Consider the following 268,158-nt stretch of genomic DNA (forward strand, 5'->3'; position numbering starts at 1 on the left):
CAGTTCACAACAATTAAAAATTCATTTTAACGTAAAAAATTTTAGTTTTGGTTCTCAAAATATTTTAATTTTATGGTCCAACTTAGAATCAAAGATAAATTCTGTAACTTGGAAGGACCCTTAACTGGCAGGGAGACATGGGCCTTTTTGAGCTCTCAATCTAAAAAGTCCGGAAAGAAGTAATAAACTAGGCAGAGCGCTCTTTGTTGTAAAGCTCATATTTGGAAACATTCAGTCACACTCACCAATCACCATGAATGGAAACAATCAATACAAAAATGATTAAACTCAGTCTTTCTTCTTCACTCAAAGCCATTTCAATCTAAATTTCTCCCAACCTTTGCATTTCAAGTCCGCAAATGCAACAACATCACCATTACAAACTGTTGAACCAAGTTCGAAGTAGTCATTCATGCTTTGGGGGTGCACTCGGCTAAAATCACTGATAAAAAAAATACCCTGAACTCTAAACATGTTTAATTTTTACAATTAGCAGTAGAAACTAAAAGTAATAGCAATAGTAAATGTAAAGTTCTCCTCAGCATTGCATGAACAAAATGGTATATGATGCAGGACAGCAGGAGGATGTCTACCAACTCTCTCTCTCTCTCTCGGTTTTGTACAACATAGAAAAAGTTTTTTTTTTTTTTTTTGACTGGGGATTATACAGTAGTTTGAAAGATCATATCACTATACTCAGAGACACCGGTCCAGCAGAAAATTTCATAGAAAAAGAACCCTTTTTCATTGATGATGATACTTTTGACTTGTGCTTCGAAATATTCCCAGCCTTCGATTGTGGGGGAAAAAACTTTCTCCCCTAAGCTCCAGAAGATTAGCCAGCAGAGAGCCTACTGCCCAGACTATCAGAAAAAAGTACGGTGAGTGAGTGTTGCAATCAAGGTTTCCTTATTTCTAGCTTTGCTTGCCTTGGCTTAGTTTCAAAGCCATCACCTCAAAGTTTATTTTTCAGATATAACATTGAATTAGTATCATCGACCTTTGGCTTTAAGATATTTGCATGCTTACTGGGTAGCCCCTGGTCTGCCTTTTTCACCCATAAGAAGAAGAAAATGGATATGCTTTAGAAAAAGGAAATAAGATGGTATACTGTTTTACTGTATGTCTGGTAAGATTCACTACTCTCTATTAATGTGCACACCTGGAGATCTTTTAAAAAAAGGAATAGAATCAGGGACCAGAAGATTATCTTAATTGCCATCATGGATGATTGTTCAAATGGACGATCATGATTTGATCAAAGGGGTACATTAGCCTGTGTGTTTCCCACCTACCAACCTGTGAACAAGTTGACCCCAAGTGGTCACCGTGTTCTTTTTTTTTTCTTTTAACAAACTTATTTAAGATTGCTGCAGTTCTGAATGTCTCAGTCATTGATGCGCAGAAATGGGACTCTGCCACTCGATTTCACTTTACCCTTAATAGGAAAGGAAACTATCAGAGGTTAAAAGGCACAGCAGCCTAGGCAAAAGCTGTGGAGTTCTTCTGATTCATAGGTCTCTTAGACCCAAAACAGGCAGCTGTTATCCGTAGCTAATACAACCCCACAATCTTCAAAATAGTGTTATATTAGTGGAATGATTTGAAGGGGGAGGGAAGAGAGATGTGTCCTTGCTTGTGAGGAGAAGCAACACTGCAATAGGCTAGAAGGGAATAGGGTTTTCTTGAAGTTGAGTTGTCACTTGAGGAGTGAAATTGGTTAAGCTTTTAAGCTTCTTCTTTTTTTAAACCATATGACAAGAAAAGAGAATCATTTGCTTGTGAAGCAATATTTCCATGCCATGGCAAGATAAGGAGGAGAGTTGAGTGGAGAAAAATCCAAGAAATACTAGAGGTTGTTAAGCCTCTTTTCGTTTTTTTGACTTTGGGAAGTGGGATTTAGTATTTTCCAGGCATTTCCCACACCACTTTATATTCCCCCACCATTCATTCCTCTCTCACATGCCATCATAATTAGTCAATCAACATCATCACCATTTGAGGGTTTTGAAGATATGGAGGGAAGGTTGTTTTGTTTTCTGTTGGCTCTTCAAATAGTAAGATGGACTTGTGCCACTAGCAGGCCTTTAGCACCAATTGATGGTTTTGGTGTTCATCAACCAGGTTAGCTTTCCTTTCAATGATTATGTGTATTAACATTCCTTAATTAGATCATTAATTCTATATTAAATCCTCCTTGATTTTGATCAACCACAGGCCAGAAGAACCCAGAGCCATTACAAGTTCCGTTTAGCTCAAAAGAAATGGCTCTGCAGAGTTCTAAAAGCAAGGAAAGAAGCGGTGTCACATTTGAAGAAGCAAAGGCTGAAGGGGTAAGTAAACTGGGGATAGGGTCAAGCCCTCCAAGTTGTGAACACAAATGCTCTGGCTGCACCCCGTGTGAAGCCATTCAAGTGCCTACCACAAGCAAACGAATCCATGTGGATTTACAGTACGCAAATTATGAGCCTGAGAGTTGGAAATGCAAGTGTGGTCCTACCTTTTACAACCCATGAACTAAAACCACGTACTCACACTGCTTTAGACTTAACCATATTTTCTCCTCTTTCGGTTGAGTCAGGTGATTTTTCTTAACCATTTGTACAAAAGGAAAAAAAAAACTAAATTCAATTTGTCCCTAAAAGGTTAGCCTTTGTTGCAATGCTTTACTTACAGATGAGTCCAAGTCCTTTGCACGTTTCAGTTTAAATATTTTAGACTAAGACTTGTGGGGAATGTATATTGTCAACTTACGATATACCGACAAGAGAATGTTTTCTTCAAACAAAGTGAAAAAAGCCCACCAAGAAACAGATCAACATGAGCTACTGTCACAGTTTAACATTACACGCTTTAAGCAGATAATTCGGCACGGAGTGGGATTTATTTATATCGATGAAAAATTAAAATAATTTTTTTAAATTTTTTTTTGTATGATTTATATTTTAATAATTTAATTGTTAAATTTATTGATATAATTGTATTTGTCGTCTATATAAATTTTCTAATCGATTCAATATCTCTATCATATCGATTTAAAATAGTGTATATATTAATATTTATTGAGTGGTTGAAATTCTTTACATAAAACAAATTGTTAGGAATTTTTATTTATGTTAAATTTGACATGCATAATCTATATAATTGGAGCATTAAATTTAATGACTAGATTGATAAAATATTAATCGTATAACAAATTACAGAATGGTGTACAACCACTTTAATTTTACACCAACGTAAATGAATTGCTCCTCCACACGTATGGTATATTCCTATCCTACTTGTACCAGCTCTATCTCTCTCTACAAATATCAACAATTTAATACACACATTATATCTTATTTCCTTATGTATAATATTAAATTTAGCTTTTAATATTTACAATTTTATTGATTTGGCCCTTATTTTTTTTAGCTAACTTTGACTCTCAATCATTAAAAAATATATATTTAATTATCAACATTTTAAAACAAGTTAAATTGTTATTAATCTGACAAAAATAATAATTAAAGTGTTAATTTTTAAATATGATACTAGGGGTGAAGCTAGAATTTTTTTTGGTATCAGAATTAAGTTGTATATTTTTATAATAGTAAATATGTAATTTCATCATTTTAATAGTCTATATCTTTATAATTTTTAAAGAATTAAATCAAATTTTTTTATCATTTTCGGAAGATAAAGTGTAATTTTACAATTGTTAATTTAAAATTTTATATATTATAAAACGTATAAAATAAATAGTGTCATATCAACATGAAGTACATGTGGACTACTATGAAAGTTGCCACACCAACATTGTTAAAAAAAATTGATGTCTTAATTAGTATTTTTGTTAAATAAAACAATTTGACTCGTTTTTAAAAAAATTAATGATTAAAATTAATAAAAAATTAAATTAACAAAAAAATTATAAACATTGCAAAATTTTGTTATGCGTTATTGAGGATTTAGGGACTTGATGAAGACAAAAGCCGAGCACTTGGCGTGTAAATTCTATCTTATTACTTTCCGGGTTCTCATAGGTGGTACCTGCCTCAATGTGTAATGGGCCCTTTTGGGTTATCCAATCAATCAAACAAATGATAGGGATTGTAATTTCTGTCTGTTACCGGCTCAATTATTTGGGGATTTAGGCTTAGTTTACATCCCCAATTTGTTCATGGACCATAACGTGAACTAAAAGCAGGAGCAAAATCTTTCAAAAGATCTTATCTCTTACGCCTGCTTAGACAACAAGTTGATTGGCTAATTAGACCCTCAAGCTAACTCAAATCAAACCTACCACTTGTCACCGGCCCCCTTTTGCCTTGGACTGACATACGATATTTGGGCATGTCTTCTTTCCATTTTTCCTAATTCAGGATGTCACCTTCTTTGGGCTGTTTAATTGGTCGGTCATTTGTGTTCTAAAATGTGGATTATCGACGGACATATTTAATTTCAGTAATTTTATATTTGAAAAATCGCCCATATTTATATATAAATATTAAAAGTGGAAACACACGAGTGACTTAAGGTCTTGTTGTTGGGTCAATGAAGCCTTCGATTGCAGTAGCATCGTGTCTTTGTCTTTAAGGATCGAAGCTCTAGCGGTTCTGGACCGAAGTCTAAAGTGGTGTCCCTTCTGGCTATTTTTGTCAGTCTTGTCAGTATTTGTAGATTTTAATTGCTATTTGTATTTAATATTTTCAAAAAGAAAAGAGAAGGAAACAAATCTATTTGCACAGGATTGAATCAGTTTGGCTACCAATTAATTATCCAACTTTCGAGTTTATATCAACTTTTTTTATAAAACTAAATTATACTTTCTTCAGTATTAAGTTCTAATATCGCACGGTTTTAATAAAATTTAAACAAAAAAATCCACCAACCGGAAATCATTGTGGTTCAATTCGCGTTGCATAAATTTCCACAAAGTCTACGGCAGATCCAAAAAGCATGAACTTTGGAAAACGTAAAAGAAGGTCTATAAGGAAGTTACATGGAAACTACACTCCATTGGACCAACAATAGTGTTTTTATTTTTTTATGTCATGCTTAAATTAATTATAATTATCATTTTTAATAATAATCTCTAAAGTTAATATTATATACATTTTTATTTTTTAATTGGTGTCGCGAGTTAATTAAAAAATTTAAATTACTTTTATTTTAAAAGATAATAAATATTTTTATCTTTTTATATTTTTATATAATATTGAAAAATTGAAAAATATTATTTAGAAATCAAACACAATACCAATAAATTCATATAGAGATATGTTAACATAATTTTATAAATCTATTTATTTAGTATAAACATTTTTTGTTCACTCATATTATGAGTGTGATAAATCTAATAATAATAAAGAATATATCACCGTTATTTTTTAAATATATATTGTTGATTATTAGTCTAAATTTGATTGGTACATTATTATTATGACAACAACTTAAATATAGTAGGGTTGAAAACGATTAAATGCATAATATTTTTTGTGTGCGCGCGCGATACAAGACAACATCATCAACTACTGCAGCATTTCTTTGTAGAAACTAGCTCCAAGCACGTCCTCAACCAGCATCGAAGCAATTTCTTGAAGCAATAGCTCTAGCACCTTCATCCCCGACTGGCCTTTTAACGCCACCTTTGCCATGGTATCTGAAATTTGATTACCTTCGCTATAAACATGATCAATTTGAAATTTAAGAGTTTGTGAGTCATTTAGAACATATCTATATATAACAACAAATCGTTGTTGGAAAAAGTTCTCTTATTTCTTTTTTTAATGGATGTATGTAAGGATAATTTGTAAATTAATATCAAATTAATGTGACAGTATGAAAAGCTACCCGAGGAACATACTTCACCCGTTTTAGGCCGAGAGGTTACCAGGAGTTTCACTACTGACTCAATCACCCGGTTAGGTAAGAGGTAACTATTCAAACAAGCTCGACAAAATGAAGCCACCACTCATTCCTTTAAATACCCAACTTTCTGTTGAGAACGTGATCCTTTTAGTCACCCAACCCCACGTGAGTTCAACTACTTCATACAATGAATTAAAGGGAATGGCACGATACGTCCCAACTCCCATCACAGCTATCTTCGTCCCATTGTAGACATTTTCCCCTCGTATCCCACAATAATGGTTTGATTGCAAGTCTGTCACGTTAAAACCACCCAAGACGAGACTTCACCTATAAATAACCCTTAAGACGATGAACAAAGAATAGACTCTCCAATACACTTGCCTATACTCTACCAATTTACTCCCACCAACCACCTCCACCATATTCACTCATTTTACTCTCTAATTCTCCACCCCAACAAGGTAAATCGGCCTCCATAAACACCACATATCTTCTTCTGTATCTCTTCCTTGCTGATCCCACACATCAACAATCTCTTCCTTGCTAATCCCACACATCAACAAGGGTATCTGTAACACCCTTAACCCATATCTGTAGCCAGAACAGGGTTATAAAGCATTATCAAAATATACAGACCAATTACAGACATTTTCATATCATTAAGCATTCATATTAGAAATCAATCATATACAATCATAACATTCCTTATATGAGCCCTCGAGGACCAAATTATGCTTTAAAAACAAGTCGGGACTAAACTAAGTACTTAGAGATTTTTTCGCAAAATATCAAAATTTTTCCAAGGTGTAGGGGACACACGCCCGTATGGCCAAGCCATGTGTCTCACATAGTCAAGACACACGCCAGTATCTCGGGCTGTGTGGGCATTCGAAATAGGGACAAACAGCTGTGTCCCAGCCTATGTCCAAATTAGGGTGCTCACTGACTTGGGTTACACGGCCAAGCCACACGCTCGTGTGCTAGGCCGTGTGAACAATTTTGAGCATTCTGTTCTGGAATTTTAAATATATAGGGGACACACAGCCAAACCGCACACCCATGTGCTAAGGCCGTGTGTCACACACGACTAAGACAAAGGCCATTGTCTCTACCTGTGTGGACGAAATAGGCCATTTTCAAGCCTTATTTTTCACCCCATTTTGTCTTCCACCTACATTAACACTTTAACATATCAACATGCCTCATCAAAGTATTCAAATCAAGCCAAAATCTAGTTTTATACATATCATAACTCCACATATAAAAAAAAATTACACTTACATTTTTGCCCAATCACACATATATGCCTATTTGTAGCTATTATGCCAATTCAAAGAAACCATTAATATGCTTATGATTTATTCATCATTCCACCATACCAAACTCATATCAAGCATGATAAAGCCACATATAATTACATATCAAACTATACCAACACTAGCCATTCTAATGGCTAATCTCAACCAAACACATAAATGTCATCATTGACCAAATTTAGTCTATACATGCCATTATAACCCAAAATTTGATTTGCTACATATACCGAAATGAGCTGATGGATAGTGTGAGATATGTAACAATCTGTCTTCAGTGAAATCAGAACAGTGGTTTCAGGACCACAAATCTGAGTCAGAAAAAAAATTATTTTAATATTATTGCATGGTCTGCATTATGATAGAAATAACGTATGAAAATTTTGCTGCGAAAATTTTATCGATTACATGTTTAATTATAGAAAGGACCAAATTGCATGAAATGTAAATGTTGAGTTCTAATAGCTAAAAGGATTAAATAGTTATAGAATTCAAAATTTGAGGTCCTTATATGGCAATTAGACCATTAAATGGAGTTAGTAGATATTTATGATGATTCATCCATGGAAAATTAGAAAAAGAAAAGGACTAAATAAGAAATTGAATTAATTAAAGATGGAAATAAGCTAATTTCATCTTATTTCATCATCTTCCCCAAATTAAAATACATGGAAACCCTAGCTAAGAGAAAGTGAGTTCAAGCAAGTTGTTTTTGCTCAATTAGGTATGAATTTTTGTCCCGTTTTTAGTAATTTTTATATTTTCAAGATCGTAATAATCTAATCTATCTATTTTGGGGATCAATTTGCAAATTTATCAAAGTATAATTTTTTTTTCATGGATCAGTATGCTGAAATTTTTAAATTTATGGTAGAAAATGAAAGGTTATTGATAGATAAACAACATTTGTAAAAGAAATTTTCATGAAATTGTGATTTTAGGACTAAATTGAAAAGATATAAAATTCATGGAAATTTTTTGAATTTTGTGAAATACATGGGCTGTAAATGTTATATGAAAAATTTGGTTAGGCTTGGAATAAGAATTAAATTGCATGAATTTTATTTTCCGAGCCTAGGGATGAAATTGGAATTAATCAAAAGTATAGGGGTAAAATGGTAGTTTTTCCTATTATGGACTGAATTGGATATGAAATGTGTTAAATTGATGTTAAATTCATTTATATAGATCCAGAAATATCAAATAAAAAGTTAGATCGAGGAAAAGAAAAAGTATCAGATTAGTAGATATCGTATGAGAGTAAGTAACGAGGTAAGTTCATGTAAGTAAAGTGTATGTTTATATGTTTAAATTGAATGTTATAATTGTGAAATGTATGATTACCATATATAAACATTAATCACATACCCGATAATGTTTGACAAGTGCTAAGTCCTGTTTGAATAAATGAAATTCGATGGATACAGGATTTCCCGTATAGGTTGTAGTCCTGCATATGTTGCGGACACACTATAGCTCTTATGAGCATCTTGTTATAAGCCCTCTCGAGCATCTTGTTACATGGTTCCTGTGAGCATCCCGATCGATATTGATCCTGCATGTGTTGCGGACATACCGCGGCTCTTTATGAGTGCCCTGATATAAGCTATTTGTGAGCTTTATGATATGGCTGGCTTGAACTTCCTGTTATATGGCAATCCGGAGCTCCCTGATAATAACTCTTCGGAGTTACCTGTTAAGCTCAATGAGCTTCCTGTTTTAAACTCTTATGAGTTTCCTGTTATAGCCCGGATAAGTTTCCTGTTACATGGCTCATATGAGCATCCTATTATATGGCTCGAGGGAGTGCTTTCTGATTATGTATCCTAATATATACCTCTGAATATGAGTTGACGGATTACAGTTTTGTACACTTTGAGTGTACTACATTTGTATCCATCGATATTTCAAATAAATTCAACGGGTAAAGTTCTGACATGGTTAAACTGAACTTAAGATGAATTGTTATGGAAATGCACATGTTGTATGGAAATGTGATATGAAAATCATATGTTTATGAAAGTTATTACATGATGAGCTCATCATTAATTATTGATGCTTATATGTAATATCTGACTAACAAGTTTCTTGAGAAGATATGTGTTTAGGCAAATTGCCAAATTTCTTTGGATAAATTTTGTATGCTTATATTAAATATAAATAATTAGTAAGTTGATTTTTCGTTATACGAACTTACTAAGATAATATGCTTACTCTATTTCATTTCCACTATTTTATAGTACTCGAAAGCTCGTAAAGGTTGGAAGCGGGTCAGAGCAAGATCACACTATCCTTCAGCTTATTTTGGTATAATTAGTAAAATTTCCATTGGTATAATGGCATGTATAGGTTAAATTGACCAAATGGTGGCATATTAATATTTGGTTGTAATTAGTCATTGAAATGACTAGTGATGGCATGTTTTGATGTATATATGTATGAGACCATATTATGTTAATATGTGTTGTGTGTCTGAATTGATATACATATTAGGTATAAATATGCTTAAATGAATATTTGACCAATTTGGTAAATTGGTCATTTGAAAATATGTGATGATATGTCAAGCATAAGAATTGGTTTTGGCTTGATTTAAATGTTTTGAATTGATTTGGGCATGTGTTAAAATGTTAATGTAGGTGCAAGGTAATTTTGGGTGAGAAATAAGGCTTGGAAAGGGCCTTATTTTGAGCCATGCGCACGGGCGTATAGTTTGGCCGTGTGTCCCCTACATATTAAATTTTAAGAAACAGAATGCTTCGAATTGCTCACACAGGCATTTGTTTCAGTCGTGTATGTCACATGGTCTAGCACACGGGCATGTGACTTGGTCGTGTGACCTCTGCACTTAATTTTTTGAAAATTAAATTGTCCACACAGTCTAGCACACCGGGATGTGTGGCTGGCCGTATGACCTAATTCAGAGAGTTATACGGGTATGGACACAGGCTGGGACACGGTCGTGTGCCTTATATCGAATGCCCACACGGCCTGACCACATGGGCGTGTGTCCCCTGTACCTTGAAAAAATTGTAAAATTTTGCGAAAATTTTCCTGAGTTCCCGATTTAGTCCCAACTTGTTTCAAATGCATAAATTAGACCTTGAAGGTTCATTTAAGGAACAATATGATTGAATATGATTGGTTTCGGATATGAATAGTAAATAACATGAATTAATTATATTTGTTATGTAAACTTTGGTAATGCTCCGTAACCCTATTCCGGCGACGGATATTGGTTAAGGGTGTTACAAGATATCTTTGCCAAGCTTTCAACCCAACGAGCTTTCGAATATTATAAAACAGAGGAAATAAACAATATAAGCATTTAATGCTTAGTAAGTTCGTATAACAAAAAATTAACTTACCATTCATTTACATTTAAGGTAAGCATACAAAGCATACTTAAGCAATTTGGCCAAAAGCCTTAACACACATCCTCATCGACAATGCTAAACATGCATTTCATATTAACATCAAGAAACATATGTAAGCTCAACAATAATCAAATTTCTACATACTTACTCTTCACATCATATGTCCATATATCATGAATAAAACATATCCAGGTATTTCAAGTATTTCCTCATAGTAATTCATCTTGAATTCATATTATCTCATATCGAAACTTTTCCCATTGAACCACTTAAGATATCGATGGATACAAGGGTAGTACACACGAAGTGTACAAAACTGAAAATCGTCAATTCATATTCGGGAATTTTCATACGAGTACATAAACGGGAAGCTCACTCTCGAGCCATATAATTGGAAGCTTATTCGAGCTGTATAACGGGAAGCTCATAAGAGTCATAATCGTGAAGTTCAAGCGAGCCAATATCGGGAAGCTCTGGAAAGCCATTAATCATGAAACTTATGAAAAAGCTTTATCAGGAAGATTCGAAAAGCCATATATCGGGACGCTTATAAGAGCTGCGATGTGTCCACATTACATGTAGGATCACAGTCAATCGGGATGCTTCAAAGAGCTATTAACGAGAAGATCGCAAGAACCATATAACGAGATGCTCTTTTTGTAACAGTCAGATTTTCAATGGTGTCAGAAACAGTGGTTTCAGGGCCACCAAATCTGATGAGTAAGTTCGTAAATATTATTATTTAATATTTACGACTCAAATGTGATTTTTAAAAAGGTTTTTGATTTGATAATTTATGTTATATAAGTAATAAATTAAGTTCAAGTGGTTTTAGAAAATAAGGTATCAGGACCTTGTTTTTATAAACTGAGCCGTAAATATTTTTATAAATATTTATGGAGCGTCATTAAGGTGATATTAAAGTTTCATTAAGAAATTTTAAAGTTTTGATGGTTAATTAATTAAAAAGGATCAAATTAAAAAAATGCATTCTCGGGACTCCGTTCCCATAAATCTGACTCGTAAATATTTATTATAAATATTTACGAAGCTAGTTGTGTAGTTAATTAGGTTTCGATTAAGTGAATTTGCTTGAATTAAAAGTAATTAGGTACAATGACTAAATTGCATATAGGGTGAAAGTTGAATTATATATTAAAGAAAAATTAAAGGGACTAAAGAAACAATTATGCCATTATTTTTTAATGAAAGGTAAGATATTTATAAATTTAATATATATTATAATAAAATATGTTTTACTTAATTATTAAGTATATATATTATATTATATTATCATAAAACAAAATAAATACAGAATAATAATAAAAAGATAGATAGATAGATAGAAACAGAAAGAAAGAAAGAAAGAAAAAAAAGAAAAAGGAAAGAAAGGAAGGAGAAAGCCACGACCTTAGGGGCTTCAATTGTTCAAAGTTCAATTGGTTAGTTAATTTAGTCCATTTTTTATTTTTATTTTATGTTTTTGGAATTCTGATATTAAATACTACCCGACCCATGTCAAAATTTTAGAAATTATTAATTTTTTAAATGTTGTTAATGTTAAATAATTTTAGTATTAGGGATTAAATTGATAGATGTTTAAGTTAGAAGTGAAAAAGGATTAAATTGTAGAATAAATTGTAAATTTTGAGTAATAGGGACTAAATTGTGAACAATTTTTAAATTTAGGAATTTACGTGAAATTAGAGAGTTAAATCTAGTTTAAAGTGGAAATTGAATGAAAATATAGAATTGATTGTGAAGAAATAAAATTAGTCTCAATTTAGGGACTAAATTGGAATTTAGACAAATATTGTGTAAAATTTGAAATATGCAATATGAAATTGAATTGAATTGTATTGATGAATTTTAATTGTTTTAATTTTGTAACTAACATCGTACCGGAATCCTCAACTAAAAAGGGGAAAGATAAAGTTGACGAGGAATAGCTCGAAATTTCTGGTTTGTATTTTTATAATCCAAATTTAGTTGTTAATTGTTATAATTAAATTTAATGTATACGGTAAGTCTTGAGGTGAGAATTATTGTGTTTTGCAATTGAAATGGGTTGATTTATTATGTGAAGATTTTATTGAATTTATATTGATTGAATTGGTATATATATTGAATATATTGATTATTTGAATTGAAATGAATATTGGTTGTATTTGAAAAGTGAATTGAAACCCTATTAACTATATCGGGCTGAGTGGGATATAGAAGGTATGTCATAGGATTGGAATAGGTTAGAGATTTTTTCGACTTCGAGCCGATGAGACACTGGGTGTCAATTTACTATTTCGGATTAATTCGATGAGGCACTGGGTGCCAATTTATTTCGGTTTAGCCGATGAGAAATTGGGTGTCAATTTATTACTTCGAATTATCCGATGAGGCACTGGGTGCCAAACTGGTGTGTTTTGGTTGGATCCGTGTATCCATCCGATTCCGAGTCATGTTAATAGGGGTAAATGAATAATAAAATTTTATAATTGATATTGAAATGGTATGGTATGAGAAATGGAAGTGAAATAGTGAATTGAAAATAGAATGTGAAATATATTGCAAATATATGGAATATATGAGTTATATACTCATGAAATGACTATGGAATATAATGCAATTGTATAATGAAATGTGAAATAAATTGTGAAAAGCTATTTATATAGTAAGTATGAGAAATGAGATATTTGTGAAACAAATGAAATATGATATGATTGTTGTAATAATTAAATATTAATATGTGTTTATATTTCAATTGTATATTTATAATTTCTTATCTTTAAATATTTGGATTATAGAAATATCACTGAGTTTATACTCAACGTACGGTTTTATTTCCCGTGCGCAGGTTAGGTGCTTAAACTTTTGATCGTCGATTCAGCATCCAATAACGATCCTGAACTCAAACCGTCAAACGTAGTGATGTTTATCCTTTGTGTCGGCATGTACCTAGGGTGTCTAAATAATAGTTATTTTGTGGTTTGATTGTAAATGAGGTCATAAGTTTAATTTTGGTTGGTTTTTTACATATAAATACGTGTTTGTTTTATAAGCCATATTATAGCATGGTAAATTGAACTAAATCTAGATAGATGCATGTGAATTTAATTCTATGTTTAAGTGCTCATAAACTAGGCAAATTGATTTGGATTTGGTATATTTATAATTTGGAGTAAAATGATGTTTTGATGACTTGTTTTGAGAATATGAAATGTTTAAAATTTTTGTCTGTTTGATTTGTTAACTCCGGCAATGCTCCGTAACCCGGTTTCGATGAGGGATACGGGTTAGGGGTGTTACACTTTCGAGCTGTGGAGTGTTTGCAACATATGTAGGACCATAACCAATTCGGGAACCCTATATCTATCGAATTTCATTTATTCAAACGAGACTTAATATTTGTCGGACATTGTCGAATATGTGATTACTTCCATATACATGGCACTTATACGTTTCAAATACATAACATTTAATTTAAAACATATAAATATACAATTTAGTTACACGAACTTACCTTGACAAGTGTTCGTGTACACAAAAGTTACTAATCCGATACTTTCTCTTTTCCTCGATCCAATTTAGTATTTGGTCTATCCAGATCTATATGAGTAAAGTTAGCTCAATTTAATACAATTCATATTCAATTCAATCCAATTTACATCTTAGGCAAAATTATAACTTTGCCCCTATACTTTTGATTAATTACAATTTCGTCCCTATGCTCAAAAAATGAAATTAATGAAATTTAATCCTTATTCCAAGCCTAACCAATTTTTACATATATCATTAGCAGCCCATGTATTTCACAAAATTTAGAATTTTTTCCATGAATTTTACATCTTCACAATTTAGTCCTTAAATCACAATTTCATCAAAATTCACTTTACAAAAGTTGTTTATCTATCAACAACCTTTCATTTTCTACCATAAAATTTTATAATTCAACTATATTCATCCATGCAAAGCCCTAGTACTTTGATAACTTTACAAATTAATTCTCGAGATAGCTAGATTAAGCTATTACGATCTCAGAAATATAGAAATTACTAAAAACGGGATAAGAAAACATACCTAATTGAGCCAAATAAGTTTGCTCAAAACCCAATTTCCATGGCTAGGGTTTCCATATTTTTGTTTTAGGAAAGATGATAATATGATGATATTTTTCTTTATTTTATTATTTATAATCTTTTTATCTTTTACTTTCTAATTTAGTCATTTTCTTTATTTAATTTTCCATTAATGAATCACCATACTTATCTACTAACTCCTCTTAATGGTCTATTTTTCATATAAGGACCTCCAATTTTGAACTCCATAGTTATTTGACACCTTTAGCTACTAGAACTCAACTTTTGCATTTTATGCAATTTTGTCATTTCCATCTAATTAGACATGTAATAGATAAAATTTCTTTACGATATTTCAATCATAATGCATACTATAAAATAATATTAAAATAATTTCCTTTTCGGACTCGAATTTGTGGTCCTAAAACCACTGTTCCGATTTAATTGAAGACGGATTGTTACAGTATATAGATATATAACATATACTGTTGGTTACCTTAAAAATTTACTTTTGTATCAAGCACTTAACAATGGTGTTTGCATAAAGCACAACGATCTAATAACCAAAATATTTGTGAAACTATTTTGAATAAATCTGCATATGACTTGTACATAAAGGGATTTAAACTGATAATAAATCTATAATATATACTAAAAATTCTATCACACGTATATGCGTGTGCAAATCACAAATTTATAACATAAATATTTGTTTTAAAACCACATACAATAAATAATGAAACGTAATCAATAGTAAAACATGGAATATGTATGTTATTAAAATGAAAAAAATAGATTAAATTATTTATCATAGTGTTGCCATAAATTTTAAACCCACATCGAGTTAACTTGTGACACAAACTTAATCAAATGCATGATTAATATATACAACCAATGAAGATAATTTTTTTATATAAAAATAAAAATATACATTGCTTAAAAGATAATAATCTCTCACTTTCTTTTGGTTGATGTGAGCTGGATGTTGAAATTACATGTGCGGGTCACGTATTATCACAGCTGTTAAAATATTGATTTTTACGTGAAACAGTAAAGTATCAGCTTATTCTTTATGCAGTTAAGCCTTGGTTTCTTTCTCCAAAAATCTTTATTTTTCGTTATCAGTTTTTCCTTTTATCAACTGATAAAAAGAAAATCTCTCACTTTAATATTACTTTTAAGTTTTATATACAAGAAATAGTTGGTCATGTACTAAATTAATTAAATGTAATAATAGTATCTTAATTAAAACCAACAACACTTATTTTGTTTTCTTGGGGTTGGATAAATGGGATAGGTGAGATATAACTATCGTGTATTAATTTTATTATCTTATCCACAAATCACATCCACATTCATATATATTCTCAAAATTTTCTATTTTAAATCTAACAACTCTCGAAATTGTAGACTTGCAACCTAATATTCAAAATTAAGAGAAAAAGAAAACAGAGAGAAATATTTGTTGGATCATGTGAAAAGAGATGATCCACGTATGCTGGATTCAGTTCACTATTAGATTTAAATAAATTGAAACGTACCAAAAAAAATCAGAGAGAAATATCTTGTCATCGCGCTGACGCCGTCGAATTGGACTGGTTGCCCAACATGCAAATGTGGTATCATGTAATGCCCAATTATACATCAACTAATACTATGTTATTAATTAGCAGATATTTATCATATTATTTCAAGGGGGAGACTAGAGTAGTTTCTTAGTTGGACCACAAGGAATATAAACGGGAAAAAGTCAGAAAATTTTGTTATGGGTTAAAATTCAAAAATATTTTTTTAATACTAAAAATATAATTTCGTTATTTTAATAATCTATATTTTTATAATTTTTAAGGGATTAAATTAAATTTTTATTAATTTTAAGGGATCAAAATACAATTTTATTTTTACTAATTTAAAATTTTAAAAATTTTAAAGGGTATAAATAAAAAAATTATATTTTAGAGGGTCAGGCCCTTGCCAATCCCCTAATTACACCCCTGAATATAAATATAAATATATATATGATTAACTATAATTCAAAAATTAATTAATATGAATATTACAAGGGACGAAAATTTAAAAAAGAAATTAGATCAAATTTATAATGACATACACATATAGTGGGATAGAGACTTACATAACGCAACTGAGAATGGTTTGAGAGGGTTGAAGTCAAAAGTCTTTTTAAAAGAACTGAAACTAAATTATAAATTTTTATGTGAAACCAAATGTATTTTTTTCATTGTAAATTTACAATTTCATAAATTTTAAATAAATCAAAATATTATTTTAAAAATAAAAAATAATTTTATAATATATTAATTTATAATTTTTAAAATTTTATAAGAAATAAAAAGCATAAATTTTCAATTTAGGAAACAGAAGCCCCTAGTGGCCCTCTAACTTTTGGCCCGATCCCAAGCGCTGACTCCGCTTAAAGCGTGAAGGCCTAATTGGCGTGTGCTGACTATTTTGAAAATCCTTTGAATCATCGTTTGCCTTCCTTTTACACTGCTACCTAAAAATATCTTAGCATTCAAGACTTTTTTAGACATAGTAGGTTATTTATTAATTATTATTTTCAATTTAAAGGATTTTTTTTTTGTAATGGTGTGAATGGGTTTGGTTAGGCAGGGTCGTGGCGTAGAATTATTATTAGTTTTCCATTTTCCTGCCTAAGAAGGGATTAGACGGCATGGATCAATACAAAAACCTGCTGCACTATTTAGACTAATTTGATATTAATTTTAAATAAAAATATTTTCATTCAACTATAATTTATAAAATCCTTTTTTTAGTTACATCATTCAAAATTTATTTCGCATCAATTTTTTACATGGGATACTTCATTTATAGTTATTATAATTTGTAATTAATTTATCATAATAAAATGACAAGAGTTTATCCTTGGAACTTTACAAAATTGTAATGAAAAAAAAAACTCAGTATTATAATTTAATTTCAGATTTTGTTACCTAACGTATTTAAAAAAATTAAAGAAAAAAAAACCTTGTCTGGACTTGTATTCTCATTATCTTTGTTCACAATATAAAAACAATTACACATATTACGTGCATGCATTATACATTAATGTTTAAATTCACGACCTACTTCACAAAAAAAAAATCATGACCAAACAATAATGTACATTAAAATCTTTAAAAGCATATGTTTTATTTTTAAAAACCAATAATGAAAAAACAATAATAAAATTGATTATGTTTTCCTACTTAATTACTTAAGTTACAAAAAACCAATAATGAAACTTTGCTGACCTAGAAATGTTAACTTATGGAGAGAAGTCAGATATATTATTAAAAAGAATTAATTGCATCAAACATCCTTAAATTATAATTTTTATTTTAAATTACTCCTTAAACTTCAAGATGCTTTGATTACATCTTTAAACTATTAATGTTACATACTACATAGTCATGGTCTATTAATTATTAAAATTGTTAGTTTAGCTGCTAAATGATAAGTTAAATATTATGTGATATAATTTAAAATAAAAAAATTAAAGAAAAATAAAATATTACCATATAAATTTTAAAAGTAAAAGTTAAAAATAAAGTAAAATCGAAAAGAAGAGAGAGTGGGCGATAAAATTTTTGTAAAAATTTCGAAAACCTCAAAACCAATATTATTATAACGTTTATTTTTCTTTAAATTTTTCAGTTTAAATTATGTCAAATAATATTTGACCTATAATTTAATGGTTAAATTGATGATTTTAATAAGAAAACAACTTTATTAATATAACTTTGATAGTTTAAAGATGTAATTAAAATGTTTTAAAATTTAGAGTATAATTTAAAACAAAAAATTATAATTTAGAAATGTGTGATGTAGTTAACTTTATTAATAAATATAATAGCCTTTTGTTTTTTAGTAGAAGAATCAATTCATGGTATTAGAAAATGTTGCTAACAAACACGCTTTTACTGAAAAGAATTTTTATTAAATTTTTTTTTTCTATTTTAGAAATTTTCTTATGGCCTTTTTTTTATTTGAATAATTTTAAAAATACAATTCGTACTTATTTATCTATAATCCGTCCCTCTTCTTCATTCAAAAATTAACCTGAATTGTTCTTAGAAGGGCGGCACTTAATAATGTCTGAAGGAAAAAAAAAACAATGGAAAAGAGTCAAAGACGGGGTAAAATAATAACATACATATTTCTCATGCAGGCTGTAGCCTGCATTTAAGCTGATTAAATTAAAATTAAGAAATTAATCAAAAAAATTAAAATTAAGGAAAAAAACCCAGAAACCTATCATCATGGGGAAAGAGTGGGGGAACTTACTGTGGTGTCCCACATTGTACCTTTTTTTTAAATTATATTTCTCGGGTCATCAGTTGGGTCTTCACCAATCACAGCCGTCCGATACGAAATATTTTGTGGGAGGAGATTTCAAATTCAAATTGATTTAATATTATTTTTCGCATGTTTCACGTTTGACCGGCCATTAGATAAATATTTTTTATTGATTGCCCCCTGGAAACAGATATCAAACACGGTTGTGATTTGTCCTTCAACATATATTTATTCCAAGTTAAAATATGTTTTTATAAAAGAAACAATAAAATGGAAATTATGCTTAAAAATACAAATAATTTCTTTTAAAATATATTTTCATTTATGCCCACGTGGATTAATCCAGGCTGTAAGAATAAGAATTTAATAAGAAAATCATATCTACGTAATATGTAATTTGATATATAAATTTTAGTTTAATGGAAATATACATATTAAACTTTAATTTTAATTTAATTATACACGTTTAAAGAAATGAATATAATTAAATAATTTTATATTGAATAAGTATAATTATTATTGTATGTAATATATAAACATGAAAAAATATTATATCGATAATAATATTAATTATTATTAAGCATGATAAATTAGGTTCGATCTCAAAACATCTCATTCTTCTTCTCAATTATATAAAAAAAATATTCATCTATATTATACAGATTTAACAAAACTTACGTGTGATTTTAGAATTTGTACCCCCACTGTCCAACTTTTCCTTTAGTTTATAGTATTTGTACTTTTTACTTAATTATATTTTAAATTGTTATCTATACCATCTAATGAGATGGTTTAGTATCTCTCGTATAATAATAAATAGCATTTATTTCATTTATAATGTAATTAATAAATATAAAGAGCATGGTTAACAAAATTTAGAGTAATTGAACCACTATAAGCGTGTCCGAGTGACAGTGTTTAGTTTAATTTTAAAAATAAATTAACATTCATGTATACGCGTTCCTTATTAATTATGAAGTAAAGGTAAATCGACTTGTCAAAAATTTTACTTGCAAAAATTAGATTCTATTAGAATTATTATAATTTTCTTGGTCCTTATAAAATATATAAAAGCTGATTTTGATGGGCGATTAAATACAATACAATGTGTTTAACTTACTTTTTATTTCATATTATAATATTTAATTTCACTATTACTACTATTTTTACACTAATTATAAATAAATATTTCGCTCATCAAAAGTTACCTGAATTTGTTGGGTATATAACAATAAAAAGTAATAAAAAAAAGTGAGACTGAGCAAAGTGTCTGCCACGTAAGATGCAAAAGGGCCCACAAACAGCAAAAATTAGAAAAAGAAAAAAATATTGGTTCGTATTTGTCTGTTCTATTTTTTTTCGTTTCTTAAGAAACAAGGTTTCAAAATAATGCCATGTCATTTTTGAAAAAAGAAAAAGAAAAAAAAGAAACAAAAATTGAAGAAGTTTAAAAGAGAAAATAAAAAGTGGAATGTATTATTTATTTATTTATAGAAGGGCAAGCCGCAAAGGCACCCCAGGAATTACTGTCAGTGATTCAAAGAGAGAGAAAATCTGTTTCGCTTAAGCCTAAAACCCTGCCTTTTTATATCTCTCTCTAGATTATCTCCCTTAATCAATTTATTTTTTTTGAAAAAAAAAAATCTTACTCTGTGTTTTTCTCTCTTCTTTCATTGCTTGATCTACAAATTGTATTGGCTACTTTTTCCGAATGGTTATCGCCAATGTTTTTTTTTAGTTGTTATAATTTGGTCTTGAAGATGAACCGGCCTCCACATTCAAGGTACCTCTATTTATTTTTTTATTTTCATTTGGGACTTCCCTTTTCTTCTTCAGTTTTTTTTTCCTTCTTTTCATGAAATTCCTGCTTTGCTAAAACTTTACGAAACTTGGACCATCTGGGTTTCTTCTTTTGGTTCAAATATCAATGATCTGCTCACCTATTTTCAAAGTTTTAGCTGGGCATTGTCTCCTTTGTCCGTTTACTCTTATTTTCATGATTTCAAGTATGGTTAGCTGTTAATTTGGATATTTGAAGTGAAAAGTATAATTGGGTATGGGATGTTTTTCCCAGCTACCAAATTTAATTATTTTATGTTGAATTCAGGATTTTTTCCCCCCGTTTTGAATGGACATTTGGGGTTCTTTTAGTTTTTTTTAAAAAAAAAAATCAAATTCGCAGCTATTACCAATGTAGATTTCTTCTCATCTTTTTCTTAATTCCTCTTTTATTACAAAACTGTTATAGCTCATAAGACTTTCAAATCTGGGTGATACAAGAATAGTGAATGTATTTTAGATATGTAACTTTTGAAGATTGACATTTTTATGTAACTTTAGTTGATATAAGCTTCAATTTGTGAATAGTAGTTACATACTTATGTTTGATTGCCATCTGTTGTTTTCTTTTGGTGAAATCAGTTCATAAAGCAAGGAAAATCGTGACGGAGTGGCTGCTTTAATATCCATCACTGGAGGCTAGATCTGGGTGTTCTCTTTGTGACAGTTGTGTGCTTGTTTCATTTAAAGCTTGATTCTGAGAGATGCCTCGGGGTAGGATAAGAGCGAGGCTCCGATGGAGTCATCTCTATACTTTCTCTTGTTATAAGCCAAGTGCCACTGAAGAAGGACCACATTCTATCGAAGGCCATGGACACTCACGAGTTGTGCACTGCAACCAACCCCTTATGCACAAGAAAAAACCCTTTAAATATCGATCAAATTACATATCAACAACCAAGTATAATTTTATCACTTTCTTACCTAAAGCTTTGTATGAACAGTTCCACAGAGTTGCCAATTTGTACTTCCTTGGAGCTGCAATTCTTTCGCTGACACCGCTTTCCCCGTTCTCTGCTGTGAGCATGATTGCTCCCTTGGCCTTTGTTGTAGGGCTTAGTATGGCAAAGGAAGCTTTGGAGGATTGGAGAAGGTTTATGCAAGATATGAAGGTTAATTCTCGGAAAGTAAAAGTTCATAAGGGAGAAGGTGTGTTCGGAAATAAGTCGTGGCAGAAGCTTCAGGTTGGAGATGTGGTGAAAGTGGAGAAGGATCAGTTTTTTCCAGCAGATCTGCTACTCTTGTCCTCAAGTTATGAGGACGGAATTTGTTATGTGGAGACTATGAATTTGGATGGTGAGACGAACTTGAAGGTAAAGCGAGCTTTGGAGATAACCTTGCCTTTGGATGAGGATGAGGCTTTCAGGAGATTCACAGGAACAATTAAATGTGAAGATCCTAATCCGAGCCTTTACTCATTTATTGGGAATTTTGATTATGATCGTCAACTTTTTGCTCTTGACCCTAGCCAAATTCTCCTTAGAGACTCGAAGCTGCGTAATACAGCTTTTGTCTATGGTGTTGTGATTTTCACCGGTCATGATAGCAAAGTGATGCAGAATGCCACTAAGTCCCCTTCAAAGAGGAGCAGAATAGAAAGGAAAATGGATTATGTAATATATGTTCTTTTCAGCCTTCTTCTAGTTATCTCTTTGATTAGTTCTATTGGCTTTGCTGTGAGAACAAAGTACTACATGCCAGACTGGTGGTATCTGCAACCCAAGAATACCGATGATTATTATGATCCCGAAAAGCCTGGAGTATCGGGGGTTTCCCATCTGGTCACTGCCCTCATTCTTTATGGCTATTTAATACCTATATCACTTTATGTTTCAATTGAGGTGGTGAAGGTTTTGCAAGCAACCTTTATCAATCAAGACATACAAATGTATGATGAAGAAACTGGGACTCCTGCTAATGCTCGGACATCAAATTTAAATGAGGAGTTGGGCCAGGTTGATACTATCCTTTCAGATAAAACAGGCACTTTGACATGTAATCAGATGGATTTTCTCAAATGTTCGATTGCTGGTACCGCATATGGCGTGCGCTCTAGTGAAGTTGAACTTGCTGCTGCACAACAGATGGCGAATGACCTTGAGGATCGGGATGCAGAAAGATCAACTTGTTCCAGGCAAAAAGGTAAACAGCAAGAAATTGAACTTGAGACTATTGTTCCTTCCAAAGATGAAAAGGATCATAAATCTCCCATAAAAGGGTTTAGCTTTGAAGATGGCCGCATCATGAAAGGGAACTGGTTGAAAGAGGCTAATGCAGACGTCATTATGTTATTTTTCCAAATATTAGCAGTTTGTCACACTGCAATCCCTGAACTGAATGAAGAGACTGGCATTTATACATATGAAGCAGAGTCACCTGATGAAGGAGCCTTTCTAGTTGCAGCTAGAGAATTTGGTTTTGAGTTTTTTAAAAGAACTCAATCAAGTGTTTTTGTCCGTGAAAGATATTCAGCTTCGGGACAAGCCATTGATAGGTGAGGATGCCATTGCACAGTTTTAGTCTCTTTGCTAATTTCTACAGAATTTCTTTTGTTTTAGCATCTTAGTGGTCCTTTGGGCATCTTGTAGGGAGTTCAAAATTCTAAACATGTTGGAATTTACTAGCAAAAGAAAGCGGATGACAGTAATTGTAAGGGATGAAGATGGGCAGATTCTTCTTTTTTGTAAAGGTGCTGACAGGTTAGTCTCTCTACCCTCTTAAACTTGTCAATTTATTAACAGATTTAAAAGCTAAGGTATTGTACTTTGCTTTTAACTAATATATTGTTCCTCCCTTTGATCCAGCATTATTTTTGACCGGTTAGCAAAGAATGGAAGAATCTACGAGGAAGATACCAGTAAACATTTGAATGAGTATGGAGAAGCTGGATTACGCACCTTGGCACTTGCTTATAGAAAGCTCGATGAGTCTGAGTATTCTGCTTGGAACAGTGAATTTCAGAAAGCAAAAACTTCTATTGGGACTGATAGAGAGGTAATGCTTGAAAAGGTTGCAGACATGATGGAGAGGGATTTGATTCTCATTGGCGCTACTGCTGTGGAAGACAAATTGCAGAAGGGGGTATGTGTTATTCTTGCTCTCTTTCTCTAAGAAGCTTCTTTTTTGGTTTAGATCAACCTGATTTAACTTCTCCATATTTCAGGTGCCCCAGTGTATAGATAAACTTGCACAAGCTGGTCTGAAGATCTGGGTTTTGACGGGGGACAAGATGGAAACTGCTATAAATATAGGGTATATCTATTGGCATTTAATATTGGGATCCTTTTGTTACCTTGTTTGATGGGAACCTTAAATTGGGTTTCTCAATGGAAAGTTCTCAATGAAAGAAATTTAGTGAAAGTTTCATTTCTTTTTCTTTTTTTTTTTCTTTTTCTGATGCAGATTTGCTTGCAGTCTGCTAAGACAAGGCATGAAGCAGATATGCATTACAACAATTAGTTCAGATACCAAAACTGTATGTATTCTTTGCGAAAGAGGACTGGGTTTTTTATTATCAGGAAATTGATTTCATTTGAAGTATTGTTGCTTTTTGTTACTGATCAGCTAATCAAGGAAAACATATTGATGCAAATTACCAATGCTTCACAAATGATCAAACTAGAAAAAGATCCACATGCTGCATTTGCATTGATCATTGATGGAAAGACTCTTGCCTATGCCTTGGAGGATGATATGAAACAGCAATTCTTAGGCTTAGCAGTTTTATGTGCATCTGTTATTTGCTGTCGTGTATCTCCCAAGCAGAAGGCGCTAGTAAGATTTCTTCCTTTCCTTTTCTCCTAGCCTTCTCTAAGTTATCAAAGGATAAAATCAAGTGATATTCCTGAAAGTGGAGACCTTGTTGTGGATTCTATTTATTTAGTACATTTTTTTTGGTGCCAGGTGACAAGATTAGTAAAAGAAGGGACCGGGAAAACCACCTTAGCAATTGGTGATGGTGCAAACGATGTCGGAATGATTCAAGAAGCTGACATTGGAGTTGGCATCAGTGGTGTGGAAGGCATGCAGGTTAGCATATCTAACTCCTTCTTCCTGCAGTTTCAGTATATTCCTCTAATGGTAGTAGCAAATTAATCTTTTATATGGTTTTTCATTAAGAATATTCCTTATTTATGAATTTAGAAAAGGAGAGATCATCTCATTAGAGTTGGGCTTTTAGATAGGAATTTGTTCACTTGATCCTTCTCAGAATACATGATATGGTTAAGCTTCTTTTGACAGTTAGGAGCTCCGACTTGCTAAAATGTTCATCATTACATCCTCATCAACTGCTGAAAAACATTTCCTTCTCCATCTTGCTTGATGTATTTAACCATTGTGATTAAGTACTATATTTGCTGTTCCATCTTGATACAATGCTTCTTAAACCAATTTATTTCTGCATGTCGGTGAATTACCTAGCTTGTTCCCTTTTGCAGGCTGTAATGGCCAGTGACTTCTCTGTTGCCCAATTTTGTTTCTTGGAAAGGCTTCTCGTTGTCCATGGACACTGGTGTTATAAGAGGATTGCACAGATGGTAATATTGGTGGATTGTCTTCACTGATGTTTCATTTCTTGTGCTTATTTTAGTCTCGATCATCCTCTATTTCTGTACCAATTTGCGTGGCATTTTTTGTTCAGGTTTGCTATTCCTTCTACAAGAACATAGCATTTGGTCTCACCCTCTTCTACTTTGAGGCATTCACAGGCTTTTCTGGACAGTCAGTGTATGATGACTGGTATATGTTATTGTTCAATGTTGTTCTTACCTCATTGCCTGTAATCTCACTAGGAGTGTTTGAGCAAGATGTTTCTTCTGAGGTCTGCTTACAGGTAAGTCTGCAGATAGTTCTTTTATTAGCAATTCATCGATGTTACAGGTGACCTCGTTATAACCTTTAGCCTACTTCTGATGCAGTTTCCTGCATTATATCAGCAAGGACCTAGAAATTTGTTCTTCGACTGGTATAGGATACTCGGGTGGATGGGAAACGGTCTATATTCCTCCCTCATCATTTTCTTCCTCAATATTATCATCTTCTATGACCAAGCTTTCTGTGCTGGTGGCCAGACAGCTGATATGGCTGCTTTGGGAACAACAATGTTCACTTGCATTATTTGGGCTCTCAATTGCCAGATTGCACTTACAATGAGCCACTTCACATGGATTCAGCACCTCCTAATATGGGGCAGCATTTCGGCTTGGTACTTGTTCCTCCTTGTTTACGGCATGATATCTCCCACAATCTCCGGTAATGCCTACCAAATCCTTGTGGAAGCTCTTGCTCCGGCACCCATCTATTGGTCAGCCACCCTCTTAGTAACTGTTGCATGCAATCTCCCCTACATGGCCCATATATCTTTCCAAAGATGTTTCCACCCATTGGACCATCATATCATCCAAGAGATCAAGTTCTACAAGAAAGATGTCGAGGACCAAGGCATGTGGTCTCGGGAGCGATCCAAGGCAAGACAAGAAACCAAGATCGGCTTCACAGCACGTGTAGATGCAAAGATCAGGCAACTGAAAGGGAAGTTGCAAAGAAAGCAACCGTCTATGGAAATACAGAGTCCACATCGTCAATCATAGCATTGCTCATGAATTTAGTTTCTTTTGGAAGTTTTTTAGGGTCTTTCTTGCCGTTTATAGTTTTTTTCTTAATTATTATTCATTTTCTGATCTTTTTTAGGTCATATAAGTCCACATTCATTATACAAAGGCCTTTAGTGCTATTATATGTACATTAAAAGAGTTTGTAGCTTGTGAAGATAGTCGATTCCTTCCTCATTGTTTTCCATTGCTTTATGTCAGCTTGTTTAGGGTTACTCTGTATAATGTACAATGTTGAAACCGTTTATGTAAAGAAAAAAAACAGAGGGTTTTTGAACCAAATCAGTCTTCCTTATTTATATATTTTTGCATTCTGTTGATCCATTACCTTATATCCTAAGTTTGGGTTTTTATTGAAGTTTGGTAAGAACAGGTCTCAGCTTTCAATGTGGTGTTCTCCAAACCTAATCCAATAGGACAATAAGAAAAATAGTTTAAGACTTTGACATGAAATTACGAAGTTCTCAAAATCTAGTTAATGCTGTAAACATGATTATGAAAAAAGTAGAATATTTGGATTGCTGTGTGTTGTTCATCCTAGGTTTGGGCCTGTAACTTCAGCTTCAAACCGGACATTGCTCTATACCTTCTCTTAATGTCTGGTAATTCTACAAATTGTCACCTGGTCTTTAGCTTGGTAAGAGCGGTGAGACACGATTTATTTATATAAAGCTCTTAGGTTTAATTCACATTACTGTCTTTTAGCTTTTGTTAAAGACTTCAGATTAAAGTTTGAATTCAAATATTTAGTTTAAGTAACATAAATATCCAATGATTTAGTTTTTATTTTTTATTAAAAAATAGAAACTAAATTCCATTTTTTATATTAAAAAGGAGAAAAGAAGTTGAAACATCTGCCGAAATTGAAGGGAAAAAAGTGAAAAGAAGAAAAAGATAAAACTGCAACGTTTCGATCCTCCAATAGAGCCTAAGGAAACAAGCTTGGGTTCGATTGGTACAAAGCTCTATAAAAATCATCAATAATTTTATTAGCAAAAATAATACATGTTAAAGTGTGTAAAACCCTTTAATAATATTTATAAAAGAGCTTCCCGCAATCTTTCGCCTTCTATTTCTCTCTCTACTATTTTAATTTATTTGAAGTTTCTGTCGGAGTTGGGAGAGAAAAGTTTTCATCTTTATTCCCCTCAATGTCCCCACTTCCTCCACCCCAATAACTCCTTACAGCCGTTGATTCCTGATACTCATCACATCATATCGTCAGCTCTCCCTCCACTCCATCACTGCCTACCTTCTTTTATTACACGCCCCTCGGTTTTTTTTTTCCATTGTTTTTCTTTTTCTTTCCACTATTTTACTTGCTTTTTTTTGGGTAAATTGTATTGTGAAGTCAAGGGTGTTCTTTTTCCATTTTAATCTTAAATTGAGTGTTACCGAGAGTGATAGAAAAAACGGAGACTAGGTTTTTCCTTCTAATTTGGTTTTTGTTTAAATTCGGCTGCAATGGAGCCGCGAGTTGGGAACAAGTATAAGCTCGGTCGAAAGATCGGCAGCGGATCGTTTGGAGAGATCTATCTTGGTTTGTGCTTATTCGTATTATTATTATTATCTTGTTTGCCTTTTGAAGTACTGTTTTTTTTAATGATAATTTCCTTTTATATTTTAGGTACCAATATTCAAACGAATGAGGAAGTTGCAATTAAGCTTGTAAGTTTTTTCTTCTTTCAAGTTCTTCGACTTTTTATGTTAATTTGTTTGGGTTTTCATTGCAATTTTTTTATTAGTGTCTTGGTGAACAACGAAAGAAAACCTTCTAGGGTTTAACAGTAGATAAGCAGCTATATAGCTTTTCTTTTTGCCTCCTAATGCTGTTAGTGTTAAGAATTGTTTGTCAATGGTAATTTTACTGCCAAGTATGGTAATGGTTCTGTAGGGACAGTAGAAAAGTATGTATCGCTTACTTCGACTTTTAGTTATTCGGATTATTTTATTGGGGTTATAGTTTGCCTTGAATTTTAAGCTTTATTAGGGTTATAGTTTACGTTGTGTACCCTATTCACAGGGATTAGATTTGTGTTTATTTACTGGTTTAGTTAAAGCCACTTGCATGTCGTGAACAAGGACATGTGGGTTTTGCATATATTTTCATAATACCATTGAACTGTAGAGCTTGAATCATGCCATTATCATCCATAGCGTTTAAATAATAAAGATTTGAGCAGTTTTGGTTGTGAGCTTCTCACAATCTCAACTGCATGATTGCATATTGAAGTTGAACTCTCCAAGCGAATGGTGATTCTATTGATATTTTAGTGATCAAATGATAATCATACATCTGAATGAATCTAGGTAGTATGACTTTCGTCTGACTGTTGTGTGTACTAAAAAAGGTTTCCCTTATAAGGTATCGATAATGCAATTTATTCCGCAACTTTCTTTTGTTTATAGTGTTTTCAATTGCACGGATTGTGCTTAGAAATTGATGACATTTTGTTTTGCTCAGGAAAATGTGAAGACCAAGCATCCGCAGTTGATGTATGAATCGAAGTTGTATAAAATACTTCAGGGAGGAAGTAAGGACTACTTTTCCTGCTTGTTGAGTTTTTGAAATAGGAAGAGTTTGATTTGCTCTATTCTGCCTATTTGTTTTTTACGATTAATTTTCTACTTCTATCTTTGGCAGCTGGAATTCCAAACGTGAGATGGTTTGGCATTGAAGGTGACTATAATGTCCTTGTGATGGATTTACTTGGACCTAGTCTTGAAGATTTATTCAACTTCTGCAGTAGGAAACTGTCACTCAAAACTGTTCTCATGCTTGCGGATCAGATGGTAAGTTTTCCTACATTATTTATTCTGGTATGTTTTCTTAGAGCTTCACTAATTGTTTTTGGTAATTGCACATTCTCATCAGATCAATCGAGTTGAATTTTCTCATTCAAAATCATTTCTACATCGAGATATCAAGCCAGATAATTTCCTCATGGGTCTAGGGAGGCGTGCAAACCAGGTCTACATCATTGATTTTGGTCTGGCTAAGAAGTACAGAGATACTTCAACCCATCAACATATTCCTTATAGGTTAGTTCATTTGAGTACTCTCAACTGGTGGTTTTTTTTAATTATTTGAAGTTGAATGGTGCTTCTGAAGTTATGTCAGTTGATACAATTTTTATATGACAAAGTTGTTTATGGTTTTTGTATGATATTTGGCTTCCTATAAAGGTTGCTTATATTACTGTATTAGGACATTGAGCTTCTTTAATCTTTCCACTGAAATAAACTTGTTTAAGGTTGCTTATATATTGGGCTTTCTATCAAGGTTTTAAGTTTGAATGAATTAGAATTATTAGTAGCTACTTTTCTCTCTCCCTCTCTCTCTCTCTATATATATAAATCTTTTTCTGTTTCATCTCAATTCTAGTGTATGTCTTTTGCTTTTTTCTATTTTGATTCTTCTCCCCTCAGGTTTAACACTTCTTATTCTTGTCTTCCCCCCTTCATCTTGCACCTAGATGTTGGGTTAATCTTCAGCGACATCATTTCTGCTTTTTTCAGATGGCTGTCCATTTTCTGTTAGTACTTTATAAAATTTGATATGAGAAGTTATTTCATTGGAATAGGTTATCACTACTGAGCACTTAGTTGTTAAAGTTGAATGCTTCCATATGTAGATCCGTGAGCTTTTATCAATAATTATTACAATACTTGTGCTGTTATTGTTTGTTGTTTAATGTTCAAAATTGAATGTTAAATGAAGCTCACCATTTCTCCAACAAAACCTTTAATATTTAATATTGAATGTTAAAAGAATTTAAGAGTTTTGCAGGCACAACCTTTATGTACTATACTGATTTTGTGAGTCTAAATTATAAATCTATGACATTTGGATTAAAGTTTTTTTGATGTGCTTGTATTTATTACAGAGAAAATAAGAATCTGACAGGAACTGCAAGATATGCAAGCATGAATACTCACCTTGGAATTGGTAGGACATTGTTTTCAATTTCAACCCTTTTTTTATTTGTCAGATAACCTGGAGAGTGATTGTTAAATATTTCATTCTAGCTTGCACTACTAACTCATTTGCTGTATCATTCTATAGAGCAAAGCCGGAGGGATGATTTAGAGTCACTTGGATTTGTTCTAATGTATTTTTTAAGGGGAAGGTAACTATCACCCTCCACTTTTATCTCACATAGAGCAAAGCTGTCGGGATATTTTAGTTATAACCTAGTGTCTGCACAGTCTTCCTTGGCAGGGGCTGAGAGCTGGAACTAAGAAGCAAAAGTATGACAAGATCAGCGAAAAGAAAGTATCAACTTCTATTGAGGTAAATTATTGTCTGATTATAGCTGTTCTTCTCATACCTTTTTCAGCAACTTGAATCTGTGTGTAAAACTTACTGGTTTTTTCTTAGGCCTTGTGTCGAGGTTATCCTAGTGAATTCGCATCCTACTTCCATTACTGCCGATCCCTACGGTTTGATGATAAACCAGATTATTCTTATTTGAAGCGCTTGTTCCGAGACCTCTTCATTCGTGAAGGTCAAAACTTTTATATGCCCTCTGTTCCTTCCTTTCTTTTTCCTTCTCTTTCTGTAAGATGTAATACTTGACTGTAACTTTAGATCTTGAAATAATATTCTATGAAGCTTTTCCTCAAGTTGTTAGCTTTTCTGCTTAATTCAGGTTTCCAGTTTGATTACGTGTTTGATTGGACAATCCTAAAGTATCAGCAATCTCAGATTGCCAATCCTCCTACCCGTGCTCTTGTAAGTTGTTTGCAAAACCATGTAACTCAATGGTATCTAGCTTCTTTGCACCACCTTTGACTAGTTTTTATTGATTGTATGTTGCATTTTAAAATGTTTTCCAGGGCTCTGGTGCTGGAACTAGCTCTGGCTTACCTCCTGCAGGTGCAATTGCTGATAGGCAGTCAGGCATGTTCTATTACCTCCTGATTTTGTCTGGTCATATATTGCAATAGTTTATTTTTTGCTTGATTATTTCTTTTATTTATGTATATTCAGTCACATAGTATTTTTAGATAATGCCCCATGGTCTATCTGGAGCAACATGATGATATGGTAGATTTTCCACAGGTGAAGAGACCAGACCTTCTGGTTGGTCTTCAGCAGATCCTACACGCAGGAGGCATTCTGGCCTGATTGCAAATTCTGGAAGTTTAGCTAAACAAAAAGGTCCAGTAGCTAATGATCTTTCTGCTGCTAAAGATCCTATGGTAATAATTAGTATTATTTCTCCTCTTGGGAAGATCTCCCATAGATTTTGCATGTTTCTCATTGTGTAATACCGTTTTTGACATTATGATTTAGAAAAATTGGTTTCTCTAAAGATAATCCTGCATCTTTGTGCTACCAGAAGAATCCCACCCTCCATCTTCTCTCCTTTTTCTATTTTTCCAGCAAAAATTGTTGTATGATGGTAGCTGATGTTGAATGCCCTTTCTCTTGACTTGTGCAGTTGTCTAGTTCTAATTTCTTGCGTTCAAGTGGATCTTCGAGGCGAGCTGCTGTTTCTAGCAGTCATGATGCCGCAGCAATCGCAGTTAGTGGCCCTGAACGCTCTCACTTTCGTACAACCGATGCAACTGCAGGGCCTTTCCAGAAAATCTCCAGTGGGCAAAGAAACTCGCCTGTTTTATCATCAGAGAACAAGCGGCCATCTTCTGGTAGGAACACCTCAAATATAAATAATTTAGAGTCTGCTGTGAGGGGCATTGAAAGCCTACATTTTAGAAACGAAGAAAGGTTACACTATTAGCGTACTACCTACTCAGCCTGCCTGAATCTCCTGCTGCCAACAAAATCTATGATGGCATACTTGGAGCAGAAGCTGTTCTGTTTATTGTGTTTTTATAAAAATCTGAGACGAGACGACTGAAGTTGAGAATTATAACTGTAAGTAGTAATAAAGAGAGAATGAATGAGGAAGAGTGGGACGTCCAATGATAGAAATTATAAAACCTAGGGCACGGTACTTTTGTCTAAATATATACAGCTTCCCTTTTTTTAATCTTTGCTAGCTTCTGTTAAATGTACTTGTGTAGATCATGTAACATATTTTAAAATTCAACCGCAGGCTATTTGTAGGGTTTTTTTATATCAATATTGTAATTTGCTTTTATTAATTTGCTGTAGGAAGTCGCCATATCATGCTACATCATAATAAACGGCTGTATACAACAATTGCTGAAAATTTTAACCAACATTTAAAAATAGCAGGTTCTTGAACAAGATATTCATTATTGGGAAGAGGGGTTCACTTACTTTTTTTTGTTATTAAATATTAATGCAACATCAATAGCATTAAAAAATATCCATGGAATCGGTTGGTCTACACCATTCGGATTTCAGGTCTGGGTACACTAATCATGTAGTTATGATTTTAAATCTTGTTTATTTATTTAGTGGGGTTAGCTGGCACCTAATGAGCCATATTCAAAATCAAAACTTTGAGTTTCCATTTTATTTTATTCAAACCTTATGAAAAAGTAGATAGAATGAGATTGAAAAAGACAGTTCAAATCTTCTATTAATTCTTATGAGTTGCTTTTATCTCATTCATCTAAATTGATGGTCCACCAATAATTAGAAACAAGATCATTGACGATGGCACATTATCAAGACCCTCTTTAGATAGAATGCAATCTAAGGAAATGAATTAACATGTTCAATTTCGCTGAGGACCTAAATCTCACTAATTTGAGAAATACGTACTCAGATAATCTATAATTAAAATTCTACAAAGTATACTTTATGCTCTATATATTGTAAAAGCTTATGAAAAATTCCAGATTCAAGGAAATTTCGCATATCCCAAAGTTGCCATCCACCGACATAGTCCCAACAAAGAAGAAAAAGAAAAATCGAGACAAGTAGCAGAGAATCAGCGCCACCCATACAATACATAGTCTTTGATCCACCTAAAGCTTTTCCTTAGAGACCCTTTCATCTTGCCTTCAACCGCGTAAACCTTGTAACCAGCAACCCTTTTCTTCCTCTGCAGCTCCGGATCATTGAAGCTCCATGATTTTGAAGAAGACCCAAAAGTGCTTTTGCTTTTCTTCATCTTAATTTCCTTGCCCAGCTGATTTGGTGGTTGAACAGAGTTGGCATAATTGGCACTGTAGCATCTGAGGTCTTGCATGTTCCTTGGCCCTCCTTCTTTAGCTTGATAGTAGTAGCTATCCATCTGCATCTCACCATCCCTGTATGATTTGGATCTGAAACCCTCCATAAAGCAAAAAAAATGAATGCGGAGGTGTGGAAAGGGATGAAGATGAAGTTGCGGCAAGTGGAGAAAATAAATATAAATTGGGTTTGTTTTTTTACTTGGATTGAGACAGAGAGGAAAGGGGGGGGGGTTAAGTGGGAACAGCTCAAGTGGGGGTGCTTATGGGCTTTAGTGTTGGCAATTATTATTTTTTTCATTGGTGGAGCCTTTTGACATTTTCTACTTTTATATTATCTTACAAGGCAGTCGGCCATTGCACGAGGGCAGGCAGCTTATTTTGAATGGTCATTGGTGCGTACTTGCCACGTCTGATGGCGTTCATCCTTGACATTGATAATGAAGAGCGTCTTCTAGATGGAAGGAAATCAAGGTATGCATATTTCTATTGAAGTTGAGAAAGGGGTAATGAGATTGTGTAAAATAATAATATTTGATTGGGTTGTGAATTTTATGCAACTGTTAAAAGATGGGTTGTCCTCACTCACGCTGCTAGATGGTGATGAGTGATGACTTTTGAGTTTTGAGTACAGAGCTGATGTTGTGGGTCACATTATCTGCTTTTCTTTCACGAATTGAACCATATGTACATACATACAACCAAAAAAATGGGAGAGTAAACAGTAAAACACAGACAAGGCTACAACAGCCAACAGCCCAGCCCAACGCTTCTCCATGGAAAGCAAACCTATTATTTGGTGGGAGACGCCATTGCCCAAACGTTCTTCACCGATTGGATATATTGTTAGTTTGAAGTGACTACTCTTCAGGTTGTTAAATTAGAAAATACAATTTAAAATCAAATTTTAGCCTAATTTATTTAAATGCATCAATTAATTCAGTCCATGATAAAAGGATCAGCAAACTGAAAAGAGAAAATAATAAAAATGAGTTTGGCGTACCTAAGCTTCCTTTAAAATGGAATGAGACAAACCAAAACTCAAAATACAAACAATGACCAACACAACTGGAAAGGCAATGAACTCGGTAGGCGCAGCAAACAACTAAGCTCTACTAAAGCTCAAGTGAGTCATCAGCTGAAGAGAAAAAAACCTCAGTGACCAAACATTATATAAATCCACCCAAGCTTGAATAACTTACAAAGAAAAAAGGAGATTCCAAAAACCCCTAGCTGCATTAGAATATCAAATAACGATAAACCCACAGCAAAGGAGTGGGCAAAACTGGACAATCATTATCTAGAAAATGTGCAGGAACCATATCATTAAAATGGTCAAATATGTTTTTAAGAACAACATTAACTTAAGAAACTAGAAAGGAAGAAAAAAAAATAAAGAAAGAAACAAGAAAAGCGCACGTTAAAATAGGACTTGCAAAACAACAAAACCCTTTGCCTCAAATAATCTTCCAAAAAAGGTAATCTCATCAAAGGAGATCAGCGACGTTTGACGGCAGCTCCTCAATGATCACATTGTAGAACTTCTGGATGTCATACAGCATTCTCTCGTCATCATTAGTCACAAAGTTAATGGCAACACCTTTCCTTCCAAACCTTCCACTTCGTCCGATACGGTGGAGGTAGTTTTCTGGTTGAGTCGGCAGATCATAGTTTATGACTAGAGACACTTGCTGCACATCAATACCACGAGCAAGGAGATCAGTTGTGATGAGAACACGAGAAGAACCGGAGCGGAATTCACGCATGATGATGTCACGAGTGTTCTGGTCCATGTCTCCATGGGTGGCAGAAACTGTGTGGTCACGGCTTCGCATCTTGTCAGTTAGCCAGTCAACCTTGCGTCTTGTGTTCACGAAAATGACACTCTGGGTGATGGCAAGGGTCTCATAGAGATCACAAAGAGTTTCAAGCTTCCATTCCTCCTTTTCAACATTCACATAAAACTGCTTGATACCCTCGAGGGTGAGCTCATCACGCTTAACCAAAATTCTCACTGGTTTGTTCATGAACTTCCTAGTGATCTCAAGGGCTTCAGGTGGCATTGTGGCAGAAAATACTCCCACCTGAATCTTGGCTGGCAGCAGCTGGAAGATATCGTAGATCTGACAGACATCAACATTATAAGAGCACAAATTATCAAAACCAGTGCTTTCCAAAATTGGAATCATTTTAAGGTAACATCAAAAACGAAATAGCAAACCTGATCCTTAAAACCACGAGAAAGCATTTCATCAGCCTCATCCAAAACAAACATCTTAATATAATCTGGGCGGAGTGACTGCCTCCTCAACATGTCAAAGACACGACCAGGAGTTCCAACAACAACATGAACACCACTTTGAAGAATGCGCTGGTCCTCACGAACACTTGTCCCACCAACACAAGCGTGGACCTTAACACCAAGGTAATCACCAAGTGCCCGCATCACTTTCTCAATCTGTTGTGCCAACTCCCTGGTGGGTGCCAAAACCAGAGCCTGGCATTGGACCATAGCATAATCAAGTTGTTGTAGAATTCCAGAGCAGAAAGTTGCTGTCTTCCCAGTTCCGGACTGTGCTTGCTGAATAACATCAAGACCCTTGCAAAATGGAACAATACCTCGTTGTTGAATTGCAGAAGGCTTCTCAAAACCTTGGAAAATATTGACAAGAGAATCAAGAATTCAGCATAAATTTGACAAAAACGACCAACATAAAAAAGATATAAACTTCATCATACATACCATACGCATAGATACCCCTCAGAAGATTCTCTTGAAGTCCCATTGCATCAAAACTGTCATAAACTTCATCATAACTCGTGAAAAAATCATCTCCATCAGTTTGGAGCCTGTCCCATTAGAATTTCCACATGTAAGAATCAGCCCATTGTAAACCAATCAGCTCTTTTTCCCTCTTGTTTTAAAGGGAAAAAAACATATGCGAAGGGAGGAAAGAATGCAGTCTATAAACAAGAAACTTACAACTCAGTCATTTTCTGATCATATTGGCGAGCATCAAATTGGGATCCTTCCGGTGCCAAACCTGCCATGACTGTGCAGAGGGAAGAAAGAAGAAAATTATTATATTCATCTCACCTCCAAATCACAGCTTTTAGTTTAAAGATATAAATGGATACTGGCCAATTCAACAAGGCTGGATTCTGATAAAATCAGTATTCTGAACGGTATATAATCATCAAAAGATATAATCTCCAACATGTAACGTTGAAAGTTTTTAATGGAATTAAAAGCCAAAGCTTTTCCATATTGAAAAAGATGTCACAGAAGAGCCAAACTTGCACACCAGATGAAGAGAAGCACAAGCATTAACTTCTGATTTAGTATTTGGAGAAGCCATACAAAGAGGCATACAGTCATCTGATATTTGGATCATAAACCCTTTACCACCAGAAACCATATTGCCTACCTCTCCAAAATTCACTCAGGGACAAGTGCTTAAAAGTAAGGTTTAACACTTTGTTATCACCAAATATCTAAATATTGCTACAGAAGACACATACTGATGGCACTGTCTCGGTCCACAGGAGCACCAAATAATCACTTGTAAGCAGTTAAGTAAACATGTTTCCAACCCTCGGTTTACTATGACATAAGTAACTCGGTCAGTATGAAGGGTTTTGTAAAGAAAGTGGTGTAAGATAATACTAATGTTAGGCCCATATTGTAATCCATTCAAACAGTGACAACATATATACCTTTCAACTCAGATCAGAAATACCACATTTGTTAAAAATCAGCCTCAAAGTCACCGACCAGTAACTTAAAACTGAACTATCATCAAACATTTACAGCCTAATTTTTTTTATTTTCCATTACCAAGTAGCAATAATATGCGTAGCTCGGGGAATAAGTGCCAATCATCTCACTCAACTAAATGAAAGATATCAACCCCAAAGCTGGAAGTTACAATTTTAAGTTAAGATCTGCCCACAATAATAACAAAAAGCAACGATTTTCATAAACGGAAGCTCGGATAACTAAAGCCTTCCAAATTCGTACTCTTTGGAACCTAAAATACAAACAACAACCCTTTTTGTTCGCCTTTTCTCTTCAAAGTCCATCAGTTCTTTTTCCTTAGAGATAAATCCAGCAGGAATGCTTCAAATTTGTTCATTTCTCAAATCTCGAACTAAATATAAAAGAATAAACCTTGCAAGAAAAAAAAGGAACCGGAAAATTCCTGTACACGAACTAGTCAATCTCAAAAACAAAAACCCACGAACATACAAGTGAAACAGATCAAACTCAGATCCCAAACAGTAAAACTAAATCCAATTAACATCAACAAAATAAATTCAACAAAAATAAAGCAAAACAGGAAAAAGAAAAAACAATCAATCAAACCTAATCACCCCGCACACAGAGACAAAAAGAGAAGAACAAAGATGGGAAGAGAGCAACCTTGAAGCAGATGAAAACAGTAGGAGCGATGGGGAAAAAAAGAGTGTAGAAAGGCTGGAAAGAAAGAGAATGAGAGAAAGTGAGAGAGAGAGAGGGGGGGGGAAGAAAGGGTAGTTTTTTGAGAGCTTTTTTCGGTTGATATTTAGAGAGAGATAGGGTTTCCCAAACTCCTCGGATCTGCGCCGCGGAGTTTTGAGAGAGGAGAGAAGTGTTGATAGCAAACGCAAAGCAGCAAAGCAGCAATATAAAAGCGTTTTGAGTTGTCTTTTATTAGGTTTAATGTGATAGATATCTCTTTCTCCTTAGTGGACTAGCCGTATCCTACTACTTCCACAAGGATCTAACTTCTAATCCAACATCCTCTTCTTTTTCTCCCCTAATTTTCCCTCTTTGCCCTTCTTTTTTTAATTTATTACAATTAAGGACTTGAACATCAGTTTAAGATGCAATTAAAACCGTTAATACCGTATCTGTAATTTTAATGCTCTATGTTACTTAACCTGCTTTTTTTCAAACTGTTTTTAATTTAAAATATATGCTAATCGCAATTTCAACATATACGATTCTTTTTATTTAGTAAATATATAAAATGAAGAGTATATCTGATCTTTTCTCAACATATATAATTCAAGTTTTAGAAAAAGCAACTGTTTACTTCTTTGGCCAATTTTCTTTTTACTTTGATGAATAATGCTTTAAATAAAGGCAACTTCCAATTTAATAGAAAATCCTATTTTAGTCTCCCATCTAATTTTTCTTTTTTAATTATTAAATTTATATTCTTTTGTCAAATCACCCTAAATTAGATGAAAAATTTAATATTTGTTCACTTTGCTGATGTGGCATACATGTAGATTGCCACATAGATGACACGTTAGCTTTTAATTAGTTTTTAAATTTAAACAACATTAAAAATTTTATAATTTTAAATAAATTTAATTCTTTTTTCATTTTTAAAAATAGTTTTCATATTTTTTGAATTTTTAAATTTTAAAAAATTAATTGCTTACATGTGTACGTAACATTAGCAAAGTTAATAAATATTAATTTTTCCATCCATTTTGAGGTGATTTGAAAAAAATATATAAATTTAATTGGTAAAAAAGATGAAAAATTAAATAAATGACTAAAATGATTTTTTAAAAAAGTTGGAGTGTCAAATAATATGCCTTAAATAAAGACTGAGTATTTGATAAACTACAAGTGTGTGTTTTTATTCCACACCAACCTTAAAATTTTGAGCAAACTTTCTTAAATATATTTTTTTAATATTTTATTATACTGCTATAAGTTACTTGATAACTCCCTAAGCGTAGAGTCTAAAAACTCCACTGTGCAGACTTAAAAAATTGACATATTTATCTTTTTTTTAATATTTTATTCTACCTCTATAAAATACTTATCAACCATTGATTCTGTTTGTGAAGTTTTTAGTGTACCAAATAAAATGTATTTTATGATCTAGCAAAGTTTTACAATTAACAGGGGTTGGTTGTTAAAAAATAACAACGAATCATTTTTCTCAAATTCGAATGGGACACCCTTAAAACATTGGCTTTTGCATTTGCATATCTATTCCCACTTTTTATATTTAGGGCTAGTTTGGATGGGCGGTGTGTTTACCTCCGGTGAGGTTAAAAACAGCGGTGGCGGTGAGATTGGGTACTGTAGCGGTGAGATTAGAAACAATGGTGGGGTGTGTGTTTGGATTCAAACGCAGCTGTAGCGGTGAGGTGAAAATGAAAAATGACTATTAAGGACATCAAATTAGAATTGATATATAATAGAAGTTATTTAAATTATTTTACTTTTTTAAAATTATTAAAATATGCAAATTCATTTAATAAAATATTAAAATGTATCTTCCAATATTTTAATGAATTATATAATTAATTTAAATTATTTATTAGATAAAATGATAATTATTTTTAATTTTTTATAGTTATAATTAAATATTTTTTATAACAATGATAAATATTATTTTCACAAATAATAACATTATACTTGGATCTAATTTTGAAGTATCTAAACGGATGATTTTTAATAAAAAAAATATAGTAACATAAGACATAACAAGTTTCATTATTACTAGAAATTAGGTTATGATACAAAATGTGTTTACAAATATTGATTCATTAAACTAGTTGCAATGGTTTCCCTTAACATTGTGATTTCAAGGTCACTTTCTCTGCTAGAAGAACTCGATTCACATCTGTCAAACTGGCTTGAAGAGACTGACATGTCCAGTATATTCTCAAATTCTTGAAAATCCTCATCATTTGACCAAGCATGTCTTCGAATGTAATTATGCAAAACCATTGTTGCAATAACTATTAAAACTTGCTTGTCGAATGAATAACTTGGAATATCTCTTAATATTGGCCATTTTTTTTTCCACACTCCGAATGTTCGTTCAATCACAGAGTGTAACGAAGAATGGGCATGATTAAAGATTTCTTTTTTTCCAGATACTTGATGATTACCTCGACGAAAATCAGGTAAATGATATCGTTCCCCCTATATGGACCTAGAAAACCTGCCATTTGTGGATATCCGGAATCCACAAGATAATATTTTCCTGCAAAAAAAGTAAAACATAATATCAAGTTTAAAAATAAATTAAAAATTTTAATATTTTTTATGTAAAAAGTAATTAAAAATTAAAGTTCGACCTGGTGGAGGGTGTGGAAACTTCAACTCTTGCTTTCTAAGTGCTTGCAAAAAAATTCTACTATCATGTGCTGTTCCTTCCCAACCAGGAAATGCAAAAATAAAGCACATGTTGAAGTCACAAGCTGCCATAATATTTTGAGTTGGTTCACCTTTCCGTCCGATATAAGGTATTTAAGAAGAAGGCGAAATGCTTGCTTTTATGTGTGTTCCATCTATGGCCCCAATACAATCCTTTAAAATAAATACAAGTAATGAGATAAAAGTTAGAAATAATTTATGTTTTAAAAATATAAAGATTGTGTAAATTTTACCTTAAAGTGAGGCCAATATCTTGTATCATGTCGAATATGGTTCGGTACTTCTTCGAATTGACCTTCAATGGGTTTAATCGTGTCTATTCCCATTCGAGTAAATATATGCAACATATCAGTAAAAATTCGACTAACAGTTTCCCCAGATCGTTGAAATCGCTCTGTTGCATTTGAATTTGATTCTCTATTTCCAAGAATGTACAATGATAATGCTAACTTCTCCATCGCCGATACTTTCCCATTCTTTAAGCCATAATTTGTTTGCAAATCATGCAACAATCTGTGAAATATATTTTTTGGCATCCTAAAACTAATCATGCAACGATCATCGTGCCCATTTAATACTTCGTCCACCCACATTTGACCAGTATAATTTGAATCCATACGCGGTTGCATAGTGAAATAAGTTTCATGGTGTACCAATACACTGCTTAACACATATTCTTCCTCATTATGATAATTGTTGTGCTCAACTTGGGTAACAATTGTGGCTATTCTTCGTTGAGCCTCTTCACTTAATTCAGAGGTATCATAATTCATATCAAAACTATTATACATATTGTTAAATTCATCCATAACCTGAAAAAGTAATCAAATGAAAATAAATCCTTTAAAATCTCGTGACATTCTATACAACACAAAAACTTGATTAAAAGCATAACATAAAAATAACAAACATAAAAAGTAGCATACATTAGTTTTACATATAAAAAAGTAGTATAGTTATATTACAATAATATTTCTAAGGAGCTGATGGTGGAGGTGGTTGATGGTATGGTTGGAAGGGAAATGAGGATGTTGCTACCAAGGATGAAAATGATGCAATTGGATTTTGTTCAGCATACTCACGTCGAAGCCACCAAACCCTATCATCTGGATCTAAGTTCAAAAACATTTCTCGTTTCACCGATATTTGGAACATTTTGGTGGCAAAATAGTACAATTCATCTCTTTTTGGAATTTCATCTCCCAAAGCACGCAAAGCATCCATTGCATTTGAAATAGTATATTGAGAGTGAGGAAAAATAATTTCATTCACTGACTTCATTGGACTAGCCATACTCTCACACAATTTCTCAATCTGAGTAGTTAATGTATTTCTTGATGATTTTCTACTTGAACTTGATTTTTTTCCCTTACCGTGTACAGCCCCAAGTGTTTGCTTTCTTCGATTAGGGATTTCATGAGAAGGGTTTGATGGTACCTCATCAGGGGGAATACCTTCATTCTCGTTACTATGTTCATCTGAATCACCAAATCCCTCATTAGGTGCATCATCTCCCATAGGAACCCCACTTGGAAGAACACCAGACGAAAGTGCCCATGCGTTCTCTCCGGTGGCTACAATGCCACCAAACATTTGCCACATTAACTCATTCAATCGTGGCTCAATTCCTTTCTTCTTAAATCCTTTAAAATCAGGATTTTCCTACATAAAATGCTAAATATTAAATGTTATACTAAGATTTTTATAATTGTAAATTATTAATTTCAATAAACTTTATGCATTAAAATAATGATAAAGTGAACACTAACCTGTATTTTTGCAGCCCACCATTCTTCGGTAGCATCGACCGTCTTTTTAGTTGGACACCATCCAATACCTGTAGATTCCTTAAGCAACTCCCTCCATAACCTCCATTCCTTTTTTAATGTATCCCACTTATTTTTCAATTGAGGTTTTCTATAATTTTTTTGTGTTTTTGCTTGAAAAAGAGCAATGACATTTTCCCATCCTTTTGAGTTTAGATGAATTGTCGGTCTATTACCAGCATTGACTTCATTCACGCAAAGTTCACAAAATATCAATGTCAGCTCATCATCTCAAACAGCTTTTGTTGCTAAGCTACTATCTCCTTCCACAAAATTTCGTGTCTTTACCATCTATTGTCATTGATATAATTCAGTCAATGTGCTAGCATTCACCAAGAAGCATAGAGCAAATATATAGTCTATAAGTTATATTAGACGTCTCCCAATGCTAATCTTTATCTAGCCACACCCAAAAAAAAACTGGCACCTTAATTGGAAAAAAAAAACTGTTGTAGTTTCTTTCTGGATTTCTCTTTTTTGATTGTCTATAAATAGATACATGTGTTGTTATGGCTTTTATAGCCGAATATATTACATAATATTCATTTTTATTTTCCCTGTATTTTTGGGCTTGTAAGATGGACTTATTTATTTTTTAATTTATCTGTTTTGTTTGTTTTTCTCTGGGCCGAATAAAATTGGCCTGTTACATAAGACAAATAATGTTATATTAGTTCGAATCCTCTAATTTTGATTGAATTAATAAGGTTAGAAATTTGAGAATTTTAAAATCTTAAGTTCGAATCCTTTAATTTTGATTGAATTAATAAGGTTAAAAATTTGAGAATTTTAAAATCTTAAGTTCGAATCCTCTAATTTAAATACTATATATGTGGCTCACTACTAGAATTATTTGGGACAGATAGTGGCCTTAATCTCTCTTGGCTAAACGGGAGAATTTAGACCATTTTATAATACGAGAAAAATGCAGACATACATTACAATAGTTAGGTATAAAATAAAGAATAGCTAATACGGTTTTACACTTGAAAAAGAAAGATAGTAAAAAATTTTGTAAAAAAATAAGATCTTTTCAAAATAAACAAAAAAATTACATAAGCAGAAAATTTTATCTCTTTATCAAAGATAAGTTATAAGAATGGCTAAATATTATCAATCAAATTAATTTATTTTGACTCATTTACTAACACATGAGTAAATAATAATAATACTCTTATTAGACGGAGCATGAATTTAAGTTTTTTATTTTTAGAACTTTTTGTTAGATGAGACAATTATACTTTTACCCTTCTAAAAATTAATAATTTAAATTTAACTTTCATAATGTAGAATTTTCAACATTAATCCTTGACTTCGCCTAAATGGATTTTTTACTCTAGCTTTGTATAAATGAACCTATCCAAGTTTATTTGAATTTAAATTTGTAGTTGTAATTATATTTTGTATTAATTTGGTTGTAGTTATAATTATTTATTGCATTTGTAAGTTTCTTAGAAATAAAATGATTAGAAATAAGATGATTGGGGAAATTTGGGTCAAAATTGAGGAAAAAGCAGTGAAGATAATCCTGGGAAGTGAATGGGAAACTTCCCAATCCAGGTGTTGAATGCAACAGTTTTTTCCTTTGATATGAACGACCGAAAGAGTGAGCTCTTTTTTTTCCTTCTTGTTGTTGATTTAATTTGTGCTTTCTTTGCTTCTTTTCAATTGGTTAACGAATCTCTGAATCTTTTCATTTGGTTTGATTTATCCTCTCCCTCTCTCTTTGTCTCACACATATGCACATCAACAGACGCAATTGTGTGTTCATCTCTTGTTTTCATTATAATTTATTGCATTTGTAAGTTTCTTAGAAATAAGATGATTGGGGAAATTTGGGTCAAAATTGAGGAAAAAGCAGTGAAGATAATCCTGGGAAGTGAATGGGAAACTTCCCAATCCAGGTGTTGAATGCAACAGTTTTTTCCTTTGAAATGAACGACCGAAAGAGTGAGCTCTTTTTTTTCCTTCTTGTTGTTGATTTAATTTGTGCTTTCTTTGCTTCTTTTCATTTGGTTAACGAATCTCTGAATCTTTTCATTTGATTTAATTTGTGCTTTCTTCGCTTTTTTTCATTTGGTTTGATTTATCTTCTCCCTCTCTCTTTGTCTCACACATATGCACATCAACAGACGCAATTGTGTGTTCATCTCTTGTTCTCATTATAATTTATTGCTATTGAATGCAGGGAACAATTTCGTTTGGTGTTGGCTTCTTTTTCGTTGTCATCGGATGGCCTATCATTGGCATGGTATTGGAGGCATATGGGTTTATTGTGCTCTTTAGGTTTGAATTTTTCATTCCTTTGATTTAATAAAAATGCTTGGCTTCTATTAATTTTGCTCTTTAGGCATATGGGTTTATTGTACTCTCGGCTATACACACTCCCAACCCTTCGTCAACCATAATACACATTGCATCGCCATTTTTGTATGGACATGTAAGCTGCACGGTCTAGATTATGCTAATTATAGTTGTTTTAATTATGCTTGTGGAATGATTTTCGATATGGTGGTTGGATTTGTTTTGGCAAGTTCTTTTATTTGGTTTCTAATAGAATTTGGTAGTGAATGGAAGTACATGAGGAATATGAGTCAGCTAATGAAGAAAATACTTATGTCTCTAATCCTGTTACAACAAAAAAAAATGGAATAGAGAAGGATGTAACAGAGTAGCAGACTTTGATTGAAAGATTTGTCCTGAAAATTGAAAATTTCTGTAAGGGGAGCTCCTCTGACATCTTTGCCTAAAAGGGGGAGAAGTAGTAGCAAATGTTCAAAATGAGGATAGTGATTGTTAATGATTGTTGCTTTATGCTTTGCCAGAGTCGATCTGGTGTAGCAAACGGTAGATACGATAGATGTTGATTTGTTGCTTATCTCGTGTTCTCTTTATGCTACTTTTTGTGGTTTTTGTTGATACTAGATGGGACTTGTGTGGATTATTTGTCATGCTCTATATTTCTTGAAATTACTTTGGAAAGTGTGTGTATGCTTGGTGGACAATGTGATGACCAATCATATTGACAAGGGAAGTGTATGGTCGAGCATGGTTCTATTTCTTAGGGGGAGATATATTCTAGTTTTCGTTGATTTGTTCAGATTGTGTGTTAATTATTTGTTGTTGATCTTGTCAAAATGTCAAAGAGGGAGATTATTAGAACTTTGATTGCTTCTCTTGTTCCATTTCATATTCGAACAACATATAGAATAACAATTTTGTATAGTCAAAGTTTTAGTGTTGGCATGTTTGACTTTTAAATTACATGGCTTTTGCTTTAATTTTATTTAGCAGCAAATGAGGAGGTATGGACGTTGAAGATGGAATTAATGAGATTATCTTTTAGTCTATTGACTTGGCAGTGGTTTTTGGCCAACACTGGCAGTGTTTTTGCAGAGGATACCTATTGTTGGTTGGTTGTTCCAGCAACCATATATTAGATCGGTATGTTTTGTTTCTAAGTTAAGTACTTTTGTTTTTAACTTGTAAACTTCTGCTATACATGCATGCTTCTGAAGTATTATTTTGTTATTTCTTGGTTGGTTGTTTACTTGATTGAATCAGTTTGAACTTTTAACAGCTTCCTAGAATAGCCCTAAATTTTGAAATATGAGCAATGGTCTTTGGTGATCTCAGATTATGAAAGAAAGCCAAAAAGTAATCTAAAACTAAGTTCTTATTGAATATTTTTGACTAGCTGAAAGAAGTTTGGTCTGAAGCCATTTTATTTTGCATTCAACATGTCAGCAACTGAATCAGCATCCATTCTTCTTGCTGCAAGTAGTGCTCGAGAGGCAAAGGGCTTACTTGAAATGGCAAGAGGAACAGTTTCAGCAACAACAACAACAGCAAAGCTATTTCAGTGAGTTAAGTTGTGGGGTGTTTTCGAGCCAAACCAACCACAGTTTAGCTGAGAAAGTGAGTATGAATTTGCATGTTTTTTTTTGTTGTTGGCATGTTACTCGGTAATATGGATGGTATTATTACTGATTTGTTTTCTTATTTTATCAGGTCTCTTTCATTAGATAATAATGTTTTAATTATGTTGATTTATATAGGTTGGAAAGGAGAAAATCAGTGAAAGAATGAAGTATCTGCAAGATTTATACCAGGATGTAACAAAATCACAAGCAAAGCTGGTATGCTTGATGAAATCATCAATTATGTTCAATCTCTTTAACGGCAAGTAGAGGTAAAAAAATAATGGAGAAAAAACATATGGATTTGTGTATGAACACAAAAATTCTTTTTCATTTCTACTAATTACTTAACTGCTTTAAGATTTTGTCCTCCATGTGAGGACATATTTATTTGTTGTTATTTTTTTAGCTAAGAAGAAGATGAGAACAAGATGAGAAGGAAAAACAGAAACTACTTTGATACAATTCAAACACATATATAGAGTAGAAAAAGAAGAGTTTTGACTTACCAGAGCAAAGTTGAGAACAAGATATGAGTCGAAAAATAGAGCTTCTTTGAGTCTGCTGTGAGTGTCTTTGAGTCTGCTGTGAGTGTCAATTGAAGAGCAGGAGTTGAAGAGCAGGGTTTTCTGCAGATTCGGGAAGATATTAATCTAATTTTCAAGGATAAAATGGTAAAATAATAAATAAAAGTAAGGGTGTTTTTGTCTGCTACAGTGCCAACAGCTTAAGAAATTCATCCACTGCTGCTGATTCCTCCAGCTGAAAATCAGCTGACCAGTGTGGTAGGAAAGAAATCTCACTGCACTGATAGTCCAAACAAACAACGCTGCAGTGAGTTTGGTAGCAAATTTTTATTATAAACGCACCTCACTGGCGGTAAAATTGAAACCAAATGGGCCCTTAGTCAATGAAAGGTAATCCACAGCTTGAAAAAAAAGCCACCCATACTTTTCAAATTTACTTTACAAGACAGAAAAAAAAAATCTAAAGGAAAAATAGCAATAATCGAACACTTGCAATTTGGGTTTTGAGTAGATTTCTACTATTTCTTTTAAGATTACCTTGTGTTTTGGGGGTCTAAATTCAATAGATAATGTTTAAAGTATCAGCTTTATGACACACACACCATTTACCATTTCGGGTTTTGTTAGTGGAATTTGATTAGTCAGATAGCGATGGACATTTCTTCTAAACCAAGAAACCAAAAGAGGGAACCGAAGATTAATCCAACATCACACTCACCATATTAACCAATGCTATTTCATCAATTTAGATTTCATTTATTTTTTTAAAAATCAATGATTAACTTTGTAGAATTTTTAAACTTCTTTTTTAACTTAAAATAAAACTTAGTTATATTATTATTATAACAGGTTCTGATTAAATCATAAAAATAAAAAGACTATAACCATTTGATTAAATCACGTCATAAACTATTATGGTAACCTGAAATCTGTTAAATACTTCATTTTCACTGAAAACCCATTTCTCTCTCTTTATTTTTAGTGTTGAAACCAGTTGACTTACATAAAAGGTAAACTCCTATTTCTTAATACAAATCCTACTTGATATGATCATCCAATGAGATCTTTAAATAGATGTCACTCTTAGAATGCTCATTAAATTGCAAAAATGGGCTGAATTAAGCCCAAATATCATCAACTTGAAACCCAAAGTCCATGAGTTTACAGAGCAAAGGACTCGAAACATGTTGGATCCACTAAACGAAGAGGATCCCCAAGATTATCCAATCAGACTTAAAAAACTACACAAATGCATAAATGAAAAACGAAAAAGAGACCAAATAATTGTATTATACAGAAAAGATGATTGATGACAAAACAAGAAGACAATCGTGTCACAACTGAGAAAACCAGAAACTGCAATCAATGTTGAGATTCATCTATTTCAAGCTCCTAGAATTTGAGGCGTAAGGATGACCCATTGCCTATTATCTACCAAACAAAATAAGTCACAAAAACAGGTTTGTTTATATGGCAACATAGGGTCTAAAACACTAACCAAGGACTGCCATGGTTCAACCAATCAACACTCAACACTAAACTTTCTCACAAGAATTTTCGAAAAAAAAACATACCTAAAGAAGTACAAGGCCAAGCTCAGATGGTTTCAGTGTATGCCGTATCCTATAGTTGTAAAGATAATAGTGAAGGCTTCCATCACCTGGCCCAAATTTCAGTTCCTTCAAAAAGGTATCATTATTCATGACATCCAATGCATTGAAAACGTCAAATTCCTTCTGTTTTGCCACAATAAGAGCATCGTTCATCAATTGAAGCAGAGGGGTCTTTGTACATACATTATAATACGAATATGCTGCCTTCAGAGTCGAATGATTCTTGTTTCCTAGGATAGATGAGGGAAGCGTGTAGAAACTGCAGAAATCAGTGATCTCATGGGTTTTGGAGCTTTCAGCAACGTAACTATCAATAACACCCTCAGTAGGAAGAAGCCAATGTTCGACATCATGTTCACTGAAATCAGGTGCAACCACAAACCGACTCAAATAATTCCTGAGAATGTGTGTGACTGCAGGAACATCATGTAGCCCCATTTTCCTGAACCCAGGAGTGACTGTTGATTCAGGTAACTTGTAAAGCTTAATTGTCCGACTCATTGTCATCCTTGGACCAAGTCTAGAAAACCCAACTTCAATCAACTTCTTTGGATTCAAGGATCTATGCCAATATTGACAAGAAGTTATCGGTGTTGGAATAATGATTCCAGCAGTGTATGCTGCTTGCCAGATATTCTCCAAGTGAACCCTCCTTGTCACCTCTTTAATCATAACAGGAGCAAGCCTTTTTGACCTGAGCTTCTTATGAACACACAGAAAATTAACCTCTGCCATGGTAACAATTTCATCTCGAACCCGGATTCTTGCCGGAACACCTGTAATGAAAGCAACTAACTTCTTGGAACTTTTAACACGGACGCCAATATGCCAGCTCTTAAAATAACCAGGGGGACGAAGGGCCCAGCGTAGAAACTCCTTCGAGTAATTAAACCTAAACATATTCTCATCATCCTCCACATAGTTATTTGCCAGAAGGTTATAAACCTTGGTGCACATTTCGTCCGAGTCAATATCACATGTAATCCATTCATACATGGTTGGAAGATTGTACGGTTCCTGCTTGACTTCCGATAAAGGAGTGGGAGCTTCAATAGGGTCCTCAGGCAAACTAGTGTCTCCCAAGTCTTTGAATTGCCCAACAGGCTGGGATTCCCAAAACTTGTGTCTCTTTTCGAGGCCAAGGGACTCTTGAACTTTCTCAGTTATCTCATCGAGTGCAAGGTCACTTTCTGAAGGTACATTTCCATTGGGATTATGGCTTGGGGTTTCTTCAGGTGGACCAGAAGATTTGTTGCTATCAACCATTATGAATTAACTTCAAAGGCAGCCTGAAAGTCAAAGTAAATAAGATGTGTATTTTACATTTCTTTTTCTTCTACGAAAAATGATAACGAAGATTGATTAAGCTTCCTTGATGTTGCATAATTGGTAGTAAATTACTAAAGCATAAACGAGATAGGAACGACCTTAACTATTACATAACCAAGAAAAAACATAAAAAAAATTGAATCAAATTCTTGTTTTGATCAAACAGAGAACATAAAATCTTGCTTTGTTCAAAGAAAAGAGAACAAAGCTTTCATATCCAAGATATTAAAACACACTAACTAATAATATTTCCAGTCCTATCTCTCTTTATTTCCCCTCTTTCCAAGCAAACCAACTGAATGGGGAAAAATAGATGGAAAATCCAATTATGGTAAGTGAACAAAGAATATTGAAGATAAATCATGATGCAATTCTGTTTTCTTTTACTTGTGTGTAAGCCTGCGCGTTATCATCAAACAAAAGATGGCCTAGAAAATGAAATGTGAAAACCATGCAAATCCAGAAAACCAAACAGAAAATAAATAAATTACCTGATACTGTAAAAATGAATAAGATGGAAATTTTTAAAAAATTTCCAGGAAACAACTCAAATTGAAGCGGAGATCTAAGAATTTTGAAGCTTCGGCTTGTGAGAGAGCATTGGGAATTTGGAAATAATAGAAGAAGCGTGTAAGCGGAGCGACGATCTTCTAGGTCCTAATATTTTAGTTAAGAATTTAAGGAATAAAATTTCCAAGAATTGTTGGTATATTTGTCATTTCCTATGTTTTATATTTCCAATTAATCAAGTCAGTTAGAATAATCTTAAATATTTTTTATTCTTTATATCCGTTTTATAATGATGTTGAGGGTTCATTCTTGGAAAAGTAATTTGTTGTAATCGATGGTAAAATCTGAGGCTGGCAGGGTCCAGCCCTTATAATTAATTTTTTTATTTAAATTATTTTATGATTTATAAAATTTAAAATTAATAATAATAAAATTATACATTTTCTCTTAAAAATAATGGAATTTTAATTTAATCCCTTAAATATTATAAATATATAGATCATTAAAATAATAAAATTACATTTTTACCATCATAAAAATATAGTGATTCTCAATAAAATTTTCTAATTTTACTCTTAATTATATCATTGCACTCAACAGCCTATTGATATTTTATAAATGAAATTATATTATTAGAAAGAGTTTTTTTTATTTTTCGTATTTTTATAAATGAAAAAACCTTACAATAGTAGGGTTTGAACCATCAAACCTTATAAATTTTAAAAATTTCACTTTACTGTTTTATCAAAAGATTTATTTGATTCATTGTGATCATTAATATTAATTAATATAGCATATCTTTTCATTTTCTATCATTTAAAATATATATAATTTGGTCTCTAAAATTGTCCATTTGTACTTAATTAGTTTTTAATTTTTTTTAACTTAGTTTCTAAATTTGTATTACATCAATCAAATTGGTACCTTCGCACTAACATCATTAGTTTGTGTTGACATGGCATTACTAGTCAATCTGATTGTACCACAACTTAAAATGCCACATGAAAAATATAAATATAGTTTTTTATTTTTAAATTTTATATTTACCACATGGCAACCTCTCAAGATACCATGTGGCACCACCAAATTAGTTAGTAGTGCCACATTAGTACAAACTAATGATGTTAATATGGAGGTACCATCCTAATTGACAGAATAAAATTTAAGGATCAATTAAGTCAAACAAAAAAAAATTAAGAACACCTAAGTACAAATGGACAAATTTAGGGGAAATGATAAATTATCTCCTTAAAAAAAATCAAAATTTTAAAAGTTTTTGCATGATGCCCTTAACCTACATAAATTAAAAGTATAAAAAAATTACAATATTGTTTTTAATCGACTTTTATATTATTTAAACCCTTAATTAAATTCATGTTGTAAGTTAACCAAAACACCAATTTAATTAGAAAATTATTAATTTAATTTTACATATTTAAAGTTAATTATATTTTTACACAAGTACTGATGTATTTTTACCATTTCTATTAAAGCCAATATTCTAAAATCATTCTTATATTTAGTTTTTATCTTTTAACAATAAAAACAATGAAACAACAATTCTATAAAATAATTTATAAAATTTTAATCTTAATCCTCGTTTCATTACCAGAGTTTTTATTTTTTATTTCAAAATATCCATTATTTAATACATATTCAAACATGAATATTAGAAAAAAATTGCATTAAAAATTTTCAAACATGGATGTATTTAACACAATGGTACATAAAAAATTAAACTTTTTAATTGTTACATCACATAATTCACTGATCATCTATGAATTTATATACTGTTACCTCATTAAATAGAATCCACATAAATACATATAGTAAAAATAACTTTGAAATATATATACCCCAATACCATACACATACGCATACCCAACATTCCGCCCAAATATCATAGATCCCATCCCCTAGTATCCATAGAAATGTAGGCTTTTCGTCACTAATGCCATGGGATGGGGCTAAAAGAGTTTCTTCATTATTATGATTCTAAAATGTACATTCCCCTTGTCTACATGTTGCTTCCAAAAGTCAAAACTGGTTTCCACTCTAATTATAACGGGCTAATTGTACAATAATACCTTGTAATATACTAACTACATGATTCATCATGGATCTTTGAATGGTCATAAATGCATTTCAATGCCCATGCATTGATTCATTGAACAAGATCAATGGATCCACAATTCACATACATACACAGATTCCAAAATTTATAAAGAAAAAGACAACTATCACTTACATCCTAGGCAGCTAAAGACTCAAACCAAAATAACAGTTTCCCCTCGTGAACCTGCAAGAACATGAAAAGAATTCATAATTAAGTTCCTGGGTACAAGGAAAAAAAACATATGCCCAAGAAAAGAGTAGAAATGTGCAATTTCACATACATTGTTCATAGATTTCTTTCACTAGCTGAAGCATTGAATCGGTATCTTCAGCCATTTTGGAGACTCTTTCTGCCTCCTTCACGGCCTCAGCGGCTAAAAACGATTTATTTTCAGCTTCAGCAACTTTATAGGCTGTTGTGATGGCTGCTTCTTCTACTGTTTCACCAGAACCTATTGCACCAGAATTCTGCCGTAGGCGTACGTCTTTTTGTTTAGGGGTAGGTGTTTCTGTTCCCATCAAGGTATCTTCTCTGATCTTGTAGCAATTTTGTACCTGCATTGGATGGTTTTAACATTAAGATGCATACAGCATCCACCATAGAATCCCCTTTTCCATTAAATCATTCAATAATGTAATACAACATCAAATTCTTGCATCTAAACTAATTATCAAAACCCGAGGTTGCTAGCAAGTCATCCCCAGAATCAATCTGCTAATAGTCATCTTTTAAATACATCAAAGGTAGGAGAGCTTCAACAGCGGAGTCAAAATTTGTCTTCTTTAACAAGATAAGATGACAATTCTGGAGGTCAGTCTAGAGATTCTTATCCAGTTCAACTGATGTGAATGTGCAGAAAACAATTAAAACCTGAACAACTTATTATATTATTTTCCCTTTCCTGCAAAGTTTAGATTAGTATAGGAAAATGCCAGTTGTTGAAACGAATTTGTCATCATGTTTAGCAAACTCCAAATGACCATATAAATGGAAAAAAGTGGCGAAACTATCAATCATGAAGGTGAAATACTCATTATAGAGTCACAATTACCTTTTCCAGTTTGCCTTGTGAAACAAGTCTTCTCAGCCTTGAACTTAGTAACCTTCTAAAATTTGGTGGAACTTCATGCCTTTGCTGCAGCATGTAAACCAAATCAGTTAGTATCCATATTCCCAAACATGCATTAATAAATAGACAATGATCACTGGTCCAAACACACACATACTTGCAAAAGGAAGACAAAGGCACACCGAGATAAAACATAAATATTCCAGTTTGACAATTTTAAGGAAAGAAGGATCTGTTGTGCCTGTAAAAGCGAATTATAGCACTGTTCTTTTTCAAAAATGATGTTTAAGGATTCAGCTACTATATATGACGGAGAAACGCCAGAATTTTTGGGAAGGATTCAGTTAAAGGTCCTCTAAAAACAATGCTCTCCTTCAGAGATCAACAACCAGATGATAGGTCTAAAAAACGAAGCATTTACGAAAAGCGAAAAGTGTGGCCAATGAGGCCTTAGCTTAATGGCAAGGTTGAGGCCCTAAGAACTTTGTGATCCCAAGTTTGAGTCTCACCCTGTGTAAATCATGTGGGGAATCTTAGTTCAGATTTATTTTGGTCAGTTCCACCAGGCGTGGGCCCATCCAAATTTATTCTGGTTTAGGTTGGATATATTCCAGTTATCAATCCGATCGTGCTTTGTATTCTTGATTCTAGTTATAGTTATTTGGCTGTATTGACTGTAATTGAGTTTGTACTTGATAATTGTTCTTGTAACCTCTTCAAAAAAAAAAGAAGCAAGAAAAGTGTTTCTAACATTTCTAAATACAAGTTGATATCAGCTGAAAGCTACAGAATCCCAGCTCCAGGAAAACACCTAAGATTATTCAATCCTGTCTTCTATATTAAAATAAAACAACATAAATATCAGCATTCAGCATGTTAGCATTATGGTCATGCAGTCGAATCATCTAGTGCAATGTTAGGTACCTGTGTGTACAGAATTCAGGTACCACTGAGTGTTTGGGAGGAAATTTAACATGTTGTAACCCTGCTCTAAACTCTGAAGCACAATTTGCTCGCTAATATTTAGATATTACAACTACCTCAACATACAATATACATGAGTTACATCTAAAAAGAGGGGAAGAAAAAGAAGAAACAAAACCCATCTCACCTCAATGTAGCTTACAATTGCACTTATATCACATCCATTTGTATCTTTAATGGTTGAAAGGGCTTCAAAAATCATTGTGTTATACCTGGTATGATGGAAATAAAAAGAAGAGAAATAGCATCAAGTGCATATTGAAGCAGGGAACATAGCATATTTATCAAGCTACCTTAACACAAAGCAAACTGAACACTCTGCATCTTGAGAAATAAATGGGAGAGACTATACTAATCATATTATATGAAGTTCCATTAAACTTGCACATTAAGGCAATTTAGCATCGATTTTGGAAAACACAAAAAACTATGAAATCATTCAAAAGTAAAATTCAACTTAAACCTGCTAACCACAGTAAAAAAGAAAATCGTGCATAGAGGGGTTTTCAGATTTTGAATTGACCATGAAAAAAACAAATTCAAATAAAATTCATTATAAAATCCAAAAGGCTTTAGGGATGTTTTATTCCACTTCTCACACCACAGTTATGAGAAGATCAGTCATCAACACAGATGTCTTTTAAATAGAGAACAGAAAGAATAGAAATACAAACCTAGGAGCATTCTTCCCGTCTATACCGTTGTTTGAAGAATCACCCACAACAGTACCAGAAGTTACATTGTGAGCACGCGACGCAACTGGAGCAGAAGAATTGGGAGTGTTGGGAAGGGAAGCAACAATGGCTTTTACCTTGGGTGCTCTTGATTTGTCTCTGGCACCTTGAGTAGAAGTACTGACACTCAAATTCCGCCATTTATCCTGCAAATGAGAGCAAACATGAGAAAACCATATAGGTTGACCACAACATAGGAAGGCTATGAAGAACTTAAAATTCACCAAAACCCAGCAATAATCGCATGGAAATCGAAAACTAGAATTAACAAATATTTTGTCCTTGGTTTTGAGTTCCGACAGTCTTATGAATATGTATTAGGTTCTTAATGACCAAGGCCTCTGTAAGCTTATATCACCTATCACTGCAATGAACCCAGTACAAATTCATAAATACTTACATAGCTTTAGCAAGCCTAAATGTTTGATATCATGTAGAACAAAACTGATACGAGCAACTCAGCCCAATTCAAAGGCCATAATAGAGATGAGCTTAGTTTCCCTCGATGCCCAATTACGAGATCTAAATACAAACAGATAAAGTCAAAACTCAGCTTAGTGGTTCAAGACTTTATCACGAAAAAATTCGAGAAGAATAGTTGAAGTTTCAAGAACTCTTATTCCCGTTAAGAATTTAAATTACTATATGCAGCATCAATTAACATGAATTAGGGTAAGATGTTTAGTAGTTTAAGCTTTAACCAAACCACGTGCATTGTACAAACATTCAAGAATTGATTTTAACTTAAACCTGTCACCATTCAACTAAAGTCAAACTCACGGTAAGGGTTTCTTGATGTAAAATATCATCTCAATTAAAACAGCATAAAAAATTTTTTTTGCTACCTATCACAAAATAATCTCTGTAACCAAAACAACAAAACAGAGCAAACATGGCATTAGAGGAAAAAGTAAAACGATTTTAAATCCAAAAATAAACTGAAGACAAACAAACAAAAGAAAAGGAAGAACCTTGAGGTCAATGTTGGAGCGGTGAGTGAGGAAAGGGGCAAATTCGGGATCTTTAAGGATGTTCTTCCACTTTCCAGGACCGTGTTTGGTGATTCCGGCCAGAAGCGCCTCCTCTTCCTCCGCCGTCCACTTTTGTTTCTGGTTTCCCATTCTAACCCTTCTCGCTTTGTGTGTCTCTCCCACCCTCCTCTATAAACCCTAAAACACCAAGAAGAAACTATATTTTGTTGTTACGTAGCTGCTGGGGGGGGTTATTATTATTGATAAAAATAACGGTTAATGGTTAATACTTATTCTACTAAAAAATAGAAGGATTAATCAACAATTTTCCTAAATTCTAACACTAGTTATTAGTATTTATTTTATTCACAGTTAATAGCAAATTAATAGCAATGATTAACCTTCTAAAATATCAAAAAGAAAATGATAAATAATTAATGATCAATACTTAATTCTAATAAAAATAAAACGATTAATCAATAATTTTCCTAAATTCTACCATCACCTAATAGTATTTTTTGTTGTTCAACATCGATAATAATAACTCCGTCGATAACAATAACTAATTTTTTAAAACACAATGAAAATTGAATCTCTAATCTCATAACTAAGAGAAGTATTGCCAAATAAATTAAATCATGAATCATTTTCTTCTCATGCATCGTTATTTGCCCGCTATTTTTGGACATAACACTAACAAATACGGTAAACCTATGAACATGTGCAAGCAACATAGCTTGGAACACGTCGACTGAATGTTACCCCTCTCTGTTAATATAGCTTGTAAGGGCCAAAACAAAGACTAGTCAATTTCAATCGAAATAACTATGTATGTACCTACCACTAGCCAAGGCATAACATGCATGGTCAAAGTATGCAAATGAAGTATGTATAATGAGTTAGCTTATAAGAAACTTAAATGTAAGCTTCACTGCTCGTCATAGGATTGTTTTCAGAACTTAAATATTTATCGGTAAAAGTTTCATAAATAATGTCAATGTAACACCTCATATTACATATAAGCATTTAAATCTTAAATTAATTTTTTCAAAAATAAATTTTTAAACTACTTTTCAAATTTAGTGTTAATCTAAACCATTGTATTCTTTTTATTTTTTTAGATAAACAAATTGATCATCGCATTTTATATTAACAAATAAATAATTATATTTAATTATAAAAAATACAAATAATCATATAAAATTATGTGTGTCCTTTCTTGACCAATGAGACCAAGCCAATTTGAAACTTGGGCTTGGAGTTATTTTAAAATAAGGTTGTAATTTTACCTAATTCATTTTTTTGATATCTTTTATATTCCTTTTCGATATCCGAGTTTTATAATTATTCTTTCTTGATTAATTGATACTTATAATATCATGATAATTATACGGTTTTATTTATTGCAACTTGAGTGCTCGTAAAAAAGAAACTAAACCCTATGACCACATTTTATAGAATGAAAGGTCAAGGGTTTAATTGCTCCAAATAAAAATAATATAGCTAAATTTGTTTAAGGGTTTGTTTGATTCAATGAAAACAATTTCTGAAAAATGTCTTTTTTTTTTGAAATTTTTAATATTTCTTGGTGCTTGAGGTAAAAATTTCGAAATCCATTTTCCAAATACTGTTTTTAGTGACATAAATTTAGTTACATAGTTTTATTTACATTCAAATTAAATAATAACTTTAAATGTTTAAATACAATTTAATACACTAAGTAAAAATATTTTAGTTACAACAATTTTCTCAAATGCATCAATTATATAACCATTAAACACAATTATATATTCAAAACAAACCACAATAGTATAACTTTCCAATATCTTTCATACCAAATAAACATATACAAAATTGCATAACAATATATCTAAAAATTTATATTGCGACCAATATATATAAAAACACACAATAAGTTCACATATCGAATCAATGTATCACGGGGACTGCTTGTGAGATGGAAATGGAGATGCACTGGGTGTTGGATGCATTTGAGCAATGCTGTTACATTGGGAGATTTCAAAATAGGAAGTGGAATAGATTATTTTGATGCAGTTTTGGGGGCTTCTAGTTCTTCATTGCTGCCACAATTTTCGACAATTGAGGCTTTAATTGTTTAGTTCTAGAATGTCTTGATGCTAAAAGAATAAATTAAGTTCCTAAAGTCTAATTATTAAATAGAAAAATAACATTGCATTAAATACAACAAAATTTTAAGTTTAAAAGTTATCTAACATCTACGATTTTCCCGTGGGATTATGCAATATGAAAATGCTGAATTCAATAGATTTTTTTTTCATTTATAGCACATTTAGTATGGGTACACATTATTGTATTTCTATATAAACCATTTATTCAATTCTTTAAAAGAATTTTTTTTTTAAATCTAACTCATGCTAGGTGATAAAATAATGAGATACTTGGATATAAATTCGTTAATCATGATAAAAGTTAATAAATTTATTTCAATAGAGGTTTTGCAACAATCATTTAGTAAAAACTCACAAATTATGCAAAAGTAACAGTACTCCTAACAAGGAACTATTGTTCCTATGTCTATCATTCTTACTTTCAAAACATAAATATGTACACCCTCTCCTCCAATAAGCACCCTGCATATTTATGGATACATGAACACATCAAATTTAAACCCAAGCTTACACAATCTCTCACACTCAAACTCTGAAAAATTGAAAATAATCTCAAGAATCACACTTTTGAGCATGAATCAAACTAAAAACCAACATATATAATCTCATTGTTCAACATGTTGCTTACCATTCAAATACAAAATTGCATAAAATTACAGCTAAAAAATTGCTTCCAATGGCTATTCTTTTGGGAGCTAAATTGAAATTGTACAAATGTTTAAATGCCACTTGATTTCTACTATTAAAGACAATAATATATCTCGATTCCGTGCAAATAAGAAAAAAAATTAAAATTTATTGAACTTCCCAAAAAGGTTTCTCTCCCACCAAAAACCCAAATTCAAAAAACTATTAAGAAGTTACAAATTCAAATTCCAAACCAATCAAAATAAGTTTGAAACCCTAATTTTTATTTTTGTTTACGTCAATCAACAGTAATTATATCAAATTGAAGGCAATGACGATTGAAACAATACTTAGAATAAAAGAAAGGGAATTGGAGAAGATTAAGGGTGAGAGAATAGAGAGATTATGGATTGAGAGAAAACAACACCGATGGTGTTGTTGAGAAAGAATGATAAAGTGAGAAAACGAGACTGATGGTGTTGTTGAGAAAGAATGATAAAGTGAGAAAACGAGAAAATATGTAAAATGATTTATGGAAATTTAAAGGGTAAATCATTTTACTGAAAAAAAAATATTTTTTACGATTGACCAATAAGTTATTTTACATTGGATTCAATATATTTTTCTCAACCATACACTAAAAGATTAGGAAAACATTTTCTAAAAAATAAAAGTGATGTTTTCTAAAAAATAAAAGTGATGAATTAAACTCATCCTAAACGTCTAAAGTAAATAATTAAATTTGTTATTATATACATTCAATAGTCAACTTTTATTATAGAAAAGCACTCAAATTTTAATGGATGAAATATTTTACTCTTAAATGTAATTTATAATAATTTATCTTACAAAAAGATGAGAATGTAATCCAAAATATAATGTAATAATGCTATAAAATTGTTACCATATTGAATAGGGTCACAATATTCTACTGCTATAAATAACTAAAATATTGAGTACGTTGTATTTGTATGTTAGTCGAACTAAAATATTAAGAGAAACAAAAATTGTTGGTCAAATCCACGAAAGTGGGCGCCCGCCTAACGGTCAAGCCCAAACACTAATTGTGCCGCTTATCTTTCAATGTAAACCATCATTCTCTATGGTACATACAACTCATCGAACTCAGCTTAGATCCACTGATCATTACCGTTTAATTTTCCCACTCCACTCTATCAACGGTTTATTCTTACTCTCTCTTTTTTTTTATACCGTTTAATTTTATACGCACAAAAGAAAACACAAAAGGGAAGCGATCTTTTTTCATTTACTGTTATTATATTTTTAATTCCCTAAAAAAAGGGTTCTCTTAATAAAAACAAGTGAGATCTACTGTGTTTGATCTTATGCCCGAACGGTGTAAACCCTAACCTTCTCATATTTATTCCATTTTTTTTTCTGAAGTGTTTGATTGGGAGCTTAGAGAATCATGGCTTATGCATCTCATATCATCAATCATTCTAAAAGGGTAACTCTCGAGTTTTCTCATGTCTGGATCCCTTTATTGGATTTTTCTTTTTAAACACTGCATCAGTTTTTGATTCGAATCCCTTTCTGGATTTGAATATTTTTCGCTATTTATTTTAGTTCATAAATGTCTCTATTAACTTAATTGACGATTCCTTTTTACTATCCTTGAATTGATCGTAGTTGGAATTTTCGGTCTCTGTTTAGCTTATAATTTATCTTCTTTTTTTTTTTAATATAAACTTTTGAATTTCTGATATTTCAGTTGAGGAATGTTCCCAAATTATTGCGGTACGATCACGCTGTTCTAGTTCGTTGGTTTTCCAATGGAGCACAATCATCTGTTTGTAAAAGAGAAGGTACATATAAGAATAAAATGCCGCATTAGAAAGATTGCTTTGTTTTGTCATACTTAGTTTTCTGATATCTAAAAGCATAGGAACCGTTTTAGAATTTTGTTTAGTCTACTTGGTCAACATGCAAAAAAAGTGCCTCCCAAGCCTACCGGGTACTGGCTATCCGGTTTACAGAATAATATAATACAAGTACATGGTTTGCTCGTATTCTTTTTGCTACCCGTCTTTATTAAGAGCTGTCTGGCATGCTACTCTTCGTTATGTTTTTGTGATTACACTTAGTGATAAAAGCATAGCAGTGTGGATATATTTTTGTTTATGTTATGTTAAGAAAAGTTGGTTACTGTTCAGATGTTGCAAAGATCCGTCCTCTTGGCTATGCACCTGCAGAAAGAGAGACTGTATCTAAGTTTGTTGGTAGTCACCCTGTAAGTTTATCTATCTATTTCTCCCTTTAGCGGAGCAATAAATTTGCAGTCATTTTGTTGCTTTTTTATCCTTTTTTTCTTCTGCAGACTCTCATTCTGCATTACCTTCTTAGTTGAAGTTAAGACTCAGTTAGTCAACAGTGTCTGTTTAATATCTTATTCGCAGGTATCATATTGTTTATCTAAGAAGACTCTTTCTAGGACAGTAATGAGATCAGGAATTACAATGGGTGGTGTGGTATACAGCAGAGGACTTTTATGGTAATTTTTTCCGCATTTTCTGTTACCTTGTTGGTGATTTTACTATTTCCTGGTAATGTTTTCCATTTGAGGAACCTAATCCCTGTATCCGTTTTCAGTTCACAGGCACTTTCTAGGAGAGGATTTGCATCTGATGCAGGTATGGATTATTATTTTAATTATTTTACACCGTTCTCTTAGGAATCCATTATTTGTCAAATGGTAAAAGGTTTTACACAGTAACGTGTGTTTAACTGATGCAACTGCGCACCTTATGCTGAATTCAAAAGTATGACCATATTGATGTGCTTTCCCTAGAAACTTTTATGTTGAAACCGTAATTTGCTGTGAGATTTATTATTGTTATCTCTTGTGAAAATTACCCTTTCTGACAGGAGAGCTCAGATAATAGGAATTTACTTTATGGGTAATAATATGTTGTATTAAGAGATATCATCATGATTGCAGTTCATTATCTGTCTCTCTTTTACAAGGCAGTGCTATACCTTTTTTTTTCCTTGCTAGTGCTAGCACTTAGGTAGTGCTGGATTTATTTAGCATGTATTCAAGTTCCCAGAGGTTTTTTTGCCAATGTAGAGGTTAGTATATTTATGGTTGAGCACGTGGTAGTTGGAATGATGATTGACAGGTCTCAAGTTGAACTTTGCTGCATTAATGATAGCCATGGGGTGTTACTTGTTTGTTAACTGTTCAATTTGTTTATTGCGTCACCTACTAAATAATGCTAACATTCTTAAGTTGCTTTCAGGCCTTCCTCCTTGCCAAGAAATTGGAATGCCTTCACTCTCACCCACAATGACTGAGGTCTGAACCATGCTGGATCTTCCAAACATGTTGTAAATATATCTGTGCTATTCATCTAAGTATGTGAATTTCTAAATGCAGGGAAACATTGCTAGGTGGTTGAAGAAAGAGGGTGATAAGGTGTCTCCTGGTGAAGTGTTGTGTGAAGTTGAAACTGTAAGGCATTCTCCTGTTTGTTGGCTCTATCCTTCATCTTCTTTGTTTGTATCAGAAATTACGATTTTATTTATAACTTTATTTACTGTGTGAAGGATAAAGCAACAGTGGAGATGGAATGCATGGAAGAAGGTTATCTTGCTAAGATTATAAAGGGGGATGGGTCAAAAGAGATCAAAGTTGGTGAGGTATTGATTTCGAGAAATATTATGCATTTATTTATCTTTTTTCAGTTCTCACCTTTGTGGATTGGGGAATGAATTTGACTAAATAGAGAAGTTGCAACTTTGCTTTGCACCTCTTTATTTTCTGTCTATTGCCTTTTTTTTCCCGAGTAAAATACAATTCATCAATATTTATGTTGTTGATGTTTTTGTGTTTTCTCTTGTGGTCTTATGTAGATAATTGCCATCACTGTTGAAGAGGAGGGGGATATTGCAAAGTTCAAGGACTACAGTCCTCCAGCATCAGATTCTGGTGCTCCTGCTGCAAAAGACTCAGCAGCTCCTCCCCCGCCAAAGCAGGAGCCTGTTGAACAGCCAGCTAGTTCACCAGAGCCTAAGACTCCCAAGCCTACTTCCTCTCCTTCAGAAGATCGCATTTTTGCAAGTCCTCTTGCACGAAAATTGGCTGAAGAACACAAGGTTAGTTGTATAAGTTCTGTGACTTCAATTTTAATTTTCTGTGTCAAGATGCTACCTTAAGTTCTAATTGTTTCTATGCAATATCTTTTTAACATTTTTCCATTCCTTTTGGATGCAAATGTAGGTACCTCTCTCAAGTATCAAAGGAACAGGTCCTGATGGACACATTGTAAAGGCTGATATTGAAGATTATTTGGGTATCATATTTAAATTTCTACACTGAGTGATTCATTCTGTTGCAATTTGTGACCCTGATAAGTAATGCTATATTATACAGTAAAAAATGTCTTGTCTCCCACCCCCCACCCTACCCTTTTGGCTTTCCGGAGATTCTTTAATAGTATTCTTTTTGATGTACTATTGTCTCATTTTCTGCTTACTGGAGAGTTTTCCTTGTCATGTAGCTTCACGCGGGAAGGAAGTTTCAGCACCAACTCCTAAGACAAAGGATGCAAAACTTGCAGCTTTAGATTATGTGGATATCCCTCATTCTCAGATAAGAAAGGTCTGTTACTGGTTGGCATTATTTATATAAGTTTCACGAGAGTTCAAGGCTGTAAAATGTTTACGGTACATGGATTTTATTATGGATCCACTTCATAGAAGATGGTCCCCTTTGAATGGAACTTCACATTTCATCTAGTTCTGAAAGAATACGCATTCTATTGTAACTAGTGAAATCTCAAATTCTAGCTACCTTCTAGATTTCTTTACTCTTTGCATAAGAATGTATAGAAATTTATATCTCTATCTTCTCTCCAGCTTCTTCTGTTGTCTCCCCATGCCCATTATGTATCAATGTGCTTTGTCAGTAATTTCTACTATAAATTTTGACAGGTCACAGCATCACGCTTATTATTCTCAAAACAGACTATACCACATTATTATTTAACAGTGGATACATGTGTTGACAAACTTATGGAGTAAGTAATAGTGCTTTGATATTCTCAAAAAGAAATTGATGAATTTGATAGTTATAAACTGTTTTGTTACCTTCAGTTTGCGGAGCCAACTCAACTCATTACAGGAAGCTTCAGGTGGGAAGCGTATATCTGTCAATGATCTTGTAATTAAGGTAGACAACTTCTGTGCGTTTACTTAGCTTTGAGATGTTCAAGTTGACCTGCTTTGATACTTTTGTTATGGTCCAAGAGGCTTTTGGATAATGGCTTGTGGTCGATATAATGGGAACTGTGGATCTAACATGGCAGTTCATGATTAAGGGCTAGTTTAGCAATACTTTTGAAAAGTGCAGTGGAAAAATACTTTTGAGAAGTGCTTTTGAAAAGTTTGGTGTCAAAAAGTGCATTTGAAAAATGCTTTTGAGAAGTGCTTTTGAAAAATTTGAGTGTTTAGCATTGCTGTCAAAATGTGCTTTTGAGAAATAAAATGTTTATTTTAGACATGTTATTATCAAGTAACAAATATGTATTTAAATGATATTTAAATTAGTTAATATTATTATATTTTAGTAAGAATATAAAAAATTATTATAACTTGTTAATATTTTAATATATGAAATATAAATTTTAAATATTTTTAAGCAATCAATATAATTATTTATATAATTTAATTAGAATATATAAACTATATTTTTAATATTTAAATATAACCATTAAATATTTGTAATTAGTATTTTAAAAAATATTTTTTATTTTATTTTTAATTAATGATTTTAACACATTTGTAGTTAAGCACCAAGAAAAAAAAAAGGGAAAGTACTATGTTATTGGAGGGGTAAAAAAGTAATTAAGCACCAAAAGTGCTTTTGGGAGAGAAAAAGCTAAAAATTTTAGCTTCTCCTTAAGCACTTTTGAAAAACCAAAAATTTCAGCCAAAAGCTGCTTGTTTAGCACAGCTTTTCTTCCAAAAGTGCTTTTTTTAAGCACTACTAAACAGGCCCTAAGCTTCAGAGTACATAGTTAAAGCAATATTATGTTAACTTCTTGCCTCATCATATTTACTTGCTTTTTCCTTCATGTAGATTTAAATCCTTTCCCTGAAATAATGTAATTCTTTCTTGGAATATTTACTCCACATATGTTCTGAAATGGCTTTTATTATGTAGATGCTAATATACTGATATAGTATTTTCTGCAAATAAGAAATTAGTGCAGATTCTCCCTTATTTATTTATTGAACTGTCTTTAGAATACCGCAAAAATTGAACATTATTTATTTAATATACTTAGAAGGTAGAAGTTTTTTATCAATTACAGGCTGCTGCATTGGCTCTCCGAAAGGTTCCTCAGTGCAATAGTTCATGGACAGATGACTATATTCGCCAGTGAGTATAAATTACTTGCAAACTGATTAAGTCCTGAGTGCATACTGCATATCAATTATCATCATGACATGCTTCCGTTTGCTTCCAACCCCAGGTATAACAATGTGAATATTAATGTAGCTGTGCAGACAGACAATGGACTTTACGTCCCTGTTATCAGGGTGAGCAGTTGTTTGAACTTCATACTGTTCAATTCTTGGTGTAATTCTCTATTTTTAAGTGATAATTTGTTGTACATGTTGCAGGATGCTGATAAGAAAGGTTTGTCCTCAATTGCTGAGGAGGTCAAGAATTTGGCACAAAAAGCCAAAGAGAACAGCTTAAAACCAGAAGATTACGAGGTTAGAAATTGTGTTTATGTTGATAAACAATAATTGATGTTATGATCGATCATCATATGAACCATATTCATGCTGGGTTTCCTTTGCAGGGAGGCACATTTACAGTGTCTAACTTGGGAGGGCCCTTCGGTATTAAGCAATTCTGTGCCATCATTAATCCTCCACAGTCTGGGATTTTAGCTGTTGGGTCTGGTAAGATTTGTCCTGAATTTGCCCTACATCATGCCATATCCATTTCTGCTTCTTCGTAATCGATGGACTCTATGTATGCAGCTGAGAAGAGGGTTATCCCTGGCTCGGGCCCTGACCAATTCAAGTTTGCCTCGTTCATGTCTGTAACTCTAAGCTGCGATCATCGAGTTATTGATGGTATGTAGTTTTTGTTTAGAATTCTAATAGTATATCATTAATCTAACTTGTACAATCCAAGTAATTCCACTTGTTCTTTTAGGTGCGATTGGTGCTGAATGGCTGAAAGCTTTCAAAGGGTACATTGAGAATCCAGAGTCAATGTTGCTCTAAATCAATGGTGTTTGTTTCTTTAAATTAAACTGACTTTTTTGCTGTGATCAATTTTCATGATGGCTTGAATCCAATACATGTATTCCTGGGCAATTTTCTTCGGGAGTAGTGCTTTCACTGTAAACCAATTTAAATTTTTTTGGGGAATAAGGGGGATCAAGAATTGAGGAACTAAACTGCGGGCTGGAATTTTCCTTTTGCAGAGTGTAATAACCCTTTCCATACGGAATATTTGGAATGATTTAAGGGGATGCTACTGCTAACCCATCACATTTCTAGTGTTTTACTGGTCAGAATTGTTCACTGAATATAATGGTTTTGCATCAAATATTCTTTAGTATTCTGAATTAGCAACCCCTGCTCATAGGGTTGACAAAATTTCCCGTTGAAGTTTTGATTTCGAGGGTGTCAATTTAGTACATCTAGTTTAAAGCCATATAGAAATGAGAACTGTGCTGTGTTTTCATGTTTTGAGTTCTAGGTCAAGCTCGATATTTAGGTCCTCGTCTTTGTTGGTAGTGATGGTATTCATATTCGTTGCTTTGATCTGCAGACTCGGCTTTCCCCATCTTTTTTGAAACATGCTGGTATGAGTTTTGTGTAATCTTCTAGCTTCACTTTGTGTGATCAAAGACTCCCAAATGGGTCAGTTTTGCTCAGTTTGGGTTGGGAATTGTTTGTACAAATGCTCGAGAACTGTTATTACTAAGAAGGGGAATAAAAGTTCAAATTTCTATTTCTCCATCCCGTCCATATTTGCGGGATTTATAATGTTTTACAAGCCTCTCAAACCCTCCCTTTAATAGAGAAGATCCAACTTGTAAAAAGAATATCAAAGATGCAATGAGAGAAACTTCTGTGTTATATCTATATGAAGGCAAATAACAAGAAAATAGAAAATAAAACCTAGCACCTTATCCTTGAATTTTTTGGGGGGTGTCACTAAAGACCCCAATCCTTAAAGAAAAGAACAAAACCCCACGGAGTCAGATACAACAACGGAACATAACTCTTATGGTGAATATACAATCACTTCTCCTTTCCATCCTTTAAATAACCCGCTAGCCTCTGCAGAAAAACCAAAGCAATAACAAAATTTCCAGTTAACCAACCAAAAAGAGGTTTAGAGTGTTGAAGCATATAATATATATGCAAGTGATACACATGTATAACTATTCCTATTCAGCTTTTTATAATTACCAGGCTTCAAAACCCTAGTCAAATCTAAGACCTTGATACCTGACCTTAGCAGAAAGGAAAGCCAATAGGCAACCGCATGGGACCATATCACTTTAGACCATTACCTATAGGAAAACATGCTACCAAACAACATCACAATGATCATAAAACAGTGCACCATTACATGCCTTAGATGAAGTTGCAATAAACCAAGTTCAGACCGTAGTTGAATATAAGATCCATTAACATCGAAAAGAAAATTCCAGCACATCAATTTCACATATTAAATAAAACTAGATTTCTCTAAATCCTAATGCTATTAGCAAAATTTTCCCCTCAAATTTAACCTACAACCACCATAAAAATTTCAATCTAATCACATACCAACTTATTGCAAAATCATCTCTTTTTTCAAATGGGCACGTATCTCTTCAAAACTTGCTTCCCAGCGACCACTGCTCCCGCCGCCAACCCACCCAGAGCACCCGCCACCGCCGCGGACCTCACCCCTCTCGCCGCACGACAAACCGCTCCGGTGGCCAGACCCGCAGCCACGCTGCTCCAGACATCATCACGATCAGTCACCGCCACGACTCCACTCTCCAGCCCCGCATAAATCAAGCCCACCACCCCGATCCGGTTTCCCCATGTCCGGCCCGTATGACCCGAACTATTCAAGATCCGGTTGATCTTCAGCTTCAAAGTATCGCCTTGCTCGAAGTTCTTGAGAACCGAGAAGAGCCCGACGGCTGCGCCGGATACAGAGCCACCTAAATAAGCGGAACCGGTGTAAAAGGTCAGATTTTCTCCCCAAGAGCGGCGTTGGTGGAGGGATTCCTCAGGAAAGAGGAACTCCGGAGAGGTTGGGAGCTTGTACAGGTTGGTTATGGGAACTTGAAGGTTCAAGTCTTGGTATGGGTTGTAAAGTTGCGTGTTTGGTTCGGTTTCAGGGTCGGAGCCACGATGATGCGCCATTGTTAATAGTGAGTTGGGTGGCTCGACACTTGGAGTTGGTTAGGGTTTAGTTTATTGGCAGAGAAGGAAGAGAAGGGTTGAAGATTTTATATTTTGTTAGCGGCGTCCGAAGTTGGACCAAGTTGGGCCTTTTTAATTTTTTTTATATATTTATCTGAAAACATTGGTCGGCCGAATGAAAATTCGATTTAGTAACTTTTGCTCTTTTTAAAGTATATTTCATACGAATGAGATGGACCAATCAATTTTTTTTAAAGAAACATAAATTTGATAAATATTTCCAATTTTTTAGTAAAATATTTTTATATATCCTACTAAATTAATTTAATAAAATATTTAAAAATATTAGGATCAAAATAAAAAAAAATTATTATAAGGAATCAGGTTAAAATAATATTTTATGAGAATCTTAAACTTTAAAATTTAATCCCATACGGTTCTTTTATGTTGCTAAATAACCATGATTATATTATTTTGACTGTTAATTTGTGATTTATTTCTCGGTACTGTAAAAAATTCTATAAAAACGGACTTAAAATCTATATTGTAGTTAAAAAAAATTGTGTTCTACACACGTATTGTAGTTACATATTTAAATATAAATATATGATTTTTAAAAATGAAATAAAGTTTTTTTTAAGAGGAAAAATTAAAGATTACCTCGCAATTGAATTTGAGAATGATATGAGAAAAAATAATTTTATCATTCCACCCATAATTTAATTAATAAATAAATTTTAATTTTAAATATATGGTCTCATATCTATATGCATGCAGTTGGAACAACGTAACTTAAAACTATTTTCGGACATACGACTGCAACCATTGCTAAGAAAAAATAAGTTAAAATTGATTATGTAACATAGAAAAAAAAGGGAAAAAAAATCAATCATGCAAAATCATTTTCAAAGCGAATCAATCAAACACGATTTTGTATAAACATGATGAACGAAGTAACGTCATAAAATTCAAAATAGTAGTTTTCTTATTTTTTGAGGCTGAACTCTTAAAGGTCAAAACTGTGCTTGAAGAAAGTCATGAATCGGATAAAAACAAATTTAAAGAATCATTCCCAGAAATTATCCAGAATCGAAGTGCCGAGAGTTAAATTTCTTTTTTTCTCATTTACTAAAAAGTAAATAAAATTAATTATTATATATTAAATAAAAAAATAAATTAATATTTTTAATGAAAATTGAGTTGAATGATTAAATAACTAGACAATTACATATTTTATGTTATATGCATTTCATGCTCACATATAACAATTAAATTTTAATAGTAAAAATAGATGAAATAAAATATAATTCAATTTTTAATATAAAAAAATCATTTAATTTTAAATTTATTCCAAGGTAGTCCTTTGACGTGTTACCATTATAATTTATTTGGTTGAAATGAAAACAGAATGGTTAGATTATAGATTTTGGAGAAAAGAAATAGAAAATAAAATAAAAAAGTAGGAAGAAGAACAAAAACCTTTGAAAAAAAACCATGGTACTTGGAAGCAGATGGATAAAAGGGCAAAAAAACAAAGAAGAAAACAGAGATGGATTAGATCACAACACATGGGTGGAAAAGACATTAATGGTGTGGGTGGGTATGAGTTTTTTTTACAGAGGATTGGGAGGCACGTGTCCCTCCTCAAAGTTTGCCCCATGAAAGATCATGGGTAAAGATGTCTTTATGTAAGCACTGTCCTAAGCATTCTCTGTCTTAAAAGCATTCAATGATGTAAGATAATATTACATTACATGTATACGTGTCCCCTAAAGGAGTTCTTGGTAACAAAAAAGCCATTTCCCCTCCCCCATTTTCTTTCTTTTTCCTTTTCCTTCCCCCTTCTTTCTCTCTCTTTCTCTCTCAATCCTAAGCCTAAGCCTCCCCTACCCCATATCATAGCAAAAAATCTAGGGGAAAAAAATTATACAAGGAGGCTTCACCATTTTTATCTTAATTTTTTAATTTTTATGATTAGGCCCCCAAAGTCTCTTCATTTCCTACCGGTAAGCAAGCCATCCTTTTTAATAATTTTCTTCAAATAAATTTGATATTTTTCCTTTGGTTTAAGGGGTCCAAGATCAAGTCTTTTTAGTAGTTTCTTTGTAGAGATATATAATTCTGGTAGTTTCTTGTTGTTCTTGTTATCTGGGGTTGTTGGTGTGTGTTTGTTGGAAGCAAGGATAAGGAGAGTTAAACTGAAAGAGACCGTTACTTCAGAAAAAGGCTGAGATGGGTTTGCCTTAGATCCAGGAAACTCAACTTGTATGTGCCAAAAAGTTTACCTTTTTAGGGGGTTTTCCAGTGATTATCTGTGCTTTATCCTAGGTTCTTTCTTATGCTACCTTTTGCTTTTTCGGTTTATTACAGATAAAGCTTTGAATTTGTTGTTTCCATTTTTTTGTTAAAAAAATGGGTAGGCTTGGTGTGGATAGGATTTAATCACCTTGATTGGATTGGTTTTAAATTTCAGTAATTATAAGGGTTGATCCTTAGGTGCTTCTTCACCAGATCTGATCAATCCTATCATCATTTTGCTTTTATTTTAACTGTTGACCCTGTCAAAAAGCTTTGTTCTTAGTGGTTTAGTACTGTTTCTTTATTTGTTATGAAAACGATTGTCGTTGGGTCATTGAGATTCATTGCAATGGAGGAAGTGTTGATAGAACCTGATGGCTTTATCCCAAGTTTGTTGCTGGAAGGTGATAGTTAAGATGAATATTGGTAAATTGTTGTGGTTCACTCTTTAGATATTCCGAGTGGTAATTGTTTGTGGAGTTAGAGGAGGGAATTGATGGAAGAGATGTCTCCGGCAGTCGCAGTAACACTTAGTTTGGGTAACTCTATGGGTGACAACTCTGGAATCACAGCCCATGTGGAAATCACGCCGATCAAGCTCGTAACCGATGCAGCGAGTTTGTCTAAGATGTTACCCAAGAATGGAAATGGGTCTATCGCTGCTAGTGAATCGATGGTTCAGGAAAGCGAGGAAGATGTAATTTTGTCAGTGGACACTAACGGAATTATAAATGAGGGGTTGCTGGTTTTGAATGCAGGTTCTGATATTAGCTTGCAAAATGCGGAAATTGAAAGTGGTCGAATTCTTGCTAAGGCTATTATTTTGGGAGAGTCGAGCATCGAGCAGGTGCCTACGGCTGAAGTACTGCTCACAACAGTGAGTCCCGATTTAAAGATTTCTGATGGGTTTGAGTTAAAGGCTTCAGAAGTGGTAATTCAGCTGCCTAATGAAAAGAATCTCAATAGAGGTAGCCGGAGTGTTTTTGAGTTGGATTGTATACCCCTTTGGGGGTCAGTGTCTATTATTGGAAAAAGAGCAGAAATGGAAGATGCTGTTGCTGCAATGCCTCGGTTTATGAAGATTCCTATCAAAATGCTTATTGGTGATCGTGTTTTTGATGGAATCAGTCAAGGTCTGACTGACCTTACTGGGCACTTTTTCGGTGTTTACGACGGTCATGGTGGCTCACAGGTAAAACATTCTTCCACAAAACCGGTTTTACATTTTAGCTTTACTTTAAGTAATGTTGAAAGGTTCCTGCATTAAATGGTAGCTCTGTATCTGTATGCTTTTTATGGCCATTCTCTGCAAAGTGAGGAAATTTGGATGGTTGCATACTGCAACATCTTTGTTCTTTTGATATAAGTGGTTTCTTGATCAGTTGATCTTTTTCATGATTTTTTTCCAAAGTGATTAACCTTATATAGTTGCTTATCGGAATATTATGCAGGTGGCAAACTATTGTCGTGACCGCATCCATGTGGCTTTGGCAGAAGAGATTGGGAGAATTAAAGACAATTTATGTGATGACACTAGTAAAGAGAGTCGACAGATGCAATGGGAGAAGACATTTACTAGTTGCTTTCTAAAGGTCGATGATGAGATCGGAGGAAAAATTAGCCAAGGCAATGAAGATGCTTCTGATGCTAGTTTCGAACCTGTTGCCCCCGAAACAGTTGGGTCAACAGCTGTGGTGGCCTTGGTTTGTTCATCGCATATCGTTGTTGCTAACTGTGGTGATTCAAGAGCAGTCTTGTGCCGTGGCAAAGAAGCCATGGCCTTGTCAAGTGATCACAAAGTATGGCGATTTTAATTCTTGGGGTTTTCTACAAATAAATAACATAAGCTACCTGTGTATCGAAACCAACATGTTTGCTTTATTGATTTGCAGCCAAGCAGAGATGATGAGTATGCAAGGATTGAGGCATCAGGAGGGAAAGTTATACAGTGGAATGGACATCGTGTATTCGGTGTTCTTGCAATGTCAAGGTCCATCGGTATGTTTATTTTTGTTTGACTTTGACATAATCTGCCGCCTCTCTTGGTGTTAATATAATGGATTAAGTTTTCCATTTCGTTTCAAGATGCCAAAGCTTGATAATATCTGTGACATGTTTGATAAATAATTCAGTAATGGAACTCGAGTCTGGTGTTGCATTTATTGTTTTCTTTTATGTTAATTAACAGGTGATAGATATTTGAAACCATGGATTATCCCCGAACCGGAAGTTATGTTTATTCCTCGAGCTAGAGAAGATGAATGTTTGATTTTAGCCAGTGATGGGTTGTGGGATGTGATATCGAATGAGGAAGCTTGCGAGGTGGCTCGACGGCGAATCCTGCTCTGGCATAAAAAGAATGGGGTTCCATCTCTGGTGGAAAGAGGCAAAGGAATCGACCCAGCGGCGCAAGCGGCAGCTGAATACCTTTCGATGCTGGCCATCCAAAAAGGTAGCAGGGACAACATCTCTGTAATTGTTGTAGACTTGAAAGCTCAAAGGAAGTTCAAGAGCAAAACATAATCAGAGTCTCAACCCCCCCAAATCCAATCATCTAAAAATCAAAGTCGATATAGTACCTGACATATTAGAGACAGTACATCTAATGAAATACATATCTCCGGTCCATTACTTTTTCTTATGGGCTTTAATGTGTGTACAAGAACAGAAATTAATATGTACTATAGTAAGTGTTTTTTTACTGCCATATTACCTATGTTTTGGTATAAATGGTGCCAAACTTTCATGCTTTATATACACCTACATACACATATATTATATATGATAGATTGAGATAACAGCTTAAGTTATCATCCCTTACAAGCTAATTGCTTGAGTAGGTACTGCAGAGGTTGCCGCTCTTGCTTTATGCTTTGAACAAACCTTGCTTTGATCCGAGCCTGCTCAATGCTTTGCTTCAAATTCATTGCAAATGAAGGTCTCACGCGGCCTTCAAAAAATTCTTCCACTTCATCACCTTTCTCATTGCTGCAAAACTGCCATGTCAATATATAAACAGGGTCAGTTTACGATTAAATGTAAATAATTGTCGCTCTTGGGGTAAGTTTTATATGTAAATAATGTATCATTCATTATTTTTTCGGCTTTTACTTCCTAACCGGTGTTATGATGTCAGGGTTAAAATGTGTGAGGAGCCCACCACCATACTTGTTTACGATGAAGTTCCACCTCTCCTGCCCTGCATTCATTTTCAAAAAACATGGGTCAATTGAATGTGAACAGCACCGGTGGCTAATTCTTGTAAAAATCAATGCCTATACCTTCATCCATCTCTATGCTACTCATGCCCTTCTAAGCTTTAGCAAGTCCATAAATAATATCTTGATCCCGAACCTTTTAATATGAAAAGAAAAAAGAAATTCTTTGTTTATGCAATCAGCGTGTTGGTCCAATATCTGCCATGGTCGCTACAAGATTTTCTAAACCTGATTCATTATTGGTAGCCTTTAAGAGGTAGCATCATGTTGGTCCAATATAAAAAAGTTCAGAGCTTCCACAAGAATGTCTAGATTGGGAGCGGATGTTATCGTACCTACACCACAGCAAAATATAGAACTGGAAATTCACGTAAGGATTTAATATGAATATGTGAATGGGAGATACTAGTAAAATCTGATTTGGTTTAACTCTTTAAGATAATCAAAATCTCACGTAGAACACGTTCTTTCCCTTGAACTGCATTAGCTTCTCTATAAACTTTCAAGAGGGACTGAAAACCATCCCTGCTTCTGTTAGCGTTCCCCATAACAGCAATGTAGGCAGCCTGTTGAGGCAGCCACCGCATTAATTTACATTATCATATGTATACTTGCAATGGGTTCGTAGGAAAAAGGAATAACATATTAAAAGTTGCCATTTTTATTCATCCTTTCAATGTCTGCTGAAAGGTTAAATCGTGAGTTTTAGCATTAAAAGGAATGCTTGAAAACGGTGCATTGCTTGTTCATGAGTTTTAGCACGGTCAAAAGCAGCCAAGGCCATAAAACCTCACCCCTCAGCAAAGCATTTAAATGACTCTCCCCAGGTGCTGATTCCCATCCTAATTTTCTAATTTTTTTATAAATAAAAAAAATTTTGAGAGAAAAATATGTCACTATAAAATCACTGTCAGTATTTTATGCAGTCTGGTAAGATTTTTTACTCGGCCGAAAACAGGAGAACGTTGATGAAAAATTCTTTCGATGCATTTGTTAATTCTGAGATAGCATCTCTCAAGACCTCCAAAACATTATAGCAAACCTGTCACGTAAATTGACTGAAATGTCAGGTTACAAAATAATACTAGGCATTGAAGTGGGTTATCCCTGAAGTGAAAAGATGTGCTCACATCAATAAGTTCCGATGACACGATGTAATCAGTCTCTTTTTTGTATACATCCATCAACGAAAGCAATGAAGCTAATGATTGTTCACAGGCAACACAAAGAGCATATCTGTCATCTAGGATGCCTGAAAATGAGAATGATAGTAACTGATCAAGGAGGAAAACCAACAATATATGAAAATAGTGGCTTACCTGAGATGGTGATTAATAATATGTTTGAAGAAGGCGGTTTATAGGTCTACATTATTAACTGCACAGTACTTAACAATTTATTTAGCTTAGGGAGGGAGCTAAGCCATTCATGCCTGTATGCAAAGAAAATGTTTCACAGGCTCATATATGATATCAACTTTACACGGTACTTACTGTATTTATCTTATGCTGACAAGAAGCCTTTATCTATAGCTTTCCTCATTCGTGCATCGAGTTCGTCTCCATATTTTACCCTATAGAAACCACTTTGCTCAACATTAACCTTCAACTACTCATTAAGATCCCCAAAAAACTCAATACTTAACACTCCTTCACCAGTGCCAAGCACTTGCTCAAATGTCAAATACCAGCACAAGTATCTCATCATCGCCATCCAAAGCTACATCACACGGTGTAAACCTCTGCCAAAAAAATAACCCAAAGTGAAAAATCATCAACCAAATCAAATAATGATCAGATTTTAAGATCAGCTAGCAAGTGTGATTTACATGGTTGAGAGAGTTGGTGAAAAGGACTTGGTGAACTACAAGTTCACAAGCATTTAGGACAACGAACTTAGTTGGATCCACGATGCTGAGATTAATATGAACTAAACCAGAAAAAGTACAGTCAGATAGATCAAGTTTGAGATAAAGATCATAACGTTTCAGGACAGAAAATTTTCGTAGCCTTGGTTGGTCTTTGAACTGTTCTATGTTCTGTTTTTGATCCATTTCTAAATCCCAACTTTCCTTAGATGAACTGTGAGAATGAGACGTTACCTTGGAGAAATGAGATACGAATAGCAATGTAATAAGCCCTCTTTATGTTCTTAGTGCTTACACGTTTTAAAGCTATTGGATGTTACTTGCACATTTCAAGCTTTATGTGGTGGTCCTTGGGTTATGAAAAAGGAGCGACTAAAATGGTAGAAAGACCAAGTCAGAAAGAGACATAAACCGGAATTATAGATTGCCCGCCAGTGGCTGGTGTGCCACTTTGTTAAATATCAAAACAATTAAACCCTTCTCCCAGGCCCAATATTTTTGTTATAGCGTGCCTGTCTAAGGCGCTTTAATTAATCCAATCTGATAAAAACAAGCAGAACATATACCTACAGTAATTTTCCACTGGTTTAGTTGGTATAGACCCGGTTTGAGAAGAGAATGTTTAAATACTGGGGTATACCCCAATTGGAAATCGTTTTCCCCTGAGCACCACAGCAGATTATTAGAAAGCTTGAAACAAAAGTGTTCTTCTTGGACAATGCTTTCCAGGCATTCCTGCTTTTAATCTTAACCCACAAAACATGATATCAGACAAAATGTCAAGCCTTTATGCTTTAGTACATATAAATATATTATACATTGAGATAACAGCTGAAGTTATCATCCCTTACAAACTAATTGCTTGAGTAGGTCTTGAAGAGGTTGCCGCTCCTGCTTTATGCTTTCAACCAGCCTTGCTTTGATCCGAACCTGCTCAATGCTTTGCTTCAAATTCATTGCAAATGAAGAAGTCACACGGCTTTCGAAAAATTCTTCAACCTCATCAGCTTTCTCATTGCTGCAAAACTGCCATGTGAAGATATGACAGGGTCAGTTTACCCTTATAATCCAAATTTCGGAAAATCATTCATCGATCAATTAGTTTTTTGTCAATAAAACATGAAAAGTTTTCAGATATGGTGACCAAGTTTCACGATGTTCTTTTCATACTAATATGATCAAAGACAATCCCTGAATATGTCTCAGCAGAAGAAACCTTTACGAGGTAATATTCTTAATTAGTTTATCATATCATCCCTAGGCCGTTGCAGCTATAGGAACAAGCTGGTTGATTGTGTGTTCTTGGCTTTCATTTTCCCTAAAGAACTCATGTCGGGCTATAGGATATGATCATTCAAATATATAAAAAAAAATTGGAAAAGATTGAACACTCGCATATAGGACACATACGCCTACCCGGTACTCTTCAAGTCTGGTTAAGATAAACAATTGTAGTTCTTCGGTAAGTTCTATTTGTAAATAATGTGTCATTCATTATTTTCTCAGGTTTTACTTCCTTACCGGTGATATAATGTCACGAATAAAATGTGTGAGGAGCCCTCCATTATGCTTGTTTATGATAAAGTTCCAGTTCTCCTGCATTCATTCAAACGACTTGATCAATTGTAGAAAAGATGATAGCCATTTCTATGAGATTCTTAACAGCCATGAACAGCATACCTTCATCCACCACCATGCTATTTCATGCCCTTCTAAGCTTATTCCAGGAAGTCCATAAACGATATCTTGATCTCGAACCTTTTAGGAAAAGAAAAAAGTTAAAACTATTATCTGTCAAAAAGCTCCAACAAAACTCCAGGTTATGCTCAGTTTGTTCATGCAAACACCCTTAAGAGTGGCACCTACAAGTTCTAGATTCAAATCCCAACATTTTCAATCCTTTTTGCTGCCATCTAATAAAGAAAAAAACTAAACCAAATTCATTAATACCTCTTTAGATATAAAAAAGTTCAGAACTTCCACAAGAATATCTGGACTGGGAGTGGATGCCATCGTACCTACATTGAAGTAAAATATAGAACAGGAAATTCACATAAGAACTAATGTGAATAAGGGAATGAGAAACACTGATAAAGTCTGAATCGGTTAACTCTTTAAGATAATCAAAATCTCACGTAAAACATGTTCTTTCTCTTGAACAGCATCAGCGTCTCTATAAACCTTCAAGAGGGACTCAAAACCATCTCTACTTGTGTTAGCGTTCCTCATAACAGCAATGTAGGCAGCCTGTTGAGGCAGCTATCACATTATTTTACAGTATAGATCATATATATATATCGGAAAGGGTTCATAGGAAAAAGGAAATAACATATAAAAGTTTCCATTTTTATTCACCCTTTTAGTGTCTGGTGAAAGGAATTCAGTGCTTCTATCATCCAAGAATGATTGAAAGCGATGCATTGCTTGTTCATGAGTTTTAGCATGGTCAAAAGCAGCCAACGCCATAAAGACCTCACCCCTCATTAGACCAGTTAAATGACTCTCACCAGGTGTGGATTCCCAACCTAATTTTCTAAATTATATACATTATATATATGAAAAAATCAACTATAATTTAATATCCAACTTTGAGAAATAATTAAATCACTATAAAACCACTGTGTTAGTATCTTGTGCAGTCTAGTAAGATTTCTTACTTGGCCGAACATAGAAGGATGTTTATGAAATTTTCTTTCAATGCATTTGTTAATTCTGGGATAGCATCTCTCAAGACCTCCAGAACATTATAGCAAACCTGTCACATAAATTGACTCAGTTAAAAAATATTGCTTCATATGAAGTGGGTTAGATACCTTGGGTGAAAAGATATGCTCACATCGATAACTTTCGATAAAATGATGTAATCGCTCTCTTTTCTGTATACATCCATTAACAAAAGCAAAGATGATAATGATTGTTCACATGCCACACAAAGAGCATATCTGTCATCGAGGATGCCTGAAAACGTGATTGATATAATTGATCATAGTGGTTTGACTGATCAAAACATTTTGCAGAACAAGGTTTATAGGTCAACATTAGTGCTAATAATATATTTAGCATAGCAAGGGAGCGAAGCCATCCATGCCTGTATTAAAGGAATGCTTCACAAAGAGAAATATCTAATATCAATATTACACAGTACTCACCGTATTTATCAGTTACTGACAAGAAGCCTTTCTTTATAGCTTTCCTGAGTCGTGCATCGAGTTCATCTCCATATTTTACCCTGTAGAAACCACTTTGTCCAATATTAACCTTGATCCATGATGCTTCACCATATTCATCTTCATTCTTTTCATCTGAAGTGGGAAATAGTTCAGAGGCATCCAGATTTTCAGATTTTGATTCCAAAAGAAAACTCTTGATTCTGTCGTATGAACCAAAGCACAAGGTTATTGGGACAATCCACTGTCCATCACCATGAAAGCCAGACAACAAGAACTGTGACTGCAAATACCGAGCAATTATCAGACATTGACACTTATGTTAAAAATGTAGAATGTAAAGAAGAGATTGCTAATGTCAGATAACCTGCTCAAATTCCAAAATATGGTCTTTGGATTTCACTGAGATAACTGGATATCCCTTCTGCTTTGTCCAGCTGTCCATCATTGAGTTTACTTGAATGCCAGTTACCTCTGAAAGGACACTCCATAAATCTTCTGTCCTCGCGTTGCTCCAAGCATACCTTCTTATGTAGAAGCTTAAGGATTTCTGTGGTTGGAAAAGATTTACAAGGCCATAGTTTCAGGGTATGAAATGTGAAATTATGGCTTATTAAAATACTGCTCTCCAGATTTTCCAATTCAAAACTGTTCATGCCTCATGCATGCATGTTACATATATACTGCTTCAAAATCTGATTCCATAGAACTGAAAAACATATTATATTGTTCTTCACGGGAACCAACATCCTTTCCATAAATGTGAACTGACCTGGAATGTTTCATCCCCAATATATTCCTGTAGCATCCTGATGACTGCAGATCCCTTCTTATAGCCGATAGCATCAAATGCTTCATCAACTTCGTGACCATGCTGAATCTCCATCTGCACAAATTCTAATAAATTTAAGAAGGATATATCTTTCTTGTGTAAGAAGAACCTATGAACATGAACATTCCTATTGAATTATGAGCTAGAAACTTCCATCATATTTATGGATTTAATTTTTTGGAATGTACTGAGATTGTTTTGAAAATGAATATGGATAACCATTGACATAGAGCTATAACATAAACTAGAGTTTGAATTTTGATGAGCAATCTGTTATATCAGGAAAACTGATTATTCCTCACCTCAATTGGATGTGATTTCTCCTGTGCATCCAGACGCAAGCCACCATTAATTTCTTGGAGAAATTGTGTCCATATTTTCCACTCCGGGAACATGATATCAGTAGCCATATAACTAATCTGAAAAATATATTGTATGTATTGATATACATGTAACAAATTGATGCTGTATCTAGTAAAATGTCCACCGTAATAAACTTCAGGACTTAAATTTACCCATGTTGCAAAACCTTCATTAAGCCACAAATGAGTCCACCATTCCATTGTTACAAGATTGCCAAACCATTGGTGGGCAACTTCATGTGCTACGACTATTGTAAGCTGACAAGGAAAAGTTACAGTGAAAAATAAGTTGCTAAGGACCAATTGGATTGACCGGGGGGGGGGGTTGATATTCTTTTACTGCAGGAGTTACTGCTAGTGGATGAAGATAATTGATTGAAAGTTACCCTTTTTTGGAAAAGAATATGTAACTTACCCGCTGCTTTCTAGCAGCTGTAGAGCGTGAATCAGTGTAAAGCATCTCATTTTCACGGTATATGATCAAACCATAATTCTCCATACCTCCACCAAAAAATTCAGGGACAGCAACCATATCTAGCTTAGGGAGTGGATAAGGCATTGAGAAGTACCTATTAAAGGTAAAATCTCCGTGATAAGTGTTAAAAACCAGTTCAAAACAATAATGATATTGAAAATTGAGTTTAACATTCCGGTTGCAGACAATGACCAGACACTAACAGCTAACAAGTAAAAAAATCATTGACAAAAGGATAGCCACCAAGTGGAAGCAGGTTCCTCATTATATATCCACTGTTAGGTCAGTGTTTGAGGAGATGGTTGAATTGTTCAAAACCACAAAGAATATGAATCTAAGACATTTATAGTGCCTTTGTGTTTTGGCACTGAGATTGCTGGGTGGAAAAGCTTCACTCTCTTTTAGATATGTGACTTTATCTTACAGACCCTCAGACATTGTCCATGAAAAGTTTAAAGTTCTTCAAAAGATCATATTTTTAAAGCAATTCCTGGACTGAGGTAGGTGTTGAACCAAAAATTCCAATAAAATAATCCTTCTTTTTTCATTGCATGCTTATTTGATTACTGAAGTCTATGTATCTTGAAAGGAAAGGAAATGATGACCAGTGGGTGACTTACCTAGTAAATATATCAAGTGACTTAACAGCAACTTCTAGTGCAAACTTCCCTTCATCGCTCTTACCAACAGGGCAATATACTCCAACCTTAATTCCTTTTTAAGTGTTAAAGTACGTATTAAATCAATTATTAATCAAGAGTAAAGAAAAAAGGAATCCGGCTGAAATGCATACCATCAGCTGTTGTTTCTTCAATATGATCGAATAAACCAACTGCAATAGCAACCAAATAAGTCGACATTTTTGGAGACTCCTCAAAGTAAACGGTCTTAACATTCCCATTGATCTTTTCATCATTGATTGGCATATTTGACAAGGCAATCAACTCCGAGGGCAAATCCAATGTGATCTTAAAAGTTGCCTGTGAAAATAAGATCAGTCATGCTATAGTAGGACACAAATCTCAGTTCTAGGCACTTTACAGACGCAGAAGCATAAAATCAATATGTTTGTTGAATCTTGTATCTTAAAAGTTATTTTCAATTGAACCCAAAAAAAGGTACATACAGTCATCATGCTTTCTAGATCTTTCCAAGTGCATCTATGTCAGTCACTGGTCATAACATGAAATGTAAGTAGTACCAGTTATTATGTAGGTTCAATTTCATCATAGCTATTTATTTCAAGCATAGGTGAAGTCCTTAGCATACCTTAAGAGCAGGTTCATCCCAGCACGGAAAACACAGCCTTGCTTGCAGGGCTTCAAATTGGGTGACTGCCATATTCTTTCTTACTCCTTTATCAACATAAGTACTGTAAGGAGCAAAAGACAAAAGTGAACGAGAAATAAATAACTTTCACAGCTACATGAAAGACAAAAAAAAAATTAGTTTCAGGTCAAAACAGAACATTGGAAGTTAATAAAAGAAACACAGTACCATTTGTAAAGGCCTTTCAACTGCTCATTAAGAGCCCCAGAAAACTCGATACTTAACACTCCTTCACCAGTACCAAGCACTTGCTCAAATCCCAACATAAGTATCTCATCATTGCCATTCAAAACTACATCACACGGTGTAATTCTCTGCCAAAAAATAACCCTAAATGAAAAATCATCAATCAAATCAAATAACGATCAGACCTTAAGATTACCAGGCAAGTATGACTTACATGGTTGAGAGAGGTGGTGAAAAAGACTTGGTGGACAACAAGTTCACAAGCATTTAGGACTATGAACTTAGTTGTTTCCACGATGCTGAGATTAATATGAACTAAACCAGAAAAAGTACAGGCAGAGAGATCAAGTTTGAGATAAAGATCATAACGTTTTGGGATAGCAAATTTTGGTAGCCTTGGTTGACCTTTGAACTGTTCTATGTTCTGTTTTTGATCCATTTCTAAATCCCAACTTTCCTCCTTTCTTCCTAATCGAGTTATATGAAATGTGAGAATGAGACGATATGTTGGAGAAATAAAGAGAGAGATATATAGCAATGTTGTGTGGAAAATTTTTCCCACTTTAGTAGTTAACGTTTTAAAGCTATTGGCTTTTACTTGAAATCTTTATCAGCTCCTTGTTTTTATGCAAAAGGGGTGACTAAAAAGGTAGAAAAACCCAGTCAGAAAGAGATATGAACCAGGACCATGAATGGTCACTAGTAGCTGTTGGCCACGGCGTGCTACTTGATTAATATTAAACCAATTAAACCTTCGGCCTGCCCAATTTTTTATGGAGTCACAATCTACCCACAATCCATTTGCATTTGCCATTAATTGCATTATCATTCATGTCAATGATGTCGTTGTCTTAAATCCCAGGCTTAGATGCTTTAATCCATTCAACCACAACAAATAGAACTTATTACTACCGTTTGTTTCCAATGCCTCAGTTAGACAATGATGTCATCGTCTTAATATGGCTTAGACGCTTTAATTAATCCATTCAACCACAAAACACCCTGGAGTTCACCCCAAATCGCAGGATGAAATGCGCCATCTATAGTGTTACATGGGTGGAGGTCCGCTGCCACAAAATTGTTGAAACAATTTGGTCAAGCAATCTTTCATCATATAAGTCTTTATGGAACATGAAAGTTGAGCGATTGTTTTTGTTGGAGTTTTTAAGAAAATTTGCTGTAAAAAAACAACAAAGACAAGAACAAAGTAGAAATAAATTTGGATGGAAAGTGTATTTTTTTATTGAACTAAAAAACTAATACTTATACATCGAAAAAAATTCAACAACCAATAACTAAAAATAAGCAACTAAAACATTCATAAACAATAAATCTCTAAAAGTCAACACCAAAACGAAAATACCTAAAAATAACTAAATTATTTTGACTGAAATTGCTTGAGGCAAATCTTCAACACTCCTCCTTGCTTGAATTGCTGCAAATTCCAAGTATTTCTCTGAGAAATTCAAATTTCTGTTGTGGGATATATGGAGCAGGGAGTTAGTGTTTAATCTCAACTTCTTCACAAAACAGATTGAATTGATTAGATGTGTACTCCTCACCATTATCAGACTTTAAAGCTTGAATCTTACGGTCACTTTGAGTTTCAAACCATTGCTTGAATTTTTAAAACAAGCCAGCAACCTCTGACTTGAATTTGAGGAAATAAATCCAGCACATCCTAATATAGTCATCAATGAAACTATGCAATACTTACTCCCTTTGAGTGACGGGGGTTTTTAAGGTCCAACTAGGTCTATGTGGATTCATTTCAGTTGCTTTTTTCAAAGGAAGTCTTGCTAGCTTACCAAATTGGCAACTTTTGCAATATGGTATATTAGCTTCAAGATGAGGTAGCCCCTAAACCAGATCCTAATAGCATGATTGAAATGTCCAAGCCTTTTGTGTCACATTTCTGCATTGATCTTAGTTGCAGCATAGGTTTTTTGCTCCCGTTTTAAAGAATACAAAGTAAAGCTTTTTCCCTTCATCATTTTCTGAATTCATCTTTACCTTCTGCATCCTTGATTTGACAATGATTGGTTTCAAAGACAACTTTGAAGCCCTTTTCAAGCAACTAACCAACACTCAACAAAATTTGATTTATATTAGGTACAAATAACACATCATTGATTAGCTTTGTACCTGAGGGCATCTAATTGCCACAATGCCTTTGCCTTTAACAGTAAAATAGTCTCCATTACCAATTTGTATGTTGGAAACTATCGAAATATCTAACTCCCTGAAGAGATCACGATCAAATGTCATATGGTTTGTGCCACCACTATCAATAAGACACTTTTCACTAGAGTTGCTATTTGCAAAACAAGTTGCTACCAAGAGTTGTTCATCCTCTTCTTGATCAATTATAGGTGCAACGTCTTTTTGTTGAAAGTTGCTTTTACAAATATTTTGATGATATCCCATCTTCTAGAATTTCTCACACTGTTGATTTGGCCTTTTCCAGCATTTGAATGATAGATTACCTCTCTTTCCACAATGCATGCAAAGAGTAAAAACAAATTTTTTGTCTCCCTGATTTGACTGAACTCTTGCAAGCAGTGCACCCTCGACAGACCGTCAGACCTCTTCTTCGTTCTTGTGCTTTTAAAGCATTCAGTAATTCTGCCAATTCTAATTTTTGACAGATTTTTAGCATTTTCCAGAGAGGAAATAGTTGCTTCAAATCCTTTAATCGTAATCTATCAGAATACTCTTTTAACTATCATGGAGTCTTTCATATTCTGAAGTTCAAATTCTCTTATTAAGTTGAGAACGTGCATTTCCTTTCCTTTCATCTCCTTCATATTCTTCCTTCTAGAAATTCTAAACTTCAAATGCTGATTTCTTTTTGCCATAATTCTAACAAAGACTTCTGGTGAGACTGCAGTAAATAATATAGCTCTAGCCTTGGACTTTTTTGTTTTCTTCTCCTTATGATTCTTTTGTTGCACCATGGTTGGGTTTGCAGGCAAGGAGGAACTTCGTAGTATTCCTCAACAGCTTCCCTAAGATCATTTGTCTCCAATGAACCTCCATCCTTACTACCCAGACATAATAGCCTTCCCCATTGAAAATAGGTGGAGTAAGTGCAGTGAAAGAGTTTTCTAAATCCATAAAAGAAAAAAAAAATCCTCTCAATGATATGTCCCTTTAAGAAGATGGTTCTGATATCAAATTGTTGAAGCTTTTGCGAAAACTTCCAGGAAAAAAGGAAAAACAAAGGCAAGAATAAAGTAAAACTAATTTTTTATGGAAAGTGTATTTTTTATTGAACTGGAAAACTAATACTCAGAGAAAAAATTCAACAATCAGTGACTAGAAATAAGGAACTAAAAGATTCATAATCAATAAATCCAAAAAATCAGCAACAAATTTAAAAAAACTACAATAGCTAAATTATTTTGAGTGCAGTAGTTGAGACAAATGTTCAACATTTTTCACCCACAATTCTTTTTTAATTCAAATGCTGCTGAATAATTACAAGAAAAATAGGATAAAGGTAGAGAAATCATTCAAGTATAAGATGATAGAGGGTAGATACGAATCTCGCCATGCGTCACGAATTGGATGGTAGGCACAATTCTGACTAGTTTTCCACACTACTTTTCAGTAGTTGAAAATTATCATGCCTAATAGTGAAAAATTGGCAAGCTCTGGCTACCTTGTAGTGCAAACGAAATCTCCCAAATTCACACTGCAGGGTTTTTTTATAAAACTAACCTAAAAAATTTAATTAATTACATAAATAACTCATTTTTTTAATTAAACACGTAAATCACCTAAAATCTATTCTGAAAGTTGTTGGAGCCAAAAAGTTTGGCGCCACCAACATGCCATCAGCAACCATGATTAAAAAAATATTTTTTTAGTGACCTGTCACCTGTATAAATAACAAAAAAATACTGTAATTTCTGAAAAATGAGAAGGACTTTAAAAAGAATTTCCATTTTGGCTTCACCAGTTTCCAAAGCTACGCACCCCTTTTTCCAATGAGTTTTTTTTTAAGTTTTTCAAAATTTTAAATATATTAAAAAAAATCTTTTTTGCCTTTACCTATTATAAAATATTTTAAAATTTTAAAATTGTTTATACTTAAAAAAGAATTAATATGTTCAAAATTTTAATATATTTAAATATATTAAGTATATTAAAATTTTAAATTTTAAAATTGGTTATACTCAACATTTTCTTTAACATATTTAAAATTTTAATATATTTAAAAAATTTAACTTTTTTAAAATTTTAAATATATTAAATATATTTTTTTCTCTTTACCTATTAAAATATATTAAATATATTAAAATTTCAATATATTTAAAAAAATATATTGAATATATTAAAATTTTTAATATATTAAAATTTTAAAATTGGTTATAATTAACATTTTTTAATATATTTATTTTTAAAAAAATATATCAAATATATTAAAATTGGTTATACTTAACCTTTTTTAATATATTTAAATTTTTAATATATTTAAAAAAATTAATTTTTTTTAAATTTTAAATATATTAAGAAAATCTTTTTTGTCTTTACCTATTAAATATATATATTAAATATATTAAAATTTTAATATATTTTTTAATATATTGAATTTTAAAATTAATTATACTTAACATTTTTTTGATATATTTAAAATCTTTAAAAACTAAAAAAAATCACATTTCAGCTTTGGAAAGGTGGCACCAATTTATTTGGCTCCACCAAAAAATGAACTTTTTTTTAAAGTCCCCTCATTTTTTCAAAAATTGCAGTATTTTTTTTATATTTATATAGGTGGTTCAATTTTATATGACTTCATCAAAAAATTAATTTTTTTTATCTTAGTTGCTGATGTGGCATGTTAGTGGCGCCAAATTCTTTGGTCTATCAATTTTCCTTGTAGATTTTAAGTGATTTACATGTTTAATCAAAAAAATAAGTCATTTATATAATTAATTAAAATTTTTAGGTTAATTTTATAAAAAGCCTGTGAATTGAACACAAGTACAACCAGCTTAAGCTGGTTTCCGCCGATTTTTGAGTATCTGTACATTTTTTTTAAAGTCTAAAGGATATTTCATTGCGGATTTAGGGTTCTGATGGAATATATTGCAGAGGTTATACACGTGATTCTGCTCTGGCAGCAGTGCACACAGATAAAATTGACAATAAACCCCTGCCTCTTAGTGGCTTTCTTTTTCAACACTTCTATGCGGAGATGGATGTAATATAATTGATAGTTTAAGTTTATTATTTGTTTGTAAGTTCGCCAGCTATCCAATGGGAAAAGAAAAGAGTAGCATTCCACGCTCAAGCAGAAGAAAGCAACAAACACTATCGTAATCTCGTGCTTGACCAACGCATTCAATGCATTACACCATGAATCGGAGCGACATGAAGCTAGGTACACAGTGCTAAACAAAGAGGTATATATCACACCCATTCACACCGGGCCAGCTTGAGGAGAGGATTTGCCAATGTGAAGAACATAAGTTAGATGACGGGACGAAAACATAAGAGGTAGAAGATCATAACATGAGTGGATCTACATATTTGAATTACTACATATCCACTTGTTTAGTATTTTATTATAAAATAAACTTCAAAGTTTAAATTTATTCATGTTGCAAAACCTTCGTTAAGCCAAAAATGAGTCCACCATTCCATTGTTACAAGATTGCCGAACCATTGATGAGCAACTTCACGTGCTACAACTATTGTAAGCTGACAAGAAGGAAAAGTTACAACGAAAAATATGTTGCTAAGAACCTTTTGGATTGATGGGAAAAATATTCTTTTACTGCGGGAGTTACTACTAGTGGATGAAAATAATTTGTTGAAAGTAAACACTTTTATATGTAACTTACCCGCTGATTTCTAGCAGCTGTAGAGTGTGAATCAGTAGAAAGCATATCATTTTCTCGCTATGATAAATAATACAGTGGAAGGATTGTTTTCATGTTGTTTGAAACCAAAAAAAAAATCGAATCTAATCTAATCTGAAAAGAAGAACTCAGAACATTTAAGAGAACAAATATAATAAAAAATAAAAAATTTTAAGAATAAAAAAATAATAAATAAAAAACGAAAATTAAAATACCTTTCGGCCCATAAGAGGTTAGAGTTCCCTTCAAAAGCAGAAATAATGTAGTCGTCGATTTCTGGTAGGATCACTCTTTTTTTCGACCAGACACCAGAACCAAACGGCCACGTGGTTTTTCCAACGCAAGAGTCGAAGAGGTTTCGCCAGTAGGCACCGTCGAAGTGTTTGATGGCGGTCATATCGTGGTGGACGTCGAGGAGAGAACTTGATTGGGATCGGTAGACAATCTCATTGAGAGAGTAAGATTCATCATACGATGTCGGCTTCGGCTTAGGCGGCGGCTTCGCAGACGATGTCGGTGGAGTAGCAAATGCATTGTCGAGATCGGAAGTGGAAGCTTTGATGCAATGGAAGTAAGGTTTGGGGACAAAATGAGCGGAGGTGAAACGAGAAAAAGCCACCATTTTTGGAAGTAGGCGGAGTCTGAGGCCCCCTTTGGATGGCAACGCACAACAGTGCAGTGGATTTTTTCTCCTTTAATATCAGTCTGACTGCACTGGAGTCAACTGGGACAGCCTTTGGATGTGTTGGCTGCCAGCACAGTGAGAGATTTCTACTGCGCTGGACAGCCTTGGGCTGACTGGTGGATAAAGCAACACTTAGGACAAGCTGGGGCAATAGACATATTTAGGAGACAATAATACCATTACTTTAATTTATTAATTTACCATTTTATCCTTAGATGTTAAACTAATTTCTTTCCCAATCTTATTTGTTTTCAGATTTGGGAACAAAACAGCAGAAATCTCCCCTCGTTGTTGCTGGTTTCTCCCTTGTTTACTGGTTTGTCCCTCGTTTTTGCTAGTTTCTCCCCTCTTTTTTACTTTGTTCTTGGTTGTGGGAGCTTAGGATATTCTGTTTCCTCTATCAAACTAACAAGTTAGAGATATCTTGTGTTTTTTACCCTCTATTTTCTCATGCTCAACATTTACCTTTTTTCTCTATTGACAGGGGAAGTCTACATTTGGACGGTTGGTTAGAAAGTGTTATTCTTCCTTCAAGGTGAGATGGTTTGCTGTCACTCACTGTTATTATTGTTGTTATTGTTATTGCTTTTCTTTTGAGTAGTCTGGTTCTAAATGATATATTGACCTTATCCCATAGGTTAGCATGGTTTACAGTAATATTATTACTAACTATAATTTTAAGTCATACACAATGAAATTACCTAAACATCTAAACTCAAAAACATTATAACTTAAAGCTTGTAGGGCACAAATCGGATTTCCAAGGCTTTTAACACTTGCTTAAGCAAAGAAAAAACACAAACAAATGCATGTAATTATTCCCGATAACGATCAAATTATACAATAGATTCAAAGTTAGAACAGAAAAAAAAGTGAAAGGAAGTCGAAAATAGTACCTCAAAGGAACTAGGATATGAGTCAAATGGAGTCTCCCCTACTTCAATAGCATCAGTCCCCATTCAATATATATATCCCTGACTATATATAAACCAAGAACACTAGTCAAGTAATTAAACAGATCAAAAACTGCAAACAAGCTATAAATGATAAAAATTGCAAACCAATCAATCTAGGAAGAAGGAGATTTAATTCATTGACCTGAAATTCAGCTGTCTTCTCAAAGCTAGTAATCTTATGCACAAATCCAAAAGCTAAAAATACCTGCATTATTAAGTCCTTTAGAAAGATGAATGGAAAATAAATCAAGTAAAAGGACTCCAAAAAGTCATTACAACCTATAATTTCCAGTAACAAATCTGCCAAAAAATAAGGAATGGAGATAACTTCAACATACCAGGCGTTAAGCATCGAGACAGAAATAATAGATAATATTAACAGAATACACCTTAACAATTGTAGTGATGCATTTCAGATTTTCTAATGATGTTAACAAAAATTATAGAACATGTAAAATCTATGAGTTTGCCGAAGTACTAGAATGAAGTAAAGCATAAAAAGAAAAAGGATGGAAAAATTGATCTATATGTGCTAAGAATCAGCAAATCTTAAAAAAAAAAAACAAAAGCTAACAAAGGTAGAAAAGATTTTACCCGAGCATAGAAGTAAACCACCATGGCACAAGTAATTCTAAAAAATTTAGGAAATAAATGATACCATACCAAGCAGCAAAATGAGCCAACATAGCATCTTAATCCATGAAATTTTTAATATGACATAAGAAAAGAAATGTTGAAGAAACAAAGTGGCTGACAAATGATACTAAGGAACACAAGTAAAATAGTATGATAAAAGAATTGAGGAAATTATTTTAAAAGAAAGAGGAAAAAAATAAAATAAGAAAAAAATCGAACCTTGGTATGAGGCCAAAGTTGATCAGGAGACACATGCATTGTGCAACCTTCTTTACCCGATTCCTACTCCACAACAAAGCGAGCTAAGACACCTGATCCAAAGCCTATATTAAACAAAAACAAGAGGATCCTATTTTATGTGTTCAACAAGTTATCTACATTAAAAAGCCTATATTAAACAAAAATTCTGAGTGTTGAGGAGAAGTCCATGTAGCAGGGGAAAATGAATTTTAAGCATAATTGATTTCGTAATCCAGCCTATCTCCCCTAATTAACACCCAACATGAAAAGTCATTACATGTCTAGTTTTATAACAACTATGATTCCTACTGCTGCAAAGCTTGTTCTTTTTCTTGAAAGCATCAGCAGCAAAGTTTTGATGTGAAATAAGAGGTCTTTTTCTTATTATTAAATTTCCATGTTTATGAAACGAGATGTAAACTGCTTTTAACCAAAAGCTAATCATCCAGGCAGTCTACAACACAGCTTAAATTGACTTTTGGCAATTATCCAATTTTATTTTATAATGGCAATCAACTATACGGTCTATTCATCTGTTTAGCTTCAATTAAAAACAATCATTGTCTTTAAGTTAATTAGCTTTAATGTTCTGGGCAAAAAGTTTTAGGCCATAAAGGCAGATTATTTTCTAAAACTGTAATTACATTAAAAACATAAACCACAAATATTAGTAAAAAACCTCAAACCTTAACTTATCTTTAAACCCCGCAAACAAAAAAGGCAGCAAAGTACTAAAACCAACAGATTCCTCAAAACATAAAACAAAAAAAGATCTAGTGTAAGCTTCATGACAATACATGCATCTATCAATTTCATGCTATAACCACACTATTGTATTTGCTTATACCTCGCCGGTATGAGAGAAGCAACCGTGGAGAAAAGTTTCATCCATCCAATGAACAAGGTCACCAACCTAGATCGTTTTAACCTCATCCGATTTACACCCTTGTTGCTGTTTCTGTTGTTGCTGCTACTGCTGTTGGTATTGTTGATAATGGGAATGGGAATGGGAATGGGAATGGGAAATGGGAGGAGGGCACGGTGGAAGAGGGGAATCGATGGAAGAGGGGAGATGGGAATGGGAAATGGGAGGACGGCATGGTGGAATGGGAAATTGGAATGGGTATTGCATGGGAATAGGAAATGGGAGGAGGGAACGGTGGAAGAGGGGAATGATGGAAGAGGGGAGATGGGAATGGAGAAATTGCATTGTATTTAAAATTTTAAAAATTAAAAAAAATATAAAGTAGTCAATTAAAAAATTTGCAACTCTCCACTTTCATATATTAAAGGTTTTAACCAATATTTTTATTAAAGGTTACAACTTAGAGGTTCATAAAAAATTTTTGAAGGATAAGTATTTTCATACATTATATTAGTTTGTTTGTTCAAGTTACTGTATTTTCATACACAAACTTTAAGTGCTTAAGCAATGATAACATAATGGAAAGCATATACGAAAAAAAACAAAAGCTACTGAGCCCTTATTGGCAAATTCGGTACATGTATGTATGCATATGCAAGTGCATGTGGCTGACATGCAAAGCCAATTGCTTTTAAATTTTTGCTACCTTGCATGCAATAAGGACTTTGCAAACTTCATTAGCCAATACTAGCCTCTTGAACATCATCAACAAGCAATTAAAATTGAAAGGAAAAGGTAGATAAAATTAAGTACACAAGTAATAGAGAATAAAAGACTTTTAACTCAAATAGCAGATAAACACAAAAGCTATTTTGCATTACTTGTTATTAGAGTACGAATATCCCTTTAGTGTAATGATGTAGGACTTATTGCTAAAGAGTTATACATTTCCAATGAAATTAATCACCACTGCTTTTATATCTAATTATATATTTATGGTTTTATGTCTATTGACATTTAAAATCAAAATAATAATAGATGGTAAAGACACGAAATTTTGTGGAGGGAAATAGTAGCTTAGCAACAAAAGCTGTTTGGGATGATGAGTTGACGTTGATATTTTGTGAACTTTGCGTGAATGAAGTCAATGCTGGCAATAGACCGACAACTCATCTAAACTCAAAAGGATGGGAAAATGTCATTGCTCTTTTTCAAGCAAAAACACAAAAAAATTATGGAAAACCTCAATTGAAAAATAAGTGGGATACATTAAAAAATGAATGGAGGTTATGGAGGGAGTTGCTTAAGGAATCTACAGGTATTGGATGGTGTCCATCTAAAAAGACGGTCGATGCTACCGAAGAATGGTGGGCTGCAAAAATACAGGTTAGTGTTAACTTTATCATTATTTTAATGCATAAAGTTTATTGAAATTAATAATTTACAATTATAAAAATCTTAGTATAACATTTAACATTTAGCATTTTATGTAGGAAAATCCTGATTTTAAAGGATTTAAGAAGAAAGGAATTGAGCCACGATTGAATGAGTTAATGTGGCAAATGTTTGGTGGCATTGTAGCCACCGGAGAGAACGCATGGGCACCTTCGTCTGGTTTTCTTCCAAGTGGGGTTCCTATGGGAGATGATGCACCTTATGAGGGATTTGGTGATTCAGATGAACATAGTAAAGAGAATGAAAGTATCACCCCTGATGAGGTACCATCAAACCCTTCTCATGAAATCCCTAATCGAAGAAAGCAAACACTTGGGGCTGTACACGGTAAGGGAAAAAAATCAAGTTCAAGTAGAAAATCATCAAGAAATACATTAACTACTCAGATTGAGAAATTGTGTGAGAGTATGGCTAGTCCAAGGAAGTCAGTGAATGAAATTATTTTTCCTCACTCTCAATATACTATTTCAAATGCAATGGATGCTTTGCGTGCTTTGGGAGATGAAATTCCAAAAAGAGATGAATTGTACTATTTTGCCACCAAAATGTTCCAAATACCGGTGAAACGAGAAATGTTTTTGAACTTAGATCCAGATGATAGGGTTTGGTGGCTTCGACATGAGTATGCTGAACAAAATCCAATTGCATCATTTTCATCCTTGGTAGCAACATCCTCATTTCCCTTCCAACCATACCATCAACCACCTCCACCATCAACTCCTTAGAAATATTATTGTAATATAACTATACTACTTTTTTATATGTAAAACTAATGTATGCTACTTTTTATGTTTGGTATTTTTATGTTATGCTTTTAATCAAGTTTCTGTGTTGTATAGAATGTCACGAGATTTTAAAGGATTTATTTTCATTTGATTACTTTTTCAGGTTATGGATGAATTTAACAATATGTATAATAGTTTTGATATGAATTATGATATCTCTGAATTAAGTGAAGAAGCTCAACGAAGAATAGCCACAATTGTTACCCAAGTTGAGCACAACAATTATCATAATGAGGAAGAATATGTGTTAAGCAGTGTATTGGTACACCATGAAACTTATTTCACTATGCAACCGCGTATGGATTCAAATTATACTGGTCAAATGTGGGTGGACGAAGTATTAAATGGGCACGATGATCGTTGCATGATTAGTTTTAAGATGCCAAAAAATATATTTCACAGATTGTTGCATGATTTGCAAACAAATTATGGCTTAAAGAATGGGAAAGTATCAGCGATGGAGAAGTTAGCATTATCATTGTACATTCTTGAAAATAGAGAATCAAATTCAAATGCAACAGAGCGATTTCAAATATCTGGGGAAACTGTTAGTCGAATTTTTACTGATATGTTGCATATATTTGCTCGAATGAGAATAGACACGATTAAACCCATTGAAGGTCAATTCGAGGAAGTACCGAACCATATTCGACATGATACAAGATATTGACCTCACTTTAAGGTAAAATTTACACAATCTTTATATTTTTAAAACATAAATTATTTCTAACTTTTATCTCATTACTTGTATTTATTTTAAAGGATTGTATTGGGGCCATAGATGGAACACACATAAAAGCATGCATTTCGCCTTCTTCTCAAATACCTTATATCGGACGGAAAGGTGAACCAACTCAAAATATTATGGCAGCTTGTGACTTCAACATGTGCTTTATTTTTGCATTTCCTGGTTGGGAAGGAACAACACATGATAGTAGAATTTTTTTGCAAGCACTTAGAAAGCAAGAGTTGAAGTTTCCACACCCTCCACCAGGTCGAACTTTAATTTTTTAATTACTTTTTACATAAAAAATATTAAAATTTTTAATTTATTTTTAAACTTGATATTATGTTTTACTTTTTTTGCAGGAAAATATTATCTTGTGGATTCCGGATATCCACAAATGGCAGGTTTTCTAGGTCCATATAGGGGGAACGATATCATTTACCTGATTTTCGTCGAGGTAATCATCAAGTATCTGGAAAAAAAGAAATCTTTAATCATGCCCATTCTTCGTTACGCTCTGTGATTGAACGAACATTTGGAGTGTGGAAAAAAAATGGCCAATATTAAGAGATATTCCAAGTTATTCATTCGACAAGCAAGTTTTAATAGTTATTGCAACAATGGTTTTGCATAATTACATTCGAAGACATGCTTGGTCAAATGATGAGGATTTTCGAGAATTTGAGAATATACCGGACATGCCAGTCTCTTCAAGCCAGTTTGACAGAGGTGAATCAAGTTCTTCTAACAGAGAAAGTGACCTTGAAATCACAATGTTAAGGGAAACCATTGCAACTAGTTTAATGAATCAATATTTGTAAACACATTTTGTATCATAACCTAATTTCTAGTAATAATGAAACTTGTTATGTCTTATGTTACTATTTTTTTTATTAAAAATCATCCGTTTAGATACTTCAAAATTAGATCCAAGTATAATGTTATTATTTGTGAAAATAATATTTATCATTGTTATAAAAAAAATTTAATTATAACTATAAAAAAATTAAAAATAATTATCATTTTATCTAATAATTAATTTAAATTAATTATATAATTCATTAAAATATTGGAAGATACATTTTAATATTTTATTAAATGAATTTGCATATTTTAATAATTTTAAAAAAGTAAAATAATTTAAATAACTTCTATTATATATCAATTCTAATCTGATGTCATTAATAGTCATTTTTCATTCTCACCTCACCGCTACAGCTGCGTTTGAATCCAAACACACACTCCACCATTATTTCTAATCTCACCGCTACAGTAACTAATCTCACCGCCACCGCTGTTTTTAACCTCACCAGAGGTAAACACACCGCCCATCCAAACTAGCCCTGAGTGAGTGATCTAGGGCCTTTTCACTATTTTGGGCTTTTATATAGAAATGGGAATCATCTATTACTGACCAACAATGCTAACGCTTATTGTCAAATTAGCAATCAAATTAAATTTAAGATTTTCATCAACGAATTATTAAGTTAAAAAAACAATTTCAAAACTTCACAATGAGTTAATCCTATCTTTCAGAAAAAGGAATTACTTTTAACTTTTAAATTTTACTGAGCTTAAAAAAACAATTTATTAATAACAGTTGTACTCTCGACATCTAATCGCATTGGTTAAGATTCCCATTTCTTGTTTACATAACAAATCAGACCTTTATGGTGTCCATAAAAGTATCATGTTTTTAAGGTTTGAGTCTCCATATTATTATGGGATGAATTTTCTTTTTTAAATTTCATCATGTATAAAGTTTTTTAATTTCATTTCATTTAAATCTGAATATATTTTTATTTTCAATCAATTGTATTAAAAAAAAAACTGCTTCATTTATTCATAACATAAAGTAACCAAAACTGAAGAAACAGCTGGTATTTGAAGAAGCTGAAAAGCCTTTGGTTTCCCCGTATAAAATCCAAACAGACAAAGGCAATTTGGAGAAGCTACTAGGAAAACGAAATCCATTGATCCATCCACAGCTTGCCTCATGCTGCATTGCATTCGAGATTTAGCTCTCTTTTGTAAGATATTTAAAAGACCGACATGAATTTGGAGATGTAGAACTATGAACCCTAATAAACACTGTCTGCTTCAGCTCTACGAAGCAGCTTTGAAGGGTTGCGTCGTCAGTCGTCACCATCCGAAATGACCCGCTCATTCTCCATAAAGTCTCTCTCACTTCATTCACCGAAACCCCTATGCACGCATCAGCTTTGGCTGGTCATTTTGACTTCACCGAAGCTCTATTGAGTGCAAAGCCTGAACTTGCGTCTCGGCTCGACTCCTTCAATCACCCGCCCCTTCACTTGGGTTCCGCCGAGGGCCACCTTTAGATTGTCAAAGCATTGTTGGCCTGCAAATTTTGATGTCTGCTTGGTCCATGATGAAGATGGAAGAATCCCTCTCCATTTAGCGGTGATGAGGGGACGAGTCGAAGTCCTACAAGAACTGACCACCGCTGAGTCTAACTCGGTGCTTGAGAAATTGAATGGGAATACAGTTCTACACTAGGCGGTGCAATAATGCTCCAAAACAGTTGGTGAAACAGCTGAAACAGGACGAGGTTTTCGACTTCAGAGACCACCTAGGCAATACCATACTCCATTCAGCTGTTTTGCTGAAGCAAAACCGAGGTAAATTGACAGTAAAAAAACATGGTATGTGCTATTAATTAACTATATAATTTCCAATTAATTAACTAGTTATTGTTCCTTTTTTCAGACCATAAGATACTTGGTTTCGCTATCTAAAGCAAAAGAAAAAAGATGGTCGCGTTAAACCTAATGGGTTTCAGCGCCCTGGATTTGGTAGAGCGTTATCCAGAAGATTTCAAGGCATAAAATTAGGAGACATTCTTTTCAAAGCTGAAGTAGAATTAGAAGTAGGACAACGTCAACTGACGAGGACTCGAATACAACAAATCTAGAACCAGTTGCTGTTGGTGAGGAGCCCGGAGTGAAGGCGACCAAACCAGGATTCAGTAGCTTGGGGATGAAGTCAGTGTACCGTAAATTCAAGAATTACTTGAAACGTCAATCTAATTGGGTGGAGAACATGCAGGGGACATTGATGCTGGTGGCCACGTTAATTGCAACCATTTCTTTCCAAGTTGCAGTCAGCCCGCCAGGCGGAGTTTGGGCGCAAGATTACACGGACTCCGTGGATGCTTACAATTGCAAAGTGGATTATGGCAAATGTGTTGCCAGAACCGCCGTGCTGGCCTACGTTTATCTCGATCTCTACCTCTTGCTCACGATTTACGCGATGATCTCGTTCACTGCATCTCTGGGAGTTGTCCTTTTAGCGATCAGCGGGCTTCCCCTGAAGAACAAGCTTTGCACTCGGCCCATGATAATAGCTATGGTTTTGGCAATTTCGTTCGTGTTTGCTACCTTCGAGACGGCGCTAACGCTTGTGACCCCTGATTATATCTATTACACAAGTTCCAACTCGTTGAAAACAATAAAGTATATCTGGTATGGGTTGGAAGGAATTGTCACTGCGTTCGGCCTGATATGCCTTCTCTTTTGGCTTCTGTACAAGTTACGCTTTGTTTCTGATTGCTTTTCAAAATTACTTCTGTACTTAAAAGTTGAAGTTACAAGCCAAACAGACGGTTTTTGAACTCAAACTTTTGCTTTTTCAAAAACATTTTTTTTTGGAGTTTTATATTCTAATATATTTTATATTGAAATTTATTTTAAATATATAAAATTATATATTTAAATTTATAATGATTATATTTTAATTCTTATAGATTATATATTTAAATTAAATAATTGATATTAATTACTTACAAATATTTAAAATTTATATTTCATACATTAAAATATTAATAACGAGTTACAATATATTATTCTTTTATATTTTTACTAAAATGTTATAATATTAACAAATTTAAACATTATTTAAATGTATATTTTTTAATTCACTACATCATATTTAAAATGGACATGATATTTCTCAATAATATTTTTTGATAGTAATACTAAACACTTAAATTTTAGATGAAGTTTTTCATAAGCAATTTTTCCCATTTTTCGAAAGCACTTTCCAAAAGCAATAAGAATCTAGCCCTTAATCCACTTGGCAAGGAAATTATTATCACCTCTCTAAATGAATCAAGATCTTGTTAGTTGAGAGAAGTATAATTTTCAATAAAAGATTCAAATCCAGATATGAGTATTATGTTTAAAGATTTAAACTTTATAACTATCGAATAATAAAAGGTTTCTTACAAAAGAGTAGGCTATATTTTTTTTTAATTAGGGAGAGAAATGCGGCATTCTTGCTACTTGATTAAGAGGTTGTTAGCAAAGAGTAGAGTTTAGTGTATTTATACTATTATAGATTTGAAATAAAATCTTAATTTTGTAAACTTTTCATAAAACTAATTTGTGAGTCGTATTCAATCTTTTCCAATATTTTGAATTTTTTTTTCATATTTGGTGGTAGAGTTTCCTATAAAATGAAAATTGATATGGAAAAGTTTTCATATCTGATGAGCGTTAATTACAAAAAAGATTTCTTCATGATTGGAGTTTTGGCTCATCATCGCTATCTTCATCGTTCTCATCATCATCATCATTTCCATCTCCATCTCCATCTTGATCTTCATATTCATCTCCAATATTATCTTCATCTTGTTATTCCGTGCTAGACTGTATTTGCATTCTAGGTTGTCATCGTATATCGTTAGTTGTATTAGTAAGTGATTACGAAGATGATCCACCTCTATAGAATAGTGATTCTAATAGTGTTTGCAATACTATTGGTGGAGAAATATATGGTGTTGAACTACCTGATTGTGCATAGAATGCTGAAATTGTAGGCGATCCTAAATACAATAGTGTTGTTGATGGTAGTGGCGTGTAATATGCTCCTATAAAGGGAGGTGGTGCAAAAAATACTCATGAGGAAGGTGTTAATGCATGGTATGATGGTGGAATGGATGAAAGGGCATATATAAATGATGCTGTATAATTAGCGCTTGTGTGAAAAACATGAAGCTGTTAGTAAATGCACCAGAAAATATATGAACCATACTCATCGAAAGGTGCACCTATTGTATAGGATTTGGGATTGAAACTAATGATGATGAACTCAATGCATGTACTCCCGATTGCGGCCTCATATGGGGTCGTGTTGGTCTTCTACGATGAACTTGTCTATTCCTTTTCTCTTCTAGCAATAAATATGGTTTACCATTAAGTACTCTAAATAATTTCATGAAATCCGAAGATGTCTTCAAATTCAGTCTAACAATTTGTTCGCGTATAGGTATAAAATCATATCTATGTTCCAATAAGTTAATATACTATGCATGAAATTTAGGCCAATCTTCATCGGTTCTCACTCGCAAGTTAATTTTTTGATGTTCATCAAGGTTCTGAGGTAAGGGCGAAATATTTTACACAAATTCAAACTGGTGCATCACTCGATCAAATTCATGTATCTCAACTATTGCAAAAACTATCAATGACACTTTGACGTGACAGATATTATGATTCGTAAAAAATTCAAACGGGATACATTCTTCAATTCTCAAAATGGAGCATTCAAACTACAGTATGAAATTATAAATTTCATTACGTACCTAACATTAAAATTCAAATCCTGACATAATTATTATATAATTGAAAATTTCAAAAACTAACATCAGCTTTTGACCATTGATTTAACAATAACTGGATATCCTCAAGCTTATTTGATATAACCACATGACTCACATCCTTGTTCCACCTATTCAAATAATATATTGCTCCAAAAATATAATAATGAAAAAAATACGATAACTATATTATTAAATACATCTTACTTTATTATGAGTGAGAATTGATAAGAGAAGTTTACCCATGAATGTAAAAATGGTAAGTGATACCATGCCTATGGTTGAAGAAAGGGTATACAACCATCAATTTTAATTTTATGTGCTTCTGTTACCTAACACATCTCTTGGTACAATGTAGTTAAGATAGCTAATCTCTAATTAAGTCGTCTGGCTTCTTTTAAGCTAATTAGTTGTAGGAGCCACATTAAATATACTAGAGTTTGACATTTATTTAGCATTAGAATACCCCTGAACAACCTTCGTATGAATGCTCGAGTGAATTATTATTTTTCAACCGCACTAGAAGAGTTGTTGAGATGTGAGAAATTATCTCTTAACCATTCCATATTTATCTAATTACCACTAAACTTGTTCGACATCTTGCCTAATAGCTGGTGGCAAATTGGCTTTCAATCTCCAACGTGCACTACCCTCGTAACGATTACCTCATCAATTGGTATATCAAGTTGTAATGCCACATCTTTGAGTGTAATCATACACTCACCGCACAGAAGATGAAATGTGTATATTTTGAGTCTCCATCTCTCCAGCAACACTAATAACTGTGGGCTCCAATTTAGTCCCGTGAAGCATACAAGACACGTATAAGAATCTCGCCTCTTTCAATTACTGTTCAATAACATGTGGTGCTCTCGTACTTAAATTGTGCATATATGTTTCAATAATTCGATATTCGTCTTGATTATATAAATATAAAAAATATAATAATATTAACAATTTAATAATGATATTAGTTAAAAATAAAAAAAAATATGATGATTATTTTCTTACCATTTGTAATTAGATGTTGGATATGTATTTGTGACCCAAACGAATTAGAGACGTTGATATTTTTAAAATCGGTAACCTTTATCAAATTAAATAAGATTAATTAATTTAGACAATGAAATAAAAATATAATATTATTAAATTACCACTAAATTAATAATTTATTTAATATAAAAATATTGTTAAACCCATTAAAATAAACAAAATAAAATAATAAATTACCTTAATTTACTTAAAATCTTTGAAACGATAAAAATCAAACAAAATCAAGAAATTACTAAATGTTAGGATAGCAAATTAAGAGAAGAAGAAATTGAGAGAAAAGTGGAGGAGTTTATATGAAGTTAGGGTTTAGGAGCTGTTGGAATGTTTTTGATTTCTTTTCACGGTTCAGATTTTCTAATCATTGGGATCTAACTATTCATATTTATTTTTTTAATTTAATTTTAAAAAGAAGAAGCAAGAAACACTTTTGCCTATGTGGCAACCACCCCACGCAAAGTCGACTTATTCCTTAAATTTAAAAAGTAAGAGGTTTAATGATAAATTTGATCACTAATATTTACATTTTTGTCAAAATAGCTCTGATTGTATTTTTGAGCTTTTTCTGGCCATCAACCTTTGTTCTTTTTTCAATCTGTTTTTTTAATAGATTTAATAAAAGTACCATTAAAAAAGTAAATAGGGATGATATAAAATTTATTACTTATGTAGCCTAATAAGATAATTACATATGAAAAATAATAAAATAAATAAATAATACATTAAATTAAAAAATAATTCTTAATTTTAAAAAATAAATATAATTATCTAAAATATTTAACTCAGTGGAAAAAGTATCAATAAACAAACATATGAAATAGTGAAACCTTTTGAAATAAAAGAAAGATTGAAACCTTAAATTTATTTGTTTAATTTGTTAAAAAATAAATTGAACAAAAAATAAAAGTTGATTGCCAAAAAAACTCAAAAAAATAATTAGGATCATTTTAATAAAACATGCAAAGCTTAGTAACCAAAGTTATGACTAAGCCAAAGTAAAATAACCTATTCTCCTAATTTTTATTTGAAATCAGCATATTTGACTAATTTCCCCGATTGGTAAAGGTTATCAAGTTTTGGTGAGAATGCATGCATCAAACCATAACTCATCAGCTCCAATGGATATGGATTACACATCATCTTACATTGTCTCCCTTCGTAAAACAAACCGAACAGGCTTAAATTGTCTGCAACACAGCTTATATAACTAAAACCTCTATTTAATCGAAACCGTCAAAATCCCAACGCTACCACCCATCCAAACGCTCAGAATCTGATTCATACAATCACAATCGCAGACAATCAAAACCTTTTGGATAACTAAAAAAACATAAAAATTAAAAAATACCTAATCCATAACCGACACTTGTCTGTTCCCCCTTCTTTAACTGTTCGTCTTATTCTCTTTCCTCCTCATTTTTCTACCTCTAATCTCCGGTCACCCTCGTCTCTTTATCTTCTTCTCTGAATCTCTCCCGCAATATCGAGAATCTCTCTTTTACAGGTAAAAAGTTCCGTCGCCGGGGATTACAATGTTTGAGTCTCCGGTAAGCGAAATAATTATGCTTTGATCGATCGCTATTTTCTTTTTTCTTTTGTGTACCCAAAGAAATGGTAGATCCGTTTGCTGTGATTCACTTTCGATCCAAAATCTGGTTGCGCAAAAGGAAAAAAAATCCCTCCATTATTGCTTTTACTTTGCTTTTAATCTCACCCGGACGGTGACTATTGACTCTGACGGTGGTGTTGGCTTCTTTTTAGGGGGGGTGAATGTGTACAAGTTTGTTGTCAAATTGTTGGGTTTTTTTTTTTGAACTTTTTGTTGGGTGATATATAAAAGTAGATATTAGCTTTGATTTTTATTTTTATTTTTTGGTTTTTGGGAGTTTTGGTGGTTTGGGGTTCGATCTTCAAAACTGGGAAAGATGAATATAAGGGCGGCCGAGGAAGAATCGGCGCAAGAGATTCATATCCCGGCCGATATAGATTGGGAAATGCTTGATAAATCCAAGTTTTTCTTCTTAGGCGCAGCTCTATTTTCTGGTGTTTCAGCTACCCTTTACCCCGTAGTTTTGGTTAAAACAAGGCAACAAGTTGCTCAAGCTCAAATTTCGGGTATCCGTACAGCCTTTTCCATTGTTAAACACGAAGGTTTCAGGGCTTTGTACCGCGGATTCGGTACTTCTTTAATGGGAACAATCCCGGCTCGAGCTCTTTACATGGCAGCTCTCGAGGTTACCAAAAGCAATGTGGGGAGTGCCACGGTTAACTTTGGGATTCCCGAACCAACGGCGTCCGCAATTGCTAATGCGGTAGCTGGATTAAGTGCTGCAATGGCTGCACAGCTTGTTTGGACGCCGGTCGATGTGGTTAGCCAGAGGTTAATGGTTCAAGGAACCCACCCGAGTTGTAGTTCACCTTGTAGATATGTAAATGGGATCGATGCGTTTAGGAAAATAGTTAAAACGGATGGCCCGAAGGGGCTGTATAGAGGCTTTGGGATATCGATTTTAACCTATGCTCCATCGAATGCAGTGTGGTGGGCATCTTATTCGGTTGCTCAGAGGCTCGTTTGGGGAGGCATTGCATGCTACTTTCGGAAGAAAGACGATGAGAGCAATGACAATGGGAATAGTAGCAGTAGTAGTAACAATAATAATACGATTAGGCCAGATTCGAAGACGGTAATGGCGGTTCAGGGAGTGAGTGCAGCCATGGCTGGAGGGGTTTCAGCTTTGATTACAATGCCACTGGATACGATTAAGACCAGGCTGCAAGTTTTGGATGGGGAAGAGAATGGGAGGCGTGGACCAACGATTGGGCAAACTGTTCGGAATTTGATCAAAGAAGGTGGGTGGTTGGCTTGTTACAGAGGGTTGGGGCCGAGGTGGGCGTCCATATCCATGTCTGCAACAACAATGATCACTACTTATGAGTTCCTCAAACGGCTCTCAGCTAAGAACCAAGAGAGCTTGGTGTAATTACATCAAGATGAAAAGAAAATTAGTGAAAACAGAGGTTTCTTTTTTTTCCGTTTATTTTGGGTTCTTTGATGTTTGTCTAAATCATGCTTCTAATGCTTTTTCTTTTTTAAGTTAGCCTGCTGATGAATGTAAATATGGTGCAGGTTTTTATGTGAATATGAATATAAATCTCTTTGTTTCTTCCCACTATATTTAATCATGGATTAACATCTAATTAATGAATGCGTTTTCATTTATAGAATTCGTGGGTCATCTTTATGTGCTTCACTTTTTTTTCATTTGTAATCAATTTCTGATAAATCTCTCAAGATTCATTTGATAGAAAAATGGGGAGGTAGATGTAGAATATAGGGTTTTTGATGGAATATGGTACTGAAATTTTGCAGAAGCATGAATTTGTTTTATTTATTGTAGTCTTTTTGTTTATAATTATTAAGCAGCATAAAAGAGCAACTTTCTCGTGGTGGGTCTACCTCAATACCTAACTCAGATTTTGGATGGATATGGAAATCAGGAATTTTGGAGTATTTGTTTAAATATTTTTAATGAATACAATTTTGATAAAAGTCATAAAAAAATTTTATGGATCTGAATCATCATGTTCATAATAGCTAATCCAGAAAAAAGAATTAATTAGTAGTAGGCCCGCTATATCCCTTTCTGTTGCAATCCTATTTGAGTTTCAACTTAACTGCCGGTAATCAATAATTATTAATTTAATCCTTTAAAGTAATTCTTATCCACTACCTGATTGACTTTACTGGAAAAGGAGACCTTGCTTTTAAAGCTTGACTTGGTTGTTGAATTAACATTTAACCCCACCATGGCCATGTATTTGTTGAGTACTTGACCAAAATTCTGGCCAAACCCTTTACTGTAGCTAGGATTAGCTCTGTCCTTTGAAATCCCTGAAAACATCATCCGCCGTGGCTCCTCCTCCTTCCATTTGCATTTCCTTCCTTTCGACATTAGTCAAAATGGGAGCACCGTTTTCTTTTACATGCAGGTTTATATTTTATTAGTTTGTTTGGTTTTGCTGTTGCTGGCCGTAGAGGAGGAGGATGATAGACGAGGGATTTTTCGATAGGCTTGCTTTGAGTTAGAAAGCGGATTTGGATCTGGGTTTGTTGATCGGGTTAACTATATTTGAGAGAAGGGTTTGCTGTGTTCTTGGAACCCATACTACTTTAATGGCTGAATTGAAGTTGAAGGTGTTCAAATACCAGCATTAATCCAAACAATCATCGCTTCTAAATCAGCCTTTTTCTCTTAGGCTTTTTGCCGCATCATAATTGGTAAATAAACTGATAATCCCTGTTTACGTATTGTGTTCAAGCTGTTATTAACTAGAAATTTTAGTCCATTAATTTAACTTCTGCAAATTTAAGCTATATATATATATAAGGTATATTGAGAGTTGACATATTGAATTCAAGCTCAAATGTACGGCAAGGCATGCAGTTAATAATTTTGACCAATATTGTTGGTGGTTTTGTAACAATCTGTGATGACAGTCCAAATATAATTAAACAGAGCCAAGGATGACTTCCCAGAGGAACAGAGCAGCCGTATTTTCATTGCAGCATCATCGAATACAGACTGCGTGGACAAGAATCAGTTCGCTCGACTATCGGAAGAGAGCAGGATATGACCAGCATGACCCGGCATGGCTTCACCAGTATGACCGGAAGGATAGCTATAGAACCTGAAATCTGGCTGCTGAAATATTTCATCACTGTTGGAGGCACTTGTGACATCAGAGCAAGAGTTAGCTGAACCAGAATCTTTGAAATTTTCTGGCTGATGAACATCTGTTACAGAGATGTTTGCAGACAAATGCAGCTGAGGAGACCTGGACATGTCCGGTCCGTGGCTTGTCGGAGTGCTTTTGGATTGGAGTTTCTTTGTGTTGAGAAATTGCCCACCACTTCCTCTAGCTCGTTTTATCGCATGAAGATGTCGAGACTCATGCATATACGGCTGCAAAACATATTTATAAAATAACTTCTTAGAGAATAGAATACCATCGTAAGGCCACGTTACAGTTCTCGTGCACATACCTTTCGAACTTTTATGAGTTTGTTCTGTGCCTCGAGCTTTGCACGATATTGTCTTCGCCGGAGAATAGCATGATACTGCTTTGCATTAACATAAATCGGTTCACCTTCTTTAAGATCCAGTGGCAGCGGAACTCGAGCAGGAAGCATAGCCATCATATGAGCATGATGAATCTGCTGGCAATGCAACAGCAAATATCTCACAAATGAATAACAAAGAAAAAACATTTTCGTATGGTCATGCATACCAAAGAGCGAGACTTAAATAGAGTTCTGGGTCATACGATTTAGCAAACACAAAAATCAGAATCTATGCCTAAAGCACTTCAATGCAGAATCAACAAGTCAGAAAACAGAGAATAAAATTTAAACAATAAGATCTAGTAACCTCGACTATTTTTTTTTTCTTTTTCGGTTACTTAAAAGACAGTTGACAAGAAGAAATATCACTTAATGCACTGCTTTTGCCACTTCCATACTTTATATAGTAAAACCACTTCCTACAATAAGATCATGAAAGAAGGCTTTTCTCATAAAGAATCAATTTGATAAGAAAAGGGAAGAATAATGAGAGTAAAGTAAGATGCAAAGTGAAATAGAATGACAGAAATTAATATGCAGCAGAATAGTCCGCTGATGTGCTTGATGAACATTAAAGAATTAGAACTGTAATTCGTAATCCAGGCCGGCTAATGGAATCTTTATGACCCCAGGAAGGTGCTAGTGGATTAAAATAATGGTCTATAGCATCTATATAGTTTATCAAAATCAACATCCTCTGACCTTTGCTTTCATATTAACTTTCCATAGCATCAAGGTTACATTTAGAGTAATTAAGGACTAGATACTTTAAAATGGTTTTAAAAGTCTAGGTTCCTTCAACTCCCTTTTCTTTATGAGATTCCTCGAAGAGGAGATTACATTTAGGTCATAGTAACAAAAGGTAATGAAACAGGGTTTTAAAAGCAACCATCCTCGTTTCTATGAACCGATAATATGCATACTGGAGTGCTTACAGTTGAACAAACTTCAATGTGGTGCAACAGAACCGGATACAACATGACAGAACTCTTACCATAGCTTGTGATCCATAAGCAGTAGCCGCTACACTGCCAAAGTATGGGTTGGCATAATGGTGTGGAATGTGAACCTGCAGTAGAAAAACAGACATATGAATGTGATATATAAAACACGATGCACCTAAATAGCAGGCAAACCACATAAATAATAACTTACGATTGGTTTTCTATAACCTTGTGAAGGAGGAAAGACATGGTCCTGAGTTCCCGTTACATAGGCTAATTTAGCATGATTTCCTACAAGCTTCCCATGAGTTCCGTTACCTCCTGAGGAGGGGCAAGAACAGCTAATTAGATATACCCTTGTCCAGGTGACAAGAGAAGAAAAAAATCACATCAATTTAACCACAAAAGAAAGGTAATATTATGTTAAGGGAAGCACTATCACAGCTATGGCAACGTATTAACATCTACAGCCTGGTAGAAATCTGAAGTCCCCTTATTGTTATTTATGCAACATCAAACTTAGAGATCAGCAAAAGAAGGAGTACTCGACAAATATGAAGACCTGATGATGCCGAAGTTAAAGTTTGCCCATAGAGATTGCGGTCTTTGGCACTAGCCACTTCAGGGTAAGATTGACCAGTTGATTGAGTTGATGATGAGTCCTGGTCCTGAAATTGGAAACTTAGTTGCTCGTTGTTATGAAAGTGTTGAGGCAGAACACCCATCTTCAGGGTTAAGCTTTCAGATATGGAAGATTGCTGGACCTGAGATTCAGTTGAGTTGCCCAAAGATGAGCAGCCGACAACATACGTGCACATCGAATAAGCATTCACCACAGAATCCTTTTTATGCAAGTTTGCATTGCGCTAAACTACCCTCAATTTCTCGACTTAATAAAACAAGTATGGAGGATCTTTAAATGTTAAAAGGAAGCCTTCATGACTATGTTTAGCAAGCTCATGCATCAATGACCTAGCAACGAGCCACACACTCTCAGTTCTAGATATTTAAATCAGAAAAGATAAAAACAAATAACCGCAAATGCTTCTTCGACCAGGCATCAGAAAATTTGTTAAACTGATTTTTAGACTCCTACTTATAAGAAGGAACAAATATAGAAACAACTTGATGGTACACTGGTGAAGTTGAATATGAGTCTCTTCATACAGGTTCACTGAGCAATCTAAAAAATATACAAGAGAAACTTATTTTCAATGATTGAACTATCATATAAATAGATAGCAGAACTGTCATGAAATCCATATACACACCATTGCAGTTCATCATCTGAATTCTGAATTTACATTTTACTCTTGCCATTGAATTCATATATTAATTAGCCTACAAATGGTCAATGAAATTCCATATTGAGGTGGTAACAATGCCTCATTCTGAACAGAAACTATATAGGAAAAATTATAATAAAACCGATTGAAGAAGCCATTCCTTTTCTCTTATCAAAATGCAGCAACTTTCAAACCATAAGCATTTCCTCTATGTTATGACCTAATAAGTAATAACATAAACACCAAATATATCAACCATTTATCCCCAAGACAGATATATAAAAGAAGGATGACCCAATTAGGGGAAAAAGAGAGCACTTGAATGGATTCTTACTCGAAGCAAATTCTATATAAGCTTGAAGTCAGAGGTTTTAAAATGCATGCAAAACCCGAAACCAAAAAAATTCAAAGAAAGAGATGAATGTTGAATCAAAAACAGAAAACAAATCCATTAATCAGCTAAGCATGAAAATTCCAACCCATCGTCACAGCCTCCAAATCCAAGCACATACAGAGCCTAGAACATTATAGACGCAACAAAACCTTTCTTATCAGACTAAAACCAATCAATTTCATAGTAAACAGAAGGACAAAAAAAAAACATAGTTAGATAAAACAGAAGAGTAAAAGAAGCCCAGAAAAATAAAGGAAGGGGGGAGGAAAAAAGAAACACCTCTGGAATTTGATGAAACAAATGGGGATTGTTCTTCTAACATTTGAGGTTGGATTTGTGCATGTATAGCAAAATATAAAAACCTCTCTCTCTCTCTCTCTCTCTCTCTCTCTTTCTGGGTTTCTCAGAAGAACCCCGACCCTTTTCATTGAGACCCTTTTTAAGGAAATTAATTTGTGTTTGGATAATATTGATTACTAATACATATCCTCTTTTTGATAATTTTTTTTTGTCTTTTCAGCTCAGCCTCAGTGGCTCACCACCGTGACCTCTTCAGTCTTCACAACCATCCTCATCATAACTGTGGTGGTTCTACTTCAAAAAGAAAAGAAAAAACTCAGTATTTTTGTTTTTCCATATTATTATTTTGGTTGAAATATACAGTAAATTTATGTAGGAACAAATTTAGAGTTTACAACCTTTTAAAAAATTTAAGTTGTTTCTGACACATTAATTATATTCATAAAAAATTTTAAAAAATTTAAAAATAAAAAAGACTAAATCTTTCAAAAATTAAAATTTAAAGTTATAAAAAAGACAGAGAATTGTAGCATATTTGTTAATATAGTATCGTGTTGAGCTTTTTCTTTTTCCTTTTTTCTTTTGTCGTGTTGTGTTCATGTTTTTTGCAATCAATTCTTGTTTGAGAAACACTCCGCAGCCGACCCAAAAATTCATTTGCACTTAATTTCACGCGCTTGGGTAGCGCGTGTTCTCTTTCTGGGTTTTGATTAATTGGAGTTCTGTTTTTCCTTCTTATAGACAGCAAATTATTCATAATTTTAAAATGTAAATTTTATATATATATGATTTTCAAATTCAACAGAAAGAATTTTATTTTCAGTAGAAGTAAACAATAAAATCAAACAATTTTATTAAATAAATTATTATCCATCGATAAGATCTCTTAAACTAAAATTGAAGATCTTCGAAAAGGCATATAAAACTCACATAATGAGTGGGACAATTTCTTTATAACACCATTAATATATATCTGTACTTGGAAAAAAAATTTCTCTCTAAATTAAACCTCAATCGTGTTTCATTTATTTTCAAAAATAATACTTAATATAATATGCTTTGATAACAACTTTGGATGCCCATCTAAAAAATTGAATATAGAGTTTAAGATTCAATTTGTCAGTAAAACAGAAGAAAGTAATAATAAATAGCATATAGGATAAAAGTGAGGAGGTCATGCTGAGCTTGCCCACGCTCTCAATGTTGACATTCATTCTTAAATTAATCGAACTGCTGGCCCTATATTAATATACATACCAGGAAATGAAATTACCAATATTGATTCTTGGATTGGAAAATGAAGACAACATATAATCCAAACATTGTTAATCTATTTTTAAACAAATTTCACTGCCCATGTTTAATTTTATACACCCAAAAAAGATTATTTCTCTCAACTCCAAACAAACAGACCAAATTCCGACAGAAGAGAGACAGCGTTGAAGAAAATGATGATATATGCGACTCCAATTCTCTGAAGCATAAACTGAACCAAACTTTCCATTCAGATCACTGCAATTTCTACAATATCATGAACAAGGCAAACCTATGAGCAGCAGCTGCTGCTGCCTCCGCATTGGTTCACAGCTACATACAAACAAACTCAAACCCAGGCAGTTGATAGATACACCCATCAGAGCATTGACTACTGAATATTGAGATATCATTTTTCAAAATTAATATTTCTTTCTGAAAGGGTTTTAAATTGGACTAATAATCGGATCTTAAAAAAAAATATCGAAATATTGAATTGAAAAGATTTTATACGGGAAAGGGGATAACTAAGGAATCACATATAAAGGCCCAACATTTTTAGTTTGAAACAAAATTTGAGCCCAAATGCTTTGAAACCCAAAACTCATCAACGTAATCTTTTTTTATTAAAAGGAAAGGACGTTTGGTTTCAAAAAAGTAGGAATGGTTTTCTTAAGAAAATGAAAAATATTAAAATAATTAAAAATATTTTCTAAAAGTGAAAAATGATGAAAATAAATGGATTAGCCCTGGTTCAGATCATATAAATGTCAAAATATCTTTTTAACAAATTTTCAAATATTAAATCGAATCCGTATAAATATATAAAAGAATATTTTTTACGTTTCTATTATAGGAAAAGAGTTACCAAGCATGTTTTCACTATTGAAAACGAATTTTTATTCCTGTTTATTAAATATATTTTTTAATTTTTAAAAAATAAATTATTATTTTTTAAAACGAGAAAAGAAAATGAAAATAATCAAACAAAACTTTAATGTCAATAAAAGTATTAAAAAGCATAAATAATTTATCGTTACAACAGCGACTAAATTGACAAATAATCTATCCCATTTATCTGAAAATGTTTTTGAACCAGAAACAAAAACTTGATCCTGAAATTCAGGATGTACCCAATGAAAATAAATAGTTGAGTGTTTTTTCATTGAATCCAACTCACGTGTTTTGCATTAATAAATAAACTCAACAGATGCTGATGAAATTTTGTACTTGGCATTTATGTGACCTATATTTAAGAGTGTAGTCATGGTTAAGTATGGGTGTTAGGGTTGCTTTGGATTCCCGTTTATCATTACCTCAATGCGTTTTTTATTGATTTCTATGCAATTGCTGCTAAAATTCTTTTTGGAAGACCAAATTCCGATACAATGGAAGGAGACCTCAAAATTTCCACTGCTCCATAATTACAAATAGATAACTATAAACATAAGATATAAAATGTAGTAATAATAAATTGAACAATTATAATTAAATACATAATTAATTTTGAAATATTAAATAAAATAAATAATTGAAAATTTCTCATTCTTTAATTCATTTTAATTATTTGTTAATAAAATTATTATTAAAAATAAATGTAATTGTAATAATTTTTAATCATTTATTAATTTTGTAAATATTAAGTAATCTAAAAAAATTATTATATACAAGATTGAATCAAATGTCCTTAATGGCCAATTTGTCTTTTCATTATAATTCACATTGTCAACACGATTGTGTGATTGAATCCAAATACATCTATCACCACTACAATAACTAATTTCATGCAACCATTGCTTTTGATCTCATTGCCCATCCAAAATAAGCCTTTGATTGAATGGTATAATTATAGATTTAACAGTTTAATTTATAGCTTACCATAAATAGTTTATTTTTAACTTTTTATGGAAAAATTAAATTGAAATCATTTTTAATGCAAAATATTAAACTTTCCACCCTTTAAAATTTTTATTTTTGTTTCAGTCTCCCCTCTGCAGTAGTGTTGTGGTTGAGAGTAAAAGGGATTTGAAACGTTGTTGAAGACTAAACAAAAAGATTTACAGTTTTGGAGCATGTGAAAGCACATGCAAATGGTAAAGGAGAACAATCTTTCAGAATTAAATTATCTTCTGCACCCTCTAGCATGCCTATAGTGAAAATGGTTTAAACTTAAAACCAATCAACTTCAAGGTTCATTTATTTAGATGAATTATTTAAACCATTATGCAACCGATGTTTGCTCTTCCAACTTAATTATAATTAAGTTTTTAGGACAGAATTCAAATTAAAACAAACCCACTTGCTATAGTTTATACCAACATCATTACTTTTCTTTGTTAATTAATAGAATAAATTCTAATTGTTGTTGTGAGAATACTTGGCAACAAATACAAACAAAATCCTCAACTCTAAGGCAAAATTGTTCTTTATGAAGAAAAAGAAGCGGAAAGTACAAATCCTTGTTTAAAGAAGAAAACTAGGAATTGTGCAACTTTTTTCAATCATCTGCATTATTTGCCAAAGTAAAAAAGAATCCATGCAGATCAGCAAGCAGTGATCTTATCGGCTTTACTGCTTTGCTTTACAAGTGTTCCACCATGCATTAATTATAGTAAACATTATATATAAATATCGACTAAGAGTACTTAAAAGAAAAAACAAAAAAAAAACTTTGGACCGCAATAGCAGACAGAAAGGTGAAAAGCCATTGCAGGGCTTAGTTGGAAAGACAGCATGGCTAACCTAAACCTAACCAAACTATGTCATATAAATTAATTTGGTCATTGAAACCTCCATTGTTAAGTAACAATTGATGAGCTTTTCAACTTTGGGGAGGAAAAAGAAATAGAATGATGGTTAAAGGGATTGTCTCCAAAAAGAAAAACATGGCCATGATAGAGCTTTTTTCTTATTCTCATGGTTATCATGGGTTTTTCCACTTTGATCGTTGGCACTGCACATGATTCTAAAGACAACTCGTGTCTTTGCCTGGATAACTTATGTTTTGTTCTTTTAGATGTTGTGGATAAGGTTGAAATCTTTTTACCCAAATCCGAGCTCAATTGAAGAGTTTAATTATATATATTCAAGTTCAGAAAATGGGTCAAGAAATTCTAGTAGGGAAACCAGCATTTTATAAATATGAACAACGGAAAAGGACAAAAAGGAAAATAGCTTTTCATTTTCGACAACTCTAACACTATGTTTGGTTGGGTGTATTGGCTATGCCAATACACCCCTAATCGGTGGGCCCCACCTAATACATCTTTATTCCATCGTTTGGTTGAACGTGTTTCTAATACGCGTGTAATACAATACAGATCTAATCGGTGAAAACCACCGATTTGTAATACAGCCCTTCTGCTCAGATTAGGTGCTGCATCGTTTACCCTCCCTGTTTTACCCTCCCAATTGGCTTCCCCATTCCGTCGCCTCTTCCTTCGTTCTACCTTCGTTCTACCTTCGCCTCCCGATTGGCTTCCCCATTCCTTCGCCTCTTCCTCTGTCTCTCAACCTTTTCTTTTCTTTTTCTTTACAACCAGTCACTCTTTCAATTTGCCAACCAGTCGACCTTTTTCTTTTCTTTTTCTCTGTGTCACTCCTTCCATTGCTCTCAATTGGTGTTACTGCTACTGAAAGGTAAAGGTTTCTAACTCTCTTTTGCTCTCAATTATCTTGTAATTGTTCTAACTCTCTTCTTCTCTCTGTACTGAGTTTTAATGGCTATCTGTATTTAACATTCCTGCGGATGCTTGCTAAACTACGTACGTGTCTTGAAATTTTTCTGTGGATACTTTACTTTCCACTGGATATAAAAATTCTTCAGCAAAAATAAATAATTATATTTTGTTTTGAAAAGTAAAATAAAATCTTATTTGTGTTAGGAATTGCTTGTACAGAATTTGCCCTTGAGTTCCAAAGGAATATCATCAATGGCCATGAATGTCAGCAGTGCCTGTTTCTCAGTTTTGAGTTGCAAGAAACCCAACCGAATAAGAGCGGTTGCTTCCGAGGATTTTGCCACTACCGCTGCTCTCAAAACAGATACAGAAGACAAATTGAAGTTAGGAGGATCGGAGCTCAAAGTGACAAGGCTCGGAATCGGAGCATGGTCTTGGGGTGACACCAGTTACTGGAACAACTTTCAATGGGATGGTAAACTTTTACATTTTTCAGCTCATTTTTCTTTGATTTTTTGCTTATTTTTATGGTGTTTTGTGTAAGTAATTTCATAAAATGAAAATAACAGAATAATGGGTTTTTTCTTCTTCTCTTCCCCCCAATATTTTAATGTAATTCAGCGTTTTCTTGCTTGTGTAACGTGTTTGTATGGTTCAAAAGTTAAAAGGTTGTTTGATATCTAGATTTTGGATTATTTTACTCTTTTTTTCTCTCTAATTAAGTTTATATATTTGTATCCCTTGTATACTGGCAGGTTCTTGGATTAGAACTATTGATTTATTGTTTTCTTCCAATTACTAGGTTTAGTGTTAGATTTGATTTGTACAACTGCCACAAAGTGATGTGTTGAGAATGTTCTATGTGGAGCTCTTGGTCTGCATTTGTTGCTTATGCTTTCTGCATATCTGATTGATTTGTACTTGCTGTGGAAGCAGATCAGAAATTGAAGGCTGCTAAGGCTGCTTTCAATGGAAGTCTTGATTGCGGAATTACGTTTTTCGATACAGCTGAAGTTTATGGCTCTCCGGTAAAACACGAGATCATCTATAAATCAATTTATTTACTTTATTTATGGAAGAATATCGTTGATGATTCCTTTTTCACAGCTCGCCTTAGGTGCTGAAAATTCTGAAACTCTACTGGGAAGGTATGTGTCTTGAATTTCATTGAGGACAACGGTGTTACTTTAAAATCTCACCGAAGGTGGAATGTAGTACACAAAGTCAAATAATCAGAGTTTGGAAACAAGAACTAATGTCAAATGCATAAACTGAGTCTGGCATATATATTCTTTTTAACACAAGTAGGGTGCCATATCTTTGTTTCAGGTGCCCTTATCGGGAAATATAAACCAGAAAATCCGCCATCTGGACCTAGAGGCCGGATTTACACTCCGGAGTTTTTAACTAAGGTATGTCTCTTGAGTATTTCGTATCCCAATTTTAATTTCAGACTTGATTGCTAAGGTCTTTTTAAATATACAGCTCCGACCTCTCCTTATCAGAATTAAGGAAATAGGAGGGAACTATGGGAAAACTCCAACACAGGTTTGTTCTTGTTCTTTTGCTTGTATATATATATATATGCTTAAATCTGTTGATAGATCTGTTGCTTCAATATTATGGTCATATTAATAGCACTTAGCAAAAAGACAAGTGCATTAGAAACTCGATATTTCATGTGCTGCCCATTGGACACCCAACATCTTTAGGCATTAGGCTTGGATGGCGTTTTCTTTTCATTGCACAATATGTGACTCAGCTTAATTACAACCATGGACACTAGTCCGTCTACAACAACCTCATAATCATGGCCTACACCAGCTGGGAAAATCTTGGCTCAAGTTGGTGAAATAATTGGTACAGAAGTTGTCTTCTTTAAAGTATATTTGATTTCCATGACCCATTCCTCGACCAAACAACATATGCAATCATGCACTAAGATCACAATGAGATGAGAAAAAACCACAAAGCTTCGCAAGTGCTTTAAGTCCTCTTTGATGGCATTATCCTAATTTGGTATCTATGTATCATCTCCCCTGTAACTTTTAGATACACATCTGGAAGTTGTCACAAATAGGTGGAAACAGGCTATTTTATTCTCATACTTTTTCATCTCGAGTTGCAACTACTCGATGGGGTATTTTAAAATGTGCTGAGATCTTTTATGAAATGAGCTTTTTTTACTACAGGTGGTGCTCAACTGGTTAATAGCACAGGAGAATGTTGTGCCAATCCCAGGAGCCAAAAATGCTGCACAAGCTAAGGAATTTGTAGGTGCCCTTGGCTGGAGACTAAGCAACGAAGAAGTGAATGAGCTACAGTCACTGGCATCGGAGATAAGTCCTGTTATCGGTTTTCCTGTGGAGAAGCTGTAATTCTTTTTGCTCCGATTCAGGTTGACTTAATTCTTGAATGTTAAACATAGAATGAATAACTCATATTCTAGTATTGGTTCCTTTGAGCCTCATCGTTTGGGTGTTCATTCTGATGCCCAATTTATGGGATCAGATAATGGGAATTGTCTACTAGTGGTGTGTGGGGCAATGATTTCTACAAAAAAAAAAGAAAAAGAGAGTAATGGTTCCTCTTTCTCTCCCCACCCTGTTTGTAATAGTACCATGTAATGTATGTATATCTTTGTGGTAGTCCAGTCAAAGAAATTCAATCCTAGAAGCCTTACCATTTATTATAATGTATAACTTAAAAAATCAATTAAAGTTTAAAAATGACACATTTGTCTCCAATTCTGAAGAGCAAAACCATGAGCTGTTTATGGCATCGTACAAATCTATAAGCTTTAGCATATAGAAGATTCATAAGCAGCCATGGAATAGCTTAAGCTAGCTAAACTCATTTCCCAAGTTTTTTTTTAATTAAATAAAAATTGAATCCAACACTGAATATAATGTTTTAGGCAATGCATTTCTTTAAATCAAACAAATAATTTGATCTCTCAAACCCAAAAAAAGTCATCCTTGAATGCTTTATAAGAAGTCAAAGTTATGTCAACCAGATTTCCAATTTATTATTTCTGAAAGTTACAATAATAACAAATTACGATATGAATTTCAAAATTTTTAAGAAATGATATATTTCTTGGTTTATAAATTTTACTTTTTTTAAAAAACAGTCAAATTAGTAAACAAAAATTTATTTTCCAAATTAAAAAATAAATAAATAAAATTCTTGTCTTCTACTTTTGAGCCATACAATGTATGTTTGCTTGGTCCAATTCATATATTATGATTTGAGTCAATTAATATAAGAATATTAATTATTAAGAATTTTATTAAATTATATATTTTAATTAAAATATATTTAATAATAATTATGTTAATTTATATTTTACAGTATCATATATTATGATTTGAGTAAATTAATATAAGAATATTAATTATTAAGAATTTTATATTTTAATTAAAATATATTTAATAATAATTATGTTTAAATATGATTAAATTATTTATTATTGATAATAATAATCTTATTATAATTTAAATAACAATAACAATAATCATTTACCAAAACAAATTTATGCTAAGGGTATTCTAGTCATTTTAGTTTTTTTCATTATGCTATTACACCTCTATTCCATTCAACCAAACACAAGATTACTATTACGCCTCTATTCCATTACATTCAACCAAACAGTGGATTAGCTATTACACCTCTAATCCAATACACCTCTAATCCCAATCCACCTCTAATCCAATTGAATAGTTGAACAGGTTTTTTTATTTTTTATTTTCTGACTTGTTATACTGAAATATTTTGTTTTTCCTTCCTTGGTTAAAGTCAAAGGTCATTAATGTAACACTCATTTTCGCACATATATGTTTAAAAGGGCCAGATATTTTGGTGGTCAGTCAGCAAAAGTGACAGCATTGCCCATATTATTTGGAACCATTGGTCAGCACCAAAATCATTGAGGAAACAAATACCAGTCTGCCATTGTTGGAAAATCAGAGAAAATAGTTGCTTATATTTCTTTACTAATGGACCCTTTCAATTTTAAATAAATTAATATTACTTGAATCACTTGTTCAAAAACGATACTAACACATCAAAACCATATAATATTATGTATTATAAGATAAGCAATTTCCGTCTGGTGGCTTAAAACTTAGTTTTGGTCATTTTCACCTGAAATTATCAATGGGTTGAGAAATAAATTTTATATTTAAGGTTTGTGGAATGAAAATGATGTGAAGGAGCCAAAAAGAAAACGGTAAATCTTAAAACTCCAATGTTTACATATTGTTGGAAATGAATGCATCGGGTGTTAGGTCTTGTGATGTTTGGCCCCGTGGCTTAAAAATTGGTGTGCTTCACCGCTTGACAATAATATTCAATGGCTGTGCTTCATCTTCATTGATTCGAAACCAGTGGTTTGGGAGAAAGCAGCTGTTACCATCAATGAAAATCTTTTCTTTCTTTTTTTTAAGTACAGAACCAAGTGAAGGAAAAAAGAAAGAAGAGGTGCCCCTCACCCCCAAAATTGATGGCTCTCTTGGACCACAATCCTCTCATTATTGCAAAATTCAAGACTCTCCTTTTAACCCCATGCCTTGAAAATGACATTTTTATCACACCTTTCCTTCTCATTAATCAAATTAAGGATAAAAATATGTTGAATGTAAAATAATATCACAAATCCCAAAACTGAATTTTTACTTTTGACTTCTCTAAACTTTATTTTGACCCCAAAACTGAATTTTTAGCTTATTACATGATAATAGAATGTAAAACAAATAAACATTTAAAAGGGAAATTATAATCATCCAAATAGCTTGAGAGAAAGATGCACCACATTCTTGTATTTGGTAAGGCATTTACCATGCATGTGATGATTTAGGTCAGCCTACTTAATCTCTTAATTAACTCTCTCTCTCTCTATATAGATTATACGTAAAATAATAAAACATTAAATAGTTAAGGTCACATGCAAACTGAAGAGAGCTTCCACTTCACCGATCACAAAAAAAAAAAGTTTAAAAGGTTAGGTGGCTTCTGAATAATTGTTTTAACATTATTTATTGTTTTGTTCTTTTAGGTGGCTTTTAACTCCATTTTTATTTAAACTGTGTGTTGTCAATGTGCTAAAAAATTTCTGGGAGAATTGGTTATTGTGATTGTTCTCATCCTTCCATTTTTGTTCTTCAATTTCCAGGTTTTTATCAAAATAAAAAAAGTATTCAATTTTTTTTTAAAAAAATCCAATCTTTTCGAATTGGGTCACGATTATAATCCTCAAATTCGAATTCAAATTCGAAAAAAAAAAGAATCAAGTTTTGCAAATTCAATGTCCGAGAAAGAAAAAGGAAAATAAAGACCTCAAAATTTCACATCAAGAATGACAGATGTCGGGGCGTAAGAAGGAGCTTTAGAGGCTTTTTTAGTTTTCTCAAAGAGAATAAATAAAAGTTAACGCACACATGCACACAAAATTGACACAAACACTCACACATGCTCAGTAATTCATGCAGGGCAAAACCAAAATGATAGACCTTTAATTTTTTTTTCTGGGGGGTTATCCCCCACACCCTGTCCTTAGTCCCACCTGCAACTGCAGGCAGTAATACTGGCGGGTGGGTGGGCTCTCTTTTTAGTTCTTTCACCTTTTGCTTTCTTCTTTCTTTATTTTAAAAACCCCAGTCTCGGCAGCGACTTGTTGGAGTAGCCATCTGTTCGGTTCATAGAGAGGCGCCACTCCCGCGTAAAGACAAATCCATGGCTACGACCCTACGACCGCCTCCCCTCCGCCTTGCCTAAGCTAACGCTCTTCCCCTGTTTCCATGCATTTTTAACTTTAATCGGCTTTCACTAGTAGAGTAATTGTTGTTCTGTTTATATTCTTTATTTATTATTTGAATATAAACATTATTATTTTTTGGGATACGAGATCCACAAGTATTAAATATTGACAGGTGAACAGTACCGTGGATGATTTTAATAAATTAGAATTTTAAATATTTGACGTTATTCAGGCTTAATTTTTGTGGATTTAGATGCTCCTTATTAAGGAGAATCCAATAAAAACGTTTGGCCTATTTATTTCTTGTTTTTTTTTTTATATAAATTTAGATGCTAACAATAATTAATAAACCCTTGGGCATTGATTATAAATAAATTTGAAAAACCATATAAATTCAGTACATGCTAAAATGAAAATAAAAATTGAGTACCAAAGTTAGAGATACTAGAGAGCTACAAATATTATTTGGTTACAGCTTTGCCGTATTAGGCCAAATCTGAAGCCATCTTCAGAAAAGATCCAGTGGCAGTACAGTGAGAGGAAAAAGAGAGAGAGGAAAACTCAAGAATCCCAAAGGCAGACACACAAATTATTTGTTTCTCTTTGATATTTTCTTAAGACACGGAGCAGAGGCATAGAGCCAAAGAAACAGAGTACCTCTCATTCTCTTGCTCTTTCTTTCATTTCCATCCCAAGGAAAACCATGCCCTTCTTCTTCCTCCATTAACGGTCACTTGTTTTTCTTTTTCTATATTCCTGGCTATCAGCTACATTGGATCTCTCTGATTCTTCTTCTTCTTCTCTTTCTTTTTGCTTTTCTTTTTGGCTCTTTGGCATTACGAAAAGTCACATTCCGTTCCAAGTAAGCCTTGGTATTACCAAAGTAAAATACCCATAAGCATCGTTCGCTTGTTGACATGGCTACCTTGTACATTTGTTTATGAAGTTTGGTTGTTGTTGAATCTGATCTGGGATTTCTATAGTTTGGGGGAAGGGGTTGAAAAGAAGAGAAAGAGGAGGGAATATGTTAACGTGCATAGCTTGTTCAAAGCAGTTACACAATAACAATGGATCTATAGGGCGCCATCAGGATGAAGATACTTTGGAAACTCCTAGGACTAGGCAAACCATCAAGGCCCTCACTTCTCAGGTATTGTGATTACTTGCTATATGAATATAAACATGTAGAAATTTGCACATCCTCTTCTATTCGTTTTCTAAGAAAATGCGGGAAAACATGAGTCGCAATATTTGAAGTCATGCTTTGAATCCTATGGCTTTGAGGGGTTCAAGTTTCTTATTATTTTTTGATGGAAAAATAAGCTGGGAATTGTTTTTTTCTGCTGCGTTGCTTTCCATTTTCTTAGGAAACAAACATGGTACCCCGGAATGCCATGTTCTTAAATATTTTTCCAGTTTGTTTTCGAAACCCTGAGTTTGTTCTGTTTTCTAGTTTGTTCTTTTTTCCTTCTTTTTCCCAATAGAGCAAGGCTTTAAGCAACAGTTAACTTTTCTTTTCATATAATTTCCAGATCAAGGACATTGCATTGAAAGCATCAGGAGCTTATAAAAGCTGCAAGCCTTGTTCAGGTTCATCAAACCATGACCGTAAGAACTACGCAGACTCCGATGCTGCCTCCGACTCAGCACGCTTTCAAATCCCTTACCGTAGAAGAGGAAGCTCGAATTCGACCCCCGGAAGTTGGGGCAAAGAGAAGGAATCAAGACTAAAAGGACTTTCCAGTGGTGAAGGTACCCCGGTTTCCGTTAGTGGCCGTACAGGGTCGGCACTGTTTATGGAGGAAGATGAGCCTAAGGAATGGGTTGCACAAGTGGAGCCTGGTGTCTTAATCACTTTTGTCTCATTGCCTGAAGGAGGGAATGATCTGAAACGGATTCGATTCAGGTGCTTTATTTATGTTTTTGGTATACATGATAGTGAAGGTTCTCGTTTGTTTGAATATGATTACCTGATTTTTATTCTTGGTATTGAAATAGAGGTCATAATTGCATTGTCCTCTGTGGGTTGAACTTTTCTTTGTATACCAAATATCAGGTTTTGAAGTGTTGTTCTCGTTTCGTTTTGGAGTTGCCCCCTTGTAGTTTGGATTCATTCTTGGCTCTTGGTTTTGGTATTGAAGGTTTCAATTTGTTGGATTGTCATTGCATGTGGTTAGTATGGTGGTGGTGGTAATTGGAGCTGGGACCTTTTGACATTATCCTTTGTCATTTTATGTGTGATTATCACACTAAATTTTCATGTGAGGTTTCATGAGCGAAAATCTGTATAGCGTCATTGAAGCGGCCCCATATATGGGTCTCTCTTTATGGATTTGAGCTACTTTGCAAGTTGGCATTATAGCTTCTTTGCATTTCTGGCGAATTATGGAAATAGCATGGGCAATCAGTCCTTTGTTCCTACCAAAATAAGCTCAAGCTGAGCGTATGGTTAAAGCAGTCGATCGGCATATGATTCGTACTCCTTGGGCAGTTGGCCTTAATCTTGCTATGTGCCTAAGTTAATTTGACGTTGAGGTGACACTTAAGGCCAAGTTCTATGTGATCTTTCTGTAGACTGTTCACTGTAGTGTAACCCTAAAGGAGTAAATAAATGTCTCTTCGCATGTGCTGTAGACTGTTCACTGTAGGTGAATCTAGTCTCTTCGATTGTGATGTAGACCCACCTTTTATGTGCTGATTAGGTCGATAAATTGATGGAATATATACTTATGATAAATTATTGTATAGAAACCATCTTTAGACTATATAGCACAAAGAGCATCTTAGGTTTAATATTGTCAGTTGGGAAGTTAAATATCTATGGCTTTGCTCGTCAATCAGCTTCTTTTTCTTCATGGCATTTTGAATGGCAACCGATGTTCTTAATTATCTTATTAACGGATTCAAGAGTAATCATGTGGCCCTAGGCTTCTCTAGTTCTGTTGAATAAACAACTATCTCTTCAATGGGTTCAAGTTTAATTATCAAAGCACTTGATTTCTGTAACTTTGTTAAGTAACCAATTCCTTTCTGTAGTTTCTTGTTCTTTGCTTGAACTGCTCATCTCCTTTTTCGTTTCTTGTTAAATATCAGTCGTGAGATGTTTAATAAATGGCAAGCTCAGAGGTGGTGGGCAGAGAACTATGACAAGGTCATGGAATTATACAATGTACAACGCTTTAATCGTCAAGCGGTTCCACTTCCAACTCCCCCTGGCTCTGAAGATAAAGTAAGTTTCTTCAGCATGTCCTTTTAACTTTTTAGTTGTTCTTGGTTAAATCCTAGTTCTTGTTTAGTCAAGGGTTCAGCTTCATTCTGTTGACTTTTAAGTGATTTATGAAACTCCGTAACCATGATTTTGGATGATTTATTGGATACTTGCACTATTAGCTCGAAATTAAGAAATCTAGTTAGCTGTATTTACTTACCAAACGTCCAAAACGATGTAATCAGTCACCTTTTTGCCTTGGTTTTTATTTTTCAGCTGACTATAGGTAATATTTTCAGGGTTTCAATCAATATTGTTCTTTTATGCTATAATGCCCACTTTGGGGTTTACTCCTTTAAAAGGAGGACTTTTGCCAGCATCTCACATTTTGTAAAATGACAGGTCCGTAAGTATTTTAGTTTTTAAAAATTAGTGTTTGTCTCTCCCTTTCAGGGATCAATAACTGAATCTGCAAAGGACAGTCCTGTGACTCCACCCCTGAACAAAGAACGCCCTCATAACTTTATCCGGCCAACAGGAATGGGCTATTCATCATCAGATTCCCTGGATCACCACCCAATGCAATCCCATCAATACTACGACTCAGCTGCTCTTGTTTCAACACCAAAACTCTCCAGCATTAATGGAGCCAAGACTGAGACATCATCGATAGATGGTTCTGTTAGAACTAGTTCATCACGAGAGGCAGATCAGTCTGGAGAGCTCTCCATCAGTAATGCCAGTGACATGGAAACCGAATGGGTTGAACAGGATGAACCAGGGGTTTACATCACTATTAGAGCACTTCCAGGTGGTACTCGGGAGCTTAGACGTGTCCGCTTCAGGTATGCAGTTTGTTTTTCATCTGTCTTGGACATAAAGCTAGCCAACAATTCCATTAATGTTAATTCAAGCATCATCTCGGAACAATAATAACCATTTTTATTCCTTTGCATGTATGATGCAGCCGAGAAAAGTTCGGAGAAATGCATGCGAGGATGTGGTGGGAAGAAAACCGAGCCAGGATACAAGAACAATACTTGTGAGACATAGCAAAAGCAATTAGGTAGTGCATTTTCAAGTTTTATCTCCTTTTTTTTACCATTGGTATTTAGACAAAATTTGTGTGCCTGAGACACAACTGATCACAAAGCCTACTACATGTATGCACCAACTCTGATGCCCGCCCAATATTCAAGTAATGAAGACGCTAAGAACATAACCTGAGAAAAGGGAAGAAAAATAGAAATAGAGAATATGAGAGAGATTAATCAGAAGGCTTTTCCAAGGTTGGTTGCTTACTGAAGTTTGTGCTAAATTAAGTTGACAATGGCAAGCACCAAAATTCTATAGAGAAAAGATAATTCCCTTCTCTCATATTCTCTTATTCTTTTTCCTTTCTCTGCTTCTATTCTTTTTAGTGTATTTATTACTTGAAAATTAGGCACTCATCACTCTGCTTAGATTAGATATTAGATATATCCTCAAATAGATTTTCTTTTTCTTTGTTTTTTTTCCAATATTTGATTGGATGCTTTGGGGTTTCACAAATTAAAAGAGATGATTTATTTATTTGGTCCTATTTCTGGCAGAGCTCTACTTTTCATCCAAGAGAACTTATCTCAATTCGCATTTTGCAGTTCTTTCCCCCTTTGATATGGAGTGCTTGATGGACCTATGATCCACAGCACAACATATTCTGGGCTTCAAAGCCTTTCTTTTTAGGGAAGTATATATTTTTAAAATACAACACATGCAAAAAAAAAATCCACTAATGTAAACCATGACTTTTTTTCTGTAAATTTTATTATTTATTTAAATGGTAACCTACCTAGGTCACTCAACTTGGTCACCTAAATAATTTTTTTTAATTTATTACTGTTGTTACAATAATTTATCATTTTGATCACGTATTCATTTTCTTAATAACGGAATTTGATGTGACATTATGTACTTTTTAATTCATTTTATTCCACATAAGCACTCGATTGACACCATAAAGAAATGATTGAGATTAAAAATAAAACATCTTGGGATTTTTAACCCAAAATCAAATAAAACAAGGCATTTGAATTTTTAATTAAAAAAGTGAAAAAAAAAAGTAAATTTAAGTTAAAAAACCTAAAAGCTTGTAACACTCTAAACTCGTATTGTCAATCATCACCAAAACATGTAACATAGCATATATATATTCACAATCTTATAAACACATATACAAAATAATCAACTTCAAGGACATAGATGCATTAGTACATGCCAAAATTACAAAAAGAAACGTTGCCAAAATTACAAAAAGAAACGTCACCAACATTGAGTACAAGATTCTTGTAGGATGCTGAGTCTGAGTCTACAATTTATCTAGCTTGCAAATATGGAAACAAATTCACATTTAATAGATTTCATTTACATAGACAACCTCAAGAACAATCAAATAATATGAACTTATAACTCAACCAAATAAAAATTTCAATTCTTCATTAATGATATCTATAACCAACTCTTTTGATAATTCAAGTAATCTTGTCGTATGATTTATTAGCTACATGGCACCCGGTGCCTAGCGGATAAACCGTAGAGGAGTTTGCGCCCAGCGCTAGTCGGGTTAGCTGACGATTTTGAATGTGAGCCCAACTCTAGTTGGATAAACCAACTATATTTGCGCCCAGGGTTAGTCGATTGAATCAACGATGTCAATTACTCATCTACAAATCCATAATATTATTTCACACGACTCAATATCACAACTTATAGTTTAATAACACTTCCATTCCAAATATCCACTAATCAAACATTAAATTATTCCTTAATGCCATATTCCTTAAACTACCATTCACTTGGATTAACAAATAAATTAGGGGTGTAATATAAGACATCAAATAATAACTAAATTAATTAATACATTTTAATAAAGTTTGAGTTCGGGGACTACGAACTCACCTTAACAAAACAATCGTAATAAGGAGGCTGATAACTACTCCGCTACTTTAGTCTTTCCAAGGTTCATGTCTGGTCGATTTGTTCCTTGATCTATGTTACAATTTCACACAATTAATACTATTCCATCACTTTAATAATACATTTATACAATTAAATCCTCCCATTATTTATTATAAAAGTCATCTCAACATTTTATCACTTGCACAATCTAGTCACCAACACCAACATAGAATTTAACCACATTCTCTCATTAACATCAACATTTAACTAAATCACATCTTCATTAAATTTCCACAGCTAACCAATAATTTCCAGCCCAAAAGATAGTCTAAAATCAGTCCCTATACTTATCGTAATTTATCCATTTAATCCCTCAATTAGCAAAATTTTTTTATCAATTAATTCTTCAATGCAAAATTTCATAAATACATCTCAAAATTTTAAACTAATCAAGAACCATTCAACAAAAGAAGTCTATTTAATTTCTGAACTTATTTTCTACAATGGCAATTTCCATAAAAATTCCAACTTGGGCAACTTAGTTCATGACTTTAAGGTTCCAAAACTATAAAATTTAAGTAAAAATAATCAAAGCATGCCAAAGAATTTGAGCTTCAAACCAAGCAACCATGGCCGAATATCTCATCTCCCTTCATCCTCTCGGCATGCAAAGAAATAAAGCTTCCCACTCTCTTTCTTTTTTCTTTTTTTTTTTCTTCCACTAAGTTATTTGTCTCTTTTATTTTATCAAATTCCTATCATTTTATGTTTTATTTATTCTAACCTCATTTTACTAATTGTTTCAATAAACATAAAATATATATATATAAAATCATCATAAACATCCACTATCAAAAGTTTATATAGATAATGGTCTATTTATTAAATAAGTCCTTTAATCTAATCCTACTTTGCAATTTAATATTCATCACAAATTTTTGTATCACTTATTTAATTTAATCCTTATACTTGATTAAACACTTGCTACTTAAAATTATTATTTTTTAAAATCCCAATTTATAGAAATGGTCTCGGAAGTTCATTTCTCGATACCCCTAACTTTTAGGTCGTTACAAAACTAAATCACCACTTAAGGTTTGAATTGAAAAATGATTTTAGGGTAATCAAATGGGTGGTTTAGAGGTTAGTTCGATAGTAATGTTGTTGTTGATCGGTCTATTAGTGTTTGGGGTTTGTTTGTAACAATCATTTGATAGCAATGGATGGGAGGAGTAGTCAATCGAATTTGAAACCAAGTAGGGGGAATGGATTTAAAATTTTTACATAATTACATGGAAATTACTAGCCAGCTGGGAGCGGTTATGTGGACATTATCTATCATGCCACAGCAACCTCTGTTAGTGAGAAAACAAATGGGTGAAAAGATGATAAATTATTGTAACAATGATGATCAAATTGGAAGTTTTTTTATTTAGATGGTCAAAATGAAAGCGCTCAAAAATTTGAGTGACCAACTTGATAGTTTACCCTTATTTAAACCTTAACAATATTGCTAAAGAAGCATTGACACTAATATGTATTGCTTAAATTTTAATTTAATTTACTTGTACCAATTAATTTATTTAAAATTTAAAATTACAAAATTCAGTTGGTAAAGACGAAGGCTTTAAGTTCGTGACTCATCATGTACAATTATATGTACAAGTTTTAGTTTCATCATGTGTAGACTTGATTATGGGCTAGGGCGGATAAATGCTAAAATTTAGGCCCATTTTTTAGATTCAACTCGAAAAATGTGTTTAAAATTTTGTTCAAGCCTGACCTAGATAAAATATGCTAAACTCAAGCCCAACTCAGCCCGCCCATATTAAATTTTTTATATAAAAACAAATTTAAAAAATATTATACATCAAATACACTCAAAACATTAAAATAAATGTTTCCCAACAAATTGAAAATGCATTAAAAAAGTATTTATACTTAAATAACATATAATTGCAAGTTTGCAAGCAAATGCCTCTAAAATAGTAACAAAATTAACAATTAAATAAGAGTTATATAATATTCAAACAATAACAACAAAATAGTAACAATATAATAACAAAATGGCAGCGAAACAACAGCAAGGAAAAAATTAAGCAAATTTAGGTTTGGCCCATTCCAAAAAAAATCTTATCCGATGCATGACCCGTTTAGAAAAAAGACTTTATTTTTTGTCCAAGCCCATTATTAGGCCTATATTTTTATTCAAATCCTGTCACTTTTCGAGCGAACCTTCGAGATTGAGCAGGTGGCCCGACCCATGATCAGGTCTAATCATAAGTGGTTGCGATGTGTGAGTTTTAGTCAAGTTAGTTCAATATTGGTTTACTTTAGTCTAGATTGTAGTAGTTCTTAGCCTATTTTTTGTTATAATAGTTTGATTCTATTTTGTGATTATTCAAACAATTCATCCGTACTATAATAATTTGATACTTGTAATTACTTGGACATGTATTTATATTCGTACCACTTTCAAAAAAAAGTTACATGTGATATCTAAAAAAAACAGTTTTTAACATATATTAGTTAAAAGTTTAATATTTAGTGAAATTTATAAAATATAAGTTTTATTATTTATTAGTTAAATATTCAAATATAATAATAAAATTGTAAATTATTTAATTAAGGGAGATTATAATGTTTATATTAATTTCATAAACCAACAGATGAAAAAAAAAGTAAAACAATTTTTGTCCTAATTAATTGAAAATACATAGGGAGAAATGTAAATAAATTCATATAATTATTTATCAATTAAGAATAACTAGTAAGTCCAAAATGTGGAAAACTTTACAAGAAATAAAAAGCACAAAAATATTTATATTGCAAATAAACCTCCGCTTATCTTTTAAATATAAAATTGTGTTACCTATCACTATTTTTACAGAAGTGAAGTTAGAAAATTTTTTGAGGATAGACCAAAATTAAGTTGTATATTTTTATGATAATAAAAGTGAAATTTCATCATTTTAATAGTCTATATTTTTATAATTTTAAAGGATTAAATCAATTTTTTTCTCATTTTTGAAGAGGTCAAAGTGTAATTTTACTATATACTAAATTAAAAAATTTAAAATTATAAAATAACTAAAAGTGAACATTTCCATTTTAGGGGACGAGGCCTGCCAACCTTTGGTTATGCCCTTGATTTTCACTATGCCAATAAAAGCTTATTTTTCATTTAAAAAAAAGAAACGTTGTTTAGTGTGTATATATATAAAACTAAATACTCATGCATCAAAGTTAAAAAAAATTGATATAATAAATAAATATGGTTTTAATTGAAATGTATCATATGCAAGTATTTTTATAGATTGTACATCTAAAAAAATTACCATCAAGATTGATTGTTTTGTAAAAATAATGGGTTTTTGGTTACATTACGACAATATTATCAATTACTTAGTAAAAATAAGGGGGTTTTGATAGTTTTATAATTAAGGATCAGTTTAGCATTGGTTTTAAGAAGCACTTTTATAATAAAAAAATACTTTTGAGATAAAATTATTGTTAAATAAGATGCTTTTGAGTTTTTTAAAAATACTTTTAGGACAAAAAAATGTTTTACAAAAGCATTTTTTTAGGCAAAAGCAAAAGTAGAAAATTTTAATTTTTGCTCAAAAGTGTTTTTTTGGCCCAAAAGTATTTGTGAGAAGTAATGCTAAACTAAGCCTAAGATAGGAGATCGGTTGATGGGTGAGATCAACTCGGTAAAACTTTTAAATATAATTAGACTATGACACATATACCATGTGGGTAAAAAAAAAATCATATTGATAAATTGAAAATTTAAATGTTGAATTTATATTAGAAAATTGTTTGATAAATTAATAAATATAAGTATTGAATATAATTATATTATTTGATAACAGTAAACATAAATTTTTGAAAGATGATTTTTTTTAATTTTAATCTTATTTATATAATATTTTATGTTGTTTTGAATAGCTGAAAGATAAATATATTAATTTGAATGTTTAATTTTTAAAAAAATAAATATAATTTATATCAATTTTTTAAAAAAATTAACTTAATATTTTGATAAGTAAAAAATTATAATGATTTTTAAACACATTTAAATTATTAAATGTTAAAAATTTTATTTTTTTAAATACAATAAAAAATTTCAATAATTTAACAAACACTCTTAATTAAAATGGTTAAAATTAAAAATTTACAACTCACACGTTTCAAGTTTAAATTCCATCATAATATTATTTTATTAAATATAAAAATATTATAATATTAATATTTATTATTTTTATATGAATTTTTTTATTAATTTGTAATATCAAATCGCTTAAATATAGATATATAATTAGTACAATAAATTCCGCCAAATTACGATTTTCATTCAAAACCCTAGCTCCAGAAAAACGTCTCTTTTTCTCCTGCCTCTGTTTGCCTCGATTAATTTGTATTCAAAGAACCCTCTTTTACCTTAAAAAAATCCCTCGTTTATATTCTCAATAGAAAATTTAAATGGGATTACCAAACAGATTGTTTTCCTTAAAAAAAAGAACCGGAAAACTGAGAAAGTGTTTCTTATTATCATATTTTTTTGTTAATTTAGATGCATTTACCTTGCTGCCTTTCTTCGATTTTGTTGTAGGGATAGATAGGGACCAATTTTAATCAGTCCAACCCAGATTCAAAATCCAGTCCTAAAAGGTTGATTGAATTATTTTCTTGGCTTTGAATTTAGTGGAGAGAGACTGCAGATAAAGCTTTCACGTACTGATCATCACTGTACTACTATTTTACAATAACAGGTCACTGATTTTGATGCATCATAAGTAAGCAACTTATCTTTTACACGCTCACAAAACCCACAGTATGTTCCTCGTTAACCGGGTCTTCTTTTCAGATAGATTTCATGTAGTAGAAAGAGGTACGATTTTGTATAATATACTAATATGGCTTTTGGAGAATCTCCTGTTTGTTTCCCTTAGCTATAATTTTATCTTAGCTTTGTTTATTGATTTGCACACATTCTTCAATACTTGATATAGGTGCCTCGGTTTTCGAATTCTTAGTTATTTATTATTGTTACTCTGATATTAGTGTTTCCAGCCATATTTATGCATTTGATTGATCTTGTATCCATTGTGTTTGAGATAATGCTGTATCCATTATGATAGAACATTGGGTGCCTAGGTTCCGTGGATCCATCAAAGCTCTCTGAGAATGATGGTCAAGGGATTAAGTTTCATGATATCCTGAACGTGGTTCTTGAATTGGAGGCTCTACTAAAAATGCTCTGCCCGGTAATGCAGTATTGATGCTAGAGAAATTGATCGTTTTGTGCCACCGTATAGTAGTCTTTTTTATAGAAAACTACTCATTTAGCTCTTTTTTCCCCCTCACATATAGAAAAAGTTATTTGATTGCATTGGTACTCATCTACTTCTACATGAAGCCTTCAGCTAATCAGTGACTATTACGAGGGCCTTTGAACCTTTTTTTCTGCTACTTAATGGATAGTTCCAGTCAATGCTCTTGATGTAGCTGGAAGTACAACAGGTCTTGAAGATTCATCTCGGATCGAATATAAAGATGACAATATCAATGTTCAAAACCAACAGGTAAATAGATGTTGTTGACATCTAATCTCTTTTAGCATTGACTTTTATTTGTCATCCAAATTGAGCCCTTTGGAGCGAAATTCATTATTGCCAGTTATGTGGTGATTCTTCAATTGTCTCACACACCGTGAGTGTCTGTGATTCTGATGTGCTTTGTTGTTTGATTAAATGTTCTGCTAGTGTTTAGTTGTGGAGTTTGATTGTCAGTCATAGTCTCTTTGCTAATTTCATTGTCATTTGACAGACTGATACATCTAATCCCTGGATTCAGAACCGGAGGGAGCTACCAGGCTTGCAATCTGCTCCATGCTACAATATGCTACGAACACCTCATGGTTATATGCCATCTCACACTGCCCATACTTCCGTTAATGCTGCTGCCTCACAATCTTCTTACATGCAATTCTAAGGCTTGTGCCATAGTGCTCCACAGCCTGCTGCAATGGCAAACCCACATCATCTAGGCCCTGCAATGGGGTGCTAAAGTAGGTCCAGGGGCTCAACTAGGTGCTTACCAACACCCTCAATTGGCTCATTTTTACTGGACTACAACCTTCTGAATGCTGTCTAGCTATAGAAAGTTTAAAGTTTACTTTGTGAAATAACCCGCAATCTTTTTAATTCAATGCATATGTAGTGTTTAATTTCCTCCCATTTAGTCAACTTTTTCTTTTTAATATTTTGAACTAGCCTTCTATGCCGTCCAACCCATCTTAAATTGGATTATGCGATAGAATGGATATATTAACCGTGGATATTGTTTAATCAGTATCTTTGCCTTTTGAAGCTTTTGATTGGGTTTTACAAGTCTAGCTGCTAAAGTGGGTTTGGTTTAGATTTTTGGGATTTGTATGGGGAGCTTTGCTGACTAAACATAGCAAACCAGCTCTAGGAACTTATCACCCACTGTGCTCACACTCACTAAAGCTTTCACTCGTTGATATTCATAATTGATTACCGTACCAGGCAGCGGTGGATCCACACATGTGCCCATTGTTATTTTTGAAAAGTTAGCATTGCATCAGATGATCTTTGATGATTTTCTTTTGATGTTAAAAAAACAAAGGGGAAAGCAGGGACTGGGGCATTGTTCCTCGGGATCTTCAACACATCTTCACTTTCTATGTTGTGATGCCTTTCCTTTCTTTTCCTTTGCCATAAATTTCCATCGGCTTGGGATGGTTTGCTGGCCTTACATTGTATTGTTCAGCCATTTAAAGACCAAGCACGAAACCAAGGGATCAACCCCACTTCTCTTTTTTTACTTTCTTCTTTTTTCTCCTGGAGGAATAATCTTTCCTTTACGCTTTATCTGCTACCAATGTTTCTCTTTTTTTCCTTTCATGTGGATTCAGATTCTTATCTTGGCTTGCTTACCATCTTTCCATCTTGTTTTGAGATATAATTTCATGCTTTCTTTAATTTAATTACACCTGCATTCATGACATCACCTAAAACATGTAAGGTCTTGCTTTCCTACTAATTTAAACACGTTCAGACTTGGTGTTGAACCAGCTCAGATAAATTATCTTTAGGGTTAATATACTATACTTGATTTCAACGTTTAATCTAATATTTAAGTTTTTTTTCTAAATTTATTTATGTGCGTTTGACTTTAATATTTAATTTGGTACCTCCAAATTAAATAGTCTTACGCAGCTCATGGAATGTTTGACACGTGTTTTGATAAGAAAAACATATGTACTTAATTGAGGCAAAATATTAAAGTACAAAATTAAATATAGTAAACAAACTAAATACTTAACCGGATAAAAAAAAACTCATGTACCAAAATAAATATTTAAACAAAACTTAAATATCAAAGTTAAACTTAAATATCGTTTTTGGGTTTACAAAATTTTTTCAAAGAGTTATTGCACCCAAAATTTGAAGATTTGTTAATTATTATTATCGTCAATGGAATGATTCCTGATATTTGCAAACCCCCTATCCCACTATTCATCATGATTGATTTAAACAGTCTATAACCCTAAACCTTTGTACTATCAGTTATGGCAACAATTAGTGTTAGCATGTTAATTATGAGCCAGTTTATATTCATCAAAGCTAAATAATTGTCTAAATTCTGGTTGACATGCTAATTTTTAGTCTCACCTGTTAGTTTAATTGATATAAAGGAGTTTTAGTTCTTCTGTTTATTTTCCCTCGATCAGAAATCAATTTGGGAGTAACATGGGATGAATATGATTACGTGCACCTTTATAATAATTAAAATTATTCATTTTGAAATAATCTGCAAAGTTAATTAGGTTTAATGAGTGTAAATGGTAAATGAAAATTGATCTCATCAGGTGAACTAAGTTGATTGTAGTTTACTCAATATTCATCATATTAGCCTCTCTTTTTTCTTCCAAAAAAAAAACCGCAAAATTAGTAAGATGAATATAAACATTAGGCACACATAATACACGTATGGCCTTGCACCAATATAGTTTTGGTCAAAATCTAGTGATGAGTTTTGTGAATTTAATTTGCATTACGACTATTTTACTACAAGTCGTCTAATTATTCATCATCATATAGTTGATCCTATTTCTACGAATATCCCTATCATAGCTACTTGTACATATGCATTTAGATTTTTTTTTTTGGAAATAAAAACCTGCAAATTTCATGATTTGAATCTCTTCCAATGGCCATATAAACTATGAATTAATTCAAATAAACTTTGCGTTGAATTATTGTTTTTTCCAAAAAAAAATCTATTTGTAAATGTTGAAATTTGTATTATATATTGACAAAATATTAACTCTTATTCGTGATTAATTATATTAATCAACTTGACTAAATTCTTCAATAATGTCTTTCATATATAAAAAAAAAAGTTACGTGCCGATATGTCAAATCGAAGAAGAAAGTGGAGGTTGGAGTCAACATCCACCGGGAATATGGATATAAATGTAGTTGAAATCTTTGGTGGGATGATGGTAGTGGGAAAATGAAGAAAAAAAAAACTTTTTCAATTCTAGGCAATATATGTGAAATGAAAATAGAGTTGAAGTTTGGGGGGTCCCCAAAAACACTGGTATTCATTGATCTAAATCGAATCTCTGGTTTCTAAATTCTAATCATATATCTCAAATAAAATCATCACATCCCCTCTTCATCTCTAAGGAATCTCTCCACCACTTTATCTTTTTTCTTTTTTTCTATTTGCACAAAACCCTAGTACCTCTAAGAAGCTAGTTTGTCCCTTCTCTTATCCCATATAAAGTGTCATTATAACTCTTTAATTCGTTACTTAGTAACATATAAAAGAGAGCATTATTATTGATTGCGTCATATAACCCTATGTCACTGCATATATCAATCCAATATTACTTTGTGGCAAAGGCAAAAAAAAGATTATTCAGTTTTTTCATAGGATCATTGTCACCGATTAAAGTTCAGGGATTTAGTTTGAAAATCTCAAACTTTGAAATGAAAGGATGAAGCCCATATATGATATAGGGATTTACATGCATCCTCCCCAATGGAAGTAGTTGAGGGCTAAGCCAAAGGTACAGGATGTTTTGTTTTAAGTAATGGTGAACTACAAGATTTGTGGTTAACAAATGCATAAATCTTACCTACCCAATTAATGGGCGGAAAACTATGATGACTGCATAGATGCGATCCAATATTATAATAATGAAGATGAAATTTCGTGAGTCTGAAGGGAAGATCCACACAAAGGGAAAAAAGCGACCATGAGAAGCTATGCTCACGCACGTTTGCTTTCTTTGGAACCTTTACCTTCTTTTTCTTTTTTTAATTATATAATTTAATCTTACCTTCACTTATTTTTAAGGATCCGACTTAATATTTAGTCTGAATTAATAAAATTTTATTTTAATATAAATATTTTATCATTAGACGCTGTTCACTTTCTTTATTCATCGTTTTTAGATCTCACCAGTCACAGATTTTTATATAAAAAAAAAGTTGTGATTTCAAAATAAAATAATAGATTGGAGGTGTTAAAATAATGTTAAATTGATAAAAAGATATGAAAATTCTTCATCGATTCACATTAGCTTTGCACCATGTTTAAGCTTGGCATCCTAGGCTTTTCATAAAGGTTAGGAGCCACGAGTGTAATCATTGTACAAATAAGCATCATCCCCACACCCAACATGCTCCTCTCTTAATTTAATTTATTGATTTTGATCACCAAAAACCATATTATCGTCATCATTAATTTTCTTTTTCTAACACAATTTGTTCCAACACATCTAACAAAAATGCCTTTTGTCATTTGCATTGCTAACTATATGCCAAATTTCCCATATCTGATTATGGGATATGCTGTTACATTATTTCGGGATGGGCAGTCCGAAAAAACAAGTCTTGTACGCATGAATCATCTCAATAGATGGTGCGATAAGGTATATTTCCCATCAATTATGAGTTATTATTTAACCATGAATCTGTTTGCATATCTATATCACATACATACACGCATACATACATACATACATGCATACATACAGCATATCTGCATCAAAATGAATAAGATAGTAGATGCATCAAGTATGTTTAAAGAGATTATAATGGATTTTGTGAAATTTCATTTAATGCCATAACATTATGGGTTAATTTGAGAGGCAATAATTGGGAGTAAGTGTAGCAGGAAATTATGGTTTGAAAGAGCAATAATTGAAGAGCATTTTCTACCATGTAATAGGAATTGGTTATATGGTTGGGGCATATGTTAGGAATATATCATGGCAGCAAATTTATGCATAAAGAGGGCCAAGAGTGCCCACAAAGTATAGGACAAATGGTGACGATTTTATAAATTTAAGATAAAAAAAACTACTAAAAACAGAAAAGAAAAAACAAATCAAAACAGTGTTTTATATGAATGGACTGTGTGTTTTTGTCTATTATGATTGTGAAACCCCATAATTGTAATGCATGTTCACTGCTTAAGGGTCATTAAAACAGTGACCATGTTTGTAAATTATGGTATAATAAACTAATTAATTGTGCTTTGATGTTCATTATTTACTGTTCATCATATTAACTGCATGTATAATCATATTGCTGATTTGCTACACAGATGGACAAGTTTTTGCAAAGTATTTTAAACAAATAAGGTGAGGGTAATTAATATTGCCACATCATCATTCCATCCTGGCAGGCATTGGTTACAAGTAGGACCCACTTGCCCAAGAGAGAGTGTGTGTAAGGGGTTAATAAATACTTGTAAATTCTCCTCTCTCTCTCTCTCTCTCTCTCTCAAATCATCTTCTCTGTTGCTCTGTTTACTTGAGGCGTGGCTTTTGGCTTTCATTACTCTCTCTTTCCTCTGTCTCACAGTGGCAGCCATCAACAACCCATCAATGAAAATGTCTGCTTTGAGCCAAAAAAAGAAGAGAAAGGGAGATAGCGAGAGCCAGTCTTTGTCTTCAAAATGTCTTCTCCTTGTTTTTTTCACATGATTAATCATGGACGTTGTTGCCATTAATACTCTCTTTCTCTTTCACTTTGTATCCAGCTTTTGACATCCTTTGAAGCAGACAATATCATTCATATCCCACTGATCGATTCTCTTGTTTCTTCCCTCTCTTCTTTTCTATTCTTTTCTTTTTTCCTTTATTTTATTAAGTTTTTCACTCTATAAAGCCATATGGATATGTGCGTTAAATTCCCAGAAGATTATCGGTACCGAACCAGGAGAGAAAACCCATCTTTCTCTTCCACTCTCCTTGATTCTATCTACCGTTCGATTGATGAACCAGGCGGCAGCAAAGGAGAGGAAAAGCTGATTTTCTGCAAAGAGGCTACCATGGCGAAGAAGCACAGCAGTAACCGTTCGTCCAAGGAAGAAGAAATGGCGAGCCTTCAACGTGCCTGCATGATCGAGAAATGGATGGAGAAGAAAGCCGTTGATGATAAGGTTGTCTTTAATAGGCGAAATCCCGTGGCGGGTTCTCAAAGAAACTCTCGAAACGACTTTGATCCCATGCTGTTGAACTCCAGCTCCACCTCTTCTGATTCTAGTGGTGGGTTCTCATCCTCGGAGTCGGATTCCTTTTACGGTGCAAAATCAAGGTCGTCGTCTTCATCATCAAGCCGTTACACCACTCATAGGCCTAAGCCTATTCGGACAACCGTCTCAGCTCCGCCGCCCGAAGTCGAAGACGGTTTCCATGGTGCTAAACAACAAAAGCCAAAGCATGAAGGTGGCTTCGTGAGAACAAAATCCAAGGCGTTGAAGATTTACAGTGACCTCAAAAAGGTTAAGCAGCCGATATCTCCAGGGGGTCGGCTTGCAAGCTTCCTGAACTCTCTTTTCACCGCAGGCCATACAAAGAAGACAAAGATTCCAGCGTCAAGGTACGAGGGAACCAAGTCAAAGTCCGACCAGGCAACACCAACGACATGTTCATCGGCTTCATCGTTTTCAAGGTCATGTTTGAGCAACAAGACTCCATCTTCAAGAGGGAACGGTACGAAAAGGTCTGTCAGGTTTTGTCCGGTTAATGTTATTCTCGACGATGAGACCATCCGCCATGAAAACGATCGTCCAATTCCAACGTCCAGAAGATCAAAACCAACAAGCAAAGAGCTGGAGTTCCGCATCATGGAAGAAAACCGTCGAGTCGTGGAAGCTGCAAAGGATCTCTTAAAGAGTTACCATAAGAAGAAGGAAGAGTACGATATGAGAGATATGTGCACTGTGAATGCAGCGTCAAGCGACGACGAAGACGACGACACCGCTAGTTATGCAAGCTCCGATCTCTTCGAATTAAATAATCTGTCAGCAATTGGAATCGAAAGGTATCGAGAAGAACTGCCTGTGTATGAAACAACCCATCTGGATACTAATCGAGCCATTGCTAATGGTTTGATTGTGTAATAGTATGATTAGCACTAATTAACCAGTTCAACTGTTTGGGGGGTTTACATAAAAAAGAAATAATATTAATTTGTCTTTTAGGTTCAAATTTTTTATCTTTGGTTAAATGATTTGAACATGAACCAATGATGATCATTGTCTAAAAACAAAGAAAATTAAATAAAGTGATTGAAGAATCTAAAAATCGGTGCTTCACACGCGACACAATGACAAGTAAAAGAGAGAGAGGTGAAAAGTAAAAGGCAGATTTTCTACACTATCATCATCCAAATAAAGCTTTTATTTCCCCTTTTTTGCTGTCAAATTTGTGGGTCCTTTTTTTTCATTGCTTCAAATTGACACTACTCTCCAACCATACCATAGATTTTTGCTTATTCCTGATTAAATCTTGTAAATATGATAAATAACGATAAAGAAAGAGGTGATTAGATTTTAATGGCATTTTAGCATATATGGTTTTTGGTGAGGGAGGGGTAGATATACATGCATTGCATGCATGGTCTCAAAAGCAGTGGACAAAATGGATCTAATCTTTGATCCCTTGGCTTAGATGTCAAAATTTGTTGGCTTCAGTTCAAAGTTTTATTTATATTTTATATGTAAAATCCCCACTATTTCTCCACTCCTTTTTCAAACCATATCTATTTATTCTTCCATCTCTTAACTTTTTCCTAATTCTATCCTGCACATGTGATGCATTCCTTTTTTATAACAAGGAAGTTCCAATGTAGTATCATTTAGCATAAAATAAAAGCTAAATCTTAGCAGTTTTGGTCATTCCCATTTAGATATATATTTTTCAAAGGTCTATATTTATCTGTTTGTATTAATAAAAACCAATTAACCAAAGGAATCTAAAACAGTAACGTCCATTAGTCAGAAGCTGTTTACTCGCCTTTCAAAGCGTTTCATCAAATTAAGAGAAGTTACATCAACAAATAGGGTGAAATTTTTCAGTTACTTTCCAAAATGATAAATAATTCATCACGAAAAAAAAAGTGTAGGTCAAATATTAATATATAATTTTTAAAATTATTAATAAAAATATAAGTATAATTAAAATCTGATTGAAACTAAACCAATGCAGCAAAAGTTTGAAATAATAGTATAGGAATTCGTAATACATAAAATATAAAAATATGGTTTTGGATTTGCGGCTGGTGTCTAATCATGAGATTTTCTGACTTGACGGCTACCATTATTTTTCCAATATCCATGGGTCATGACTCATGAGCACCAATACACAATTGTGGCGTACATATTGAGCCGTGTGACATATGCATCAAATTTTACTCACTCCCCCTTAATATCGACTTTTATCGGTGTATATAAATTTTATTATTTTAATTTATTTTTAAATTTTATAATTGTATATTTATATATGAATATGTTTATAATTGAAATCTATCTAATGTGCATATAATTATTATTATTTCAAAACTCCGAATAATTCCATCAATTCTATCATTTATGTATTTGGAAGCCTTGAAACAGAACAATGCTTAAGTAAGCATAGAGGATAGAATTGATGCAATCAGTTTTAGAATAAAAACGATATGTCGATCGTGTAAATTTTGAAAATATTGACTGAATGGTTTCGATTAAACCTAACTTTTAAGTTTCAATCATAACATATTTATTCCCTAAAAGACTCCTAATTGTTAAGAATTTACAAAATAGGGCTATCCGTTCAAATTAAACTTATTCAAATAGTTTAAGTTATTGGTCCAATGTCGAAGGTACGTTCGACTATTAAGAAGGTTACATTTGAAAGTTGGGTTTGTGCAAAAATTTAAATTCCTATTTAAACATGGTTTGAGCTCGAACTTCAATATTTAAATTCCAAGCTTTACCCAACTTAGTCTAGCTCGCTTTTAAGGGTATAATATATTTTAATCTATTTTATATCTCAAGAAAAATTAAAATATGCTCTATTGTAATTTAATATTAAAAGAAATATTAAGATATGTATGTTTACAATTTTAATAAAAGACTTCTCTTTTGTTGAGATATCAATCTTCGGGTTAGTTATCGCCCATTCTTTTCTCCCTCCCGCCAATTCTCATTTTTTTTTCTCCTCATTCATTCCACGTGTCTTATCTTTTTTTTTTTAGTTTGTAGATCTATTTGTGTAAGTATCTTTGTTGTCTTTACAAGTTGTAATAGACAGTCGTCGCTGAAATTTCACCAGCTACCAATAGTTTCTTTTGGAAATTGGGTGGTTTTTCGTTGGCTTATTAATTTGTTTCTATTTTGAGATCTATTTCAGAATAATAAATAATTTCACGCTTTAATTTGGGCCCGTCTTGACTTAAGTTTTATATATTTTTTGTGTTTGTTTTCCATGTTTAATAAGTCTTCACTTTTAGAAGTTTTTGTCTACTTTTGTAACATGTTTTTTAGTCTTACTTTTGCAAGTGATTTTAGGGATGATTTTGATGTCGTCCTGTTCAATTTGGTGGATACTTGATTCTTTTGTCGATTTTTGCCCGTCGCTTTGGACCACTCAAGGTTGATTTTCTTATCTATTAAGTGTTTGCAATCACTCCAAATATGTCGTGTTTGAGTTGTGACAGAATCAATTGTCAATGTGCCATAATATTCCATTGATGCTGAGGTTGAAGCTTTTGTTATATTGATGGAGCTTATCCTTCACCATCTACACTGAGTGTTTGTTGTTTTTTTCCTCAAATTGTATGGTCTCATTCATGAAATAAAATAATGAATTTTCATTTAAAAAATAAAATAATATAATATTATGATAGTAAAAGATATATAATTAATAAGGGTTAGTATTTGGTACCGGTGTAATTTTTTTATTTGACAAGTAGCCTTAAAGAATTACCATGTGTCAATTTTTAAATTTTTTTAATGTTTTACTATACATCTATAGGACACTTGTCAATCCCTTAATTCTACTTGTAAAATCGTATCAAATAATTTCTCAATTAATAAATATTAAAGAAAAATATTTTAAAAATATGGACGACTGTAAATAAATTTGGATTTATTATTTATAAATATAGATAAATTTAAATAAAATTTAAAACTGATATTTTAAATCTAGCAAAACTTAATTGAAAAACTATAAAATATTAATACGTTGCATAGACCCGATGCGATTAATTAGCACCTCTAACTCAAAAATGGAAATCGACAGATCCATGATTATTCATTACTAAGGACCCCATTTAAGTTCCCAGGACAATGAAGGGACATCAACTATTAATAAATAAATGGAATGGTAAGTGTCATCAGCATAGTGCGCATCTAGACAAGCCCTTGATATATAAATGTATATGTCACTTAACAACCGTGCAAATTACCTTATCTGATTAAACCAAGGCAAAACGCCGAACCAGATTAATTAAGGGGCATATATAGCACAGATCAGACGTGGCCAGTCAGGGATTAGGGGGTGAGCTCACCTCACCACAAATGCCTTTCATTTTGGCTCGACAATCTTTATAATCTGTCCATGCAAAAGGGTGCATTCCGGGTCAATAAAATGCAGTCACTGAGTTGTGGAGATCAAACCATTTGTCTCCAAGAACATACATGATTGGACTTTGAGCCTCAAACTTTGTTATATTTGTGTGGTTAGGTATAAATAATAGTCTTCCTCACTCTTCTCAATTATTTGGCAACTGTAGAAATAATTGCCAAAAAGCTTTGAAAGTTTTGTTAATTTTGTTACATTGTGTCAATTCACCTTTTGAAGGTGCAAGAACTTGTCCCAAAATTGTCTTTACATATATGTATTATAATGATTTCTGAATTTTTTTAACATGAGCAATACAAGTATTATTGGTACTAATTACCCATAATTTTGTTTTTGTTTTTGTTTTTGTGGTGAAAATGGTCGTGAAAGAGGCTTTCTTTGAGAAAGTATACTTTTGTTTTGTTTTGTTTTATTGGCAAACCAATGATTAGATATGTTAATAGAACTTAACTTATAGACACGTTTAGGACATAACTTTTAACATTGTCCTTAAAAAGTTTTAAAAGTCTAATTAAACAGGGTAAACACGTAATTTTCTTTTTTATTTTTTACATAATTGTTGTAGGTATTATACATATTTTTAAACTAGAGAATTTGAATGTACGACTTTGCATATTTAATTAGAAAGCTTTTACTTCAATTCTTTTAAGGCTACACGTCATCTTATGAGCAGCATAGCTACAAATTCATAACTTCTTTTTATTACTGCTCTTTTTTATTGAATAACATATTATTACATCAGAGTAGTACACGAAAAGGTGAATAAAATCCTTTCCCCACAGTGGGTTATCTTCAATTTGTTATCTATTAGAGATGTGTGTAGTTGGATTAGAATTTAATTATGAGATATAGCGTGGTGGCTGTTCTCTCATTCCTTAACAATGCGGTTGAGAGTTCGATTCATGTTCACGGGAATGAAGTACATTTTATGCCCAATTGTTTATCTCTTCGAATATCACTTGTGATGAACAAATATAATAAAAACATATAATGAAATTAATGTTTAATTTTTTTAAAAATCTAATTAATTTTCTTAAAAATAAGTTTAATTATTAAACGAGTTAATTGTTTGAACAACCCTAACATCAATCAACCATCGAAAATAATATAATTTTTTTGCTATTACAGCAGTGGCTTAATTGTCCTTTCCCCTTAAATACTTGTGTGTTGTCAAACAAACTGAGCCTTTCATATTTAGTAGAGTACTTAGAATATTCAAATTAATCATAAAATACGATTTGCTAGATATATTAATCAATATAAGTAATAATTAAAAATTTATTATCGATTAAGTCTTAATTCGATTGGTATGGGTATTGTTATCAATGCAAGAAGACATGAGTTCGAGTGTGCTGAAATGCATTATTCTCTTATTTATGGATTGAATAGGGATTATGAGTAATTTTAGATATTATGTAGCATCAACTTTAAAGTTAATGTCCTAATAATAGAATATCTAAAATATAAAGGTATCATTATTTGATGAATGACTATACAATGCACAAACCCTAAATCTTAATATTAAATAAATTATTAGGTATTCATTTGATTTGCAATTTGCTAAAAAATGGTTTTGATTTTTTTTTCTCTTGCACTGTTCCATTTTGGTTTTTTTTTATGGTATTCTTATTTTCATTCTTATTTTCAAACATAGAATTAAAAATAAAAGTAATAACAGAAAAGAAAAGATGAAAAAAAGAAGAAGAATAAAAGTGGGTCCAACACATGCACTGGCACCAACCAAAGCATGCAATGTCAATGCATGCCACTAAAGTAAATTGGCAAATCCACTGTTTACAAGTGTGCGACTGTGTGTGAAAATTGAAGAAGAGGAGGAAGAAGAAAAGGGTAGCTTTTAGGCGCACGTGGAGTGGTGGGTAACATGTCCAGAACCTGTCGTCTGCATGCACACGTGTGACTGTGACCCCTCCACCACCATCACCACTCATTACTCGCCACGTGTATATACCCCACACTTCTATTCAACGTATTTCACAATCATGATACGTAATCAACGAGTATTAAGATTTCACTAATCGAATTGTTAAACAAGTTTCTAATAAATAACTTTTTTAAAGACATAATTATGTGACATGAAAATTTTCAATATTTTAATCTTTGCACAATGCTAAGATCAGTGAGGAGGAGTTTACTTTTGATATTGGTATTTTCAGAGGTGAAAAAAGAGGAAAAAGTAATAAAATGAAGAAGGAGCTGGGAGACAAAGCTGGCAGCTTTAGTTAAAGAAGGTTTCATCTTTGTTCGAGAGAACTGATGAGAGAGAGCGTGTGTGTAAAAACGAAAGACAATTTTCGGTGATCCCAAGAAGATACATTACATCGAAGCTGTTTTGTTCCTTTGTGTATTTGGTCTCAACTGCTTATGTTTTGCTTTGTCTTTACAACTTAAATATCTTTCTCACTGAAGCTTTTAGGCGCACGTGAAAATTAGCAGTCTAGGGCAACTACTACTAGCCACAGCACAGCACAGAGACCTTTCTCTTGTACATTTGGAAAGTCACTGATCTTCAGAATGTGAGTTCCGACTTCCGAGTCAAAATTCAAAAAGGGCTGATCTCTGGGTGGTTAGTGATCTTCAACGCAACGTTTTTGATGCAAAAAATAATAATGATGGGCTAAGGACCCGGTGCATGCATGCCATTGAAGTCGAGTTTTCAGCAATGGGTCCGCTAATGTGATGTTGGACGTATGGAATTATTGCGACGATGGTGAAGGGTACTTGGGGATGACGGTGACTTGCATTATTGATATATTTGCTTGGGAAAAAGCGAGCAAGCGGCAACTATGGTGACCACCACCTCCGCCTGATTGACAACCCTCGCATATTTCTCCCTTTCACAAATTTAGATACATACACGTTGACGTGTGAAACCTTCTAGTGGAAAACACGACAATAATTTCAAAAAAAGAAAGAAAAGCAAATGTGCGTGCCGTCGCTATTGGGAGGGCTAAAGACTAAAAGCATATTAATGCCCCCACAGCTCACCATTGCCTATTTGCCTGTCCTTGTGTTGATGGTCTTTGAAGATAATGCTGAATGGATTCTACAACTTGTCGGGCGAAATTTGCGTGAGGGATCTGCAACAACAGAAATATGTTGTGGGATAGTAAAATTCCGTAGTTGGATCCATCTTTATAATATACTCCGATGCTTAATTTTAAAAATATACAAACAATAAATTTATAGGATTAACATGTTCACGATAACAACTCTAATGATTGGTCACCCAAATTTGATCTTTTAAAAAAAAGTAAATAATAATTCTTTATTTGAATGGTTCCCTTTGAACTCAGTGTATGCATGTATGGTATGATTATTGATTTGCAAGTAATAACCTTGTATTTGAAAAAAAAAACATATTTATGATGGATGTTTTTATTGTCTCTATTTCCTCGAGTTTTTGTTTACTTGTGTAACATCTTGATCATTTTTCTCAAATACAAAAAGGTTTCCTTATTCGAATCCTTTTAACTTTTGGCAAGTGCCCAAGCCCAAACTTGAATGAGCCCAACCAGCTTTAAAGCCCATATGTTCTTATAATTGAACAATACCCTCCATTTTAAACGGCATACACTACAGTCTACACTACTCGCCAAAACTAATACTTTCCATACGTGCGTGTGCCCAATTTAGGTTGATTTTTTTTTTTAAGTTTTACTATAGTTTCGTTTGAATAACTAATAATTAATTAGAATAAATTTAAAAGCGAGTCACGAAAAATAATTTTAAACTTCTCAAATCATAGCTAAAATCTTTCGACACCTTGACCTTATAAATAACGTATGATTTTGGACCGCCAACTAGTTTTAGACTCATTTTCTTCTTAATTTTTAGTAACCAACAACAGGGTTATAGAGGTTGTCGTAAAAGGGAAAATAATAACGAAACTTACTAAACCCTAATATTTACATAAAAACAATCGGGCAACTAAAGTAGGCCAGGCCGAGAAGGGGTTTAATATATGTAAGTATATATTATAGCACTATGAATCAAATGTAAGAATGATATGATGTTTGGTGTACTTAGACGTTATTGTTGAGTTAGATAAAATCAATTAATCAATCAGTTTTCATTAGTTGTAAATCTCTATTATATTTAATCATTTCACTATCCTACTTTTATTTTTGCCCAAAGTATTGTGTTTTCCTTTCTTTCTTTTTTTTCTTTTTCTTTTAAATAAGTCAGAAAAATGTGATAATTTTTCGTAAATTTTAAAGATTCAAATTATTCAATTCAATAAGAAATAATTATTTTAATTAATTAAATTCCGGATTCAGATATTGAGATCATTGGAGAGTTCATTGATTAAACAAATAAAATATTTATTATCCTATATTAGATCTCGTTATAGGTTTTGATCATATCTACTCTTTTTTATACAATGCCTAGAATTACTCATAACCCTTTCCCAATCCATACATAGGAGAATGATGCACCTCAACGCACTCAAAGCCACATCCTCTTGTATTGACGATAATGTCCATGTCAATTGAGTTGGGACTCAATGAACGATATTTGTGTCTTTTTATTTATTATATAATTTCTTTAAAAAAATTAACTACTTCACAAAATATATATAATTTCTTTAAAAACCGTTTTTATAAAAAAATAAATGATGTCCTACAAATTTTTTTTCATTTGTAATAAATATTATTCATTTAAATGATCCTTTTACGATTTTTTTTTGTGTGAAATACCCTAATATGTATGAAGTAATGAACCGTGAAGGTGGGAGAGTGAAAGCAACAACAACAACAACGAGAGATGATGAACAATAGCGTGTGAACCTGAACTTTAAAACATTTTTTGTCCGTAAAAAAATTTATGTAGAAAATATATTTTTAAAATATTTATATAAAAAATAAATAAAGTTTATATGTTATATTTAAAATATTAGTATATGATATTAACAAGAGAAATTGGAAACGTTTTAATTAATTTATGGGTATTAAGATGGGAATAGAAGAGTTGATGCAAAAGGACAAAAGTTGATGGCAATGATTAGTGGGGGTGATTAATGGAAGAGGGGGTGCCATATTTTTCAACGTGAAAGACTATTTATGTAAATAAATTACAAGATAAGACGTGGAGAGGGAAATGAAGTGGCAAAGCTTTTGCCACAGATTGCTGGAATGGGAATATGGGCTTTATTTGTAGAGTCTTACAACACAACCATATCAGAATATATTCTACGACCCCAACACTATAAATAAACAAGAGATTAGAATCATTGAATTTTGAAAGTTTTGTGTGACAATTTACCTACTTTTTAGGTTTTCTGCATTTCCAATCATTCTTCCTCTTTCCCTAATATTCCATTCTTTTGGAATTTTGGATACTTTTAAATATATCTTTTGAACTAACTAAAACGTTTTTGCACGTTATAAGTTTTTTTTTCTTTTTTTCTTTTTGAAGGAGGGTGAAGAAATAATAAGGGTAATTTACACTATTAGTTAATAAATTATGAGTAAGTTTTTGTTTTGGTCACTTAACTAAAATAAAGTTACAATTTGATCACTGGACTATTCAAAAGTTTTTATTTCACTCACTTTTAAAAGATATATAGATAGATTAAATTATTTATAACCTTATAGCAAAGTGAAGTCCTAAATATTTAAACCTCCGAATGACGAATTAAAATTATTATAACTAGATCTGATTATGGACTAAAATATAAACCCAAAAAATAAGTTTGGACAAAAAATAAGACCCGTTTAAAAAGCCTCAAGTAAACCTTTTTTTATTGGCTCAGCTCGGCCTAACCTGACCCAAATTTGTAAAAAAAAAATTGATGTTGTTTTTTTATTATATTGCCATTGTTTTTCATTGATTAACTGTAATGGCCTAAATTCAAGGTTACTGGAACAGTGGTTTCGTAGCTACAAATCTGATTTAAAGGTAAATTTATTTTAATATTTTTGCATGATTATTGATATGATATGAAAAATCGTACGAAAATATAGATAGAAGAATTTTACCGATTTAGTGGTTAGTTAGAAAAAGAAATTATTGAAGAAATTGGGTAAAAACAAGGTATCGAGACCTCGATCTCGTAAAACCGAGTCAAAAATATTTTTATAAATATTTATGAAATGTTAGTAATATGGTATTAAAATTTCGTTAGAAAATTTTAATGTTTGGGTACTCAATTAAGTGAAAATGACTAAATTGAAAAAGGTGTAAAAGTTACTAGAAGGATTAAATAGCTCAATTGTTAAATGAGGAGGGACATAAATTGTAAATAATCCCAAAAGGACATATTTTAGGCGACATAACTTGAGAAAAATCAAGACAATTGGTGAAATAAGGGTAAAATGGGAAAATAACAAATTTTACTAACATAAAAATGGAACCAAATTGGAATATCTAGAATTCTCTTTATTTTTTTGCATTCTCATCAGCCAAAAACGTCCTAAGGGTTTATTCAAGCTGATTTTTCATTATTTTTGCACCAAGCGAGTTAATCCTTACCTTTTTCTTGCAATTTTTATATTTCTAAGACTTTTACAACTAGGTCCTATTACTAAATTCATTAGTTTTTTATTTTATGAATGAAATTGAAAGGTTCTATGAATATGTGCTGGAAATTTATGATTAAATAGCATGAAATTGAAGCTTTAATTTGTTTATGAGATGATTTTATTAGGTAATTTCAATAGAAATTGATTTGTAGGACCTAATTGTGAAAATGTTTGGAATTAAAGTCTAGTGCTAAAATTATGATTTCCAAATGTTATAAAGTAGTTTAAAGTGATGGGATAAAGTGTTAATTGAGAAAAATTAGCTCAATTGAGAGGTTAATTGAGCAGGGATGAAATTATCATTTATTGAAAGCTTAGGGAAAAATGATAATTAACATCATGCACTAAAATAGTTTTGGACAGCAGTAGTCTAACTTTGAAAAATTGTAGAGATCGAATTAGAGGATGAATAAAATATGAAATTAAAGCTTATTGAGTCTAGTTTGTTATAAAAGAAACGATGTAAGCAATGGAATTGTAAATCATGAGATATAATAGATTTTGTGAGACAATGTCAGAATGAATTCGGGTTCCCCTGTTCTGACTTTGGAAAATCATGAAAAATTAGAGCAAAATAATTAGGGGCTTAAATTTATATGTTTAAAGTCATTAATGAGTCTAATTCAAAAGCAACAAGCGAGGACATCATCTGAATTCTGTACAATAAGATAATTAATTTTTAGTGAAGAGGGGTCGGAACTGTCGAACAGTGAAACAGTGGGAACTTTAAAGAATAGACTGTACTTATTGGCTAAACCAAAAATTCTGAAAATTTTATGGTAAGAACATATGTGAGTCTAGTTTCAGGGAAAATTAGCGGATCTTAATTTGGAGTTTCGTAGCTCAAGATATAAATAATTTAGTGACTATGACTCAATGAGACAGCTTTGAATGCATTATAAATAATAATGGAATTGTAGAGAATGTTACATATGAACAAGAAATGTATTAGATTAATGATTAAATGTATTTATTTAAATCCAGAAAATTCAAATACGAAGCTAGATCGAGGAAAAAAAATTCGGGACTCGTAGATTTTTGTTTACGAACAAGTATCGAGGTAAGTTCGTGTAACTTGAATTATATTCTTAAATGCTTGAAATGTTTGTTATTGATGTGAATATGATTTGAATGTTCATTATATGAAAATTGATGAAACATTGATATATTTGATAAAAAGAGAAAATAAATCTCGATTGAGTGGAAGGAAAATTCGATGGATCTCTGAAAAGGAATTGACGGTAAAAAGGATCTAGCCCGGACGGGTGATCCTATCCTAATATTTCTTTCCCGAAGAATATATGGAAAATGGATTTAGCTCGGACGGGTAATCCAAATTAGGGTCTGAATTTAGCCTGAACTGGTAATTCAGATCCAAGCTCATTAGAGTAATTGTCGTTGCAGGGGATTTAGCCTGGACTGGTAATCCCGACAATACTCTATGAGTTTACATTACAGGAGATTTAGCCTGGACTGGTAATCCCGCTGTAAGGATGAGGTTCGCGGGAGTGTGCTCTCTGAAATGGAAATGTGCGCACATGAATATGAATTGAAGGACCCGGATTTGTACACTAAAGTGTACCCCTGAAAATCCATCAAAATTCCGAGAAATTCAACAGGATAAGTATGGAAAAATAACAATGAAATAGAAATCATGATATTAATGAGCTCATCAATCATGGTATATATATTATTGATATATGGAAATTATTGAACTAACTTGAATGTTGAGTTTGTTCATGTTGAAGGAATAATGCATTGAATGGGTGTATGAATGTTTATTGCATTGTATTGAAAATATTAGCTAAGTATAATTCTTGTTACATGAGCTTACTAAGCATAAAGTGCTTACCCTGTTTCATTTTCCCTTGTTTTGTATTGTTAAGAGCTCGGAGGTCGGATTTGGTCGAAGACGCATCACACTATCAACCTCAAGATCTCGGTATATAAAGAAACTTTATTTTGGAAATCAATGGCATGTGTAAGCTAATAAAATAAATGTTAATGTGAAATGAATGTATGGTTAGCCATTGGTATGGCTAACAAATTTTTGTTTTGGTATGTAATGAGGTTATCTTATGAATATGTTAAATCTATATTGGAAATATGTTGATAAGAATTGATTGTGTTGGATTGGTCTCGGTTTAAAATTGCAGGGTAGATTAGATATTTATAAATGGGTTATATTGAGTTCAAAAAAAAAACATTGAGATTTTGCGAAAAATTTCTTATGGTTTCGATTTAATCTCGGTTTGGTCCCGATGTATGTTTTGGGCTTCGGAGGCCTATCTAAGGGACGTCATGACATGTTTCGATAAATGAATAGTATTTAACTCGTAACACGAAAAATTTATTTGGTAAAATCTGGTAATGCCTCATACCCTATTTCGACGACGAATACGGGTATTACATTAACTATCATTTTGCTATTATTTTGTTCTCATTGTTTGGATATTGTATAGCTCTGATTTTATTATTAATTTTGTTACTATTTTTTAAAGTATTTGCTTGTTAAGTTGTAGCTATTTTAATGTTATTTAAGTATAAAATTTTTATTATTTTTTTCATTTGTTGAGAAATATTTATTTTAATGTTCTTAGTGTATTTAATGTATTATATTTTTTAATTTTAATTTTATATAAAAAATTTAATACGGACTAATCAAACCAAATTTTAATAAATTTTAAAATTTAATTTTCGAACCGAATGAAGTGCAAAATCTAAAAACAAGTTTAAATTTTTTACTTGGCGAAATCCTACCGTGACCAGCTCTAATCATAACCAATTGGAATAGCGCAACATTCGAATATAAAAGCAAGGCAAAGTCCAAACATTATGATAATAACTATTTGCTAACATTTGAAAATACTTAAAAAAAGAGTCATTTTTGTTGTATCATTTGGTATCGAAATCATACTATTAAGCCTATTAGTGCTTTGTTTCTATTTTACAAAAATAAAATATAAGAAAAAGTGAATCAAATGTTAAGAACATGTCAACTTTTCCAGATTAAAAAAGAAAAAAAGAAAAAAAAAGGAAAAGAAGCCTGCTTTTCTTTTGACTTGAGCGATATAGACAACTCAGTATATTAGGACAAGTCTAACACCCAAATATTAAAAGTCCAATGACTTTTTTACAATAACTATGCCTTAATTTGGCATAGCTTAGTTATTTTTTAAATGTTACATAAAAATTTAAAATACCAAAATATTCTTATCATATTATTTACTTATAATGTTTGGTTTCACTTAATCTCAGTTAGACAAATCCTTCAAAAAGATTCATTCAATTTAATTCAAAAAGAATTTCTCATATTTCTTATAAGATTTATGATGAATATATTCTTGAGGATCCAAATCTATTTCCGTAGAAAATATTATTATTTTTTAAGGGTGAAAATAATATTTATTTTAGTTACTTAAAAATATCATAAAATAATTAATCCTGATTTTTGAAAAAAATATACATATATTTTAAACTAATTTAGTTTACATAAATATCGAATAACATTATATAAAAAAAAGTTAAAAATCCCAATTTTTAAAATTAAAGGTAAATTACACCCAATGTTATTAAATTATTAATAAATTTTACATTTTGATGACTAAACTTTAAAATTTTATGAAATAATCACTAATTTATTTTAAATTTCCATTTAAATCTTTGTGCTATTAAAACCGTTGTTATATAATATACCGAATACATCAATAAAAATATATATATTACTAACTTAGTATGTTAGGATAATTTATCCAAAACTAAGGGTAGTTTTAGATGGACGATTGGGTGTGGTGCGGTACGGTGCATTTAACTTACTTTTTGTCTCATGCTACAGTATTACTACAATATCTAATCTTATCACCACCACTATTTTTACACTAACCGTAAGTAAACGCATCTCCCATCCAAACTCACCCTAAATCAATAATGGAACCGAAACACTTGCGAGTGCAGCCCGACCAAATCGGACAAAGCACATGCTATCCCCGGATCCACCTTTGTGAGTTTTCCATTCGACTCCTTAAGTCCATTTGCCGGACACGTGGCGACACTGTGGGGTCCAGAAAGCAAATAGGAACGGGAGCTAGTATAGTAAACCCTGCATATTTCACGTGCCTGATAAGGATGATGAAACGTCCACGTTTTGCAATAGTTATTGGGCCAGTTGTCTTGTCTGATCTCTTTCTTCTACGCCAGAGATCCTTGCCACGTTGAAATGGTCATCTATCTACATCGTACGATCGTCATCCCTGGGGTCCCATACATCGCCTTCCTCTGTCTATTTCATTTTGCGGTCAACTCTGCCTCTCTCTTTATTTCTTTAATTTCTATCTTCGTTTTCGTGATCAACATTAATTAATTAATTAAAGATAAAGAACAACTTTAAGAATAGAAAAAAGGCGAAAATAAAGTTGTCCTCCTCTGATTGGCTTTCGATTGTTAAGTAGATGTTTGCGTCTTTGCACATGTCAATTCTCAGTTAAAATAATGTTTTCATTATTGATGATTTCCCTGTTGATTATGAATTTATTTTGAAAAGAAAAAAGATTTGTTTTTTAATACGTCTTGGTTTGTATTTTTTTTATATATTTAAATTTTTTCCTATTTGAATATAGTTCAATTATCTATTAGCCTCCGTTAGTCATTAAATGTAACTTTTTTAGTGTAATTTGGATTTTCAAACACCGGTTTTACCTGCTTTTCGTATTGTTATGACGTTGAATCTGCACTTTCATAGTTATTTCCTTTTGTCTCAATAGATAGGGATTGAAGATTAGCTGGGCTCTTGTTATTACTTGACTAGATTAATTATTTTATTTTATTTTATTTTCAAAACTTTTTTTTTATAAATTATCAAACTTGAATTTTTTAAATCATTTACAATTTGCTTTTATTTGAATATACATTTTTATAAGTTTTTAAATAATCAAAATTTACATCAAATTTGGGATCATGAACTTATACTAAATTTAGAGTAACTTGGAGGATTATTATAATGATTGTGCCATGTCATTACTTGACTTTATGTTTTTTTTTTCTAATTTATAACTCTTAAATATTGCATCATTACATTTTAATAAAATTCAAATTTAAATATCAAAATAAAAAATTACTAATTTCAAGATTAATATAGAGAAAACAAACTTCAAATAGTAAAATGGATTATAAAACATTACACAGTCCCTATTCATATGCGAAAAGTGTAGCACATTCGGTTAGAACGTCAGTGGGAACTCACTGCGAAACTGTAAATATGACGGCTAAATCTTCTTTATTTCTTAATTAAATATATTTACATGATCTATTATGTGAATATGTGATAGTAATATTAAAATTTATTATATAACAATTAATGCTGTAAGTTTTATATTTAACTTACCTAATGAAAATAAAAACAACAATATCTGATCTTTCCTTTCTTTCTTTTTCTTTCCATCGTGCAATAAAGTCTTAATATTATTAGTTATAAAATGTGTGGCTCAAATCGACAAAAAGATTAAACCATATACTTTCCATAATCTCAACTTCCTCGAGCCAATGAAGATTAAACAAACATAAATATAATACGAGACCAAAAATATGAATACGAGTATATAAATACTTAAAAATCTATATGATAGGAATTATTATTTCATTAAAATTCATATAAATAAGTTTAAATATGACTGTGATAGGATAACATAGAAACATATGAAGAGTTATATATTGGTGACACGATGGTACTCACTTTTACATTCTACATATGATTAATAAATTGTGGTTCCAAGTGTCCTTCACAAGGATCTCTAGAAAAAAAGAAAAGAAAGTGTCATCCCAAGGACAGTAAATGAAAGCCTAACAAACATGCTTCATTAACGTGGCATTTGAATAGTATTAATTATTTTGATGAATTGCTAATTGATTTCTTAATCGATGATCAGCATAAAATATTCTCTCTTCATACTGTCGTACTGTATATTATTTTGAAATATTGGAAGTCCCATTTTCAACAAGTTTTTATATTATCTTTTAGCCTTTGAAATTTGAAACTCTACTTATATATAAAACAATTTGTTTATTCTTTTAATTGTTTGCTATTTACATCACTCAAATAAATTATTATATATTTTATAAACCACCATTTTTATTATATTTTTAATAGTAAATCTTATAAAGAATATATATATTCATCTATATTGACAACAATAGTCATGTTAATCGAGCTAATATTTAATTAGATATAAAGAATATTGAATAATCAAGAGTTTAAAGAATTTTGAATATTATTTAAAGAGATGAAATGATATATTAACAAATACCGAGTATAGGGATAAAACACATTACATTTCAAATAAAAGTTTAAAAATTTTTTAAAAAATTTTATAAACTCAACATAAAAGTACCTTAAATCTATAAAAAAAAGATCACATGTGATATTTTTATTCTTTAATTAAAAATAAGGAAAGATAAAAAATTAATACCACTCTTGAATAATCAAAGATAATATCTAAATTAATTACATACCAATCCTTGTATTTTTATTTCTTTCAAATAACCACAAATAAGGGAAAAAAATATTTTCTACTTTTTTATCCTATCAAATATGGTATTAAATTCCATTTTAAGAATGGATGACTACGCAACAAATTGGGCATAAAATTACACGAATATCAAGTGTATGGCGTGTGCCAAGGTTTCTTACTAAAACAAGACAAGTAAATTGTGGTGACAAAAGCATAAAAATACATAAACCAAAAATTGAATAAGAAATTCCGGCGTGGAGATCTCATTAATGTACATAATTAAATATAAATTGGAAATTAAAATTAATTAATTAAAAAAATTCAAATATTAGATATAATCACAAGTTTTATTTTTTCAAAATATGATTATAATAAAATACGGATAAAAAACTTAGATTAAATCTTTAGTTACATTACTTTTAAATTCGATGGTAACTACTAAGATTACCGTGAAAAAGGAATAAAATATACAAATATATAATCAGGAAGATGAAGATCCCAATTTGAACAGGAAAATGTGGAAAATGATTTTATGAATAATAAAAATTGATAGATCCAAACCGAGTCAATAAACCAACAAATGCATAAACGACAAGTTCACGTGGTAATTCTAGAGTATGTTACCATATTGGAAGGCGCTTTAAATTAAAATGTTCTTGCCTTATCTAGACCGTTAAAAATGGCGATAATAAAAAAAATCTTCGAGATTGATTTGATGAATTCCAAACAAAATCTGGCAATGGATATTGATCACAGTATTATTGAATCTAATTATTTTATACATAATTATGATGTTATTCTTAAATTTTATTTTATTTAACATAATTAAACGACACGTGACAGTATTATAATTTCACTTGCAAAATCTTTTATTTAAATGAAATCAGTATCTTTAATTAAGTCATATGGTAATCAGAAGTGGAGGCATACACTAGATACCTCCCTCCTCGAGCCTCGACCGATTCAAGCGAGTCATAACTCGTCAAACTCAAACCAATGATTGTTAAAAATCAAAGGGGGGAAACAGCATAGAAACGGAAGTTACAGTTGACGAACTCCTATATTTTCTCGTTATTACTATCCATAATATCGATTTTTATTTTATTTTATTAAAATTTAAAAAATCGATATCTTGCAATTTTTATTTTTTCTGCAAAATAAAAATAATTATTGTTTCATTCGTATATATATATTATTACTATTTTTTGGGGTTAGTTTTTGTGGTTGTTCCAAGTCTCTAATAGCTCTGCCTTCTCGATCTCTCTCTTCCTCTTTTCGACAAACCATAACGTTTATGCAATTTATTTAATTTAGTTTTTTTTTCCTTTTCTTCTTGCTTCTTTTTTTTGGTCAGCTTGTGGTTTCCATTTTGATTCATCGAATTGTGACGCGTTTTTTCCTTTTTTTTTTCAAAAATTTCGCGTTTTTATCTTATATATGCAGTGCTTGTAAATGGATTCAATTTTGTGAAGTGAGAGAGTTTGTTATTTTTTTCTTTGCTTATATTTGTTTTTCGCGAGTTATCTTTGATCTGTGGCTTGAGTGAACCCGAGCTCTGAGGCTCGGGGAACTGAGGATCCGAAAAGCTGATGGCAGGCGAGAGTGGCAGTGATGCTGGACCCGACTCCAGTCCTTGTTATTTGCAGAAATTCAGACTCTACGAGACTCGCTCGGTACATTTCATCTCTCATCCTATATACATACATGTATAAAATATAGTTATACATGTGCTTGTACATGTACTCCTTTGCTTGTGTATGCCGCTGTTGGTTTAAGGATTTTTTGACTTGTTAGTTTTGAATTTTGATCATTGAAGTTGCTTAATGATTAGCCCGCTATATTTCTTCTCGATCTTTTTGGTTGTTTTTGTTTCTTATGGCGATTTTTAACGAAATTATTATTATTTTGGAAGTTTCTAGCATATATGATGATTTTTTAGCTTTAGCTTAGAAAGCTGGTCTGTGATTTGTCTGTTTTTTTTCTTTTTTGGAATGATTTGATTTTTTATTGATTCAAATTTGAAATATTTACTAGATGGATTTATACATGTTTTGCATAAGAAACAATCGCCGAATAGTTCTTTCTGATGTTTTTTTTTTTTGGTTGACTGAGAAATTGTCGTTTCAAAGCGTATAGAACTGGTTTTAATTCGCAATACCAGTTTTAATTAAACAGTTTAAGTTCTGTTGTCAAAGCTTGTGCTTGTTACCAGCAACGGTTTGGCTTAATTTGCATTTGGTGTTCTTTCCATATCCAGTACTCAAAATTTTTTAACATTCTGAAATTCGAGTTAAAAACATGAATTCTTCTTGTAACAAATAGGCTTATGATTGTTGTATTTCCTCTCGTTTTCAGTTCTCTTTAATTGCAATCATGTCATATTAAAGGTTGGACTGTTTTTCTTAATCTCATAAAACTCCTGAGATTATGGCCAGTGATTGTTATTGTGCTATAGGTATACACAAACATCCATCTTGCATGATATCTTACAAGTCCCTATGCTCTGAGCAAGTTCTATATTATCAGATAGCTTGTCATTTTCTCCTCTCTTTTTTGCTATGATGCTGATAGGAATGGTACAGCTGCCTTTTCCTTTTGCACCTAAAATTTCTTTGAGCTGATAATTATGTGGTTGCCATCTCCATTCCGAAATATTGATTCAACATTCATATATTCCTTCTGTGCAACAGAACTTCTATATGATTGGAAGAGACAAGAATAGAACTCTTTGGATGGTACTAAAGATTGATCGGTTGGACCCATCAGAACTTACTGTTATTGAAGATTCTACAGCATACTCGGAAATTGAATGCTTTGATCTGTTAAGAAGGATACATGAAGGAAACAGGTCCTCAGGCGGACTTAAATTTGTTACAGCTTGTTATGGAATTGTTGGTATGTAGTACCTGTCAGGTTCTCCTCCTCACTCCTTGTCATTTCAGTATAAGCTCATTAGCTTCCCCCTTTTAATTCAGGGTTTATAAAATTTTTGGGATCTTATTCCATGATGCTGATCACAAAAAGAAAGAAGATTGGTGCAATTTGTGGCCATACTGTCTATGCCATTTCCAAGAGCGAGATGATACCGATTTCAAAATCTCCTAATCAGTCCAATATGGCTTATTCTAAGAATGAAAAAAGGTCTTTTGTCAATTCTTCAAGTAAATGTAATATGTCATTGGTACTTAGAAGGAGACCTGAGATTTTCACTGGAAGTATTCATTTTCCATTTGTATTTAGATGGATTTGTGTTATGTTGTGGTTATTTTTCTTCTTTTCATTTAATCATGTTTTCTTGGACAATTTTGAGTTCTGGACTTCTGTTTTAGAAGTAAAGAGTTCCATGGTGTGGAGGTAATCTCTGTACCATTTTTGTCGATACATCCCTAATGTTATATCATTGATGTGGTCGTATGCAATTAAAGCACTTTTCTGGCTAAATTATCTTCCATTTTGTATTTCTTTTGTTTTCTATTTTATGTTGAAACAGTTAAGTCAGCTTTCACGGATTTGATGTTGCATCATCTTTAGTTAATATCGTTTTGTAGAGGCTTTTGCAATTTCATGTCCTGCATATGTACAGGGGCCAACTTCATTGCAGTGTAATGTTAGTATAACATGTTGAGTAAGACAAGGTATCATCAGGGTTACTGGGGGAAAATTGCTATCTCTCGCTTTTATTTCCTGGTTAACTTTTATGTTTAAGCAGTCGTTCTCATTTCTCCGTGTTCCTCTTTGGTTCAAATAATAAATGCGTTGATTTGACTTGCCATTTCTTTTGTTTTTGTCTTTTTTGATTGTTGATGCAGATACAAGAAGCTTCTCTCGACAGTGGATCTCACAAAGGACTTCTTTTTCAGCTACACATACAATGTCATGCATAGTCTTCAAAGGAATTTATGTAGGAATGAGACAGGAGAAGTACACTATGAAACAATGTTTGTCTGGAATGAGTTCTTAACTCGAGGGATTCGCAATACTCTCAAGAATACTTTATGGACTGTTGCTTTGGTATATGGCTTTTTCAAGCAGGTATGATACACTTTAGGCTTTTTCCTGTTCATTTATTTTTGTGATAAGTGATAATGGAAGTAATATTTGATGGAAGATTGTTAAGTTCAGATAATTATATTAGTTTCTTTCAGTTTCTATGTCTGGTTTTTGCTTAAAAGATGTTGCTTTAGAGAAATATAGGTAACCCTGAACTTTATTACCATTTTCAGGGATGCAGAATTGTTTCTGGTTATGGAGTAGCTGTCGAATGTTATTTGTTGTCTTGCATTGACTAATGCTTTTTTAAAAAAATTTAATCCATATTATTGGACCAACCATTATATTTACAATTTCGTTGGTTTTATTTTATTGAATGGAGTTCCTTTGTCAATATGCTTAAGGAGCATCATTGACCATTTACAAGGTTTTCTCTTATAGCATTAGGTACCTTAAAAAGTAGTAACTAAAGATGAACTAGATTCTGTCTCAAAATTTTGCTCATCCAAGTTAGCTCGAAGTTTTTGTTTCCATTTGGTGCATAGTTTAAAGTTTTGATCTAATGTTTGTTGTTTCCAACTTTGATGTCCAGGTGAAACTTTCTGTCTCTGGCAGGGATTTTTGTTTAACTCTCATTTCAAGACGTTCTCGACATTATGCTGGGACAAGGTTAGATGCTTTACGAGCTACTTGTTGAAATGCATGCTAGATTAGTTGGAACTGCCCTTAACCATTTCTTGTGGAGTACAATTTCTTAGGAAAATGAACTTTGAGCTATTTTCCATTGTCTTTGTGATTTCACTTTGTTGTTTGTGTGTGTTTATTTTATTTTTGTTGCTTACGTCTCTTCTGTTGCATAGATACATGAAACGTGGAGTTAATGAGAAAGGTAGAGTGGCAAATGATGTTGAGACAGAACAAATTGTGTTTGAAGATGTTCATGAAGGGTGCCCTACACAAATAAGTTCTGTTGTCCAGAATAGAGGCTCTATTCCACTTTTCTGGTCTCAAGAAACTTCACGCTTGAATTTGAAACCGGACATTATATGTACGGGTTCTCTCTTGTTACATAAAAACACTGAGAGCAATAGTTATGCAGTTCTACTTCGTAACTACTGTTTCTTAATCTCGCCTTTTGCTTCCAGTATCAAAGAAAGATCCAAATTATGAGGCCACGAGACTACATTTCGAAGATCTTGTTAGGAGATACGGAAATCCAATAATCATCTTGAATTTGATAAAGGTAGACTTTGAACTTATCATTTCTCCATCAGCAATGATTCCCCTATCAGCAATGATTTCCTGATTCATTATGCTTTCTACTCTGGTGATTAACAGAGGTTTGAGAAGAAGCCTCGTGAATCTATTCTTCGTGCAGAGTTTGCAAATGCCATCAGATTTATCAATAAAAGCTTATCCAAAGAGAACCGTCTGAGGTTCCTTCACTGGGACCTGAACAGTCACTCCAGAAAGTACTTCAATGCCCCATGCACCCCTTGAATATGCAAAATTCTTTCTTACTATTGTTTTCAAGGATTGTTCACTTAATAGATGTTGATCATTTTCTACAGAGCTACAAATGTGTTGACACTTTTAGGCAGAGTGGCTGATTATGCATTAAACTTAACGGGCATATTTTACTATCAAGTAACATCAAATCGTAGACAAGATGGGTTATTGACTTTGTCTTGCTTAGTGTAAGTTCCATTAAATGATTTGCTCGTATTTTCATGATGTTTTAGTTGTCTTCTCTTTTCCTTGTTAGTTGACTATATTGTGCAAATATAAGCCTCTGAAGTTCCTGTTCTTTTGCTTCTACTCTGATTGAAGAATGTCTGTTTGGTCTCCCCTTTCTGTCATTAATTATCTCCTGTAATTATGCCAGACTACATCATTTATGCATGTGTAACCAACAGTGTTGTCCGTGCCCTCCTTCTATGTTATACTACTTATGCTATTTCTCAAGAAAAGTGATACTACTTATGTTATCATATCATTTATGTTATACTACTTACGCAATTTCTCAGGAAAAGTGATGAGTGCCCTGCCAAAATTCCTTCGGAAAAAAGTGATGATTTTGAGAAGTGGGAAACAGATGTTGCTAATGATAATGAGAGCATTAGTGAGAATGCAAAACCTCCCATGTTTCAAACTGGAGTACTCAGAACCAATTGCATTGACTGTCTTGATCGGACTAATGTTGCTCAATATGCCTATGGATTGGTGGCTCTTGGACACCAGCTCCATGCTATGGGCTTCACAGAATCCCAAACTATTGATCAAAACAGTCGTTTGGCTGAGGATTTAATGGGTGTTTATGAAGCAATGGGTGACACACTTGCTTTACAATATGGTGGTTCTGCGGCACACAACAAGGTATTTCTTACAGATTTGAGGAGCTTTTGTAATCATCCCAGATAAATTAATGATGATAAAACACTATAATTTTCATATTGAATAAATGTTCCGCCCATGGTTATCACATTAACTTTTAGGGTTTTAAGATGGCAGTGCAGATATCAGAACTTGTTAAGATTATGGAGTGGCTGGTCCTGTCATGACAATAAAGCTTACTACTCCGGCTTCTGAGTGCTTTAACCGAAACCTTTAGGTATTAGGCCCTGCGTACATTTTCTTATTGTGCATTTGTTATGTTTAACAGATATTTTGCCAGCGGAGAGGCCAATGGAAAGCAGCAACTCAGTCACAAGAGTTCTTCAGAACTTTGCAACGCTATTATAGCAATGCATACATGGATGCAGAGAAGCAAAGTGCAATTAATTTGTAAGATAAATGCAAATCTTATTATTCATATTGCAGTTCTTGACAAATGGTACTTAGGGTGTGTTATGTAGCATAGATGGTCCTGCACGATGGGGAGTTCCCCCAGTGCACAATCCCATGCTACCACACACTCATACTGCTAGAGGATGGTGATAGATAACGCTACTAGAATTTTGGCATTACTCTATACAGGTTCTTGGGTCACTTTCAGCCGCAACAGGGTAAACCAGCCCTCTGGGAGTTGGATTCAGTCCAACACTATTCAATAGGAAGGAATGGTCCTAATCGTTATAATGAGAATGCTAGGTATATCAAGTTTCTGAATTGCAAATATCTATTATACCAATTTTCGAGTTCCAAGGATTTCGTTTACTCTACGCTGCCAAAGAATTTTTGTTCAACATATAATGCAAATGTTTCTCGATACTTTTAATGTTTTGATGTAGAATGTTGTGCTCGTAAATTTAATCTCTGAATTCCAAATACTGTTATACCAAATTTCCGGTTCCAAAGTTGTCTTTAGACTATATGATGCCACATAATTCTAGTGCTAGATATAATATGCAGATGTTTAGCAATATTTTAATGTTTTTATGTACAATGTTGTGCTAGTAAAATCTACTCTGAATCGCAAATCTCTGTTATACCAAATTTCCAGTTCTAAAGATTCTTTTAACTAATAAGCTGAGGTTTAGCAATATGTTGATGTTAAATGTACAATGTTGTGTTTGTAAATCTAATAGCTTTTATGTTTTGAAAACTGCCCTTTTTTTACTAGTAGAAAGTGGATAGTGCTTTTGTTTAGTAACATCAATATTCTTTTATGTGTTTGTTATAGATGAATGAAATATTTTTTTGACTTGCTGTTTGGAGGTCCTCTTTCAGTATAGTAAACCAGACCTTTAATGCAAAAGCAGCTAATAAGATCACTTTCAAATATATCTGTAGGCCATCTTTTAAAAGATCACTGTCTGATGGCAACATTGTCTGTGACATGGATTCACCCTTGGCTCCTTCAAATATTGGACACCGTCAGCCTTTGTGTGAAAATAGAGGAACTTTTAATGGTCTTTCTGAGTCCACTCCAGAGATCCCAACATCTGAAATTTCTTATTCCAGGTGCAAACCTCTTTTTCTTGTTCCAGATTTATTATCTTGAAATTTCTGTTGTGATTATAGTTCTTGTAGAGGTTAATAAGAAGGTAGCGTATAAAGGTGCAAACATAGTAAATGTTTGAAATCTGTTGGTGTCTATGCCTAAGAACTATCATGACAATCCATCTTTAATAATTTAAACTGATTCAGAGACTTCAGCTTGCTCCTTTGACTAAATTTTGGCTGGTTTACTTGGTTCACTCCAAGAATGTCTTGCAGGCAGCTTTTCGGAGATATGGAGGACCAATTTCTTGAAATTGATGGTATTTGTTATGATGAAAATGGTGATGAATGTAATTGCACCAATTTTGATCTGGACTGGCCTTCGTCATCAGGAAATTCATGTGATGATGATATATTTGACAGGTAAGTTAAAGTCATCTCCAGTTAGATTACTTCAAAATGCTGACAGTTAGATTACTTTCAAAATGCTTTCCAGATATTTTCTCTCTGAAACCAACAATGCCAACCAATCAAATTATGTTTTCTTCTCTCTACTTTCAGCTAGTTTTCACACTATTAATTTGAACAAAGCCATCAACTACTTAGTTTCAGTTTGTTATTTGGCACAGGGTGGGAAATTGTACTGGAAACTATCATTTGTTTTTGTCATTGTCAGGGGTGATAACTTTCTTATTCACTTTGTTGTATGTGCTTATACTTCTATATTTGTAGAATAAGACTTGGGAGTGTTTGAACTTGAATGAAGACAAAAAAGCAATAACCGTTTTATTAATTTCAACCTGAGATGGAATTTTACTTGTGAAATATGAAAATTTCTATAGGTAGAAGAATTGGTCTGGACTTAAAATATAGTGAAATTAGACACAAAGTTAGGAATGGTAAAAGATGGAACTGAAGTTGGAAATGTTGTAATGTTGCCAGTAAGCTAATGTTTGTCGTGAAAGATGACCACTGCTTTGTTTGCTGGGATTTTATGCCACTCTATACTTGCTGTCAGGACAACTTTTCTTAATATTCTTGCATTTGACTGCTGAAATCTCATAAATGAGTCTTGTATCGTTACTCTCAGATCTACAACAGGCCTATCCTCAGAAAATATTGGCGCCGAACTAAAAATTGATATGACTACATCTCCAAGTGAGTCCGGTTCAAGCATAAAGGTCAGTATTGTTGTTTTCTAGTTGATTAACAATCACGACTGAGATTAACTGAATAGCTGCACAGTTGCAATCATGTCTGAGAGAGTCCCATCATCCTTCGAAGAGAAATAACTAATACGCGAAGCAAAACATGACTTCATGAATTCCTCCAAGTCTATATAATAACGATTACAAAAATACAATGATTATGATTATGATGCGACAAAATATACAAACATGATACAAATTGTCTACATCCAAAAAGAATTTTTTTATGTGCACTAGGGTTAGCATTGCTAATACTTGAGTTTATTAATAGTCTTCTAGATTGCTCTAAATCTATTTCATAGTTCCTATGCCATGGTTAGCAACCCTACTTCTTTAATTGTTTAGGGAGGGGACAGAACTGCATCTGAACTCACTTTTGGCCGTATTCTGGATGAATTTTCTGAGAGTTTTGTTAATTGGGTAACTCATGGAGATATGCTTATTCCTTCAAAGTTTATCTCAAAAGTAGTTCCATGATAAAATATTGTTTCAACAACCAAATCGAACCCATCCGAAGGATGTGTATTCATTTCTAAATAAAAAAATAAAACAAATGTGATGAGATTGAACCAAGGAGAAGAGTTGTGGTTTCTGCTGAGGAAAAAAGTAAGGTTGAACTGGGAAGAAAATAGAGTTATGGCATCTGCTGAGGAAAAAAGTAAGCTTCGACTACGGATTACAATTGAACAGGGAAGGGATAGCTTTTGGAGGAAGCAAAATTTGTACATAGCTATGATTTACTTTGGATCTCTGACCAACTCAATCTGCAAAAGATTGTAAACGTGAAATACCACAGGTGTCGGCCCTGTAAATATTTCAATATTTTGTTAAATAGATATTCTTCTCAACCCTTTCGACATTATTTGCATGCTTGTAATACCTTATAGTTAAACTATTTTTCTTTTGGAAATACCATCTCTGCATTCAAAATTTATCCGCATGATGTAGATTTCAGACTCAAGCATCTTGCAGCAGCCAGAGGTTGCCTGGTTGCTACATTTGGCTCATCAACTATAGGATTCTTCCTATTTCTTGGACATTTTTAAAATTAACTTCTTTCCGTTATATTGAGAGTAAATAATTTATGTAGTAGAACACTCAATTCTATATGACATGAATATATGGAACTCGATCCTCAGCATGGAACATACGATGTCAAAAGTATGACGATGTGAAAGTACAAAACATCCAAATCATAACGACAATGAAGAGATGAGATTATCTTTTACGATCACATGTACCGCGCAGCTGAGGACCCTAACAACTGGAGAAGACGGCCAACGCTGTGCTTAACTACCAATGTCAAAATATACTAAAAAATGTAAGCTATTATTAACGATCAGAGGACAGCACATTGAAAATCTTTGTTAATGGATGGCCATGGTACTAATTTACAGTGCAAATTTCAGCACCGTCCTCTTCACCATTAGTTGCCAACCGAGTGGCAACCCGCAGTTTTTTCAAAGTCGTTACCAAGCCTATGATGTGGATTGTGGAAACAAAGAATTATTAAAGATATGTTTTTCTTCGCAAGTCCTTTGCACTTGGGCTGCAACTGATCACGTTGATTTCATCGAGTCAGTTGCCCTCAGTCCGCACCATCAAGTTAAGCTAAAATTTGGATGAATAAAGCCCAAAATATTAAATATATATGTAATTTTCTCTTCAATTTCGCCTTTTTAATGGCAACCCTTTAGTGCCAGACAAACTACAGGAATTGCAAAATTAGAAGGAAAGACCGTAGACTGAGGAGGAGCAAATCCACCCAATTAAATTACACTGCAAATAAAAATACATACAGAAGAACCACACCTAAATACATCAACCATTGTTTGACTCCTTCAGTTCCCAAAGTTGAGAAACTTGAAAGCCCTCTATAACTTAACCTATCTATCCCCCCCCCCCTTCCCCCCAACAACTAGAACCTTTTAAGCAATCGCAACTTCAACAGTTTTGGGCTTTGGTGGCGGGGGAAGCTTCTCGACAACCACAGTCAAAACCCCATTTTCACATTTAGCCGTAATGGCTGACACATTGGCGTTCTCCGGCAACCGGAACTTCCTCATCAGCTTCTGGGGTGCCTTCCTCTCCAGCCTTATGTATTTGCACCCTTCCTCTTCAACTTCCTCTCGTTTCCTCTTCCCACCGCTTTTAATCACCAATGTATTCTCATCTTCAACAGTAACCTGAAATTCACAAACCAAAAAATCAACGTCAGGAAAAAATCAAAACAGTCCCGGGATGGCTGTTTTTGTTTGTTTAGTTTGTATTACCTGGATATCCGACTTGGACAAGCCTGGAACATCTAAGTAGAAAATGAACTCCTTGGGAGTGTCCAAAATGTCGGCCGGTATGCTACTGCATCCCTTGTTCTCGTGATCGCGGCTTTCGTGAGTCCGTGAAGGGAACATTAATTTCTCGATGTTTTCTGGGAAATTAAACCAATGGGTAAGTGTGTCGGCTACGGCGCTCATTTTTCAAATCGATGTTGGAGACAAGAAGGGAAGAGAAAAATGCAGGGATCTTGGGACGTGAAAAACGAAACAGCTTCCAAAGGATGAATTTTCTGCTTGACTAGTGAGAAAAAGCGGTGAGGGAACCGAGTATATAGAAGAGTAGAAGAAAAATCTGGACAAATCTCAAGTATTTTGGAATCTTCTCCTGCTTACACGCGTCCTTTGTTGTGTGATATTTGTGGAACCCCCGGACCGTGACGTGATGCTCTGACGCTGCCACGTAACCTGCATATCAGTTTGCATTTGATTAATGTATTCTTTTGGGTGAATGGGTTGATCCACTTCCTTATTTGGGCTTCTCTTTTATTTAATCCAAGATTAGGGCCCAAAATAAATAAGCCCAAATCCGGAAAGTAACAAAATCTTTAGTCCTCTCTAAAAAAAAATGAAAACCTTGGAGGAAAAAGTTAATATATTAATGAATAAATAATTAGGTGCTTATTCTTCTTTCTTTTATTTGATTTTGTGAATTCCCCCTGGGAAGGTTTTTAACCGAGAATATATTCGTTTTGGCTTGAATGATTAAAAAAGTAAGGTAAGAATGATTAGTAAAAGTGCACATGACGTAAATCAGTGATATGATCTTCAAATATATTTGTTGAAAAAAGCACATGATGGATGGATGGATGGATCCAAATGCTGAATCTTGTTAGAGATTTCCAACCCCAAATACGTGCCATGCAAAATTCTACCCTATGGCCTATATAATATAGGCAGGCAAGGTACTGCATCAATCTTTTTTAGAAATTATATTACTGGACTGGACCACTATTCTCCGACAATCGGGGGGGACCGCTAAGTTTTATTTCGGACTAATTAAGATTTTTTGTATTACTCTCAATTTACTGCATTTTCCCTTTTAATTATACATACTAATATGAAATTTATTAAAGAAACAGAAGTGAAATTATAATTTACTTTCTCATTTGTTTTTGTTCACTAAAACTTGTGCGGTAATCACAAATTGATTCTGATAAGACTTGAAGGTGATAAGCGAAGAAGAGGCTGGCAGCTGGTATTTCGACATTGTGATTTGACGCTGTCTGAGGGCTCCATTCATTCATCAAACACTTGCATTAAGCTAACGCCTGAAAACAGATGATGCCCCTGCCTCAAGTTGTTACTGACACGTTATTTTTAAATGTTTATTTTTGGATATATTTGAAAATACTACATCTTTTAAGAAATGAAAGGTTTTTGAAAATATGGGATTTAAGTGCTGACCGCTTTACCAACCAACAGATTGTTTTGTAATTAATGATAGAACAAAGAAACCACCATTGCCCTACTATGATTCTATCTTCCATTCTTCCCCCTCCCAATTTTATTATCACCTCTACTCCATTTACGTACAAGTTTGTTTGATAATAATGTTACATCATTATATATCATGTGAATTTTGAGAGTCTTCTTCATCAAGTAGATCCTTTATATGATTCCACCATACAAGTAGTACTAGTAGTAAGATTTAAGCTAATACCCATTTCTATAATCTGTTTTAAGTTTTTTTTTTATAATGCGGTTTAAATAATAAATTTAAATATTCATTATTCTGTTGAATTATTTTCTTATCTTAATCGTATTTAATATTCATGTACAAATAAAATATCTTCATATGCTATTTATTTTGTTATTCTTTTAGTTATGTAAGAGCATTAAAACTGTTTTATATTCAAAGCGAGAATGAAACCCTTAATCGCTGTTAGTGTATAAGGTAAGTTAGGTTGTTAGCAATTTGCTATATAAACTGGTATACTGTTAATAGAGTTAGTTAGCAGCAATTAGTCACTCGTTCATGTATATAAGTCCTACTCCTGGACTGATCCAATCAATCAAATAGTACTAGAATATTCATTCATATCCACTCTATATTAATTTATTATTTCTGTACTTACTAACCATCGCTAATTAATGTAAGAGAAACTATTACCATCTCATCTCTAATCCCATTATATATTACTGTTTATTATTTAAGATATATTTGTATTATTTTAAATATCAAAGGTTAGTAAAAGAAAAGATTGGCCACACCAAATGCCGAAAAGGGGCAACTGGATTTTGCACCAAATATCTCATTCTTAGCTGGTATAATATAATATCAAACAGTGGGCCAAGCACGTATTTGCTAATTGCAATGTTTTTCTTACATGTCTCGGTCTTTGTCGGGTCTGCCCAGGGTCCCCCTTCCTTCTTTTATATACCATCCTTCATCCCTACTTCTCTGCAAATTCCAACCCCCAAAACCAGCACCCTTTTTTTTTTTTGCTTTAGTAGTCTCTCTTTTACATTCCAAAACTAGGCAAGTTAAATCATTTAGCAAAAGGTACTGCAGGTATAGCTAGCAATGGCGAAATTTGGGAAGCTAACGAAGCTCAAGTCTGCAATAAAGAGGTGGCCGTCTTTAACGAAGCTGACCCGTAGCAGCAGTGCCATAGCGGCTGCAGCAGAACCCGAAGGGAAGTCGGTTCCAAAGGGACTTCATGCAGTTTACGTCGGCAAGTCGCGGCGGAGGTACCTGGTAGGTTCCGAAATCATGTGCCACCCGTTGTTCCAGGAGCTGATTGATCGATCCTCTGGTGGTATGGATGATGATGGTGATGATGATCACGATCACTATCATTATGATGATGATGATAATGATGGTGGTGGCCATGAAGTTGTGGTTTCTTGTGAGGTTGTCTTGTTTGAACACTTGCTTTGGATGCTTGAGAACGATGGGGCTCAATTGGGGTCCATGGAAGAGCTGGTTGAGTTCTACACTTGCTAACAAAAACAAAAAAACAACATCTTTAAAGCTCTGTCAAAAGTTGTAAAACATAAATCTATATTTATATATATTGAGGCATCGAAAGGAGAAGAAAAAAAACAACCATATTATAAAAAAATTTCAGTACATTAGGCAGTTGATTTAGTTTTTGTGTGTTCTTTCGAGAAGATGATATTATTACTTCGAGATGTGTTGTTCATCAAGAGCTCCACTGGGAACACTTTTTTCCTTCTTTTTTGCTTTTATATTGCTTGACATGAAGTGTTACTGTCATATAATTACAACCAAAATGGTTGAGAAATGGAAATTTGGCTTTTCTTCTATTATATCTTTCTTTTTCTTTTTTTTGTCCATCTCATGGAACCCTAAATAAATAACTATTGCAAAAGTTAGTTTTGGTTATGGCCCTAATTTTCTATTGATAGTCCAATTGTAGTGAAAAGGATTGAATGTGCAAAAAGGAAAAAAAAAATCAGCAAGTGGGGTTGGCATCGATCAAGCTCACGTTAGCATGATGCTAGGATAGCTTTAAAAGAGCCCTCTACAGTCGTTTTCTCCACAACTGTCCTAATTAAAATCAAGTTGAGTCAATGCAATGCAGAGAGTGAAGAACATGGTATAGTCTTGATAGATGTTGATGGTGAGGAAGGTCCTGCCCATGTATGATGTACTTCAGTTTTTTATTTGGTCCCCCATGAAACCAGATCTCCTTCAAGATTTGCTCACAAGACGGAATCTTTAAGGATATCTATGTATATGTCAACATTAACAGGCAGCTCTGTAATGGCTAGCTTCTTTATTTACTTGGTATTGTTGGCGGATATGCAGTAGCAGCTAGGAATCTGCAGTGAAAGTCTGGTTTTACGCTCTATATATCAAGCTTAGTGGGAACATGGAGTAGATGGAATACTTATTTTTCTTTACTAAGTTAATTTCCTTATTTTCCGATCTGTATTTTTGAGGCAAAGTATAATGTTTTAAGTTTTAAGCAGCGAGTCAATGTTGGTATAATTCACGTTAATTCACCTTTATTACACTATAAGTATAAGACAACAATTCGGTTGGTTGGCCTAATGTTTTCCCTGCAAATTGAAAATTTTGTGGGGTAACCTGTCCTCGGAAGTTGTCAACGTATTAGAGGATTATATGATTTAAATTTCACTATTTTTTTTTGAATTATAATAATAGGGCAAAGTATACGTTTAGTGTGACTCGAACCTAAGTCACTAATATACGAATGAATATTTCTTTTAAAAGCAAAAAAATATAGAGTAGTTAAAGATACTTTGGTATCATATTTAATCTTTTTAATATAATAATATTTAAAATTATCTATAATTTTTTTTTTCAATTTTAAAATAAAAAAAATCATATATAAGTGCACTAATAATAATATTGATACCAATTAAATTAAGAAAAATTAATTTTAACTCCAAGTAATTAGCTAAACAAAATGAACTGAAAGGAAAACGGAAATGAAGAGAAATCTCCCACCCCTTTTCTTTATCCTTCTCGGTGTCCAACCAATCTTACTGTAAATACCCAAAAACATCAATCTATTTCATATCTATACCTTCATAGTTCATATCTAAAAAACATAGATGATAGGAAGAAACTATGAATCTATTTAACCATATATGAACTAGTAAATCTACATTATTTTTATTAAAATAGAAATTCCAAGATATTCTTCCATAGTAGAAGCTCAAGAGATCTGATATGAGAGACGGACTAAAAGATGGAAAGTTTCTCTAGTCTTGAGAGAGCAAAACTCGTGGCATATGTTATCAAAGTCTTAACAGCCTCAATCTCATCAACTAAAGAGAAAGACAAAATATAGAGTCGGATCCATATGTTAGTTTACTTTAAATATAAACCACACAACACCCGGCAATATGTTATATTTGGTAGAAATTTGTCTTTTAATTTATGTATAATTCAACACATATATCCATTTTAAAAGAATCAAATACTCGATAAAAAAAACACATTAATATTAATATATTGTGGCATATAATTTCATCAACACTAAAAATTGCAACAGCAACTTGCATGATCTCATTGTTTCAGACCAATTCCATTATATTTGGTTGCCTGTAATAGCCATTCCATTCCAGGCTAATTCGGCGTGCGACAGTGAAACTGTAGTTTGGTTCATGGAATGGCCATTCGACCGAGTGGGTTTTTATTCCTCAAATAAAACCAAAAAGATCACATATGACATTACCAAACCTACAGCAAATAACACAAAACCCATATAAGCTTGAAAAGCTAAAAACGTTTTGCCAAAAAAAGAACGGAGAAGAGAGAAAATCCCTTGTGCTTTGGTTTAAGAGACTTGCATGGGTTTTTTGACCTTAAAATTTATGAAGGGAGAAGAGAAGAATGGAGAGAGAAACACATCTCCAACCCAGCTCAAAGAAAAACGATGGCAAAAAGGATTCCTAAATTATTTTTTACTAATTTAAAGTGTAGATCTACGATTACATGGGCTGATTCAGAGAAAATTAATTAGAGAAACAGAGAGAAGGGATTAAGATTGTTCTCCAAAGGATTTTTCTTATGAACAAAGACATCGATGGACGGTGGCAGGCGGCAGCTGTTACGGAGGAGGACTGTCGGATTCTGGAAAGGATGCACTTTCTTACGAGTGTTCATGCTTTTAATACAGAGAGACGGAGAGAACTTGGGGCGTGGGGGTAATTAGAGAGAAAAGAACGTTAAAAATGATTAAAACAAAGAAAAAAAATCACTACATTAAATATATGTTTAATAAATCGAATACAACTATTTATATAACTGTTGAATACTATAACGAAAATGTAAATATAATTTATTATAAGTTTATTTTATTAATAAATGTAATGCTTTTAAAATTTACAATATATTAAAAAAATTCTAAATAAAATATTGTTATTTTATCTCTACTGTATAATATTATTTCACCCAACCATATTTATTGAATTTAATCAGCTAAATAACATAATATCAAATATTTTTTGTTCTATTTTTATTTTATTCCATTTCAACAAAACAAAGGTAGAGTGAGTGAGTTAATCCACTTGGTACTAAAGACATAAGATTGCAGGTCCAGATCATGGCTGCAGAACAGCTGTTAAAATACTGATACTGATGTCAGAGTCAATTCATGGCGGCATTTGGACGTCGCATTTATCTCGAGTACGGTCAAATCATTCATGTTCCCTTCTTTGTCTCTACTCTCAAAGCTCCACAAAAGCTAGCCATATCGAGGGAACACCGGCCATGTTACAGATCAGTGTGCGCTTTACCATGGGCTGCCCCGCCCTGCCTTCACCCAACTCATCCTTCCCCACTTTTGCCGCAAAGTTTTCTTTTGATTTTTTGCCTCTTCCTAGGTAAAATAGTCAGCCATGATATCCTTTTATATATATATATTTATTTATTTATTTCTCAACAGGATGGATTGTTGCACTCTCATGAATCATTGAATTGTACCAATATTAGGCAGATTCATGATGTGATTTTGGTCAAAAAGAAAATCTCCCCCAATTGCTTTACATTTATTTTTCATTAACATCAAAAAAAATATATTATCAAGTTCGTTTAGATATCAGTTTCTTTTACGTAGCGTAATTTATCAAATGTCAAAATGTATAATTTTATCATTTTTAGAACTTTGTTTTCATATATGTTATATCAATTATGTAATTAAGGGTAAGTTATTCATTATTTTTGAAAAGTATTTTTGAAAAGTTTGGTTTAAAATTTGAGTGTTTAGCATTGCTGTTAAAAAGTACTTTTGAGAAATAAAATGTTAATTTTAGACATGTTATTATCAAGTAACAAATATGCATTTAAATAATATTTAAATTAGTTAATATTATTATATTTTAGTAAGAATATAAAAAAATTATTATAACTTGTTATTAATATTTTAATATATGAAATATAAATTTTAAATATTTTTAAGCAATAAATATTAATTATTTATAAAATTTAATTAGAATATATAAACTATATTTTAAATATTTAAATATAACCATTAAATATTTGTAATTAGTATTTTAAAAAATATTTTTTTAAATTAATGATTTTAATACAATTATAATTAAGCACCAAGAAAAAAAATAAAAATATCATGTTATTAGAGGGGTGAAACAGTAATTAAGTACCAAACGAATTTTTGGGAGAGGAAAAGTTAAAACTTTTAGCTTCTCCTCTTCAGTTCCCAAAAGCAACTTGTTCTTAAACGCTTTTCTTTCAAAAGTGTTTTTAGAGTCAAAAATATTTTTTTAAGTAATGAAAAACTAGTCCTAAGACAAATAATAAATAAAAGAACTGGTCCTAAGACAAATAATAAATAAATCACTTTAATATTGAAAAGTATATGTATCATGTTTATTATATATATTTTTATATAAATGCTTATATTTATTAAATATATCGTGTATTTTTTATTGTATTCGTAGAACTAGATTTTAGTTTACGTGTAGCTAAATTCCGAAAAGAAGCCTCAACTTTGAACAAAAAGGTGAAAAGATGCCTTAACCTTTTTGGCAGAACCAAAGTACAACTTGATAGGTTGAAAAATGGAGATTAGTTTGACGTATACATGTTTGCTCATTGCTCAATTTCCAAGAGGATGCCGTAATATTTGTACCTGATTATTTTTATTAATATAGTTATTTTTAGGATTTAAATTTACGTTTTTTTATCGAGAATGTAATATATTTTATCATTACACTAAATTATTTATTAATAACACTTCTTCTCCCCTTAACACTAGAATGCATCTTACTATTTATTATCGAATAATTCAATATCAATACAAAGATTTTATTACTGCATTAATGACTTAATCCACATAATTATCTTTTTATCGATAATGTTTGTAAGTAAATATTTATCATCCTTGGTGACTTAGGAAGATAAGCTTTTAAAACTTATTTGTTTATAAAAATGATTAAGCCCAAAAAGATTAATAATTTTTATTTTTATGATAAATAATGACTTATTTTCTTAAAGATTTTCTCTGTGTTAAAAAAAAAAAAAGAACATTGGATTCCCCCTGAGGCCTATTAAAGTGTAAAAGTGTGAGCGTAAACCCAAAATAAAGGCCCGTTTCTTCAAACTAATCGGCCCAAATAGTGGGGGAAAATTGGAGTAAATGGAAAGTAAAAGATGTTTCTGATTTCTTTGTTTACAACTGTGACGATGAACAGTGACAGACGCCGCTACTGAAACAGCTTTAGCTATTTCGATTTGGCTTACTTCAATCCAAATCATTATAAAAATTTCACTACTTTTTTGTTTGGATTCTTAAATTTTTGAAATTTGTTTGAGAATTTAGGAAGAAATGTCAAGGTTTCGCGGGATATGGCAAGCTTCCCTGAATGCAACCAAGAAAGGTAAAAAAAGAACTTTCGATTATTAATTTCATCAATCTGTTTATTTTTCATTTCTTAAATAAAAAATAGTTCGACCCCTTTCCTTTTTTTTCCCCCCTTGCTAATTGATTTCAAATTATGTTTTTTTTAAACAAAATGAAGCTCTGACATGGAATGTTGATGATTGGATCCCTCCCGCTGAAAAATACATATTCAATTTCAGTTCAAAAGAGGAGCTCAAGAAATGGCATCTTTATTCTGATGCGGAATTTGGAGGTAACTCTTAAAACGCTCTTCAAAATTCTTTTTCTTATCATGTTCTTTTATAAATGAATTTTTTGCAATATTTTCCTAATAATTTTACTTTCCAGGGTTGTCGTCGGCTTCATTGGAGATCAAAGACGATGCTAATAAATCAAGTGGTAATAGTCAAAATAGTTTTAATGTTAGATTTTTTTGTTTAGTATATTTGTGTGTGTGAGTCAATTAGGGTTCATTGAAAAGGCTCCCCTTTGATGATTTTGTGCAAATAATTTAATTTGGCATCCATGATATCGATACACTTCTCACCATTGACTGCTTCATGTTTTTTTTTTTAAATTGCTGATTACGGATAACATTTATTGTAAGGAGTTTTCTCTGGGAATCTTTCCCGGGATGTAACCGAAGGTACAAAATGGAACATAACTAGGAGCGGCTTTTGTGGAATGCGGTCTAAGAAGGTGAACAAGAATTCCAGCTTTTTTACCTGCTATAAATCATCTGAAGTAAATTCTGGAGTTTCCTGATCGTAATGGTTTAGTTATTTTTGTGGCATCAATTTTGGATAGTGTCAATTTTTCATGCCATCGTCAAGTCCTTAGTGCAGACTGTAGATACTAGATAGGTGGATTTTCCTTTTGTGACTTATATTATATGGAATTATGGATGAATCTCGAAAGACTGTTTAGCTTTATGAATGTTGTATAAAAGCTTGTTTTCAAACTTGCTCTTTCAAGTGCACCTTTTGAAGTGATAATAGTCTCTGTAGGAATGTGTGTCGAGCCTATCACTTGATGGGCCGTCTTCTGCTTGTTTTGTTAAATTCGCTCTTAATATGTATCGAGCCTATCATGCATTTGTTTTCCTATTTCTTATTCCTTTCTTTAATCCTTTGTTTCTATTTTCTTCAGGCTGCTCCAACGTTTGTGATACGTCACATAAAAACATTAATACTAGCAAACCCCTTCATGAGCTTGGTGTTTAGGATGTTATTTTCGGAACTTAGGCTATGTTCTCCCTTTCTTTAGTCACTTCATGGAGTTAAATGTCTATCTATTTCTATAGCATGTGCAAGGTTTTACTTCTACTTTGTTTTAAGTGAGTTAATATCATTCAAACTTTGGGTTTCTTTTGAAGAGTTCCAATGTAGAAATCCACCTTCTCTTGCATCTTCATAAATAGAACAGAATATTTTCACTTATTGTAGTGGCACCATAAATTAAAATTCTTCTTTTGCAATATCCGTTTGCTTTTAGTGACATTTTTTCTTTCATTCGTATATATGCAGTTTGATGGCTTCATTGATTTGGAAGCATATGATACAATAGCATTAAGGATTAAAGGAGATGGGAGATGTTATATATCTACAGTGAGTTGTTCTCATTATATTGAACTAAAGTTGTAAACAGATATCTAAGGCTTCTACTTATGTTGTTTCTATCTGTTTTGACTTGTTTGAATTATATATAACGAAAGTATTCTATTGAATCTTATAAACTTATATGCAGATCTATACAGAAAATTGGGTGAATTCACCTGGACAGATGGAAGATAATTCATGGCAATCTTTTGTTTTTGTTCCCAAAGACAACTGGTGCATTGCAAAGGTAAAACTCTCGTATTCTTAGCAATTGACGTTACTGGTTTCTGCTCATGGGATGTATTTCAAAATATAACTGGACCCTTGAACATGTGTTTATAGTGGTCATACAGAAAATAAGTAGAATGCTGTTAGATAAATGGCTATAAAAGAAACCGAAATCATGGCACATATTTTCTTGTTATTTATTGTTACATTCTACCTGATAAGGGTTCACATTTCACATGTCAAACAAACAACTGTTTACATTTTCTGTTATGCCTCTCGACTCTCAGCATCTCGAAATCCACTTGCGATATAAAAGAGTGTAAATGTCATGTTTTAGGCTTCTATAGGTCGGGATGGTTTCAATTTGTTTGGTCACATCCCTTGTGAAATGTTATTATTTTGTGGAGGTGTTCAACTCTAGTGGCTAACACATATCTAGACGTGGGGTATGAGGGTATGATTCGTCAACTATATGAAACTAGAAATTGAGCACATCCATATCGGATATATACCCGAAACAGATTTTGGTACATGATTTGTATTACGTTGCGCTTGCAGATACCCCTGGATCACTATTTGCCAACATGGAGAGGAAATGTGATAGAAGCAAAATTGGAGATGAATCCATCTCGTATACTGGGGATGTCTCTATCGGTTAATGCAGATGGTGGTGTCCCTGGTGCTAATTCTGGGCCTGGTGATTTCAAATTGGAAATTGATTGGATTAAAGCCCTCCGTACACAATGAATGATTCTGCTCTACCTTGGACAAAATCCGGGTCTTACTTAGATTTCCTCATCATAACAGGTTGTTTTCACAATTCCCGTTAGAAAAATGAAAAAGGTTTATGCTTCCCGATGGCTGTAATTTATTCTTCTTTCTTTTTCCATTACTTTATCTCTGGTTTTACTGCCAATGATGGATTGAAATCTGAAACCAACACCTCACATTTCCGGCCCACCCTATAAACACTAAAAAGGAATCCACGCTAACCAATTTTCTTAAAGACATGGAAACTTAGGTCGTTTATGTGTAGTGGGTAAGAGTAAGTTTTAGGTAACCATATCTTGTTGATCAAGTTACTGATAAGTTTTGTGTATGGTTATCTGTTTGGTCATGTAAGTGGCAGTAATACGAACTTTTAGTAAATGAATTAATGAGGATAGGAACCCACTTTCAATATCACGCTATATTAAACCAAAAAAAAAACATTTTTTTATTGAAGATCTTCGATTTTATTCGGCATTTGATGCCAACAGACACATTTATATTATGTGCATTTTAGAATATATGATTGGAAAATAATGGGAATGGGAATGACGTGGAAAAATATCTTCCAAATAGAGCAGTAGGAGCACATGCACATGCAAAATGCAAGCTCGGATCTCTCTCCATAACGTTTTATTATCTCCCTGCAAATGCCGACTGCTATTATATATCTTCAATTAAATCAATGAAATCATACAAACCTGCATGGTAGAAAACGATATATAAAATAAATAATTGGAGTTCATGCACTGAATATGATTTGATGATTAAACTAAGATGCAAGGTACCTTCACCGACTATATTTTATTAAAAACATTACACCATTGAGATTGGAATATTAAATTCATTAAATATAATTTTTACTCAATGATCTGTTGAGGTACTCCAAGGGACGGAACCATAATCTTTGTTTTTGGTTCTCTTTTTTACTCCTCCATTGTTTTGAAATGCAAATTGCAAGAGATGGAGATAACAAATGAATAAAATAAAGAAGAAGTGGTGATGTTGGTTGGTTCTACAATGTTAGAGAAGGAAAAAGGCACGTGATTTGGGGGCAGATTCTAAACAAAATTCATTGTTTAGGAGTTTGGACCACAGTAGTTTCGAGACATTGCTGCTCCTCACACCGACAACTTTCTCTGTTTGTATAGACTGCTCTAAATAATCCCCATGCCTCATTACATTTGGGGATTAATCAAGGTACTTGCATTTAGGAATGGTATGTTTTTATGAGCTTGTATTTTAGGAGAAATTTAATCTTTTGGTGAGACAATGTGAATCATTATTTCCTCCCTCAACATAATCTAGATGTACATGGTAATACCTGAATAATGATGCACATAATTTGAAGATGATCATAATGACATGTTTTTTAAAGTAGTAATTCAATTGGAATCTAAAATTTGAAGCATTGGATTTTGGCAAAACTTGACGGTGGTTTTTTCGTAAATAAGGATGAGGTTAAGCCACTTATTTCAATCAAGTTGTAAAAGAATTTAAGCCACTTGCCATTGAGTTTTGGACAAAACTTGATCAAGCCCACCATCCTACCTCCATTGATGGGCCCCTCCAACTTTCAAATATCATGAAATTTGACTCACTCAATCTAGTTTTTAAATTCTAAAAGTTGTATAAGAAAAGCAAGGTGAACTAATTAATTAACCAAATGTTGTCACGGTAAGCAAAGTAGTGGATACACAAATAGGCAAAATATCTCAGCCTTTTGGAGCAATCCCCACCGTCCCATCTACCTCATCTTATCTATAGCCCCCCACACTACTTCAAACGTTGAAACCAATAAACCCAACGTTACTTTGTAAAATAACAACGCCTATATAAATGCACAACATAAAAACTTATATAAACGACCGCTTTCTGGAGAGTTTTGTTTGCAGAGACACTCTCTTACCCTCCTTTCGTTTCATTTCATTTCATTTATCTGTTTTTCTTTTCTCTTCGCGGAAGTACATGCTAAGGATTCCACAAAGACAGTGTCCTAACTCCCAACTCATGTTTCTAAATTCTAGTCTTGTTTAGGTGGGTTTGGCTTGGTTTAGTGCTTTCTTTTCCCGTTTTAAGTTGTGTTGTTTATTACTATAATTTGTCGACGAGACAAAAGGACTTTTGTTTCGAGTTTTTTGGTCTGGTTTGATTTTTTAAGAATGGCAAATGAAGAAGAGAAAAACAATGATTTCTATGCTGTTTTGGGGTTGAATAAGGAATGCACTCAAACAGAGCTCAGGACTGCTTATAAGAAACTTGCCCTGGTTAGATTTTAGCCCCATTTAATTTTGTTTATTTTTTGGTGTTTACTCATGCACTATGAAGAACATGCATTGAAGTCAGTTAAAACAAGCTCTTGTTTTGGCTATGAAATTATATACCCAATGTTTGTAAACCGATCCTGTAAAATTCTGGGTTTTATCGTGACATTAAAAGATAATGAAGCCTTCAAAATTATATGATTGTCACGAAAGTTTTTACAGTAAAAGCAAAAAAATAAAAAATAAAAGATTTGAATTTTGGTTGTTGTTTGTTGGGGACAGAGATGGCACCCTGATCGTTGCTCTGCCTCGGCAAATTCCAAGTTTGTGGAAGAAGCCAAGAAGAAATTCCAGGCCATTCAACAAGCCTATTCTGGTAATTTACTATTTTACCACTATTCATTTGCAATTTGCTTTTTATAGTCATGCAAGTTGAGATTTATTTTTTCTGTTTAAGAGGGAGAATTATTGGATTGAGATTCACGAGATGTTTGTTGTGTTTTCACTTTGCCTTTTTATACAGTTCTGTCTGACGCAAACAAAAGGTTATTGTACGACGTAGGAGTTTATGACAGTGATGACAACGAAAATGTATCTCTTCTCAACACTCCTTTTTATATTTTACTTATATTTTAATTCAAGTAGATTTAGGGTTAATGGAATGGTTTAATTTTTCAGGGCATGGGAGACTTTTTGAACGAAATGACTGCCATGATGTCCGGTGTACGTTTCTTTCATTGTTTTGATCTTTACGGGTTTATTAATGGCATTGCCATTGCTTCTGTTTTAGTAGACATAATTGATTGCAAGTAGCCCATTTGCTGCTCTTTTGCCCTTTTTATGTAAACTCGCACTGTTTTATTTACTTTTTTGTTTTTCAACTGTCAAAACTATTTTTTTTACCTATTTGGGTAATCTGAATGTATAGGAAAACGGAGAAGAAAGCTTTGAGGAATTACAGGAATTGTTTGAAGAAATGTTCCAGGCTGACATTGATTCATTAGACTGTAGTGGTCAGTCACCAATATCTTGCTCTGCTTCATCTTCGTTTGCGTCGTACGGTGACAGTTCGGGCTCCAACAACCGGAGTTCCTCCGAAATGAGTTCAGGGGAGACTATGCCGGAAAACATCGATGCACAACTTATTCATATCTTTCTGGGGGTATGTTGGATTCTCTAAGACTCCAATCTAATTGACTTGTGCATCTTTTTTTAAAAATATATAATTTTATGCGTCGGATTCATGATACATATGAAAGCTGTTGTTTTCGAATGATGGTTTGAAGGCAGATGGAACACAAGGAAGACATCAGGCAACGGAAAAGAACCAGAGGAGGAACCATCGGAGGAGCCGGCGGTAGTAGACGGAGAAATGGACAGAAGCAAAAGTTTTCCTCTGGCCATGATGATTCTTCCAACTATCACGGCATTTCTGCTTCATGATAACACACCAGCTCAGTCATTGATTAATCATTCAGTTTCAACCTTATATTATTTTGGCCAACTTAACCGTATTAACATCCTGTGCCCAAGACGGATGCAGCGGCAGCGGGTGGCATGTTGGTCGTCTTGGTCGACAGTGACATCGATCCTCACCTGCAACAAAAGCCGAAATTACGGCAAGAAGATTAGTTCGGCTGTAATGAGGGGAACTACACGAGTTTTACCATTGTTCTTCACTGGATTACCAATCTAGCTTCGATTTACCGTGTCGATGAATTTTGATTTGTAGGTTTATTTTACCATGTTTAGGACCACCCTGTATTGCTAATCAATGGGCTCTATTTCGCGGGGCCAATAAGATCATCCATCAATGATAGTCATAAATTCCCAGAGATCTTTGGTGTATTAATTTGAAGCCTGCTCTGATTCCACTAAATTATTTCATTTTAGGGGTAGTTGGTGGGGGGGGGAACTGGAAACACCGAGCAACTAAACTGGAAACAGGCTGTTATTGCAGCCTCTTCTGGAATGGTCAGCCAACAAAATATTTTGCGTGTGCTCTTTGTTGTCAGGTGAAGCAGTCAGGTTTTGGATCGTCCATAATTCGATATGGCATTTTCATTTGATTATTTGCAACTTCAAATTAATTTTTACCCTGTGAAATATTACATTATATAATATCTAAAAGATGATTATGATAGGGTGAAAACTAATTAATTTTATAAAGGTCAAAAAAAAAATTCATGGGCCCAAGGTAGAAACCAACCTTGCAAGTTGCTAGGAAAGTTTAGTTCCTTCCCCAAGGGTCTACTTTCCGGATACAACTAGGCAACTTGCATGGTTTTTTTTGCTTTATCCCTATTTCTGTTTATTAAAAAAAGGAAAGAAATGCTTTTGGTCTCAATTCAATCTTAACATAAGATTCTAATATTTAATAATGCTTGAGACATTTTAATTCGAAATAAGCACTTAATAAATGTTTTATTATTAATGAAAACATTATATATATACACATGTATATTTAGACATCGTAATTATGTTAAGAAATGTTTTGTTAAATTAAAAAGATAAAAGGTAACGTAAATGGGTCCCTCTTAATATATGTAAATATACAATTTTTATTTATTTGTTTGGAGAGGGCAAAGAACTAATCCACAAGTTAAAATGGTGTAACCTTGGATCATAAAGTTATGATAATGATGGAAGGAAATTGTTCAAGTTGTGGATTAGTTGAGATAAATAAAAGTGCAAGTTGTGGAGCACATGATGTTTAAGCATTTTTTAAGGCTAACAAGTTGAGTGTTTTAAAAACTAAATTTCATGATTGTTACAAAATTAGGCTAATAATTTCCATAAAAAGCATCCAAGATTCATCCTCCCAAGGATATGATTTGGTCTTCACAAGTTCTCCAAATAAAATACTTCAATCTTTAATTACATTTTTGTTTTCTTTCCTCAATACATGACTTACATAGAGTTTGAATTATGATTTTGGACGGTAACATAAACTTTGTTTACCACTGTTTCCATTGAATGGTACATATACCATTTTATCCTATTTTAAAAATTATTTTCTTTTAATTAATAAGTGATTGGAAGAAGTGGAAGTGGACTTTTTTTTTTGAAGCATTTGAATTAAATTTGAGTTTTGGGATCAACATTATTAAAAAGGTTTTACCTAAATACTACTCCGACCCAAGTAGAATTATAATCAAATCGTAAAACAGATGAATACCTTGCGATTATTTATAAATAAAAATAAAAAATAAAAACAGCTGCCTTTTATATACTTGATTGGATCCTAAGGTGAAATTGTTGAAAACCCAATGACTGAAGGAGAAAATTGGAGCCATATGGGCACAGGGATTACTTGAAAAACAAAAAATAACCCAAAATCAATGGGCTAACAACTCCCATGATTTATTGGACTGACCGAGCTTGTTATTAGGTTTTTCCAATTGAGCCCCTATCCAACCCTAGTTACTATTTATTTAATTATAATATTCGTATATTTATATTTAAAAGAAAAAGTACATTCATTAAAAATTGAAAGGATTAAAAAGACAAAACGATGTAAAAAACAAACAAATGTACAACTATACCGAAGCTGATAGGCTTAATTTTTATAATAAAATAAATATTTAACAATAATTTTAATTGGTTTTTTAAAATTATTTATAACGTTTTTATGAGAAATTTTTAAGAAATTTCAATTTAATCCACTTTGTCACATTAACAAAACTCAAATTACCATATGTTTTTTATTAAATAATTTCAAACATTAACAATTCGTTCTTAATGTTAATTTACATACTAACAACTTTTTTTTCCTCACTTTAATGTTAATTAGCGTCTTAATTTAATTTAAAAGTTCTAAAATTCATTACTGTACGTTATAAATCAGATGTTTATTTTATATTGTTATTTTATTTATAATTTGTTGATATTAGGTAGGAAAAGAATTTTTTAAAAATTGAATTTGTCTGTCCATACCAACACATTTACATTTTTTTCCCCAATAATAATAATATATAATTAAGTAATTATTTTTCTAAAATATAGCTTTCTTTAAAAAAAAAAAACTATACGAAAACAAATGTAGGTTATGCTCTCACAACATCTGAACATATCAGAATTTTATAACCAACATCGTTGTCTTATGAAACATTATATTTACTCATTTTTTAAATTATTTAAATAATGCATGTTATATTCAAATCATGAAGAATTTTTTATTATTGAAACATTAAATATTTTTAAGATTAATATAAATAATTTTAAAAATATTTTGCAATTACATTACATTTTCAATTCATTAATTATTTATTTGGAAATTCATTAATAATTTTAAACAAAAACTAATGTATACACAAACTGGTTATCCTATATAAACATATATTTGAATGGTTGATTATTCAAGTTTAGGATTTCCCAAATTTGATAAGAAAACTAGAAAATGAAGGGACAATCTTTTTACATGGCCATCATAATTTAGTGTTTTGTATGTTTAGACCCAGTAACTGTTGCAGTAAGAAGAGTATTTTTGAGCATTAGCTGATGTTTCATTTATAATACTTGAAACAGATTTCTTGCTACTGTATTTGTATACAATAATTGAAGGATTAATTTCTTTCTTGTTCACTACCAGTATTTGTCTTTACACATGAAAAATCATTTTTAATGTAAGAGTCTGAATTATTGCTTTTTAAAATTTTAATTTTTGTTAGACTTTTTACGTTTTTTTAAAAAAAAAACAAAGTCCGTTTAATGAAAGAAGTCCACATCAAACCAAAAAAATCAAAAGGAAAGTTCAATCAGCAAAAACAAAGAAACAACTAATAAAATAAGAATCAGAACAAACTAAGGGTTTCGAAAACAAACTGGATAAATATTTAAGAACATGGCGGATTCTCGGCTACTATGTTTGATTCCTAAGAAAATGGAAAGCAACGCAGCAGAAAAAAATAATTCCCAGCTTATTTTTCCATCAGAAAATAAAAAGACTTGAACTCCTCAAAGCCATAGGATTCAAAGCATGACTTCAAATATTGCGACTCATGTTTGCCCGCATTTTCTCAGAAAACGAATAGAAGAGGATGTGCAAATCTCTACATGTTTATATACATAGAGCAAGTAATCACAATGCCTGAGAAGTGAGGGCCTTGATGGTTTGCCTAGTCCTAGGAGTTTCCAAAGCATCTTCATCCTCATGGCGCCCTATAGATCCATTGTTATTGTGTAACTGCTTTGAACAAGCTATGCACGTTAACATATTCCCTTCTCTTTCTCTTCTTTTCAGCCCCTTCCCCCAAACTATAGAAATCCCAGATCAGATTCAACAACAACCAAACGTCATAAACAAATGTACAAGGTAGCCATGTCAACGAGCGAACGATGCTTATGGGTATTTTTACTTTGGTAATACCAAGGCTTACTTAGAACGGAATGTGACTTTTCGTAATGCCAAAGAGCCAAAAAAAAAAGCAAAAAGAAAGAGAAGAAGAAGAATCAGAGAGATCCAACGTAGCTGATAGCCGGGAATATAGAAAAAGACAAGTGACCGTTAATGGAGGAAGAAGAAGGGCATGGTTTTTCCTTGGGATGGAAATGAAAGAAAGAGCAAGAGAATGAGAGGGACTCTATTTCTTTGGCAAAATGCCTCTGCTCTGTGTCTTAGGGTTTTTAGTGTTTCCTCTTTTTTTTTTCTCAGCTTTATGGTTGCGTAGGGTTGGGCTTAGGTTTTTTGTTCTGGGCTTGGTTGTGGGCTTTTTTCTTTGTAGGGTGGTTTATTCCTCTTTTTTTGCTTTTTGTCTTTCACTTCTTTTTTACTGAATAAAATACGCAGACCAGACTTTTATAAAAATAAAAAAGGGGATAGAAGTAAAAATAAATAAATATTGAGAATTAAATTGATTATTATAATTATGAGTGTGGTTTACTTCTCTAAACTCAACTCAACTCAACTCAACAGCATGGCGTGGTGTGGGATCTTCAATCTTATCTAATTGACGTGTAAAGCTTAGAGCAACAAAAGTGGGAGCCACATGTTCCCTCCTACCCACTGGACCTTTTCTTAGCTAATGCTTGGCTGCTATTAACCTGGGTTCGGGGTTCTCGGCTTATTATTTTTAACATAATTTCCTTCATTTTATTTCGTGCTCAAACATCATTCAAATAATTGGCATTTTCTGCTAATTTTCCCTTCTTTTAATACATAATATATTTATTAGAGTCTCAATTTTTGTGAAACAATAATTGGGGTCGAGTTAAACAAGCTAATGTAGCTTTAATTAAATGTACAGAACTATTTTAATATCTCTTTATTATAAAATTATTTATTCATTAACTATTCGACAAAAATAATCACTTAAGTGTCACTAATCTATGCTATGATAATTAAGCTATGGTTTCCATGAGAATCAAATTAAGCTTGCCATTTAGAATAGTGGTAATGAATGTATAAGAAAATTAGTGCTAATGAAATTGCAACGTAATACCCAAATGTAAGTCATCCTTCATTAATAAACTAATTAATAACCATCAAACCCTTAATCTCTTGTTAACTATTTGCTAGCATTAGTATAATACAAATTTGTTATATAATTCAAAACTGGATTTTTAAAAAGTTTACATAGATAATAAATGTTTAATTAATTAGAACTAAAATCAACTCAATACAAAATACAAACGATTAAAAATCAAAATATGTATAGACTAATTCGACACAAATAATATTATTAAAATTTATCAATAAATTCAGTTAAATCGGATTAACTAAATTAACATTTAACCATTTTCCGAGGAAATATAAAATTAGCATACTTGATCACTAAATTATAATTAAAGACCAAACAAGTTTAGTTTTAGACTTCAATTTTAACCAAAGTTTGGGTGGCTCGAAATGAAGCCATATTAGCCGGAGCCATGCACCCCAAAAGTAGCCAACAAAAGCTTCAACACCTTATCTTCCAAAATTTTTGCTCCCTCTTAACCTTGGTCTGGTCTGTATAAAGACCCTAATCCAGCAATTAGATCCCCGAGAAATAGAGACAAAAAAACTCTTTCAACAATAATATCCCCACAACCTCGCCAAATCTTTCCCTTTTTCCGTTTCCTTCCCTTCTCTTAGTAACAGTCGTTTCTCTGCCGGATCACAAAAACAAATATATATAGCAAAAGACCATTGATATATATATATACGGATAATCATTTGTTTTGATTGTTAAACGGCTTTTTAACGGGTGTTACGTTTATAGAGAAGAACAGTTTGTCAATCACATAGATCATGGGTTTTCTAGACAAACTTTGGGACGAAACGCTTGCCGGGCCTATGCCAGAAACCGGCCTCGGAAACTACGAAAGTATGGTTCATTTTCAGCCGCATCATCATCGCCTGCTACCGCTGATACTAGTCAGGTTATGATAACTAGGAGCATTACGATTCTTAAGAGCAACTCTGGTTTGAAAAACCTATCTATGGACCCGGGTTCAGCTCCGGGTTCTCCTTCTGGGTCTAGCAATCCTGGGACACCTTTGTCACGTAAGTCCATCTCTACTTTCCTTGCTGGATCTCTCTCTCTATATAGGAACAAATGAGTTAAAATGGGCAGATCTTGGAAAAATAAAAAATAAAAATGTATTAATTTAATTTGCAGCGGGGACACCGACTGGGGATTTTAGGAGATTCACGAGAAGGAAATCGCCGGCTGAAGCACTTCAATCGGAAGAACCTAGAAGTCCGACTGTTTACGATTGGTTCTCCCTCACTCCTTTTTTACTCCTTATGAAATTGCAAAAAATAAAATTTGTTTGTAATTGTTTAACTAATTTATCTTTGGTAAATTGGTGTTGATGTTTGCAGGATTGTGATGAGTGCTTTGGATCGTTGAGAGAGGAAATTTGGCGACTTTCGTTTTTGAAGAATCGACATATGAAAGAAACTTTTTGTACATATTATCAAGCTTCGGTTAAAGTTTCATCATATCATATCATATTATATATATCTTATGCAGCTATATACGCATATCATATGTGTATCGGTAATTATTAAGTTGGTAATTAACAATAATAAAAGGACTGGATGATTCGAATGAAGAATCGTTAAACCGATGGAGAAAAAAACTATCACTGCAATTTCATGGAGTTTCCGAGAGAGAGGAACGACAGACGTAGGAACCTCTTTTGTACATATTTCTTTTCTTTTTCATGTGCATATGGTTTTGTGTTTATCTTTGTCTTAGCTTTTAATTTGTAAATTTCAGTCTCTGTATATATATCCTCATGTAATGGAACTCGGTAATTTGCAGCTATAAAAATATATATACGATTATCAATATTTTACTCTCTTCTTCCACTTTTATTCTACAGTTCCTCTCTCCCACTATCTATGCCTTTGAGATCAATCTAATTATCCAAAATCTAAATGTGGGGTTTGTTTCTTTGTTTTGCTCTTTGACTTTCTAACTTCTCTCTTTTGTTTTATACAGTGTTAGGTAGGTTGTCTCCCTCCTACATTTATTTCTATTTAATTATTTATATGTATATTAATTTAGGGTAAATTATCCCTTGGTGGCTCAACTTTAACAGCATTTTCATTTTAATTCATTGTTTTAGTTTCTACTGTAGTTTCACTTTAATTTTTAATGTTTTTATTATCCCGATCGATGATTTTTTAACCAATTGGATCAGGAATCGATCGGGGGACTGGTGAGAGAGTGACTACTAATTAGATTGAGAATCGGTATCAGCATATTGAACCGGCTAAAAAATCAATTGAACTGGCTGAAAAATCGGTTGAATCGAGATTTTTAATTTTCTTTTGATCGGACCAACGAACCGATGACTTGACCAAGTTGACCACCGGTTCGATTTTAAAAAAATATTAATCATTTTACGACTTCTAATGCTTGGTTGGGTGGAAAAGTAGAGGGATGGGAAGAGAATGTGGAAAAGATGATAGAAAATGAATTTTCAATGTTTTGGTAGCGAAGAAAAGTGAGAGTAAAGAAAATACGAGCGATGATCATTTATCTTTTCATCTTAATGCATAAAAATTAATCATTCCAAATTGAAAAGATAAAAGGAGAGAAAATGTAAAAGAAGTGTATTTTAGTTCAAATTATGTATTTTGCAATTATTTTTTTTTGTTCTTCCTTTTACATTTCAACCCTACAAGTAACGAAGGGAAAGAAAATTAGTTTTTATTTTCATTTATTCATTTTTTTACTTAACACACCTATGAAAAAAGGTATATTTTTTATCCTTCTATTTTTTTTCCATTCAAAATTTCTTTTCACTCTACAAAGTAAAACCTAAGTTTTAAGATTTAAAAAAACATTTAATCCTAGTTCAGATATTCATGAAAATTGATCTAATTTATCAAAAGTTGAATGTTTAGATTATTTACAAATTGTAAATTAATGAACAGAAATTTCCAGTAAAAAAGTTGGGAGTTTGGGGCTAGCATTGATAAAATTGTATATGTACCATGTTTTATATATTTTGTTGATGCTAGTGCATAAATGAAACACACTAAAATGCATAACATCAGTAAAAACATGGAAAATATTTGAAATGTTTTCTTTAAAAAATATATGACTTCACTTTTATATAAAAAAAACAAATTTAATCTACCTATAAGTTCCACCCTTGATTTTATTTTTTTCAACCAAGTCACTGTGATAACCGGCAAGAGAACGTCACGGCGGATACTCAACTCAATTGCTGACGCTCTCTTCCCACGTCAGCATGATCTCTTTTTAACGTAGCTGGCACCCCGGTTAACGTTACCCACAACGTCCTCACACTCCAGTTATTCTTTTACACGTGGACATTTAAACACTACGTTAGCGGCTCATCATGGATCCCACCATGAATTCCCAAAACGTGCACCCATTTCCTCTTAACTCATCAGAAGTTTCTATACTTTTTATCCCATGACTAAATTACCCCTCCATCAACTACAAAATTCTATTTTTTGGTAAAACATTCACTTAAATGTGCATCAGATACAAATATATTAATTTTTAATTTACAAAAGAAAAAAGATTGATACTTGCAATCTCAAAATAATATTTTTCCATATAAACCAATCCATTTATGAAAAAAACTGAGCACTAGTATTTTCAATATTAAACGTGAGAGCTTAGTTGACCAAGTAATTTAGGTACAAAAGGGTCATTTACTTAGGTGCAGCAACGGAAAAGGGCAAATGTACAAAGTCGATAATTCAAAAGAAAACGATGACGTTTTCCCTCAATTCCCTATTTCTACATTTCTAGTCAGTTAAAAACAGGACGATGCAACTACCCAAGCCGGCAACTCTTAAACGCCGGTGACGGGATTCCCACAATTCCCCAATCAGATCCCCCCACCTCAGCCTCCCTTCTCCATGTGTCCCCTCTTCTATACCACCTTCACCGAGGCCATCATTCCCTCTCGTCAACCGATTAAAAAAGAAAGATGATGAAAGAACCGAAACCCAAGAATAATCCAAATACCAAAATCCCTGACTTTCTATCGTTGAAACCCTAATCTTGTTTTCCACTCTCCCAAATTACCAAATTTCGTGGATCTCTATGGAGGAAGACGAAGAGATCCCGTCCCAGCCCTCGAATGCTGCTGCCGGATCTCCATCTCCATCTCCGTCCTCCCTATCACCTTCATCAAACGGTCGAATAACGGTAACGGTAGCCGCCGCGCCTCCTTCTGAACCACCACCTCCGGAAGAGTCGCAGTTACATGAGAAGACGATCGTACTGGCGCTTCCGCCGCCGCAACAGACCAAGAACAGCGGCGGTGGAGGCGGGAGAGAAGACTGCTGGAGCGAAGACGCGACAGGGGTTTTGATCGACGCGTGGGGAGAGAGGTATTTGGAGCTGAGCCGTGGGAACTTAAAGCAAAAGCACTGGAAAGAAGTGGCGGATATTGTGAGTAGCAGAGAGGACTATAGGAAGACCCCGAAAACGGATATTCAGTGCAAGAACCGGATCGACACTGTTAAGAAGAAGTATAAGTTAGAGAAAGCTAAGATTGCAGCTGGAGGTGGGCCGAGTAAGTGGGTCTTTTTCGATAAGTTGGATCAACTTATTGGTCCCACGGCGAAGACTGCTGTTAATGTTGCGACGGCCGCTGATGGTGGCAGTGGTGGAAGCACTGGGTTGTTGTCTAAAGTGCCTATGGGGATTCCTGTTGGGATCCGGTCCAGTTTGAACCCGCTTCGAGTTTCCCAGCTTCACGAAAAGCAGCAACAACAACAACAAAAGCAACCCAGGATGGTTGCATTAAAGGATCAGAATAAGATGCAAATTAGGAAACGGGCTCAGATGGATACGGACTCTGAGGAGGAGGAAGCGGATTCAATGGATAGTCTACCGCCACCTATGACGGGGAAGAGGGCAAGGAGGGTGGTTGATAAGGGTGTGAGTTCAGGAGGGAAAGGAAGGAAATGGGGGAATTCGGTTAGAGATTTGACTCAGGCGATATTGAGATTTGGGGAAGCTTATGAGCAGGCGGAGACTGCGAAGCTGCAACAGGTGGTGGAAATGGAGAAGCAGAGAATGAAGCTTGCAAAGGAGCTGGAATTGCAGAGGATGCAGTTTTTCATGAAGACACAGCTGGAGATTTCACAGTTGAAGCATGGTAGAAGGAGTGGTGGAATTGGGAATTCTAGTAATCACCACACTAAAATTAATAATAGCAACAATAATAACGACAACAATAACATTAGTGGTAATAGTAACTAAATTCTGTAGGTTTGTAATTGGATTAGGTTTTAGATTTAATATGTCTTCTTGGGGCAAATGCCCTGGATTTGTTGTATTTGAACTGGTAGTTCTTGAGTGTATTTTCATGCTTTATCTGTTGTACTCTTTTTTTTTCTTTCTGGCCAACAGTTTCATTATTGTACTTCTATTTATTACAGTTTTAACTTGAAGGAATGTTAAGATTGTGAGAAGATGCTCAGCTGCTTGTATCCAAAGAAATCTCTGTTAAATTTCACTGTGAATGTTGTTAGATATTGTCAGGTCAAATATGTTAATGGATACATTTCAAGTGGTGTGAACCAGTAGAAAGGATCAACTTCATACCCAAAGTTACAGCAGATCCCAACTCTCAAGCTTAGTTTTTAACAAACTTACTGCTACCACTGAATCTTTTGGTTGCATCTGAGTGGATTTTGGAGCAATCCTCTGGTTCACTGCTTGTTGATCGTAAATTTTTCCTTTGCTGCTGTATGCTTATTTAGTCATCTGCAATCAGTGCCGAATGGTCGATTAGTTCATGATGTTTAGACAATTCAGAACAGAAAGAATTTTGGGACAGACCTTGTAACTGTCAATGTTGTGCTAGGCAGAAGCCAGGTACTGGGGGGAAGTCTCCTTACTGATGTGCCAAAAAGCAACAGAAATATCATTCAAGGATCCTGGTCATACATATATTCTTGGTTTTTGGAAGAGATGAAGATGAGCTGATCATACAAAAGAAGTTCATGAATTAGTTCTCCAAAACACCATTTACCCAAAGCTCAGTGAAGTTTCTCTGTTTGTGAGCTGATGACTAAGAAGAAATGTACCTTACTTCTAATTGTCCCAGGAATAATGCCAAGACTGTTTCATTTGATCATAAAGTGTTTTCTTGAACTGCAGAAAAACAACTCCATTAATGTTGCGACGGCCGCTGATGGTGGCAGTGGTGGAAGCACTGGGTTGTTGTCTAAAGTGCCTATGGGGATTCCTGTTGGGATCCGGTCCAGTTTGAACCCGCTTCGAGTTTCCCAGCTTCACGAAAAGCAGCAACAACAACAACAAAAGCAACCCAGGATGGTTGCATTAAAGGATCAGAATAAGATGCAAATTAGGAAACGGGCTCAGATGGATACGGACTCTGAGGAGGAGGAAGCGGATTCAATGGATAGTCTACCGCCACCTATGACGGGGAAGAGGGCAAGGAGGGTGGTTGATAAGGGTGTGAGTTCAGGAGGGAAAGGAAGGAAATGGGGGAATTCGGTTAGAGATTTGACTCAGGCGATATTGAGATTTGGGGAAGCTTATGAGCAGGCGGAGACTGCGAAGCTGCAACAGGTGGTGGAAATGGAGAAGCAGAGAATGAAGCTTGCAAAGGAGCTGGAATTGCAGAGGATGCAGTTTTTCATGAAGACACAGCTGGAGATTTCACAGTTGAAGCATGGTAGAAGGAGTGGTGGAATTGGGAATTCTAGTAATCACCACACTAAAATTAATAATAGCAACAATAATAACGACAACAATAACATTAGTGGTAATAGTAACTAAATTCTGTAGGTTTGTAATTGGATTAGGTTTTAGATTTAATATGTCTTCTTGGGGCAAATGCCCTGGATTTGTTGTATTTGAACTGGTAGTTCTTGAGTGTATTTTCATGCTTTATCTGTTGTACTCTTTTTTTTTCTTTCTGGCCAACAGTTTCATTATTGTACTTCTATTTATTACAGTTTTAACTTGAAGGAATGTTAAGATTGTGAGAAGATGCTCAGCTGCTTGTATCCAAAGAAATCTCTGTTAAATTTCACTGTGAATGTTGTTAGATATTGTCAGGTCAAATATGTTAATGGATACATTTCAAGTGGTGTGAACCAGTAGAAAGGATCAACTTCATACCCAAAGTTACAGCAGATCCCAACTCTCAAGCTTAGTTTTTAACAAACTTACTGCTACCATTGAATCTTTTGGTTGCATCTGAGTGGATTTTGGAGCAATCCTCTGGTTCACTGCTTGTTGATCGTAAATTTTTCCTTTGCTGCTGTATGCTTATTTAGTCATCTGCAATCAGTGCCGAATGATCGATTAGTTCATGATGTTTAGACAATTCAGAACAGAAAGAATTTTGGGACAGACCTTGTAACTGTCAATGTTGTGCTAGGCAGAAGCCAGGTACTGGGGGGAAGTCTCCTTACTGATGTGCCAAAAAGCAACAGAAATATCATTCAAGGATCCTGGTCATACATATATTCTTGGTTTTTGGAAGAGATGAAGATGAGCTGATCATACAAAAGAAGTTCATGAATTAGTTCTCCAAAACACCATTTACCCAAAGCTCAGTGAAGTTTCTCTGTTTGTGAGCTGATGACTAAGAAGAAATGTACCTTACTTCTAATTGTCCCAGGAATAATGCCAAGACTGTTTCATTTGATCATAAAGTGTTTTCTTGAACTGCAGAAAAACAACTCCATTATGCTGTCACCATCTTTTGCTGTTGCACATGGCATTCTTAGGGTAATCACGAATCTGCAACAAGATTCGCTGAAGCTAACATATCCAACCAATGCAATCCAGAAATCATATTGTATATATGACTTGTTTTTCTAGTGGTAGAGCAACATCAAAGAAATCAAATGAAATGCATCTCAATGAACACTTAAATAGCAGTAACAAATTAGATATAATCTTATTACATATCTTGCCAACCATTGTCTATTGATGCCAGAGTTTTCACCGAAGAATAGCACGTTCAAAAACATTTGGCACAAATAATAAATGCAGGAACTGGATCCAGTTCTCTATAAATCATTGTAGTAGAATCCAGTATTTTCATTCTTCCATCCTGAAGGATGGTAAACCCGTATTAGGTAACAGCCCAAGTGCTACCAACAACACATTTCTGACCAGATATACAATGAGAAATCTCTAGAAGTCATATGTTGTCACCATATTCCATTTGTCACTTAGTCATCTCTGCCTCGTTGTGGATCAGCACCTCCAAAAGAAACCGAGGACTTCATTCAGTGGCTCCACAATCGCCCTCTAAACTACCAAAACAAGGTAAAGCTTGAAGATAAGTTTTGTACTCTATTAATTTCTCAGTCCCTCTAGTCGGGTTGATGCAGCCGACCCTTGGACCGTATCCCCCTAAAAACCGTACATGCAGGTCTCCCCACATGCTGTTCACACCATTCAAGGTGGTAGTTTTTGAGAGTGAGAGAATCACCAGTGGTAGATACATCTCAAATTTACCACAATTTGCTGTTCCTTTTTATTTGTCCAACGCATAAACGTAAAGCCCCAAGCAGTTTTTACCCCAAGATTCAAGGAATTACACTAAATGACTTCAATAAATTATCGGTATAAACAAGAAACTTTTTTCTTTTGCCATGCTATATATTCCTACAGCAAGGAATCCACTTATCCACAAAAGTAGATCTAGAGTCAAATCCATATGGATCCCAAAATGATATCCTTGCAAATCTTGGAGAATGGGCTAACTCAACTCCAAAAATATAGACTACAAGGTGTAAGTGGAAAGCATCTTAAGGAGGCAAAGTATCAGCCACTCAAGATGCAGCTATGGAATTATAGGTGACACAACTGCAATGACATACAAATGGAAAGAAGACATACTTCCTAAGATATCAGCATTTATGTGAAGATCATTTCTTTCTAAGCATATATTTTAACTTCAAACTAGTAATTTCATCCATTCAAGACATGCTAACCGATCTTACAAAAGAGCATAAATAACAGAGAACCAAAATTCAACAGTTTTTTTTTATGCCTCTATTTTGCAAAGCAAGAGTGGTTACTCACCCAATCACATGGAGAAACTTAAAGAAATAAGAGTTACATAATGCCGAAATCAGGGTCAAAAATTGAACAAAATTATGCAGATAATCCTACATAATTATTTGATTGATAGAAAAAAAAGTATTAGAGATATTAGCTTTGCAAACTTAATCTTATAGACTTCATGGATATTGAACAATACAAGGATACAGGCTTTATTAACTTAACACTTGTGGACTTTCATATAGTAATCAAACAATAAAGCTACATGAGACTCAACCGGCATCTCTTGGGCCAATGATCTATATCCGGTAGATCAGAAAGTGATACCTTTTTATTTTCTGGAGACAGGAAGGCAAATGGAACAATATCAACTGTTAAATTGATATCAAATACCAAATCAATGGCTTTTAGATATTCTAGATATGGATGAACCTACAAAGACTAGATAAAAGGACTCCAGACCACAAAGCTTCAACACCAAGTTTCTAATACAATAATTAATAGAAATGTCTAAAGTCCAAACATACAGCATTAGCTTTACCTCTAGTGTCATAACAAGGTGTACACTTTTGACCTTTGAGAATAATATACAGATATATTTGTAAAAATAAATTTCTAAAGGGGACACTGTACACAAATTAAGGTCCCAAAACATTTTGTGAGTCTAATCAAAGGTCTATTTAGATATGAATCTACTCTAAATAGTTTGTATGGTTTTGAAACAGAAAGCAGATCCAATAATTGGGCCTCTTAGTAAAAATCATATGCCTTTGAGAAACAAAAGCCTAAATATGAGGAGACCAAAAAATGATTTATGAGAAGTAGACCTGAGAGTCAACATGAGTAGTTCAAGCAAGCTATAAGAGAATAATTGGTAGATTTATTTTCTTGTATATAAACCATGATGATATAGTTGAAGTAAATGAAAAGAAACCTTACCTACTTTAAGTTTTTTATTATTTTCTATAGTAATTGGAAACACTAATTCTTTGATTCATGAGATGCGTTTTATTAACTATAACTTTGGCGAACTGTTTAAGGAATAAACAATGAAGCTTTTTATGACAAAAAGAAAAGAAAATTGTCTCCTTAATTGAATCTGACTCTGCAATTCTTAATTAAATTAGATGATACCTTAGAAAGGGGAACAAATCTAATCCCATGATAACAAGATGCTACTTTTCAATGATAAAATGGTCAAATAAATGGTCCAAACAATAAGAAAAGATGGTAGATAGCCGGGATTCTTTACCCCCTTTACCTTTTGACACTCCTTTTGCACTTATGATAATCCAATTCAAATATAAATATATATATACCCCAAGATTTCCTGGCACCTAAATCAACATAAAAACAAAGTTGACAGTATTGAAATCTCCAGGCAAAGCACAAACGTTTTTAAACAGATACCAAAAGAAAAGCAAAGGTCACAGTAAAAAAAATCCCAAAAGTCTTAAGTTGAATGATATCAACTGTCGGAGAGAGACAAATAAAAATCATAGTTACTTCAAGTAAATGATATGCTTCTAACTTTCAAGCAATCATGCGATATGCTTTTGCTTAACATTTCAGTCAAGTGCCTGTCAGCTATAGAATTTTCTTTCTTTTTCCCCCTTTTTCTTTTTAACCATAAAATCTTAACCACAGTAGAAAGTTCAACGGCAACATTTCTATAATCGTGCAAATAGATGTATAATAAAAAAACCCATCAAAGTTTATGAGTGTATATAAGCTACAGCGAATGGAAGAGCTGTGAATCAAGTCAAGCTGAAAAAGATTAGAGCTTACCAGTTATCAGGGCTTGAAAGAGCAGAGAAGAAACTTTGTGTTGGAACCAAAATACACATAAACATAAAGGAAATTGGAAACTTTGCTTATATAGACTCTTGAATTCAAGCGAACCATAGCTTATTATTCAATCTTGGCTTTTTCTTTTTTCTTTTTCCCTAATATTTAGATATAATGTTCAATTTTCTTTTTGGGTATTAAGTTGCTTCGTTATTGGAGTCTTTATATTATAATTACCTCTTATTATAATATAATTTATTACTTGCATTGTCTCTTAATTATAATTATGATTGCAGCAGCAATTATCTAAATCTAAATGGACTTTCAAATTTTTTAAGAACGTAAAAGCCGTGCAATCCTAATTATAATTGTATATTAAAATTAAAATTACAATGAATGTGAAATTCATAATTAAAATAAATCTTATGTGATGGACTGATAGTATCCTAGGTGTGGCCTGAGTTCAAGTCGCACTAGTTGTGTTAGTTGTTTAGGTTTTCCCTTGTTATATTATTTATTCTAATATCACATATATTACACATTGATTCGTATAAGATTTTAATTCAATACCATTTCGAAAGTGACGAATACTAATGCATTCTAATTTGTATAAGCTTTTGATATTTTAAACTTAAACTTTTTATTTTTTATTTAAAAAAATTTAATTTACATTTAAACTTGAAATATAATTATTAAATTAAGTTATATAACTTAATTAATAAATTTATAACTTATATTTGCATATAAATATATCTATATTTATGTAATTTAGATATATTTGCATGCATACATAATTTATTAAAAAAATTAACCATAAATATATATTTGTGAAAATAAAAACATTAATGAACCCGAAGTAGTACATTGAAACACGTTATATCAATATATACGAATACTAGAAAAAAGGGGTATGTTTCATTGATACAATATTGAGTTCTTTAATTGATAAATCAAATAATGAAATGTATCATATTTTAAAAAGAGTCCGTGATTAAAAATGAAGGTTTGCAATACAATTACACCGATTATTTTGATACTTTTTAGCCATTAGACAACAACAAAACTAGAATAGATTAAGCCAATAGGTTGAGCTTAAAATCATTGCTATTATTTGTACCATACCACCATAAGATTTAGTAGTATAATATTGGAGATTAAAATTATTGTTATGTATAATGAGATTTGTAGAAATTTTCTTTGCGCAAGGTAACTCTAAATTGATTTAGTAACATAATTATTCTTTGATCAATATCTCGCAAACCTGTAAACGTAAGTTAAATTTTAATTATTTATACCATAAGATTCAGTAATAAAATTCTTCTTTGAACAAAACCTTACAAACATAGGCTAATTTCGAAACCACTTTTTATATATATTTTTGTTTGTGTGTTAATATATAATTTGGTGTGCCAATTTCGATTTTCAATTATTATTATTACCAAATAACCTCGTCATAAGAGAAATAAGATTGCAATAAAAACCACGAAATCAACACAAAAGCTTTTGAACTTGTTTAAAATTTTGTTTTTCAGATCATTTGTTTTCTTTTTCAATGAATTATTAAACAAAACTTGGATAAGTAAATTGATATTAAGTTACCATTATGGCTCTCATGATAATTTTTCATTTTAATTTATCTTGTGAAAGAGAGATAATTTAACATTTATACACTAAAGTTTAAGAAATTAAATACAAAATAATTCTTAGTCTATATTAATTTTACATGTTTTCCAAATTATTATATATGATTTATAGATTATTAAGAGTAAAGAATAAAGATTATTAAGTCAAGGTGCAAATGGTAGCTATTTTTTTGTACAAATATAATAACTATGATTTTAGATTATAATATTTGAATTGTCAAAATAATTTACGCATTTTAATTATATTTAATATTTTGAATATTTTTAGTTTGTATTAAAAATAAATAATATATTCAAAAGTGAATATGTCATGTCTAAAGGTGATTATGGACTGGGTCGGGTTTATGCAATATATTTAGATAACGTTTCCAAGCTTAGGCTCGGCTCGAAAAATGAGCTTACCAAGTCTGACCTGATTTAAGAAAAGTAAATTCGGGCCCGACTTGGCCTGTTCATATTTGTTTCTTTTAGATTAATTTTCATTCAAAATTAAAATTTAAGAAAATATATCACACTAAATGCTTTAAAAAATGTTAAAATAAAAAATTTCTAACACATTAAAAATATTTATATTAAAGAACACTACCATAAATATAATAAATGTTTTGTTATATTAAAAAATACAAATAAGTATAATAAATATTTTATTATATTAAAATATAAATATTCTATATTCTATATTCTATATTCTATATTCTATATTCTATATTTTATATATTGGGTTGGGTTATTTAGTTGTGTAAGTTTTTTTTTAGGTATTGGACAATGGGTTTAATTGTTATTGGATTAGTGATTTAATATAAATATAAATATATAATTATTATTTAACATATATAATTAGTATAATGTTCGAGTCGGAGCGGGCTCAAACCAAAATATATTGTCCAAGGCCCAATCTATATAGAAAATGGGCCTTAACTTTTACCAAGCCCATTTTTCGAGCCTCGTGTTTTGTCTAAATCCTCTTCTTTTTTTTAATAGGCTTGAGTGAGTGGCTCGGCACATAAGAAAGTTTAGTCATATTGCCTACAATTTGTGTGATTTAAACTAGAATACATTTGTGTGACTACCCATAGTCCCTCTTCAAGCCATGAATAAGAGGATAATGTACTTCAGCGCACTCGAACCCACGTCTTCTTCCATTGACAACACTGTTGATGGCAACCGAGCTAAGTCTCGATTGGCTTAAAGTATTAACTTTTTAATGAACAAAAAATAGTAAAAATAAAATCATACTAAAATTAATTTTAAATATTAAATCTTAACACACTAGGTATATTTAAATATCAAATTTTAATTATGTTGGTTGAGCCACAGTTTAGTTAACATTAATATTATTGTTAAGGTAGGAATTAAGAAGATGTTGATTTAAGCGCATTTATCTTCCTTGAATAAAAATTATTAATACATCTAAAGATTCTATAAACAAAACATTTATTCCTTCGATCTATTGACAATCGGAAAACAATGAAAAAGGGAGAATATTTATGTACAACAATACATCTATTTTTCAAAACATTATATAAATGGTTTTAATCATGTTTAGGATTTTTTTAACGAAAATATTTGAATCATCAAAATAAATTTAGATAAGAATAAAAATAATTATTATTCTAATAAAACATGATTATTCGAATAAAATAAAATTTGATGACCACAAATATCATTCTTTTTAAAGGGTGCATTATCGGAGAATAAATAAAAGGTGTTTAAAAAACCCTAAATTTCATGGTCCTACCAAAGTTAGAATTTGGCCTTGTGACAAACAAATTGAAAATCATGTGAGCTTGGGATTTAATTTAATTCCATTCTTATTCCTTTTCTTTCGGATTGAATTTTGATTAAATTAAAAACTAAATTTCTAAATAAATGATAAAACTTAAAAAAGTATAAAAAATATAATCGCTCAATATTTTCTTTGAATATTAATTACTCAGCAGCGGAGTAGGTCAAGAAGTGAAATTGGTGTACAAGCAAGGAGGGGCAGGGGCGGTGAGAAATTGTCAAAGGCTGTCAACAATTGAGGACAATAATTTCACGAAAATAAAAAGGGAAATTTTATTTTGAGGAGAATTTTAAAAGAAGAAGAAGAAAAAATAGACGGGGGCGGCAGTGCTTGAACTGCACGATACGCCCATGTTTTTTGTCATTTCCATTTCAGTCTCACTTTCAAAATTTTTATTTTTATTTTAAAAGAACCGTTAAATGATTTTACTCTTTCCATCAATTTTAATTATGGACAGTTGACCGCAGCTTCGTTGTGCTCGAAATGACTCATATACCCCTCCCTCTAATAGTGGTCCAGCCAATCAATTACTCTTCCCCCTTTTGTTTCTGGACAACTCTATCCCTATTATAACCTTGGAGAAGACATTTTGTGCAAATTTTCAAATAATAATATTTTGGCTAAAATATGCTTTTTTTTTATAAACTTAAATTTTAGTTTTTATATTTTTAATTCGAGTAATTTAATTTTTTATTTTTAGATTTTAAAATTTAAGTTAAATTGTTAACATTGAAAAAATTACTAATTTAATAAATTTAAAATTAACAATAAGAATTAATAGTATTAATAATTAGATTTGTATTTTCAAATTTGAAAAATAGAAAGATAAATTCATTGAAATAAAAGTAAGGGACTAAATTCTATATGTACAAATAGAGTAGGGATTATAGTATATTTTAACCTAATATTTAATATATAAAATTCAACTTATATTTTAAATCCCTTATCATTTAAATAAAATAATAACAATTTTGTTTATCAAATTTTGATTTTTTTTTCTAAACTTATTACGTGGTATATGTTGAACTTCAAAAATAACAGATTTATTAAAAAATAAATATTTTAAAAAGGAAACACATGAATTTTTTTAATATTATTTGTGAAATAAAAAATATACTATTAATATACCAAATACTACTCATTTTCTCAAATTATTATTAATGTACTTTTTAACATGGTTGCATACACATAATTATATTTATCCAATATAAAACGAGATTTATGTATTATTTCTTTAAATGTGTATGATTGAACCCAAATCAAAATTTCAAGTATATGATTACAAAAAAATCGAAATTCATATATTAAGTTGTATATTAAATTAAAATTAATGTATAATTTTAAAATTTATCCCGTTAATCATTGGTTTTCGATGCATTAACTTTATACTAGTGACTTTGATTAGTTTTAATTAATATTTGTTTACCTTAAGCAGTACATGTAACTTTACTAATCTCTTTTGTAAAAGCTAAAAGTTCCCAATAAAATATGGAAGGGAGGTGGACCAATTCTAAAATTGCAAATCCTGAAAAATAAAAAATTTACTAAAATGCATATTTTTCAACTGGGCAATAAGTTTTTTCTTCCACTAAGGTTTTCTTTGGATTCAAACACAATACAGGATTCAAACACAATACAGTGCGTTGAAATTTTTTAGCTTGATTTTCAATTCCACTGCACCACTGTGAATTGCTTGGTTGTTTGGATGTCTTGGCTTCCAGCACAGTGAGACGTTTCTACTGCACTGGACAGTCTTATCTCCACTGGTGCTAAAAGCTCCAATCAACTCTAGCTGGGGCAGTAGGTATTTTTAGAAGACAAAAATACTCATACTTTAATTTATTATTTTACCATTTTATCCTTAGATGTTAAACTAATTTCTTTCCCAATCTTATTTATTTTCAAATTTGGGAACAAAACAACAGTTTCTCCCTTCGTTCTTGCTGGTTTCTCCCTTGTTCTTGCTGGTTTGTCCCTCGTTTTTGCTGGTTTCTCCCCTCTTTTTTGCTTTGTTCTTGGTTGTGGGAGCTTAGGATATTTTGTTTCTTCAATCAGACTAACAAGTTAGAGATGTCTTGTGTTTTTTCCCTCTATTTTCTCATGCTCAACATTTACCCTTTTTCTCAATTAACATGGGAAGTCTACATTAATTACTGTACTCTCAGATAGTAATTTGTATAGTGATGCAAGGTATATTTATTCTTTAAAATAGTTTTTCCTCGAAGTTAAATTCTTTGTTAAAAGTAAAAGGATGGATGTTTTGACCTAATTGGAGGCAATGGCTTTGTGCAGATTGTTTGCAACATTGGATGGTTGATTAAAAAGTGTTGTTCTTCCTTCAGGGTGAGATGGTTTGCTGTCACTCACTGTTATTATTGTTGTTATTGTTATTGCTTTTCTTTTGAGTAGTCTAGTTCTAAATGATATACTGACCTTATCCCATAGGCAGCAACATTTTATCTTTTGATCTTTGGACCTATCATTTAGCATGCTTTACACACTATTTAGTAATATTATTACTAACTATAATTTTAAGTCATACACAATGAAATTACCTAAACATCTAAACTCAAAAACATTATAACTTAAAGCTTGCAGGGCACAAACCGAATTTCCAAGGCTTTTAACACTTGCTTAAGCAAAAAAAAAAAAAAACACAAACAAATGCATGTAATTATTCCCGATAACGATAAAATTATACAGTAGATTCAAAGTTAGAACAAAAAAAAAGTGAAAGGAACTCGAAAATAGTACCTCAAAGGAACTAGGATAGGAGTTAAATGGAGTCTCCCCTGCTTCAATAGCATCAGTTCCCATTCAATATATATATCCCTGACTATATATAAATAAAGAACACAAGTCAAGTAATTAAACAGATCAAAAACTGCAAACAAGCTATAAATGATAAAAATTGCAAACCAATCAATCTAGGAATAAGGAGATTTAATTCATTGACCTGAAATCCAGCTGTCTTCTCAAAGGTAGTAATCTTATGCACAAATCCAAAAGCTGAAAATACCTGCATTATTAACTCCTTTAGAAAGATGAATGGAAAATAAATTAAGTAAAAGGACTCCAAAAAGTCATTACAACCTATAATTTCCACTAACAAATCTGCCAGAAAATAATGAATGGAGATAACTTCAACATACCAGGTCTTAAGCATCGAGACAGAAATAATAGAACATATTAACAGAATACACCTTAACAATTGCATCATTTCAGATTTTCTAATGATGTTAACAAAAATTATAGAACATGTAAAATCTATGATTTTGCCGAAGTGCTAGAATGAAGTAAAGCATAAAAAGAAAAAGGATGAAAAAATTGACCTATATGTGCTAAGAATCCTTAAATCTTTAAAAAAAAAAAACAAAAGCTACACTTCAGGCTGCTCAAATTTCAATTTTATCAAGTATTATGTGATAAATAACTGTGCCATCTTCTGAGTAAAAATCAGATACAATCACTATTCTTTTAAGGGTAAACCATAAAGCTTTAGCTGCTTCAAGTAAATTGAAGCGAAGTAAACTACAAATGCAAGAACTATGAAGATTATACTTTGTACATTACATTGTTCCCAAAGAAAAATAAGTACTATTCTCTAGTAGAACAGTATCGATGAAAATTACTAGCTTGCTTCCCAAAAACAGATATAGTTGTCTAAATCTTAGAGAAAAACATTTAGATTGTAACAATTAGTCCCTTAAACCATTGCTACGTGATTTCACAACTACATTAACAACTACAAATAGTGTTTAATTCCAAAATGGAAAGAGATAAGTACAATTGCATGAGCACAAAAGGAACAGAGGGGTTTTTCATCTTCACAGGCTATTATTGATTAGCCACTCATTCAATCTTGAATAACAGGCATCAGCAAACAAAAAATAATGCTAATAACATTAATGAATGGTTATTAAATCAGGAATCAGGAGTACCCATGCCCAACACTAAAAGGTAGGAATTGGAGGTAAGTAAGGAAGAGTAGGGAAGAGAGGTAGTGTTAAGGAGAGGAGAAAGGAGACAAACACACATGTGCTCTTTCTCCGGATGCACTAAGTTGCCATTGGAGATAATTCCCTTGACATGATCCTACTAATTCATTCATATTCATGTCAAAACAACAGAAAGCTTTTTCTTTCTATAGAGCATGACAAAAGCCACACAAATCCTAGTAATTACATAAACTCAGATCAAACCTAGAAATTCTTAACCCAAAAAAGACCAAAGATCTTCCTTACCAGATGCAAAACATCAATGGAAACAAGCCACGCATCTTGACCTTCGATTGTTACCAAAAGAACATTTCCGGCAATATCCGCCGTGGTTTTGTTGTTTACAATCTCTTGCCTGTTAGAATATTGTAGGTAGACCATTTTACCTCTAACCTCTGATCGGGACTTTGATCGGTGGAGGTGGATTGGGACTTTGATCGGTGGAAGAGGGAAAATGGGAGGAGGGCACGGGGTTTGAGACTTTGATCGGTGGAAGAGGGGAAATGGGAATGGGGAAATTGCACTGTATTAGTGTATTTTAAAAATAAAAAATATATATGTAGTGTATTTTAAAAATAAAAAATTTAGTTTATATTCGGGCTATTTGAATTATTTGAAGCATGAAGATGCAATATTTTTATTGAAAGATACTAATTTTGAACTTAAATCATGATAATAAAAAATTATGGGATTTGTGAAACAAATTAGGGAATTACCTTTCTTATGAAGATATAAAACAACCCCAAATGTGCAGAGAACTTGAACCAATTGAATCAAAGACTCTGTTTTTAAGCAAAAAATAAAAAATAAACACAACCAAAAAATAAAAAAATTATCCCTTATATATCCTCGTTATTGTTTACCATGGATCTTTGAGAATTTTTTCTTTAGTGTTCATCTTATGGCTTTCATCAATTCGTGATGTATTATTCTTATTTTTTATGAAATTATATTATTATATCTAATTATATATTTATGGTTTTATGTCGGTTGACATTTAAAATCAAAATAATAATAGATGGTAAAGACACGAAATTTTGTGGAGGGAGATAGTACCTTAGCAACAAAAGTTGTTTGGGATGATGAGCTGACGTTGATATTTTGTGAGCTTTGCGCGAATTAAGTCAATGCTGGTAATAGACCAACAACTCATCTAAACTCAAAAGGATGGGAAAATTGCATTGCTCTTTTTCAAGCAAAAACACAAAAAAATTATGGAAAACCTCAATTGAAAATAAGTGGGATACATTAAAAATGAATGGAGGTTATGGAGGGAGTTGCTTAAGGAATCTACAGGTATTGGATGATGTCCATCTAAAAAGACGGTCGATGCTACCGAAAAATGGTGGGCTACAAAAATAAAGGTTAGTGTTAACTTTATCATTATTTTAATGCATAAAGTTTATTGAAATTAATAATTTACAATTGTAAAAATCTTAGTATAACATTTAACATTTAACATGTTATGTAGGAAAATCCTGATTTTAAATGATTTAAGAAGAAAGGAATTGAACCACGATTGAATGAGTTAATGTGGCAAATGTTTGCTGGCATTGTAGCCACTCGAGAGAACGCATGCGCACCTTCGTCTGGTGTTCTTCCAAGTGGGGTTTCTATGGGAGATAATGCAGTTAATGGGGGATTTGGTGATTCAGATAAATATAGTAACGAGAATGGATGTATTCCTCCTAATGAGGTACCATCAAACCCATCTCATGAAATTCCTAATCGAAGAAAGCAAACACTTGGGGCTGTACACATTAAAGGAAAAAATCAAGTTCAAGTAGAAAATCATCAAGAAATACATTAACTACTCAAATTGAGAAATTGTGTGAGAGTATGGCTAGTCTAAGGAAGTCAGTTAATGAAATTATTTTTCATCACTCTCAATATACTATTTCAAATGCAATAGATGCTTTGCGTGCTTCGGGAGATGAAATTCCAAAAAAAGGTGAATTGTACTATTTTGCCACCAAAATGTTCCAAATACCGGTGAATCGAGAAGTGTTTTTGAACTTAGGTCCAGATGATAGGGTTTGGTGGCTTCAAGGTGAGTATGCTGAACAAAATCCAATTGCATCATTTTCATCATTGGTAGCAACATCCTCATTTACCTTCCAACCATACCATCAACCACCTCCACCATAAGCTCCTTAGAATTATTATTGTAATATAACTATACTACTTTTTTATATGTAAAACTAATATATGATACTTTTTATGTTTGATATTTTTATGCTATGTTTTTAATCAAGTTTCTGTTTTGTACAGAATGTCACGAAATATTAATTTATTTTCATTTGATTACTTTTTCAGGTTATGGATGAATTTAACAATATGTATAATAGTTTTGATATGAATTATGATACCCTTGAATTAAGTGAAGAAGCTCAACGAAGAATAGCCACAATTGTTACCCAAGTTGAGCACAACAATTATCATAAAGACGATGAATATGTGTTAAGCAGTGTATTGGTACACCATGAAACTTATTTCACTATGCAACCGCATATGGATTCAAATTGTATAGGTCAAATGTGGGTGGACGAAGTATTAAATGGGCATGATGATCATTGCATGAATAGTTTTAGGATGCCAAAAAAATATATTTCACAACTTGTTGCATGATTTGCAAACAAATTATGGCTTAAATAATGGGAAAGTATCGGCGATGGAGAAGTTAGCATTATCATTGTACATTCTTGGAAATAGAGAATCAAATTCAAATGCAACAGAGCGATTTCAACGATTTGTGGAAACTGTTAGTCAAATTTTTACTGATATGTTGCATATATTTGCTCGAATGGGAATAGACACGATTAAACCCACTGAAGGTCAATTCGAGGAAGTACCGAATCATATTCGACATGATACAAGATATTGGCCTCACTTTAAGGTAAAATTTACACAATCTTTATATTTTTAAAATATAAATTATTTCTAACTTTTATCTCATTACTTGTATTTATTTTAAAGTATTGTATTGGGGCCATAGATGGAACACACATAAAAACATGCATTTCGCCTTCTTGTCAAATACATTATATCGGACGCAAATGTGAACCAATTCAAAATATTATGGCAGTTTGTGACTTCAACATGTGTTTTATTTTTGCATTTCCTGGTTGGGAATAAACAACACATGATAGTAGAATTTTTTTGCAAACACTTAGAAAACAAGAGTTAAAGTTTCCACACCGTCTACCAGGTTGAACTTTAATTTTTTAATTAATTTTTACATAAAAAATATTAAAATATTTAATTAATTTTTAAACTTGATGTTATGTTTTACTTTTTTGTAGGAAAATATTATCTTGTGGGTTCAGGATATTCACAAATGGCAGGTTTTCTAGGTCCATATAGGGGGAACGATATCATTTACCTGATTTTCATCGAGGTAATCATCAAGTATCTGGAAAAAAAGAAATCTTTAATCATGCCCATTCTTCGTTACGCTCTGTGATTGAACGAACATTTGGAGTGTGGAAAAAAAATGGCCAATATTAAGAGATATTCCAAGTTATTCATTCAACAAACAAGTTTTAATAGTTATTGCAACAATGGTTTTGCATAATTACATCCGAAGACATGCTTGGTCAAATGATGAGGATTTTCGAGAATTTGAGAATATACCCGATATGCCAGTCTCTTCAGGCCATTTTGATAGAGGTGAATCGAGTTCTTCTAACAGAGAAAGTAACCTTAAAATCACGATGTTAAGGGAAACCATTGCAACTTAATGAATCCATATTTGTAAAAACATTTTGTATTATAACCTAATTTCTAGTAATAATAAAACTTGTTATGTCTTATGTTACTATATTTTTTTATTAAAAATCATCCGTTTAAATACTTCAAAATTTGATCAAAGTATAATGTTACTATTTGTGAAAATAATATTTATCATTGTTATAAAAAAATTTAACTAAAAAAATTAAAAATAATTATCATTTTATCTAATAAATAATTTAAATTGATTATATAATTCATTAAAATATTAGAAGATACATTTTAATATTTTATTAAATGAATTTATAAATTCACATATTTTAATAATTTTAAAAAAGTAATATAATTTTAAAAAATTCTATTGTATATCAATTCTAATCTAATGTCCTTAATAGTCATTTTTTATCCTCACCTCACCGCTACAGCTGACTTTGAATCTAAACACACACTCCACAATTGTTTATAATCTCACCGCTACAGTAACTAATCTCACTGCCACCGCTGTTTTTAACATCACCGGAGGTAAATACACTGCCCATCCAAACTAAGGGTGGGTTTGGATGGGCGATTGAGTGCGGTGCGGTGCGTTTAGCTTACTTTTTGTCTAACGCTACAGTATCGCTACAGTATATAATCTCACCACCACCGCTGTTTTTACACTAACTGTAACACCCCTTACCCGAGACAGTTTCTGGAGTCGAGCACGAGGCATTACTTAGCTTATCTTACCAGTTCGGAGCATAAAAACTAGGTTTGAAAATTTATTTCATTATTCGCAGCAAATCTGTCTAATCGCGCAGCAGTTACTAAATTAATTATAACTTGAGCTACAGAACTCGAAATTTAATCCCGTAAATTTTCCCTGAAACTAGACTCATATATCTACTCACCATAAAATTTTTAGAATTTTTGGTTCAGCAAATTAGTACAGTTTATTAGTTAAAGTCTCCCCTGTGTCACCACCAGACTGCCCTGACCTCTAGTCACTAAAAATAAGTTTTCTCGCTATAGGATTTTCATATGAAGTTCTTACTTGTTTCTATAGAAAATAGACTCATTAAGGAATATAAGCATGTAAATTTCAACTCATAACCATTTTTTTACAATTTGTAATTATTTTCTAAACTCAGAATAGGGGACTCCAAAAACAGTTCTGACCCTATCTTACTAAAATTCACATATCTTAAAATATAAATTTCTTTTTTCTACACCGTTATTTTTCCATGAAAATAGACTCAACAAGCTTTAATTCCATATATCATTCACCCTCTAATTCATTTTATACTATCTTGGGTGATTTTTCAAATTCACGTCACTGTGCTGCCTGAATTCTGTTTTTTTGCAAATTTTATCATTTCATGATTTCCATGCATAATTTATCACCTAATCTTTCATAACAACAAACACCTTCATCCTTAATCATTTTAATAACCATACATCATCAACTACTTACACATCACTCATTAGCAAAATCATCACTACAAACATACAAAATAACTAAATCCCTATACATGTCATAACTTAAACGTGTTTCGATATAAAATACCGAGCAGTTGTAGTTGATAGTGTGGACGATCTCCGACTTCTTTAGGATCCTTGAAGTAGCTTTGCAATACTATAAGAGAGAGAGAAATAAAAGAAGTAAGCATAAAGCTTAGTAAGTTTACTAGCAAATAAATAACAATATTTAACTTAAATAATTAAACTCAATGTCTATATCTCTAGTTTACTCTTTAGTTAATCTCATACTAGTTCTCTTATTTGTTTACTTAGAATATTTGTGTGCATAACTTACTCAATCCTTGCTGCATCGTTGAACATCAATTGATAGTATAATAAGTTCTTAAGTCTTACAACTTACCTGAGCTTGCCATTTATGCTTTAAACTGAACTTTCATGAACATGATTCGTTTACAAGCCCGTTGAACTACATTGGAATAATAAGGATACTCGGGTCTCTTCTGATAATAACATGCCAAAGCCATGTCCCAGACATGGTCTTACATGGGATGTTCTCGTGATGGTCCCCATGCCATGTCCCAGGCATGGTCTTATAGGGGACCTCTCATCTCGGTGCCAACGCCATGTCCTAGACATGGTCTTACATGGGACCTCTCGTCTCGGTGCCCATGCCATGTCCCAGACATGGTCTTACAGGGGACCTCTCATGATCTTAAGGATGCCAATGCCATGTCCCAGACATGGTCTTACATGGGATCTTTTTACCCAAATGTCATGACATTCGTATCCAGTACCATCCTTATGTATCAACGGGACTTTTAAATTTTAATTCTCTATCATTCCATGCTTGGATCATCATCAAATAAATTCATAAAATAAATTCATAATTGCTGGAAATTAACAGCATTAATAATAAATATTGAAATATTGCATTTATTTACCGTAAACTTACCTCGGTACCAATTATAGCCAAATTTACCAACTTAGTCTTCAACTTTATTCTTCCCTTTGTCTAACCTCGAGTTTCGTACTTCTTGATCTAAAATAGTAAATTTAACTTATTTAATAATCACATTCATCAAAATAGCCCTCGACTCTAACTTTTTGAAAATTACAATTTTGCCCCTAAACTTTTACATAATTACATTTTTGCCCCAAGGCTCGGAAATTAAACTTCATCTCTTATTCTTATGTTTTATAACATTCTGAACATTTTTTTCCTTCTATGGCAACATCAAATTCTAATTTAATCCCTTATCAATACTAATTTTATTTTTGCATTCTAACTCTATATTCTCTCTTAATTCTTACTATAAACTCAGTTTAATTCTTCAATTTCCCCATAAATCCCTAATTTCGGGATTCTTTCAATTTAATCCCTATCAATTCAAACTTATATTTTATTTTACAAATCAATCTTTTACTAACTTCTAACTTAAAATTCAATCATTTTAACCTCTAGTTCATCAATTAATTCAACATAACTCATGTCTAACAATCTACTAACTTTCAAAATATCAACATAAATCAAGTAGTATTTATCTCTAGGATTCCAAAAACTCAAAAATTATAAGAAAAAGACTTAATTTGACTTACCAATTGAGCTTGGAACCTTAAAACCTTAAATTTCCCTTTTTCTTTTTCTTTCTTTCTTTCTTTCTTTCTTTCCTTCCTTCTCTGCCCGTTTTGCTCTCTGTTTCTTTCTCTGTTTCGTCTCTTCTATTCTGTTTCTTTTCTTTCTTTTTCTATTCTTTCTTTTGTTTTATGTGTATATATAATATAATATAATATATTAATGATAATATAATAGAAAACATAATCATTACTATAATATAATAATATTTTTTTAACACATAAAAATCTCAGATTTTTATACTTATGCCGCCTCAACTTTGGAAAAAGGCATAATTGCCTATTTGGTCCTTTTAACTTTTCTTTAATCTATAATTAAACTTTTATCCCTATTGCAATTTAATCCTTTTTCATAATTAACTATCGAAACATTAAAATTTCTTAACGAAACTTTAATATTATCCTATTGACACTCCGTAAATATTTATAAAAATATTTACGGCTCAGTTTATAATATCGAGGTCTCGATACCTCGTTTTCGACCCAATTTACCTAATAATTTCTTTTAAATCACAAAATTCACTAATTCAAAAATATTTCTAACTTCTTCATCGAATTTAGTGATCTCAAATCACTGTTCTGACACTACTGAAAATTGGGCTGTTACACTAACCTCAGATAAACGCACCGCCCATCCAAACTCACCCTAAGCCTAACTTTTCTTTTTCGATTTTATAAGTTTATAACTATAAGTTGATATTTTCATTAATTTTCTTTCAGTTTTATAAGTTTATAACTACAAGTTACTTTCAACAACAAAAAAATAAAAGTTTTTTTTTTAATATCGTTAAAAAATATTAAGCAGCAAATTCATTTTTGTCATGATTTTTAAAGTTCCAAAAGTTAATTTATTTTTTAAAAGTAAAAATAAAAGTAACACAATTATTTATTTAATGCATGTAGTCTCACTATAAAATTAAAATAAATAAACTTCACAAATATCAATTTTATTTTATGATTTATATATATTTTACATATTATCTATGTTTAATATCATATTTTTCATAATTATTTTAAACTAAAAAATTCAATAGCCTCAAAGAAAATTATCCAACCAAAATAATTAGAAATGCTAAGATTATAAAACTCTTAAAAAATTTAAATTCCTCATCCTAAAAAATTCTATCCTTCAATTGTTCAATTGAAAAAAAAGATAAATTAATATAGATCTTTAACATATAGATAAATGGATTATGTTGGTTCAAATTTCAGATGAGATCTAATTATTTGGAAAACAGAGAAAATTCAAATATCGTTAATCCAAAACCAAAAAAATTCAAATAATGAAGCCGCTAAAAACTAAAAGGAGAATATCGTAATTTAAAATGACAAAAATGAAGCCCTTTTTTGTAAACATGGAGGGACATTTGTTGCAAAGAATCATTGCTGTTTCAAAATCTTAAAAAGTTAAAAACTTGTCCGAAAGAAAACATACTCTCTCTCATCCTTTCTCTCTCTACTGTATCTTTTTAGGGGCAGAGAGAGAAGTGTAGAGAGAGAAAGCAAGGTCACCATAGAAAAAGAAAGAAAAGATTGCCATTTGAGAAATGAGTAAAGCGTAAACCATCTTTGTCTTTCTTAGGGTTTTCTTCAAACTTAAATAAATAAAATAACTAAAATAAACACCCTTTAGACTTAAATTCTTCAACTTCTTTGAACTTAAACTACAAAAAGAAGAAAGAAGGACAGAAAAAAAAAAACCAAATGCAGGTGCCCATTTGAGAGTCGATTCCTAGGATCCGATTCCCTACTCCAAGATCTCACCATCTATTTTTGTTCCCTTGTAGGTAACTCTTTGATTCTCAATGGATCCAACACTCCTATTTTCACTTCAAATGAAGTTTAGTTCTTTCTTGAGTTCCTGTTTTTAGCATGCAATTTGCATTTGGAATTTCTTTATCTTGGGTCTCTGTGGAAAATGTTGTAGTTTATTTTAGTAATTGAAGTTGGAGCTTTTTGGTGGAATCAGATCTGGGTTGTATCTGATTTATATCTGTGAGTAATGGGTTTTGCTTTTGGTGCCAAGAGTATATTTTTTCCAGGTGCATTTCTGTTTTCATCTGAGTTTTTAGATTGAGATCCACGGTTTATTTTTGGTAAGTTTTGGGTCTAAAATTAGTAGGGATGTTTTTCCCTTAAAGTTGTTGGGATTTTTAATTATCTTTACTCCAACTTTGTTGTTTCTATAATGTTGTTTTCATTTGAAATTTGAATTTATAAGGTATTGGTTTCATCGTTTGATTTGCACATATAGGGTAATAAGTTAAAATTCTAAATCCAAGGATTTTATATTCATTTATATGTTTTACTCTAGCATCTTTGTTGTTGGTTTGAGCTTTAAGGTCTTATGCTCTGAAATTTGCTATTTATGCCAGCAGACATTGGCTACTTGTTTCCCTAAGAAGTATATTTGCGCATGTGAAGTTTTAGGCTCGAAAATTTTGTAAATATTATAGAGTGAAGATGAAACCTGACAGGCTTCTTGATTATGCGGTGTTCCAATTGTCACCGAAACGTTCTAGGTGAGGATATCAATCTATGACATTCAACATTGTTCCTAATTTTCTTTCTATTTATAACCATTGCACTCTTTTTTTTGTGTGTTCCTATGGTCAGATGTGAATTGTTTGTTTCGAGCGATGGGAACTTGGAAAAGCTTGCTTCTGGATTAGTAAAGCCTTTTGTTACTCATTTAAAGGTGGCAGAAGAACAGGTTGCACTGTCACTTCAATCAATTAAGCTTGAAGTTGAAAAGTGTAAAAATGCCGAGACTTGGTTCACAAAAGGAACACTTGAGAGGTTAGAGATATTCAACATCTGTGGCATTTCTTGTCATTTCATATGGGCAGTTTTACCTTCAAATTTTTATATGATTGGCACCTATTTCCAGGTTTGTGCGATTTGTTAGTACACCAGAGGTGTTGGAATTGGTGAACACATTGGATGCAGAGATGTCTCAGTTGGAAGCAGCTCGAAGAATATATTCAGAGGTATTAATGTGCTTTATCTATAATGTATAGGAGGCTTGCTTTGTTGATTTGGTGCAATTTTACTTCAGAGTATACTGAATCCTGTAACCCTTATGTTTCAGGGGGTGGGAGATCAGCCTTCTGGCGCATTAGGTGGGTTTTATTTTTTATTTTCTCCCATCCTAAATGGTTTTCTTTTAATGATTTCATTGTTCGTTTCTGTTTTCATTGTAGATTAAAGTTTGTTATTATAATTTTTTTTATTATAATTTTTTTTACAAATGCAGCTTTAGATTCCACAAATATTTCACTTCAATATTTTCATTTTATCATGAGCCTTGATGGAGGTGATGGAATATCTTTAACCATGTGGAATATTGTTAGACAATCACTAGTTTTAGCATTTGTGTTTGCTGACATTTTGCTGGTTGTTATTGCTTTTATCAGGGAAAAGATAATGTATTTCTTACTTGAATCCTTGTAGATATCAGGGAAATTTTTTTTCTTGAACTAGTATAAAGTGTAGCATATCACCGAATGCATTAACAATGAGGATAGGGAAAAATTCCTGTCTTTATACTTCTAAATAATAATATTTAGTATGTTTATCTGTATCATATTTACTAATGCATTTTAGTGGTTAGGTAAAATCTCAAGTCTGTGATCTTGTTTGATGGGCTTGTAATTGTATCCCTGTTTCAAGTCATTGTTTAAAACTTACGGAGTGTTTTGATAATTTGTGATAGGTGGAGATGATGCAGGAACGATGGCAGCTACTGATGCAACAAAGTAACTCCGTTTCTCTTTTTAGGTTTTACAGATCTGTGATGGCATAATTTATTTGGCTAAATTGTGATTAGTTTAAACTCGTGGATGATTGTGACTTCAAATACTGCTGCATGTACATCTTTTTAAAATTGTTAAGTTGATTTCTGTTGAAACTTTATACCTGCTACACATTGTCCATGCTTTAGGCATGGGAGGGATTGACAGTTGGGTCCTCCTCAATTGATGCATGATGACATGCTATGCAAGGGTGGCCTTCCTTTCCTGGCATTAGGAAGTTCAGAGGTCTCTTAGTAGAACTTGTATTGCGAATAGAAACTATTTAGGTCTATGTTAGTAGTACTTGGGTGTCAGTTCTGATGCAGCTATGTGTTAAATATCAGTGTGCTCAACTTTTTTGGAAGTTTTTCCTTGTTTGGAGGGTCCTTGGAGTTATATCTCTATACCTATGTCTGGACATGTGGCGGACAAAGGTTCTTCAAGAAAAATGAAGAGTCAAAGCAACATAGATGAAATGATTAATTTAGCTATGCAGAAAATATTATTTAGCTATGCAGAAATTGGACAGTATTTAATATTGCCTGGGTCATTGCATGTTACTCGTGGCAATGGAGTTGCTCAGAGTGTCCAAAACGTATCATGCAAAAGCAGTTGTTATTGCTATTGGATCTTCCATTGGCTTCATCACCTATGCTTTCTAATTTGCTGCTTGTATTTCCAATTTACACAGGAAGGAGCTTTTAAGAGCTATTGATGTGCGTCTTATTGCAGTTCAGCAGGACTTGGCAACAGCTTTCACACGTTCATCTGCAGCTGGTTTTAACCCTGACACTGTGTCTGAACTCCAACAATTTGCAGATCGGTTTGGTGCTCATTGCTTGAAGTAAGAACCTAGAAACCCTTTTCAGGGACATATTGTGGTCTCTTTTTTTTTTTTTTCTGCCTCTCAAGTCTGCTAGTTTTCATGTTAGCTAGGGTGCATTATAGTAAGTGGGGCTTGGTTAGAGTGAGATATTTGGTCTTTGTCCAGCTGTATATCTCTTATGGTAAATGCCATCTTTTACAGTGATGTTATACTGCACATTAAAGGTGTGGATAGCATTATGTGAAATGGGATGATGTTTCTTTTGGTGTGCTCCCATTTTTCGACCAACTTTGTTTTATCTGCTGGATTGTGGTAATTAAGAAGGAAATGTAGATAAAAAACCATGTTATGTCTTGAGTCGCTTGAAATATAAGAAAGGAGGTGGACAATCCTAGCCATTAGATCAAACAAATTTCCTTCTGCCCCTCTTTGGTTCCTACCAAATATAGTGTAAAGGATTTTACTGATGTTCATACATTTTCCATTGAAGTATAGAAATTGCACAAGGCATGAGCCTTCTCTTTGAGTACTGAAGAGGGAAAATGAGCTGTTCGATGCAGAATTAAGTGTTGATTCAAGATTTTCCTTCTCTTAAACCATTTCACCACTATATCTGAGTTGTTACATGCATCTAGTTACAACAATGGTAGAATTAGTTTCTTTATTTTTTTTAAATGTTTGGATTTTCTAGATCAAAAGATATGGTAGCATGGTTTTACCGTCCTTGTTCTGGGGCTAGCTTTGCTGCAAGCCAGACTTGTCTAGCTGTTTTTGAGTTATAATCTCCATTAGTTGCCTGAAATAGTATCATCTAACTGCCAAGCTATTTTGAAAATGAGATCATACCATGTGCTTTTTTGAAGGTAACCTTGGGCTGATTTGATGTCCTAAAATGATATCTCCTCTGTATTATTATTTTCTCTTTCTATTCATTTTCATTAACTGATCTAAGTAGCATGTTCTTCAACATGGGGTTAATTTAAAGATGATTGTCTTTGGTTTGTTTGGGAGCATTGGGTTCCCTTGCAAAGTGGATTTTTTTGTGAAAACCCGAGTAGGTTAAAGGACTGAGTGATTAACAGTGGCAAAGCCTTTGTTTTTTTTTTTGGGGGGGGGGAGCAGAATTAAGTTGTATATTTTTATGATAGCAAAAATGCAATTTCACCATTTTAATAGCCTATTTCTTTATAATTTTTAAAGGACTAAATCAATTTTTTATCATTTTTTGGGCGCCAAAGTGCAAATTTTCCATATATTAATTTAAATATTTATAAATTATGAAGGGGCTAAAAATCAAAATTTCCATTTTGCTTGCCTGAGGGGAGCTCCTCAGGTAACAAGGGCTGGCCATGCTTGCCTTGATATCTTTGCAAGTTGCCTGATATTTTGCTTAACGTTTTGCAATTTTGTCTTATGTCCTTATTGTTAAGGACAAAGTGGGCATCAGAAATTAGTGAGATATGGTCGTTTTTTTTTAGAAAAAGAAAATTATAGTAAGAAAATGTTGGTAATAATTACTCATGTAAAAGTTTTTAATACTTGTGCAGTGAGGCTTGTACCAAATTCCTATCATTATGCCAGAGAAGACCAGAACTGATTGGCCCATGTCAATCAGGTATCAATGATCAGGTGGTTCGAGCCTCATGGGGATCTGACATGTCAATCGATGACCCCGATGAAGACCACAATGGGTTCCATGTTAATAGTAGGCCCCACCAACCTTGCCAAAATAAGCACCAAGAACAAAAACTACAACCAAACACAAAGCAGACCCAGCACCATATAGACCAATCAAAGCTAGCCACATCTCAACAACCAAACCCTTCAAGTACTTCACAACAAAGTTCTCACGTTGAAAACAAGGAAGAAGAGAAGAAAGAGGAAGGGGTGACTGAGTCATCACCTAGTCAAGTCAGTCAACCGACTAGGCGGCTTAGTGTACAGGATAGAATCAATCTCTTCGAGAATAAACAGAAGGAGAGCTCAAGTTCTGGAGGCAAACCCGTTGCTGTTGGCAAATCTGTTGAACTGAGAAGACTTTCATCTGATGTATCAGCTGCTCCTGCAGTTGCTGAAAAGGCGGTGTTAAGAAGATGGAGTGGTGTAAGTGACATGAGCATTGACTTGGGTAATGATAAGAAGGATGGTAACCCAGATAATAGCCCTTTGTGCACACCCTCCTCATCTTCAGTGTCTCAAGGTAAAAACAATGTGTTTCAAGGCTTATCAGATGATACGGAACAAAAAGATGAAAAGGGTTTGAGTGACAATGTTAATTCAGGTAAAGTTGAATCCACGAGTGGTCCTAATAAAGCAGCTGGTTCTGGGTTGAAAGATCCAGGAGAACTGCAATCGCAGGTTGGTAATCTTTCGGGGAAAGAAGAGGGTGTTGGGTTGAAGGGGTGGATAAATCAGAAGGATCAACTGGGATCACAGAACGGCCAATATCAGTCTTTTACAATTAAGTCTGAACAGGTCGAGCTGGGTGATCAAGTTGCTTCTCAACAGAAGGTTAAGGGTTCCTTAACAGGAGAGAGGAGAGGTTTGGAGGTGCACTCTCGAGTTTTTCCTGATAAGGCTGTGGTTGTGGGGGTTAAAAACCAGCTCACTCAGTCACAGGTTGGAGTTTTTGCAGATGAAGTGGGGGAGGCTACACCTGAGGGTGAATTAAAGAATAGAGCAGAGGCTCAAAACAAAGAACAATCAATAAGAAAAGTGCGCCTTAGGGCTCCAGGTCACTCCCGAACATTATCGGCGCAGTTTGAAGGTGGTATTGGATTAAAAACAAAGGAGGCTCAGTATAAAAGCAGTGAAGGTGATCAGTACACTACTCAGCCACAGCTGCAGTGGAGATCTTTTACTGGGGAAGTTGAGGAAGTGGGAACGAAAGACATAGCATCAACTGAGAAGCAAATAAGCAAAATCGAGGGTTCTGGAGTGCATAAAATGAAGTTCAAGAAACAGGTTGCAGTAGGATCTGAACAGAGCAAGAAGTCACAGGGTAGGAGGGAAGAAGGTGGTTCTATTTATGCAAATAACAAGTCTGTTCCTGGTAAAAAGGTTCTTGAGAATGAAGAGAGTTTAACTACCCCAATGGCTCCAGTAGATCAAACTCCGAGGATAAGGCAGACTAGGGGAAACCAGGAGCTGAATGATGAGTTAAAAATGAAGGCAAATGAACTTGAAAAGCTTTTTGCAGAGCACAAACGTCGGGTTCCTGGTGATCAATTAAGTTCTGCAAGGAGAAGCAAGCCTGCTGATGAGCAGATTGAACAGGAAGGAAGCTCACAGTACAACAAGCCTGTGGCAGTAGATGTATCTCCTGTGCAGTTACCTGACAAAAACTCAACATCTGAATCAGTGGGGAGCTTGAGTAATATTGCTAACTTTTGTACCCCTCCTACAAAGATGGTCAATAACCAGGACTGTGCTGATAGTTTGAGGCAGGATTTCTCTAGTATCAGCTTTTCAGGTGACTCTAGAGGAAAATTTTACGAAAAGTATATGCAAAGGAGAGATGCAAAGCTGAGGGAAGAATGGAGTTCGAAAAGGGCTGAGAAGGAAGCCAAATTGAAGGCTATGCAAGATATCCTTGAGCAAAGTAGAACTGAGATGAAGGCCAAGTTTTCTGGTACTGTTGATAGACAGGCTTCTATATCTAGTGCTCGTCGACAAGCAGAGAAAGGGAGGTCTTTCAATTTAAGGTCACAGAGGGAGCAGGTATTTCCTGTTGCTGTTAATGTTTTTGGGAAATAAATGCTAAAAATTCATAACTGGTAGGACTGGACCTTCATTTTTAAGTTTTGAGGATCTGAAAAACTTCTGATTGAATATTTATTACTAATTTTGATAAGGTTATGCATTTGGCAGCATCCAATAAGTTCAATCCAGAGTGAAGAGGATGAAGATCTTCCTGAGTACTATGGACAGGATAGATCGTATAACGATGCATCTTTTCTAGATGGTTCTTCTAGGAGCTCCAACACTAAGAAGCTTTTGCCCAATAGAAATGCCTCTCTATCCACTCCTCGCACCACAGCAGTCACAGTTCCACGCTCAGCAGCTAAAGTTTCGAATCCCAGTTCTGGAAGGCGAAGAGCACAATCTGAAAATCCTCTTGTTCAGTCAGTTCCCAACTTTTCTGATCTCAGAAAAGAAAATACAAAGCCCTCTTCTGGAGCCGGCAAGGTGACTAGCCATTTCCAAGCGAGAAACTATGCTCGTAGCAAGAGTAATAATGAAGAGATTGCTCTTGGCAAGGATGAACAGTCTCGACGGTCTCAGTCCCACAGGAAAAGCTTTGCGGGTCCTGTAGATGTTTCAGATGTGCCAGCCTTGAACTCTGATGACATAGGTTTGGCACCTTTGAAATTTGATAAAGAGCAGATGGGCCAGAGCTTCAATGATAAATCTCTGAAGAACGAGGAAGCAAAGCCTTTCCTCCGGAAAGGTAATGGTTTTGGTCCTGGTGCTGGAGTGAATATTGCAAAGTTCAAAGCATCAGAGACATTTGCGACTCCAAATGGCGAAGAGTCCGATGAGCCAGAATTTGAAGCAGATGATTCCATGGATATGGCCAATGAAGACGAAGAGGACGAGCTTGAAACTATGGCTGTTGATGATTCTGTTGACATGGAAAATGGAAGATCTAGACTGAGCCAGGAATCAGACAAATTGGATAATTCGGGGTTGGAGATTTGTGATTCCTTGAGGTCTCCTTCTCAGGTTGACCCTGCATCAGTTGCCGAACTGCCTGCTCCAATGCTCACTACATTCCATACTGCAGTATCCCTGCAGGAGTCACCAGGAGAAAGTCCCGTGTCCTGGAATTCACGCATGCACAATACATATTCTTATCCCCAGGAGACTTCAGATATTGATGCCTCCATGGATTCCCCAATTGGGAGCCCTGCATCTTGGAATTCTCACCCTCTTGCTCAAACAGGGGTGGATGCTGCTCGAATGAGAAAGAAATGGGGAAGTGCTCAGAAACCATTTCTTGTTGCTAATGCAACCCATAATCAGCCACGTAGGGATATGACAAAAGGGATCAAAAGGTTATTGAAATTTGGACGAAAAAGCCGTGGGACAGACAGTTTGGTGGACTGGATATCTGCTACAACTTCTGAGGGAGATGATGACACTGAGGATGGCAGGGATCCTGCAAGTCGTTCATCCGAAGACTTGAGGAAGTCGAGAATGGGATTTCCGCAGGGCCACCCTTCTGATGATGGCTACAATGAAAGTGAATTGTTCAATGATCAGGGTAACTCCCATTTTTCCTTTATACATTAATCACCTTGTTCTTACTTGCTTAATAGTATATTTATGATTATCTGTTAATTATTTTGAATATCCATTGATTGCATATGCATGGCTCAATAATTGTTATTCTAATAAATGAATTGCTCCACACCACCTACTTTTATGGAAGATTTTAGCTTGTGATGCTTTATCAAAATTGAGCTGGACACAATTGCTTTGGACTTTCTACTTGTAGAGAATAACCTGATTATGCTTGTTCCCTCTCCTTGCTGCAATTTCCCCATTTCTTTGTTGCATATATGAAACCGATAAAGTAGAATCATATTAATGGTTCCTTGCAGTTCAATCCTTACGTACTTCTATTCCAGCAGTACCCGCGAACTTCAGATTAAGGGAAGATCATATGTCAGGAAGCTCCATAAAAGGTGACTCCTTATTGATGTCAATCTAGTCAGTAGGATATTTCTCTTTCTTGAATCTACTTTATGTCAAACAATTACCATCCTCTCATAGATTGTTGATGACATATTGGAGAATCTGTTATGCATATATGGATGAAGCTTTTGATTTGTTTATTGTGCTGAACCCATGATATGAATTTGTAAATGGTATACCTAAACCGGCAACAATTTTGCAGCACCGCGTTCATTCTTTTCACTCTCATCATTCCGAAGCAAGGGTAGCGACAACAAGCCTAGATAAGATATCCCATGTTGAAGAAACTCCAGGACAATAATTGGTTGGACTCATCATAAAGAGTAGGGTAAAAAGGAATATATATTATATATAATGTAAAAGATACAGATGCGACACGGTGAAGCATAGAGGCCTTCTTCATAATTCTAGTAAGTTTTCTATTGTTGTGTTGAGATACATGTTGTATATTGGTATCGCCTATGGCATAAAGTAAATCATTGTGATTTTGGTAGTCCAGTCCAGACTGGAGGCAGAGGCATTCTTTTTTGTCCTTTTTTTTTTTTTTGCTCTTGCCTTGTGAATTGTGATGTATATCTCTTTATTAATCAAAAGTTATTGACAATGCGGAGTAAAACATTACTACTTTTTATCTCTTGTTATTTTTCTTGGTAAAACGAAGCTGTAGTCTGAAAATATGCTCGGATTCGAACAAAACCTTTCCTTTAGGTTTTTTTTTTTTTGTTTCCAAAGATATCGGGTTAATCCTTTGTGTTTTGTAGGTTCATTAAGGTGTAGATATTAATTATAAGTTTTAAAGCTACATCGTACCCAAGGGGTTATTATATGAATGAATCTCGGATTTCACTATTAGGGTAGATGTCACAATACTATTGCAGTCGAAAATTGATGGCTGCAACTTTGGATAAAAAAGAATATATTATTACATAATAACAATTCATAGGTTGAATTATACAAGAAATTATGAGATCGTAAACATTATATTCTCGTAAGGCTATAAGAGTGACATTTTTAGAATAAAAAAGGCTAATTGTTTCTTTTAAAAGTGTATATGTTTACTAGAGCCCGCATCATATTGGAAGTCTGCAACGACATCAATTTCAAGGCTGAGAAAAGAAAAAAAAATAAGAAATCGATTTAAATTGTTTTTTATTCACAATAAAATTTAAATATTATCTAAACTGAATTGAATCTTATTCTGCCCCCACAAAAAAAGAAGGTTATTTTTTATTTAATATTTAAAAATTATGATCCAAAGCACTGAAAATGGGTTTAAGTGCAATTTGTTTTCAAACCTTAATTGTATTTTTGTTGAAACAAATGATTATTATTTTTTCCGTATCCTTTAATTATCCAATTATGTAATATCTAAACTTACAAAAAGAAATCTAATAATATTAAATCCTATTCAATAAATCCAAAAAGAAATCTAATACTATTAACTCTGAAAAAAAGCTTATCTATTTTTTCTACTAATTTTCTTTTTCTAATAAAAAACCCCTATTGTTTTTTTATTTTATTTTTACCTCTCTTTCTCTCTCCTTTTATTTTTTCCCTCTTTAAGTCGTGTCGGACCATCGACCGTTTCCTGTGCTTCAGATCGTTGAAATCGAGGAGAAAATCCAAATATCCATATTCTGTAATCAGGTACTCGTTTAACGCCACTTACTTTTTGTTCATCAATTCCTGAATATGCTTATAATTATTTGAAAGGAACCGTTCGTTTTCTTAGCAATGCTGTGGAAGTTTTTGAGGGGAGATCTTCTTTTTTTCATCAACTGTATTTCTGGATTTTTTTTTGAATCCCGGGAAAAAAAGATATTAGTTTGTTAGATCGTGATGATATAGATTAGATGGGTTGTCTTTGGGCACATTAATGTCCTTTTGATTAGAAAAGAAAAATTGGCTTCATCTTGCTTTGGGTCGATTATGAGAGTTTAGTGAATATTAGGATTATAGAATTAAGTGTTACAAGAATCAAGTTAATGTTTTTTATTTGGTTAATTTTCATTGTTTGTAATGATATTTGTTGGACTGAAGATTGTTGTGTTGTCATCATTTTGGTGGCTAGTTGTAGCACTAAGATTTGAGAACCAAATTATCAAAATATAGTCGATTGGTATTTGTGATATCTATATACTTTTTTAAAGAAATTGGAATATTATATTATGGAATTTGGGTTTTAGTTCTGACTTAGATTGAGTTTTGCTTTTCAATGTCTAATCAGGGTGTTAATTTGCTTCTATATTAGTTTGAAGGGACTTTGTCTAGCTGAGAAATACGGTGGTAAAGATGGTAAAGATGACAATGATTGCCCGTGTTACTGATGGTCTTCCTCTTGCGGAGGGACTAGATGATGGTCGTGATCTGGTAGATGCTGAAATGTACAAACAGCAAGTTAAGGCTTTATTTAAGAATCTCTCCAAAGGCCATAATGAGGCTTCAAGGATGTCTATTGAAACCGGCCCATATGTATTCCAGTATCCTTTGACATCAGTTCTTAGCTATATCATTGAAGGCCATAATGAAACTTATTTGTGCATGAATCTCAGTGTTTTTTGTTGTTGTAATGCGTCTGAGTTTTACTGTTACCTTTGACATAACTTCTTAGCTATATCATTGAAGGACGTGTTTGTTACTTGACAATGTGCGATCGATCTTATCCTAAGAAACTTGCCTTTCAATATCTGGAAGACCTCAAGAATGAATTTGAGCGTGTTAATGGAGCTCAAATTGAAACGGCTGCCAGGCCTTACGCCTTTATAAAATTTGGTAGGCTCCTTTTTTGTATGTTTTGGCCTTTTCTGCTTCTTATCCAACTAGTATTTCTTCTACTTTGTTTTGTGCTGCTTCTCTTACTAGGCTTGATTTTATCGTTTCTTTGTCTTTAAGACACATTCATACAGAAGACAAAAAAGTTGTACCAGGACACCCGTACTCAACGGAATATTGCAAAGTTGAATGATGAACTCTATGAAGTTCACCAAATAATGACTCGCAATGTACAAGAAGTTCTCGGTGTTGGCGAAAAGTTGGACCGTAAGATATTCGTTTTACCTTTCAGAATTACTTAAGTCTATCTTATGACATTTGATTTGATAATTAATTGAGTTGTGTTTGAATTAATGATGCACCATGATGAATGCTGATTTTTTCAATCATGAGCTAGGTAACTGTGTTTTAGTATTTTAATGCATTGCTTTGTACTGCATCTACTGGTTAAAAGGGAGGGGGGGGACCTGGTAGGCAAGACCAGCCTGTTGCTTCTATATCTGGTTCTACCTGCCCCGCTTTAAAATTTGTAAATTACCCTTAATTAAGTAATACATGTTGGAGCATTGACTAAAAAGACTGGATGATTTTAGTTCTTTGCATTTTATATATTTGTTTTTAGAATTACATTCAATGTTTCTTGTATCAGTGTATGTGCAGGTTTTGTAATTTGTTCCTTTGGTTGTCACTGGTCAGATTTAGCCATTCATAAATCTTTGATTTTTATTAATCATGCTAAAGCTTGCTTTTCTGGTCTTTGCTTCTCATTGAGTATTTCTGGATTTATATATCAGTTCACATTATGCTCATTGATGTTAAGGAACTTGACTTCTAGTATTCTATTCTCTACTAGCAATTGTCATATGGTACAAGGGAAAAGTTAATTATGTTTATACCTTTTACCCACCTTAGCTTAATTGTAACTATTGCCATAAAATTGAAGTCACCTAATCGTTTTTCTTCTTCCTGATGGTTTATATGCTGTGTTGTCTCCCTCTTCTTTTTCACTGGCTGATTAATTGTATTTTTGTCTAATTTAGTGTGAATTTCACTCTTTTTTTGCGAATAACAGAGGTCAGCCAAATGTCCAGTCGTTTGACATCAGAATCTCGCATATATGCTGACAAGGCAAGAGATTTAAATAGACAGGTTAGTTTTTTATATGGGGGCATCTCTCTCTCTCTAACTGTTTTTCCGTTAGGACATTAGCTTTTGCCTTTAACATTTTCAAGTTACTTTAAGGTTTGCTGCAAAGTCTTATTGTTCTTGCTAGAACATAGGCAATTTATTATCAGTGTCACAATGTGACTCCCAGAGCTGAAGTGGTATCTTTGGATAAATGGGGGGGAAAAGTTTGTTTGCGGTGTGGAATGATTTCATACAAGTATTTCTTTGCTAAGATCCATTGTGATGTTTGAATGTTCCCACCCCGTAAAAGAATCATAATTGGGAATGGATTTAGCACCTAAATGTGGTTTGAATGAAGTTTCCTTAGTTAAGTACCATGGATAAAAGTTGCTTTGAAATGAAGGTCTCTTTAACAAGAGCTTGATTCAAAAGTTTGTTATATGTTTTCTTTTGCATGTAGGCTTTGATTCGAAAGTGGGCTCCTGTTGCCATTGTGTTGGGAGTTGTGTTCCTCCTCTTCTGGGTGAAAGCAAAGTTATGGTGATTCAACTGTGATCCATAGTGTTAAGAACTCATCAGAATTTCTTGGGTTTCTCTGTTGCTGAGTAACCTCTTGTCCACACCCAAGACCAAATATTGGAGTGCATTCTGGTTTTTATTCATCTCACAATTCGCCTCGTAGGTACAATTACAAATTTGCAATGTGGAATTGTGTGAAAGGGAGCATATGTTCAAAACAAAAACTATTCTTTCTATATGTAAAAGCCAGAATACAACATCCAAATAGGGAACTTTAAAGGTATTAACCTATTCTAGTGTTTTACTTTGTCCAAGGTTTTAGATAATTAACGTGCTGAGCCACCACCTGTTTGTACTACCTATATTTGAGATGGAAAACCCAGATTTTTCTTACCTTGATTGCTTATTTCAGTGTTCCACTGACATGCTTAAGCTCCCATCAGCTGCGGATGGCCTTTTTATTCAAGGCAAAGTGAGTCATTATGAGTAGTAATTTTTGCATTCAGATTGATGACAAAAGGCTAATACTTACTAGAACAATATGCGCAAGTAAGCCTTGTTTTCAAAGAAGAGGGTAAAAAAAGCTTTCTATAAAGTTATGAACAAAGTTGTTGAAATATTAAATCGTTAGTATTCAATTTCAGTATTTTTTTTAAAAAAACTATAGGTTAAAATAAAATAATTTTAAACAAATACTTGGAAATTTGGAGTAAATAGTTTGATTGATAAAATCGTGGCTAAAGTTCGATTAAAATGTAACATATATATTGATGTATTTGTCCAAATTTTCTTGGCATATCTCCAAGAAATTTATCTTGTAATGATCCAATTCTATCTCCATCTCCATCTCCATCTCCATCTACAGGACAATTCCATCACGATCCTCCTCTAATGGCAAATTTTTGTCCCTGTTGAAAGGACAAAAAATGTACTAAAAAAGTAGACGAGAGTTTAAGACAAGTAGTCTGTGAAATCCAAATGTTTTGCAAGAAGCAGAAACTTTTTTTAGGCTTTTAGCATTAGATATGGCAACTTTTATATTTTGTCACCATGAATTTTTCTTAAACTAGAAGCAGAAACTAGATTCTGAATAAAAACATTTGCATTAGATCACCTGCGCTTGTACTTCTAAAGCTAGAAACATCTTTGCTAGCTCATGGCTTTGCTAAAAAACCTTTAACCTTGCATTAGCATACTTTTGCTCTTCCGTTTCCATACTGAACCAATGCGAGACATTAGTTCAGTATGGTTTGCAGGTGGCTCATGCTCCTCTTTCCTGTTTTACTTTAAGGAATACTACAACGAAAATTTCCAGAAACCATATCACAGCTAAACATGAGAGACACCATTTTATGCTTTAAAATGGTAGATTTGTTATAAAACAAGAAGCTAATCTGTCATAAAAAGAATTGAATAAGATTCCTTGCCATTCATCTGTTCCAAGGAATGGTTCTACTTCAGGAATTGAGAAAACCGCTACTCTAAGCACTGTCGGAATTTAAATGAAATGTGCAACTACAATTTATAGTACCTGTGAAATGTACTTTTTTGAGAAGACGGGATTCAATTTCAAACACATCTTCGTATAGAAAATAGACACACCAACAACTAAGCCAAATACTCTAGTGGTACAAACTTAGTTATACATATACCAAAACTTGGAAATTCTAGGATTTTATATGGGGAAACGGCACACCATTGTAAATCGTTTGGTAACGGATTGGCACCAAGGCAGCTCAAGTATTGGTTTTCAAACTTATCAAAAATTAACCGAACTGCTTTCACCAACTGATGCTAAACTGTCTGCAAAATAGCTTTACAGGTTCTTCCACTGGGGATAGCTTGGAACAGAGGGGCTCTAGAGTTAGTATAAGATGATAGTGCAGAGAACATGTTATGTATTCCCGACAGAGTTGCTTTTATTCCCACCTAGCTCCATAGGAGAATTTGTGATGCTACTGACGGAGCCAAGGGTCTGAGAGCTCAATTGGGGGCTAGCTGGACAGCCCTCTGGGTTACAAGCATTTAGTGCATGAATAGCACCTGAGCTCAGTTGGGGACTCATGGGAGTCCTTTGATTCATTTGTTGTGGGCTGGCCTGTTGCTGGGCCTGCAGTTGCTGAGGTTGCTGGTTCAATTGTGAAATTCCAATGGGTGATGGTGAGCCTACCTGTGAGGGTGAAATGACAGCCTGTAGTGGTGAAGTTGTTTCTTGCTGCTGCTGCTGCTGTGGCTGCTGTTGTTGTAATTGCTGCTGCTGTTGCAGCTGTTGTTGCTGATGATGCAACTGCTGCTGCAACTGCAACTGTTGCTGTTGTTGTTGCTGCTGCTGCTGCTGCTGCAACTGCAACTGCTGCTGTTGTTGCTGCTGCAATTGCAACTGCTGCTGCTGCTGCTGCTGGTTCATGTAAAGGTTCATCCCAGGCATCATTTTTGGAGGACCCATGGACCCCATAGGCGTCCTTTGCATCGAACTCATGTTACCCTGGTTCAGATTTTGGCCCAGCATAGAAAGACTAGCAGAACCTGGATGCATCTGTCTGGGTCCAGACATTCCAGCTATGCTTGATTGAGGACTGCCTAACATGTTTCCTCGTCCCATCCTTAAGTTTGAAAGCAGAGCAGCTTGAGACGATAGTGCTCCAGACCGGAGCTGCTGGGTTATCGCAGTGGTAATATTTGCACCTGGAAGATTAATTGGATTTTGGCCCACATTTCCCATGCCAGAAATACCAGTCATTGGAGCTGATATTCCTGTTCCACTCATTCCCCTCACACCTCCGATTCCAGTGGCATTGCCTAGGCCCCCAATCCTGACCATGTTTCCCATACCTACAGCTGCACTTAGCCCCATCATTTTCCTCTGCATTTGCTGCTGCTGCTGTGGTTGCTGCTGCTGCTGGTGCAATTGCCGCTGCTGCTGCCGTTGCATCATCTGAAGTTGGAGAACTGAAGATTTGTTGACTATTTGATTGTTGAACTGCATATTTGAATTCTGCCCAATGGCATTCAAGTGTGAGAGAGGATTTGATCCAACCATCATTGGTGATCTCTGGAACTGCTGATGCTGTTGTTGAAGCAAGGAGTGCTGTTGACTTTGCTGCTGCTGTTGCGGTTGTTGTGGCTGTTGCTGTGGTGGTTGTGGATCTAGTTGCGATGGCCTTGCAGGCATTGAAGCCCCAGACAGAAGTCCTTGAGACATCTGTAAGGCCTGAGGGTTTCCAGGAGGTAACATCCTTGTGTTTCCTAGAGCACTCGAAGATGGATTTATAGACATATTGTTACTGCTATTCTGCTTTGCCACTTCATTGGTTGCCTGACCTGCAACATTTTCGGCATACTGCTGCATATCGGATGCAGAATTGTTGGGAAATGTTACAGCAGAATTTGGTTGACTGCTCGAGGCAAGCACACCTGTTGGTTTTGCCTGAACATCATCTTCCACAAGGTGATGTCCTTCACGCACCATCTGCATGAACAAGTTCAAATAAAATGGAAGCAAAATCATAATTGTAACCTAAAAAATCTCAAACCCTGAATATCAAAGACTGTTCAGCTAACATACCAGTGAACAGAACTGTGCTGCAAGCAAGTCCGCCATGTGCTGTTACAGGATTTAATGAGGTGAACATGTCAGAACAACAATGAAGGAACTCTAGCATGGATAAGAAAAGTAGAAGATATAAAGGTTTAATTGTACAAACTTCAAAATGCAGTGTAGCAGATGTTCATTGTATTGTTATGATTATCCCTTTAGCTTAATATTAAAATACCAGCCTAAGAGAAACATTTTATATAAAACAAGGCATAACTGACAGTCCTTGTCTTCTCAACATAGTTAAAATCCGCATCAGAGTTTAAACAGAACACAACGTAGGCTCCAAAAGGGAACATGAGTCAAAAAGAAAATGGTGCGGAATATCTAAATTCACAGGAAAGTGAAGTTAGATTTGTTGACGGTTAGACCCTGACAATCTCCAGGATGAGCAAATGAAAACTAACAATAAGTTGAATGAGCACCAAAGATAATATGTTTTCAAGACACCAGTAAGCACCCAGAAGCACCACAATCAAAATTTAGGAGGTGAGTGTAGAAAGAGGGAAAAACTAGCAAAAAAAACTCAAATAAATTACGGGCAGAGATTTGCTTTTACCACCCAGGGCCAGACAGTTTTTAATTGTCTATAAGGCATATTCATCTTTCAGCAACAAGTAAACTCACAGTATTGGGAAGTGTAGGAAGATGAGGAATATGATCCTCTGCACTAAGAATATCACCATCATCTATGTCTCCATAAAACATTGCTATGGTCCCATCAGTTGGTTTCTCAGACATAATCATTCTAGTTCTTGCCCTAGGAACTAGAGAAACGAGATTCCCTGTTAAAGCAGAGCAGAGTTAAAAGCAAGGGAAATGAACTGTAAATATTTTTGAAGGACCAGAACCTGACAAATAGCAAGAAAGCAAACCTTGAACAACACGCTCACCCTGCACAAAATTCAAGATTCTTGTCTTATAGGTATTCACACTGCCACCAAAAAGTGACTTTGACAATGGCTTCGACTCGTCTTTGAAATCCTCATTACTGGAAAAATTGCTTAGAAAGGTTGATACTAGTTGAGTAGAATGTGTGCTGGGTTTCCGGACATGATACTCATCAACCTTGTTCTTTTTTCTGTTGAGTTGACACCTGCAATTGGAACCGTAACATGAATAAAGCCATCTATACAACTTTTAACAGCAAATGTCAAGACATGAATTTTAGTTCTTGAAAACAACGAACAACATAACCAAGCAGGTGCCTACTTTCATGTTATGGTGTTCACTGTCCAACAGGACAAATTAAAAAAGCAAGTAGAGCAAGTTTCATATAAAGAAGAGGTAGCACTAGCCTGCTGTAAAGTTTGAAAGGATGATGCTAACACTATATACAGCATGGAAACACAAACTTACTTTTTCCATGGCTAGAAATCAATCAAAAAACTCCAATGGATAAATAATTCATTGGCATCATACCTCATAGTTACAATTTCAATCTTTGAGAACCTTTCGAGCACTGATTGATCAACCGAAGGTGGGGTTCCAACAGAAGGACTGCTTGCGTTTAATGGAACACTAATATTGCTAACACTTGCAGGAGAACCAACCGTATTGATTGCAGGGGTCTTAGGGAGGGAATTAGATCTTCGCTTAGCAACAGCTTGAGCCTGGTGTTGCCATTGCATAGAGTCATTTGCACTTGAAGTCAAAGATGGGGTACCTCCAACAGCAGGTACTGAGTTAACAGCTCCCTTCTCCTTTACAGTCGCTCCAAGGGAAGTGGTTGCCGCAACAGCTCCAAAGTGAGGTCCTACAGGACCACCTAAAAATTCCCCAGATTTTGCTGATAATGGAGATTGAGGCAAAGCCCCACCTGATAAACGTGGACTTTGCACTGATTTCCTTTTCTGGAACTGTTCTTCCTTTCTCACATCTTTCTCAACATGCTGATTAATATTGTTCCAAGGTGTTTGAGAGAAACCAGGTCTCGCAAATCCATGGAATGATCTTGGTTGAAGCCTCTGCTGTGGGTCCAAATGGTTTGCATCAGCTTCCCGGTTGAGCTCAGAGCCATCCAACTTGTCAGTAGGATCAAATGGCTCTTCCTTGGCACTGTATCTCAATGCTTGCTGTCCTGCAGAAAATGGCATTGCACCAGCCTCCTGATTCAAAACCCCTTCAAAAACCTGCTGAGGATACTTCTGCATGCCCGCATTTGCATACTGAATTCCTCTAGCCATTGATTGCTGGGGAAGTAACATATTCTTCCAGCTCATATCCTGTCCATGCAGGCCATCCATATGTGTCCCAACTTGATGCTGTGGAATGCCATCTGGTCCAACAGCATTAAGCCTAGTTCTTTTACTAAGGCCAGATAGGGGTGACATTGGACCATCTGCATTCTCCCGCTTCCCAAGAAGAGAAGCACCAGAGTTTATGCTGTCTGCATATGACATTGGCATGTCCTGCCCAACAGGGGAGGCAGCTGATGCACTGACAACAGAGCTAGATCCATGATCCTGCATGCTTCTAGAATTCATAAGCCCCATTGGATACATTGGTGACTGAGATGACATGGGAAGTGCAGAAACAGAGGAATCTTGCACAAAACTTTTAGGCCTTAATGCCAAAATATTGCTTGAACCAATATTTTGAGGAATCAGATTTTCCTGTTGTAGCATCAAACTCCCTGAAACAATTCCAGCCTCTCTCAACCTGCCAACCTTCTTGGCATTGAACTTACTAGTAGAGGTGACTGTAACTTCTGGAGTTTGCCTCAATCTCTTTCGCCGCAAACTACATGAAGCAAGGTCAAGCTGCAATTTGGAAATGGTTAAGAAAGACACAACTGGATGCTCAAAGTAGAAGAAATACACATTACTTTCTGAACTTGTTACCTTAGTTGGAACAGGGTTAGTACAGAGTCTGTCCAGTTTGGGGGTAGGATCTAAACAAAGTTGTGGTTGCAAGGCTTTCAATATCCGAGACTCCGCTTCCTGCAGTCAAAAAGGATTAAATGCAGAAATTCTTTGCAACATGTAAAGCAGTCAACTTCGAAGTATGGGAGAGCTGTCTGTATGTACCATTAAATCACCATATGTCCATGAATTATCTGAGCTCAATGGAATATCCTTCACTACATTCTCCAAAGACATCTTAAGGCACACTTTATTGATGATAGGGCATCCATCAATAGGTGGGGTGTTAGGTCCTTGTTGAGGTGCAACTTTCCGGTAATCACGCACCTTAAAAAGAAAAAAAACATAAATTTTAAATATGATTATATTATATTCCCAATATCTATGATCTAATAGTTACAGATGGCAAGTATTTGAATAAGCACAAACCAATACACCCAAAGCTCTCTTTCAGGTACACCAACAAATAAGTCAAAAGTTAAATGAGCACAAACTAACAAAGGTGGGAAACAAGAAAGAGAAGGGAAAAAAAAAGTAGAGATGGTGATCTTGTGAGTGATTTGTGAGAACAATCTTTGTCACAGATTGCACTATGGGCAGTTTAGGTTAGTGAGACTTGCTTTTGTACATGTTAAGACATGTAGTAACTGGAAGGAAGTAGCACAGATTCAATGGATGGCCTAGAATATGATTGACTTATTAGATAAAAGGATAAGTACAACAAGTTTATAACTCACCTCACATACAAGCATTCCATCAACATATTTGCAAGGTATATCATCCAAAATATCTCCTGGCAATCGGCCAGATTCAATTGCCTAAAATCACATTCAGAAACAATTGAGAGAACTTGAAAGTAGAGCTTCTGGTTAGAGGAAAATTTTTGGTAAAAGCAAATTGGAGTAATAATAACAGTGCAGTTTCAAGGAAATATCAAGTAATAGCCCCATTAAATTAACACAAAATTCTTCCTAAACCCCCAATGATTTCATTTCTCAAACCAAGTCCCGAGAGATGGGTGGGTTAACTCCACCAACAAACAAATCAAAATCACAAAGATTCGATTTGGATGTCACTTTTACTACTTGCTTTTTGTCTTTTCCTTTTAACTTAAGTTTCGGTAAAAAATTGAAAGTAAATAGTAAAAAGCAAAATCATAATTGACTAGACATGAATAAATGGCTAAAATGTAGTAAAATTTCCATCATGCTTAAAAAATCGAAAAGACCATGGTTTCTGCATCAATGAAAGTCTTTTTCCCCCCTAAAAATATATTGTTCTGGTGGATAAAAAGAATTTTTTTCAAAATATCAAAATTAAGAAACAAGCAAACTTAAAATTTATCGAAGGCCAATTTCTCCTATCTTTTGAAGAATACTTATGAATGAGTTAATCCCAGCCAAAATAGCTGAAGATTAAGTCAGGTTGCCAGGCAACAGAGAACTATGGCCAGGCATCTTTGAACAAAGCTTCCTCAGATCATTAAAACAGGAACATGATCATAGGACAAACCACTAGTCAACCCACCATTTACAGACAATTGATGCAAAGAATGAACTATAAAATGGAAAACGGAGATCATGCTACCCCACCCACCAAGGCTCAATGAAGGTAAGACAAATTTCTTTGCCAACCACATCAAAGACCTTGGTTGATCAAACCATGTAAATTGAAGATTTCTCCGATGTGGACTCAAACATATTTGATTAAAAGACCCCAACTTACAACAACATAGGAATAACAATGAAGATGAAAGATTATTTCAAATAGACAGAAACTGAAAACTGAAAAATATATACATTCCATTAAACACTTACTGAGAAGAGAGTTTCAGAGGACCTATCATATGGATGCTTTGGAGCATCCGGAACAGTATGCAAAGCCTCCTGAAAATTCAACAATTGCTTTAACTTAAAGTGACTTGCAAGGTAGAAACAAAAGAATCTGTCATTTTAGCAAACAAAAGATAGAACCTCTTGGGGCTTTCCAATAGAATAGCCATCTGGGTAAAGATTCAAGGTGAAGGAAATCTCATGATCTGCAAAAACAAGGAAGAACAAACAAACCAACGCACAATTCAAACATTATCAACTATCTGGAGAGCAGAAAATGAAAACAAAACCCAAACTACTTTTGAGGTTTTGAGTCTAACCTGCAGGAACACGAACCGTTTCATCAGAATTAATTGATTGAAACACCCCAGGAACACGCTCAACGCCTTCAACATCACCCTGGACAGATCAACACAAAAAAATCCATATAATCAGACAATATCACAAAAAAGAAAAGAAAAGAAACTAATTTATTTTCTCTATTCTTTTCTCTAATTGTGGGATGTGAGTCAAACTAAGAAATTATACTAAAATCAGAAGTTATACCAATTATTAAGGAAATTTAAGAAAAAAAATTAAAACTATACAAACCTCAACTACAGTACCTATTTTATTAAACACTTCAGCAATTCAATATATCCCTAGCTTCTACTTCTATCACCAACTAATAAGTAAAAATCTAGTTATACAGAATAAAAGTACAATTATAATGATTGTATTTTTTAAAAAAGTGAAAGTGGTAGCAGCAGCAGGATCTGTTCAGCAAAACAAAGAAACAGACGCGGAATTATCCTTCCATCAAGATTTCTCCTTTTTAACAATAGTTTATTTTTCTATCAACAACGTAAAGAGCCAATGGGTAAATATAGAAATTACCTGGAGCTTTCTAGGCCGTGAGCTCTCTTTAGAATTCTCGGAGACAACATCAACTGAAGCCTCCGATTGAAGACAATGCTTAGACTTGTACCTAGTACCGGTTTTTGAAACCTTAAACGAAACACCCATGTAAAAACTATTCTCTACTGTATCAGAATTAAACCATGAGAAAATTGACCTTCAAAGGGTTTTTGTTTGGATCAAGAGAAAATTAGGAAAATATTGAGACTTCACACAATTAGGAACCCAGATTGCGTTTTTCAGTAAATAGTCGAGAAAAAAAATATTAACAAATTCGTAAAAAGTAAAACTTGGTGGGTATTAATGAAATAATATAAGGACGTGTTTGGATGTGAAAAAAACCGAGGAACTTCAAGGAAGACAATTTTTGGGGGAAAAAGAAAGAAAGAAAAAACCCAAAGTGAAACAAATGTTAATAAGTTCTCCTGATGCGACCAAACAGTTTCGAAACTCAGAATCCTTTCTGAGAATCCCAACTTAGAAACTGTGTTAAAAAGAGCAATTGCATTTTATGGGGAAGACAAAGAGATAGACCTTGGTCCGCTTCTGACTTATACCCGAACAAACGACCCGATTTTACATGAATTTTTCATACCCAAGCCCAACCCTTTCAATATTATTGATTTTAGGATTTGAATTTACTTCAAATTATTGGAGAAGAAATTCATTCTAATACTTTCCATCACTTGTGGATAATTTTGTTTCGTTTCGATAAATTACATATTTTTTATATTAGAACTTTTATCATAAGCATATATGTCACATGTCGCGGCTCAAAATTCGTGGTTATTGTGCGTAAAATAACTCATAGAGGTCAACTTATTAAATTGACCCATTTGACTTACATAAATTGACCTGTGGAATACGTGGAAAAATTTAGGGTCTTTTTGATAAGGTGAAAATATTTTTCGGAATTAGTTTTCCCCATTTTTCAATGTTTGATTGGAGGAGAATATTTTTCTTTTGGAAAATTAATTCCGCAACAGGGGAAAATCAACCCATATTTCCGGAAAATGTCTTACCCCTTAGAAATCGGTAAGACATTTTCCACAGCTCATCTATTCACCCTTGAAACCATTTCCACAGCTCCTCATCATCTCTGCCTCATCTTCTCTGCTATTGTTGCTAATTTTTAAGCTGTATCCACAACATTTGCGTTTTGTTTTACTGCCGACAGTCTTCCCTAACCCTATCTCCCCTCCTCCCTTTATTTTCCCAAATCCAAAATCAAGGCATCAAGCTACCTCCGTCCTCCACCGATCCACCTCCACCGGTCCACCTTCGGTCTACCTTCGGTCCTCCACCCAATTCTAGAATCAAGCATTTAAGGGTTTGTTTATTCCCGAGTTGCCAACAAATTCGTATTTAAGGTAAGCTGTTTGTTTACTCGTTGATGTTCATAATTTGTTTGCCTTGTATTTTGATTTTTTGGGTAATAATGTTGCTAATTTTAACTTTTGCTTTACTGCCTTACAGTCTTCCAAATCTCTAACCCTATCGTGCCCTCCTCCCTTTTTTTCCCAATTCCAAAATCAAGGTAATGTCTATGCCCTGAGAATGGTTTTTCATTGTGTTTTTAAGCTGTTTTATTCGCGTTGTATTTTGCATAAGGTAATGTCTGTGATGTTTAATTCTATCCTCTGTTTGTCCTTTATATTGTATTTTTTCGTAATGCAAGTCTTGGTATTTTGCTTAAGCTTGGTAAGTTGGAAATGAATTGAAAATGTGAGTCTTTTGACAATGCTTCAGCTTAGTAAGTGAGAAATTAATGGAAAATGTTGAATTTTAGTATAGTTTTTAAGTTATTCAATGTGATTTATGAACTTCATTGCATTGATCTACTAGTTCTCTATGAGTAATATTATTGAGATTGTATTTTAAGATTGAGATATCTTTGAATATTGTTGCTAAAGAATCTGAATGCACATACTATTAGAATACTTTGTTATCACAACAGGATTATTTGCTTTGTTAGTTGTAGCCGTCCAGGCTTAGATTATTTTCAAAAGTTTGAGAGTCATATTCTTGTTGTTGTTGTCAGCTAGACCTTTGAATTTATCTCCGAAACCCTAAACCGGCTTGGACCCAATATGATCGAACTTGTATTGACCTGGTATAAAAAAACCTCAGCCTCCCAAACCTTAAATGAAGACCTGGAGCAGAAATAATCCAAAAATTTTAAAACTCGAGTTGATCTAATCTAAAACAAATCTGATCCATTCAAAAATATGAGCAACATATTATTGATTTGATGACATATAGAGTATAAGCAACATGGTAAAGATCAAGCTGACAGCAGACCAGGATAATCCAAAAATATGAGGCATTAGCATATAGAAATCATGCTCATTCCTTGATGTTACTTAAAAAAAACATATTATTTACACTAAGCAAAACAATACATGTTGACTTGTCACATTGTGCTGAAAACAAAGTTTCAACTGAGCAAATCACTCAAAATCGTCTTGCAGCATATGTACAGTTTACTGCTGCCAAAAGAATTGTTGCAGAGGAGACCAAAGTCCAGAAACTCTTTTTCTTTTGTACTTCCACAACTGATTTCTGCATTACCTCAACTTTCAGCTTCAAATCTTGAGCTACTGTCTCTTTCTGTCATTGATTGTCTGCAAGGAAAGAAAAAGTCAAGGTAACGAATACTTGAATTTTTGTTTTGTTTTTATTATGTAAACGGTGTATCTTGACCTGCTGCGTTTGTTTAATTGGATATTAAATTTGGAACTTTTAAAGAAGCTATGACTTCTTTTTTTTGCTTTGATTTACTTGTAAAAGTTAAAATTTGATATAGATTAGCTTTTAGGCCTTTGTAAAAGCTTACAATTCAATTTTTGAGACAGCTATGCATTAATGATTGTTTTAAAGGAAAGGATTAAACAAATTATACCAAATGATATAACCCCTAAATGATATAATCTAGTTTGAAATGTATGTAACATACTCTGTCAAAAGTTCTAAGAGCAAGATTGTGAGGTTCAATGAGCCTAAGTGGACAATACCTCTGTCAAAAGTTCTAAGAGCAAGTTTGCAGCCTGTTTCTTCTACAGAAGGAGGAGTGCAGTTAAAATTGTGAATGAAAGGTTTAGATTTGATCGATTTCTGTCTTTTTCTTCTATAATTTCCTGGCCTTATGATGCGGGGAACCTTATTGAACCCCATATTCTTTTAGGGAAATATAGTCATTTTTCTCATGTTGTACTAGCTGAACTGTATTGTTCTTTTATATATGTGCTGCTATAATTTTACCGGGTTGTTATACATTATCTTAACTCACACAACTTGTACCTGATGCAAATGTCTATATATACATGGCAAACACATTCTAAACATGAAAATATGAGTTGCATTTTACTAATATCTCTTGCGACTGGTGCCTGATGTGATGTCCATATATCCAAACATGAAAATGTTGGTTCCAATTTACATATCATGAAGATGGTAGTTATATAATTTTACATTCATGTGTTTTGGTGTGATTGCAGATCAAGGATGGTTTTGCTGAGGGGAAAGACCTGGTTGTCTATTATGTCTGCAATGGGGGAAGAGCAGATCTGTGCTCTCAAAGACATTGGTCCTAAGTAGTTTCAAATTCATTTATTGCAAATCTTAGATGGAACCATAAAAGACTTTGGCAGTACTAAATGCGGTTTTGATGTTTTGTTTTGGGTTTGGATAGAAAAAAGAGAACAACAATATAACTAGTTTCTTGTTGTGCTATGGATTACTGTTTTGCTTTTCTTTTTCAATAATTTTTATTATCTCGTATTTATTTTTTGTGTTGGTAACATTTAAACTCTAGCTTTTAATTGCATATTACACTTGCATTAGTTACCCAATATATATTAATGTAGCAATTTAAGTTTGACATATCATTTAGTACGAGTTAATACAATATACTAGTTTTTTTTTAAAATGAAATTTTCTAATAATTACAGTATTTTTTATTTTAATTTAAATCCCATGTTAAATATATGTATCACAAGAATCAGATTGGATAAAAGTAGAATCAAATTAATATAAAATTTAAATACAAATAAATGTTTTAATAATGAAGAAGTAAAATCAAATCGGTATAATCTACAAATAGATGAACATTTGGAATTTAATTAGATAAAACTTTTATTAATAAAAAATTTATTTATAAATAAATCATTGCAATATGTGTAAAAATAATTTAAAATATAAAAATTTATTAATATATATATAAATTTATTAATATATGTAAAACCAATCTTTCCGGAAAATATTTTCAGGAAATCTGTCAAACAGCAGAAAATATTTTACACAGATTCAATCAAACTCTAGAAAATATTTTCCAGTAAATCATTTTACAGAAAAGTAAAACATTTTCCAGAAATCATTTTATAGAAAACATTTTACTGCCAATCAAACAGACCCTTATCTACAGTAAAACTAGAATTATCAACGTAAATAATGTAAATCCTAAAAGGATAAGATTATATAGAGTTTAAATCTCTTAACACTCTCAGTTGTAGATAAACTTTAATATTAAGAGTCAATGCAACTCAATTTGTACGGTTGATTTTGGAGACCTCAACTATGAATAGAGATTTTTTCTGTTCGGATTGCGAGACAGAAAGTCTAGTCCTGTGACATATACATGTGGAAATCATATATTTAGAATAAAGTCATATTACTTTTAATTTTAATTTTATTTTATTTTAACATTATACATATTCCATATGTTATTATGATTAATTATTTTTAAATTATATGTTTCATTATTTATTATATGTTATTTTTTTTAACACACATCTATCTTCTAAATTTATTATTTTTTCATACATACGTATGTGATAAGATTTCATAAAATTTAAAATTTTAATTAAAATATATAAAATTAATTATAAAATTGGAAAAACAACATATTTTGATAATATTGTGAGATTGGGTTAAATCTAATTTTTTTTAAATAGTTAAAAGCTTGTTTCATCTTTCTTTGAATTCATTTTTTTAATGACGGATTATTTATGCTCTTTTGATATAATATATAGGAGGAAAATATAATTTAACGCATTCGAACTCACGTCCTCCTGCATTGACAACAATACTCATGCAATTTTAAATAAATAAATAAATGTATTCACATTAAAGTTTTTTAACACTTAGTACTTCTCATTTTAAACATTTATTTTCACTTTTAAGTAAATTACTATTCTATTCGTTGCCTTTTTTAAATTATATTAGATAATTTGTTTTAAGCATAACTTAATTATTATATGTATATTACAATTTATACGCCTTTTTTTTTAAATTAATCTTTCTCGTAATATTTTTCATAATAAACTTCTTTTTATTACTTTTAATTAGAATATTTTTTTCATAAAAAATTAAAAATTAAAAACTATATCACACATTGGAAGTTAAAATTCAATTAGGCACTTTATTTATGTTTTAAAATAATGTGAGATTTTTAGGGTTTAGAGAAAAATTATTTGTGATAAAATAATTAATTATTCATAATTATATAAATTATAATTTAAGTAAATAATAATCAATGTTGCAAATATATAATTTAAGAAGTTACCAAATTCTACAATTTCATGAAAACATTTTTTTTAATTCACCATAAAATTACATACACTATTTATTGCAAATATATTATTAATTTCTGTTTTCTTGATATCAAACTTAAACATTTTAAAATAAAAAATTAATTAAGTCTAAATTACTGATATAATTACAATAATAAAATATTTTCATATTTCGTAATTGTATAAATTATAATTTTAGTACATAATAATTAATGTTGCAAACGTAATTCATGTATATAATTTAAGTTATTATCAAATTCTACCATTTCATGAAAACATATTATTTAATTTTCCATAAAATTACATGCACTATTTATTGTAATTATATTATTAGTTTTTTGTTTTTTGTTTTTATATAATTACAAGAGAAAGTGTGATTAGTACAATTCGAATTCAAACCAACGGTGAACACCATGCCTATCATGCCAACATACGAGTTTCATTAATTTTTATTTTCTCAAAATCAAATCTAAACATTTTAAAATGAAAACTTAATTAAGTCTACAACTCAATACCAACCCGTGCACATGGATATGCATACAATTAGTAATATAATTACAATAATAAAAAGTATTCATATTATTTATAAATTTTATTTAAAATATTAATATATTTTAATTAAACATAAATTAATTGGTGGATACGGGTATACAACAAATTAGTAATATATTTGCAATAAGTAATTGATAATTCAAATTTCATACCATCTCTATTTTCATCTTCTACTGTTAAATTTGTATTGTTAAATTAGTAATACTCTAGTTGCATTATACCAGTTGACCACCAGTTTGAGGGAATTGATACTTTACAAACATGCCACCAGATTTTGCAGACCACGTCAAAGGTATCAATGACACAGGTATGTATGTATGCATGCATGCATGCATGTATATATGTATGTATGTCTTGCCTTTGCTCATCTTATACATCAAACTGCACTTGTCTATAAAAGAGCATGCAAACAAGACATTGAAAAGCATCTTAGATGTTGTGCACCATCTCTGCGATTGCAATATCCCTGCTAGACTGATATTTGGTATCTCGGTTCCAGACAGTAAAAGTCACCAAGTTCTTGTTCTTTTCTTTGATGTTAATCAAAATCTGATTCGATACAGTTATAACAGAAGGCACTCAAGAAGAGAATTGCACTCGAAATTGCGGCGAGATATAGGAGGCTTGTGTTAAGAGAATGATGTAAGAACAAGAACTTAAAAGTTTGTACCCGGAAAACTCAATGTGAGCATCAAGAAGCTTCTAAAAGGGCAGAACATATATAGTATTGAGTGATTCCAGGCTTTGTTGGAACAAGGTTTTGGAGCTAACAATAAAAAAGGGTATTATATTACAGGGTCGCCTCCTGATTTGAGCTTCTCGAAATTTTAGTTCATTGGAATTTGGTTTAATGGTCTGTTTTGCTCCTGTTTTATTATTGGAGATTTTATTTATCCGCTGATTAATCAGAATTATAATGAATGACATGAGTGTTATTTTTATAAAATTCTAAGGTCATATACGTCCTCCATTGCACATACTATATAAAACACTTCGCTTCGGGGAAAATCCAACTTTTATCCAAAGCAATGGCAAAGATAATCCATTTCTCTTGCTTCCTCACTCGCCCATGCTCCCTTCCATCTCCACTCTTCCGCAGAACCCAATTTCCTGGTCAGTAATCACTTCATCTTCTCATTTTTGTTTTACTCTTCTTTGCTTTTTAATGTAAGCTTTGGGTTTCTTTTTAATTTAGCAATATGCTCTTCATTCATGTATTTATCCCCCCAAAAAACTGAATTTTGAGGCAAAACTGGATATAAATGTGAGGTTTTGAAATGGGTATTTGAAGAATGATTAAATAAGGGATGGAAAAGTTTCAAACAGTGACTCAAATGACTTATAGAATTGAGTTAATGGTGGAGTGAACTGTGATTGTATAATAATCTCGGAGTTAAAATTTTAGCATCTTTTGTATGTAAAGTAGGAAACTTTGGACAATCCTTTGAAGATGTTAATGGAGCAGTTGAGATTCATCATCTGTTGCGAGAAAGGGGTAAACAGTCCTTGCTACGCTGCCAAATGCCAGAGGGAAAGAGGGTCTTGGACCGGATTTCGTCACATTATGACCAGTTAAATGCACTTGAGGTATGATGGTGAGTCCTCTGGACAGCTTTATTTGCTATTATTATTTCTGATCCTGGTTATTTGATATGATTCTAGCAAAGTCCAAGCAGTTAGCTTCTTATTTTAAGTTTATTTGATATGATTCTAAGAATCTAAGCTACGCGATCACCTTTAGGCTAGAGAATATATATATTGTTTGGACATGATAAGATTTATAGAATGCTTAAATTTCAATAATTGTAGTTCAAGATAGATCCCTATGCCTAAACTACTTGTATTTTGGCCATTTATGGTGTATCAAGTCACTCTTTGAAAATTAACATGATTTTCTCCTTTTTCACTCAACTGTTCTAATGGATTGAAGTTGATGATGCTGGGACAGGGAGGATTTTGGTTAAGAGTCCCGATGACAGCATTTCTTGCCGCCAACATTTTGATATTTACTGCTCCTATGAAAGCCCTGGCAGAAACTTGTGAAGCTGATAACTCCTTTTTCAACATGCCTTTACTGCTATTTGTAGCCCTTATTGGTGCCACAGTTGGAGGTATCTTTTTACTTAGCCTCATCTTTGGTTCTGGTCCATAATGGCATGCCACTTTGTGTGCTTTTCAAATGAACATACAGCAATTCAAATACATCCAGCTATTGATGTTTTTCGTTGTTCAAACTGTATTTGATGTGCTTGAAGAAATTGTTATCCTAAAATACCTTGAACTGGATTGATCCCAACATATCCTGAAAAGAGATTCTAAATGGCCGATTTAAAATGTTAGAAAACTTGTCTCGTGCAGAAGCCTAGAAATAAGATAGCTGTTTTCAGTTGGGAATACCAATTTGAAATGGGTGACTGAAACATCTAACTACACAATTTCCACTTTTAAACACAGGAATCTATTCTGAGCAGTCTATATAACTAATGAAAATGAACTTTCAATGCCTTGTTTTACATTATGTTGGACTTTTTTTGTTTTTGATCATCCACAATTTGCACCTTAGGATTGCTTGCACGGCAGAGGAAAGGGGAGCTGCAGCGAGTGAATGAGCAGCTGCGCCAGATCAATGCTGCTCTAAGAAGGCAGGCTAAGATAGAGTCATATGCTCCCAGCCTGAGTTATGCTCCCATCGGTGGTAGAATATCAGAAAAGGAAGTAATTGTTGATCCAAGAAAGGAAGAGTTGATTTCTCGACTGAAGAGCGGGAAGAACTTTTTAAGAAATCAAGAACTTGAGAAGGCTTTTCTAGAGTTTAAGACAGCACTGGAGCTTGCTAAGAGTCTAAAAGATCCTATCGAGGAGAAGAAGGCTGCCAGGGGTTTAGGTCTGTATCTTCTCCATTTATTTGCCTGTCTAGTCTCTATTCCTAATTTAGTATGGTAAAATGCTTATGGTTTGAGCCAAACCAAGTGGCCAAAGAGAGATAAGGATTATGATACCTTATGGAATTCCCTTGGATCTGTGAGAATCAATCTATTAGATACTCAGAGAAGTGACTTCATTATGAATCTTATATTTGGTATCAAAGGAAATCCCATATCGCTTTTTTGTACCAAGTTGCAGTGCTAAAGCATAAAGCGATGAATCGTAAAGCCCTTAAAACTTGTACCAGCTAATTAATTTATGTGTTTCTTTCTGGGGAGTGATGCAAAAAACTTCTTTTCTTACAGCTGGGATCCCTTTCCATGAAGGGTAGCAGAAACTTTTAACAGTTAAGTTTGATTGATTTCAGGTGCCTCGTTGCAAAGGCAAGGCAAATATCAAGAAGCCATTCAATACCACTCAATGGTTTTAGCAATATCTGATCGAGAAGGAGAAGACTCTGGAAATACAGAAGCTTATGGAGCAATTGCTGACTGCTACACCGAGCTAGGAGACCTTGAGAAAGCAGGGATTTTCTATGACAAATATATTGCTAGGTTGGAAACAGACTAATGAAGCTGCATAATCCACCAGTTCTACCACCTTTTAATGTATTTCTAAATAATTATAGAGACTATAGACAGCTTGCTGACATCCCCTTTTCTCCCATTTTAGCATTACTGTTGTTAGTTGCTAAGTGCAGTCTTTCAGGCACTGAAATTGATTTTGTTGGATAATGCATTGTAACTCATGTTTCTTCCAAAGAGAATACCCATTTCACTTTCCCCTTTTTGTTTCCTCCAATCTTCGGCATCCCCGTTTGCTCGGATTCTGAGATTCTGAATTTTTTAATGATTATTTGATTAAATCATGCATCAAGGGCATTACAGCTGGAATGCTTCCTTTACTTAATGCAACAGAAAATGCCCGTCAATTTGTCAATCCCCGGCCAGTTGGTGCCCCATCAGCTCTGAAATGTTCGAGCGCAATTATGACATACGAGTCTCCTCACTCTGTGTATATCTTATGTGTATTTTATCTTGTTCCTTGAAGATTTTAGTTCAACTTATGTCTGATTCTTTAGTTCAACTTGTGTCTGATTCTTCGTTCAATGTGTACTGTATTGATTAAATTTTGCATTATAATTAATCAAACTTTTTACAAGTACAATTAAAACAAACTCACTCAAACAACGTATCGTAAAACTTTAGTCTTCAGTACCTAACATTGCCCAAGATGAAAATGTTTAAATTCCAAAAAATATGACGAGAAAAGAAGAAATACTAAATACGTAGCAGTCGAGTCCAGAGAAAGCTATAAATATGCTTTATATATATCCAATGAAACAGTCGGTACCGTATCAAACATATAGGAGAGAATACATTAAAAAGCTTTCCTAGTCGTGTTTAAAACTCAATAAACATAAGTAAAGATGGATACAATAGGCAAACATATGCTATAGATAAAAGCAGGATGCAGCTTCACTGCTAAAAAAAAGCCTCCTAAATCTTATGCTTAAGGACTCAAATAAAACCTGCATTATCACACAAACTATCTTTATTACTGATAGTACAATAGCTGCTGGGCAGCAGCAACATTCTGGAACCCACCATCATATATAGCCTGGCTTGCTCCAGCAGCACCCACTCCAATTGCTGCTTGCTTCAGAGGATGCTGTCCCTGAGGGTGCATTAGAGCATGAACGCCACCCATTTTGCTCATGGCAAGTTGCCTTTCATAAGCTAATAGGTCAATCGCTGAAAGGCCCGGTAAAGGTGCAGCTGCAGGTGGGGGAAGTGGGTTTGAACTTGTCCCCGGTGGTGTAGGTTTGCTGCCCCAAGAGCACTTAAGAAACAAATTCAACATGTCAATTTCTCATTATCCCAGGACCAAAGTTTTTTATTTTAAATGGAAGCCACCAAAATAACTATAAGTTCGTAGACACGCAAGATTTTTCTTTCCTTTTTTTTCATATTTGAAAGTAATAGACAAGCAAGATTGTTCCAAAGAACATCGACCATCCAGAACAGTCATCCAACTCATTTTAGGAGATTTAAAGGTCAATAATGCTAATGAACATACTAAATTATGCACATAATTTCCAAAATATCCTCCAAAAACTTCAAATATACATATTGTATTACATATTTACATTTCTCAAAACAGTATCCAAATTCTGAGAAAAACAGTGAACAAACCTTAATTTGCTTGCCACATAAAAATGACTGAGTGTTCCCCATCTGAATAGCCAAAGCTGCCCCAGCATGAGTACTGTATCTCACAAAGCCAAAGCTTTTGTCACGCTGGACCCGAACCTCCTCAATCACCCCAGCACCAAGTGCGTGGAAGTGACAGTGGAGTTCAAGTTGGGTGACCTGCAGGAATAAAAAGTAATTGTTTAATTGGACAACCTAAAATGTTCCTTTAAAGAATGATTCTCAGAACACAAGTCCAACTCTCCAATATACTTCATTACAAGATGGGGGTTCTAGGGGTCCATATATCGAAGAGACTTCAAGATCATACCGTCATGGGTTGTGATGCTTGCATTGTTAGGTAAAAAACCAAATATTCTTTTTTTTTAGCTGAGTTTCAAAAAGACATGTAGAAATTTATAAAATTTAGTATTCTACATGTATAGAAAATGAGATTTCCTAAAAGTGTTAAAAAGGCCCATTTTACTTTTTCTATGTAAAGTAAGCTCACATAATGCTTGGTAACACCCATTTTGAAACCAATTTCCATGTGCAAAATAATAATTAGAAGAGCTGTTGCATATAGTTACTTGCCTCTGGAGCAAGATTGCCCACATAAACAGTAGTATATTGAGGATTATTCTCGGGAGCCTCATTATTGGTGGTCTCTTTACCATCCTCTGCATGTCAAGGTAACAGATGTAAGTTTATTTCCCATTTGGCACAAATTTGAAGATCCATAAAAGGTAAAACAAAAATACTAATAATTTGAGTTATTGAACAAAGTAGCTTTTGATGTGAATGTTTTTAGAGAATCTTGCTACAACAAACATACCTGATGAACCATTGGTAAGTTCAACGACACTTTTGGCATCAGAGCTTTGCTTGTCATCGTTGCTACCAGCACCTTTTGTTGCCCAGTTACAACGGATCTGTCGACTGCCAAGCCACTTTCCTAGAAAAATAAATCAAAAGCACATTTGAATTTTTACTGCAATTTGAATGACAGCAATTCATGCAAGTGATCATTTGTCTAAAAAGTAGTACTAAATACAATTATTCCAACTCGGCCAAAATATTCTAATGAATCAATACTCTACACGGAGATTTTACAGGAAAAAAAAATTCATGAAAGAATAAAAGGGAAAAGAAAAGGGAAGACTTTTTGCACAAGAACTTCAGCAACATATTAAGAACACTCTAAAGCATGAAAGATATAAAATAAAAGTTTTGAAGCTAACAGCTTTATTTGATGAGGCAAAAATCTTACCACTTAAGTCATTAATTGCGCTTTGTGCATCCTGAACAAAGGGGAAAAAAAGGTCAATAACAATAGACAAAACAACATTATAACGGAAGAGAAAGGGACAACAGAACCTTAACCAAGGAACAGTACCTGCTGACTGCGGAATGAAACAAACCCAAATCCTCTTGAACGCCCAGTTTTCTGATCCCACATAACCCTCGCATCCCTGAATCAGTTAAGACATCAAATTTGTTAATTCTAACACTAATATATCACTACTGTAAGCAGCACAAAAACATTAATCAAGGTTTACTAATTAACTTGACCATCCTTATAGCTTAGGCATTCACTTTTAATAAGTTAGATTAGTGGCAATGTGTTTATTTAAATCAAGATCAACAAGGAAAAAACACACTTACGAACAACTGTGATAGACAGAAAAGCATGCATACAGCATTGCATCAGTAACCTCAGGACTGAGATCCCCTACAAAAATGTTAAAATGACCTGCACCAATTTTGTTAGTACCAAACAGTATAATTACGAAAAACAAAATTCAGTGCTTTGTGAATATTCTTGAGCAAAATTTTCTAAACAAGATAATGTGAAAACCTGATGTATCCTCTCTCTGACCACTAGCATATGCCCAATTGACCTTGACAGGCTGTCCAAATCTGCAGATTACAGGATATGATGTCAAAACAGACTCAAAACAAAGTAAAGAGGAAAACATTAAAAGTTAATGCTTACAAATGCCTTCCATTTAGAGACAATATAGCGAGAGCAGCTGATCGACGATCAAAGTAGTGGACGAATCCATATGATGACTGTTCCAGTAGGAGGAGAAAGAAAATTTGTCAATCATCTGACAACAGTATGTGAATGGAAAAGGGAGATAAAGTCAAGAAAACCATTGCTCAATTAGTGCACCCTCACAGCTTCATAAAGGGAAAAAAAAGAAGAGAGAAAATCTTGAAAATAATACCTTTTCCTTTCTGATAAGCTTGCAACCTTCAACAGGACCTGTACTTGCAAAAACCTCTTGAAGTAGTGGTTCAGTCACTTGTGAATGGATGTTTCCCACATACCTGCAGTTTCTCAAAAATAAAAAAACTAAAAGTCAAATAAAAAACAGAAAAAAGAAGAGATAAATAAAACTATATAAGTAACTTTCTAAGTTGTTAAAAAGATGCAAGAACATGCAAGCATCTATCACATTCCAAAAACCATTTAACTATCAATTAAAAGAGCCATTAGCTTAGAATTTTGCACAGAGGGTCATAGCAACGTATCCAATCAGCAGACTCATGAAGGAAAGTGTCTCTAATTCATGCAGTTATAAGCACAGAAGTGACTAGGGTAGGAGCTTAAGCAAGAAGGGGAAATAAGCGACTCACAATATACAAACAAAACAAAATGGAGAAAGGGGAAAAAGAAGTAAAAAAAAAAATCTAGGCAAACACTCACACACTGCGGCAAGTACTTGGATCAAAACCAGGAGGCAGATTTCCACTTGGGATTGGCTCTATCTGCAGAATAGAAAAGTGAAAAATAAAAAAGAGGGGAAAGAAGAAACGATGTACAAAAAAGTCAGGTCCCACTCAACTCAATTCTAAAGCCTCCATATCCAGGAAAAAGGGTGAGTTTTTGAAGAAATCCAATAGTCAACCTAAAAGAACAAACAAGATGCTAACTACAACCATGAAAAATGTGAGCACCACTTCTCCTACTTTGAAAACACTTTCCACTTGAAAAGACAACAGACTTCCTTGCTTTTACTATTATCACATTTTCCCCCTTCATTTTTTCAGTGCCGACCGGAAAAAGAATATTTCAGCCTCATCTAAATAAGACATACTTCAGCAGAACAATAGACTGCAGATCGGACCAAATTCAAGTGTAATGCAGTCCAAAGTTCCTTGAACTCCCTCCTCCAAAGTGAAAAACAAATCTATATCTTTCTGCATGATTCAAACAGAAAGGACTGTTGGACATGTAACTCAGAAAGAATGCAAATACATTGAAAGCACCATAGACTTTATAAATTAGCTTCATGCTGTTAAATTTCAACACTATAAACCTAAAAATTCCCAGAACGAAATGCGGGAATCACGCCTTAAACTCCAATACTCAAACAAGAGACAGATAAATTGCACGTTTTTTATATAATATTTACAAACTAGAGATAACGATATAGAAAAATATAAACATGGACATGGACAAAAAGACTGATTGACTGTGCATGTGTGCCAGAGAGATGGCAACTAAACATTATCCAAACACAATCATTTCTCAACATTTGCAAAACAAAATGAAGATTAAGATTAGCAGTAAACTAAATAAAACCAAAGAAATGAGAACAACAAGTAAATGAGAAAGAAAACACAACAGAGAACCTAGTAGCTTTCCCATTGAACTTCGTATAAGAGAAATAACAACATTTGAACTTCAAGCAAATGAAAATGTAAAATATTCAGAATCAAAACAATCTTTTATCAAAATTCAAACCAAAAACAATGAGCTTCACTCTATACAAGAAGCATGTTAAAGTCACAGGCTTTCTCATTTCTGGAAACCAAATCCAGAAACGTCTCCCATCAAAAATCAAGAAAAAAACTTTTGCTTTTGAAAATCACATTCAAATCGCGAAATAGGAGCAAGGTCCATCAATTCAAGCAAAGTTGATAGTAAAAGCTTAGCTTTCAAAGGTCAAACATCGCAGCATTAAATATAAAACTAACCCAATCTCCACCAATTCAAAAACAAGAAACCAAACACGAACCCGAAGATCCAAACACGATTTCGAAAAAAAAACAGATATTCCTGAAAACCGGATCAAAAACTAGCAGATACTTAATGAAAAGAGAAATTGACGAAAAATCAAAGAGGTAAGGTAAAAAAAATAGTAAAAAACCTGTGGAGGAGCTAAGATGCCAGGGTGATAGAGAGACTGTTGTTGGAGGAGAGCTTGTTGCATCAGGGCTTGTTGCTGTTGCTTCAGCCTCAGGTGCTGCATTTTTCCTCGGCGATTTTCAAGGAAAAACAAATCTGTATGTTTGGTATGTGAGAAAAGAACCCTTTTTATTCTCTTCTTCTCCTCTGCTAGGGTTCGAAGTGTAAGGGGACCTCGAGAAAAGGAAAAAAAATGAAAGAGGAAGAAAAAAAAAGGCCTCTAAAGAGAGAAAATGGCTGGATCCGAGAAAAGTATTTATAGCGGGATTATGATTGAGTGGGAAAATTAGAAATTTACCTTCTTATTGTTTATTGTAAACAAATCGTAAAATTACACGTGCACATGAATTTATTACAGGTTATTTTATGTTCGAAGAAAAATACAAAATCCATGTCCAATAGGTAGGCAATAAGGGCTTAGAAAATTATAAAAGCTTCGGCCCAATAGGCCACACGTTACAAGTCGACTGATAGCGTTTCATCATAAAATTGGTTTATAATTGTTTTAGAGAATTTAGTTTGTTGGAAATGAAACTAAAATTCATAATATAAACCTCCAAATTTTATGTTCTATTTAATATGGTTTAGGGGTTTCCAGTAAGTTTAAAAAAACTGGATTTTTTCATAAGAAAGGTCTATTTTTTTTAGTTGTCAATGCCCATGGAAATATAGGCTTTTGTTTGTTAATGTAAACTATTATAGCTAGATGTTGAGTATGGGTTAAATTACTTATTCAAGGCTGAAGGTTTGTTTAAAAAGTAAGAAAGTTCGGACAAAAGTATAAGCTTGAAAAATAGATTTGTTCAAAAAAAATAAAGCTCTTTTTCTAAATGAGTTAAGGTTCCGTAAGATTTTTTTGCTCAAGCTCGGCTGGCTCAAATTTGGCTAAATTTTTTGTTGTTGTTGTTTTGCTATTGTTTACGGTTGTTGTGATTGCTATTATATTACTACTACTTGTTGTTATTATTTGAGTATTGTATAACTCTTATTTTGTTGTTAATTTTTCTACTATTTTAGAAGCATTTGCTTGCTAAATTGCAACTATCTTAGTGTTATTTAAGTATAAATATTTTTTTAATGTGTTTTCAAAATTGTTTAGGTAGATATACTTTTCATTATATGAATTTGGTTTTCATGTTCAAAATTATACTTGAATTATTTTTGGCCCAATTTAGCACTCAAAATTTACTTTCATCACACATTTAGATATATTTTTGCAACACAGTTTAAAAATACTTAAAATAACAAAAAAATATAAAGAAAAGAAATTAAAACTTTTGTCTAAAATTTTAAAGAATTAAAATAAAAAATAAAAAAATGTAGTAAAAGATTATATAATTTTTGAAAACTTATATATTTCCCTTTTCTATGTATTTTTTTGAAATTTTTGAAAACTTCTAAAATTTTATTATTTTAAAAATATTTTATTATTATTTTAAAAAATCAATATTTATTTTAAAATATTTTTTATTATTTGATTATTTTTATAATTTTTTTCGTTATTTATTTATTGCTGATAGTAGGTATAGTCAATTGATGACTTGACATGTGTGCCACTTGTAATAGTTTAATCTAACATTAAAATTAAATTTAAGTTCCTAAAATGTATTTATCTAATCTATTTATAAAGCTAGAGAACCATATCAGCTTTTCAAAACTTATAATAAATAATTGATTTTTTTTTTAATGTTGGCATAATATTATTATTTGAATAAAAATTAATATACATCGATGTAAAGTAATTATGTGGTGCAATCATTTTTCAAGCCCAACCCAAAGAATCTCTCTCTTACCTTACTCTCACTCTTATCTTTTTTTCTTTTTTTTTTTAAGTTTCTTTCTTCCTACCTTTATCGATTTATCATGGAAGCATCGTGGTGTGTTGAGATAGTTTGTATGTAAATGATTAGGGCTTTGAATTTGAATCTCTCACATGTAGTAGTGGTTGTCATCTAAACAGGCAAGCAGCCACAAGTACACAGTGTGAATCAAAGAAAACACATTTCGTGAACATTGTCCTATATCATCGCCTACGCGTTTTCCGCTATCGGAAGGTCAAAAATCCAAATCAAAATAATCTTCTCCCTTTCATACGGAAAACCTGATGGCCTTTAGTTACCAATCACGGTAACTTAAAAGTTGTTACCAAAATATACATATAAAGAAACGGAATCCATCACTGTTTGCTATTTTGTATTCAAAGTTTCTGGGAATGATACGGTGCATTTCACGTACTTTCTGCTGCTGAAGTATCCTTTGCCTGTCAAATTTCTGCACGTTCTTTTTCCTTTTTTAAAAGAAATTTATTCTATGAAGAAAGATTCTTTTGCTGAAATGGGTAAAGTGTCTCAAAATTTCTTTATCCATTTTGGCAGATATCTTCGCATATGTTCGAATTTGTGTAGGATTTAAGGTACCGAAAAAATAGAAAATTCAAGTAACATGACTAAAGATAGAACTTGAATACATACTTGGAACCTTTTCTGATTCATCAATCTTGAAACCATTTAATGAAGTTGTCATCTGCTTTCTGTCTGGTTCCCTACTTGCCAACAACAATAACCAAATATTGGTGAAGTTCCATCGTGAAGACGATAGAAAACAGTTTCTTGTGGGTTTTTTTTTTTTTCCCTTCTTCTAGCTATCAATGGATGAAACTCGCACAAAAAAGGAAATCAGATCTTAATCTGATTGTAAACAGAAGAACCTTAAACCTATATTCACTAAGGTGGTCCTAAGTGAAGTGAAAAAATGTATGTTACTATAACTTGAGATCAAGATCTCTTGAGGCTTCTTTCGATGATTGACCTTCCTCGTGAGATGATTTGTTTTCATCGGGTTTAGGTGGCAGAGTCGATCCTCTTGCGTTGTTAACTTGGTATGGCGCTCTAGCTGTTGCCCTGAATATGAAGCCAATGGTGACAGTTTAGTGATGTAATTTATCCCGAGTCAAGAACAAGTTAAAATAACAATACCAGATCGCCTTTATCTATATCTGGTGTTTGAATGTTTGATGGATAAAAGTAAAAGAATAAAATAAAACAAGGGTTAATCATAGTTTGCAATCTAAGGCACCAGATTTTATTGTATTCTTAGGGGGAACTAAGCAGTTTATATGAAGCTTTAGCAACATCCAAAAGTTTTCGAGTTGTGGAAGAAATTTTCTTACCTTTCTTTTCTCTTTTCGAAAAACTTGTGAAGTGAATTTCTTCTTGCAATTCGAAGATCTGCAAAGAAGCAAGTAAAGCAAACAACTCAGAATTGATCATTGATGGTTAAAAACTTGCAAAGTTTTTCCAACAGAAACTTGCAGGAATTGATTCGAGGCCACATTATCAATTACCTGAAGGTCCTGAACCGCCATATTGATGCCATTCAACGGAAGAATCATGAGGGGGAGGAGGACTATTCCCAGTCGCGGTAGAAACATTCAGGTCTGGAATTTCATGATTGCTAGGCTCGATTTGGACTGTTTTAGACTTAACTTTTTCCATGACAGTATCAACAACAACACCGCTTGCGGTTGAGCATCCATGGCTAGCTAATAAGTCCATGATTTCCTTGAACTTGTCAGCTGGGAAGTCATTAAATACTGCCACTTGACCACCAAAAAATATGGTCATCTGGGAATTCTTTGGTTCCACTTTTGCTGGTTTTCTGAATTAAACAACACTATATCTTAGTTCCATAGACTTTTTTTAACACATTTCTGTCAATCCTATAAAAATTTTTTAACAGCAAGGCATTAAACTTGCAACAATTGATCGACTAAAATATACTTGAAAAGATCAAACTAGGGGCATCTGAAATTCCAAATATCTAACACGCACCTGAAATCTGTCATCATGTTGGTATCTTCCTTGGAACTGGAGGCACCAAAACTCCTAATCTCTGGGAAAAAACCACAAGGTTTCGCATTTGATTTCGATGTAGATGCCCCGAGATTCGGTTTTAAACTCTCATAAGAATTATCCATGTTGGGCAAAAAGTTCTTCGTCATTGTTTGTTGCCTAGATGTTTCAATCCCTGCAACATCACGAAACAAAGAAATATAATAAAACACCCTTCTTCCCATATCCAAGCATCCACATAAGAAAACAAAAACCCAAAAAATTCTTCATAGAAATCAACCCAGACAAGAAAGCTCCCTTTCTTCAACAGCTAACAGAAGCCTAGAAAGAAAGTAAAAGAAGGTACCTTTAGATTCAGGTTTTGAAGCCAACCGAACGCTGATACCCCCAAGATTCCTTTTTTGCTTTCAAGAACTGACTGAGAAGATTGACAAAACTTGCTCTCCCGAGAGCCTTCCCGGATTTTTGGCCTGATTGGACATTGCTTCTTCTGCTTCCTTTCCTTGTTGTCGGAGAAGCTCTCAAAGTTTCTTACAAAAGCTGAATAAAACGACTGTCAAAGATCAAGTTTCATGGTATAATCAAAATCATTTTGCCAGCCACTCAAAAGAGATTTTCAGCTGAAAGAGTATGACAAACAGGCGTCTCCAAAACTCACCACTTTCTTTGAATCTGATGGGCATGAGTAGTCCTGCTTTTATCTTGGAATTATGAGAAAACATTATTTATTTTTTTGATTCAAGAGCACGTTTTTTTGCTTGAGAAAAAAAAAGTTAAAATAAATATTACTAGTACTATAATATTTTTAAAAAAATATTTCTTTATTATTTTATTACGTATTAAAATATGTCTCAGTAATTTATTTGTAAAGTTTTTAAAATTCCGTATACAACAATATTCCTTAAAAACTACCATATATAATGTGAGTACGTATTCATTTTTTTTTATTTCTTTAGCGAAAATAATTAGTTTTTCGTTAAATAAATTCTTTTCATATTTTTTTTAATTGTTTTACTCACTTAGTGACATGGTGAACGTGCATAACATTGATTTATTTAAAATATTTGAGTTTACAAGTTGTTTGATAAACTAAGAAATTAAATGAAGAGTTTTTAATATTAAAATTTTATTTTAAAACTATTTAGTATATTAATAAAAAATTAAGAAAAGCGAATTAAATTGTTCCATAATAGTGAATCTTTTTGAAAAAAATTATTTCGTATTTTTATTTTTTAAACATATATTTGAAATAAATTATTATTTTATTTTTTCTAAAAATGTAGTAGTTTATTTCATAATACACTTTTAATATAATTATATTTAAAAAATAATTTAATAATTTCAGATAAATAGTTATGTACCTATTTATCTTATTCAATATTTTTGTCGTTGGTGTTTTTTTATTAAATAAATATTTAACGTTGTTATGAAACACATCTAACAAATTAATTGTTAAATATTTCAATACAATGAAAACTTTCACTGCCTTATGGAACACAAATTTTGCATTTCTCTCTTTCTTTTGTATCTATTCTATCCAATATAAGTTTAATTACCATTTTATAAATTTAACTTCTAAATTTTGGGTCATACTCGATTGAGTTATGGTGATTAATATATTAAAAATTAATAAATAAATAAAAATGATGAAACTCATCAAAACACATTTTTAATCATACTAATGAAGTCTTATCAACAGTAAAAACCAAGTTTTGACAAAAGTAAAATATAATTATACATTAAAAAGATTCACATACTGATACAAATAAGTTTGAGAAAATGACATGTAAGTATAAAGATTGGTAAAACCAAAAAAAATAAAAATTAATATAAATATAAATATATAATAAGACATATTTTATCTTTTTAACTATATTTGTAGAGTTTAAAATTTTTCATAGATAAACAGAGTATAAAATAATAAAAAAGACATGATGAAAATTTAAATTTTCATAAATATATTTAACCGAGAACTAAAAATTGCACAAACAAAATTAAAATTATTATAAGTGTCATTTAAAAAGATGTTTTAAAATCTATAAATAAATAAATTGGATATTTGTGCCTACTCAAACTTCACCTGCGAATTCTTTACCTTCCTTGATTATTATCCTATACAAAATCTAATATATATTCATCTTCTCACACTTCTTTTTACCTTATTCCAAGGGCATAGCAAATTAGATAACTATTTAGAAAATAAATCGACTTTTAGATTATTTTAAGAATTTCTTTTTTCTGATTCTGTTCGGTTCTTTGTGCAAGTAACATGTGCCACTCATTTAATTTAATTTTTTAAGATTAATTGAATCCCACGTGTCAACATCATATGAAACTGCCACGAGATCATAGATGAGTGACGCGCTTTAGTTATACGATAAACTCATCATCTGACGTAGGGATCATTGTTCATCTACTACTCATTCTCTCAATTGTTTAACTATTTGTATACTATATAATTATGATTAACCATTTCCTTTATCAATGCAATATTGGTGAGGGGGTCAGAGATCAATATGGGATCGCGAGATTAAGTTAATGGAGTTATAATAAAAGTTCTAAAAGTTTAATGAAATTTTTATATATCGGAAACAGTCAACCAAGATGTCTTAAAAGGATTTGGACTTCCGACCCATGACTTGAATGGACCCGACTCGAAAGAAGTAAGTTCGTGGAGATAGCTCGCGAAGAAGAGTCCGCGAGAACACCTTGCTGGGTGGGGTCACAAGGTATGTTCGTGGGAAGGATCGCAAGCTTGACAAGTCATCTAAACTCATGACCGACAGGTACAGAGCTCACTAAGGATGCCAGAATCAGAAAGGACCGCGTGCTCCATAGACACGTGTCCAGCAAGCTATAGGCACGCAGGAAATGCCAACACCAAAGCCAGGGAATGTCAGTGCCATAAGGCCAAGACAAAATAACGAGTTCCACTATGAGTTGTAATAGTACAAGTAATAGTGTGTATAAATACCCCTGACGTTCCCCTCTATGCGAAGCAAGAAAACTATTACTCAACAGAAATTTTTTTTTAAAAGAATAGGGATCTAATTAAAATTTAGTGAAATTGCTGAGAATTAATTAAAATTTTCAAAAAAACTTTCAAAATTTTCCAAAATATTAGAGAGCCAAAGCCCTCCTAGGCCCTATAAGGATTTATCTCGATAATAGAGTCTAAACATGAATCATCTATGTGCCAAACCAAAACTCTATCCTCTCTTCCAAATTATTTATGTGTCTTGAGCTAATATTTAAAGTTCCAACATAGTTTGTGTCACCTTCAATCGAATCTCAAGTTAATTGTGAATTTATTAAAAAAATTTAGTTTTATAAAGGGGTAAATATTATTTTGATGATATTTTTATTTTTTTTTATGTTTTTATATAAAATCTAGAAAATATACATTAAATTTGTTGCTAATCTCTATACTATGCGTTAATTGTGAATTTAGTCCATTTACTTCAATTTGGTCATTTTTCAATCACTGTACTTTTAGAATTAAAATTGCAGTCCCAACCAAAGGGTAGCTATAATTTTCATTAAATTAAATTATGTTATGTTAGCTTACTATTTTTACATGTTACTAAAAAAATGTGAATAGATTTAACGATTGTTATTTGTATTAGGACTTAATTTTTGAAATTTGAAAAATATAGCAACTAAAAATAAGCTAGTTGGAGAATATGGACTATATCTACAACTTTATGCATAATATAAGATTAATAGAAGAAATTAACCAAACAAATTTGACTGCTACCATTTTACACCAAACAAAGTATAAGTAATAAATCCACTACTTACGCAAAGTACAAGTTCTAGTAGCGAATTTTGATAGAAAATATATGCATATAAGGGGATTTGAACTGAAAGTGTAATGAACTTTATTCTATCATTTTTACCATTTCAACAAAGCATATATTTAGCATTTATATAAAATTTCTTATAAAAAGGTATTAGATAATTGTTTTCACCCAGGGTGTGCCATAAATCTAGTATTTTTAAATAGTATTAAATATTCACGTATAAAATGGGCTTTTGCTGCATCCTAGTTTCTAATGTCACATATATTGCATGTTATTTTACATTTTTTATTTTTAATTAAAATTTTAAATATTGTATTTTAAGCATTGTAATTAGTGTAAAATAATTTTCATCATTTGAATTATTGAATATAACTAAATTATACTAACTTATTTAACAATTCAAATATTATAATAGTAAAAAATTTCAAGTAATTTACTTTTCAAATATTCTTACATGTTTTATTTACCTTGTATGCCAATATATGCAATCCAAAAAGATATGAGGTGGCTTTATGATAATTTATATATTTATATTAAAGATAATTGATTTGATGTGATTTGGGCAAATTAAGATGGATTAGAGCTTACTTTTGTAAAGATTAATTTATGTTATAAATATGCAAGGCTTAATCAACTTTGATAAAAGTTTTATTGTTGAGGTAAATGTTTTTGAAGTGGATGTCGAAATGCCAACGAAAGTGGCCATTGCAATCAGACACCTCGACAGACAACATAATTTGTCTTATTTGGAGTTGGAAAACTTTTTAACCAAATCACTTGGGTAATGACTTGATTTTGTGGACATGTGTTAGCCTGTATTTGAAGATCTATATTCTAGAGCAACAAATATTTGAAGATTTGATCAAATTGGATCGAGACTGTATTGAAGACATATCTCTAAGGAATCTACTTTATGTTGGACTTTATTAATATATTGTATTTTGCTATTTATTAGCCGTTGTTTGATAGGAATTGAACTATAATTGGTCTATAGTATGTTAGCTAGTTTCAAACTTTTATATATTTAGAGACTTGTATAAATTTATGCATGGAACATTGAGAGCACCTATATGTTCATTGAGGAATGTATTTGTGAGTGCAATTGAGAGTAAACAAGTAGTGTTTACAACCTAAGTTCTCATGAGGAGAATTTAAAGGTGAATCTTTTAATCTTTAGGTATAAATGTGAGATCTTTATAAATTGAGAATGATTGAGTGTGATTCGCTTGTTATATTGTGAATTAAAGATAGTGGAATTACTTACAGAGCTAGGCTTCGGAAACACAAGGAAACCGAATTGCGTAAAAAACCTGTATTCATTGCTATTTTGTTTACATAGTTTTCACAAATTAAGTTGTAATGACCAGTGTAGTCAAACACTTCCATTCAATTTAGACAGCTCAATCAATTAACAACTTTAAATACCGAGAAAATAAAATTACAATTATATTTTTTCAATGATTCTATAAATACTACTTAAATGAAAATGTCTTACTCGTGCATCTATTTACCACTAATTAAGAAAACAATAAATATAATTAAACATGAATAAAAAATATAATTAGATGATAATAACTGTAAAAAACCTACATCATTATATTTATTATGTTATTGTTAACGGTTACTGTTAAGTTAACAAAGGGGAAACTGCTCCCACAATAATTAAGGAAAATGTTGTCTTTTCACTCATCTGGTATCGTATAAAATTTTAATCCTGGTCTGTAATTTGTGCCTTGCTTCTTATTAATTATGGTTTATGCGTCATATTAATGAATGTTTAATTGATTTAAAGCTAAGAAGTTAAATAAATAGTTTAATTTAAAAAAAAAACTTTAAAACAACTCCTTCCTATTTCTCATACAACTTTTTTTTATCAATCACCATTATATTTTAATTATTTATTAATAAGCATTAATTTTTAACAAAACTTTCATTGAATAAATTTTATATTTATTTTTATCTAAAAATATTTCGAGCGTGCACAGGGACAAGGACTAGCCGACTAGTAGATTACGGGGTGAACTACCCAAAAAGCTGTTTTTTTACAAAAAAAAAATCACCCGATTAAATTAACTATTTCAAAATTTATCATATTAGGTTGATTTTGGAGGGAAGAAAAATGTGTCTAGCTAAATGTGTTTTCAGCGAATTTAACAGAAAAACATTTCTAGCTTAATCTACTTTCTTGCTCAGTCAGTAAAGGGCATCTAGTTAAATGCATTTTTCCTAACACTTACCCCACCGATAACTATTCCCCCAACAGTAAGAAACCTCTCTATTTAAACCCCAAAAGGTTTCATTTTTTTTAATTCACTCTCAACCCTCTCTCAATCCATTTTCAATCATCTATCAATTCTTTCATAATTCTCACTAAATTCTCTCAGCTCACTCTCATTTTTTATTAAATTTGCATTAAGGTTTTTTTTAATCAATTTTATATTACAATTTTTTTCATTTTTATTGAAATTATTAATGACAAATTCTCTTATTCATTTGGATGACAAGTACATTTTGACTATTCAATTGCAAATGGGGTCCTAAAAGAAATGTTTATAACAATTCTAAAATTTATATTTTCCTCCAAATATAAATATTATAAAAAATACAAAATAGTATATAAAAATATTAAAAATTAAAAAATTCCTAAAATAACGATTTTAAAGACCTAAAACAAAAGCCCTATACCTTAATCTCTAAAACCCTTGAAAGAAATCAAAACTCTAACCCTAAGAATCATAAACAAAAATCCTAAAAAACCCTCAAAAAAAGATTAGAGAAAGTGTGTGAAAATGCATGGACGCACTTTGGTGAGGAGAAAAATGTATCCAATTGGATGCGTTTTCCTACCAAATTTGTTGAAAAAGCATCCAACTGGACACGTTTTTCTTCTATTTCTCAAATTGGTCTAATCTAATAAATTTTGAAAAAATTGATCAAATCTAGTAATTTTTTTTTAAAAAAGGGCCTTTTTGGGTAATTCATTCTAACATATATTTTTAAATGGTGTATTGGTAATTTAAAGCAATTAGGGGTGCATATTGGTATTCACGTGTCTAGGAGTTAGGCGCTATTATATAGGAACGGTTAACGGTGTTATATGTCGATAGAGACAAACAATTACGTGGAATTTACGTGCTGTTATTTTCCTTGTAGTAAATGAAAGCAAAAACATATTACCAAAAAGAGAAAAAAAAAAGAAGAAGAAGAAGAAGAAAGAAAGCAAAAACGTATTACCAAAAAGAGAAAAGAAAAAAAATGAAGAAAGAAAGCAAAAAAGTATAATACAGCATGTGGTAAACAATTATTGCCTTAGTTGGACACCGAAAGAACACATCAGGGGCAACTTAATCCATTTCATGCTAAACACGTGGCAAGATCATATGGACAGAGGCAGATTTAGGGGGCTGGCAGGGACTCCGACCCCCCTAAAATATAAAATTTTTATTCAGGCCCTTAAAATTTTTTAAAAATTTTAAATCAGTAAAGGTAAAATTACACTTCAGCCTCCATAAAATTATAAAAATTTGATTTAATCTTTTAAAATTTATAAATATATAGATTATAAAAAATTAAAATTTTATTCGGCCCTAAAAATTTGTTCTAGGCTTTCATCAATATCCTTTTATTGATTCTCCCACTCAATGTTGTTGGGTTTTGCAATTTGCATACACTTGACATGTTGTACTCCCCCCCTGTTTTATTTAGACAAGAATAAAAATAAAGTGATTCTATTCATTCATATGTTATTTATATAGCACGCACTGTACAAATGAAAAAAAAAGGTAAAAATATATATTATAGTATATAGAACATCAATAGAGCTTTTGTGGTTATAGTAAGATTGGGTTGTTAGAAATAAAAATATTTTAAGCTCAAATATTATAAAGTGTAATTATTTTTTTAAATGTATTTTGAGTTTTAAGTTATGAAAAATATTTTTAAGCAATCTTTGAAAAAAATGTAAAAATTTAAAATATTTTTATAACTTTTAATTTTTTAAGAAATTTGTATATTTTTATTCTTAAATAATTAATTAATTACTGGCGTGATAATTCATATGCATTTTATGTCAGTAAAGTTAATAAATGTTAATTTTTTCATTCATTTTAGATGATTTGATAAATAACACAAAATTAAAACTAAAAAAATTAAAAAATAAAATAAAATATTAAAATAACTTTTTTATATACAATTAAAGGATATAATAAGTCATCATGTCCAATAAATTATGGAAGTAGTTTTTAACACCATTCAATTTCGACTAACAAACATTAGTTTTTGAACCATAATTACATTTTATTTTAATTAAATTTAGAGTTGAATTTTTATTTTTTAAAAACATAGGAGAAGTTCTCTAGTATTTTTCCTTTTAATAAAATTTAAAATTTTGCATTTACCTAACAACTACATTTCTCAAACCTTCGTTCTTGTCGTTTTGCATCTCTGGCCGTCCCATCCCATTCATTGGGCCTAAGCAAAGGAGGAAAACGTGCGTGTATATGTAAGGATCCACTCAACTCGTTGTGACGCTCAAATTATTTTGTATGTTTTCGTATTTTTTTAATAATTCAATAATATTTTATATTTATAAAGATATAATAACTTTAATTTTTTAAGTAAATTAAAAAAATTCATACTAGATTTACATAAAAAAATTTATGTAATAAATATATTTATTAAAATTTCACGTAAAAATAAAAAAATCATATGTATAGTATCTTTTGTTCAAATTTTATTATAGATAAATTTTTATTGATTTACAAAAATATAAAATACACTTATAATTTTATAATTAGTTTGAACAAAAATAATATTTTATTAATTGATTTCGGATTCAATAAACAAGTCACATCAACTAAATAGTAAAGATAGATATATACGATCAACATTTGTTCAATTTGGACCAAACAATAAGTAATGTTCTTAAGTACAAAACCTTTGATTTAAAAACCTAAGGGAGGGATTCTTTAATATTTTAATTTTATACTTTCTCGTATATTTTATATGAGTAATCTTTTAATGTTTTAATTATTATATTTTGTAGTTCTACAGTGCATGTCAATATTTTATTTCACGGTAACATTCTAAATACCCGATATGCTATGTGTGAGAACTGGCGGTGGTTTTTTACCTAACTTTGTAGGCATAGGCTTGAAAATTCATAATGAGAAGAAATGAGTTAACGTTCACGTTTTAAATGTTTGTAGGGATAATAATGAATATAAGTTCAATAATTGAATATTGAATTCTTGAAAAAGAAATGAATATTCAAAGAAACAATCGTTTCAAAAATAGTTAATTGAAAAACGATGGCAGACAGAGAGATTAAAAAGAAAACCATTATTAGAGCTTGGAAAACAATGGTTAGTTGATTTTTTGGGTTACTTGTTTAACGAATTTAGAAAAATAGGAATTTAATTATTTTTCAAGATTTATCTTGAAATATTATTGAAATAAACAGAACTTTAATTAGTTGGGTGAAGCAGTTTACCTTGGAAAATATGAAATAATTAATTGATTAACAAGAAACAGGTAATTATTGTCTTTTGAATATTAATGGGGCGGTTAAACTTAATGCAAATATAGTTTCTGTTGGGGGGTTGTGAATACAGAATAGAGAATGGATCTTTGGATATAATCACTATTTAGGAGTATGTTCCGTATTTGAGGTTGAGTTGTAGGGGACTTTGGATGGTTTGGTTCTCCTATAAAGGCGGGATCTTAACAAACTATTGATCCAAACTAATAACTTAGAGGTGGTTGAAGTCATTCAAGAGAGTTAGTTAACAAGTGCAAAGTCAACCTTGGTAAAGAGGATTCTTCAAGGGTTGGATATTGAAGGATAAGATAGATTTCAAAGGAGGAGAATAAAGTTGCAGATTCGATAACTAAAATGGCCTCTAACAAAAGAAAAAAGACATTCGAATCCTTGAAAAAGTTCTTAGAAAACTTGTACATCTCTTAAAATGCAACATAAATAAGAATGTTTTTAGTTTACATTAATTTGAAATGATTATTTACTTATTTAAAAAAAACATAATTTAAACCAAAACCAACAAGATAGCTGCACTTAAAAAGAACCCTTAAATGATTATACTTTCTTTAAAACAAAACTCTTATATTGTTTTATCAATAAATAATGCTCTATCTTACGAATTTTAAGCATTTTTTAAATATTAAAAAATTTCACTCTTAATTTTTTATTGACTCAACAAAAATTCTATACAATTTCAATATTAATATAAAATTTTTAAAAATAATTAAAATATTTAAAAGAGTGGTTATGTTAAATATATTTTTTACTTTTATTTAATATATATATTGTTCTTATCAAATTCATAGTGAAAAAACTGCAAATCAATTAAAAAATTCAAAATGATTTTATTTTAGTATTAAATTGAATAGATTTCATGAATGAAAAATTATAATTTAACTTGTTTAAACAAAATATAATAATTTAAAAGTTTTTAATATATTAAAAAAAGCCGTTTCTGCTCATCATCTCAAAATAATAAAAAAATATTTATAAATTACAAATTATGTTATTGGAATGAAAATACTATTCCTTTCCAAATACAAGGTGCCACTGAGATTTTGTCATTTTTCTCCGGAGTCGATAGACTTCAAACAAACAGGAAAATCTAAATACGTCCCTATTACGTCCTCATAAAACATTTTTTTTTTAAAGCATAATGGTTCAAGGTTGTTTTATTTTATTAATAAATTAATATATTTTTCTCGTAAAATATTTTTATAACTCCTTTTCTCAAAACACACACACACATAAAGTTTGAGAATTTCAATAAGCAGGTAGGCTTCTATTCTACAAAAGAATACATTTTCTTATTAAAAACATTTTTATTGTTTGTTAAGGACAAATTTGACAAACTTTATAATAAAAAAAATAAAAAGTGTCATGAATGGGACGTTTTTTGAGAAAAAGAATCAAGGCAAAGTTAGAATTTATTTATATTTAATATATAAACCATAACCTAATGTCGTATGATAATGATAACCTTAATTAACATTTGCCTGATGATGTTGCCTTACTTTCTTTATTAATTATTATTTTAAGTTAATGATTTTCATTGTTAAATATTTATTAGTTGAAAAACTATGGTATTTGTGTATACTATTGTCTTAATTTTTTCTTTTATCTTTATAATTAACATCGTAGTTTAATTACTTTTTTATTTGTAATTAAGGATAATTTAATAAAATTTTACTTTTAAGTAATTTTATATTACATTAATGTCAAGTCTTATCACTACAAATAATCTATTTTCTTTCTGTAAACTAAATAAGTTGATTTGAGTTTAAAAATAAATAATTAAAAAAAATTGTAATCATATCTCCAAAAAGGTCAGTAAAGTTCGAAAGAATGTCGTTACTGAAATATGGAAAACGTTTGGCCCTTCATAAATAAAACATGCAAATTGGATTATTGGTTGACTTTTGGTGCGAGTGAGTGTATTTATTTGTTCATTTTTCAAACTGTGGGCTTCAGTTGAAAGGGAGAGAATGACAATTGACAATGATATACACTAACTGCAATGAGTGAAATTTTATATAAAAATCAAAGTGATTTTAGTTAAAACTGTAAAGATTATAAAGTTGTGTGTTTTAATTTTATTTTTATATATATTTTTAAAATTTTCTGTATAAAATATAAAAAAACAGCAAATATATTGATATTTGTTGATTTAGTAATTGTACATTTGAATTAATACTCATTATAAATAACATTAATTAAAAAAATCGAAATTAATAATATAAATAAAATTTATGTAATTACTATATACTATTATTACATGTAGGGATATCAAAACTGGATCCGTCAAATATATACTCTTTTATTTTCTAAAATGTATTTGGTGTATCTGTGTTAAAAAATTCATGAATAAAAACATACAACTCTTACGTATATTTTACTGTTTGAAAAGAGGTCATGAGTGTTGTTGGAATTGAATTACTCAGTTGGAGCGGTTGAATAAATATTTAGTTAGTATATCATTGCAAATAAAAAAAGTTGAGCTGGTTTCTAGAAATTCGAAAAGTAGGATAAAAAACCGATTATTGAACCGGTTTATGAATTTTTTGAAATAGTTTTTAACTTTTAAATTGCTTATTTCATTATTGCTAGACTATGATCAAATTAAGTATTGATGGTCTAGTCGGTTCAACCACATATCCAATTTTTAAAACATTTATTCTCACATCTAATCATTTTGTCATTGTTTTACATTCTCTAAGAAAAATTATTCATTTCCCCTAAAGATTTTATTAAAAAAATATCTACTTACGAGTCTGAAATTCTTTCACTTATCTCTTTGGATTTGATAAAGAGAATACACTAGCCTCCAAAGTTTTGTTTATTAAATGAATTTTAAGCATGCTCAAATCTCTATACTCTTTGTACATTTAAGATTTAGTCTTCATACTTTTCAGATTTTAAATTTTAAGTCTAATTGTTAACAACATTAAAGTTATTCTGTTAAATTTACTGATGTGACATTTAGAAATGAAATTTTAGGTATAATAATGACACTATAAATTACAGTCTGTAATGAATATAAATTTAACATAAGAATTTTATTGGTTTTAACAATTAGACTTATATTTTTAAATTCGAAAAGCAGATAAACTAATTCATCGAAATAAAAATAGGAGGACTAAATTTAAAATATATAAATTATTTTTATTATCTTCAATCTTTATATTCAAGAATTTGTAATTAATAATAAATAATCTAAATAGCAACCATGTATTAAACATAATGTATTTTATGGCAAAAAAAAAAGTTATGTATTTATTTATGCAAAAAAAATAGAATTTTTAGAAACCACATATGGTTTATACTTTATAGGGAGACTCAAATTTAGAACGGTGAAGTTTTAACTTTACCATTAAGCTAAGGCTTTATTAGTTATAAGTTTGTTTTTAAAGATTTTAATGAATAGCATTTTATCTTCTCTTTACCTTTTTCTTTTAAACAAATTTTTATGTTTAATTTTTAAAACTTATAACCTGATGACTTACCCATCAGCTTTATCAGCAGCGTTTGTCAAGGCCTGGAGATATATATATATATATACCTTATGAGATTTCAAAAACTTTCCAAAAATTCCAAAATGAATTTCTAACAGAAATCTAAAATAAACTTAATGCTTTGGGAAACTACAAGTCTGAATTAATTGCCCCTGATACCCCAATACAAACCTAATATTCAATAAATACATTACACCAATCTTCCCAATCTGACTTGGATAAGTCAGATGAACAACAAATTAACAAGATGGCTTGGAAAGAACCAAAAAGATTATATTATCTAAAAATCACTGCACCTGATCTTAACATGGAAGAAAAACCTATTTTTCCAAAATAAATACAATGTTAATACAATCTATGAATGGAATATAGATGGAATGTCTAAATACAATATTCTTAGTTTATTACAACAAATGACAATGGTTTCAAATGTTTATAAAACCCAAAACCAAAATGGATTAATCAGTGATCATGCTATAGCTAATCTTTTAGTTGTTGGATTTATTGGTCAATTAAAAGGATGGTGGGATCATGCACTCACTAAAACCCAACAGGAAGAAATTCTAAAAGCAATAAAAAAAAGATGACCAAGATAGAATTATTTTAGACGAACAAGGAAGAGAAATCCAAGATGCAGTAGCAACTTTAATTTTCTCAATCTCTAAACACTTTATTGGAGATCCTTCTCATCTTAAAGATAGAAATTCAGAATTATTATCAAATTTAAAATGTAAAAAATTAACCTATTTTAAATGGTATAAAGATGTCTTTATGACTAGAGTTATGCAAAGATCTGATAACCAACAACCATTTTGAAAAGAAAATTTTCTAGCAGGACTTCCCACTTTATTAGGAGAAAAAGTTAGAAATCAAATAAGAGAAAATTACAAAGGTATTATTCTATATGAAAAGCTTATATATGGTGAACTAATTAGTTTCACCCAAAAAGAAGGATTAAAAATTTGTCAAGATTTAAAA

The 268,158-nt window shown here is 32.9% G+C and overlaps 33 protein-coding genes, 5 long non-coding RNA genes, 1 other non-coding gene and 1 pseudogene across 84 annotated transcripts; 24 read left to right on the forward strand and 16 right to left on the reverse strand.

The window, feature by feature from the left end:
* The first annotated feature begins 1,386 nt into the window (after window positions 1-1,386).
* Window positions 1,387-2,673, forward strand: LOC107903213 (EPIDERMAL PATTERNING FACTOR-like protein 2). The gene is made up of 2 exons (XM_016829256.2): window positions 1,387-2,124; window positions 2,218-2,673. Exons 1-2 carry the CDS (start codon window positions 2,016-2,018, stop codon window positions 2,514-2,516), a joined length of 408 nt encoding a protein of 135 aa, XP_016684745.1. The 5' UTR covers window positions 1,387-2,015; the 3' UTR covers window positions 2,517-2,673.
* Window positions 2,674-20,453: 17,780 nt separating this feature from the next.
* On the forward strand, window positions 20,454-26,669 carry LOC107906093 (probable phospholipid-transporting ATPase 4). Of its 3 annotated transcripts, none has more exons than XM_016832954.2 (11): window positions 20,454-20,719; window positions 21,358-23,269; window positions 23,364-23,474; window positions 23,580-23,856; window positions 23,939-24,027; window positions 24,178-24,250; window positions 24,340-24,549; window positions 24,679-24,804; window positions 25,215-25,313; window positions 25,418-25,609; window positions 25,695-26,669. In XM_016832954.2, the coding sequence occupies exons 2-11, from the start codon at window positions 21,480-21,482 to the stop codon at window positions 26,364-26,366; spliced, it is 3,639 nt and encodes a 1,212-aa protein (XP_016688443.2). In that variant the 5' UTR covers window positions 20,454-20,719; window positions 21,358-21,479; the 3' UTR covers window positions 26,367-26,669. The 3 variants fall into 3 exon arrangements, with proteins under 3 accessions (XP_016688443.2, XP_040949694.1, XP_040949695.1); XM_041093760.1 differs by lacking the exon at window positions 20,454-20,719 and adding an exon at window positions 20,801-20,942; XM_041093761.1 differs by lacking the exon at window positions 20,454-20,719 and adding an exon at window positions 20,971-20,990.
* A 711-nt stretch (window positions 26,670-27,380) lies between these two features.
* On the forward strand, window positions 27,381-32,473 carry LOC107906089 (casein kinase 1-like protein 2). The gene is made up of 13 exons (XM_016832951.2): window positions 27,381-27,927; window positions 28,015-28,055; window positions 28,852-28,921; window positions 29,032-29,180; window positions 29,263-29,429; window positions 30,275-30,336; window positions 30,454-30,517; window positions 30,597-30,681; window positions 30,769-30,895; window positions 31,040-31,122; window positions 31,227-31,290; window positions 31,453-31,592; window positions 31,835-32,473. Exons 1-13 carry the CDS (start codon window positions 27,852-27,854, stop codon window positions 32,132-32,134), a joined length of 1,428 nt encoding a protein of 475 aa, XP_016688440.2. The 5' UTR covers window positions 27,381-27,851; the 3' UTR covers window positions 32,135-32,473.
* Window positions 32,474-33,022: 549 nt separating this feature from the next.
* LOC107906092 (uncharacterized) lies at window positions 33,023-34,428 on the reverse strand. The gene has a single exon (XM_016832953.2). The coding sequence runs from the start codon at window positions 33,608-33,610 to the stop codon at window positions 33,260-33,262; it is 351 nt and encodes a 116-aa protein (XP_016688442.1). The 5' UTR covers window positions 33,611-34,428; the 3' UTR covers window positions 33,023-33,259.
* Window positions 34,429-34,799: 371 nt separating this feature from the next.
* On the reverse strand, window positions 34,800-38,266 carry LOC107906090 (eukaryotic initiation factor 4A-10). Of its 2 annotated transcripts, none has more exons than XM_016832952.2 (5): window positions 37,927-38,266; window positions 36,487-36,556; window positions 36,247-36,353; window positions 35,725-36,155; window positions 34,800-35,626 (listed from the first exon to the last, which is right to left on the reverse strand). In XM_016832952.2, exons 2-5 carry the CDS (start codon window positions 36,552-36,554, stop codon window positions 34,991-34,993), a joined length of 1,242 nt encoding a protein of 413 aa, XP_016688441.1. In that variant the 5' UTR covers window positions 36,555-36,556; window positions 37,927-38,266; the 3' UTR covers window positions 34,800-34,990. The 2 variants fall into 2 exon arrangements, with proteins under 2 accessions (XP_016688441.1, XP_040949696.1); XM_041093762.1 differs by having other exon boundaries at window positions 37,870-38,183.
* LOC121218050 (small nucleolar RNA snoR98) lies at window positions 36,779-36,883 on the reverse strand. Its single transcript, XR_005914317.1, has one exon. It is a non-coding gene; the product is annotated as a small nucleolar RNA snoR98 (small nucleolar RNA).
* A 2,178-nt stretch (window positions 38,267-40,444) lies between the features above and the next one.
* LOC107906088 (uncharacterized) lies at window positions 40,445-41,121 on the reverse strand. The gene is made up of 3 exons (XR_001686663.2): window positions 40,911-41,121; window positions 40,599-40,830; window positions 40,445-40,504 (listed from the first exon to the last, which is right to left on the reverse strand). It is a non-coding gene; the product is annotated as an uncharacterized lncRNA (long non-coding RNA).
* Window positions 41,122-41,517: 396 nt separating this feature from the next.
* On the reverse strand, window positions 41,518-42,542 carry LOC107906087 (uncharacterized). Its single transcript, XM_016832950.2, has 2 exons — window positions 42,447-42,542; window positions 41,518-42,339 (listed from the first exon to the last, which is right to left on the reverse strand). Exon 2 carries the CDS (start codon window positions 42,277-42,279, stop codon window positions 41,653-41,655), a length of 627 nt encoding a protein of 208 aa, XP_016688439.2. The 5' UTR covers window positions 42,280-42,339; window positions 42,447-42,542; the 3' UTR covers window positions 41,518-41,652.
* Window positions 42,543-42,664: 122 nt separating this feature from the next.
* LOC107906086 (glycylpeptide N-tetradecanoyltransferase 1) lies at window positions 42,665-50,624 on the reverse strand. Of its 9 annotated transcripts, XR_005913894.1 has the most exons (5): window positions 50,384-50,586; window positions 48,747-49,852; window positions 48,525-48,629; window positions 46,933-47,052; window positions 42,665-42,794 (listed from the first exon to the last, which is right to left on the reverse strand). XR_005913894.1 is itself a non-coding variant. In XM_041093766.1 (4 exons), the coding sequence occupies exons 2-3, from the start codon at window positions 49,827-49,829 to the stop codon at window positions 48,525-48,527; spliced, it is 1,188 nt and encodes a 395-aa protein (XP_040949700.1). In that variant the 5' UTR covers window positions 49,830-49,852; window positions 50,384-50,586; the 3' UTR covers window positions 47,118-47,230. The 9 variants fall into 9 exon arrangements, 6 of the variants coding, with proteins under 6 accessions (XP_016688437.1, XP_040949700.1, XP_040949698.1 ...); XR_005913893.1 differs by having other exon boundaries at window positions 48,525-49,852; XR_005913892.1 differs by lacking the exon at window positions 42,665-42,794 and adding an exon at window positions 47,139-47,230 and having other exon boundaries at window positions 46,987-47,052; window positions 48,525-49,852.
* Window positions 50,625-52,366: 1,742 nt separating this feature from the next.
* LOC107906085 (telomere repeat-binding factor 4) lies at window positions 52,367-57,025 on the reverse strand. Its single transcript, XM_016832945.2, has 6 exons — window positions 56,277-57,025; window positions 55,246-55,451; window positions 54,699-54,783; window positions 53,570-53,653; window positions 52,799-53,072; window positions 52,367-52,701 (listed from the first exon to the last, which is right to left on the reverse strand). Exons 1-6 carry the CDS (start codon window positions 56,424-56,426, stop codon window positions 52,670-52,672), a joined length of 831 nt encoding a protein of 276 aa, XP_016688434.1. The 5' UTR covers window positions 56,427-57,025; the 3' UTR covers window positions 52,367-52,669.
* A 3,208-nt stretch (window positions 57,026-60,233) lies between these two features.
* Window positions 60,234-66,591, forward strand: LOC107906083 (dihydrolipoyllysine-residue acetyltransferase component 2 of pyruvate dehydrogenase complex, mitochondrial). Its single transcript, XM_016832943.2, has 19 exons — window positions 60,234-60,521; window positions 60,786-60,879; window positions 61,228-61,304; window positions 61,471-61,565; window positions 61,664-61,704; window positions 62,314-62,369; window positions 62,451-62,525; window positions 62,621-62,713; window positions 62,927-63,169; window positions 63,294-63,366; window positions 63,574-63,674; window positions 64,007-64,092; window positions 64,169-64,244; window positions 65,389-65,456; window positions 65,551-65,617; window positions 65,702-65,797; window positions 65,887-65,989; window positions 66,071-66,166; window positions 66,249-66,591. The coding sequence occupies exons 1-19, from the start codon at window positions 60,483-60,485 to the stop codon at window positions 66,317-66,319; spliced, it is 1,650 nt and encodes a 549-aa protein (XP_016688432.1). The 5' UTR covers window positions 60,234-60,482; the 3' UTR covers window positions 66,320-66,591.
* A 442-nt stretch (window positions 66,592-67,033) lies between these two features.
* On the reverse strand, window positions 67,034-68,661 carry LOC107906084 (mitochondrial import inner membrane translocase subunit TIM23-2). Its single transcript, XM_016832944.2, has 2 exons — window positions 67,883-68,661; window positions 67,034-67,387 (listed from the first exon to the last, which is right to left on the reverse strand). The coding sequence occupies exon 1, from the start codon at window positions 68,471-68,473 to the stop codon at window positions 67,910-67,912; it is 564 nt and encodes a 187-aa protein (XP_016688433.1). The 5' UTR covers window positions 68,474-68,661; the 3' UTR covers window positions 67,034-67,387; window positions 67,883-67,909.
* Window positions 68,662-70,222: 1,561 nt separating this feature from the next.
* LOC107906080 (protein phosphatase 2C 16) lies at window positions 70,223-73,478 on the forward strand. Its single transcript, XM_016832942.2, has 4 exons — window positions 70,223-71,963; window positions 72,223-72,570; window positions 72,664-72,769; window positions 72,960-73,478. The coding sequence occupies exons 1-4, from the start codon at window positions 71,268-71,270 to the stop codon at window positions 73,292-73,294; spliced, it is 1,485 nt and encodes a 494-aa protein (XP_016688431.2). The 5' UTR covers window positions 70,223-71,267; the 3' UTR covers window positions 73,295-73,478.
* LOC107906079 (aminopeptidase M1) lies at window positions 73,301-82,759 on the reverse strand. Of its 5 annotated transcripts, none has more exons than XM_041093771.1 (27): window positions 82,422-82,759; window positions 82,190-82,335; window positions 81,962-82,064; window positions 81,486-81,672; window positions 81,313-81,406; window positions 80,633-80,786; window positions 80,371-80,475; window positions 80,158-80,274; window positions 79,796-79,909; window positions 79,391-79,573; window positions 79,006-79,306; window positions 78,693-78,814; window positions 78,514-78,611; window positions 78,212-78,389; window positions 77,992-78,103; window positions 77,807-77,874; window positions 77,537-77,614; window positions 77,378-77,452; window positions 75,818-76,882; window positions 75,483-75,730; window positions 75,120-75,241; window positions 74,934-75,031; window positions 74,444-74,555; window positions 74,218-74,324; window positions 74,053-74,125; window positions 73,932-73,970; window positions 73,301-73,767 (listed from the first exon to the last, which is right to left on the reverse strand). In XM_041093771.1, exons 1-19 carry the CDS (start codon window positions 82,644-82,646, stop codon window positions 76,697-76,699), a joined length of 2,646 nt encoding a protein of 881 aa, XP_040949705.1. In that variant the 5' UTR covers window positions 82,647-82,759; the 3' UTR covers window positions 73,301-73,767; window positions 73,932-73,970; window positions 74,053-74,125; window positions 74,218-74,324; window positions 74,444-74,555; window positions 74,934-75,031; window positions 75,120-75,241; window positions 75,483-75,730; window positions 75,818-76,696. The 5 variants fall into 5 exon arrangements, with proteins under 5 accessions (XP_040949705.1, XP_040949702.1, XP_040949703.1 ...); XM_041093768.1 differs by having other exon boundaries at window positions 73,891-73,970; XM_041093769.1 differs by having other exon boundaries at window positions 73,940-73,970; window positions 74,053-74,324; window positions 75,120-75,730.
* Window positions 82,760-88,114: 5,355 nt separating this feature from the next.
* Window positions 88,115-92,699, forward strand: LOC121217712 (uncharacterized). The gene is made up of 3 exons (XR_005913895.1): window positions 88,115-89,078; window positions 89,247-89,297; window positions 92,498-92,699. It is a non-coding gene; the product is annotated as an uncharacterized lncRNA (long non-coding RNA).
* Window positions 89,073-92,447, reverse strand: LOC121217713 (uncharacterized). Its single transcript, XR_005913896.1, has 3 exons — window positions 91,442-92,447; window positions 90,574-90,677; window positions 89,073-89,923 (listed from the first exon to the last, which is right to left on the reverse strand). It is a non-coding gene; the product is annotated as an uncharacterized lncRNA (long non-coding RNA).
* A 50-nt stretch (window positions 92,700-92,749) lies between the features above and the next one.
* LOC107947602 (uncharacterized) lies at window positions 92,750-93,721 on the forward strand. Its single transcript, XM_016882200.2, has 2 exons — window positions 92,750-92,845; window positions 92,953-93,721. Exon 2 carries the CDS (start codon window positions 93,013-93,015, stop codon window positions 93,637-93,639), a length of 627 nt encoding a protein of 208 aa, XP_016737689.2. The 5' UTR covers window positions 92,750-92,845; window positions 92,953-93,012; the 3' UTR covers window positions 93,640-93,721.
* Window positions 93,722-94,543: 822 nt separating this feature from the next.
* On the forward strand, window positions 94,544-95,302 carry LOC121217714 (uncharacterized). The gene is made up of 2 exons (XR_005913897.1): window positions 94,544-94,693; window positions 94,789-95,302. It is a non-coding gene; the product is annotated as an uncharacterized lncRNA (long non-coding RNA).
* Window positions 95,303-96,265: 963 nt separating this feature from the next.
* LOC121217715 (uncharacterized) lies at window positions 96,266-98,077 on the forward strand. The gene is made up of 2 exons (XM_041093772.1): window positions 96,266-97,068; window positions 97,157-98,077. Exon 2 carries the CDS (start codon window positions 97,427-97,429, stop codon window positions 98,057-98,059), a length of 633 nt encoding a protein of 210 aa, XP_040949706.1. The 5' UTR covers window positions 96,266-97,068; window positions 97,157-97,426; the 3' UTR covers window positions 98,060-98,077.
* Window positions 98,078-102,161: 4,084 nt separating this feature from the next.
* LOC121217716 (solute carrier family 25 member 44) lies at window positions 102,162-104,269 on the forward strand. The gene has a single exon (XM_041093773.1). The coding sequence runs from the start codon at window positions 103,022-103,024 to the stop codon at window positions 104,075-104,077; it is 1,056 nt and encodes a 351-aa protein (XP_040949707.1). The 5' UTR covers window positions 102,162-103,021; the 3' UTR covers window positions 104,078-104,269.
* Window positions 104,270-105,510: 1,241 nt separating this feature from the next.
* On the reverse strand, window positions 105,511-109,646 carry LOC107906078 (nuclear transcription factor Y subunit A-3). Of its 6 annotated transcripts, none has more exons than XM_041093774.1 (6): window positions 109,122-109,646; window positions 107,725-108,134; window positions 107,374-107,483; window positions 107,213-107,287; window positions 106,141-106,314; window positions 105,511-106,060 (listed from the first exon to the last, which is right to left on the reverse strand). In XM_041093774.1, exons 2-6 carry the CDS (start codon window positions 107,978-107,980, stop codon window positions 105,695-105,697), a joined length of 981 nt encoding a protein of 326 aa, XP_040949708.1. In that variant the 5' UTR covers window positions 107,981-108,134; window positions 109,122-109,646; the 3' UTR covers window positions 105,511-105,694. The 6 variants fall into 6 exon arrangements, with proteins under 6 accessions (XP_040949708.1, XP_040949710.1, XP_040949709.1 ...); XM_041093776.1 differs by having other exon boundaries at window positions 107,725-108,345; window positions 109,122-109,569; XM_041093775.1 differs by having other exon boundaries at window positions 107,725-108,965; window positions 109,122-109,569.
* A 4,064-nt stretch (window positions 109,647-113,710) lies between these two features.
* On the forward strand, window positions 113,711-116,765 carry LOC107902715 (uncharacterized oxidoreductase At1g06690, chloroplastic-like; annotated as a pseudogene).
* A 2,530-nt stretch (window positions 116,766-119,295) lies between these two features.
* Window positions 119,296-124,614, forward strand: LOC107906076 (protein Brevis radix-like 2). Its single transcript, XM_016832937.2, has 5 exons — window positions 119,296-120,984; window positions 121,367-121,740; window positions 122,928-123,063; window positions 123,496-123,887; window positions 124,010-124,614. Exons 1-5 carry the CDS (start codon window positions 120,859-120,861, stop codon window positions 124,086-124,088), a joined length of 1,107 nt encoding a protein of 368 aa, XP_016688426.2. The 5' UTR covers window positions 119,296-120,858; the 3' UTR covers window positions 124,089-124,614.
* Window positions 124,615-130,325: 5,711 nt separating this feature from the next.
* On the forward strand, window positions 130,326-132,356 carry LOC107906075 (uncharacterized). 7 transcript variants are annotated; one of them, XR_005913899.1, is made up of 5 exons: window positions 130,332-130,653; window positions 130,755-130,873; window positions 131,124-131,249; window positions 131,467-131,567; window positions 131,812-132,356. XR_005913899.1 is itself a non-coding variant. In XM_016832935.2 (4 exons), the coding sequence occupies exons 2-4, from the start codon at window positions 130,819-130,821 to the stop codon at window positions 131,974-131,976; spliced, it is 321 nt and encodes a 106-aa protein (XP_016688424.1). In that variant the 5' UTR covers window positions 130,326-130,653; window positions 130,755-130,818; the 3' UTR covers window positions 131,977-132,356. The 7 variants fall into 7 exon arrangements, 1 of the variants encoding a protein (XP_016688424.1); XR_005913900.1 differs by having other exon boundaries at window positions 131,140-131,249; XM_016832935.2 differs by lacking the exon at window positions 131,124-131,249 and having other exon boundaries at window positions 130,326-130,653.
* Window positions 132,357-136,643: 4,287 nt separating this feature from the next.
* Window positions 136,644-138,523, forward strand: LOC107906074 (protein BIG GRAIN 1-like A). Its single transcript, XM_016832934.2, has one exon. It carries the CDS (start codon window positions 137,203-137,205, stop codon window positions 138,433-138,435), a length of 1,233 nt encoding a protein of 410 aa, XP_016688423.2. The 5' UTR covers window positions 136,644-137,202; the 3' UTR covers window positions 138,436-138,523.
* A 17,500-nt stretch (window positions 138,524-156,023) lies between these two features.
* On the forward strand, window positions 156,024-164,996 carry LOC107906071 (phosphoinositide phosphatase SAC2). Of its 5 annotated transcripts, none has more exons than XM_016832929.2 (16): window positions 156,024-156,655; window positions 157,673-157,877; window positions 157,958-158,123; window positions 158,792-159,014; window positions 159,565-159,641; window positions 159,833-160,020; window positions 160,118-160,215; window positions 160,311-160,444; window positions 160,544-160,669; window positions 161,000-161,348; window positions 161,635-161,756; window positions 161,949-162,062; window positions 162,705-162,875; window positions 163,119-163,277; window positions 163,945-164,035; window positions 164,408-164,996. In XM_016832929.2, the coding sequence occupies exons 1-16, from the start codon at window positions 156,572-156,574 to the stop codon at window positions 164,537-164,539; spliced, it is 2,439 nt and encodes an 812-aa protein (XP_016688418.2). In that variant the 5' UTR covers window positions 156,024-156,571; the 3' UTR covers window positions 164,540-164,996. The 5 variants fall into 5 exon arrangements, with proteins under 5 accessions (XP_016688418.2, XP_016688419.2, XP_016688421.2 ...); XM_016832930.2 differs by having other exon boundaries at window positions 163,131-163,277; XM_041093782.1 differs by lacking the exon at window positions 156,024-156,655 and adding an exon at window positions 157,443-157,558 and having other exon boundaries at window positions 163,131-163,277.
* A 707-nt stretch (window positions 164,997-165,703) lies between these two features.
* On the reverse strand, window positions 165,704-166,719 carry LOC107906073 (17.4 kDa class III heat shock protein). Its single transcript, XM_016832933.2, has 2 exons — window positions 166,336-166,719; window positions 165,704-166,248 (listed from the first exon to the last, which is right to left on the reverse strand). Exons 1-2 carry the CDS (start codon window positions 166,534-166,536, stop codon window positions 165,991-165,993), a joined length of 459 nt encoding a protein of 152 aa, XP_016688422.1. The 5' UTR covers window positions 166,537-166,719; the 3' UTR covers window positions 165,704-165,990.
* Window positions 166,720-168,643: 1,924 nt separating this feature from the next.
* On the forward strand, window positions 168,644-169,671 carry LOC107906070 (auxin-responsive protein SAUR78). Its single transcript, XM_016832928.2, has one exon. The coding sequence runs from the start codon at window positions 168,923-168,925 to the stop codon at window positions 169,343-169,345; it is 423 nt and encodes a 140-aa protein (XP_016688417.1). The 5' UTR covers window positions 168,644-168,922; the 3' UTR covers window positions 169,346-169,671.
* Window positions 169,672-174,480: 4,809 nt separating this feature from the next.
* Window positions 174,481-177,452, forward strand: LOC107906069 (probable complex I intermediate-associated protein 30). Of its 2 annotated transcripts, none has more exons than XM_016832926.2 (7): window positions 174,481-174,735; window positions 174,877-174,990; window positions 175,086-175,136; window positions 175,345-175,436; window positions 176,264-176,344; window positions 176,484-176,582; window positions 177,122-177,452. In XM_016832926.2, exons 1-7 carry the CDS (start codon window positions 174,684-174,686, stop codon window positions 177,308-177,310), a joined length of 678 nt encoding a protein of 225 aa, XP_016688415.1. In that variant the 5' UTR covers window positions 174,481-174,683; the 3' UTR covers window positions 177,311-177,452. The 2 variants fall into 2 exon arrangements, with proteins under 2 accessions (XP_016688415.1, XP_016688416.1); XM_016832927.2 differs by having other exon boundaries at window positions 175,348-175,436.
* Window positions 177,453-179,117: 1,665 nt separating this feature from the next.
* LOC107906068 (chaperone protein DnaJ) lies at window positions 179,118-181,430 on the forward strand. 2 transcript variants are annotated; one of them, XM_016832923.2, is made up of 6 exons: window positions 179,118-179,598; window positions 179,878-179,971; window positions 180,119-180,186; window positions 180,274-180,318; window positions 180,524-180,757; window positions 180,886-181,430. In XM_016832923.2, the coding sequence occupies exons 1-6, from the start codon at window positions 179,494-179,496 to the stop codon at window positions 181,036-181,038; spliced, it is 699 nt and encodes a 232-aa protein (XP_016688412.1). In that variant the 5' UTR covers window positions 179,118-179,493; the 3' UTR covers window positions 181,039-181,430. The 2 variants fall into 2 exon arrangements, with proteins under 2 accessions (XP_016688412.1, XP_016688414.1); XM_016832925.2 differs by having other exon boundaries at window positions 179,126-179,598; window positions 180,882-181,430.
* A 5,118-nt stretch (window positions 181,431-186,548) lies between these two features.
* On the forward strand, window positions 186,549-187,873 carry LOC107906067 (dormancy-associated protein homolog 4). The gene is given in 4 exon segments (XM_016832921.2): window positions 186,549-186,887; window positions 186,890-187,078; window positions 187,194-187,293; window positions 187,400-187,873. Coding segments are annotated over 4 exon segments (381 nt in total). The 5' UTR covers window positions 186,549-186,823; the 3' UTR covers window positions 187,428-187,873.
* Window positions 187,874-189,598: 1,725 nt separating this feature from the next.
* Window positions 189,599-192,830, forward strand: LOC107906064 (trihelix transcription factor ASIL2). The gene is made up of 2 exons (XM_041092646.1): window positions 189,599-191,279; window positions 192,105-192,830. The coding sequence occupies exons 1-2, from the start codon at window positions 190,116-190,118 to the stop codon at window positions 192,828-192,830; spliced, it is 1,890 nt and encodes a 629-aa protein (XP_040948580.1). The 5' UTR covers window positions 189,599-190,115.
* A 9,387-nt stretch (window positions 192,831-202,217) lies between these two features.
* Window positions 202,218-206,541, forward strand: LOC121217717 (uncharacterized). The gene is made up of 4 exons (XR_005913901.1): window positions 202,218-202,484; window positions 202,587-202,637; window positions 205,311-205,656; window positions 205,764-206,541. It is a non-coding gene; the product is annotated as an uncharacterized lncRNA (long non-coding RNA).
* On the reverse strand, window positions 202,689-204,833 carry LOC107906065 (polypyrimidine tract-binding protein homolog 2). Its single transcript, XM_016832920.2, has 3 exons — window positions 204,539-204,833; window positions 203,251-203,313; window positions 202,689-203,130 (listed from the first exon to the last, which is right to left on the reverse strand). Exons 1-3 carry the CDS (start codon window positions 204,671-204,673, stop codon window positions 203,101-203,103), a joined length of 228 nt encoding a protein of 75 aa, XP_016688409.1. The 5' UTR covers window positions 204,674-204,833; the 3' UTR covers window positions 202,689-203,100.
* A 5,928-nt stretch (window positions 206,542-212,469) lies between the features above and the next one.
* On the forward strand, window positions 212,470-222,055 carry LOC107906061 (uncharacterized). 8 transcript variants are annotated; one of them, XM_016832906.2, is made up of 11 exons: window positions 212,470-212,901; window positions 213,493-213,636; window positions 213,731-213,913; window positions 214,005-214,104; window positions 214,206-214,236; window positions 214,830-214,872; window positions 215,600-215,752; window positions 217,282-219,454; window positions 219,605-221,000; window positions 221,341-221,424; window positions 221,637-222,055. In XM_016832906.2, the coding sequence occupies exons 2-11, from the start codon at window positions 213,578-213,580 to the stop codon at window positions 221,699-221,701; spliced, it is 4,287 nt and encodes a 1,428-aa protein (XP_016688395.2). In that variant the 5' UTR covers window positions 212,470-212,901; window positions 213,493-213,577; the 3' UTR covers window positions 221,702-222,055. The 8 variants fall into 8 exon arrangements, with proteins under 8 accessions (XP_016688395.2, XP_016688400.2, XP_016688401.2 ...); XM_016832911.2 differs by having other exon boundaries at window positions 212,505-212,901; window positions 221,368-221,424; XM_016832912.2 differs by having other exon boundaries at window positions 212,505-212,901; window positions 221,371-221,424.
* An 834-nt stretch (window positions 222,056-222,889) lies between these two features.
* LOC107906062 (25.3 kDa vesicle transport protein) lies at window positions 222,890-226,246 on the forward strand. Of its 3 annotated transcripts, none has more exons than XM_016832915.2 (6): window positions 222,890-223,081; window positions 223,686-223,914; window positions 224,046-224,206; window positions 224,327-224,473; window positions 225,279-225,355; window positions 225,795-226,246. In XM_016832915.2, exons 2-6 carry the CDS (start codon window positions 223,727-223,729, stop codon window positions 225,876-225,878), a joined length of 657 nt encoding a protein of 218 aa, XP_016688404.1. In that variant the 5' UTR covers window positions 222,890-223,081; window positions 223,686-223,726; the 3' UTR covers window positions 225,879-226,246. The 3 variants fall into 3 exon arrangements, with proteins under 3 accessions (XP_016688404.1, XP_016688406.1, XP_016688405.1); XM_016832917.2 differs by having other exon boundaries at window positions 224,091-224,206; XM_016832916.2 differs by having other exon boundaries at window positions 222,932-223,081; window positions 223,662-223,914.
* A 1,016-nt stretch (window positions 226,247-227,262) lies between these two features.
* LOC107906063 (protein PHYTOCHROME-DEPENDENT LATE-FLOWERING) lies at window positions 227,263-235,569 on the reverse strand. 2 transcript variants are annotated; one of them, XM_041093783.1, is made up of 12 exons: window positions 235,021-235,569; window positions 234,465-234,543; window positions 234,286-234,350; window positions 234,130-234,198; window positions 233,050-233,130; window positions 232,478-232,639; window positions 232,292-232,390; window positions 230,871-232,210; window positions 230,342-230,544; window positions 230,076-230,233; window positions 229,419-229,457; window positions 227,263-229,322 (listed from the first exon to the last, which is right to left on the reverse strand). In XM_041093783.1, exons 1-12 carry the CDS (start codon window positions 235,147-235,149, stop codon window positions 227,748-227,750), a joined length of 3,999 nt encoding a protein of 1,332 aa, XP_040949717.1. In that variant the 5' UTR covers window positions 235,150-235,569; the 3' UTR covers window positions 227,263-227,747. The 2 variants fall into 2 exon arrangements, with proteins under 2 accessions (XP_040949717.1, XP_016688407.2); XM_016832918.2 differs by having other exon boundaries at window positions 230,324-230,544.
* Window positions 235,570-242,094: 6,525 nt separating this feature from the next.
* Window positions 242,095-244,869, forward strand: LOC107906060 (protein FLUORESCENT IN BLUE LIGHT, chloroplastic). Of its 4 annotated transcripts, none has more exons than XM_041093786.1 (5): window positions 242,095-242,276; window positions 242,587-242,750; window positions 243,112-243,274; window positions 243,727-244,047; window positions 244,456-244,869. In XM_041093786.1, exons 1-5 carry the CDS (start codon window positions 242,192-242,194, stop codon window positions 244,656-244,658), a joined length of 936 nt encoding a protein of 311 aa, XP_040949720.1. In that variant the 5' UTR covers window positions 242,095-242,191; the 3' UTR covers window positions 244,659-244,869. The 4 variants fall into 4 exon arrangements, with proteins under 4 accessions (XP_040949720.1, XP_040949719.1, XP_016688394.1 ...); XM_041093785.1 differs by having other exon boundaries at window positions 242,118-242,276; window positions 242,590-242,750; window positions 243,094-243,274; XM_016832905.2 differs by having other exon boundaries at window positions 242,118-242,276; window positions 242,590-242,750.
* A 519-nt stretch (window positions 244,870-245,388) lies between these two features.
* LOC107906057 (oligouridylate-binding protein 1B) lies at window positions 245,389-250,748 on the reverse strand. The gene is made up of 12 exons (XM_016832903.2): window positions 250,441-250,748; window positions 248,994-249,055; window positions 248,512-248,614; window positions 248,277-248,353; window positions 248,139-248,200; window positions 247,946-248,033; window positions 247,677-247,752; window positions 247,551-247,581; window positions 247,116-247,235; window positions 246,875-246,960; window positions 246,284-246,460; window positions 245,389-245,930 (listed from the first exon to the last, which is right to left on the reverse strand). The coding sequence occupies exons 1-12, from the start codon at window positions 250,540-250,542 to the stop codon at window positions 245,646-245,648; spliced, it is 1,269 nt and encodes a 422-aa protein (XP_016688392.2). The 5' UTR covers window positions 250,543-250,748; the 3' UTR covers window positions 245,389-245,645.
* Window positions 250,749-252,933: 2,185 nt separating this feature from the next.
* On the reverse strand, window positions 252,934-255,051 carry LOC107906059 (protein TIFY 11B). Its single transcript, XM_041092647.1, is given in 7 exon segments — window positions 252,934-253,378; window positions 253,648-253,705; window positions 253,822-254,135; window positions 254,309-254,504; window positions 254,676-254,736; window positions 254,738-254,859; window positions 254,988-255,051. Coding segments are annotated over 7 exon segments (954 nt in total). The 3' UTR covers window positions 252,934-253,239.
* Window positions 255,052-268,158: the final 13,107 nt, after the last annotated feature.

The sequence above is a fragment of the Gossypium hirsutum genome, chromosome D05 (assembly GCF_007990345.1).
Source record: "Gossypium hirsutum isolate 1008001.06 chromosome D05, Gossypium_hirsutum_v2.1, whole genome shotgun sequence".
In the NCBI taxonomy this organism is placed as follows: domain Eukaryota; kingdom Viridiplantae; phylum Streptophyta; class Magnoliopsida; order Malvales; family Malvaceae; genus Gossypium; species Gossypium hirsutum.

Excerpts from the sequence above, each read along its gene's own strand:
- LOC107903213 (XM_016829256.2), top strand. The coding sequence starts at position 2,016 with ATGGAGGGAAGGTTGTTTTGTTTTCTGTTGGCTCTTCAAATAGTAAGA. Across the intron at positions 2,125-2,217 it reads TTTTGGTGTTCATCAACCAG|GCCAGAAGAACCCAGAGCCA; the intron begins GTTAGCTTTCCT and ends GATCAACCACAG.
- LOC107906093 (XM_016832954.2), top strand. The coding sequence starts at position 21,480 with ATGCCTCGGGGTAGGATAAGAGCGAGGCTCCGATGGAGTCATCTCTAT. Across the intron at positions 23,270-23,363 it reads TCGGGACAAGCCATTGATAG|GGAGTTCAAAATTCTAAACA; the intron begins GTGAGGATGCCA and ends GGCATCTTGTAG. Across the intron at positions 24,251-24,339 it reads TTAGTTCAGATACCAAAACT|CTAATCAAGGAAAACATATT; the intron begins GTATGTATTCTT and ends GTTACTGATCAG.
- LOC107906089 (XM_016832951.2), top strand. The coding sequence starts at position 27,852 with ATGGAGCCGCGAGTTGGGAACAAGTATAAGCTCGGTCGAAAGATCGGC. Across the intron at positions 29,181-29,262 it reads TCATGCTTGCGGATCAGATG|ATCAATCGAGTTGAATTTTC; the intron begins GTAAGTTTTCCT and ends CATTCTCATCAG. Across the intron at positions 30,682-30,768 it reads AAGTATCAACTTCTATTGAG|GCCTTGTGTCGAGGTTATCC; the intron begins GTAAATTATTGT and ends GTTTTTTCTTAG.
- LOC107906092 (XM_016832953.2), bottom strand. The coding sequence starts at position 33,610 with ATGGAGGGTTTCAGATCCAAATCATACAGGGATGGTGAGATGCAGATG.
- LOC107906090 (XM_016832952.2), bottom strand. The coding sequence starts at position 36,554 with ATGGCAGGTTTGGCACCGGAAGGATCCCAATTTGATGCTCGCCAATAT. Across the intron at positions 36,156-36,246 it reads GAGGGGTATCTATGCGTATG|GTTTTGAGAAGCCTTCTGCA; the intron begins GTATGTATGATG and ends ATATTTTCCAAG. Across the intron at positions 35,627-35,724 it reads CTCGTGGTTTTAAGGATCAG|ATCTACGATATCTTCCAGCT; the intron begins GTTTGCTATTTC and ends GATGTCTGTCAG.
- LOC107906087 (XM_016832950.2), bottom strand. The coding sequence starts at position 42,279 with ATGTGGCAAATGTTTGGTGGCATTGTAGCCACCGGAGAGAACGCATGG.
- LOC107906086 (XM_016832948.2), bottom strand. The coding sequence starts at position 49,829 with ATGGTTGATAGCAACAAATCTTCTGGTCCACCTGAAGAAACCCCAAGC.
- LOC107906085 (XM_016832945.2), bottom strand. The coding sequence starts at position 56,426 with ATGGGAAACCAGAAACAAAAGTGGACGGCGGAGGAAGAGGAGGCGCTT. Across the intron at positions 53,654-54,698 it reads CAATTGTAAGCTACATTGAG|CAAAGGCATGAAGTTCCACC; the intron begins GTGAGATGGGTT and ends TACATGCTGCAG. Across the intron at positions 52,702-52,798 it reads GAAAGAAATCTATGAACAAT|GTTCACGAGGGGAAACTGTT; the intron begins GTATGTGAAATT and ends ATGTTCTTGCAG.
- LOC107906083 (XM_016832943.2), top strand. The coding sequence starts at position 60,483 with ATGGCTTATGCATCTCATATCATCAATCATTCTAAAAGG. Across the intron at positions 61,566-61,663 it reads TACAGCAGAGGACTTTTATG|TTCACAGGCACTTTCTAGGA; the intron begins GTAATTTTTTCC and ends ATCCGTTTTCAG. Across the intron at positions 64,093-64,168 it reads TGTGTTGACAAACTTATGGA|TTTGCGGAGCCAACTCAACT; the intron begins GTAAGTAATAGT and ends TGTTACCTTCAG.
- LOC107906084 (XM_016832944.2), bottom strand. The coding sequence starts at position 68,473 with ATGGCGCATCATCGTGGCTCCGACCCTGAAACCGAACCAAACACGCAA.
- LOC107906080 (XM_016832942.2), top strand. The coding sequence starts at position 71,268 with ATGGAAGAGATGTCTCCGGCAGTCGCAGTAACACTTAGTTTGGGTAAC. Across the intron at positions 71,964-72,222 it reads ACGGTCATGGTGGCTCACAG|GTGGCAAACTATTGTCGTGA; the intron begins GTAAAACATTCT and ends AATATTATGCAG. Across the intron at positions 72,571-72,663 it reads CCTTGTCAAGTGATCACAAA|CCAAGCAGAGATGATGAGTA; the intron begins GTATGGCGATTT and ends ATTGATTTGCAG.
- LOC107906079 (XM_041093771.1), bottom strand. The coding sequence starts at position 82,646 with ATGGATCAAAAACAGAACATAGAACAGTTCAAAGGTCAACCAAGGCTA. Across the intron at positions 82,336-82,421 it reads TCACCACCTCTCTCAACCAT|AGAATTACACCGTGTGATGT; the intron begins GTAAGTCATACT and ends ATTTTTTGGCAG. Across the intron at positions 82,065-82,189 it reads TTGAAAGGCCTTTACAAATG|TACTTATGTTGATAAAGGAG; the intron begins GTACTGTGTTTC and ends TGCTCCTTACAG.
- LOC107947602 (XM_016882200.2), top strand. The coding sequence starts at position 93,013 with ATGTGGCAAATGTTTGGTGGCATTGTAGCCACCGGAGAGAACGCATGG.
- LOC121217715 (XM_041093772.1), top strand. The coding sequence starts at position 97,427 with ATGAAGTCAGTGTACCGTAAATTCAAGAATTACTTGAAACGTCAATCT.
- LOC121217716 (XM_041093773.1), top strand. The coding sequence starts at position 103,022 with ATGAATATAAGGGCGGCCGAGGAAGAATCGGCGCAAGAGATTCATATC.
- LOC107906078 (XM_041093774.1), bottom strand. The coding sequence starts at position 107,980 with ATGTGCACGTATGTTGTCGGCTGCTCATCTTTGGGCAACTCAACTGAA. Across the intron at positions 107,288-107,373 it reads AAGGTTATAGAAAACCAATC|GTTCACATTCCACACCATTA; the intron begins GTAAGTTATTAT and ends TTTCTACTGCAG. Across the intron at positions 106,061-106,140 it reads AACTCATAAAAGTTCGAAAG|CCGTATATGCATGAGTCTCG; the intron begins GTATGTGCACGA and ends TATGTTTTGCAG.
- LOC107906076 (XM_016832937.2), top strand. The coding sequence starts at position 120,859 with ATGTTAACGTGCATAGCTTGTTCAAAGCAGTTACACAATAACAATGGA. Across the intron at positions 120,985-121,366 it reads TCAAGGCCCTCACTTCTCAG|ATCAAGGACATTGCATTGAA; the intron begins GTATTGTGATTA and ends TATAATTTCCAG. Across the intron at positions 121,741-122,927 it reads CTGAAACGGATTCGATTCAG|TCGTGAGATGTTTAATAAAT; the intron begins GTGCTTTATTTA and ends GTTAAATATCAG.
- LOC107906075 (XM_016832935.2), top strand. The coding sequence starts at position 130,819 with ATGTTCCTCGTTAACCGGGTCTTCTTTTCAGATAGATTTCATGTAGTA. Across the intron at positions 130,874-131,466 it reads ATTTCATGTAGTAGAAAGAG|TTCCAGTCAATGCTCTTGAT; the intron begins GTACGATTTTGT and ends CTTAATGGATAG. Across the intron at positions 131,568-131,811 it reads TCAATGTTCAAAACCAACAG|ACTGATACATCTAATCCCTG; the intron begins GTAAATAGATGT and ends GTCATTTGACAG.
- LOC107906074 (XM_016832934.2), top strand. The coding sequence starts at position 137,203 with ATGGATATGTGCGTTAAATTCCCAGAAGATTATCGGTACCGAACCAGG.
- LOC107906071 (XM_016832929.2), top strand. The coding sequence starts at position 156,572 with ATGGCAGGCGAGAGTGGCAGTGATGCTGGACCCGACTCCAGTCCTTGT. Across the intron at positions 161,349-161,634 it reads GTTCTGCGGCACACAACAAG|ATATTTTGCCAGCGGAGAGG; the intron begins GTATTTCTTACA and ends TATGTTTAACAG. Across the intron at positions 163,278-163,944 it reads GATGATGATATATTTGACAG|ATCTACAACAGGCCTATCCT; the intron begins GTAAGTTAAAGT and ends CGTTACTCTCAG.
- LOC107906073 (XM_016832933.2), bottom strand. The coding sequence starts at position 166,536 with ATGAGCGCCGTAGCCGACACACTTACCCATTGGTTTAATTTCCCAGAA. Across the intron at positions 166,249-166,335 it reads TGTCCAAGTCGGATATCCAG|GTTACTGTTGAAGATGAGAA; the intron begins GTAATACAAACT and ends TGTGAATTTCAG.
- LOC107906070 (XM_016832928.2), top strand. The coding sequence starts at position 168,923 with ATGGCGAAATTTGGGAAGCTAACGAAGCTCAAGTCTGCAATAAAGAGG.
- LOC107906069 (XM_016832926.2), top strand. The coding sequence starts at position 174,684 with ATGTCAAGGTTTCGCGGGATATGGCAAGCTTCCCTGAATGCAACCAAG. Across the intron at positions 174,991-175,085 it reads TTCTGATGCGGAATTTGGAG|GGTTGTCGTCGGCTTCATTG; the intron begins GTAACTCTTAAA and ends TTTACTTTCCAG. Across the intron at positions 176,345-176,483 it reads GGAGATGTTATATATCTACA|ATCTATACAGAAAATTGGGT; the intron begins GTGAGTTGTTCT and ends ACTTATATGCAG.
- LOC107906068 (XM_016832923.2), top strand. The coding sequence starts at position 179,494 with ATGGCAAATGAAGAAGAGAAAAACAATGATTTCTATGCTGTTTTGGGG. Across the intron at positions 179,599-179,877 it reads CTTATAAGAAACTTGCCCTG|AGATGGCACCCTGATCGTTG; the intron begins GTTAGATTTTAG and ends TGTTGGGGACAG. Across the intron at positions 180,187-180,273 it reads ACAGTGATGACAACGAAAAT|GGCATGGGAGACTTTTTGAA; the intron begins GTATCTCTTCTC and ends TTAATTTTTCAG.
- LOC107906064 (XM_041092646.1), top strand. The coding sequence starts at position 190,116 with ATGGAGGAAGACGAAGAGATCCCGTCCCAGCCCTCGAATGCTGCTGCC. Across the intron at positions 191,280-192,104 it reads ACATTAGTGGTAATAGTAAC|AAATGTACCTTACTTCTAAT; the intron begins TAAATTCTGTAG and ends ATGACTAAGAAG.
- LOC107906065 (XM_016832920.2), bottom strand. The coding sequence starts at position 204,673 with ATGGTCTACCTACAATATTCTAACAGGCAAGAGATTGTAAACAACAAA. Across the intron at positions 203,314-204,538 it reads CCATTGATGTTTTGCATCTG|GTATTTTCAGCTTTTGGATT; the intron begins GTAAGGAAGATC and ends TTAATAATGCAG. Across the intron at positions 203,131-203,250 it reads AGAAGACAGCTGGATTTCAG|TCAGGGATATATATATTGAA; the intron begins GTCAATGAATTA and ends ATTTATATATAG.
- LOC107906061 (XM_016832906.2), top strand. The coding sequence starts at position 213,578 with ATGAAACCTGACAGGCTTCTTGATTATGCGGTGTTCCAATTGTCACCG. Across the intron at positions 214,105-214,205 it reads CTCGAAGAATATATTCAGAG|GGGGTGGGAGATCAGCCTTC; the intron begins GTATTAATGTGC and ends CTTATGTTTCAG. Across the intron at positions 221,001-221,340 it reads TGAATTGTTCAATGATCAGG|TTCAATCCTTACGTACTTCT; the intron begins GTAACTCCCATT and ends GGTTCCTTGCAG.
- LOC107906062 (XM_016832915.2), top strand. The coding sequence starts at position 223,727 with ATGGTAAAGATGACAATGATTGCCCGTGTTACTGATGGTCTTCCTCTT. Across the intron at positions 224,207-224,326 it reads TTACGCCTTTATAAAATTTG|ACACATTCATACAGAAGACA; the intron begins GTAGGCTCCTTT and ends TTTGTCTTTAAG. Across the intron at positions 225,356-225,794 it reads CAAGAGATTTAAATAGACAG|GCTTTGATTCGAAAGTGGGC; the intron begins GTTAGTTTTTTA and ends TTTTGCATGTAG.
- LOC107906063 (XM_016832918.2), bottom strand. The coding sequence starts at position 235,149 with ATGGGTGTTTCGTTTAAGGTTTCAAAAACCGGTACTAGGTACAAGTCT. Across the intron at positions 230,545-230,870 it reads ATTGAAATTGTAACTATGAG|GTGTCAACTCAACAGAAAAA; the intron begins GTATGATGCCAA and ends TTCCAATTGCAG. Across the intron at positions 230,234-230,323 it reads GGGTGAGCGTGTTGTTCAAG|GGAATCTCGTTTCTCTAGTT; the intron begins GTTTGCTTTCTT and ends CTGCTTTAACAG.
- LOC107906060 (XM_041093784.1), top strand. The coding sequence starts at position 242,192 with ATGGCAAAGATAATCCATTTCTCTTGCTTCCTCACTCGCCCATGCTCC. Across the intron at positions 243,275-243,726 it reads TATTGGTGCCACAGTTGGAG|GATTGCTTGCACGGCAGAGG; the intron begins GTATCTTTTTAC and ends TTTGCACCTTAG. Across the intron at positions 244,048-244,455 it reads GAAGGCTGCCAGGGGTTTAG|GTGCCTCGTTGCAAAGGCAA; the intron begins GTCTGTATCTTC and ends GATTGATTTCAG.
- LOC107906057 (XM_016832903.2), bottom strand. The coding sequence starts at position 250,542 with ATGCAGCACCTGAGGCTGAAGCAACAGCAACAAGCCCTGATGCAACAA. Across the intron at positions 248,354-248,511 it reads AGCTTATCAGAAAGGAAAAG|TCATCATATGGATTCGTCCA; the intron begins GTATTATTTTCA and ends CTACTGGAACAG. Across the intron at positions 247,236-247,550 it reads CGCAATTAATGACTTAAGTG|GAAAGTGGCTTGGCAGTCGA; the intron begins GTAAGATTTTTG and ends TTATTTTTCTAG.